Here is a 284,453-nt window from a genome sequence, read left to right as displayed (position 1 = left end):
TATGAAATAGTGTTAATGAAAAACAATGAATTAGAATCAATGATTGATATATATATATATATATATATATATATATATATATATTAATTATAAGTTCCATCTTTTGATAGAATAATTTTCTTTTTTACTAAATTTGGTTGTAACCGTTATGACTTAATTAAAATCATTAATACTTATTTTAAATCATTAATACTTACGTAAAATCATTTGACCTTATCTTCAAGAATAAAAAAAAGTAAAAACAACATATAAAGCATGAACTAATAAAGAAATCCACTATATATATGAGAATGGTAAGGGTTAAACCATGAACCCTAGATCCAAATGATGAGAAAAATGGGAAATTCAATGTATGCAAGAGTGTTGGTGGTTGTTGCAGTGTTGTGGTTGAATCCTTCTTCTTCATCTTCATCTGCTTCTGAAATTGAGTCATCAAGTTCTCATCCAGACATTAATATACTGTTCTTTTCCATGGTGAATGACATGCCAAAGGGAACAGATAGATTACTGTTTATTGGTAACTTTCAGAGTACTGAAGTGGAGTTGGAACCAGGGGTGCCCTACCAGAAAATTACCAATTTTGAACTCAAAAAAGTATCACTGTTAAAAGGTACAATGTCTCAGTTTTGTGTTGAGTTGAATGTGTATGATCCTGGTGCAGAAGGTAACCATCACAATGTCTATTGGTCAATGAGAAAAGATGGTATATATCACAGCTGGGATAATAAGAATTGGAACAAAAAACTAGGTTGGGGAAAATGTGTTTTCTAGTTAATTCCATCTCACATTCAATCTTGTTTCTCAATTAATAATAATCTTTTCTTCTCATACTATGTTATACATGTTCCTTTATATTTAAGGCTATTGTTGCCTAATTCTCTTTCTAATCTTTCTATGAGATTTCTTGGATCTTGTTATAATCAATCAAGTTTTCATATCTCAAATATTGTAAGAGGACATCAGTTATAATTATAAAGTTTATTGTTGTAAGAAGATATCAATTACAATGAATAATGAATGTAGTAGAATATAATTTTCAAATTTGATTTATTTTAATAAAAAAATATTTTTGTTCATTGTAATGTAAACCAATTTTTTTATTAGTTTCTAAAATGATCTCTAATTTAATTACTATTGCAACTAATTATTTTGGTCTCTAAAAATTGGTTTCTATTTCATGATTTTCTTCTAATGTTATATATATATAAAGTGGATTCTCCTCTTTAACTGCTCTCAATTTTTTATTTGTTTTATCTTTATATCAATATTTGATTTTATTTCATTATTATGGTCATTGCATTATTTTCTATTTTTTTCTAAAACATTTAGTATATTTCAATCATTTGAATTGAAACGGTTGGAGTGACGATTTTTTTTTATATTTCAATAATTTTTTATTTTTTAAATATTTATTAAATAACTACTTATTCTTATAATTAATTGAAAAATACTTTAAAAAAAAAATTAATATACTGTCATTTCGTAAAAAACAGTTATCAATTTTAAATTTTAATTGTGGAGTAATTTGTTAAACGAAATAGTTTATTATTAAACATGATGGAAAAAAACAGTTTATTATTAAACGTGGTGAAACGAAACGATTTATTATTAAATGTGGTGGAACAAAACGGTTTATTATTAAATGTTGTGGAACGAAACAATTTATTATTAAACGTGGTGGAACGAAATGGTTTATTATTAAACGTGGTGGAACGAAACGGTATATTATTAAACGTGGTGGAACGAAACAGTTTATTATTAAAGTGAAACAAAATAGTTTACTATTAAATGTGAAACGAAACCGTTTATTATTAAACGTGGAACAAAGCAGTTTCTTATTAAACGTGAAATGAAACAGTTTATTATTAAATGTGGAATGAAATAGTTTATTATTATTATTATTATTATTAGTATTAGTATTTTGATCAGCAAAGAATAAATAAAATAAAATGAAGCATTTCACGGGTGCCTCAACCCTTATACAAAAATCAAAACCAATTTCCTTGCACCCAAGCAGTTAAGAATCCAACAGATCTTACACCATATTACCCAAAATTACAATCCAAACAAGATACATAGTCTCCATCAACTCACCCGTGAAACATACCCTCATGATAGACAGAGACCCCAACACTTAAACCATGTCTTTGTCAGTAGTCTGACATATGCCAAAACCTAATTGCCAAAAACACAAAAAAAAAACATGCAAGAAGAAATCATAAGCTAGATAGACCTGCACACAACACAAACACCTTCCAAGAGCAACCCAAGGGCACACACCTCAATCCAACCTTGCCAGGTAGGAGGATTCGATGAAACCTGCACAAAACACATCACTACTTCCAAGTCTGAGTAAAAATATTAGTTACAAACCCCAAAACATCACTCTTTCAAATATCTCATACAACGATGAGGTTCCAAACACCAGTCTGAGTAGGACAAAACAACCAATTTTTCTTTTACTGTGACCCAAGGCCAAGTCTTCCAAATTTCACTTACAATGTCTACCCAAATGCCCCCAACACCTGATAATAGCATGTTTCAAGCCTATAGATTTAAACATCCTAAAATGCATTTGTGCATCACAATGTAGAACCGAAGAATACCCCAGCCACTCGAGACACATACCCCAAATTCTCCAAGAGATCCTACATTCAAAAAATAAATGTCTTACCGACTTTTCTTCCACACCACCCAGGGGACATCGATCACTCATCAAAGGTATATCACGTCTCAAAAGATTGTTGTTAGTGGGAACGACATTACATAGCACCCTCCAAGTCGTAAATTGTGCCGAAGGTAAAGTCTTTAAATTCCAGAATTCCGCGAAGAGTTCCTCAACCACTACAAACTCCTCCCCCATGAGAATATTATAGGTTGCCTTCACAGAGAAGTCCGTAGAATCAACATCCCTCCAGAACCATTTATCGGGCTTAAATCCACCCTCTCTTGTTAACCTTTTTTTATCCAACATCTGCAATAAAAGAACAGCCAGACTGGATTCTCACACAAAAAGATTCCTTCTCCACCTCAGCTTCCACTACCAATTATTATTATTCCAAACCCCAACTTATGAAAAAGTGCGATCAATATCTAAAGAAATCGAAAAAAACCTAGGGAATTTAGGAAATAAAGGAACATTGTCCAACCATTTATCCTCCCAGAACTTGATTTCTTTTCCGTCCCCTACTTCCCACCAACCTGTGTGTCCCTCCACCAAAGCAAATCCTTACAAATTTGACCTTGAGATCTTAATCCCCTCCACCCACCATACTTAGAATCTAGAATATCCTTCCATAAACTTCTCTCTTCAGACTTAAGTCTTCAAATCCATTTCCTAGAAGAGTCAAGTTAAATTTTCCTATGTCAATAACCCCTAATCTGCCTTTATCTTTCGATTGACAAATCTTATCCCACGCCACCCAAACAATTTTCCTATTCTCTGAACCCCAATCCCACAAAAAATTCTTTTGTATCCTTTTAACTTCCCTCACCACAGTTGTCGACATACAAAATAGGGAAACGTAGAAAAGCGATAAGGACGTAAGCACCGATTTGATAAAACATAATTTGCTTGCCAAAGAGAGGGATTTCTCTTTCCACGCGCTCAACCTACTCCGTAACTTAATGAGAATCCTTCCCAAAAGACACATCTCTTATGATTCCCGCCTACCATCACCCTCAAGTAACTAAAAGGTGCCTTCATAATATCATAATTAAGAATAGAGACAAAAATCATCGTCTGATTAATATTCACACCCACTCCACCAACCTTACTCTTGGAATAATTAACCTTAAGACCATAGGAAAGTTCAAAGCACTTCAAAATAGCCTTTAAAGTTAGAACACTTTGGATCGAGGCTTTACAGAAAAATAGGGTGTTGTCTGCATATTACAAAATACTCACCTTTACTCGCTTTTCCCTGACCTCAATACTTTCTACTAACATCTTTTCTTTCGCCTGTCTAACTACCCCTGCAAGTCCTTCAGCCACAATTAGAAAAAGGAAAGGTGTTAAATGATCCCCTTGTCTTAGGCCCTTCAAAGGTTTAAACTTAGTTGTTGGACTTCCATTTACCAGCACAAATATTGAGGATGATTCTAAGCAGTTTTTTATCCATTCAATCAACTTACCACAAAAGTCCAATCTTCCTAGCATGTAGTAAATAAACTCTCAGCTTACTGAATCATATGCCTTTTTCATAACCCACCTTAAACACCACACATTCTTTCTTTTTCCTCTTTACCTCCTCAAGGGTTTAATTAGCTACTAACACACTATCCAACAAACCCCTTCCTTCCAAGAAAGCAGACTGCCTGGGGTCAATGACTTTTTTTAGCACCATTTTCAACCTTGAAGAAAGGATTTTAGAGATAATTTTATACACACAGCCCACCAAAGAAATCGGTCTAAAATCATTCAGTTGTTGTGGATTTACAACCTTTTAGACAAGGGTAATAAAGGAAGCATTAGTACCTTTCAGCCAACTTCCACCCTTGCAAACCTTTGTACCGCACTCACAACATCTCCTTTTAAAATATCCCAACAAATTTTTATAAAGCAAGAATTAAACCCTTCCGCTCAAGGACTTTTAGAGCTGTCACAATTCCAAACTGCCTCCTTAACTTCGTCTTCAGAGATAATTCCAACCAACATTTTATTGTCCTCCCTAGATATGTCCTTAAACCGAACATTATCCAATCTAACCGGTTGACTCCCCCCATTAAATCTGCCCTCAAAAAAATCCTCCACTATAGCTTTTACTTCAGCTGGATCTTCACACCACTGATCTTCGACCTTGAGACCATTAATCCTATTTTGCATCCTACTCCACTTAATACTTGAATGGTAAAACTTTGTATTCAAATCACCATGATTTATCCAACTCAACCTTGTTTAACTCTAACTTGCCCCAAATCAGTTAAATTTTGTCTCCTTTCCTCTCTATCTTCCACACTCAACTCCCCCTCATCATCTTTTCCATCCAGATATTGGATTCTCTTTTCCAACTCCACTATTTGTGTATTACATCTCCAAAGACAAATTTGTTCCAATTCCTTAGGTCGAACTTTAACCTTTTTCAATTTCTCCTTTAAAACGTACAAACATGGTGGAACGAAACAGTTTATTATTAAACATGGAACAAAGCAATTTATTATTAAACGTGGAATTAAACAACTTATTATTAAACGTGGAACGAAACAGTTTATTATTAAACGTGGTGGAACGAAATAGTTTATTATTAAACGTGGTGGAACGAAACAGTTTATTATTAAATATGGTGGAACTAAACGGTTTATTATTAAACGTGGTGAAACGAAACGGTTTGTTATTAAACGTGGTGGAACGAAACGGTTTATTATTAAACGTGGAACAAAATAATTTGTTATTAAACGTGGAACGAAGAAGTTTATTATTAAACGTGAAACGAAACAGTTTATTATTAAACGTGGTGGAACGAAACAGTTTATTATTAAACATGGTGGAACGAAACAATTTATTATTAAACGTGGAGGAACAAAACAGTTTATTATTAAACGTGGAGGAACGAAACGGTTTATTATTAAAGTGGAACGAAACAGTTTATTATTAAACGTGAAATGAAACAGTTTATTATTAAACGTGGTGGAACGAAACAATTTATTATTAAATGTAGTGGAACGAAACAATTTATTATTAAATGTGGAACGAAAGAATTTATTATTAAATGTGAAACGAAGAAGTTTATTATTAAACGTGGTGGAACGAAACGATTTATTATTAAACGTGGTGAAACAAAATAGTTTATTATTAAACGTGGAATGAAACAGTTTATTTTGTTAATAACTTCTACCATTATATTTCACAATTTGTCAATATTCAATATTAAATTTATTATCAATAAAAATCATTACACAACAAAAAATATAGCATTAACCACAAATATAATGTTATTGGAGAACAACATTGCTGAATTTTGAGTAATTGAAATATGAAATCTGTAGTTAAACTTTTAAAATGTATAAAACTATAAATTTGCAAAATGGTAGAGATCATAATTATATTTAAGCATAGAAGTAAAAAAAAGGAAAGAAAAGTCCCTTTAAAAGAATTTAATTTAAAGCTCAAGACTTGGCAAGAAAACAATTTAAAAGTGTAAATGCATATATTTAATGGACACAACTTTTTATCGTAAATAAAAAAAGGTTAAATTAAAATATAATTACCTCCTTCATGCTAAACATGGTTTTTATTATTTTAAAAACATTATATTAATATTTTTTAATTTTAAATAGATATTAATTTTCTTTATATTTTTAATAAAGAACATGCATATTTATTGTATTTTTAATAGTGATACTCATTTCCCTTATTATATTTAAATATACATGTTTACTAAATACAAAAAAAAATTATGCACATGAAAATTTAAATTCTTAAAAATATAAAAGTGAATAATGTTTATAAATTTTTTTACAAGTAAAATAAGTAAGCTACACGTCACTTTATTAAAAATATAGTGAAGATGAATAATATTTGAATTTTTGAAAGGATATAATTTTTAATGGATATTAATTCAAGTGTAATTTGTTGTATATTTACTTTTATAATATATGAAGTTAAGAATGATGATTATTTAAATCATTAGTCTATTTTTTTTAAACATAATATATTTAGGTTTAATTAAGTTTCAACCCACTCATAAATTTAAATATTTTTAATTAAGTTATTATTAGATTGTTTTGTCTATTGAACATTTATTTATTTTTACATTTTTTAATTAAGTTCTCATCATTTTTTTATTTAAGTGATTCAATTATTATTTTGTCTCGTCATATTGTTTACTTATTTCACGTGAATTAAAAAACATGAGATTTTATAGTTAATATAATTTTATGATTAAAATAAAATGACAAATAATTTTTATTGTTTACATTATTTCGTCATCTTGTTTGCTTGTTTCACGTGAATTAAAAAACATGAGATTTTATAGTTAATATAATTTTATGATTAAAATAAAATGACAAATAATTTTTATTGTTTACATTATTTCAATACCATCTTATATTAATAGCAATGGAGATAAGTAAGCAAGATAATCAGGTAAAATAATAGTCATATCATTCAAATAACACAAAAATTAAACAATTAAACCACAGGAAACTCAATTAAAAAAATATTTTTTTAATACTCATAGACAATTTTTTTTTAATAAAAACTCAGTTAAAAATATCTAAATTTATGATATTCTTAAAACTTAATTAAACTATATATTTTAAAAACTTAATGTTGTGTGTAATTATAATACATTATAAAAATGATTTTGATTCATTATAAACATGGTGGAGATAAATATTCTTTAAAATTCATAAAGAGTATGATATTTTTTACTAGATATAAAATAGGTATTTTAAGACTAAAGAAGATATAAATGTCATCTAGTATGATAAGAAAAGTAGATGCAACTTCTTAGAAATAATGAAAGAAAATTATTACAAGATTTTTTTTAAATAGAAACTAATTTTAGAGAGAAAAAACAATTAGTTAGTATATTAACTAAATTATATATTATATTAGATATTAAAAAAATATTGGTATCTAAAGTAATTTCGATTATTAATAAATAGTTTCTAAATTAATATCTAATTAGCACATTCCAGAATATAAAGTTTGTATTCCACAGTGTAGAACAACAAATAGACAAAGCATATGTGTATTTCGAAATTCTTTGTTATTGTCATAATTAGATATAACAAAGTAAATAATTGTTGAATAGTAACAAGTACAACATAAATATTGATGTTGTCCTCTTATCAATAAATATCAGGCATCCACTAGATGCAATAAAAAACACTCTCATAGCACACTCCCCCAAGTCTAACGGACGCAACACTACTCATATACCTCTCAGAATCAATTAAGTTTGATGTGTGCACCTTGACAATGCTTCATCTCTGAGGTGACAATACCCAAGTCCACCCCTAGCAACTCCACAAAAATTGTTGAAGCTACAACGAATTTCATTGGGACATACGTATAAAATTGCCCCACAATAGGATATGGAGTAACAACAACAATCATATAACATTATCGTCATCTCACCTACCGAAAGGTGGAAAGTGATTCTGCAATCCATACATTAAGTATGTATTTGAAATACATTAAGTTTTGGAATGTATTTCAAAACTTAACACCTTTCATATTGCACAATCTAAAATATTTCCTTTTTTTCCACATACATTTTAGATTACACAATATTAAAAGATATTTTTAATACAAATTGTGCAACCATAATATATTTTAAAAAATAACATATTTCAGATTATGTAATCCAAAGATATTTCTAGATCAGATATATCTTAATCAATTGCCCAATCTAAAATATATTAAATTTTTAAAATACACTTGAATGTGTAAATGAAAGTATATTTTAAAAACTTAATATATTCCATAATTTGCAATGTAAAAACTTCTTAGATTACTCAATCAGATAACAAAGATACACAAGCCATGATTGTCCAAAACAATTCATATCTCCGATAAAGGGTTCTGGAAGTGCTCTCTCACCAAAAAACACAAGGACTTTTTTTTCATTAGAGTAAAATGGTATTTTCACCCCCATACGGGGTGTAATCTGAAAACATGGGGTGCGAGAAGAATTTGTATAAAATTAAAATAGATTTAAGCCCAATAGAATCGGGTCGGTCATGACCCGAAAGAGGGAAAACCTTAATTTGAGATCGATTTATAAGAACTGTGAAGAAAGCATAATGCCCCTTTCACCCTACCAGAGAGAGATTGAGTTCTGAGAAAACTGCTTCTTTTTCTCTGTTTCTCGTCAATGGCAACAGCGAAGACCGTTAAGGATGTTTCGCCACACGATTTCGTGAAGGCTTACGCTTCCCACCTCAAGCGTTCTGGCAAGGTTCACTTTTCCCCCCTCTCTCATCGTTTTCCCTTTCTGGGTCTTTCCAATTTCTTCTTTTTCTTCGCTTTCCAGTTCTCTTACTCGTTTTTTGTAGTTTCTTGTTTCTTTTATGTTGTATTTTTATTGTGTTTGGTTCGAATTAATAGTGACGATAGTAATATTGTTTTGCTTGCATTATGTTAATGATTTGGTAAGGGTTTAAACTAAATGTTCTGCTCTGTACTGGTGAACTATTATTCTTGATTTGTGTAAGTAGGTGCTTAACTATACCTTTGGATATAATATTATTGACAAGGATTTAAGTTAGGGTAGAGACAATTTTTTTGTCACAATACTTGATTCTGCGGACAAACGTGGCCTTAATTGTGGCAGTAGAGATCTCAAAAATTTGATTTTATAGGTGCAAGAGTGGTCGTATGACCATATTTTACACCTTGAATATTAATTAAGTGTATGTTGCTTGATGGGTAGGAAAATTGAGAGTTTTATATAACCTTGAGTGTATGTTGTTTTGTGGGTGGAAAAGTGGGTAGACTTATTTTATATCTGGATGTCATGTAGTAGTGAGAAGTTTGGTGTATAATGGTGTATGGAAGATATTTGTTTGCTTTGTTTTTTCATTCCATGGTCTAGAATTATGGTTACAATTTGTTTCAGTAACATCTTATTTTGATGAAGTTAAATCGTGTTTCTGTAGTGCATCTTGCAAATGTCTATCAATGTTGTATGTGATGATTTTGTGTTTACTTAAGTAGTAACTAAGTGGTTGGCAATTGAACCTTGAAGGTTTTTTTGTGTAGTTTCTAACAGTTTAGTTCAATCAACAGATGGAGCTTCCTGAGTGGACTGATATTGTAAAAACAGCCAAATTTAAGGAATTGGCTCCATATGATCCTGACTGGTATTATGTTAGAGCTGGTGAGTTTACAGTAACACAAGTTATATAATATTCACTTTTGTCATTCTATTGTGCTGAATGAATGGAATTAACCTTGGTTGCAGCCTCAATGGCAAGAAAAATCTATTTGAGAGGTGGTCTTGGTGTTGGTGCTTTCCAGAGGATCTATGGTGGAAGCAAGAGGAATGGAAGCCGGCCCCCACATTTCTGCAAGAGCAGTGGTTCTATTGCCAGACACATTCTGCAACAGTTGGAGCAGATGAACATTGTTGAGTTTGATACTAAAGGGTAATTCATGTCTTAATTATTAAATAAATGCAAAAAGTTCTATTGGAACAAATACCCAGTTTTTTATCCCAAAGATGTTGTCATTCAATGGTTGTGATTTGGCAGAATGGCATGGTCGTTGGTTCTTTCAGCATTTGTTTGTCTTCTGTAGCTTAATTCTGTTCTATGGTATTCAAAGTTTTAGTGCCTTATATTTTCATTGCAGAGGGAGGAAAATCACTTCCAGTGGTCGAAGGGATCTTGACCAAGTTGCTGGGCGAATTGTGATTGCTGCTTGAACATGTTATTGAGAACCGATAATGCATACGGAGTATTTTGCTTATTAGTAGAGTTGGCAGGAAAATTTAAGTATTGTTTGTTTTGTTAAATGTTGAAACTTTTTTGTAGTTTGGAGTTGGAGTTTTGGTCTTTAAGATTTTGATTCAAGTTCTCAATGTGTTATTTTCTCCAATCTCATATATGTTCTTATTTTATCTATATATAATTATTATTATTTCTCAATCGTAATTTTATTTATATATTTTTAGAGAATTATTATTATTTCTTTTTTGGAGATTTATTTAAATCTTTTTTCAAATCACTCGTATCTTTAAGTAGATTACATTACAAATTGTCTATTATTAATTTTAACCACCATTATCACTTTTTATTTATTTAAAAAAAATTGTCACCCGTCACATTTAATTTATCCAATTTAATAAGAGAATTTTTATCAGCAGTAAAATATGTATTTGGTTTCATATACGTCAAAATTCGGATTTCATTCTTATAAGTAATTATTTTATTATCTATATTTACTGGAAATTGAGTTATTTAGGGATTTAAATGGTTTAATTATTATTAAAATATACACAAACTTCATATTGACGACGAGTATGTATGTGTTGATTGATGTAATTTAGAACAACAATGAAAAAGTAATCTTTAGTAAAATAAATATAAAAAATGTACCAAAACACTATAAAAAACAAAGTAGGAGGACATGTAATTCTTAATTAATATTATCATAATAAACTACAATTAATATGCATTTTTATAATGGTAAAATCAGGAATGTTCCATTTCCAATTTCATGTTCTCCACAATTTGACTCAACAGCAAGAAAAAAGTATTTTGCAGTACAAATTAATTTGCATTTCAACGAAAACTGTGATTGTCCATGGAGTAACATTAATATACTTGGCAAAAAAGAATTTGCAACCATATATGTATTGAGTTGCCCATGTACAAAAAATGAATATTGTGGAGAGAATTATGGAAAAATGAAAGAGCATTCATTCACTTCATCATATCAGCAAGTGGGCATTGGCTGCTTAGTTGAGATAGGAGGAGTACGGGTTCATGTCATTCCATGAAAACATGCACTTTATCTTCTTATGTTGAAGTTGGGGTAGCTGAAGCTTGGGTTCTCTTGGTATTGTTGGATGCTTCATTGACCTTTCATACACACAACAAAGAATACCAATCAGAAGAAAGGAACAAATTAGACATAGTTTGCAAAAACATGTTCTCTAAGATTTGCAGCCATTTACCTCCTTGGGACAAAAGGTCTATCAAAGTAAGGCATTGGTTGAGCCTTTGGAATGAGTTCTTTCCTCAACCTTTTGATCTCTTCCTCTTCTGCCAACTATAGAAAAGTGAAGTACAACACATCAGCATTTTTTATAAAAGGAAACATGGTAACTCGCTGCATTTCTCACTGATAGAAAGACAGTAGTTAGATAGTGTACCTTCTGTTGTCTTTCCCTTTCCAACTTTAGTTGTTCTATAAAGTTCATTTTCTCTGCAACCTATACATTAAAATCCCATCAAATGATACATATTGGTTGTGTTTTCTACAATCATGTATGAAGCTTTGGATAACAAAATAGAAAGAGAGGAAGTAAGGGATGAAAGAGGCACCACCTGTTGGTCAAATTCAGCACGATCAATTGCCCGAATATCAGTATGAAGTTTTGGGTCAATAGGCTTTGTGCTTTCTTTAACTGCAGGTTTTACCAGGCACTGTAACAAGTGGCACCAAAAAGTGATATCAAACTAAGTAATCCATAATAATTAGAAACTAAGCATGACAAGAACTGTAACAAGTGACACCAAATAAATTAAGCTAAGCAAATAGTACACAAGTAATCTTGAGAAAAAAATTGTCTTATCACCTGAGGTTCATCTGTTGTCCATGGAAGACCTTGTGCAATTGGTACCCTCATCTTTTCTTCTTCAGCCGTCATCTCTTGTACTTTTTTCATAAATTCTTCCTCTTTCAACTTTCCCCTTTGCTACAGTCATAGCATTACACAAATGTTACTCTCTAAACTCCAAAGTCATAGAAAAATTAAAAGCAAAAGACCACATAAAAACTCAACCAATCATCATCGTAAATTACCTCTGTCCTTAACCTAAAGGGTTTTTGCCTAGTGACTCTTAGCTTCTCTTTCCTCTTCCACCTCTTCCCTCCAAAAGTTCCAGACGACTCTGAGCTCTGCAGAAAACCAACAGTTAAAATTCAAATCCCATTGTTGAATTCATTAACCATTCTTCACTAGCACTTAATCATATATTAAGAAAAAGCAACTAAAGTCTTACATTTCTCCTGCTCCTTCTACCCCCAGAAGTCCTACTAGACACACTGCAGCACCAAAAAGACAAAAAACGATACACAAATTAACAAAAACCAACATAATAACAAATGACAACATTAATCTAAGAACAATACTTAGATACCGTTCCAGAGGAAATTATATTGTAACTATTACCAAAGTCAATAAAACAAATTGCTTTTGTAGAACAATACCAAAAACACTTAAAAAACTGCTTCTAAATTTTGCCCTTGATCTAATGAAATAGAGCTTTAAGTCAAACCTTGCACGGCTACTGTCCCAAGACGAAGAAACTGATATCCCCTGATCCAAACCAAGGTTCTCAGACGTCAAAACCAAGTCAGAATTATGACAAAATGAAGAAAACCCGGAACCAGAAGTAGCTTCAAATTGCAACCCTGGCAATGCCCATTTCATCACCTTGTTCTTATCCCCTTTCTCCCCAAGATCCTGATCCTGATCCTGATCCTCCGTGTGATCTTTTTCCTTTGAAGTTTTTGGTATAGTAAGCAGCTTCTCAAAGGCCTTAACCAAATGCATAACCTTCCCAAACCCATTTTCAGGGACACTGTTCCTAGCCTCTTCCAACAACCTGTCCCTCTCCCTCCTTCGTTTCACAGTGGAACCTCCCTCTTCTTTTTCTTCATCTCCCACAGTCTCACTTTTTGTTCCCTCGGTTTCCAAATCATAGCCCTCCTCATCTCTTGCCTCTTCTACTTCTTCTTCTTCTTCCTCACCATAGCCCTTCCTCTCTTTGAGGAAAAACTCCTCCTGGGAAGCCCTCAGGGTCTGGTACGCCACGCAAACACACTTGGAGCCACCGTTTTCCTTGCACTTGCATGAAACGGCATCGTTTCGAGAACCCTTTCGATTGTTCTTCTTGGCCACCACGAACTTCCTCTGCCTGATCCTGTTCTGCGGCGATTGCACAACTGGGTTGGTGTTGTCTGGCTTGGAAGGTCTCAAAGGAGGGGACTTTGAAGAAAGGCCTCGATGAGGCACATTAGGGTTCAAATTCTCTGTGTTTTCTGAGTTTTTTTTCTTTGAGGGAGTGGTGGTGATTGCTTGATTACTGTTCTTGCTTGCTAGTTCCATTTGCAATGAAAATGGATTCTGAGAATCAGAAAGAAAGAATAGAGAGAGTGAAGAAAATGAATTTGATTGAATTGGATTGGAAATGGTGAAGAGAAAATGAATGAAATTTTTTATGTGCAGAGAGAGAGAGAGAGGAAGAGAAAGAGAAAGACGCTCTTTGTTATAACGGCTAGTTTTGGTGTGAGTGAGGTTTTTTGTACATCAGAAATTCTGTTTCCACTTAGGGTTTGGACCGTTATATTGTCTTTGGGTTTATGCAGAAACTTTTTATATTTTTTTTTCTAAAATATTAAATTTTAATTAAAGTAATTTCGTGATTTTTTATTTAATATTTAATATTTTTTTTATTCTCTACAAATTAGAATGATTTTTGTTTACTCAATAAAAAAATTGGTATTCTAGCATAAATCACAATGCAAGTTTTGGCCATGGTACTGTATCATTATGTTTCAGTTATTTGTTAATAATATTGATTGTTGATTAATTATGAGTGAATTTAACGGGTTAATCATATTATAAGGTTTTATAACGTATCAAATAATTTAATTATTTGTTAAATTGAAAAGTTATTTTGAAAATTATGCAAAAGTAAAACATTTAACAAATTATCAAATCCAATTGTAAAATATTGATTGATACTACATTTAAAATGAGTTAAATTAATTACCATCGTTTTTTAAGTTTGGACCATTTACCTTTCAAATTCTCAAATGAATTAGCATTGAGGTTGTATTTGAAAAAAAAAATTAAAGTTTTTAACATGAATTATACATTTTTATTCTGTAAATCTCTTAAATAATGTAAAGTCCTTAAATTGCCAACATTACTTTTATGTTAATACTATTAATTTACCATAGATACAAACTCAATAAATAAGTTTATATTAGGGATAAAAATTGGGTTATAAATTATAATATACTTTTATTTTTATTTTATATGTTATATGTTATAATTTTAGAACACATTAATTTGTATTTGTTTTCTAGTATCATAATATACTGCCATTGCTAATTATCATTTTTATTAGTGAATTTATAACAAATTCGTTACCAAAATAATGAAGACAAAGTAAATTCCTTTCATTTCACTATAGGCAAAAAGAATTTGCAACTATATACTGAGTTGTGGAGAGAATTGAAGAAAAATAAACATTTATTTATTATAACCATCTTTGGAATTTCTTGTTCTCTAGAATTGAATTAATAACAAATTCACAACAAAAAAGAAGTGACATTTCATTGCACAATACAAAGAAAGATCATGGCTATGCAAAAAAGAATTTGCAACTATATATTGAGTTGCCAATGTACAAAATTGAATATTGTGGAGAGAATTATGGAAAATGAAAGCATTTCTTCACTTCATATCAGAGAATGGCCATTGGAAGAAGCTTAGTTGAGATAGGAGGAGCAGGAGTTCATGTCATTCCATGACAACAAACACTTTATCTTCTTATGTTGATGTTGGGGTATGTGAATTTTGGGTTCTCTGGGTATTGTTGGATGCTTCATTGACCTTGCATCATGCATAAAGAATCATAATGAGAAAAAATGAGTAGGTCACAGAGTTTGCAAAAAACATGTTCTAACTATTATTATACCTCCTTGGAACAAAAGGTCTATCAAAATAAGGCATTGGTTGAGCCTTTGGAACGAGTTCCTTCCTCAATCTCTTTATTTCTTCTACTTCTACCAACTATACAAGGGAGTGAAGTTCAAAGACATCAGTGTTTTAGATAATGAAAGGAAACATGGTAACTGTGCATGTCTTTTGTCATGGAAACATGTTTTAGAAAGATGGTAGATGTTGTTTACCTTCTGTTGTCTTCCCCTTTCCAACTTCAGTTGTTCTATGAAGTTCAATTTTTCTGCTATCTACACAATTAAACAAATGACTCATATTTGGCTGTGTTTTCAACAATCATTCATTTTTCCTCAAATGAAAGATATGAGTGGCTGTTGAACTTGGCAGTTAAAATCATGCATTGTAGCATGTGCACCCACAGAAAATTACACTTTATAATGTACAAACCTAAAGAAAATACTAGGTAATAAAAAGAAAGTGAAAGGAAAAAACATGAATGAAAGAGGCACCTGTTGGTCAAATTCAGCACGATCAATTGCCCGAATATCACTATGGAGCTTTAGGTCAATAGGCCTTGTTATCTCTTTAACTGTAGGTTTTAACAAGCACTGCAACAACAAGTGGCACCAACAAAGTGACAATAAGCTAAGAAATCCATTAATATGAGCACTGTAATAAGTGGCACCAAAAGTATGATATTAAGCTAAGTAATTCATTACAACTAGCAAGTAAACATAACTAGCACTGTTACAAGTGACACCAAAATAGTGACACGTTAAGCCAATTAATTCACTACAAACTAGCAAGTAAACATGACTAGCACTGTAACCAAGTGACACCAAAAGAATGCCATTAAGCTATATAATTCACTACCAACTAACAAGTAAACATGACAAGCTCTGTAAACAAGTGGCACCATAAGAGTGATATTAAGTTCATTAATTCATTACAATTAGCCAGTACACATGACTAGTACTGTAACAAGCAACATCAAAAGAGTGATATTAAGATAAGAAAACTTGAAGCCAAATTTATCACAACCCAAATGCAGGACTTGCATGAAAAGATGACCTCACCTCAGGTTCATCTGTTGTCCACGGAAGACCTTGTGCAATTGGTATCCTCATCTTTTCTTCTTCAGCCATCATGTCTTGTTCTTTCTTCATCAATTCTTCCTCTTTCAACTTTCCCCTTTGCTACAGTGTCATTGCATCACAAATGTTACTCTCCAAAGTTAAAAACAAAAACTGCATATAAAATCAAATCAATCATCACAAAATTACCTCTGTCCTAAGGTTAAATGGTTTTTGCATAGTGACTCTTTGCTTCTCCTTCCTCTTCCACCTGCTCCCTCCAAAAGTCCCAGATGACTCCAAGCTCTGAAGAAACACAATCATTAAAATTCAAAATTGAATTAGTTAGGCATCAACTATTCTATCACTTAATAATATAATGAAAACACCATCTGAAGTCTTACATTTCTCCTGCTTCTTCTACCCCCAGAAGTCCTAGTAGATACACTGCAGCACCACCAAAGACACAATACATAAAAAAAAAAGAACAACAACACAATAGCAAATGACACACAAATGAAGAAAAGTGAGTCGAGACCTTAATCTTAGGTGCAGTTCTACAATTAGATTTGAAGTTTTACTTAAAAATCTATGTTGACCTTTAAACCAAACTTTTATAATGAGAATTACCAAAGTGAAACTCTAATTTTGATTGGAGAAGTTTTCTCCCTGAGCTAACCACAACACTGTGCACCAAAAGGCAACTCAGAAACTACATCTAAGTTTTATCCTTAATCTAATCAAGTAGAATCAAAAGTCAAACCTTCTACTGCTACCATCCCAAGAGGAAGAAACTGAAATCCCTTGATCCAAGCCAAGCTTCTCGGATGTCAAAACCAAATCAGAAGTACAATAAAACGAAGAAGAATCAGAAACAGAACCATCAGCAGCTGCAACTGCCTTACGATGTTCTTCAAATTGCAACCCAGACAAAGCCCATTTCATGGCCTTGCTTTTATTATCTTTCTCTCCATGATTATCATCCTCCTTGTCGTCTTTTTCCTCTGAACTTTTGGGTGTAGTGAGAAGCTTCTCGAAGGCCTTGACCAAATGCATAACCTTTCCCAACCCATCTTCAGGAACACTCTTCCGCCCCTCTTCCAATAACCTACCCCTCTCCCTCCTTCGTTTCACATTGAGACCGCCTTCTTCTTTTTCTTCATCCTCCACTGTTTCACTTTTCGTTCCCTCAATTTCAACAGCACTCACACTCTCACACTCAGCTTTTGCCTCTTCTTCATCATCATCATCGCAACCCTTATTATTCTCTTTGAGAAAAAACTCTTCTTGAGAAGCCCTGAGAGTCTGGTACGCCACGCAAACGCACTTGGCGCCACCGTTGTGTTTGCACTTACACGAAACATTGTTGTTTGGAAGACCCTTTTGATTCTTCTTCTTGGCCACCACGAACTTCCTCTGCCGGATCCTGTTCTGCGGGGATTGCACAACTGGGTTGGTGGTGTTTGACTTGGAGGATCTCAAAGCAGGGGACTTTGAAGAAGGGCTTTGAAGATGACGGTGAGAAACGTTAGGGTTCGCATTCTCTGCGTTTCTTGAGGGTTTCTTTGAGGGTGTGGTGGCCATTTGGAATGAGAATTGGGTGTGAGAATGAGAGAGTAATGAAGAGAAAATGGTGAAAAAAATGAAACAGAGTGAGAAAATTGTGAGTGCAGAGATGAATAGAGAAAGAGAGGGTTTTCATTGTAACGGCTATTTTTCGTGTATGATTTCCGTTTAGGGTTCTGACCGTTGCATTTGTCATCACTCTCAATTGCTCATACGCTGTCTTATTTTTATTATTTTCTTTTCATAAATCCAACATTATTTATTACTATCTTATATTCACTACTGAAAAAAATAATAATTCTTGTAAAAATTATTATTAGATTTATTAAAAAATATGTTTACAATTATAAAATAAATAAATAGATTTTGTACTATAAATAATTAATTAATTTTATATAAAATAAGATATATTGAGAAAAATAAATTCGATAATGACATGAGATTTTGGTCTTTTTTTCTTTTAATATTAGATTTTAGATTTTAAAAAATTTATAATTTTGTCAGATATTTATTTGTTATGTTTAATGTTAAGAAAGAGGAACTGAAATGGAATAAAGAAAGAAATAAGGAATATAATTAACATTGGTTTAAATAAATTTACCCGGAGCTCTACAAACGTTGATTAATTTTATTCACATTTAATAATTCCCATTTTTTAAGAGTATAAAAATCGAATAAATTTAAAATTAATTAAAACCCTTTTAGAGTAAAAAAAAGTTTTAAGGAATGTAAGATAAATTGAATCTAATATGGATTTAAATATATTTACCAGTTTTTTTAAAATTATTTAACGTTATTAACATTTTAATTAAATACGTGCAGGTATGATTAATTTGATTTTGTAGATTAGAAATTTTGAATAAGTTAAAATTATTTTTTTTCTGGGTAAAAAAATAATAAGGAATGCAATATGAATTAAGTAAATACAGGTTTAAAGAAATTTACCTGGACTTTCAGATAATTAATTAACATTTTAACTAAATATAAACATATTTTGTCTGATACATGAAGTGTTCAAATTCTGAATCAATTAAAATTAATTTAAAACTTTTCAGGGTGAAATTATGAGCTAACAAACGTGATAGAAAATAAAAAAGTTTATTTAATTGAGTCATTGAGCTTAAATAGTTATTTAGTTAAAAAAAAGTGCAATGAAGACAAAGAACAACAAATGGGTTTAATTTAGTTTATTCTTAAAAAATATTACTTGTTGTACCGGTAGGCACCGGACGAATGCACGTGACCGACCGACCTAGTGCACAATAAATGTAAGGGCATTTATGTGACAAGCTAAGGTGGTTAAGATACACCTCCGAAGAATAAGGAATATGCGTTTAAAGAAGATATGTTTCCCGGGTATTCTGGAGCACGACTGGCAAGACATATCCATAACCACCCTGAGCCCAAGGGATAGAAAGCCCATTAGGCAATCCTATAAATACTGTGCTCAAGCCAGAGAAAGGTACGTTTTCATTCACTTACGAAATCGCGCTTAGAATCTCATACTTACTTGAGCGTCGGAGTGCCTTCGCAGGTACCCTCCCCCGCCCGACCGAAGGAGACACCAAGAAGAAATGACCGACTGAAGGAGAAGAAGATCGACACGTCAGCAATCTCATTACGTCAACCGACCGTGCCTGGGCCCCATTTCTCCAAACAGGTACAATTGGCGCCCACCGTGGGGCCGAGGCAAGATTTCAATTTTTAAAGCTATAATGGTTGCAACAAGGAACAACAACGACGTTATGGCAGAACAGATGACTATGATTCAAACCCTCCAAACTCAAGTGGAGGAACTGCGGCAAAAGGGGATGGAAGACCGTCGTCAACACGAAGAGGATAGACGCCGCCAAGAGGAAGAAATCGCCTTATTGAGAGAGCAGAATGCGCGACTCCAGCGACAGGTCGATAATCCCGAACGAGAAGGCCAATCCCATATGGCCGACCGAACCGCCTCTCGCATACCTACACCGGCCGACACCAATCCTGCTCCCAGAGCTGGAACAGTCGAAAGAAAGTCAAGTAAAAGGGGTCATCCTTTTACAGACGAAATCATCACCACACCACTTCCTAACAAATGGAGAGGCCTCGCCATTAAACTCTATGACGGCTCGACCGACCCGGACGAGCATTTAAATGTTTACAAGACGCAAATGACTTTGTATACCACAGATAACAATGTGTGGTGTAAAGTATTCCCCACGTCGCTCCAGGGAGAACCTCTTACTTGGTTTACAGAGCTGTCTCCGAATTCCATTGACGACTTCGACGTCTTAGCCGCAAAATTCTCTACTTAGTATGCCACCAGCCGACCGCATCACATGTCCTCCATGTCTCTCCTAGCGGTACAACAAGAAAAAGGTGAATCTCTCAGAACCTTTTTAGATAGGTTCAACAAAGCATGTATGAACATCCGAGGGCTCAAGCAGGAAGTTGCATTGCACCATTTGGTCTCGGCCATCCAGCCGAGCCGTTTTACTGAAAGTCTCATCAAGAAGCCGCCTCAAGACATGGAAGACCTTCGAACTCGAGCAACCAAATTCATGCAAATCGAGGAACACATTGATTACCACCAACGGTTCAAAGCCGTCGGATCCGGAGTCCTCGAAGACCAAACCCCGAGCAAAGAAAGAGAAGTCGAGACCGAACGAACCGTCCGAACCACTCCAAGGTCAAACCAAGACTGTTCCACAAAGGCGACTTAGTATGGCGAATGCGAAGTAGCGCCCGGAAGGAAGGAGGCAAATTTTCTAGCAATTGGGAAGGACCATTCCGCATAGCAGACACAGCAGCCGGTGGAGCCTATTATTTAGAACATTTGTCTGGGAAGGACATATCGAGAACGTGGAATGCCACGCATCTCAAATTTTATTACAGTTGAACTTAATGAAAGTGTACTCTTTCCTCACTCAGTCGGTTTCTCCCTAAGGAGGGTTTACTACCGAGAAGGTTTTAACGAGGCACTATAAATCAAAATCCAAGTCCCCTATTCCTTTTATTACTCTCAATTTATGCCTCGTTCAGCATTCGCATTATTACTAACGTAATCAGAATTATTTATGCCTCGTTCGACATCAGAATTATCTTATTACTAACGTAATCAGAATTATTTATGCCTCGTTCGGCATCAGAATTATCTTATTACTTTAATGTAATCAGAATTATTTATGCCTCGTTCGGCATCAGAATTATCTTATTACTTTAATGTAATCGGAATTATTTATGCCTCGTTCGGCATCAGAATTATCTTATTACTTTAATGTAATCAGAATTATATATGCCTCGTTTGGCATCAGAATTATCTTATTACTTTAATGTAATCAGAATTATTTATGCCTCGTTCGGCATCAGAATTATCTTATTACTTTAATTTAATCAGAATTATTTATGCCTCGTTCGGCATCAGAATTATCTTATTACTTTAATGTAATCAGAATTAGTTATGCCTCGTTCGGTATCAGAATTATCTTATTACTTTAATGTAATCAGAATTATTTATGCCTCGTTCGGCATCAGAATTATCTTATTACTTTAATGTAATCAGAATTATTTAAGTCTCGTTCGGCATCAGAATTATCTTATTACTTTAATGTAATCAGAATTATTTATGCCTCGTTCGGCATCAGAATTATCTTATTACTTTAATGTAATCAGAATTATTTATGCCTCGTTCGGCATCAAAATTATCTTATTAATGTAATCAGAATTATCTATGCCTCGTTCGGCATCCGAATTATCTTATTACTTTAATGTAATCAGAATTATTTATGTCTCGTTCGGCATCAGAATTATCTTATTACTTTAATGTAATCAGAATTATTTATGCCTCGTTCGGCATCAGAATTATCGTATTACTATAATGTAATCAGAATTATTTATGCCTCGTTCGGCATCAGAATTATCTTATTACTTTAATGTAATCAGAATTATTTATGCCTCGTTCGGCATCAGAATTATCTTATTAATGTAATCAGAATTATCTATGCCTCGTTCGACTTCCGAATTATCTTATTACTTTAATGTAATCAGAATTATTTATGTCTCGTTCGGCATCAGAATTATCTTATTACTTTAATGTAATCAGAATTATTTATGCCTCGTTCGGCATCAGAATTATCTTATTACTTTAATGTAATCAGAATTATCTACGTCTCGTTCGGGACCCGAATTATCTTATTACTTTAACGTAATCAGAATTATTTATAGCTCGTCCGGCATCAGAATTATCTTATTACTTTAACGTAATCGGAATTATTTATGCCTCGTTCGGCATCAGAATTATCTTATTTAATGTCATCAGAATTATCTATGCCTCGTTCGGCACCCGAATTATCTTATTACTTTAACGTAATCAGAATTATTTATGCCTCATCCGGCATCAGAATTATCTTATTACTTTAACGTAATCGGAATTATCTACGCCTCGTTCGGCATCAAAATTATCTTATTACTTTAATGTAATCAGAATTATCTATGCCTCGTTCGGCACCCGAATTATCTTATACCAATTGGAATTATTTGTGTCTCGTTCGGCATCCGCATTACCTTATTCTTTCGAAAATCGAAAATTACCTATGCCTCGTTCGACACCCGAATTCGTAAATCATTACATATAAATCAAACCACGTTTAGAAATTATCGTTCGGCCTACGCACTACAAATATTAGCTGAAAGTATAAAATATTCAAAATGCAAGTGTGTATTGCCCACATGTCGGGTCCAGCAATTTTCTATGGCACATTGTTCATTAACTCTTCAAAAGAGGCGTCCGGCTGTGGGCCAGGTGTCTCCACCTCGGCCTCCTCATCTAAATTAGCATTGGGGTTGGCCGCTTTCCATCAACTACTATTTTTTCTATGTCGTACCGGTCGTCCGCCAGGGGTGCTCCATGCAGGCAGGCCGTTTTGCCGATGCCTAACCGAAAATATTCTTCGCTAATGCGAACCTCCCGTAATTCCGTTAAATTTAATGTCTGACACCTCGAAAGGCACAACAATCATTACGACTCTTCGGCTTTTATTCACCTCGAGCCTGGGGGGCAAGTGTACCGGTAGGCACCGGACGAATGCACGTGACCGACCGACCTAGTGCACAATAAATGTAAGGGCATTTATGTGACAAGCTAAGGTGGTTAAGATACACCTCCGAAGAATAAGGAATATGCGTTTAAAGAAGATATGTTTCCCGGGTATTCCGGAGCACGACTGGCAAGACATATCCATAACCACCCTGAGCCCAAGGGATAGAAAGCCCATTAGGCAATCCTATAAATACTGTGTTCAAGCCAGAGAAAGGTACGTTTTCATTCACTTACGAAACCGCGCTTAGAATCTCATACTTACTTGAGCGTCGGAGTGCCTTCGCAGGTACCCTCCCCGCCCGACCGAAGGAGACACCAAGAAGAAATGACCGACTGAAGGAGAAGAAGATCGACACGTCAGCAATCTCATTACGTCAATCGACCGTGCCTGGGCCCCATTTCTCCAAACAGGTACACTTGTTTTTATAATTCGTTAAGAAAAAATAAAAATAAATTATTACTTTTTTAGAAATAAGTTAGCCCAAAGAAAGAGGAAAAATAAGACTGATATAAAAAATCATACATCTTAACAACCTTAATTTTAAATAGATTCTCCATATTTAATTTAGATTGAAATTAACTTTTAACTAATCTAATTTTATGTCTAATTTGTTTTTATTTTGAAAATTGAAATAAAAAAATTATATGGATAAAAAAAAAAAATCACTCTCACTCATTTATGTTTGTATACGTTTCTCCAAAAAAAAAGTTAGGATAAACTAAGTGGTCCACCAACTAAAAAAGAGATTGGTTTAGTGGTCTATTTTTGTAATATATATATATATATATATATATATATATATTGAAATTTCGCTCTATTTTCTGAAACTTTATTCTGGGTCCGTATTGCGCTGAAAAAATTTACACAAGTACTTTCATATGTTGTTTGCACCCAGGTAAGGAGACACGTCCATAAACAAATCACAGAAAGAAGATACAGAGAAAAAAAGTCAGGACGTTTTGTTTTCGGAAAACCGGTTTTGTTCACTCTCCGTCCAGGACTTACCACGCCTTACTCCTTGGGTATTTTGGTCTGAAATTTTTACCAGACGTTCGTTACTGTGTCTGTCGAGTTTTGGCTGAGATTTGAGCTCCAGATTCGTCCCACAGTATTGGCAATAAATTTTTTATTCATCAATGCCAGGGCCGAAAGGAAGATTCGTTTGTGTGCGATACTGTTTGATTTTTTTCGTGGGCGAATACTCATCCGTTTGACCTAAAATTTGTCGCGTTTTGTCCCAAATTCAGTGGGGATTCTTACGTGGATTTTCAGGAAAAAACTATTTCGGGAGAATTTTTCATAAATTTTGTGCAAACCAAGGCTATCCTCTACCAAAACTTGTGAAATTTCGCCATACTTTCTGCAATTTTATTCTGGGTTCGTATTGCGCTGAAAAAAATTCACACAAGTACTTTCATATATTGTTTGCACCCAAGTAAGGAGGCACATCCATAAACAAATCACAGAAAGAAGATACGGGGAAGAAAAGCCAGGACGTTTTGTTTTCGGAAAACCGGTTTTGTTCACTCTCGGTTCGGGACTTACCACGCCTTACTCATTCGGTATTTTGGTCTGAAATTTTTACCAGACGCTCGTCACTGTGTCTGTCGAGTTTTGGCTGAGATTTGAGCCCCAGATTCGTCCCACAGAATTGGCAATAAATTTTCTATTCATCACTGCCAGGGCCGAAAGGAAGGTTCGTTTGTTTGCGAAACTATTTGATTTTTTTCGTGGGCGAATACTCATCCGTTTGACCTGAACTTTGTCGCGTTTTGTCCCAAATTTAGTGGAGATTCTTTACGTGGATTTTCAGGAAAAAACTATTTCGGGAGAATTTTTCATAAATTTTGTGCAAACCAAGGCTATCATTTACCAAAACTTGTGAAATTTCGCCCTACATTCTGCAATTTTATTCTGGGTTCGTATTGCGCTGAAAAATTCACACAAGTACTTTCATATGTTGTTTGCACCCAGGTAAGGAGGCACGTCCATAAACAAATCACAGAAAGAAGATACGGGGAAGAAAAGCCAGGACGTTTTGTTTTCGGAAAACCGGTTTTGTTCACTCTCGGTTCGGGACTTACCACGCCTTACTCATTCGGTATTTTGGTCTGAAATTTTTACCAGACGCTCGTCACTGTGTCTGTCGAGTTTTGGCTGAGATTTGAGCCCCAGATTCGTCCCACAGAATTGGCAATAAATTTTCTATTCATCACTGCCAGGGCCGAAAGGAAGGTTCGTTTGTTTGCGAAACTATTTGAATTTTTTCGTGGGCGAATACTCATCCGTTTGACCTGAACTTTGTCGTGTTTTGTCCCAAATTTAGTGGAGATTCTTTACGTGGATTTTCAGGAAAAAACTATTTCGGGAGAATTTTTCATAAATTTTGTGCAAACCAAGGCTATCATTTACCAAAACTTGTGAAATTTCGCCCTACATTCTGCAATTTTATTCTGGGTTCGTATTGCGCTGAAAAATTCACACAAGTACTTTAATATCTTGTTTGCACTCAGGTAAGAAGGCACGTCCATAAACAAATCACAGAAAGAAGATACGGGGAAGAAAAGCCAGGACATTTTGTTTTCAGAAAACCAGTTTTGTTCACTCTCGGTTCGGGACTTACCACACCTTATTCCTTGGGTATTTTAGTCTGAAATTTTTACCAGACGTTCGTCACTGTTTCTGTCGAGTTTTGGCTGAGATTTGAGCCCCAGATTCGTCCCACAGGATTGGCAATAAATTTTTTATTCATCACTGCCAGGGCCGAAAGGAAGGTTTGTTCGTGTGCGAAACTATTTCATTTTTTTCGTGGGCGAATACTCATCCGTTTGACCTGAAACTTGTCGCGTTTTGTCCCAAATTCAGTGGAGATTCTTACGTGAATTTTTAGGAAAAACTATTTCGGGAGAATTTTTCAAAAATTTTGTGCAAACCAAGGCTACCAAAACTTGTGGAATTTCGCCCTACTTTCTGCAATTTTATTCTGGGTCCGTATTGCACTGAAAAAATTCACACAAGTACTTTCATATGTTGTTTGCACCCAGGTAAGGAGGCACGTCCATAAACAAATCACAGAAGAAGATGCGGGGAAGAAAAGCCAGGACGTTTTGTTTTCGGAAAACCAGTTTTGTTCACTCTCGGTCCAAGACTTACCATGCCTTACTCCTTGGGTATTTTGGTCTGAAATTTTTACCAGACGTTCGTCACTGTGTCTGTCGAGTTTTGGCTGAGATTTGAGCCCCAGATTCGTCCCACAGGATTGACAATAAATTTTTTATATATCACTACCAGGGCCGAAAGGAAGGTTCGTTTGTGTGCGAAACTGTTTGATTTTTTTCGTGGGCGAATATTCATCCGTTTGACCTGAAATTTGTCGCGTTTTGTCCCAAATTCAGTGGAGATTTTTACGTGGACTTTCGGGAAAAAACTATATCGGGAGAATTTTTCAGAAATTTTGTGCAAACCAAGGCTATCCTCTACTAAAACTTGTGAAATTTCGCCCTACTTTCTAGAATTTTATTCTGGGTCCGTATTGCGCTGAAAAAATTCATATATATATATATATATTATTGGTTAATTAATAGTTTATATTATGCACATATTTTTTAATAATTAATTAGGTAATTAATGTGATAAATTGAAAATTTATTAATTATATATATTTTCCATTATACTTATTATATATACCTTTTAAAAAATGATTTTTTTTAAATTAATGTAGTAAATTGAATATTAGACTTTAATATGTAAGAAAAAAAGGTAATTATTCAAGTGGGAAGCTTTTTGATGAAAACTTACCCTTTGTTAGGTTTATTATTGGATATAGTGAATATAATAAATGTAATAGAAAAGGGAACGAAATTGAGGATAAGGGAATCTCAATAAAGAGATGAAAAGAATAAATGGGAGAAGAACAATGTGATGTGAAAGAGAAAGAGAAAGAAAGAAGAAGAAAAAAAGAATATTTACGCTTAACAGAAATGAAATATTTAAAAGGAAGAAAGAAAGGCCTATTATTAATAGTTGACAATAAGATTTAAATTTAAGAAAAAAATTGTATAGAAAAAAAAATAGAACTAAAAGGTAGAAAAATTGTTTTATTTTTTCATTGTGAACTTCTTACAATGATATAAAAAAAGATTATCTTAAAAAATGTGGACAAGAAGTTAAATTACCTTTTTTAATACATTGTTATGTTATATTATATATTTTAATAAACACAGTAAAAAATAAATAAACTTAAATGTATCTCACCATTATTGATACCAACTTAAATTTAAATGTGTAATGAAGAGATCGTACCTATTTTGAAATTATTGTCTACTTATAATATTTTAATAAATTTGTACTTGTATGGCCATAATTTTGTGTTGGATATAATTGTAATAATAACTTGATTAAACTTAAAGTAAATATATTTAACTTGTTATTTTACTTTCCCAATCTTATCCTTCCAATTATATAGTATAATGAAATAATAATATATATATATATATATATATATTAATAATATATTTATTTTTTTATCAGTAAAAAGAATTAAAAAATAAAAATAAACTATTTCGGGATGATCCAACCCTTATACAAACAACACTTTGAACACTTATTCTCTTCCAAAAAAACACCTACCGAACAGACAATACCACAATACTAACATAAAATACTCATATAAAAAATCATATAAAAAATCAAAAAGTCAGCCTCATACAAGTCACCGGATTCAAACACCAATTAGAAAAAGAAAACATCCTAAAACGTGACTTAGAATAAATCCAAGACCAAACCTTGACTTGAACCATTGCAAACACTTCAAACACATTGGTCTTTCCCCTATTAAAAATGACATTGTTCCTGTGTTCTAAATTTCACTCACGAGTCCAACCCAAATTGCTCTCCAAAAATCATTAATCAATCTGAAGCGTAAAATGTAGTTAGTATTAATTGAAGTTATAAGACTTTTTTGCATAATGAAAACTCTCAATAAGCTAATTTTTTTTGTTAGCTTTTGTTTTGTACCTTACATAGTTGTTTAAGGCATCACACAACCCCATATATATATATATATATATATATATATATATATATATATATATATATATTTGTTGGTTGCTTCTTCTTTCTAGCTTGAAATGCACTCTACATTTTCTAACTTTTGAAGCAAAGTGCATTCTTCATTTTGAAGTTTGCATTCTTCATCAAAGCTTAAAAAACCACACTATATTTTGACCTAGATCTAGCTAAATGCACATGATAGTTCTGTTCAATTACCAATAATCATGATATTTTGAATTTGACCTTAGAGACAGTAATTTTCTTTTGGAAGAAAGTGAAGTGATGATTGGAGGAAATTACTTTTGGAAATCGTAGCTGCAAATTTTGAAAAATAATAATTGCCATTTAAATTTGGAATTACAGAGCTGATATAAAAAAACAATAAAAAGAGAAATTGACATTCTTTGATTCATATATATATTTTTATTCTATTGTACATTGATTTGTAACAACTTCAATGTGTTAATAATTGTTTTATATAGTAATTATATTATGGACTGTTAATAATTGTATTTTTTAATTTTTATATTAAAATTAAAAGAAAATCATTAAATAGGAATTAGTTTTAGAGTTAAAAATAATTAGTTATTATATTAATTAAATTAGATACCATTACTAGTTGTATCTAAATTAGTTTTTATTATTGATAAATAATTTTTTATATCTAATTAGCTACCAAGATTTTAACTATCAACTTTAACTACCAATTTAAAAACTATTTATCAATATTAAAAACTAATTTAGATACCAATAATGTTTTTAATCTTTAAATTAGTATATAATCTAGTCAATATATAATAACTAATTATTTTTTTCTAAAATTAATTTTTATTTAATGATTTTTTAATAGTGTCTATTTTTTTTCCTGAAAATTGAGTTATTGTTTAATTTCTATGGATAAAGAAAACAGCTATTTTTTAAAGAAAAATAAAAAAATCACAAATATAAGTTTAAACTTAAAGAGGCAAAGGAAAAATAAAAAAAAAAACACAAAAATTGTTATAATTATCTTAAATGTAATACTAAAAGTAATTTTTAACTATCTCAGTCGATAACTATTGACCTGGTTATATTAATGTCTTATTTCACTAATAATTAACATAAACTAACTAAAAACTGTCAATAAATAGCTGGTTGAAATGAAATTAATTAAAGTCATACTTATAAATAAAGTCTTAGAGTTTAAATACTCTTAATAAAACCGTGGTTAAAAAATAGCTCGTGACAATAACTTGTTACACTATAAGAAAATCATCAAATAAAAATCCATTTTTAGAGACCAAAATAATTAATTGCAATATTAACTAAATTAGAAACCATTTTAGAAACTATAAAAAATTAGTTTCTATATTAGTTTTATTATTGTTAAATAATTTTTAAATTGGTATCTAAGTAGCAATCTAGGTTTTAACTACCAACTATTTAGATTCTAAATTTGGTAGAAAAAACTTTGGTTGTTAATTAGATACCAATTTAGAAACCATTTAACAATAATAGAAACTAATTTAAAAACCAAAAATTTATATAGTTTCTAAAATTGTCTCAATTTAGTCACTATAGTAACTAACTATTTTTTATCTATAAAATTAATTTTTATTTCATGATTTTTTTTTTAAGTTTTAGTAATAATATTTTGCAGTAATAAATCTGAACCAAATACTAAATTCTGAAAGACATAAAATTTGATATTCTTAGCCAATGTCTTAGGAAGAAGAAGGTGATGGAGACATGGACAAGGTTGTTGGAGTTGACACAGAAACTGAGACACACGAAGAAGGTTGAAACGTGCCAACATGTTCACTGGCACTTCTCTGAATTTACTGATATTCCCAACATTGCCCTCGGTTTTACTCTGGAATAAGGCCCCACCAGAATACCATAGAAAGTCTCTCTGCACCAAACACATCACTTTCACAAAGAAAGCTTGTCCCTTTTGGTAATAACATAACAGCTACCCAACCAAGATTTCTTTCCAGTATATATAATCTCTGTAGGCACTTCTTCCACATAAGCTTCTCAGGAGGTTCATTCATCTCTGCTGGTGAGTTTACTTGACACCCCATTTCCTCGTTTATGTTCAAGGTTTTGCCAAATTTTGGATCTTTTTCTACTCTTGTATCATGTTTTGAGCTGAATCATTGTGGGTGTAAATTTGGTGCTATCAGTTGTTAAGGGGTTGAAGTTAGTTCTTGCTGATTGGTGACTTTGATTCTGATTTGTGTATGAGTGTGTAGATCTTTAGCCTTTTCTATTTCTTGTATGGTAAGTTGCTCAATTTTATGTTTGATTCAATGCTGTCATGGAATTTGTCTTGAACCTCTTTGGCTTTGGATCTGCTGTAATCAGTGGTTGAGGTATTAATAGAAATATCAAGCATTTATTTTTCTCTACCAAGTGCAAGATCTGTTGGCAATACTTTCTTAAGATTGGTCTCTGAGTGGTCAACCCATAGTCGTGAGGAAGTTTGTCACCAAATCATCATCCCTTGGATGAATCTGTTAGATCTGGAGATATTTAATCCCTTTTCTGAGTTTTTGTTGTATGATTAGAAGAAAATGAGTTGATTCCTATTTCCTCAATGCCATTGTTGGCCCATTGATTCTTCACTGAAATTTGATGTATGCTGTTATATTTTTCACTAACATATATGAATTAGCTTCTAAAGACAAGCTATGGTGCGTTGTCTCGTTGTTCTCTAAAGTAGATATGATTGCAAATTGTTTTTCACCCTTATTGTGCTGTGTTAGTACTATCAAGCAAATGATTGGTATATAATAGATGTCAAATTCACCAACAAAACTTAGATGCAGTTCTATAATCATTTTTAGTGGTGTTCTCTAATCAGAATTGGAGTTTCACTAGGATAATCTATGTTGACCTTTAATAGAAAGCTTTATTGAGTAAACTCTGAGATAGAACTTTAATTCTAATTGAAAAACAACACCAAAAGCATCTGTTGAACTGTATCTATGTTTTGTCCATTAGCTTTTGCTGTTTGCTTGTATATACTGATGCATTTGTTATGTATATATTGTTTCTTGTGATAAAAAAAACTGATGCATTTGAACCCCTCGTTGGTTAGGTTGCTCAGAGAAGAAAAATGGTGAAGATTTGCTGCATTGGTGCTGGATATGTAGGGGGTCCTACAATGGCAGTCATTGCACTGAAGTGCCCCTCCATTGAAGTTGCTGTTGTGGATATCTCAAAATCCCGCATTGCAGCATGGAACAGTGACCAGCTTCCTATCTATGAGCCAGGCCTTGATGATGTGGTGAAGCAATGTCGTGGCAAGAACCTTTTCTTCAGCACTGATGTTGAGAAACATGTGTTTGAGGCTGACATAGTGTTTGTATCTGTCAACACTCCAACAAAAACTCGAGGTCTTGGAGCCGGCAAGGCTGCAGATTTGACATACTGGGAGAGTGCAGCTCGCATGATTGCTGATGTCTCCAAGAGTGACAAAATTGTGGTAGAGAAATCCACTGTCCCTGTGAAAACTGCAGAGGCTATAGAGAAAATTTTGAGTCACAATAGCAAGGGCACCAAGTTCCAAATCCTATCAAACCCTGAGTTCCTTGCTGAGGGAACTGCAATCAAAGATCTTTTCAACCCGGATCGGGTCCTGATTGGAGGCAGGGAGACCCCAGAAGGTGAAAAGGCCATTGAAACATTGAAAAATGTTTATGCTCATTGGGTTCCTGAGGAAAGAATCCTAACCACAAACTTGTGGTCTGCTGAACTGTCGAAGCTTGCTGCTAATGCCTTCTTGGCGCAGAGAATTTCATCTGTGAATGCTATGTCAGCACTTTGTGAGGCCACTGGGGCAAATGTGACACAAGTGTCCTATGCTGTTGGCACTGACACAAGGATTGGCCCCAAGTTCCTGAATGCTAGTGTTGGTTTTGGTGGATCATGCTTCCAGAAAGATATCTTGAACCTTGTGTACATCTGTGAGTGCAATGGCCTGCCAGAGGTGGCTGAGTACTGGAAGCAAGTGATAAAGATCAATGACTATCAGAAGAGCCGATTCGTGAACCGAGTAGTGTCCTCAATGTTCAACACAGTTGCAACCAAGAAGATTGCCATTCTGGGGTTTGCATTCAAGAAGGACACAGGGGACACAAGGGAGACACCAGCAATTGATGTGTGCAAGGGGCTACTTGGTGACAAGGCACGTCTCAGCATATATGATCCACAGGTGACTGAGGAGCAAATTCAGAGGGATCTGTGGATGAACAAGTTTGATTGGGACCACCCCATTCACTTGCAGCCAACAAGTCCTACAACTGAGAAGAAAGTGAGTGTGGTTTGGGATGCATATGAGGCAACAAAGGATGCAGATGGTGTTTGCATTCTGACTGAGTGGGATGAGTTCAAGAGTCTTGATTATCAGAAGGTGTATGACAACATGAGAAAACCAGCATTTGTTTTTGATGGAAGGAACGTTGTGGATATGCAGAAGCTACGTGAGATTGGTTTCATTGTCTACTCAATTGGGAAACCACTCGATCCATGGCTCAAGGACATGCCTGCTGTCGCATAAAACACATCTCAAGACATTCAGTTTGCTTCAATTTATCAACACCTTTTTTTTGGGAACAATTTTTCTTTGCCATTTTTCACTTCCCCATATATTAGTTTCCATTATGGGAAAAGTAGGAGGCCATATGTTTTGTGTTTCTCTCTACTGCAATTCATTACTGTTTGGTTGTTATGAGTTTACAAGGATTTTTCTTTTATTAGATTACTATTGTTGAAGATGCATATCTAACTCAGATAAATACATTTAATAGTATTTTTTTTTATTAAATTATTATTATTAAGTTCTTCTTTTCTGAATTAGGTATATTAGTATCGGAAAGAGGTTGACAATAAGTTTTTTCAAAATGGATTACTTGTCCCTCTGTTAGAGGTGTTCTAGAAATGTCTGCGATTGAGTAAATAGTTTCACAAACGAATGGATCGTATCGAATTGGAAAATGGTAAAAGTTATATCCTTTGTCGCCACTTTGCGAAAAATCGTTAGGTATCAATATGTTAGATACATGTAATTATAAATATATTTTAAAATATTTATTTTATTAAAATATTATTATTAGAGATTGTATATATAAATGAATGAAAGTTTGAAGTTTATTTATGATCATTTAAAACCATAATTACTATTTAAAACCATAATTACTATTAATTTGGTGAATGTTTTGATAATTTTTCTATATCAGAATGTTTTGGACCTACAACAGCCATAAAATTTGCTTTTGGGCTTTTCAATAGTTGATTATAGATATAAATCAGTTAAAAGGTAATTTTAGGATAATTAATTTCTTCTAATGAAAAATAAGTTTTTATATGAGAAAGTGAGTACATTAAGCTAAAAGAAGAACATGCTATTGAAAAATAATCATAAATTAATTTTTTTTAATTAATCATATTTGAGAACAATTATGTTGTCTAAATGGAGTAGTAATCAGAGTTACAATAATTGAATAATATTTGATGTTACAAAAATTGACAAAATATTAGGTCCTCATCTCAAAGAAATATAAAAGAAAACCTAGCAATTATTTATGTATACATTTGTTTGAGACAACAGAGCAACAGTGTAAAGATATCTGAAATGTAAAACTTTGAAATATTTATCATAAATAATCTCATTAGTTTAATTGAAATATAGAGAAAATGTAATTTTTTTTATTGTCATCCAATCATGTCCTAATGTTTTTGATAAAATTAACAACTTTTTATATAACTGGAAACACAAGCATCGTTTTGATTATATTATTTTATTTTATTGAGTTCATATATTTTATTTCATTGAAATTTAATATGTTCGAATTTTAATTTTATATTCCTTTGTAAGGAAAAAGACGTGACTACTCAATTTCAAATATAAGGTTGGTAAATTAGTAAAGTAATGAAAAAATAAAAAAACAATTTTGAAAAATGCATTAATGTGTTTTCTCTGCTTTCAAATTTTACAAAAAAGAAGAAGAAGAAGCCAGAGTCTGTAACTATGAAGAAAAAGGAAATTAGAAAAACAGCAATAAGGATAGGAGTAAATAAAAAAAATAAAATAGAAAGAGTTAATACAGAAACTTATAACAAAATGAGATTATCAGAATTATAATTATAAACAAAAAATAGATCGCAAAGACAATGAAAAGGTAAATTGTGAGATATTGGAAGTTGTTGGTTGATAGACACAATTTAAGAAAACAATAATTTTAAGAACATTTAATTATGAACTTGTAGAAATTTTAGCAGAGCTAAATCTTATTTAAAGTTTCTAAACACATAAGTTCTAATTAGGACTTGAAAAAAAATTCTTAAACCCTCGACTAAAATCTATAATGATACCAAATAAAAATATTAATAGATATTTGTGGATATTGAGTATGCATGTATGTTTTTATGTTATGTTTTAGTTACCTTTTATACTTGATGAGATGAATATAAGTTTCGTAGTATTCAATTATACTAGCTATAATAATTGTTAGTGAATTTTATTTGAATATTAAAAAAAGTAATTTTAGTGAAAGAAATACTAATTGAATAATGGTTTAGAATTTGATGTCATATATTTATATTTTTTTATTTATACTTATGAAATTGAAATTGTAAAACCTTCACCCTTTACTATTATCTCTCATTAAAAAACAAATTATTTTTTTTCTTTCTAAGTCCTCATCTAACTTTTTTTTAATTCCATTCCTTCAAACCTCATTTGTTACTGTGATCACACGTTGTACTAGCTAGAGAGCTAAAAGTCATTTTCAACCGATCAATTTTTTAATTAAAGTGCCTATTTTTTTTCTAAAGATTTTTTATTTTCTTTGATTTTGTTATAATACCTTAATGTAAATGATTTAGATGAGAAGATGACTTTGACACACTATCTTGATTTCTATGAGGGTTTATATTTTGTTTTGATCATAATTTGAATGTTTGAAAATTGAGTAAAAAATGTTTTGAGTTTAAGTTTAGCGTAATTTGGAGTTTGGGTTAATAGATGTTTGATTTGGAGTACTTTGAACTCAATACTCTTGTTGAGATGTTGATATAGTGGTTAAATTATGCATGTTAATTTATGAAATTTTTAAAACTAAGTTTTGAATATGGTTTAAAGGAGTAAAGTTAGCTTCCTATTAAAATGAGTAAATGATGATATTTGAGTAAATTATGATTATATTGATCATTTGAATTTATTTGAAAGTGATACTTGTCAAACTGGTTTTGGAAACAAATTTGGTCCTGCTGCATGAAGTTGATTTTTTGATATTTCTGCTTAAGTAAAAATAGAGCAGATACTCAATCTTTGCTCTCGGCCTATTTTTGCTCAAACAAATAAATTTTCGCTCAAACAAATAAATTTTCGCTCAAGTGAAACAATTTTCATTGAAACAATTTTTTTCGCTCAAGCTAAAAAAAATTCTTTTCTACAAGCTAATTTTGTGAGGTTAACATACTTAAGATAATATTAGAGTCAGATTTGTTTTGGTGCGACTTAGATAGAGACAAGTATGTCCCGTTATGGTAAATCCAACACTAGTTAGATTTAGGAAAAATGTATTAAGAGAAATGGGGGACAAGTATGTCCTGTTAGGGTAAAAACCCAACACACACTTGAGGGGGAGACTATTAGGAATCCAAGTATGAGTTGAAAGTTCAACACTGACTAGAAATAAGAAAGTTGAGTAACATATGAAAAAGAAAGACCCAGAAACACACAATCTTAAGATTTTGGATTGGAAGTGGTGTCATAATCTCTTATGTGGGTTTACTCTGGCTAAATGATGGTGAATCTCCCTAGTCTCTCCCTAATAGAAAAGCCCCAACAGTTATTGGGCTTCAAATCGGTTGTGAGGTTGAGTTAGGTATAAACACACTATTAAAGTAAGCTAACATAAGAGATTACAATTCTTTAATTGATTGAATGTGAATGTAAAATATAAATGTAAATAAAATATTAATTTGTATATTTAATTAATTTGTGGTTTTGTTCAAGTGGACTATTTTGTATGAAAAGAGTTGTTGAGAATGATAAAAAAAAATTGTATGGATTTGAGGTTACAAATCTAGGATGATTTGTGATCCATTGCATGATTTGTATTAAGCAAAGATCTTTGTTCTAACAAAGATTTCTAACTTCATTGATAGTCTAAACATCAATGTGATTGAAAAACTGAAGGAGAATTTATTGTATCATCAGACCACCAATTGTGAAATATACTCTAAACTTATCCTGATCCGTATAGCTGAATATCTAATAGGAGCCTTTGGAAGACATATATTGATATTTCTTAATAAATATCCTTTTATATATAGATTAATGTGTGATGTATATGGTACGTAAGTTTATGTTTTATGAAATTGGATTGGTTGTAAATTACTAATTAAATTCTACAACTGTATTCGGAGAAGACTAAGGAAGACTAAGGAATAGTCCAAGTTTTCTTTTTTAAAAAACATGAAAATGTATATACATATATAATTATGTTTATTTTATTTTAAAAAAAAACTAAATGTTTTTTCACATGTCCTCTAGTAGACTTATAGTAAAGATGATAATTTTATGTGGGTGCTACATAAATTATTTTTAAGAAGATAACTTTTTTAAAACTTATACTTTATTGTGCAATTTATTTAAATTTATTTTATTATGTAATTTTATTTAAATTATACTTTAAATTTAATTTTATTTAAATATAAAATGTAAAAAATACGTATAGGGGTCCATAAATAGTCGAGTATATTTTTTCGCGATATCCTTTAAACAAATTTCATTTTAAAGGACCACACCGATTAGTCATCACTACCTATAGCACTTTTATAATCAAGGTTATAATTTGTGAAAGACTTAACACTCTCATTACATAAAGATACAATGTGAAAGCAACCTTCTTTAATTGGTCTTCAATGATATATGCCATAATTAATTTTGTGACATATAATCAAACTAATTTTTTTATTAAATTAAAAGATTAAATATTATCTATGCATGTAATTTTAAGCTCAAAGTAATTTTAATAGTATAATATTGTAAATAAAAATGAAGCTGAAATAATCATAGATAAGGGAGAGAATTTGGAGATGAAGTTAATAGATATTTATTATAAGAGAAAGGTAGGTAAAGCTTTACAACAAGTAGTATCCATACATAACACAGATATATTAAAGAACTGCAAGCTTATTTTGATCAAGAGCGCACCTGAAGTGCCTCTGTTTGCAAAATATATTTGTTTATTTATTCTCTGGTACGAGGAATTATGCTAATCAGGGATCATCATCATAAGCACGTGCCACCAAGTGCGTCTGCACTTTCTACGGCAATTGGGCTGGTTCAATGTTCCATATCTCTCGGGCATATTCATGAATCGTACGGTCACTGCTAAACTTGTATGACCCTGCTGTGTTCAATATTGACATTCTTGTCCATTTCTGTATCCACATCATTTACAAATGTTAATGTTAAAAATAACATGAGACCAACAAGCATGATGCATGAAGGAACAGAACAACCATGGACAAAAGAACTATAACAACTGAATACAATTGATAAATACATTGCATCACATAATAGAACATGTAAATAAGTGAAAATACCAACACCTTCTAACATACTGTGCTATCTATTGGTTAAAATTTGTCTGAACTACATAATCACGAGTAAACTAATTACATATGAAGTTGAATAAAAAAAATCGATTGATTCAAAAGAATGTGTTGCTAGCAAGGAATAGGTGCAGGCATCCAATAGGCTAGCAGGGGAAACGAATATTTAATAGCAAATAGGAAGAAAGTCTACAAACTCACTTTTTGGTCTCTGTATGCTTCATCAACCTTCTCTTGGCATTCTATGTAGCTGGGGAAGTCCTTGCCCACAAGGAAATAATCTGCACGACCAAAACCTTCATTTCCCTCTAAGGATCCAATCAATTCGTCATAGTTGTAAGATCCAAAAACACCACTTCTGACAAATTCTTTGACTTCTTCAAATCGTGGATCGGGGACAAACTGAATTAAAAAAACATAGCGGGTTAACATATAATCATCTTAAGTTTTTAAGAAACCCAAGACCGACATTTCCTCAAACAACGATCTTTGTTCAAAATTCTTGTAACCTTATTATGAATTTCTTTCAACCATTAGCATTTGAAACACAGTAGAATACTTGTTCATGTGGGTATGCTCCAAACAGCATGGTATTAACAATGCTCCATAGTAATTAAAATGCACAAGGGTCTTAAGACAGACCTTTCCCTCTGCTCTTTCTTTCCTCAGCCCAGCAATTTCAGGAGCCTCGGCACCAAAGAGGAAGAAGTTATCTGCACCAACCTCTTCCCTAATTTCAACATTGGCCCCATCTAAAGTTCCAATCAATATGCAGCCATTCATTGCAAATTTCATGTTGCTGGTTCCACTTGCTTCCATTCCAGCAGTACTACACGAGAGAAACAGGGAACACAGATTAGTATATGTCTGTTTGACCTGTATCCTATTTCACAATGCACATTGAGTGCCAAGCTCGCTCTCACATGTCATTGGTGCTCGGTATGACTGGCTGGATTTCCAAACATAGTATTAATTTGCAAAGTTGCATTGCATACAACAATGCATAGGTTATGAAGAGGAGTTGGAGAGGTGAGATTCATGCTGTTGATCATCATGTTAAATTTTCCATGCACGAAATAGGTAGCAAAAGTTTTTGAATGAGAAACATCTTGATTTACATATGAATATGAAACAATTTGATGTAATTGACTCAACTTTCTATTTAAGGCTATTCATGTCAAAATTTGAATAGTTGCAATTAGTACAGTTGACAGTATCATGTTAATTAGTACATCTAGATCACCATTTACGTGAAATATAACTACCTGATATGTTGTGACAATTCACTTGCCGGAATAAGCATCTCAGCAACACTGACATTGTAATCAGGGACAAAAATAACCTGATTAAATATAAACACAAATTAACAATAACTTCATCCATTTGAAAAAATATGATACTGAAAACATGTAGGATCTTAACAAAGTATGAAGCTTTAAAGAAATTAGGTAAACCATTCCTTCCAAAACGACTCCCCTCTGGAGAAAATTTTCTATAAATTAAATGGCACAAACAGAGCAATTTCTTCTTTATATTTAGTATATTAGAAAACTTAATTATATGATTAAAAATCTTATTTTTAGATAGCCTAAAATTCAAAACAAGTGAATGGAATATGGATCTCTGCACACAGCAGCAGGGGGGATGACTACGGATCCTATCCAATTAAAAATAATTGGAGAGTCTCCCGTTTCACAATTTAGTCAATTAAAGAGCCAAATAGTCACAATTTAATCATTTAATCCATTAAATGGTAAAATAATTGATTATCCACTTAATATAATTGATTAAATTGTGAAAATAGAGACTCTAATTAAATATAATGGGGAAGCGATGGAGACTCTAATTCCATCTAATTAATTATAATGGGAAACATTCCAAAATTGTTTTATTATTTTTACAGGACCAAAATTATCCACTGAGAGAAATGTATCCAAGTGTGGAAATTTAATGATTTAATAGTCAAGAGAAGTCCTTACATATGTGTGTATTTTGGAAAATCCCATGAGTATACAGAGTTTGATGATATATTATGTTATCATCCTCTGTGGGGCCGTTGGTTTTTTCTTTTATATTTGCATAGTAGAATGTTTTACCATAAGGACTTGCATAATTGCATTTGTAATGTGGTGTGTTCATGCTAAATTATACTAAAAAATCTTTTTATAAAAAATGCACATTGATTTTAAATTAACATAAGCAACTTGCTTATTGCTAATAAAAATCAAATGTAGAACCTAAAAAAGATCCTGAGGCCCAGGTACTGTTAAAGGAATAATGCTTTACATCTTTATTTTCAAGAATATGCCTAAGAACTGTATGACAAAACATAAACCAACAAGTGAAAAAGAAACAGTTGGACTCGTGTACCTTGAGTAGATCTCCTATTTCAGGATCATGATTAACGGTTTCCCCAACATCTGTAATAAATTTCACAATTCTCTTGGCTTGCACATACGTAGCAAATGCTTTCCCCCCAAATATACAAACTCTAGGAACAAAATTTGCTTTCCTTTCCACAGGACTCATTTCTTTCATCTTCTTGTACCGGTAAACAATTCCAAGTATGTTCATTAATTGTCGCTTATATTCATGGATTCTCTTCACCTAAACCAAAGTAATAGAGCCAGCATTGAACAGTTTAGCAACATAGGGAAAAAACTGATGGAATGGGTAGAAATTGAATCCATTGTAACTAAATTGTTTGTCAGCAGAACAAAAATTGATGTTTAAAAGTAACATATTATCGGGGAGGGAAATAGGAATAGGACATGCAGCCTATCAATGACCTACAGCCTGGCCTAATTTCAGCCTGTGCTAACCTAGACCATACATCAAACAAGGCACACTTGGGCATTTTGAACAGGTCGTCTTCATATACATTACTTATGGTGCTTTGTACATTGTATAGGCAAAACAGAATCACTACTTTCTTAATAATCTGCCTTGATTGATAACTAAATCACAGTAATCACAATATGACCAATAACCACTGAGAGACCGTTACAACATTTTAAACTTTCCATTCTATCGTTGAAACTTAGAGCCCAATCAAAATTGGTGTAAAAGAAAAAGAAGAAAATAACCAATATAAAGGCATCATCTTACCTGGATGTCAAACATTGCATCAGGACTGACAAAATACCCTGTTTTTTCTCTGATAAATGCCGCAACTTTAACTTTGTTACTCCTCTTTGCTTCCCTCCACTGCAGTTGTAGATCCTCATTCTCTACAAACTGTAATAATTTATACCAGTATGATCAGGTTTAATGACAGGAATTTGGAAAATAGGCTGAGACTAATATGATCAAGTGATGCTTTTGACATACAATGGAAACACAACGTAGTCTACAGCACGCTCAATGCTAATTACCCAATTTCAGAAAATACCCATAAAATTGAAATCACGATACCATATTAATTCCTTTGAGATCAAGCAGCACGAGGATACCAAATTTACAATTTAGTTGAACGGAATTAAGCTCATCCCGGAATCCATAAGAATTCATATTTAAAAGCTCAACAAACCAGATATTCCATCCTGAATAGTGCGTCACAAGACATAGTTTATTCCATTGGAAAAAAATTTGAAGGAGCCCAGTAAATGCAAGATAGTTAGATTTTATAGCTTAGAAGTAATTACAATTCTTATTTATAGCTTAGAAGTAATTACAATTCTTATTTATAGCTGGTTCTTTGGGGATAACTTGTATCATTGATTATAAAATTCCAAAATTGAAGGCCATTTGTTTCCAAGAAGCATTAGGCTATGTGGTAGTATAACTGGTGCCACCAAACTTGACATTCATAAAAAGGAAATAAAAACTATAAAAGAGGAAAATGCAAAGCCATGAAGGAAAAATTCAAGACTAGGATAAGATTAATAAAGCAAATAAGGGTAACAACCTTCCTTAGCTCGGCTAATTTCTCTGTATTTAGGACCCAATCCTCTGTGCCTATCCACTCCGTTATTATTTTACTCAGAAGCGGATTGCAGAACTTGATCCATCTCCTTGGTGTCACACCATTTGTTTTGTTTTGGAATTTCTCAGGCCACAACTACAAAAAAAATATGGCATCAATTATATAAACAAATTTCCTAGATCTTGTCATAATCTAAAGAAAACATAAAATGATGAAGAGCTATTAAAGGTCCAAATATTAAATACATATCATTAGAAGTGTGAGAAGTTTCTTTCATCTTTTAAAAGCAGTATGCATGGAGCAATCACTTTGAAACAAAACAAATGAAGAAATATCCATATTTTATTTATAGTGCTATTATGCCCATTGGGCAAGAATGAGTTGTTTCCTCCCATTGGTCAGATAGTAAGAGTTGACTGCTAAGAGCTATTTGGTAATTTCTATTAGGAAAAAGCTAGCAATTTAGAAACATAACTCAGCTATGCACTACGTCATACTGACAGACCAACGAAAAATTTACCTTATAAAACGCATTGAAAACTTCATCTTTTACAATTTCACTGTGTATCTCTGCAACCCCATTCACTGCATGACCACCCACAACACACAGATTTGCCATACGAACCAATTTTGGTGGTTCTGGTACTGGCACAGGCAACTCTTCTTTCTCATCCTCAATGGAACTTTCATCCGTTCCCTTCTTTTCAGCAAGGGCTCCTTCCACTTCGTCGTTATCATCATCTTTTTTTTTTTCTTCTTCTTCTTCTTCTTCTACTTGTTCAGAACTTTGCGGCTCCTCACTAGGAATATCAGTCGTCTCTTTCGACTTAACCAGTACATCTGCAAATTCTTCAGGCAATTCAACATTTTCTAGTATTCTCATTTCCTTCAATTTATTCTCCAACAAGTCTGAATCTGCAGTGCCATATTCTGCAATTATGGTCCCAATCAACTGCAAAGCAGGAATACCATCAACAACTAATGCATGTACCCTGAAAGAAAGATGTTTATGAATGTATTTCAGTATTACCTCCTCATCAATCATTTCTATTATCTCAATATGGCGTGGAAGCAGTTTCTGCATAAGATCCAAGCTCCATTTCTCTAGTGCCTCGGGAAGAACAGTATGGTTTGTATATGCTACAGTCCTGAATCACAGTAGCAGATAGTAGATATTCAGTCAACCAACTCGGATTATGCATTAATAGATAATAAGAGTTCACCAGACACCTCTCTGTGTAAAATACCTTTGTGTAATATTCCAAGCATCTTTCCAACTTAAACCCTTTACATCTATTAAAATTCTCATCAGCTCTGGGATGCACAAGGTTGGGTGCGTATCATTCATCTGCACTGCAACCTTTTCAGGGAACTCTTCCCAATTCAAATTTGCTCCTGATCTTCTCTCAAAACAAGCAATTATGTCTTGAAGAGAAGCAGAACATAAAGTATATTGTTGCTTGAGACGAAGGGTCTTGCCCTCTATTGATTCATCCCCAGGGTAGAGTATATAACATATCTGCATTTGAAAACAAAAATACCATATATAATGAATGTCCTTTTATTAACTTGCATTCAGACTGTATCAAAATTGAAATTAACTGGAAAGCCTAAATATCATCAAAAGTAACTCGTATTTTCTACACATTTACACAGGACTTAGTCCAAACTCATATAGGTCATTAAATGTACACAAAAAGAGAGAAACCGTAAGATTTTAAAACTGAATATTAGAATGGTTACAAAAAGGGATTCTAAGCTTCTGCACAAGTAGTATATATAGAGCAGAAGGTGACATCTGACACTTGGGACAACTGGCAGCTAACAGAATAAACCTAAACAAAATTAAAGAGAATTGATATTCTCTTATATCGGTGATTATAAAAAGACACTCCAAAGACAAAATATGAAAAATACACATTACACTCAAATGTATGGAGAGGAATGATTTTTATGATACTTATTTTCTGCAATATTTATTCTAACACTTATTCAATTGGTCCCTTTTTTAGAATGTGAGTTAAAACTCAACTAAACAAAATTGAGTTATGAGGTGAGAACTACTCCTTCAGTCTCTAGCCGATGTGAGACTTCGGTTTAAAACTGGATCGTGAGATGAGGGTTGTCCCTCTCTTAAATTCATATTGCAAAACTCTATCTCTAGTCAATGTGGACCTTATTTTTCCAAATACATTTCAATAGATACGTATATCTCTTGCTGATTATAAAGAACTTTACACTAGCTATATCATCTAAACCTTTTCAGCGTTTGCTAGAGCCTCAGACGCTTCATTGTGTCTTCCAGCATTAAAAGCATATAAATCAAATTCTTCCGATGCAGCTTTTGTAGACCAAAGTCTCAAGTTGATTGTAGTCTTAGTTTTATATCCTGGTATTGGAACATCATGTGCAACAGCTTTTATTTCTTCTCCTCCAATCCAGTGTTTTTTACCATCTGACCCTGATACAACCTTGCCATAGAACTTTACAGGATATGAAACGTCATTTCTAACAATCTCCCAGGGACTGCCCATCTGTTAGACGAGGTCAGAAAGAAAGAAAGAAACATTAACAGAACAGAAAAAACATAGTGAAAACATTATAATTTTAATTTTTAAGTACATGCCATTTATCACTTATCAATAAATAATGAAACATACCTCAAGCCAATCTTCAGCGACTTCCTCCTGCCCCTCTTTGGTTATTCGTTGTTTAAATAAACCATACTTATATCTCAATCCATAACCCCAAGCTGGATAGTTCAAGGTTGCCAAAGAGTCCAAGAAACATGAAGCAAGTCGCCCCAGACCACCATTTCCAAGTGCAGCATCTGGCTCCTATCAATAGCCAAACAAAATGAATTACTCAACTATAGTAAGTTGCAACCAAATATTAATTTTGCTTCAATTACTCCTGTTGCTGTAGCTGTTCAGCAAAATAAAAAGGTTTGCGAGTTTGCAATGTCTTTAGGGAAAATGTAGATAAAGCAACTTAATAAGAGTATGATATGATCCATATCAATTGATTTTCTCCATCGCAAATATGCTATTGGAACAACATTTGTTTTGAAAAGTGCATCAGTTTGTTTACCTAAAGAGGTTATTTCATGTGGACTTACGAGGTTCTGGTTATACAAAAAGTAACTTTAAGAGAGCACTGAAACACTCAACATTTTAGAATAAAAATAAGAAAGAAGAAGTACATAGGGAATGTCACACCTGGAATGCCACATTTTCTAATTTATACCCAAGCTTGCTCAAAGCCTCGGCATAAGCACCAGTTAACTCTAGATTGCCTATTGCATTTAGTAATGCTCTACCCTGCACGATAAAATAACAAATAGAAACAAACATTAGACGCCAGAAATGTTCCAAGTTATTCAAATAATTATTGTAGCACCAACCTGCAAAAATTCCATCGAAAGGTAATATGCCTGCTTAACATTCAGCTTCTCGTAGTAATCATAGGTGGCATTCCAGTTAATAATGAGAGCATCGTGAACACTCTGTGCAGTTGCAAAAAAAGCCTGTGGTAGATCAAAATTATGTGTTGAAAACAATGGAGTGAACTCTGCATGGTATTTAATACTCGAGGCAATAGATGAAGCATCTGGCGTCGAGGAGCTGAGAGAGCTAGCGGCTTCAAAAAGAAACAATAAATAAACAAACACATAAGATTAATCAGGTCCTAATGAAGTTGTTGGACAAAAGATAGCTGCTGGTAACTTATTAAAAAGTCAAGAGCTGGGAATAATTTGTCAGAAGTCCCATCCTTATGCTACCCCAAAAGCGAATATAACAAAATATTATTGAGCTTTGGATAATGATTAGTAACTACATGTTTGGATGTAGAGAAAGAAAATAATTAGTTTTTTTTTTTTAAATTGAAATTTTCTACATTTTGGTTAAAAGAAAATTCAAGAAACATAATTAGCCATGCAAGCTTTGCCTTGATTTCAAATTTGAAAATTTTCTTTCCTCTTTTGGTTTCTTCCATTTCATCAAAACAATAATAGTGAGGGAACCCGGGTATGCATCTCCAGAACACACAATGTATTTCCATGTCAACATAAAAAAAAGGATCCCAATCCATAAACTCCTGAATAACTTCTAAAAAAAGCAGTAATAATAGCCAGCTTAATAAGATTATTTTCAACCATTGTACCTACAAATAAGGGAGTGAGGGCGTAAAAAACATATCATAAGAAATAAATAAATCCCAAAAACTTCTTTTTCAGTTGTTAAATCAAAACGAATTTAATGCATCCATTATAGAAAATTGAGATATCATACACACTAACAAGATACCACAAAGAAGGAGCATGCATATTATATCACACACAAATCAAATGAGAGGGAAGTTTCTATTTGAGGATGCAAAGAACAATCTTGACCATTTTAATAAATGATCAAAATTAAAACGTAAAAGTAACGAAACTTTTTAAAGTGATCATGTGAACTTTTAATAGCCTTTACTCCTGACTATATCTGTAAGATTGTGCGGTCACAATTTACTCTTCTCATTCTTGAAAATCAAAACAGTTCTCTCACTTTATACACACACTCCAACTTATTTTCTAGAAAGTGTATTTTATTTTTGGGAATATTTTAAGAAATCCAAGTTGTAAATATTTTTAACACTTCAACTTTATTTTAAAAAATAAGTGGCAGTATCTTAGCATCCTCAGTACTATTTCCTTCCACCTTTTCCATAGCATTTTCACAAGAGTTATATATTACCAACATATATATTATAAATGAATTTAATTATTAATCATATATGTTAAGATTAAGACTTTCTTAATTATATAAATACTAACATAAATGGATGATTAACAAGATTATTTTAATTAATTTCAATCTTAACCATCCACTTGAATAAGATTCAAGTTTATAATTATTATTTCTCACGATGACAAGAATTCTCACATGACATATACATACATATATTACCAGAAAAAAAATTATAAGCAAAAAAAAGGTGAAAAAATGAAAAGCGAGAAAACATTTTATTCACGAACAGACAAGATTGTTTTAATTAATTTTAATCTTAACTATCTATTTGAATTATACTATTGAGATTCGCTCGGTTTACCATCTCAATAATCGAATACGATAATTCAGATTCGTAGTTCACATTACAATAATAAACTTTTAATATATATATATAGAGAGAGAGAGGACATGCTGCTCAAAGGCCTTTCGTTTCAGAGGATGATCATTGGTCACAAATTACTTTTCCTATCATCAGTTAACAATTCAATACTAAACTGCAACTCTCACTCTACCGCAACCAAATCCACACGCTTATTTAAACTTTCAAGAACTTCACAGAGCTAAAATTAGCTTCAAACTGTTAAACGCTGTTAATTCAAAGCGAGAAGAGCCGAAAGCAAACCAAAAAATGCAGACTGACAGACAGTATATAAATATATATATATATAGAGAGAGAGAGAGAGAGAGCGATAGAGAGAGAGAGAAGCAAAAACTTCAGACCTTGTTGCTGAGCCACGGGATCGTGTAGTGTCTTCCTGGCCTCGCTACCGGAGACGCACTTCACAGCGGAGAAAGAGTTCCGCCTCCGGAGGAAGCTCAAGTTGGAGCTTCTTCCGATAAACCTGAGCCTCGATTTTGCGGAGGATCTCGCGGAGACGGTTAAGAGCACGGCGAGGGAGTTACGGCGGGGAAGCGCCTGAGCACCGGCGGAAGTAGCGGAGAGCCGCATTGTGGTGGAAGCCATTGCGAATCGCAAATCGCAATCTCTCTTCTCCCGAGATCAATAATCGCAGAGAGAGAGAGAGAGAGAGAGAAAGAGAAGTTTGTTTGTTTGTTTGGTTTCTCGGTCACGAGCTTTGGTAGTGTGAGTTTGTAAGTGAGGGTGTTGTGTGACTATAATGAAGATGGAGGTGTTACTGTGTGTACGGCGTGTCGAGATACGATATGACCGATAAGTAATCGAATCACGAGCTTCTCACTCCTTCAGACTCTTATGTGATTCTCTGTCGTTAAGCTCACCGAATATCCTCTGCAACTGCTCTGTTGGCGCTCTACCAGATTGCCACGTACTTGCTTTCCCTTCCACCTTAACCTTCCCTCCTTGTCCTCACCAAAATTTCCGATTCCAATTTTTTAAATATAAAATATTAAAAATAATTAACCTTATCTAATATTCCATGTATAAAATAAGGGTAAGTGGGTAATTAGTCTCACTTTATTAATACTATACCTAGAGTGATTGTTCTGGAATTGACGTATGACGGATGGTCGTTACTTAAACTGGCTCAATTTGATAATAATAGTTTTTGTAGCTTACGTTAGAGGTTGGGAACATGTAGAGTGATGAGTCTGGACCCGACGTATAATATGAGAATTGGAATCTTATTTTTAATAGCATGAAACATACAACATCCTTTATTCATTAGATTTAATCACCCATAATGACTCGATGGAGACAAAATCAGGTTACGTTACATAAGATGTGTTAATATAGATGTGTTAATATATGCAAGAAAAAGCATAAGGAAGATCTATATTTTACATAATGGTATAGGATACAATTATCATAGTCCACTGATTAATGTTCTGAAACTAGATTATTCTTACGTTAGTCTAGAACCGTATCAATTTAATTTTTAACGGGAAATTTTATTTAATGTTTAAATGTAAAAGTACAAAAAAAATTATATAATTTGATTATTATTGTCAACTTAGTTTTTAGTGAGAGAGCGAAATGAAGGAGGAACTGAAATTTATAATAGGTTTACACTTATTAGTCACGTGTTTATTTAAAATACTCGTTTTAATATATGCTTTTATCAGTTAAAAACTATAAAAGTTTAAATTATTAAAATTTTAACTATTTTTCACCATTGTATAAAATATATTCTTTAAAAAATATGTTAAAGAATACGATGTTGAGCATTCAATTTAGTAGATGCTGTGGATTGTCAAATTATTAGTTTGTAAAAAATTATTAAATTGTGTTTATAGTCATTAATTAGTGTGACTTATTTTGATTTACTCTGTGAACATATTCTTAATTTAGTTCTATGATTTCTTAACTTGAAATCATTGTAAAAATAGTGTACTCTAATTTAATTTGGCTTATAGAAATATAAATTAAGAATATGTTACACTATATATAAGCATAGTAGTATAATATATAAGAAAATTGATGATAATAAGAATTAAGTGTTTTTTTTTTGGTATAAAACTCATGAAGACTTGGTATGGTTTTTACAATAGTTTGGTACGGTTTTTATAAGGAAAAGTAATTTATTTAAAAAGTGAGTCTATTAATTATTAATAGAAATATTCAAACAAAATTATTCATAATTTTAGGTAAAAATGACGAAACATGGTATTTGATATGGTTTAGAAAAATATACATTCGAAAGGATATATAATATTAGTTAAGTTTAAGAGGATAACAGAATAATTAAGTGGGGTTTATAAAATACACTTTTTCATTGTGAATAAACACATAGATTTTTTTTTTTTGATGTTTTAGCTATAAGCCCTAATACACTTTTTTATGATGTTTTCCGGCTGAAGATCTCACATCGATAAAATTAAGACATTTTATAGTATATAAGTGGGTGCAAATCTCATCATATAAGTCGGTTTTATGAGATTGAATTAAAAATTCACTTATCAGAGTCATTTCGAGTTTATTCTAGCAAATGTTTGTTAGACTTATCAGGTCACCTGTTATGACGTTATAAGACATTTCATAAAATATAATAGTGGATACAAACGTCACCTTATAAGTTGTATTTTATGAGATTGAGTTAGACATAAAAGTACACTTTTTAATATTTACCTTTATAATCTTGATTTTAAAACAATTTATTTAAAAAATAATAATTGATGGTTAAAATTGTTGTAGTTATATATTTTTATTTTGAATTAAAGAGAAATAATGTCACATTAATAAAGTTTAACTTTTTAATACTAATAGTACAACAAAATATTTATATACCTATCTAGAAGAATGTTCACAGGATCCAAAAACGCTCCACCATGCAAGAGCAAAAAAAGGCATTTTAATCTGAAAACATTCTATAATACGTGTACATTTATCTTAAAAAATGCATTTTAATATTTTTAGTATTCAAACAAGAGTAGTTCTTTGTTTATTGTGGACTTTTGAAATTATAATAAAAGCTTTTAGCTCTACAATTTTATTTTTAAACACTAAAATTTAGCTATTTAAAAAATACATGGATGCAAAGCTATAATTTTAATTTAATTTTTTAGTTTTCAACCTTCATCTATTTTTTCAATTTTTAACCACCACTACAAGAAAATCATGAAATATAAACCAATTTTAGAGACAAAAATTAATTAGTTGTTATAATGACTAAATTAGAGACCATTTTAGAGACTAAAAAAATTATTGGTTTCTAAATTAGTTTCTATTATGGTTAAATAGTTTATAAATTGGTATCTAATTAGCTACCAATGTTTTAATTACTAGATTCTAAATTTGGTAGCAAAAATTTTGGTAGCTAATTAGATACCAATTTAGAAATTATTTAACAATAATATAAACTAATTTAGAAACCAACATTTTTTTTAGTCTCTAAAATAGTCTCTAATTTAGTCACTATAGAAACTAATTCTTTTTTGTCTCTAAAATTGGTTTCTATTTAATGATTTTCTTGTAGTGTAGTTTATAGCATTTTTGTCCAATCACTTAATATGATTTAAAAGTATGTTTGATAGTTATTTTTATTTTGAGTTATTGATGGATGTAGTTACACCATTGAAGTCATTTCATGACACTTTAGGGTTTCAAAGACACTATGATAATGCATAGATATTTTCCTTCTTACAAGAAAAGGTAAACATTACTATTATTATTTTCTGAAATTTTTGGATCGTTCATTTGTAAATAATGTCACCACCCATCACGTGCATGGGGCCTATCATAAAGTTTATGGAACTTCAATTTGGCACGTCCATTTGTAAGGATATAAGATATATATAATGTTAAGGAAATTAATTTTATAATATTTTTAAAAAAATATACATTTTAATTTAAAGTTCTATCTTGGCTTTAAGTTAATGATGTTAAAATGGTAGAGGAGTTATGTTTGTAGGGTTAATTGTTTCTTTTACATTGTTTGAAATTAAATTGTTTCCAAAAAAAATGTACTTCTATCCTTTTTGTATTTTGATTTTAAAAATACATTATTTTGATCTTTTATGTTAATTTTTATTTAATTATTTTTACTCTATAACTAAATAGATAGGAATATGTGATGAAATTGTTTTTTTATTAATAAATAGCTATTAAACTAAAAGATATCCACTTTGAAGTTTAATAACTTCTTTATGATTGTGTTGTTAGAAAACATCCTTGACAATTTACGTGAGAATGATATAATTAAAATAATAAAATTTATATATCACTATATATAGAGATATATCATTTCCTAATTTCATTTCAAATATTTTAATTGGATAATTTTACTTTTTAATAAATAAAAAAATTATTTATTTAATAAAATAAATAATTAAATAAATTATATTTATTTCAAAATAACTCCTTTTAAAAATAATGACTATATATATATTTATAATATTATTTTAAAAAATTCTAATGATTAGCATAAATGGTACCAACCTGGTTCACTTAAGCTTGACCATTAGAGATATTTACATTCTTGAAAGGATTTGAAATTGATTTTGAGTAATGCGGAGATCACCACCATTATTGTGCTTAATTTAATCTTTACCAGCAGAATTATCCTTTTGAGTGATAACATTGTTAGCTTGAGAAAACTTACCATATTGAGATCTATAACCAGGGAATACTCATGTTTCTTGTAACAAATATCAACTGTGTGCCCAATCTTATTACAATATGTACAAACCTTTCTGTTATTGTTACCAAATTTTGATCTTTTACCATCTTGGTTAGGAAAACTATTTTTCTTAAAACAAACATTTTTTTTTATAAAAGCTTTCATGTTAGGCATCACTATGCAACTTCACATCTCAATTATGCTGACACCTCAAGTAACAACAAAGAAAATACAAAAGTATGGGGGGGACTAGACCAAAACCCATATGCTAACAAAAACAATACATAGGTAGACTATACCTATTCATAAAGAATTCTAAAGAACATACTAGATGGAAGTCTATTATACCAATAAAATGGTTCTCTATGAATAAATCATAAATTAGCCAACTTATCAGCACATGCATTTCCTTCACGAAAAATATAAGTAACCCTAAACTTGATTCTCCCTTAGTAATTAAGACAAGTATTTCATCGATTATGAAGCATTCACGGAACATTAGTCATAACAGTAAACGCAACACAAACCAAGACAGAATCACATTCAAGCCAGACATTAGTAAGCCCCATCTCTTGAGCTTCCTCCATAGCATATATAACTCCATAAAACTCAACAATCATAACAGTCTGAACTTCAAGAAACGCAGAGAAAGGACAAAAAATTTGGACCATTTCTCGATTTGTGCGTGTCATCTTTACGCAGGGTCCATGCACAAACAGTTTCACTGTGACCCAATTTACCACAAAAAGAACAGGTAATAGTATTTGTATGGTAGTAGGGTTATTGTTTTTTATATTGGCAACTAAAACACTATTGTTAAACTAACGTTCTTGCTGAACAACGAAGGAATTTTTTTTAGTAATGGTGGGAATAGGTTCCATGAGAAGAACATGAGTTTTTATATTATTATATTGATCATTAAGATCACGTAAAAATTGTATGACTTGATGCTCTCTTTTCCTTTGAGTAATAATAGAGGAAACATTACAAGAGCATACATGATCATGTCTAAAATTATCTAATTCATCCCAGATAACCCTAACATAGTAAATTAATCAGCAACAGAAATATCACATTGATTGAGAGAAGAAGTCTTCATTTGAAGGTCAGAAATGTGAGACAGATCACCTTGTGAGAAGCGGGCTTTAAGGTCATTCCAGATATGCAATGTCTTATCTATCCATATGATGCTCTGTCGTATGGGAACATAAACTGAATGTACAAGTTAGGACACCACCATGTTATTAGAGCTTGTCCAGGACGAGAAAGAAGGATCCATTTGCTAAAGGTTAAGATATCATACCATTGACAAACTTTACCTTATTCTTTGCACTTAGCATAATGATGATTAAACGACTCCAAGAATGATAATTCGTTGAATCAAGAACAAAAGACACAAGGGGAGTTACATGATTTTCACTAGGATGCAAATATAAGAAGTTGTGAACTAGATTGACACCATGAATAGGATTTTTATTTTGATTAGGGTGCAAAGAGAAAATATAGGTATTACAAGACTAATAAGGCCCATAAGGCCATACCCAAAAACTTAAAACAAAATAATTTTGTCAGTCTTCTAACCTATTTTAAAGGTAACAGTAAGAAAACATAGTTAGGGGTATCTAAAATCTAGTCAATTTAAAAATAATAAAAAATCGAAAATCGATGAAGACTATTTTTTTAATCAACTATGGTTTCAATCGATGAGTTTACTTTGAATGAGATTGAAAATAAAAATTAATTAAACCAAATTAAATTATTTTTTGCATTTAAATATTATGCCTAGAAAATTGATTGGCAGCTAATTTTTTTTACTGATCATTCCATTCTACCAAATGACCATCATAACAAAAGAAGATAGATTTCTTGAATTAAAGTATTACGCATTTTAAAGGTTATTTTGTTTATTTTATTACACGAAAAATAATATAAAACTAAAAAAATATATGGGAACTAGTCATGCGAACAAAAAAAAAATATCACAAATAACTTAAGTAACTAGGCTGAGAGTTTAAATAAAAAATAAAGATAAAAAGAAAAAATATAAATATATAATTTTCAAAAAGACAATAAAAAAATGATTAAACAAAGTATTATTATACAAATTGATGCTAAATATATTTTTATGGATATGAGTTAATCTCTTTAACATGTAAGTTTTACAAGAAAGATGCAATTTGTGAAAATGAAAGTTTTCAATGCTTCAAATAGTTATTTTCTAAACACTTCACTCTATTTTTTTTTCAAAATTCTATTTATCATAAATTTATTTTAAAAATAATTTTTTTGCTTCATCTAGTAATAATATGACATGCATTATACGTGAAAAATAGGTCAAACGATATTAGAGGCTTGTAGCATAACTCGTGAATAGTCTAAATTAACGTGATACCTTTTATTAAAAAGTCACACTTTAGGTTTTAAAAAAGTCTTTCAAGTTGAGAAGCTGATTTATGTTTATATAATAATATTACATATATTTTCATATACACTACATATTATATAATATAATATATTATATATCATAGTAATAATAATAATAATTTTGTAATAAAAAAATGAAATCTTAAATTTTAAGAAATTGGGTTCTATTAATTTATTCAATACAAATATCATAGTTATATATTAATTTTATTTAAATTAATTTAGTTATTATGTTTTTTATTAAATAATTAAGATATTTTTTAAAATTAAATTACTATTTTATAAGAAAAAATAATCATGTTTAGTAACTAATAACACGTGATTCAACAAAATGTGTACATAGTTTGGAATTTTTAGCCAAAATTTTAATTATTTATGTTCCTTATAAAATTATTAATTTTTTTTGTCTTATAATAAGATGTATTTGTTTCCTATTTTTAATATAATAAAATTATATTATTTTTTAATGTTAATCTTTATAAAAAGAAATTTATGTGAGAAAATACATTGAACTATTAGATTTGTTAACTTATTTATATAGATTTTTTTTCTATGATGTAAACTAATAATAGGCACACTCAATAATAATAATAATAATAATAATAATAATAATAATAATTATTATTATTATTATTATTGTTGTTTTTATCCAAGTTAGTTAAAATTGTGACACAATGATGGTTATTTCAGTTGCATCGTAATCATCGAAAGTGTATTTGTAAAATGTGATCCAAACGAAGGTGTTTGAATTCTCCTAAGCATTTTCCATCAACCCTCATTGCACCATTTTACCCTTTTCGTGTTTTCTCATACACACCCTCTTTGGTTTCAACGCCTCTTGCCTTATATTCTCACCCTTCTTTGCAGATCACACCCCCCTTTGGGAATACAGAAAGGAAAGTTTGGTTTTTGGTTCGTGGGGTGCTTTCAAATGGCCTCATTCTCGGTCCCCTGCCCCAAGTGCCCTTCTACTTCTTCACCCTCTTTTGGGTTCAAATCCCAACAGCTTCCATTTCAAACTGGGTTCAGCTTCAAGCCTTTTCCATCATTCAGATCTTTGTTTGCTGAATCTGCATCATCTAGGATTCAGGTATCAATTTTTCCATCTATATATCTATATCTATCTATAAAAGAGATAGACAGAGAATTCTTTTTGTCTGTGAATTTCTGTTTGTTGTGATGATTGAAGTTTTGAGCATCTTAAGGATGCCACATTATGAACAGTGTATTTATTCCCTTTGTTACTTAGTGCAAATGTTTTGTTTGATTCTTTTATTTTAGTTATGAATGGAGAAATGATGCCTGTATCAATGATTTAAGGATGACACATTATGTAATCCACAAAAAGCGTAGTATTTCTTGTCTGTCTGTGTTCATGTTTTGTTCAATTGATTTTAGTTTTAAATCAAGGAAGGATAGCTACCTTTATCAATGATTTAAGGATGGCACATTGTGTAATCCGCAGAAAATTATGTATTCTCTGATTGTTTTAGTTCTGTTAATGTTTTGCTCAATTGATTTGTTTTAGTGATAACGATGATATGGCACCTTTGTCAATGCTTTTCCTTACGGTTTCTCAATGTTCATGAAAGAATGACCATATTGAATTTGGTGCTGCTGAGCATAAACGGCCTAAGTTAAGACAATGTGATTCAATTACACAAAAACATAACACTTTGTCGTTGGACACAATTTGTTAAAGGTGATCAATGTTTTGTGAACAGTATTTGCAGTAATATACAATCTTTTATATCTTAAAGCAGGTAAATATTAATAGTTTATGATGCCTGTTAATTTTTTTTATTCTTACATTATTCCTTTCATGTTTGATTTTATCTTCGTGGGAACTACAACTGAAGTTTCTCAGCATGTTATCACTTGTACAAACATTTTCAGTGTTGTTGATGGCTCTGAAGCACAACTGCAACTAAAATGCATTCAAATTGTTGTGCTGGTTATGTTGGCGGATTTGCCATTAGTTTTCAATGTGATTAAAATTGGAGAAATTATAAATTGTCAATTGAAACACTTTCAGTTTGCAGATGGTGTATGATTCACTGAATAAATAACAAATTTGTCAAAAGCTTCAGAAATACAGTTTCCTTTCATTGATTAGTTAATTATTCTATTGTTATTTGTTGTTTTTTGCAGTGTCCTGACAGGAAGCAATTTCCTGTTCTGAAGGTCAGTTTACACTGAGTTCTTTGTTTTAGTTCACATGAGTTTTATTATGAATTAAATTTTGTAAAATGTTTTGACAACTGCAAATTGAAAGACTCAAGTTTACAACTCTGATTTGGCTAATGCAATTTCAAAAAAAAAATTATTTCTTTTTCCAGTTGTAATCTGGTGCAAGATTGTCAACATATCAACACTCTTAAATTTTATCCTCCTGTTCAAATGTGTTCTTGGTTAGATTCAGAAATTTTTACCATAAGCCACCCTGATTTGTATATTGTAGGCTGCTAAAGTTGAAAATTCTAATTCTAATTCTGCCCCTGCAACGGTCAAAGGACCTAATGTTGCTTCATCAAAAGAAAAAGAAGTGCTTAATGGAAAACACTCTGGGAGCACTACTGCAGATCAAGCTTCAGTTACAGCATTCTTATCTCAAGTTTCAAATCTTATAAAGTAAGATTTCACCTTTTTTTAATGAAATCACTTGTTCTTGTGTATTTATCATGTCTGTTTTTAGGGTATGCTTTGTTTCCATAGATTTCATTTAATGCCATTTCCATGGTTAGACTTGTTGATTCAAAAGATATTGTGGAACTTCAACTTGAGCAATCAGATTGTGAGCTCTTGATAAGAAAGAAAGAAGCACTGCAGCCTCCACCAGCCCCAGCATCACCACCTCCAATGCACTATGCCACATTCCCACCAGCAGCAGCAGCACCAGCAGCTGCTCCTGCTAGCTCCTCGCCTCCAAAAGCACTGCCTGCCTTGCCTTCCCCTGGAAAAGCAAGCTCATCTTCTCACCCACCACAGAAAAGTCCGATTGCAGGAACTTTCTACAGGAGTCCAGGACCTGGTGAACCTCCATTTGTCAAGGTTTGTAGACATACACAGTTTAAGTACCACTCTTTATTTTCTGTTGTGGTGCCAATTTGCAACTTTTCTTTATCTTAATTTGTGTAGAAATTTAGAAATTGAAAAATTAGGATCCTTGTAAAATCATTAAGACCTGATCATAACTTTGTTTATCTTAGATACAACCATCTATAGGATAATTTATGAAACTAATTATTGCCATGTTTACTAAGTTAATCAATGAAGAGACCAATTATTTTGCTGTTGCTTCAGGTGGGCGATAAAGTGAAGAAAGGTCAGGTTATTTGCATTATTGAGGCTATGAAAATGATGAATGAAATTGAGGTGTGTGTATTTCTTTTCCTATTTGTTATAGTATATTATTACATTTTTTTTCTTATCTTTTTACTATGTTGTTTACTTTATGTTTTCCCATATACTTGGTATATTTGTTCCATTCTATAGATTATCCTTCCTTATATAGTACTATACAGAAATCTGTGATACAAAAATCTGGAAGTTAACAAATCTATAAGCACTGACCTGATAGAGCTGCTCAAATCTGCTTCTGTATTGCCACCTGTTTCAGCTGCAACAATAGTTAACACACTAATCATTTGAAAAATCTTAATTTAATACCATTATTTTTATTATTTGAAAGTCTTGAGATTTATTAAACAAGACTCTCTTGTTACAGTAAACAGGAGAGAATTGAAATCTCTTTTTTATTAAAAAAGAGTCTTTTAGAAACCTTTAAAATCCTAATGTAATACACTCCCTAAATACATAGATTACAGTAGGAGTGGTATGAAGGGATTAGGATATAAGTAAACTATGTGGTAGTGGAGAACAAGGGAAAAAATGGGAGTAGTTGGTTTTAGGAGATGAATGAAAAGGAGAGTGATTCAGAGTGTTTTATTATGAATATCTTCTCAACATGGAGGAAACAGGACCCTCTAAGAGCCTATTGGATTCACATTTTCCACTGAAATAAATATACGATTCTCCTTCAGAACCAGTTTCAATTAGCCAGAAACCAGATCCTCTAATTCATTGGTTATCTTCACTACTTGGTGGCAGGCTGATCAGTCAGGAACAATAACTGAGATATTGATTGAGGATGCCAAACCAATCAGTTTAGACACGGTATTCTCTCTCTACCTTTGTGTGTATGCACACATGCATGTTTGTCTAGAAGCTACATGATTCATTTCTCTAACTTCTATACTTTGTTTTTCATGCAGCCTCTTTTTGTAATAGTTCCATGAGTACCAGGAGGGACCTTGCTTCGAAGATGAAGTGAAATCTTTCTCGTTGGATAGCATGGTATTGGATGACTGCAATTTTTTGTTCTGAAATTACATGAGTGATAATGTTTCTCATTTGGGAAATGCTTGCCTTCTTAATCTGTTGAGATATTTGGACACAAAAGCTCCAGCATATCAGAATGAACATTTGGACATTTAGTTCTATGCAGTTTTGACAATTATCGTATTATTAATGTTTTTTGTCTTCTTGATGGGACCCTTTGTTATAATCCTGTTGGATAGATTTTGTGTTGACAGTAATTTGTTATACATCTTTCTTTGGTCACACAGATAATTTATATTCATAAAAAAATCTCATTCCTCCTACACCATTGGAAAGGCCACGAGTTCACACTGATTCGTCCTTCCCACCAAAATCACAACTTTAAAACTCCACAAAAACCATTTTCTTTTTGCAACCAAAACCCACAAACAGAACACAATCACAATCAACTTCTCTCATTCGAATCCATCAAAAGATATCAACTTTAGAATTGTCCACAGATTTTCTATTACCAACCCCTTTTGTTTGGACGAGATTAATCAGAGAGTATTATCAATGTTGATATGTTTAATCCTAACTGGCAAGAAAACGGAGATCTTACCAACACAACCAAATGCTTTATATTTATAGGCACCAAGGAGCGCAAACCATTGAAGCACTACAAAATCTCAACCATTAAATCAAATCCATCTAAAGATTATAATCAAACATCTTATCACATCAACAACGTCTTCAACATTTATTGCACACATTTCCAAAGACACTCCTAAAACATTATTGACTCTTCTCAACAAAGAAGTAAAATTTTCTTTCTGGCTCATTGCATTACACTTGAACTTGGGGGCTAGTGTACTGTATGACCTTGTAAACCGAGAAGGTTTTGGCTAACGCATCGCACAAACTTAAACCAAGGTGCAAACCAAGCAAGGTCGAGAAGTGCCAGAGAAGTACTAGGCAAGGCCAAGAACGTTTCAACACAATTATATACAATGTTTATGACACTAATCGAACGATAATAAACATCTTGTTGGATCGAACGCTTACCACTTAACCAAAAGCTATAATTGATAGTTAGATCAAAATTTTTTCTACTTAAGAGTGTAACAGTCTAAGTGCCACAGATTGATTATGACTTGGCCCACCTAGCCTCTACCACGAGACAATTAATACCACTTGCAACAATCTCCCCCTCAGCAATTGTCCCACTAGAAATCAAACTCTTCGATTGTAACTTCACTCACTTGGCCTACGCCATAGGACAATTGTGTCTCCCCTGAACAATTGTCCCACTTGGAATCGAGCTTGTGACCTTGACTTTGATACCAAATGTTGGATTAAGCATTTATTATTAGGCAAAAAGCTATAGATGATAGTCAAGGTGCGGATTTTTCTACTTAAGAGTATAACAACCAAAACACCACGATTTGATTATGACTTGACTCACCTAATCTCTGCCACAGGGTAATTGATGTCACCGACAACACATCTAAAACTTATCATCATGTCTAAACAACAATTAAACCAAGATTAAGAATGACATGGATCCATCCTCATAATCCATGCAAGTAAAGACCCATTAAAAATAATATAAATAGAAAATTTCCCTAAGATATTTACTATTGATATTATTGCTTATTTATTACTACATTAATATTGTTCCTAAATATTGACTTGAGTGTTGGAGTGTCTTCACAGATATATCATCCTTCCTAGACTAAGACCAAAATATGTCAAAAAAGACCAAAAACTTTTCACACTCTAAAACTCGGATCATATAATTTTACAAGAGTCCTCTCCACCTTGTAAGAATATATTTTTTGGGGAGATAGAAAAAAATAACAAGTGAAAGCAAAAGCCTAGATGAATTCTTTCCTATATAAATAATAAGCAAATCAAAGAGGTGCACCAAACAGAAAAGAGAGAAACCAACATACACCAAAAAAAAATTTAAGGTGGGAGAACCTCAATATAAAGGAAAAACCCACGAGTCCGAATCTAGTAAAACTTCCAAAAAAATAATTAAAGAGGTATAAAATATCTTATCCAAACTAGTATATATATATATATTTATACACACATGTCTCTCCATAAAAATCATGATGTAAAAGGATACATTCTTTAAGTTGCATAATGGGCTAATAGCCAATAAAGAAAAACACCTTTCTTTCCTTTTCTTACATAAGTAATCGTGGGTCCAATAAATTAGTGACCCACCTCACAATATTTAACCTTTTTTGGAAAACCTTCTCAGCATTTTTATGATGTGTCTAGTGTAAGTTGTAAGGAGAACGAGTAAAGTTTCATTGTAATAGACTTCATATTACATGGTCCCCATCAAAATTTGACCCATTTTATGGGGACTCCTTCTTCTCTTCACCTCCATCACTTCTTTAGTCACCTTTGGTGTTTTTAGTGACCTTTTTATGTGTCTGAATTACCTTAATCGATTTTTATCATCTTTTCCTCATCTGAGTAGTAGCATTCGTGGAGCTCTCTCTACTTGTCTACAACAGGTTCAAAGGTTAGGAATTGAAGAAACTAAAAAAGCTAGTCACAATCATTATTGAAAACTTGATAGAATTAATGCGTGTGTAGAACATATTGGTTTTACAAGCTAAGTAGTGTCTAGATTTTCCATTTTGCTGATATAACTTTTATCTTTGTACAGCAAATCTTTCAGCCACTCAACTAGTAAATTTTGTATATATCACTTAGTGAGTAACTACAATCTTACACTTTGTAGATGAAATATGAAATGGTGATAAATACTTGTTTTCTAAGGATACTATCATGCTCAATGTTACAAACCAGTATCACAGTTGCATAGTAATATTGACTTATGAACAATTGTTCTAGAAAATGGTCCAATCAAGAGAGAGGCACTCCAACCATGATCAACAATAAATCCATGCATACAATACTACGATCTCCAACACATCTCCTCATGTCGAGACCTTCGACTCGTGCGTGAAACTACATATTTACGATAAGTCCAACAAACTCTCGTTAGAATAGACTTAAGATGACTCTGATATCATATTAAGAAGTGAATTTTAAGTCTAACTCAACCTTATAAAACTGATCTATACAATGAGGTTTGCACCTAATTATATATTACTAGATGTCTTTATCTCTAATCGACGTGTAATTTCCAACGAAACCAATAAATTTTTAAAAAAACTAAAAAAATTTGTCAATTTTGCAGAGATTAAGATACTAAGCTTGTAAAGACTTGGTCTGGTTTTTTATTATGGGAAAGTGGAGTTTAAGAGCTTGCTCTAGTTTTAAGCAAGTTGAGATTTTCATTGAATCCTCTCATCACCCTTTGTGGCCCACACTGTTACTTCATTCTCATGGGGGGAACATATTCTCCAAGGTGGTCCTCACAACATGTTTCATTGCAGAGTTGCACCATTGCAGTGGCCCCAATAAAACTAGTTCAGAAAGCTACTATATAAATTGATCAAATATTCTGTTTCTGTTCTTTTTAAATTCAAAAGCTTAATAATTTAGCAGCAAAACAAGTGCAAAATAAAACAAATTTAAGAATGAGTTAATTCAAACATTCATTACATATTAATGATTGAAGAAATAGACTAAGCACTGGTGTAAACTTGTTTAAAAAAAGAGCATGTTAATGATTAGATCTTTTGTGCATTTCACACTTTTGGTGCATTTTATGATAATAGAAAATACACTTTTCTGCATTTTTCCACCACAAACACTTAATCATTTTCTAGCTGAAACTATTGACTCAAATGGAGGGTCCTTCACAGCTTCATTTTTTCAATTCTTTAGCATTGAATAGTGAATTGTTCTTAGTACTAAGATTAATTAGTATTTTTTGAACCTACTTTTGTTTTTGGAAACTTTGATGTAGTCTCAAACTGTTGGCATGTGGGATTTTTCATGGACAACTTGTATTCAATAATACAATGTTTTCTATAAATCTTCTTTAATACTACTACCTTTGTTTCAAATTATTGATATTTTAATTTTTTATTTATTTCAAACCTATTTATGTTTTATAAATTTCAATTATCATTAATTATTTCTTACATATATTATTTTCTAATAACTAAATTTGATATTTACCAAAAGTTTAACACTGGCAACTTACTTAAAAAAAACACTTAAACAAATCCAAACCACCTTTATTTTCTCTATTATATTATTAGAAAATTTAAGTTAATATTAGAAAAAACATTAAATAAAAATCAATTTTCGAGACAAATAATAATTAATCACTATATTAATTAAATTAGATAATATTTTAGAGACTAAAATAATTATTGGTATCTAAAATAATTTTTATTATTAAATATCAATTTAAAAATTAATTTATAATTTTTTTAATAATAAAAAATACTTGTCAAATCTAATGCTTAGTTTCTAGAAGTAGTTTTTATTATTTGAATTTTTCAATTACTTCTTGAAAATAGATTTGAAATGGAGATAGATAATATTTTATAAACAAAAGATTCAATACTTATCATTTGTAGAAAGTTCAAAAAGAGAGTTTGGAATTATTCGTTTGTAAAATAAATCTTAAAAAATATATGATTCGAAAATTTCTTTAATTAGGAGTGTTTTCAAAGTAAATCATACACTAATTCATATTTTTTAGTAAGTTCACTTTTCTTAATAATATATCTTTTTCATCTACAAGGCTTAACTCTGAAATCTTATTTAAGAAATACTCTCCAAACAATTTGTTTATTATTATTATAGACATGTTTATGTAAATAGTTTAATATTTATTTGAAGAGAATATTTTAAAATTTTAATGAGGAAAGAGGTCTTTTACCAAATTTTAAAAGACTTTTAAGAAGGCTCCAAATTTGTTTGTTTTTTTCAAATGTCTAAACAAATCCATTACGAACACATTACCATGAAAAAACAAATGTTTGTCATTACAAATTGGAACACGCAAGAAAACTTTTATAACTCCAACCATCTTTCATTTTCATAATAGATTTTATTTTTAGTTTGACATTCAACAAAAACATGTAAACATGTGGTTTTGTATTGTAGATGCCCCTAAAAAATTCATAAGATATATAAGATCAATTTGAAAAATTTATATTTACATGAAAAAATTAACTCTTATTTTATGAGTTTGTAGGTGCCCTACAAAAATTTCAACATCCTCCAAACATGCATGTGTAATTTTTTTCAAATTATTTTCCTTCCATTTTCATGCTAAGTTTATTACAACCACATCACCTTTTTTAATGCTTCAATTTAATAATTTATTTCCACAAATTAGGGTTACCTTTAGATTTCTTGTTCTAATTCTACCACATGTCAATATCTCTAAATATCAAAACCTTAAGTTTTATTGTAGAAGTTTTATTTTCTCAAATCTTCATTAACAACAAAATATATGTATACTTTTTTTAATAATATTTTTTAATATAATGATATGTGATTGGTGAATCTTAAATATCAGTTTTAGTTAACTGAAATATCAGATTTTATAACAATATTTTAAATTTCATAATAATATGATTTTACATTTATCATATGTCATTTACAATTAGTAAATCACATTACAAGAAAATCATAAAATAAAAACTAATTTTAAATACAAAAAATACTTAGTTGGTATAATGACTAAATTAGAGATCATTTTAGAAACTAAAAAAAAAACTTCTGATTTTAAAATTAGTTTCTATTATGGTTAGATGGTTTCTAAATTAGTATCTAATTAGCTACCAATGTTTTTGCTACCAAATTTAGAATCTAAATAATTGGTAGTTAAAATCTCGGTAGTTAATTAGATACCAATCTAGAAACTATTTAACAATAATAAAAACTAATTTAGAAAAAAAAATTGTAGTTCCTAAAATGGTCTCTAATTTAGTTACTATAATAACTAATTATTTTTATCACTAAAATAATTGTGAATCACATTTCAATTATCAGAAAAAAAAAACTCCAATCTTGCAACCAAATGCTTTACTTGATAGGTTTATAAAGTCTCCTATTCCTTGCTTTCATCCACATTGTTAAAGGGAAAAGACACCTAAATTTGGTGTAGATGTGGTGTGTGCATCTATACATTTCATCTTTATCAAATGCACAAGAGTTTTAGTTCAAAAATCTCACTCCAACATGTTACCATACATATCCCACTTTTTTGTTTTATGATAGCCTTGTTAGAGCTTCTCTCTTCCATCTTACCTTGCAACAATATTTGGTATAAATGCACCACCCCTTTCTCAACCTTTTTCTAGTTCTAGTATTATTACTTTTACACAATCAAAAATTTATTTCACAAACTCTAGCTTTTAATACTTAGGATTACAAATATATTTTTAAAAATTAAAATGGTAAAACACTTTTAAAAACTTGGACCATCAAAATCACTCCAAATTTCTGAAAAAAATAATTATATTTTTAATCAAGGTGTTTATTTATAACCTAGACTCAAACATTAACTTTTTTGAATATGAGAATTTATTTAAATGTTTTTCTTAGCAAATACTTTTTTTATAAACCTAAAATATTGGTTTTTTCATTACATACTAAAATATAATTGTTTTAAACCATGTTACTAAGATCATTTTGAAGATGTCTTAGATTCCACCAAATTGGTGATAGAGAAAAAAAACATTACACAACATTTTGTCATAACACAAAAACAAACACAAACACAAGAACAAGAGACATTAACTAAAATTAACCACCACTTGCTCTCAATGCTATCCACATAATCCTTAAAGAGCTGTCCATAAACATAGGAGCTACCTAACCTAAAATTAACTGCAAAAAACAATGTTCTACTTCCTAATCTCAAGGTCAAACACTCACCCCAAATTTCTCTCTCCTCCCTTTCTATCCCTCACAGACAGACACACACACTCTAACCCAACAAGGTTTTGACTCACAAAAGCTTTTCATATTTTTCTTTGCTTTATTTTTTTTCATAATTTTCCGGAAATAGAAAACATATTTTCTCTCTCTGGGTCTCTGGGTCCTTCTCTCTCTCTCACCGTTGTTCTTGATCCATGGAAGAGGAACTTCACAACCCAGAAGAAAATTGATTCCTTTGGGCAGGAATCGGATACCCAATTGGCTGGAGCTTCCAATGCGGGCTTGGAGGAGAGCCGAGAACGATCGTGGTGGATCTAATGATGGTGGGTTTTGCAGGGACATGGGTGATGAAGATGATTTCAGGTGGTTGTAGGGTTGTTGTGGGGAGCAACGATCTGGTGCTGGTGCGGCAGCATAGACGACGATGCAGCTTCACTTCTCGCCTAGCATGAGAAGCATCACGATATTGAGCAACAATGGGATTATTGACTTGATGAAGATCAAGGTAGCAGCTTGCCACATTTCCTATCGAACCCTCTTCCACACCATCCTCATCCTTGCTTTTTTGTTGCCCTTTGTCTTCATTCTCACCGCTCTTGTTACTCTTGAAGGTGCCAACAAGTGCTCCTCTTTTGGTACTCATTTTTTTTTTTTCTTCTTCTTCCAATTCTTCATTTTATTACGCCCTTTCATTGTTTATTTTTTTGGGTACATTGTGTATGTGTCTGTATTTTGTCTTTAGTCCAATTAATATTGAATGGTCCATGTAGTCTACCTCATCTTGTGATATCTGATTGGCCTTTTATTTATTCATTTGGTTACGTTGTGTGTATATTTTGTATTTGGTCTTTAGCCGAACTACATGGCTATCGTGATCCATGCTGTGTGCTCATGTAGCCAATCTCACCTTGTGGGATATCTTATGAGACTTCTATTATTCTCTTGATTATATTGCGTATTCATTTGTATTTGCTCTTTAGTCTAACTAAATGCCTTGTGTGTGATCTGTATAGCCAATCTCACCTTATATCTTATGAGACTTGTATTTATTCACTTGGTTACATTGTGTATGCATTTGTTTTTGGTCAGTGGTCGAACTAAATGAAGTTAATGTGATCTGTGTAGCTGACCTTACCTGATATATTTGATTAGGCTTTTGTTGTTGTTGTTGTTGTGTGGATATGGTTTGATTTTGGATAAATTGGATTGCCATGTTTTTTTTGTTAATTTATTTCTCTAAGAAGGATCTGGATTTGGATGTTGGAGGAAAAACTATGTTCATGTGATAGGTTAGGGTGCCTGGAAATGTTTTATTGCAATCATAGATTGTTTACCTTATGGTTATCTTGTGTGTGTTCCTTTTTCTAGCTGAGCTAGCATTTGCCTTCATTTCAGGGTCTCAAGTGTAACTGGCCAATTTAAGTGACTCATGATCATTTGTTGCGTAGCTTTAATGCACTTGAACTTTGGATTAGTAGTGATGGTGACAACGGATGATGATTGTTCTTGACATGCATTGCTGAAATTTGTACCTTGCTGCTTTCATGTGGCAAAAGATTACATGCTTTGTGTATTAGCACTGGAAATTATTGTCTTATTGTTAGTTAATTAAATCTGGCTGGTATTTTGCACTTTTTCAGCTCTCTGACTTTGTAAAACTGGGGTTCTGCTTTCAGTTGTTGATCAAAGTTTTGATGGATCTTTTTCTATCATTTTGAAACATTTTCATGTATCTTTGTATCTTTCTTCATCATACACATATCAGGTTCTGAAAGTTCGTAGTTTGTCTCACCTTCTTTGTCTATTTCTGATTCTTGATTGGTTTCTTGTTTTTTATTCTCCAGATTGTTTAGGTAGGCGTTTGGGACCAAGGCTTCTTGGTAGGGTTGATGATTCATCGGTAAATAATTTTATTACTTTACATAGATTTTTTTAAATGTCAAATCTACTCATGTTTTGGTTAAATAACTGTGATCTAAATTTTGAACCCTTCTTGTGATGATTGTAAATGTGCAGAAGATATTAGTTAGAGACTTTTACAAGATCCTCAACGAAGTAAAGACTGGGGAAGTTCCACCTGCTCTAGACATGCCAGATTCGTTTGAGCAATTGGTTACTGATATGAAGAGCAATCAATATGATGCAAAAACATTTGCATTCATGTTAAGGGGAATGGTAAGTTGTGTTATGCTTGCATTAAGTATCATGTATTACCTGAAATTGAATTCCAGATGTTTTCAATATACTTGACTTATATTGAAAACACCCGTTTTAGGCATTAGTTATGTGCCTTATTCAGATGTTACATAAAAAGATTTATACTCTGCTGCTTATTACTTTATGCTATCTCATAATGAAAGTCAATCAGGAACACTCCAAGATGTATGTTGGTCATTATCTTCCATGAAATTCAATTTATAGTTTGATTCCTTTATGCAAAGTATGGTGAGTGATTGTGCTTACTTTCAGTCTTCCTTTATCTGAATTTACTGGAGATAGTTTTTTATACACCGGATAACAAATAGTATTATTTTATAAGTAGTGTGGGGTTTATTATATAATTGTTTTGAAATGTTGGACAAACAATCATAAGTCATTGTATAAATAATACAATAATAAGAGTACTATTGATTGATTTGGCCAAATGAAAAATGGCTCCTTTATCATAGTGATCTTTTGGAAAAGTGACTAATACGTGCAAATTTCATAGAATTGCCAAACAGGCATGTACCATGTTGGTTGTACTGATCTGTCAGGTTGTTTGTATAATTAAGGAAATCTAAAGAAATCTTTTACTTTAAATAAAAATGGTAATGAATGTTGTGAACTTGACAGACATTAATCATGTATTAGCGACAGTTAAAATGTGATGTTCTTTCCTCAAACTACTCATGTTTTGGTTATCTTTGACACATCTTTTAGTCTTTTATCTGTTTAATTCTACTTGATCCTATCTTATTTTTATCACGAATGATTTTCCTTGGTTAACAACAGTTGTAGTTTTGCCAATAGTCGGAGGTTCTTTAATTGTCTTATTTCCCATATATACCTGACACCATGTGATTCTGATTAAGATTTCTGTTGAAATCATTTTACAATATTATTTTACTTTTTGGTTATTTTATCACAACACAAGTGATCTTTCTCTTTTCCTTTTCTTGAATTTGAAAGTTCTGAGTTTTATGTTTTCATTATCTTTTTCCTTTCTTTGTTTAAACTTTAATTATGTAAATCTGTTGAATATATAATGTCTATTTATCTGCACTTGGTAGTATTTTTTGAGGTCTTCATACTCTCATCACAAATATATAGTGAGTTAGTACATCGCATCATCATCATCATCATCATTATTATTCCGTAGCATTGGCACATTTGTCGTAATTGATATTTTAGTTCCTGTTTTATAGTGGTGCTAGGTGATAATTATATTGATTTTGGCTACATTGCAATATGTCTTTGAACAGATGGAGAAATTTGAGAGAGATACCAGAGAAGCTAAATTTGCAGAGTTGATGAATAAACACTTTGCAGCAAGTTCAGTTCCTAAAGGAATTCATTGTCTGACTTTGCGTTTGACAGATGAATATTCCTCAAATGCCCTTGCACGCAAACAACTGCCTCCGCCAGAGTTACTACCTACACTGTCTGACAACTCTTACCACCATTTTATCGTTTCAACTGATAACATCTTGGCTGCTTCTGTAGTTGTTAGTTCTACTGTGCAGTCATCTAACACACCTGACAAAATAGTCTTCCATGTCATCACCGACAAAAAAACTTATGCCGGTATGCACTCATGGTTTGCACTAAATCCCGTCACTCCTGCTATAGTTGAAGTCAGAGGCATTCACCAGTTTGATTGGTTGACGAGAGAAAATGTTCCAGTACTTGAAGCCATAGAAAATCAAAATGGGATCAGAAATTACTACCACGGGAGTAATTTTGCCAGAAACAATCTCAGTGATACCAATCCACAGAAATATGCCTCAAAATTGCAGGCTAGAAGTCCAAAGTATATATCTTTACTCAACCATCTCCGCATTTACTTACCTGAGGTATGTTGGATTCAACAATTATCATTTTTCTGTCCGGCTGTGGCAGTCTATTCTCTCTCTATTATCTATGAATATTGTTGAAATTGAATTTTTTCAGATCATGATTCAGAAAGAATTGGGAACAGTTTATATTAGATTCGACAAAGAATCTTATATTGTGTGTGATTTTCATTTTTGATAGTGTATATATAGCGAGTGCATAGAATAGAACTGAAAATGAATGATTGACCTAAGACCTTAGAACTTGGCTTTTTATACTGTCTCATTCCAAGCTGAGTATTCATCTGTAAATTCTGCATTTTAAGCTCCTTAGCTGAATTTGTAGAGGAAAAAGTGGCTCATCAGTACCAAATGTCTCTGAAAATTCTGATGAATTACAATAATTAAAGAAAACATAAAAACTGTGTTAAAACATGCAGAATTACATTGAACTATTTAATGTAAAAGTGCTTGGCCCAAAGTGTTTTACCAGTGCGGCTAATTTAGTAAAGGAATATGAACTATGAAATGAATGGAGGATGCTCCCTTTTTCCCACGGTGGTAGGTATTGTTGCTCCTGCAAATATATAGTTGCATTACTTTCATTAGCATTTAGCACTCATAAGTTATATACCTATTTTATATGAAGCCAACTGAGCTGGGAACATTTTATGTTGGAGAAAATTTTCCTCCTCTTATTTATGCTGATTGTGTTTTCCTTGTGTTGAACAGCTTTTTCCAAACCTTGACAAGGTGGTTTTTATGGATGATGATGTTGTGGTTCAACATGACTTGTCTCTGCTTTGGGAAATTAATCTGAATGGAAAAGTTAATGGAGCTGTGGAAACTTGCAGAGGCGATGACGAGTGGGTAATGTCTAAGCATTTTAAGAACTACTTCAATTTTTCCCACCCCCTCGTTGCACAACATTTGGACCCTGATGAGTGTGCTTGGGCTTATGGGATGAATGTCTTTGATCTGCGTGCATGGAGATCAACAAACATTAGAGAGACATATCATACCTGGCTGAAAGAGGTAAAGCCCAAATATATCCAACTAATACAATCCATTTGTTCAATTATTTTTCTTATTAAAGTTCTAGCAAATTCTGAATTTTAAATTAAGGCTATGGTACTAGTTCCAAGGTTCACATGGATTCATAGACACATATACATTATATATAGTATAAACCATCAGTTCTCAAATTATTACCCTCTCTTAAGTTATCCCTAAAGTATTAAATTATTTGAGTTTTCCCTGAAATATTAAATATTCATCACTTTAATCCTTTAGTTGATGTATTGCAGTAAAATTTAGGGACCAATTTTGACGGTTTATAGTATTTGAGGGAATACTTAGCACAATTTCTAATACTTCCAGAACTACCTAAGTAGTGGTTTTTTTACTTTGCAGACCACTCAGGAAAGAGGGTAATATTTGAAGAATGAAATGACTGTTCACACACACACACACACATATATCTGCTCATGTTTAAGGGTGTTTGTATATGTATTAGGTGGTAGGTAGTATGAGAATGCATGACCTTTAGTTTCTTATGTTCTATCTTGTATGGCAGAATCTGAGGTCGAACCTGACGATGTGGAAGCTTGGAACTCTTCCCCCTGCTTTGATTGCATTTAGAGGTCATGTTCACCCTATTGACCACACTTGGCACATGCTTGGCTTGGGTTATCAGAACAAAACCGATATTGAGAGTTTGAACAAGGCTGCTGTTATTCATTACAACGGACAGTCAAAACCTTGGTTGCAAATTGGCTTTGAACATCTTAGGCCATTTTGGACCAAGTATGTCAATTATTCAAATTATTTTGTTAGAAATTGTCACATCTTGGATTCATAGTCTGCCATGAGATGCACTATGGTTTGAAGCAACAGTGCATGCATACTACAAAAGGGACGAGTAAATACAGGTTTCATCTAAATTTTTGCGGCTTGAGGTTTTCTTCAAGATGAATTTTGAGAAGTCAATAGAAAATTGGTTGAGAGGGCAAAGTTATCAAGGACATGGTGGGTGGATTTGCTGCCACCCTCTACATTTTTGCACACACAGTTGCCATCCTGGCATGGCCATGAGAATCAACAGTCTTGTTACATACAAACACGTCCTATATATTTGGTTGGTGAAAGGATACTGTTATTGGTCTTATGTGGGGATACTGTATCAAAAATTCTTAGTGAATGTTGGAGAATAAACTGAATGCTGAAGATAAAAAAAAGGGTCATGGTCATGTGCCTGTGTCATCAAACTAGTTCATTGTTGAGAACACAAGTGCTAGGACAGTTCATTTGTGAGGTTCCCCAACTAGTGCAGTGTTCTTCCCCCCATCATTTTTTAGTTTGTTAATTTTTGTTAGCACCAATTTTTACATTCACCCTATTGGATTTGATATCATGATGGTGAATTGTAGGAGCAGTAGTTCTTGAGATTGCTTTGTCCCAGGTCCATTGAATTGGGGAATTGTCTGTAGGATATATCTATATATATATATATATTGTTATTTGTTGTGTATGATCACCAGACATTGGAAATGTGCAGATAATTCTTTTTTACCCTTCTCCATTCCAGTTATTCCTTTAGTGATTGTGTTCTTGATCTTTGCACCCCATGCATTCACAAAATTGGCATAAAGCAAAATAAATAGAACAGATAATATATGCACCAAAGGGTAAAGATTTTTTTGTATACATAAATTGTCAGATATTAAGTCTGTTAACTATAAAATCTGATTTCTGTTTGGTTGATGTTTACAAGTTTACACTGATAATTAAACTCAAATAAATACAAATTTCATGGAATTACAAACTCTGTTTCCCAGTTTCATGAAGATCAATGTGTTAAGGGAATAAAATGGAAAATATTTTATTATGAAAGAAAGAATTTATTACATTTAAAATGCAAGAGTTATTTATATGCAACTTTTCTGACTTTGTTTGATGCTTGTCTGGATTTTAGTGCTCACAGAATTGTTCTCATGTATCTGAGCACCAACCTATATATACTTAACAACACAATACTTTATGCATAAAAATTTGACTAAATGTTTAGTTGGTAATATTTTATACTCAAATGTTTTTAACTGAACTTTTCTTGAGGATTTTAATCACTCATTTTCTAATCATTTGACCAGTGACTACTCAGTTTACCTTTTTCTGTACATTATCATAGTCTTTTTTAGCTTCTTTCTTTCTCTGTCATCTGTTCTTTTATATTATTTTCTCTCTATCATCACTCCACTGTTTTCTTTTACTTCTTTTGGCAAAAAAATCACAGTCAAACAAAACTCTTCTGGAATATTTCTTTTCAACAGTAAATAGATAACATGATTCATATGCATGGATTTGATTTGAAGCACTGACTATGGTTGATTTATTCCCCTTGTTCACATAAGTCCAAAAGTACCAATGGTAATAAGATTCTGCACAATCAAGAGATTATTAACTTTAAAGTACACTAAGGATAAACCAAATAAAAAAGGATGATAAAATATAGAAAAAAAGGGAAGAATCTGAAAGAAGGATTTTGCAAAGTGGGTGATGACGTGAATTCCATTTACAACTATTCTGCCTTAATGAATGATGATCCCTTCAAAGTGCTTGGAGGATCTTTCCTTTCTTTTTAGGACATTTAAAATCAAAGTTTGGACCTACCATGTCATGTAATCTTATACTTTTCACATTTTCTTTAATCATGCTAGTTGACAAGTGATTTAGTTGCATGATTAAAAAAATAACAAGTTTCAATTAGTTTTGTAGCTATATGGAAGACCTTAATCTTCTAAACTTTGGAACAAAGAAATGGTAACAACCTACTATTTTTAATACACTCTCTTTCATTTTTCTAAGTTAATTTCAAACATATTTTTAGTTTCAGAAACATGTCTGGTTTTTTTTTATTTTAATCTTTAACAATTTTTTCTTGCTTGAGTCCCTAAAAAAATATTTTGTATTTTATCATTTTTTTTAACAAGTTTCATTCATAATTTCTGTTAAGAAGTGTGCTTTAAGTCTAACACAACCTCATAAAACTGACTTATAAGGTGAGATTTGCACTCACTTACAATGAAATGTCCTCATCTCTAGTCGATGTGTGATTTTCAACACACACCCTCACATCGAGGCTACCAACTCGTGTGTGAACATATATGTTATGGGTTGTCCGATAACGGCCCAATAGTGGGTGGCCTAATAAACCCAACAAATTCTCGCTAAGATGGACTCGAAAATGACTCTGATACCATGTTACAAAGTGGACTTTAAACCTAACTCAACCTCATCCAAATGTAAAGAATCTTCAAACACCCATTTTAGAAAAATGGTTTCTTTTGCAAAAACTAATAAGAATGCCGAGGCTACCAACTCGTGTGTGAACATATATGTTATGGGTTGTCCGATAACGGCCCAATAGCGGGTGACCTAATAAACCCAACAAATTCTCGCTAAGATGGACTCGAAAATGACTCTGATACCATGCTACGAAGTGGACTTTAAGCCTAACTCAACCTCATCCAAATGTAAAGAATCTTCAAACACCCATTTTAGAAAAATGGTTTCTTGTGCAAAAACTAATAAGAATGCTAAACACTATTAGCATATATGTAAGTATTTTTCTAATTTGAGGTGTTATATGTTTGGTTTGTTCAGAATTTATATTTTCAGCTGTGGTTAGATAGAGACTATTCCTTGGATGGGTTTGTTAGCACATCAAGTTTGGAATATTGAATCACAATTCCATCACAATGGACTATAATATTGGCTTCCATAGCTATTGATGCATCTATTTCTACCAATTTTATCAAGAGTTTTCTTTCATATACCTAATTCAATAAGACAATCCTTCAACTGATCTTTCTATCTGTTTTTCTGTAAAGACTTTTAAGTTTTAAGAGAAACAATCATAAAAATAGTTGAATTTTTCAGTAAAAGTAAAAATTTATGTAAAAATAGTTTATGTAAAAATAGTTTATAAAATCATAAAAATAGTTGAATTAGTTTATGTAAAAGTAAAAATTTAGAGAAATTACAATTAGTTTATGTATAAACTAGTTTTAATTTATGAAAAAAATAATTTAAAATCTTCTTTTTACTTTTTTCTTCTAAAAATTCTTATGAAGAAGCTCATCCAAGCATTGTTTTGTCAAAGATGATATTAATATTTGGCCAAACTCAATCTTATTTAAGTTTAGAAGGATTTTTATAAATGGTAAAAAAAAAATTCTAGTTATTTATTAGTATATATGTATATTAAAAATTTGAATTCAAAACTATCGATTTTATAGATTTCAATATATTATGTGAGAGTGGGGGAAATAAATTTAGGTTGCTAGAATTATGTATAAGAATCATATGATTGTTTTAAATAATCATGATCATTATATCATCCATTAAAAGAATAATATGATTTTTTTAAAATAACACGAGTTAGTAGTTTTAATTACTCTTAGATAAAATTTAAAAACTATTTAATATTTTATAAATCACCTTTATTTTAACGCACTAGTATAAAATAATTAAATAAAAATAATTAATTATTATATTAATTAAATTAAATATTAGTTAGATATTAATTTTTATCATTGATAAATAATTTTAAATTAATATATAATTAGCTATCAAGGTTCATTAGTTGTTAAAAAATTAGATATCAATTTAGAAATTATTTATAAAATATAAACTAATTTAGATACAAATATTTTTTTAATTTTTAAAATAATATCTAATTTAATCAATATAATAATTAATTATTTTATGTATCTAAAATTAATTTTTATTTAATGATTTTGTTGTAGTGATATATTATATATTTTTAAAATATAAATTTATATTGATTATAAAACTACATATTGAGAATATTAAATTTTTCTAGATTTACAGTATGATCATGAAAATATTTTGGCATGATTCAACAGTAGTTGGATTTACAAAATTTCGCATTTTGTTCAAGTTACGGAGAGTAAATGTAAGAAAAAAAAACATAGACATTGTAAAAATTTGTAAGAATGATTTTGTTTTACCTTGATTCGATGTAATGAATTCATGGTGGTTTTGATTTAATGTAACATTGTTGCATTGACCTGCTTATAGAAGACGCGGTTGGAAATCATGGTAATTTCGCAGATGTTAAGAATGTGGGAGTGACACACATGCTGTTTGTTTAATTGATTGATTGAACCTTCTGAACAGTTTCTGACACCGAAATTCAGCCAAAAATTGACCCTCTTGGGATGAATGAGAATAAGTCATGTTCCCCCCCTTTCCACATATCAATAGAACAACCAGATTCCAACAATTGAAAACTCCTAAACACCCCTTCCCACTCTTCCTCTGTTTCCTGTGATTTCAGTTGTTGCATAACAGAACACCACTCACTTCTTCCTTCATCTCCCTTTTCACTCAATTTCTCTGATTGACACAACTGCCACCCAGATCAGTGATTGACCCAATTGAGACAAGCCTTGAAAGTTCTGTTTTTGTTTTTAGAATTCTTTCTGGTTTTGCAGGTGGCATAGTTGGGAATTCAAGATGGTTCTGTGATTGCACAAGTGCCCTCTTGAGTATGGATTTGATTTTGCCTTGTAGCAGTTTTAGAAAGATTCCTTTGTCATAGTGTGTTGAATTCTGATATTATGTTTCCTTTTAAGCACTACTTGTTTGTTGGATTCAATCACTTTATTCTGTTTACTTATCTGGCACAGTTCCAGCTCATTTATTTTCCATTCATAATTTCATATTCTTATGCCTGGGATTTTAATCTCTTCTTTTTATCCATGGCTATCTACTATACCAATTGAGATTTTGAATACTATTTGGGTATTGAGTGTCACTTAAGAGGAGAGAGGACTGATAATTTTTCTTTTGTATCAAATTTTGCAGAGTACTACACCAGTGAGATACTTGATTTGGTCACCTTTTTTCATGATTGACACTCAATAGAAGTGATTCAATCATCCTCTTGGTCTGAGGTTGAAGCTATTTGATTTCTGAATTTCTGCAAGTTTCTTAGTCTCTGGGCATGGCTGGGAGCCAAGATCAGTTAGAGATCAAGTTTCGGTTGAGTGATGATTCGGATATTGGCCCTAAAAGTTATGCTGCTGCTACTAGTATTGCAACACTGAAAGAAAGTGTTCTTGCTCAATGGCCAAAAGGTTAGTTATGTGTCTTGTTTCCTTTTTGGAATCTCTTTTAGTCCTCCAACTAATAGTTAGATGTCAATGTCAGAAAGTGTTATATTGTTCCTGTTTGTTATCCTTTTTGTTGGCTTTTTTCCTGAACTCGGTACTGCATAGTAGGAACAGGTGGTCGGATGAAGTGATGTAGTGGAAATCATGATTCATTTAAGTACATAGTTATTACTTTTGAAGTTTGAGGGTGTCGATCATGCTTCTGATCATGCACTATGGATCCAACTGAGATCCAAGAATGAACTATATTTGGTTATAACAAAGACAAGAAGAAAATTCCATTTAATGGAACCTTGTGACTTTCTAAACGTGTCAGAAATATTCATTCCTGAAAATCCCTGTGTACATGCATGTTGAGAACGTGTTTGTGTTGTGCCATGGTTTAGTAATCTCCCCTTTTTCCTTCGAGGAAAAGCACTACATAAATAGGAGTTTTAAATTTCATAGAAACGCTTTAACTATAAAAGAGCCATATATTTGGTACATAACTTACATGTCTCTCAGTTAGTTTCTTAAACTTCTTATTCCATGCTGTGTCTATTTGTTCCTCTTTACAATGCCATATTTTATCAAAACCACAAGCTAAATTTTTTAAAAAAACCTAAGGCGGTTTTAATTCCTATATAGTTTCTTTAGTGTGTTTGAATAGCTAAGGTTTCATGCCATGCTGGTATGCCAGATACAAAGAAAATCACATGCATTAGTTGAAGAAAAAGTGTTTAAACTGGAGATTGTGCTGTCATGCATTCAATGATCTTTATTTTTATTTTAGTGATACAAATGAGATCTTTGAATTTGCGTTTCTGTTTTGAAGATAAGGACTATGGACCAAGAACTGTTAAAGATTTGAAGTTAATTAGTGCCGGAAAAATATTGGAGAACAACAGAACAGTGGGAGAATGTCAGAGTCCTTTGTGTGATCTGCCTGGTGGAGTTACAACAATGCATGTGGTTGTGCAACCACCTTCTGTGGAAAAAGGTTTAGTATTACTTTTTACCATTTACTTTAAAAGTATGCCAAAAATCTGTTTTACTTATATATATATATATATATATATATATATATATATTCAAGATGTAATGATTTTTGTAGATTAAGTTAGATCTAAACATATATTCTAACACTATGCTTGTAACTTTGATATAATGGACATTACTCCAAAAGCAAACGGATAAGTAAAAAAAGTACTTGCTTAGTATTTATTTGAGAGAACTTAAAAAAAATATATCTTATTAGATGTCCAAAGATTTTTTTGGCTTATAATATAAGCACTTATTTCAATAAGTTCTCCATGCCAGCTTATGAAAACAGTTTACAGTTGTTATGAATACATATCACAGTTGGCCTAGAAAAACTTAAACAATTACAGGAAAAGAAACTAATATAAGAAAACTTCTACCATTAGTTTATGCATAAGTCTTATGAAAAAGTTTATCTAAGCATACTCTTAACTATATTTCCTCATTAGTGGTATAAACAACATATATAAGTGCTTATAGGATAAAACTTATACAATGAGACCCTACTTAAGTTGTTTATCCATGCATGTCATAAATATAAAACTTCTGAGTGTGATCAATCTTGAGTTCATCTGGTTTTGGTGCTTTATTTGATTCTTGGACATTCTGGTGTTTTTGTGGTGAAACAGATAAGAAAGTAACAAGTGAAGCAAAGCAGAACAAATGTGTTTGTGTGATATTATAGTGTCCAGATTGAATAGAAGATGTCATCAACTTAGGTGGTTAAAAGTCACACTTGTATTCATTTTTATGGCTTTCAATACACAAACTCTTTGGTTGCATGCCTCGTGACAACTACAGGTAAAGAGTTTTTGGCTTGTGAAGGAGTTATTGGTTTCTCTTCTTTTTCTGCATCCAGTTGCTGCTTCATTGTCCAATTGGTATAATTGTTGATTGAAATGAACTCTACAGTTGTGCTTGTGCTTCAGCTTGGTGCAAAATGCTTCTATGATCACTGTTAAACTTGTTCAAAATGTGATTTCATGGGTTTAGCTTGTTGAATGATTTATGATCAATGTAAAGAACCTTGTATCAGTAAATAATTTCAAAAGAGCTAAAGCTATATTTTAGTTATCAATTTGTGTTCTGGTAGGTATAGTTTAGGAGTCGAGATTAAGGACAATTTAAATACACATCCCTCTCTTAACACTCTTTAAGACGTCTTTTAAGGACAAAACCGTAAGGGTGCTACAAGTTTCAAAGCAGATAACATCTCAATTGTAGTGATTGACGAGATGCTATCTCAACAAATTTGAAATCGGAATAGTTTGCAAGAAAATATATATAGAAAATATAAATAATTCTTAAATTCTTCCTATACAAGAAAATGTTAAATTGAATAGAATTACAATAGTTAGAGAGTATGTAATTCAATAACTATGTACATATATTTGATAAAATTAACAGAATGAATTTTGTTAAAATAAAAATATACCAACCAAATAAGTATTGTTAAGAATGATTAAAATCAATATTGTTGCTCATAAATATTGTTAAGAATATAATTTTTCTAAAAATGAAAAAAAAAACTTGATATTCTTACAAACTAGAATTATTTACCACATTGAACGAAATAATAAAAAGGAATATGGTATTTTTATTGCACTAGAAAAATAACTCTAAAAAAGTTAGAATTCCAAAACCCATGAAAACAATTTGTAGACATGGAATATATTATTGAAAAATATAGTTCTTAATAATCTAATTTTTTTAAAACTAAAAATAGTTTGTTTTTTAATTTCAGAAAGTTATACTCTCATAAAACAATTTTATGAAAAACATTCCTTTGCTTAGTAAAAAATTGACGTGTAATAAACATTTTAAGAAATATTCTCTATATATACTCCTCTCTTGTTCAATATAAAAAATAGATTCACACCAATTAAGAAAATTAACAAATTGTCTAAAAAAAGTTAACTAACATTTAAATATATTTTTAAATCATATAAAATTACGAATTTTGATTTTGGTTACTGAAATTTTTCTTTATTTATTATTTTGTAATCTTTGTAAAATGTGTAGATTTTGGTTTTACTTTCTGTAAAATATCTCTTTTCAATTTTAATTTTTCAAAAATTGTATATCACGTCTGTAGGTTTTAATATTCATTTTAAGATAGATTAATACATCTATTTTACTGATCTAAGAGTTATTTCGAATGATGTTTTAATAAAAAAATTAAAGGAATCAAAATTAAAACTTATTCATTTTATATGAATTAAAAATATATTTAAGCTTATTATTTAATTATTTTAATTTCATTTAAAACTATATATATTTTTCTACATTATCATTTTTTGAAAATTTATATCAAGAAAAGAAAGAGGGCTATTAAAAGTAAAATCTAAATTAAATGAATGAAATTTTAACAATAGACCAGTTAAATAAAATAAATTTAGTTGAAAATTACCTTTCTTTCACATTTCGATACCAGAGGAATAAATTAGAATAATTATTTAATTTTTGTTCATGAAGATAATTAAGATTTCAGTGGAAGGTAAGTAAAGTCTAAAATTAAACTAATAAGAGTTTTGTTAGGTTATATATAATAAATTTATAAATGTCATACAAAATTATAACATAAAAGAAAACAGTAGTAACTACATGTAATAAATTCTAAGATATCAAAATAATAAATTCTAAGATATCAAATAAAGATTGGTATTAAGATATTTTATTTTTTAATATTTATGTGTATTCATATTTTTAAATATGCATATACATATGTATTTCAAGGATTATAATGAATTGTACTAATAAAATATATATCAAATGTATAATAGATATCAATCTCATCCACTATTATAGAAGGTTAAGATATTTAAAAGTTGCAAATTAAAAAAATAACTATTCTCAAAGTCATTCCCATTTGATAACCCATTTGTCTTTGATCCAAATCTAAGATGAGAAAAAAATCACAAACTACTAAATCAAACAAAATATTTTTATTCATTTCAGAATCATGGTTATGGTGCACTCACATAAATATAGCAACAAATTTTAGATGTTAGGGAGAAACATAAAATTAAAGTAAAAAATAGGGTCACTCAAAGAATTTGGTAGACAAAATCAACTCATTGGTCCTTTCTCCTCCGGTTTTAACACAAAACAGGAATTAGCAGTAAAATTTAATAAATAGAAACTTGAAAATAAACACTACATTGACATTTATAAAATTTAAATGATACATAAAAGAAAGTATTGAAGCATAACATATGAATTCTCGGTGAGTGATATTGGTGTGTGCTAGAACAGATTTGAGAGAAAAGTGGTCAGAGATTCCTCGATTGGCCAACGAAATGAATGAATCGTCCTATTTTTTCTTGGTGCCGGTATGAGAGATTTAAAAACAAAAAAACCACAATGCCAGGTGATAATAAAGTAAAACACCTTACATGAAAATGTGTCTCTCTCTGCAATGGAATAACCTATCTAATACCAGGAAGATGATGTGGTGTGGGAGCATCTTCCATATTAAAGTTTTATTTCTCTATGCAAAACTTGGATTGATGCAGTTTGAATAATTTTTTGAATATCCCAAACAATATATCATTTTCGTACAACAATGTCATCTAATGGTAGAAGTGGTGATGTTTCAATTTTTGGTTCCCATCAAATGACTCTAGGAGGTTTTTAGTGGGTTCGACCATCTGAATCTTGTCATTGTATTCGAGAGCGAGACTATGTGTGCAAAAGAAAACCTAGTGAAGGAGGGAACAACATAATATCTTTAATTTTTAATTCTTTATTTAATAGAGAAGAATATAAGTTTAAAACAGAATTCATCTCTCCACTCTCATGTCCAGCAACAAATATTAACAAATATCTTTAATTTTTAATTTTTTTATTGAATAGAGAAGAAAATCAGTTTAAAACAAAAAAAAAGTAACGTATCTATCTTTTCACTCTCCAACCAGTTAAGTAACAACAAATAAAATAAAATATTATTTAAAAATTCAAAAACTGTTTTATTAACTTCTAAAATTATAAAATGTCCAAATAACCAAAATAAATTAATAAAATAAAATATTAAGTAAGGATAAAATAGGAAAAGAATTTATAACAGTTAAAGTGAGAAATCCTCTTTATATAGGTATAGATTACATGTAAATTATAATTTAAATGTTTGAAATATTATTTATTTATAATTTATAATTAAATTTAAATAAGTTTTGAGTTTTCAATATATTGCCTATTTTTAATATATTTTTAATAATTAATATATTTTTATTAAATTTTAACTTACAATAATAATATAAAATTTAGAGAAAAACTGACGTATCAAATATCTCTATGTTACTGGTTCAAATGAAGAATAAAAGTCTTAATTTTATAGAAAAAGATATAATTAGAAGTAGACTTCTATTTAAAATGGACAAGGTGAAAAATAATAGTTGTTAAGATAAGAAAAATCAAACAATAATAAAAAATATCTTTATTTTAAAAAAAGACTTTTTTATTTTTCATATAAAAAATGTACATTTCTTCAAAGATAAATTTCACAAGCTATTACTATTAATTAGAGTTTCAAATACTAAATTAATGGTTTATTATATTTTTATAATATTTTATATTTATGTAAATAAAATTTAATTTCAAAGGTTGAAAAAAAAATAAAAAAATATCGTGATCCAATTCAAAGCATATCCAAAACAAACACATTTGTGAACCATGTTGAGGTGGCGCACTGCGCACCCGGCTTATCCAAAATCGTAGCATTATAAAATCGCCTCTTAACAAATTTGCTTTGTTTCACAACTGACACCATCTTCTCCACAACAACCTCGCCGGAAAATTCATCGCCGTTTCCGGTCACCGGCGATGGCCTCTGCGACGTCGTTTCCGGGTATTGCTCTTCGTCCCTCCGTTCCATTTCGCAGCCACATAAGCCACACTCGATTCTCACAGTTTCAAGTCTCCTTTGGCTTTCCCGCGAACCCAACTTCGTTGAAGAGTTTGAATTCGGTGCCGTCGAAGAAAAGAGAAGCTTTCTCAAATGGGTCTTCGAGAACGCGAAGAGACCTATCGCAGTTCTCTGTTCGCTGCTCAGTTTCATCAAGTGGAAAAGTATGCATGCACATTCATAACCGTATTCATTGTTACAATCAATCCTTTTAGGGTTTGAAATTAGTGTTAATGAGCTTATAAACGATGGAAATTCTTGGTGGATGAGAAAATTACTCTCACTCTCTAAGACGTTTTCAGATTGCGTGATACCTTTTTTTTAATGTTTGGTATTTTTCAATCAATTTAGAAAAGTTAGTGTAATGAGTAGAAGACGTGAGCAATGATTTTTAAGCAATGAAAGGGTCGTTGCAGGGACAGAAAGAAGAAGAGTATGGTGTGCTGAATAAGAGGAAGTGTTAATGTAATTTATTCTCCTTGATATTACTTCTAAATAGTACTATTGTCACTTTTGGGTTGGGTTCACTTCAAATACTTAAATATTAAATATGGGTTACATTTGATTTTAGTTCCTGTAAATTGGAAAATGTTCCTTTTTAGTTCTTAGAAAAAAAAATATGAATGTGTCAAGTGCATGGATAACATTAATTGAAGTGGATACACCTGGTACATTTTCATGATAGGTAGACATTAAGAAGTTATTATTTTTGGACTACAAATGAACATTTTTTTCTGTTGGAACTGAGAGTGCATTTAACCCTTTTTAACGAAGGGAATATGTAATAATTAAATAAATTGATCGATTTGTAATGCTTCATTTTCGAAACATTTAAACCTAAATATATTAATGCTTAGTTTATTCTTGGTTTTGTTGTTGGTATGAAAATAATACTAAATTACGTTTAACTAAACATATGTAAAGTACATTTATTGTGTTAAATTTAAGTAATTGGTTTATGCGTTTAATGTAAAGTTTGATATTAGCTCATGCAACTCAAGTTTGGTTTAACTCAACTGGACTTTATTCATTTCAATTGTGGCAATCTAAATTGTTTGTGATTTTGGGTCACTCGTTATGCTGATTGGGTCTGGTTGGAGTTTCAGAGGTGTAGTAATTGATAGTGGGTTTTGATGCAATGACAGATTACACAACAGGAATTCACAGAAATGGCATGGCAAGCTATTGTCTCTGCACCAGAAGTGGCTAAAGAGAACAAGCATCAGATTGTGGAGACTGAGCACTTGATGAAAGCTTTGTTAGAGCAAAAGAACGGACTTGCTCGCCGGATCTTTTCTAAGGTTGGGATTGATAATACTCAGCTTCTAGAGGCCACTGATAAGCACATTAAGCGGCAACCCAAGGTGATTGACCAAGTCAAATTTGCATATGCTTTGCTGCTCGTAGTTATGTCTTGATCTTGTTATTATAGTCTGGCTTCTTCTTGTTGGCATTATTTAAATTTTAGGTATGAGATGTTATTGGTTTTATCCATATTGTCTTGCAACTTGGATTATGGGTGTACTTTTCCTTCAGATGAAGACCTAAATAGAAATTGTATGAAGTCCTCAACTTTTTCTGAGAAAAATGCAAGCTAACAGAAGCTTGGAAGTTGGAAGGAATGTTCTAGCTATTTACTTCTGTTTTTATAATGCCGTAACATTGAGTTGAATCATGAAACTAATATGTACCTCATTTTTGGTCTGACCAATTATGAAGTGTTCTCATCCAAGCAAAAATTGTTGAGGAAAGGAGTAAAATGCCAAACTAATTTGATCAAACAGTTAACATATCGGTGATATGCAATTCAAACTATATTATTATGTGTAGCAAAAATCTCTTATTTATTCGCACTCTTGATTCAGTATGGTTGTATGAGCAATCTATAACTAATGAGATTTTCACTGTTGGTGCTTGAAAAGATTTGTGGCGTCGATGTTCAACATATTGCTGACTTACTGGTATTGGTTGCAGTTCAGATCCAGTATTTGTCAGACTGTGGATCTTTGTGATTTTTCATTTATTTGATAACACTTTAATTCCCAAATTCACTATTATATATAAATATACAACTTTGAGCATGTGCAAATTATATGGAGCAAAAACTCATAGGCATTCATTGTATCTTTTTAGATGCCTATAAAATACACTCTGTCGTCCAATAACCTGATTGTTAAACTCTTGCCTATTATGTAAGGTTCTAGGGGAATCAGCTGGTACAATGTTGGGGCGTGATTTGGAGGCATTGGTTCAGAGAGCTAGGGACTTCAAGAAAGAATATGGGGACTCATTTGTGTCAGTTGAGCACTTTGTTCTTGGTTTTTCCCAAGATAAACGATTTGGGAAGATATTGTTCAGAGATTTTCAAATATCCGAGCAAGCTCTTAAATCTGCCATAGAGTCCATAAGGGGACGCCAGTCAGTTATTGACCAAGGTCATTTATAATTATAATGTATATAATGTTGCTATCACTTGACATTCTGTTTTCTATTTGTTACCTGCTTTTTTTTTGGGGGGGAGGGGGTTATTTTATGCTATTAAAAACTTTAGGGTCTATTTACTTCTGTTTTCATTTCTATTTTATTTTTAATTACAAAACTGTCATCTTTTTTTCAAAGATTTGTACTGGCACATTGAAAACAATTATTTTTTTTTCCTTGTTTCCTCCTGTACAAGTGAAGACAGAAAATGAAAACAGAAAACATTTTCTCAAACTGGCCCATAATCTTCGTGCTAGAACCTGTGCTTGACGATGGGCTATGACTCTATGAGTATCTGTACATGCAATGTTTTTATTTGGAAATATCTTCTGTTTCATAAGCCTCAGTTTCAATTTGTTATAGATCCTGAAGGAAAGTATGAAGCATTGGAAAAGTATGGGAAAGATTTGACAGCAATGGCTAAAGCAGGAAAACTTGACCCAGTCATAGGAAGAGATGCTGAAATACGCAGGTGCATTCAAATTCTCTCCAGGAGAACAAAGAATAATCCTGTACTAATTGGAGAGCCTGGTGTTGGAAAAACAGCAATCTCAGAAGGGTAAGTGTTTAGGTCTTCCTCCCAAGTGTTGCCTGTGTTTGTCTTATTTTTTAACATTTTACCCTAAATTATTTTTTTATTAAATTTTAGATGCTGCTACTGTTATCCATTACCTGAATTTCATGTGTAACCTGTTTCATGCATACAAGAATGACAATTACGATGGTGTGAAATAAAATACAAATTATTTGAACATGACTACAGTTTTTTATTAATATTTTTAAGAAATAAATTATATTGTTTTCTGTATGCAAATCTAATATTTCAAATACAAGTTTCATAAAAGTAGGAAGTAAGTTTAAGAGATTGACCTAATTTAAAATGATAGTTCTCTTCTGCTTTTGAAAGTAAAGTTCCTTAAAACTGGAAATTGAGTGCAAGAGGTGGTACATTGTTTGAAATAACAATTTATTCCTTTCTTCTATCAGACTAAAACCCAACATTTAGCCATTTCCTTTTCTATAGCATTATATATTAGAATCAATGGTAGAAACAATGTAATCAATTATATGGTTATTGAGACCACAATCAATTTAAATTGCAGTTGCAGTTACTTTGCGGTTACTGTGACTTCAGGCACTGTGGCTACTGCAAGCGATGTTGGTTGTGTTATAGCATTTTTTTCCAAGCTTTCAATCGTGAAATGTTATTTTGTTTTAAAAAGAAGCAACATTACGGCCGTGACAGTTTTTCTTGTGAATTCAACCTGCAATTGCAAGTTGATGTAGTTGCAAACACTGCATCAACAGTAATATTGCAGCTACGTCAGGTGATGTCATGTGATTTAAAATCTGAAACCATGTTCATTGATGCTGTTGAGACATTTTTGTTGAACTAGAGATCCTGTTTTTTCCTGTCATTTTTTTAGATGAGTAGGTCAAATGTTTATACCTTATTTGGTTGCTTGTGGTAGTTTTCATTAAACATTAACCTAGCAATGCTTTGGAAACAGACTTGCTCAAAGAATTGTTCAAGGAGATGTTCCTCAAGCTTTGATGAATCGAAGGGTATGTGCTTTATCTTGGCTATTCTAAATTCTTAATATTTTCAAAATGGAAGATAAAGGGGAAAGAATGGGAATGTGGGATAGATTTACATTAACTGGCTTTTTTAAGTTTTTATCTCATTTTCATTACATTGATATCTATTATACCCTCTAAATCTTACCCTTAATTCCAGTGATTTGTTTTATAAGTATGCAATATTTATCTTATTTTTTCGCCATTTTGAGCTGTGTGTTGGCCAGGAGTTGTAAAATTATTCTGATACACTTGTCACTTTCAGCTCATATCCCTTGATATGGGTGCACTTATTGCTGGAGCAAAGTACCGGGGAGAATTTGAAGATAGACTGAAAGCTGTCCTCAAAGAAGTAACAGAATCTGATGGTCAGACTATCCTTTTCATTGATGAAATCCATACAGTTGTTGGGGCAGGTAATGAATAATTTCAGAGTTTGCCACTTTTAGTACCTGATTTTTTGTTTTTGCAAAAGCTGTTTGAAGGGTCTATACAACTTTCTCCATTTTTTTTCTTTCTTTGTGCATAACTGGTGTGTGAAAAACCCTTTGAATCAATGGATATTCAGATTAGAGAAAGACGATACATTTCAATGAATATTTTTCTCCCAAAATACTGCATTTGTTTATAGCTATGGTGATTTGAAAAAAGAAATTAAAAATGTGGCTGTTGAATTTGATTGCAATTATATATGTCACATGCTAGGTGCTACAAATGGTGCTATGGATGCTGGTAATCTCTTAAAGCCTATGCTTGGTCGGGGGGAGCTGCGATGTATTGGTGCAACAACATTAGATGAGTATCGAAAGTATATTGAGAAGGACCCTGCACTTGAGCGTCGTTTCCAGCAAGTTTTTGTTGACCAACCATCAGTTGAAGATACCATTTCAATACTGAGGGGGCTGCGGGAAAGATACGAGCTGCATCATGGAGTTCGCATTTCTGACAGTGCACTTGTAGATGCTGCAATTCTCTCTGATAGATACATAAGTGGGAGGTTTCTGCCTGATAAAGGTATTAATAACTGGCTAAAGACTCTTGGCAAGTGAATATATTACACAAAGATTAAGAAATTTTGTTGTATTTTTTTGGTGAATAATTAGTTCTGGTATTATGATACCTTACTATTTTTAAGAGAATGATGTTTGGATTCTGGATTAGAGTCTTAGCAATAAATAATATAAGGTGTTAATTGAAACTGTTCTTAAGAGCTTTAAAACTATATAGAACTATATATGGAACTTTAAAATTATCGTGACCATAGTCTAATTCATTTTCAATGTTTTGAATTTGAATGATTAATTTATAGCTACAACTTCTCTTTTTATAATTTATCATTTATTTGTTTGTTAATTTATTTTGTTAAATTTTTCAGAATATGTGGAAAAGCATCTCATAATATTAGTATTGGAACTCAATAGCTTAAAAGTATCTTGGATGTTCGCTTAGGAGGTGGTTCCTATTTTTTACTATATTCACTTATTGGTTTCCTCAATTGATTAGGATTATGATTCTCAGACTAGTATAAATGGAGGTCAATACTCTGTCTTTTGTATAATCTCAAGCCAATATCAATTTTGGACTATTCATTAGCTTATGCTCTTTTTTTCCTCCTTTTATACAAAACTATTATAGTTTTCAATAAAAATGTAAACTTTTACTGTGTTTCATTTTGTTGTGGATTTGCATCAACGATACTCACAAAGCACTAATTTCTTGCTACTTCTAAATTGCAGCTATTGATCTGGTGGATGAAGCAGCTGCTAAACTAAAAATGGAAATTACTTCAAAACCTACTGCACTTGATGAGATTAATCGGTCAGTCTTGAAACTCGAGATGGAGAGACTCTCTCTCGTGAATGATACTGGCAAGGATTCTAAAGATAGATTAAATCGACTTGAGACAGAACTCTCTCTCTTAAAGGAGAAACAGGATGAAATGACTGGGCAATGGGAGCATGAAAAGTCTGTCATGACTCGTCTGCAATCTATTAAAGAGGAGGTATGTTATCAGAATTTTGTTATGTTTTACCAAATATGCATTCAGTTTATAAATAAGTGAACGTTTAGAAGACAGCTTTATGCAGGGTTTCATCACACTGAACTAGTGTGCAAGTATGTTGGTAATTATGCATTGACATAACAAACGATGCACTTGCATTAAGGCACGATTTTATGTTAATTGGAAGATTGAAATCTGATGATTTTCGATGTTCATATATATGCAGATAGACAGGGTAAATCTTGAGATTCAACAGGCTGAGCGAGAGTATGATCTTAATCGCGCAGCTGAATTAAAGTATGGGAGTCTAAACTCCTTGCAACGACAACTTGAAAGTGTAGAAAAGGAGTTACACGAATATATGAACTCTGGTAAGTCTATGTTGAGAGAAGAAGTTACTGGAAATGATATTGCTGACATTGTAAGCAAGTGGACTGGTATTCCAATTTCAAAACTTCAACAATCAGAGCGAGAGAAGCTGTTGTACTTAGAGGAAGAGCTTCATAAGCGTGTTGTTGGACAAGATCCTGCTGTTAAGGCAGTAGCTGAGGCTATCCAACGTTCAAGAGCAGGCCTTTCAGATCCCCATCGACCGATTGCTAGCTTCATGTTTATGGGACCGACTGGTGTAGGAAAGACTGAGCTAGCCAAGGCCCTTGCTTCGTATTTGTTCAACACAGAAGATGCACTTGTACGAATTGACATGAGTGAGTACATGGAAAAGCACACAGTCTCGAGATTGATTGGGGCTCCACCTGGATATGTTGGGTATGAAGAGGGAGGGCAACTAACAGAGACAGTTCGCCGCAGACCTTATGCTGTCATTTTGTTTGATGAGATTGAGAAGGCACACTCAGATGTTTTCAATGTATTCCTTCAAATCCTGGATGATGGAAGAGTAACTGATTCACAGGGCAGGACAGTAAGTTTTACCAACACGGTTATCATTATGACCTCAAATGTTGGATCACAGTACATTCTCAACACTGATAATGACACTGTGCCCAAAGAGTCAGCATACGAAACCATAAAGCAGAGGGTTATGGACGCAGCAAGATCAATCTTTCGCCCTGAGTTCATGAATAGAGTTGATGAGTATATTGTTTTCCAGCCTCTGGACCGCGACCAAATCAGTAGTATTGTCAGGTTACAGGTAATTTTCTCCCTAAACCTTAAATCCTAAACCATAAACTTTACAGGTAGATACATTTATGTTGAAGTCCATGACTCCACACATGCCTATAAAAGAAAGAAGAGTATACTATGTTTCTAATCTCTGGGAATTGTTATATGCTCTTTCAATTTTTTATCAAAATACTCACTTCCCACGTCTATTACAGTTGGAGAGGGTGCAAAAGAGAATTGCAGATCGCAAGATGAAAATCCAAGTGACAGAAGCTGCAATCCAACTCCTTGGAAGTTTGGGGTATGATCCAAACTATGGTGCTAGGCCGGTGAAGCGAGTGATTCAGCAGAATGTTGAGAATGAACTTGCCAAGGGTATTCTTAGAGGAGAGTTGAAGGAAGAAGACACAATTTTAGTTGACACAGAAGTCACAGCATTTTCCAATGGTCAACTTCCCCAGCAAAAGCTAGTTTTTAGGAGGGTTGGAACTGATTCAGAATCCAGTTCTACTGTTAAAGACAGCCGGGAAGGTTTTCCACAGATTCTGTGAATGCTCTTTGTTACTCCACATGCAAGGTTCCACAACAAATTTTAGTATAGGTCTCTTTCTTACACTTCTGCAACTTCGATGATCCTGTTCATACCATGAGATAATTTTTAGTTTTTCATATAATAACTTTTGTTGATCAATACAAATATCATGCTAAAGAAGTGTTTACTTTATGAAAATCTTTTTTAGTGTCAAGCTGGAGCAGTAGTTTCAAATAACAAATCCATACTTGTGTGTGGTTTATGGATGGATTAGGAGTAAAATTTTGGCATTCCTGTGATATATTTCCATGGTAATTATTATCCTTAGTTTACAATTTTTTGTCATTTTTATTTAAAAATTAAAACTAAAAAAAGATCTATCCATTTCAAGTGTTTAACTTTAAGGTCCATCTATGAACCTGGTCTATGAAATTGTTGAAATTAATGAAATTATTGCAAGCAAATTCAGTATCCGAAGATTTTGTTACAAAGTGGACTTTAAGCCTAATTCAACTCCCATAAAACCGGTTCATATGGTTGAGGTTTGCACCCACTTATATACAATGAAAGGTTCTAATCTCTAGTCGACGTGGGATCTCCAACCGTTTTAGTTTTAATTGTTTGGTTTTATTTTATGTATTTAAACATTGAGTAATTTTGGTTTTCATAGTTTAGTTGTTCCATTTTGGTTATATATTTAAAACATGAGTAATTTTAGTTGTTCCATAAACCTAATAATCCAATATCATATTCAACTCAACTCTTAAACATAACTCAATTAGAAAAACAAATATATTACATAAAACAGTATACAATAACCAATATAAATCAATTTAATCATTCCCATTACATTTCAAGCTTTAAGAACAATTTAAAAATTAATTTATTTCTGCAATCCCAATTTAACTTGATTCAAAATACTAACTTTATTTCTTATAAAAAAATTATACCTCTACATAAAATTTTACTTTACTTCTTGCATGTAATTATACCGTTTCAAACTCAACATGATTATAAAATATTCTTAAAGTTCTTCTTCGAATCTAACATTTAAACTCCAACTTATCCATACATGAAATTTTTTAATTTAATCAAATCTCAACAATATATTATTCCACTATTTATTTATTTATTTTTAAACATATTCAAAGTACAATAATAATTCAGAGATATTTTCTCCTACCTTATCCCCCAACAATTTTAATTTATATATATAATTAACATAAAATTTATAAATCATTCATTTGTTTTGTGAAATTGGAAATGCCAATGTTACTGTAAAATATCTTTTCCTTGTTCGTAATGTACTTATTGCAAATATAAGTCATGGATAAGACATGAAAACATTATAATGAAATCTTTTTATTAATGACACAATTTATTACAAAAACTTAATTATTTTGATAATCTCTCCATATTTGATCAGTTATGATATTTCTCGTATTTTTCTTTGCCTACTACAATCATCATCGTGACCTATCAATGTTTTGTTCCATTAACTCTCGATCCACTTCATCCACTAGCGATAAATTGATCATTATCCATCCCTAAAGAAAAGTGTAAAGAATACAACATACTAAAACTTATTGTGTTAAACAATTATGGGATTCAATTCCACTTGCCAATGTAGAAAGTCTTTTTTTCAAGACATTCTTTCAATGACATTTCTAAGGGATGCATGATGATGATTAATGGGTTCTATGGACCTCTTTGTGAATACTCTTTAGGTAGTATCTAACACTTTAATGTAGTACAACTATTTGTCCTTTTAACATTTTCAATAAAAATTGAAGATGTATTCATTACAACTTCATAATTATGTCAGAAGTCATGACCTATACCAAATCCAAATGCATTAACCTTCAAGTGTTATTAGTGAATCCTCTTAGATAAGGACATATGTTGTTCCTTCCCACTCTACTAGTATGTGCGTGAATTTCATGTTAAAATTACAAGTTGCAAAAACATTTTGCATTGGATAATCTTTTCTTCCACAAAAGCGAGGGTCATCTACCCTAAGGACCTTAACTCTCTCATACATGAGTTCCATCTGTGATCCATAATTCTACACCGCAATAAAATGATAATGATTTATTGTAATCATTCTTCACACAATTTATGTTTGTCAACTAACATTATTAGTCCTCATGGCCTTAAAGTAAAATTTGTTGTGTTAAGGATATGTGGATGCATTTCTTGTTTTGATGGCTGAAGTTAAAGCTCCTCCGTTAACATAGTTATCACATTCAATATATGAAAGGGTTAATGAAAGGGTCGATTAATCATTTTTATGAATCAATGGAAAGAAAGGGCATTGTTTGATTCTTTAAGTTATGTTCTATTATATACAAAAATGAAATCTCATGTTCTTCAATTCTTACCTAAATACACCTTGAATGTGTCAAATACCCTTAATCATTCACATAGGATAATAAATGTCTTTGGTCACATTCAAACAATGTCACAACATTATTCCTTCTGAATAAGGTATGACTAGGGATTGCAAAACGGGGTGGGTTCAGCGGGCTAGCTTAGATTAACAGTCTTTTTGAATTCGTTAATTCGTATTGATCAAGTCTATTTAACTCGACAATTCACTTATGAAATACCGTCCTTATTTTATTTTTGATATTTTTAAAGAAAAAAATCATACTTTTGAAATAAAAATTAATGATAATCAATATTTTATATATGATTTTATTTATATTAAAATTTTATGTGTATGATTGATATTTACTTTTTATCTGGTATTAAAAATGAGATAAACAAAATACCATTTAACTAATTCAAATAAAATGGAAAGGTGAAAAAGGAAGGCGAAGTACACTCTTTGTTGCCGCTACCGCCATTAACGTTTTCATCTTCTTCTTCTTCTTTTTCTCTCCGTTTCAGTGTTTTTCTTCCTTTTGCAGTTTGTTGTGTAGCAGAACCAAACAGCTCGTCATTCTCTCTCTCACAAACAAATGGGTAGGGTTTTTTTTTTCCATTCATCCTGCGATTGTAGTGTTAAAAATTGAAACTTTATGTTTCAATTTGCTTTCCCATCACTATCCATTTTCATTTTGTTTGTTTTTTTCCTTTTGGGTCAGATTTTCCGGCAGAAGAGAACGAAGAGGGGAACGTGGAAGAGTTGATGATGATGGAAGGAGTAGCTTCAATAGCATTGTTGCCGTGTGGCTCTATCTCAGGACACTTCATCCAACTTCCTCATTCTACTTGCTATGGCCTTTCTGGCACTGGTATATCATACATATGCATGTTTTCTTTGTTTGACTAATATATGTTTTCTACAAACATAAAAAAAATTCCCTTCTCTTCTCTCCAAAGATTAGGTTAAAATAATTATTTAGTCCTACATGTGACATTCATTTAGGATCACTTCCTCTATGAAAAAAAAGTTAAGTTTTGATCTTTATAAGCTTTTATTAGTGCACATTGGTCCATGTTGTTACTGTGCTGCTGAAGTTTGAATTCCTAACAAACTTAATGTCCTGTATGCTCTTGTAGGGATTGAAACTAGAGTCAAACATATAAGCATAAAATGATTATAGAGTGAAAGTTTGTCACATGAGAATTATTCCCTTGGAATGGACTTTAGGTATTAAGGGGTAGCTGGTTTGTGCAGCACCATTTTCCTATTTCTGTATTTTTGCTTCATGGTCAGTGTAAGCAAACTGAATCAGAATCATATATATTGTTTTTTTTTTAATTTTAAGGGCTCCTTTATGTTCATACTTTGTACAAGGTATTGAAGTAAATGGCCCATAGGTTTTCATATTATTTGACTTAAAATTAATTAAATTAAATTCATAAACTAATTTTAACTTCTTGCTAGCCTTTCAGCTAAAGATTGTAGTTATTACTACCAGCTTGCAATAGTAGTAAATATCCTTTAGTGCATCATTTCTTATATAACTTTTTTTAATGCTTGCTCATGGTCCTATATGTGAGCTGTCTCTTTTATACGACTTTTTGTTATACTCTATTGTATCCATGTAGTAATTACTTGTACATGTTCTTTTTTACATGAAAGAATTGGAATGTGAAAGGGAATGCAGTAGGGGTGAGGATTATCGCCTCATCAAACTCACGATCACAGATTTCAATGTAGTTATTGTGCTCTTTGTCTTGTTTATCTTTTCCTTCCCTTGTATACTTTATTTACATTTGGTTTTCATGAAATAGACAAAGAAAGAGCAAGCTACTGTCGTGGAGTGCAAAGGCCATGATGCTGCACGGTTCCACAGCATTGATCATATTCATGGGTAAAGCAGTGTTTTCACGTATAATTTCTTTTTGAGTGCTCACCTAGGCTTTATGATTTTGTGTTCTAATTTTAGTTGATTTTTAGTCTGTATAACTTTCAAGTTAAACAGTGAGAATAATGTTATTTAGAGGAAACTGCATTTCTATAATCAGGCAAGTGCTTAGATATAAGTTATAACATTTGGACTATAGTCAAATAAATAAAGTCAATCTTTCTCATTGCATTCTACCAGTATTTAACTATAATGATTATAGACAAATAGAGCTTGTTGCTGTTTAACATGCCAATGGAACAGAGCAGCTTATGAGAGACACATAATGAGATAATCCACAAGTCATTATCTAGTTTTCCTATGGTCCTTGTAAAGAGTATTTCCTTTTTTGTACAAAACACTTAATTGGTGTACTTTGGGATACATATTTTAGATTGAACTATTAGTCACACAAATTGGATTTTAGTCACTGTATTTCCCACTCATTTGGGTTTTTTTAGTCCTTATGGTTTCTACTCATCAAGTTATTTTCCCCTATTTGCTGTGAAGGATTTTTCATTGTATTTTGCAATTATTAAATTATTGGTCCCTAAGAGACTAAAAGTCCAAATGAATGAAACCACCTTTTGTATTTCAACCTGTATTTACATGAATAATTATCAGTAATTGTCAGTGTTATATGAAATTTCTCTATTTATCTTGATTCCTTGTCTTCTGTTGGCTGGTTAGTTTCTCTTTCAGAGCATGATTTGAATTTCTTATCACAGATTGAAGTTCTCACTCATTTACATTTTTCTTCACTTTAAATTTTTTATGATAACAAACAACATGATTGCTGGCATATTCAACTTATTGTTTGCCACCTTTGAGCAGTTGGGGTAAGGATATCACAGGTTTGGTGGAACAAAAGGATGGGAAGAAAAGGATCGTTGTTTCGTTCGAGTGTGAGACACTGAAAGCTGATAAAGCAGCAGAAGATCACATCAGGAAATTCCTGCCAAAATTAGCCGGGCTGGATGCTGTTGGTAAGTGAATGTGACACAATTTACTTCCATAGCTTCTACCTTCAATATTTTTTTCCATGCTTTGCTTCCGTCTGCATTTTTTAATGTTATCATCTCATTTACCAAGCCCAATGGTGTCATGTGGTTCGTGTAGTCAACCTCTCTTAGTAGGATAAGGCTTTTGTTGTTTTATTGTTTTTAATCTTATCTTCTGAAGAATAATTCCTTTTGATCTTCTCAAAAAGAAAAAAAAAATTAAACAGCGGAACAACGGAAAGGTGTGCAAAAGAGTACTCTCGCAGTTCTTCTAAATTGTTCCTAGTCTTGGATGATAGTGTTACTCTCATTACACAATTGTGAGATCTTTGAGAATTTAGGTCTTTTCTTCGCTATTTCCCTGTTGTGCCTGTATACCTTTTCATGCATTTTGAATGGAAGAAGTGAAAGCTTAATGAAGAAACCAGGATTTGATTATGCTATGCAACCTGCACCAAACCCTGAGGCATTCCTCTTGGAATTACACTTTGCTAAAAGAAACCAGTGTCATATTTCTTATACTTTCTTTTATTATTAATTGATTAAACCTGAAGATGTGAGCCTGTGGCGTGTTCTAGATTCTGCTGTATTTGATTATTATGATATTTTGATTATCATGCACGGCATGTACTTGCATGAGACTCTTTTTTTCTCTTTCACAAAGAATCTTGCATTCTTTTGGACCATCAAACTACCATTTTGATATTGAGAAGTGTTATACATGCATGAGCTTAAGCACAAAGATCACACTCAGTTTAGTTTGTTCAATGAATTATATTATATATCTGGACCAATTCCTCATCCCTTGAATGCTCAGTGTTTTATTTGATGTTTGAATAAATGCAGTTAACATAGGAAAGATGAAAATATCTGGGTTGGATTTTGGAGCAGAGGAAGATGAGGAGACTGAGTAGGAAAAAATAATTGATATTTTGTAATTAGTTTATGTCCATTAAGCTACTGAAAGAAAGAGTGAAATGGCATTATATGAGCAAATCATGCAGAATATTTTTTGTAGAAAGGTATGAATCTGTGGTTATATATCTTATATTTTCCTTTAAATTGGATTATTTAAGTACACAATGGAAGAACATGCTCCATTTGAATGGATAAAAGATAGAAACAGGGCAAATTTAGGATTAATAAACACTGTTAACTTATACAACTACAGTTTTATACAAAGTGAACAACATTTACTAGCCCCAATGATAATTTTGTAATTGATTATGAGTTTATTGGCTTAGCATTGACAGTGTTCATCATAGTTTTACACAGTTAGTGAATCAGTGATAGGATTTTTAAAGTGGTTATTATTACAGAATTCAACTAAATTATCCCATTTTTTTATATTTGTTATTAGTTTTCCATGTAAAGTTATTTTACTTTGTTACCATGTAATTTATGTACTCATTTGGAACCTTTTTATAAGATCAAAATTAGAAATTTGGGGGTCTGTTGAATGGAGTGAGTTGTAAACCCTCTAACATGTATTTTATTTCTATGAACAAAAAAAATTAGAAATTTGGGTTCATCTCTTTTATAAGAATTGATCTAACTATCTTATATTAATTATTTCTTCATAAAATACCGTTAATTATTAATCTCTGTTTGAGTTCAATAAATAGTAATTGAAATATAATAATGTCTTAATTTAATTTTGTTATGCAGAAAGTATGGGTACAAAGAACCAATTTTTTTTTTAAAAAAGTGAAAATTTATTTAAATAATCGAGAGTAAAAGAAAATCTGAAAACTTTTTTATTGATTTGGATTTGGTTCGATTTGGTTTGTAGTTTGAATTTTCAAAATAGATCAAAACCAAATTGAATCACCTTCAATATATTTTTTTAATCACAAAATAGTTGCATGTTATGTCTTTTATATATTTTCAATACTTGATTCAATCTCATCACTAACTGAAAAGAACAGTTATTGGGCTTGAAATTAATTCTTTTTATATGACAAGAAATTTTTTTAACAAGTTATGTCTCTTCTGTAAGAAGATGAAAGAAAATATTATAATTAAGGATTAAATATATATTTTTTAATATAACACGAAATTAATTTTCATATGATTATAAAATATAAATGATTGTTAATTTTTTTTCTTCAAAATTCGTTATTTTGATTTCAGAGATTAATGACCATTATAACAAATTTCAATGTGTTAAATGAAATGAAGTAAAATCTCAAATTTATATAAATATGTATACGGTCAATTTCGTATTATAGAAAAATAACAAAAAATATATTTAATGCTATTTAATGTGGTCTGCAGTCACTGTCATGTTAAAAGTTGTCATAATTTGGTTTTAGGTGAAATGTGTTGAGTGAAAAATAGGTTATATGTACTTTTTACCTTCTTCAATTATTGATTCATAATCTTATTTCATTTTTTCTACAATTTTAATTTTCTGATTTCAGTTCATTGTTGTAGTTAGATAACTAAATTCATCAGTATAAAACAAGGACTTTGTTCATGTTTGACACCAAAATATAAAGATGTTGTCTATGTTTGACAGAAAGTGTGTGGCCTAGAAAAAGTGGAACACAAAAATTGTGCTCAAATGAATCTGACATTGGAAAATGCTACTAAATCAAAATGATTCTTAAGAAGTGTTAAGTATTGAACGCCAAGGTCAGAAATCTACACATGAATTCTAAGTAAAACCACCTTTGATTTGATTTATTAAAAAATTGTTGGCAATGTTTATAATCAGTGGAAAATGCTGGCATGAGTTGAGACAGCAACATGAAGCATAATGGAATGAATCAAAATGGGACTTAGAAGCTGTTGCTGAGCACAATTTCAGCCATGAGCAAACAGCACTGTGCTCAACCAAATTTCATGTGAAGATTGAATTCCAATCTGCCAAGGAAAAACATCACAGTTTAAGAGAAATTAGTCTGCAGCATTTTTACTCTTTTCAATGCTCAAGAGAAAAATATTCATGAAAAAGGGTCTAGTTATCAATAAGGAAAACCATTTTTTTCCAGCCTTAAATCTTCACTTCACATAGAACTAGTTTTTTATTCATAAAAGATGAAAATGAAATCTTACAAGAAGTTATGGACTTCACAGATACAGGAAAATACCTGAGAATCATTAATGGCTTACTCAGTTTCAGATACATCCTCTGAATCAGACAGTGGTAACAATGTGCAGACCCCAAGCAAGTGACCATTTAGGCAGACATAATACTCAATATAATCTTTATGGGAACCCAACCTGCACTTGGCACTTTCTGGAATCATATTGGCCTGCAGCATGCTCCACAACTTTGCCTTACAATAGGGGCAAATCTCTGTTGAATGGAGCTGTGCACCTCTGTTAACTATCATCCTCTTCACGTTTGATGATGCAAAGGACTTGAAAATTCCTCTGAAGAATCCTAAATCACCAGCTTCACCTTGGTCAATATGCTCACAAGGCTCAGACACATACAGAACATCATTTAGGCACTGTGGCATGAGAAAGCTCTTTCCTAGTGTTTTAGAAAAACGAGTCTTGTTAACAAAATGACCAGGAACCTGCACATTATGGTACAAACCACCTTGTGTGCAACCAGAACAGAATATGAGAAGCTTCCCCAGAGCCCTCCAGTTCCCATCTGCACTGTGACTTCCACTGGATTGCAGATCAAGCATCATCTTAGGAGCTCTTGTTCTACAAAACTCTTTCCATAGAACTCTCTTTGCGATATCATCAAACCATTTGCATGCACACGACAGAGTAGCAATCACATTGGGGTTCCAATTCAAGTGCTGAAACACCAAGAATATCACATCTTCACTTAAATGTCCCTTGGTGCAATGACAGCTAGCTGAATGAACACATCGATACTGCTTAGTCAGAATCATTTTCTTCACCTGAAGTTCACACAGAACACCTATGAGTTTGTTACTACCTTTTCCATCATATACTTAAGAATATTCAATGATTCATACAGATGACAAATCCTAATGACCAAATTTCTTAAATTGTGTAGTTCTAAGAAACATCAGGATAACTAATGTGATGAAACCAACACTAAAATATGTAAATAATAACATCCAAAGCACATACCATATAACTAGAATTGACCTCATCAAACTACTTTCTAACATACTCAAAAGTTTTTTCAAGAAAATACATGTTTTTCTCCCTCCCAATGCACTGGTATGTGTTGAACTTTAAGGGTATACTGTTATTCAATAGCTTACTAGTGGTTACAATCCATAGTGCATAGATATGATACTTGTAGCAGATACAACGCAGTGTGCAAATTGAAGTATCAGTGATCTATATCTTCAAACAGCAAACAAAGGGTGCAAAATTCTATGGAAGGAGGAATGAACAAGAGATGAAACAATATACATATAGAAAGAGGCAAAAAATATAAACCAATGGTGCTTACAACAAAACTCAAATGCAGAAAACAAATCCCATAGAGAGAGGGATATTTCAGTTCAAGCAACAGCACTGCAACCAAGAGCAGCCTTAAAATAACTTCAAAATTCAAGCATCTAACAGTGCAAAACTATCTCATCGTACATAAAAAAAGATAATTAAATGCATCAGATAAAGCTCAGCATTCAGAGGTACATGTAAATCACATTTTTCATTTCCCAACACCAGTAACCCAATCTACAGCAGCCACGTCACAGAACAAAGTTAAAAGACATGACACATCTCACATGGCACCGAAGCTCAACATAAATATTCCTTAATCCTTGCTACATAGACAAATCCAAACTCCAGAATGACCCTTCACTAGATTCCACATAATCTCCACTCAAAGCTAGAAATTTATGAAAACCCTCCAATCAAACCAAGAAAAAATCAAAACTAACAAAAAAAAGAGAAAAATGGATCGGTATCCTGAAATTAGATAAAAAAAAAACTCAGATTTTAACTTAGCTTATGGAACCGGCTTTAGCCATAAAACAAACAATGGTTTGCTTTGAGGGAAAGAAAAAAGAAAAGGGTATCTGAGAAACAGTAAAATAAAAAACAGACAAGGAGAAAAGCAGCAACTTTTGTTTGCAAAAGTGGCAATTAAATTATCTGTAATTTTCACCTCTGAGCAGGGGCAATTCGGTCCAGAAAAAGCACAGAGCAAAAGACAGTGAAGTTGAAGCAGCAAAAATGCATAGAGATAGAGAGAAGGTACGAGGAAGAAAACCAAAGAAGATGGAAAAGAAAGAAGAAAAAGAAACAGAAACAGGAACATCAGAGGAGGAAAAAAAGTGTAATATATTTCAAGACATGCATAGAGTAACTGAGTGAGTACGGACTCTATCAAGGACAAATCATACTCTGACACGTGTCAACGATGTCATCTTGGTCCAGCTGGCACACCACAATTCTAAAGTGGCATTTGGAAGGCTGATTTTGTAGGGTATTCAAAATTCAACCAACTTGTCTCAAACACTTTCTTCAAAGTTTATCAAAAAAAATACATTTTTTAATAAAAAAAACTCATTTTTATATACTTTTCATATCAAATAAAATACCCTTTCAACCAATATAAAATTTACTTTCAAAAAAATATTCTTTTTATTTCCTCTAATGTCTCACTCACATTCACTTTCCTTGATTTCTCATCAATTATATTTATTTCACAGCAATCAAGCAATACTTAAATTTGATGGAGGGAAAAATAGAAAAAATGAAAAAAAAAATAATAAAAAGGAAAAATCAGTTAATAAGTTAAACATTTTCCTTGTTTATTAATGATATTTAATAAAGAGAAAAAAAAAAGTAGTTGGATGATAAAATAAAGTAAAGTAATTTAGTTAAAAGAAATAGAAAATAATTTTTGGAATTGTTTAATTTTAAAAAAATATTATTAAAATCTATTCATAAGATCTTCTTTTATTTTCCTTAGCAAAGACTACAAAAGGTTATTCCTTTAGCTACACTTCATGTCTGCCAGGTGTCACATTATTATTGCTTGGGCTTTCATTTTCATTTTTTTTTTCTATTTTATTTGCAAAATTGATATTGTTATTTTGTGTCAACTTGGTGCTTTATCTTTAAGCTTTCGTTTTTTAGCTAAATCAAATCAACTTGCCATTTCTTTATTCTTCTTTCTTTCTCACTTGTCTCAACCCTTTTTTTTTATTTTCTTTCTATTTGATTCAATCAAATTTACAATTTTGGATTTATAAGAAAAATAAATACTAATTTCAGTGTTTTTGTAAGTAAAAATAATATGATTTTTTTTTATGGAAATTAGTCTCATTAGTTTTATAATTTCCTATTTTTTATTGGCTATAAATGATATAAATAATTTTTATGGTATTTAACTAAGATTATAAAACAAAACCTAGTAGTATTTAATTAAGATTTTTCTTAAATTATAAAAATGTGTTGATTTTAGAAAATATACCATTGTCTTACAAGAAATTAGAAAAGTATTATTTATGTTATTGCTCTCTACATAGCCATATTTTATTTGACTTTTGTTTACAATAAAACTTTTGTTTGACTTTTATTCCTCTAAATTTAGTTTTTCATTTTAATTTTGTATAAATTTCGATACTTTTTTTGTTTTAATCTCTCTAATAATTTCTTCATTTTGATTTATTCTTTTTTGAAAAATATTTAACAAGAACTAAAAATAAGTTATTCTCGTATTACAAGAGAAAACAAAATGAAAATACAAAACACTAAATTAAAATAATAAAAATCATTATTTTAGGAACCACAAGTCAAACAAATTTGTTTTGGAAACAAAATCATCAAATTCAAACATAAAGAAGACCTACCAAAGTTTGTTGTGTTCATTAGATTTTAGCCAATAAATGAACTTTTTTAAACTATATATTACCTTCATTCCTATTTATATGTAAAATTGTAAAAACAAATAATTTGATCCAATTCTAACTTGATAAATTACCTAATAAATTTGTGTTACCTAGATTTGGTTTATAATGTAAATGGGATATTTTAATCCACTTTAAAAAAAATTAAAAAGTTTATAAAGCAAATATATATTTTAAAATTTATTAGGATCTTTTTAAGTGATCTTTCTCTTAAGGGAAAGTGTCCTTAAGATTAAGTGTAGGAGTTATTCCATGTTTGAATTATTTGAAATCTTAGGGTTTTTTTGAGAATGTTGATGTCACTATTGAAGGCAAGTGTTGAGTGGAAATGTGTAATATAGCATAATACCATGAACCTTTTTTTTCACGCGTGAGTTGGAAGCACCTTTCAATCTAATCAATATTTCAATTTTCCAAACCCATTTGCTTCAAAAATGCATCCATTTTTGGCAATACTTTATAGCCAATCAACCACAAACTAAGTAAACTTTTGTTCTCCTTCACATTCATGCACCAAAACCTCTTTCTTCTGTTTCAAAAAAATCTACCACCCAACACAATAAATCATTTGAAGGAGCAATAATTTGCAAGAGGGATTTCTATATTTTCTTTTCCTTATGTTAACTTAATTCTCTTACACATTTACTACAACAATGAATGATGATTAATGAGAGTGAAATCAATACATTAATAATTTAAGGTTTGAGAAATCTCGATAATGATGATTTCTCTCAGTAATAATGAGAGTGAAATCAATACATTTAGTCACAACACATTTTACATTATAAGAACATTTATTTTCATAAACCACAAATTATAAATTGAGATCATTGAGTTTCATTGTTCTCTACAAATAGTTATAATGAATTACTTCAGTTTTCACTTTTTCATCTTTTTATAAATTGAGATTATTGAGTTTCATTGTTTTCCACAAATATTTATAATGAATTACTTCAGTTTTTTCTTTTTCGTCTTTTTATAAATTTAGATCATTGAGTTTCATTGTTCTCCACAGATATTTATAATGAATTACCTCAGTCTTTCCTTTTTGGTCTTTTTATTCTTCCATGGTTATGCTAATGGATTTGACTACTGGATGATGTTAACATGTGTACGAGTATTAATATTGACATTACCTAATTTTTTATACAATTAATCTTACCTTATTTTGTATATCTTAATATGTTTTTTCAATCGGTACTAGTACTTCCTGAAACCGTCCAGTCCCTATCGATACAATAATAAATTAAAAAAAAAACTAATAAAACCAACTAAGCTTTTTACTTTTATTTTTCTCTAAATATCTTGTGGATTAAAATAAAGAATTTGTTCACATTATTAAAAGATGAAACCTAATATTCTTGTACATGATAATGACACATCTAATATAGTCACACTCTCTCCCTCTCTTTAATGTAAAAATACTTTTTTAACACCCAAAGAAACTAAAAAGTATAATTAAGAATGGGCCTAAGAAGGATATGTGATGAATTACACTGAAAAAAACATTTGAGATGTTGCTGTAAAACACTACATGTCTATGAAGGAAGCAAATAAAGTACAAAGTGATACGTATTACCCTATTAAGATAACATCATCTAAACATCATATGTTATCATAAATTATTGAGATATCTTATATGTAAAAAAGTGACAAAAAAAGAGTTATGAATATTAAAAATAATAAACACTATGATTAAACATATAAGGTTAGATGAGTTGAATATCACAGTGGATAAAGATACTATAATTTGTTACATTAACCAAAGAGGGGAACTCTATCACAATAACAACAAATATGATCCAATTCAGATTATTGATTTACCCGCAAATCATTATCTTAAGTCCACCCAACATACCTAGTACTCACGTTTATAAAATAATTAAATAAATATGCTCAAAATACTCTTATTCAATTCTCATCAAAAACAACTATAAACATTTCATTAACTTCTCACATTTATTAATAATAAATCAATAAAATTACTCTATATTTATCCACTTTTTTTTGGTAAACCCCTTATTGTATCAGCTTTAGTTTTTCATGTTACAGATGTGAATTTATGTAACCAAACAGATTATGAACAGAAAGAATGTAAGGATCTTTAGGGCAAAACTGAAGGCGTTTGTAAAAAAAGAAGTTGACGTGTGACAGGCTTTTAAAACAAAAAGTGGTAAATTATTTTTGTAACAATAATTGTGAATGATGATGATGACGACGACTTCTTTTATGTTGTAATGTCTTGATATCTAAGTTTACACACCTCATTATATGGAAATACTAGACTCAACAAAAAAATATAAATTACACACACAAGAGCAGTATTAAAAAGAGAGTGAACAAGAACTCTCCATCCTCAAAACTTAATCATGATCCGAATGTGCTCTGTAGAACAATCAAAGCATTCCTTGGCCAGCAGAATCGAGGCACATTGAGGAGAAACACAACAGTTATCAACATCCTTCAACTTGTGCACATTCACTTCATTGCAGTAAACCGGCTTCCTTCAGAGCACCTTTATAGTCTTCAACACTTTTTGCTCGCACCTGCATCCACAGTCACATTAACAAAATAATGTTATTTAAGATGGATATTTTCACAACTCCTTCAGAACAGATGACAAAAGATCAAATTTGGCAAACCTCAGCTACACGAGTGCCAAAATGATTCTCGATCTTGGACATGAGCCTTTCATCCTTTTCATCACATATCAAGTTAAATACAGCCCCTGTAGGATCAAAAGAATAAAAAGATAACTTAAACCATTTATACCAGCGCCTAAAATATTATTCATAACTCATGAAGAATGAAATTATGAATCACTTTCTTTGGAATAAAAGGGTAAAGCAAAAAACAAATTGCATGAAGTGATACTGTGACCAAACAAGTACATATTACAACTTAAACACCAGTCTGAGCAGGGCGATCAGTCAAACTAAGTATTTGCTTTGTCCAGTAGATGGAAAGTGAAAATGAATTTAGAAGTAATTAAGTCTATAGAACTCCAGATAAATAGTCAACTTTTAAAATCTCCATTTTCATCTGATTTTCAGGTGTTTCACTATCCACCTCTCAACAGCCCACTAGGTAGAAATATTTCTAGCCCCGTCAAAGTAATATATATTGAAAAAAGGTAGCAAAAAAATTTGTCCCTTTGAGGAATTAAGACCCAAATAATTAGGGCTCAAGTTTACCCATGTAATATAATGGAAAGCATTGCTAAATATAGCAGTGATTTTTAACGATATCGTAACCCCATCTCTAAACATGCAGAAACTCAGTTGAGCTATACTAGCACAAAAAAAAAGGTAACAGGAGACTCAATATCTATGAAACGCTGACTCCGACACTGACACCACTAACACAGCTAATGTCCAAAGTATGGGAGATGGTATCACTGCTCACACACATACATAAACATCGTGACCAAAATCTCAATTGAAGATTAAGATTGATATACTTCATGATATAAAAACAAATTTGTTACAGTTTCCTTGTAATAACATCTTTCACAATAGAATTCTAAATAACAAACATGTATCTTAATAGTTAAAGTAACTGGTTAAGTCCTATTTATAAAAAAAAAATGAGTCATGCATTATGTCTAATATAGTTTGCCTTCTTTTAATTTCTTTTTACTATTTTTAATAAAGGGCGTCTAAAAAGTGTTTAGGCAATAATAGATGTTGGTTCACTTTCTTTACACGCTCAAACCATGCAAAGAGGTGTCAGCCAGAAAAAATTGTGACACACAGTTGAAGAGTGTAGGACATCTGATAGAAGTGTGTCTGACAAGTGTTGTCCAAAAAGTGTCAGTGCTTCCTAGCTTAATACAACTTTAACAATTTCTTATAACTACATAACAGTAAGCAGAGAAATCTGGAAATTACCCTTGCGCCCAAAACGCCCAGCTCTGCCAACCCTATGCAAATACACTTCACAATCAGGCTCGGGTTCACGGGTATAGCTGGCAGTGTGTTTCATTGGAAGATCATAATTGATGACCAAATTAACCTGAATAAACATAATTTTTTAGAATGTAACCACATTTTAAAGCAAACACACAAAAAGAGAAGGGTGGGAGAGAGAACCAACACAGTACCTGTTGCTGATCAAAGCCACGAGCAAGAAGATCAGTTGAAATAAGAACTTGAGTCAAACCATCTCTGAACTCTTTAACAATTTTCTCTCTCTCTTCATAACCAAGAGCACCTTGAATAGATGTAACCTCATAGCCCAAGTCAACAAGCGATTTATGCAACATTTGTGCACTATTTCTTGTACGCACAAATATAATGGTTTGCCCCACATTCTCTCCTATTTCAAATATGTAATCTTTTATCACTTCAATCTTAGCAAGTTCATCAGAACAATAGACTTTATATTGCTTTACTGCATCTAAAGATAGTTCTTCTTTCTTTACAAAAAGTTTATTATGATCTGCTTTGACTGTCCTTGAAACGAAATTCTTGACGGTGTCATTAAATGTAGCAGAAAACAGAAGAACCTGGAAGCACATCAAGACCAATCAAAATTTTCTACATAAAAAGAAACTCACTGCAGAAAGGTTTATTCAAATGCAGATAAAATAGTTATGTGGCACCAAAAGTATGCGTAACTATGAAAATTTAAACCCCGTACAAATTCAAATTTACTAGTATCAATCCATTCATATCAACCAAAAGAATATTTAATCTTTAAATCCATGTGATGTTGTTTGACTGAACAAGATATATTTCACTAGAATTCAACGAACCTGACAATTAGAATTGACTCTTTCTATTTCCTTCATTATCCTCAGGGAATCATCTTTAAAACCATCCTGCACATTACAGTTCATAACAATCAAGACACAGCATATTTACCAGCAAAATTCAATTAAAAAACAAGACAAATGAACATGTGACCATGGTAGTTGAATCGAGATACAAGTAGTGTATCAGAGAGCTGATTTTCTGAATCGTGAATCGTTTCGTATCGTGAATCATAAGATTCATAAACATTAAAATTGTAACATAACATATAATTAATATAAAATATGTAAACATGCAAAGGTGCAATTATCATAGTCATTCATATTTCATCATCTTCTTCTCCAACATCTACATCACTCAAGTCATCTTCATCTTCTATAAAAAGTTCTTCTTCAATGTCTTCCTCATCTTCTATGAATTTTTCATTTTTATTGATCTTGGTATTTAAATTTCTAGAACCTATATTAGCAAAAGAAAAACAAATAAATTTAATTAGTTTAGTTTGTTAAAGTTTCCAGTTGTAAGTTGAAGAAGTTCTAAATAAAAATAATTACCTCTCTTCTTTTTTTACTCAGAGCTCTCTCTTCAACATCAAAACAATCATGTACACTTATGTAACATCTGCCTTTCTTTTTGTTTTCCTTATTTTTAAAAATCCAATATAATAGAAAAAATCCCAAGACGGCAGTTAATCACTCCCTGTTTTCTGCTTCACTCTCTGTTTTCTACTCTCTTCACCGTGCTTACAGTCACGCACCTCCAGCAACCACCGCGCATCTAGTCGAGCGCCTTCGTCCAGCAGTGCGCCTCAGCAATTGCACAATTCCACAAAGTTGTTGCTATTGTTGTCTGGCGCCGCACCTCCTACTGTCACGAGTCTGATGGTCGTTGCTGTGATGGTCGTTGCTGTCGGAGGAGAGAGGAGAAAAGGTTCGCGAGGTAAAATTTTAAAATTAGGGTTTTCAAATTCCAATTTATTATACGATACGAAACGATTCTCCGATTCGTCTTCCGATTCGCACGATACAATTGCGATACGGGAGCGAAAACGATTCTTTGTACGATTCGTATCGTACGAGGCCTGAACCGTATTGTTTCGTGCGATTCGTATCGTGAATCGCACGATACTTACTACCATGCATGTGACAAGACAAGCATTCCCTGAACCTAAAACTGTGCCATGCTCAATGTCTGGCATGCATATTTATAAACTAGAAATGAATAAATCGTCAAAACAAACGATTCACTACTACTAGTTCTCTATTCCTCTATATCCATCACAAACTGACAATCTGCCATGCAATACAACTACAACACGTAAACCATTTTCAAACATTAGCTTTAGCAGTGTCACTAGGTATTCTCCAATAAAATGCAGTAACAAGTTCAGGAAGAATGATACGGCCATGAACAGTACATGAAAAATCAAAATCATACAACGATCCTGGTCAACTGCAATCCTACACATAATCCAGCCCAAAGGACCTGCTTCCATGTGAAGAACATTACAACCAATTAACAAAATTGGTATCCTTATAGCAGCTATTAAACAGCTTTTGAAATTACCAAGATGTATGTGCTAGAAAGTCTGCGTAAATATAGAACTCATAATGTACGGGTTATGCAATCATGAATAGTTAGCATGGTAAGATTACTAACTCACCAAACAATTACTTTAAAAGTCATATCCAGAGTGATTTCTACCTAGTTAACGGTAAAACTGTGTATCAAAATTAAACTAACAAACAAATAGTCAAGATATGTCGTTTTCTACTACTACTAATTTCTCTTCAGTCTAAACTAACCAATCCTCGAATAAATCACGGTAATAACAAGTTCACTAAGTGTGCAACCCAATAGAATTACCTCCGCAAGCATTTGATCCGCCTCATCAAAAACAAGAATCTTCAACCTGGAGGCCCCAAGTTTCTTGAAGCTCATCCACTTCTTGATGGTGCCAGGGGTTCCAATCACCACCTGCGCCATAATCGGCGCCCTTTTCGCGATCGAGAGCGCATTGTTATCCGTTGGCACCGCGCACTCCGACGCAATCCCAGTGTACTTCCCCATCTTGCGGAGAACCTCGGTGTTCTGATTAGCCAACTCCCGGGTGGGGCAGACACAGAGAGCCTGCGGCGCCTGCACCTTGGGATCGACGCGGCTGAGCATCCCAAGAACGAAGCACGTAGTCTTTCCAGACCCGTTGTGCGCCTGCGCGATGAGGTCCCGGTGCGGCGGGCTCAGGATCATCGGCAAACTTATCGCCTGGATCTTGCTCGGCTTCTCGAACTTCATCTCCACGTAGAGCCCCTTCAGAAGCTCCGGCGAGAGGTTCAGGTCCTCGAACTTCGACGCCGACGTGTAAGGCGTTTCTCCAGAAGTAACCTGAACACAATCCAAAACCCTAAGCGATAGTAAATAGAGAGAGCAAGAAAGAGAGAAGTGTTTTGTTGCAAGTGAAACGCACCGCTTGGATGTTCGAATCGTCGGGGTCATCTAAGAGTTTGGGAGGGTTATCGTCGTTGTCTTCGATTTTTAACGCGTCGAGGTTGACGGAAGAGGTTTCGGCGGCGGCGATGGTGGCGGGGGATTCGGTTTCTTCGTCCGCTTCGTCAGCCCAGCTTTTGATAACCGCCGTCGTAGTGGTGGTGGAGGAGGCGGTGGAGGCGGCGGAGGTGGATGGTTCTGCCATGGATCGGAAGTAGAATGCGACGGTGGATTAGTGTATGCAGAGAGTGTATGCGTGAAAAAAAATAATAAATGTTCTTCTTATGTTAATAATAAATAATAAATAATAAATATGGTGAAGGTTGCGTTCAAATGACGGTGGCCCAATGTTTAGGCCTGTTACGTGAACGTATATTTTTATTTTCGGAAAAATAAAGTTTTGCTTCTTTTATTTGGTATTTTTATTTTTTTTAGGGTTATACATATTTTTGTTCTTACATTATATACTAAATTGTTTTTTATATATGTGAAATAATAGTTGACTTTTTTTAAAATATTGATGGATTTTTTTCAAAATTTGTGATTGTTTTAATTGCAAATTGATATATACTATTTCAATATTTTCATATTATAAGGAAAGTTTAAAGTTTTGATAAAAGACTAAAACAATTTTGTGTTATATAGTACAATGACGAAAATATGAATGTAGTTCCTTCTGATAGTTAACAATTGTATTATCTCAAAATTGTTATTATTCACCTATGACTTGACACATAACTACCTACAATATCATACATATCGTATACATATTGTGTATACTGAAAAGTAACTTACACTTTTCTTTTTGTAGAATTTGAGTATAAATATGTGATAATCACCTCAGTTACTTATAATCATATCAGTCACAAAGTATTATTAGGAGGATAATTAATTATGTGGTGTGTTAAAACAAACATAATTGTAAATATGTAATCTTACCATTTACACCATTAAAAATAATTTAAAATACTCTTACACTCATCACATCACTCACTTATTTCAATAAACTTTTTTCACATATTCATCTTAACATACCTCAATTCAAACACACTCAGTTTTTCTCACATCCTCATACTTTCACTCTCTCACACCCTCAACTTTCCACTTCTCAATCCAAACAAAACATTAAAGAAGAGATCGACTCATTTGCTAAACCCGCATTCTCCACCTTGAATGATTTTATCTCAAAATGGGTAACAAAAATTACAATTAAATGAAAATCATGCTAATAAAAAGTAAAATATGTTGTAAATACTAGAGAAAATGGTATTTGTGAGGAGAAATAAACATTAGGGATTGGAATACACAAAGAGATGAGGAATCAATTTTCACTAAATAATTCTTAAACTATTCAATATTTTTTCATTTGATAATTTAATATCAAAGTGTGTATGAATATAAAAGCCATGTATTATTTATAAGATAATTTATTTTGGGGTTAACCAATACATAAAAAAAAGAAAGCCCTACATAGGATTCAATAGTCAACCAATTTTAAAATGGACATGATTAGCTAAATCTTCAAGTAATGAGCAAAAATTAGTAGATGGTTGCTATCGTACGTGTGTGGATGCTATATTTTATTTTCTGTAAGTGCATTTTCATGACAATGTTTCCTTTTTCATCAAGTTTAATGAAAATGAATTAATTGAAAAGAATGAGAGGTTAATATTTGAGAAAAAAAAATTATGTTATTTGCTTGTGTAATCAGCATGTTTAAGTAGATTTTCTTTAACCTAATAAATTGGTCACTTTATTTTTTATCTGAGATTTAGTTTTTATATTTTAAAAAAATGCAATTTCAGTTCAATTCTCAATTTTACATACATTTATTTTTTTTAAATTAAATCCAGGACCTGGTATAATTTTTTAAGATACCATAAGAAAGTAAGTTGAGACACAATGTCAAAGGTTTTCTTTATTAGTAGTCTATGAATTAAGGAAGAAAATAATTCCAAACTATACTCTGAGTTTTTCTTTTAAAAAATAAGATAATTTTGTAGGTTAATATCGAAATAGTAAAATTTTTAAAAATTATCAAAATAGTTCATTTCAAGAAGTCGTGTCAAGTAGTATTAGTTGAAATCTGATTAATCATATTAAGAAGTCGTCTCAAGTAGTATCAGTTGAAATCTAACTAATCATAGTCGTGTAAAGTAGTATTAGTTGAAATTTAATTAATCATGCCAAGTTGTTACGATGTACCAATTTAAAAAAAAAAATTATTCATTTTGATAATTAACCTACAAAATTACCTTTATTTTTGAAAAAAAAAAACAGGATTAGTTGCCATAGATTACACTAATATCTCAGAAAATGTATGAAGTTGACAAACTAGTTAGTTAACCAGATTATACCAGCAGATTTAAGAGAGAACTGTCTTACCAAAAACACATGCACAATACTGACATCTCTTACTTTGACATGAACATCAAAGAAGTAACAGAAATTTTCACAAGTTCAAAGCAAGTTTGTTTTCCAGGCTAAAAGTACAAGGTCACTGGCATCACTGTCTGATTTTTATTCAAAATTAGAAGATACAAATCATTCACCACAGGTATGGATTTTCCAAAGCAAAATGAAACAAAAAGTATATGGTGCAAGTTAATGTAAGTTCGCAACACAAAATCCCCCTTCAAACTCTACATGCAGAGTTTCTGAAGAAAATTCAAGGCAAATCTAACTCTACTTTCTGCAATACCTTCAGCTTGTTAGCTTCACAACTACTACCAAAGCTCAGGTTTATTTTCCTATCATTTCTTTACAAAACAAGTGAAAAAGCTAGAAAATTTCTATTCCAGATTTGGTCAACTGAGTGTGTCTGCAGAAGGTTTTCTCTCTTGAAGAGAGATCACAGTTTCAAAGGCACCAACCAATGCTTTAACCTTGCTCTTCCGAGTTTCGGCTAGTTTACTTGCTGTTTCCTCAATTACATTATTAAACAATCCCTGTGCATCTTTCTTGTCCTGCATATCTTGATGTCTTAAAACAACCTTCTCTGGAGTAGTTGCAGCACCATTGCTGTCAGCACAGGCTTCATTTCTATCAAAGCTTTTCCGGGCATCACCCTTAAGATTGGCTCTCCCAGCCAGCCCTCTTGCTCTCCGAAACTTGATCCTTCTTGGACTACTTATCTCAGGTTGATTTTCAACCACTTTTCCCCTTCTGAACTTCAATTTTATCATTTTGTTGTCCTTGTCTTTGGAATATGCAACCCCATTCCTTGTGTTTTTGCTTTTCTTCTCATCTTCCAATGTCTCCATGTTTTCTAGGCATTCAATTTCATGGCTTCCTGAAAAGGAATCCGGCTCAAATTCACTAGTTGTATATTCAGATTCCTCTTGGGAAATTGAGGATACCGAAGACTTAGGTGATGACAACTGAGGGAGGTATGATTCATCATCATACCTAGCATTCTGATCAGATTGCAAAGTTTTGTTTTCACTTCCCATCTTGATGACATACAAAGTCTTTTCCTTCACCTCATGGTTGTCATGTTCCTCGTGCTCGACCATTTTGGCAGTCTGCTGATTCTTAAGGTGAGAAGCAATTTTCAGGCTCTTGAGCTTTCTTGAATTTATACTTGCAACTCTTCTAAGGGAAGGTCTGGGGGATAATAAAGCCTTCTGGGGTGACATCAGTTTTTTTGAACCTGCTTTGGAGGAGGTAGCTCCCTTTTCCATCTTGATCTTATTATATCTTTGGCTAACATCGCCATCTGAGGAATTCATAGAAGATATTTGCTTCTTTCTAGCACTGCTTAAATTTAAAGAAGTCGTGCGTTTTTCAGACAACTTTGCCTCTTTACCTTTGATAGAAGATAAGGGTGATGAAGTTTTCACCACATTGGAAGTTGGTTTTGATGAAGTTTTGACCTTGGAGATTGGTTTTGATGGATTCCCCATCTCATTGGAAGTAGGTTTTAAAGGAGAGTCCATCTTCTTGACCATTGATTTTGATGGAGCTTCCACCTTCCTAGAAGTTGATTTTGATGGAGATTCCACTTTCCTAGAAGTGGAGTTTGATGGAGTTCGCTCCTTTTTGGAAGGAGACTTTGATGGAGATTGGACCTCCTTGATTGAAGAAATTTGTTTTCTTGTTGGCAGAGATGTATGAGAACTCAGGACCTTGGCCAATGAGAAATTTCTCACTCCTGATTCCTTTCGCTTGTCAAATGATTTTGTTGCCAGTTTCTGCTTAAAAGTGTCAGATGTATCAGAAATCATCTTGGAATCAACTGATTCTTTGAGTTTGCCTGTTGACATCTTTGTCAGCTTGGAATCTACAGATGCACTGAGCCTAGCAACTGATATCGTTATCCCACCAACACTACCTTCTAAACTGTGGTGAAGCTGTTTTCTTGTAGCTCTATTAGGTATAGAGCGTCTTTCCTTCAAATCAAATGCATGTTCCTTCCCATATTTGCAAAAATCATGACAAGAACCAGTTGAAGCTCTGAGATAATTTGGAATGGTTTTTTCAACACTGGTTCCAGGACTAGCTTTGTCAGCTAAATGCCTTCTTTTTTCAACCCCAGGTGACTTGGTCACTTCTGGGGTCACTGGTAATTCAACACTTTCATTGGCCATAAGATTGGAGATGAGATATGCTAATGAGCAGAACAAGATTCAAGACAACAATCCTGAAACACAAAAAAGAAAGCCAATGTTAAATACAGCTTACATAAAGGGCATAATGTTTAAGAAATGGTTGATTCAAACTGCAAATAAAAAACAAAAGCACATCCAATATTTCAGTAGAAATAGGTTCAGAAACAAGAACAAACCATTAATATCTATGGTGGAAAGGAATGAAAATGTATCTCCCATTCATCTATGTTTCAAATCACAATCTTTGAAAGTTGCACAGAGAAAGAATTTGTGTTTTAAAACTGGTCTCAAATGGAAATAAACACACACACAAACAAACAAACAAAACTTTTATATTGTCTCACATCTGATTTTCTCCATTCGATCCACCACAATACTATGAAACTATTAATGTAACAGGAACCAGCCAGCCAGACACAAACAGAGAAAGGAAAAGAAGTCATCAAACAACCAAAAAGAAAAATCATGATGTCCCAGTAGGCAAACTACTGTTTCTCAAGCAAACTTCAATAAAACACATTCTCGTGTCTTGTAAACATAGGTACTCTAAGACTAGCTGCAATAATTGTGAAAAAGTAAGCTTTTCCATTAACTGATCCTTTATAAAAAGAAGACACTCATCAAGAAAGCACATTAACCGTGCAACCAATCATCTAAGCAAATCAATGAAGATTTAGAAATGCAACAAAATCCACCCGGGTGCTGAGAATCACAAATCAATCAAAATCAAACGCAGCAGAATATTCATCCAAAAGCAAAACCATCCCCAAATATTGATTTTTCAGCAAAAGTCACAACCAAACATCATAAAAAAACACATTGAAAAACTTAATGGCCAAGAAAACTTTTTTTCCCACACCACCACCATTGACAATCATCTTGAAAGGATATTTTGGAATCACAAATGAAAAATCAAATTTCTTTATATAAAAATTAAAAACAGGAAAAGAAGGCACCCCAAATGAAAACCAACCCCATACCACAAAAACCGAATCAGGGGATGTTCAGAAAAAGCCATTTCAATCCACCAAAGATCAAATTTTTCAACAAACCCATTTGCATTTAGAGGATAACAAGCACGACCAAGATGATGAATTTTTATTAGGCAGGTATACAAGAAGAAGCATACCTTGTTGTTTTCAAAGAAACAAAGGGTGGTTCTGAACCAGAAAGGAGAAAGGAAAAAAGGGGAATAAAAAGAAAGTGAAGGGTGCAGAGTCGAGTAGAAGAAGAAGAAGAAGAAGGAAAAGGAGATGGGACCACTGGGAAGAGAACGTGCAAGCAAGTGTTTTTTTCTTTCTCTCCTGCTGTTTCTGATTCGGTGTTGCGTGTCTTCTCACTGCCTTGGTTTGTTACAGAATCCAAAGAGAGAGAAACAGAGAGAGACAGAGAGAGAATTGAAACGTTCAATTCTTTGCATTATTTTTTGGATCTTTGCTGAAATAAAAGAAGAATGGGATTAGGAAAGTGTAATCAGAAATGCAATAATAAAGCACAGGATTCAGAGGGGTCATTAAGGAACATGAGAGAATGGTTGGTTGGTGGGTTTGGTTGGTGAAAACGTTAAAATGGTTTTCTGAAATTTGAGACAGAACAGAAACAAAACAATGATCAAACAATTGTAATCCTGTTTCACTGGTAAAAACATTATTACCTTTTTCCAATTCTCTGTTTCTTCTTTTGAACAATTTGTGTAATAAAAAGTGAGAGAATAAAACCCAATTTTGCTTATTTTTGTATTAAATTTGAGGAACAGAAAAATGCTTGAGATTGATCAAAATCACTTCAAGTCAAAGGCAGAATCAGTTGACCGAAGTTTATGCCACCACCTAAGTGTAATAAGGTCAAAATGCAATTCTATTTTTATTTTATTTCCTATTTTAAGCATTTCTTTGATAAATAATATTCAATAACAAAAATTAATATAATTAGCTTAACATGACACATCAAGTCAAAGAAAACATCACTCCAACTCATCATGGGTTGACCATGGTTAATTACTACAATGGAATTCAACTTAGCATCACACCATTCTAGTATCCTATACTAAGGTTAAACATGGAGAAATTTGTAGGAACTAATTGAAGGAAATAAAATAAGGCAAAAGATTGTAGAAACTGATTGAATGTAATTGTACAAGATTGCAAAATTGTTAAACGGATATCTTATTCATTTTGATTTACTTCGGTAATAGATATAATAAAATTACACGTACTGAAAGCTATAAAATATGAATACTAACAACCTTGTAAACTCTATAAACTGACCATTAATACAATAATAACGATATAATAGTTTAAAGGTGATAAAATCAGAATTAATAATAAGAAAATTGTGTTTAGAATCCCTAGACCAAATTTTGATAAAAAAAAAAACTTTTCTTCGTTAAAGGGTCACTAGATTTTAATAAAAGACATTTTTTGTATTAATAATTCAACTTGACTTTGTTGTGATTAAAATATAGAAATAGAAGAAAAATATTTTTAATACCTAATTAACAATCCTTAAATGTGATTTATGAATTTTAATTCAACTTTCCAATTTGGTGGTGCAAAATTGGTATCCTAAGAATAAAGTATATGTGGGATTGTCAACTTAATGAAAATTGTGGAATGAAGGGTTTTGGGCATTAAGTAGTATGCCACATGTTAATGGAATTTCCCTTTCAATTTAAAAGTGGGTTTCTTTGTACCTTTCACATTTTTTATGGAAAAAAAAAATTGTTCTATTGCCAAAACAATATGCTCATCATGTCTCACAAAGCTTCTTTAACATGTTTTTCCATATATATCTATTTTAATACAAAAACTCAAAATTTAAGTCATCACATCAAAAGTGATTAGTAATTTTTAATACTTTTAAGTTTTTGTTAATAAATAATATTTTTTTTTGTTTGCCTTTTGCTATGGGTTTCTTGACTTGTGAAATTAAAAACTAATGTAATTTAGAGTTTTTTTAAAAAATTTGTAGAGGGATGAAATAAATAAAAAAAATTCTACAAAAAAAAACACAAGTAACTTTGTGGATTTTTTTAATTTATTTTCACTAATAACTTATTGAAAAAAAAATCAACTTGAATGAACTTTGAGGTAAATTCAATATTTTACTAAATTTGTTTAAAAAAATATCAATAAAACAATTCAATTACGATAACATTATTTCTATACTTATTTTATAAAAGATATTTGACTTTTAAAATAAAATATATGCATTGGATGGAAAAAAATTCTAAATATGAGTTTAATATAAAAGAAAATGGTCTAAAATAAATTGTCGAAGAAAGTAAATCTTAAAGTTAAAAATTTTAAGCAATTTAAATAGATTTAAGGAATAAGTTTTAATGTAAAATAAGAATGGTAATAAAAACATAATAGCTTCTTACATAATGTTCATTGGAAAATTTACATTCAATATTTATATCTAAAATTTTTTTATTGTTATTTTATTTAATGTGATATACTTATATACTATATTTTATAAAAGTTTCACTTGTACTTTTTTTAAAACAAGTCAACTTAATACTTGTAATATTCATGTAACTTCTACTTTGATAAAATATTTGTCTCAATTTATTATTTTTCTTTCAACATATATAATCACTTTCTCAATCTCTTAATTTTTTTTATTAATATAGAGTATAAAATGTTTTTATTTATTGTACCTAATCTTAACATTTTGATATTTATAGTATTTATAATTTGAGATTTTTGAAAGGTCATAAAATAATATTTAGTTAAAATTTATGTCAATATACTTAGGGAGAATAATTAAATTTCAACCTTACATTTCAACAAATACAAATTAACCAAGTCTAGAAGCTATTTAATTAATTAATCATTTTAGACCATTGAAATTTCTTAGTTTTTGACTTCTAGAAGAAAAAAGTATATCACTGTGAACCCTTATTTATTTGATAATATTAAAGTTTCTACATTTGAAATATTGTGTCTGTTTGTTTAATTATTTTTCTGGAAAAATATGTTTTAATAGAGTAATAATTTATAATGGTTTTAATAGTTTTAGATAAATTTATTTCATTTGTTTATAAGAAAAAATTGATACTCATATATAAGTACATTTTTTCTCTTTTAATTTTGATGTTTCTTAAAATAAAATCGAGAAAAAACTCTAAATTTTAAATCAAATATTACTTCTAATTGATTATTAACATCATCTCAGAAATCGAAAAAATATCATTATAAATATTTGTTTGTTTGAAAAGAGTGTTATTATTGATTTTGATTTTATTATTATTAATTTTGATGTCATTTGATGGGAAAAACACATATACATGCGAAAACAACACACATAATCACGAATTAGGTGGTTCGGTCGCCAATTGCAACCTACCTCCACGGGCAACTATTAGGTTTTAATTATATCCGGTTGCACACCGATTACAAGTAGAATGATCTCTTTAAATAAATATTATAAAAGGAACACAATCATTAACACAATCATTAAGTTCACTCACTAAACATGATTAAGTTCACCCATAGTCCAACTCAATTGTTTCTGACTTTATACCCAAAAAAAAATGATAGCAGAAAATAATTTTTATTAATTTTATATATTTTATTTTGCATTTGAAAGACAGTGTAAATGAAAAATGAAATAGTATTTAACTCTCATTTTTTTTTCTCTCCGTAAAAAATAAATAAGTAAATATATATTTTATTTTCCAGATTCATTTTATGAATTTTGGGACATGCTGGTACAGTGTGGTTGCAGGGTCCCATGGCAGACAAATTAATTTTTATATATTAATGGTTTAGTAATTAATTTATAGAATTTTTCACTGTTAACGTAAACTGAATCTTGTAGGTATCACTAAATTTAGAAGAAAAAAAAACATATTTAAATTATAATTTTGAATTTATTTAATCAGATTAATAAAACATTAAAACTGTTAAACAGTTATAATCTATAAAAAATCTCTAAACTCTTAAAGATGGCTCTTATTTAAACTCTAATAATTTCATTATCGATTTTTCTACCTTCATTATGTTTTTTCTTATCTTTTATTAATAATAATATTATTATAAAAATTTGTTATAAAATAAATAAATGCTAAAACAGTACTTTGTACTTTCAATTAATACTTTGCGTGTCGTAGCCGTCGGATTAGTTATAAACATACATTCTTAATTATAACATTAATGGCCCACAAAACTTATCCACATTTTAATTTATATTATTATTATTATTTTTATATAAAATACTACCTTCATTTTCATTTAAATAAAAAAAAATATTGATTTTAACTACTTTTACTTCATTTAATTTTATTTATCCTGAAATACCCTAACTTTATTAATTAAATTTTAAAAAATAACATTATGCTTATTACTTTGATAATTTTTATATGTTGAGATTCAAATTTCAATTTTTTTAATTTGAATTGAATAAATCTAGGTAAGAATATTTAAGAGGAATTTAGTCTAGGTAGTAAAATTTAAGAGAAATAAAGAAACAAAGAAAAACCTAAATGCCATAGTCAATATAATAAAAGTCACTACTAACTTCTGAAGAAAAAAAATAACTTCTTAAATACATGATGAAATATAATTTGAAAATTTTGGCTAGCATTTTTTTTCCAACATTTATGATAAATTAATAGATGGAAGAACTTAGAAGAGGGAAAATAGATGAATTTCTTATTAATTAAATAGTCATCATCATAAATTAATTTTTTTTATTGAAATAAATTATTCTTGTAATTCAAGTTATAAAACTAATTTTTTGAAACATAAAGATAAGTAAAAAAATGAATCTTGTTTGATTTTATTGATAAATTAAAAATACTTTCCTAAAACCAAAAGAATTAAAAATACATTCACTTCGTTTTCTATAAAATAAAGAAAGTATTAAGGGCATTTTAATACACAAAATTAAACTTTCATTTAATTGAAATTCGTTACAAAATAGATTATCCATGAGTTTGATATTGAGATAAGTTGAAAACAACAACCCAACTTAATCGTAAGAAATTAAAAGCTCCTTTTATAAGTCTAAAAAAAACTATGAAAATTACTTATACAATATTATATTATTAAATTATATGAAATTGTACTAACATAATAATATTGAATCAAAATTTATTAAATATTACAAAAAATATTTCGCCTAAATAGTTGAATAGGATTAAATAAGATTAATTTTTATAAAAAAAACAATAATTTTAAATAAATAAAATTATAATAATGTCTAACCTAAAAGCTTTTATTTAAAAAATAAAATAAATAAATAAATAAAAATTGTAACTATCCACTTTTAAGATTTTCAGATCTACGTTCTACTTATATATGTTTGAAGGTAAATTAATAATCCAATATTTAATAACAAGATCAGCTTTTAATTATAAACCACTTCATAATATTGTAATATTTTAATTAAAAATAATTATAATTTTATATAAACTAGAGTGTTTTTTTTTAAATTACAACTTCAGATAAACAAAATTTACAAAAATAGGTAAATCGTATTCAGAATAAAAATCATATCCTATAAATAAGATTTCAGGATCACTTTCACTTCTGAACTTATTTATTTTCGTAAACCTTTTTTTACTCAAAATTACAATTTTAAAAAAAAAATACTAGTTTGATGTAAACCAAATAATTGTAGTAATTTCTCTCCATTCACAGTTTACTAACGGAATTTTTATTATTAAAAATTTGTATTTTAATTAATTGTAAATTGGTGTTCAATTTTTAAGATATAATTTTCATTTATGAAAAGCTCTTTAAAAAAAAATAGTTTTGATGGCAATGATTATGATGATGTATATAATAGTGTTCCATCATACCATACACTCAATGTGGAAATGACTCTAGGTCCCATTAAGCCAATAACTTTGAGTGCCAAACTTTTTCCCTACATTTGCACCAAACTATTTATATATATATATATATATATTATTTATACACTTAATTACTTTCTCTATAATTTAATTAATTTAATTTTTTGTATTTCTAATAGTAACAAATTTGCAAAAATCATGTCTCTTAATACATACTAGTCATTAGTTATTAGCCTTAAAATATTGTCCCAAAAAAAAACAAGATTAAGCATTATATAAACAAATAAATTTTAACCCATAGATTGATCATATTACTTTTTTAAAAAAATTAAATAATTTTTTATTAATAGAAAATAAATGAATAATGAGAGGTAATCTAACCTATTTTTTTTTTATAGAAAGTTGGGCACCCATGTGGGGTTGGGAAATATCTAGAGTGGTTTATGGGAAAAGAAAAGTAATGAAAAAGTTGTGCTTTTTAAATTATTTTGTGGGAAAGAATTCAAATTGCACAAAATGTAGGGAACCATGCATGCCTTTAAGCATTAACAAAGTTGTGGTTCACACAAACACATAGAAGAAGAAAGATGCAAAATTTAAAACATAAATAACACAAAAATATCAAATTTCATAGGATTCCTCTCTCTCTCTCTCTCTCTATATATATATATATGTATATATAGAATGATATTGATGAGAAAGTAAGTTGGTGGCTAAGCATAGTGAAGGTGACCCTCCAACTAGGAGGATTAAATGTGTCAAAGAAATGTGTATCTTCTAGTTTCTTATAGTTAGGTTAGATGTGAAAAACATGTTGAATTTCTTGCTCTTCTAATAGGTCAAAATGAAAATTTCAATTGTTCATATTGTAGGTAATGCATGACATTTTGTGAACTCATGAGAAAGAAAAAAGTATTTTATTTTAATTTTAACATGTAAACATGTCATTTTTTTAAAATATTACAATTAACATCTCTTTGATTATTTATCCATGTAAATTTTAGTTTTAACACAATGGCAATTTAAACAATGATAAAGGTAATAACTTTATGAGTATTTTCCATTGATAAGTTCAATATTAATGACCCTTTGAACTATATTTTGAAAAGGTATAATAGTTTTGGTGGAAAAAAATCATGGTTGTTTCAATGTATTAAAAATTTATGGTAGTATTATAATGTGGTGAATGGTGGGTTAGGAGGATTATAAATGTGTATCTTATAACTTTTTTCTTTGTTGGAAAAGTAAGTTTGAATGTGAGAAAAACACATTAATTGACCAAAATTGCATAATGAATTGGTGATGGATGTAAATAAATAATTTGAGACATGGAATTTCACAAAATCAAACAAGTCTCTAATGAAACTTCTAAAAAAAAGTAGGGTTTCAAAACTCTCTTTACCCACCAAAGAAGGTACACTATTTGTAACTTCTCTATTATTTTTCTTATTTGATGTGATTTAAAGAATGAGATATATAAGATGTGCAACCAAACACGTGCCTAATTTATATATATATTTATTTTTTATTTTTTTATATATTAATGTTAAAGGATAATGTTGAATCATTCACTCTTTTTTTTAAGCAAAACCAAGAAATAATATATTCTTCTTCTCTCATTATTTTATTAATTTTTCCCTTAGATTCCATGTTAACCTAATTTGGGTCATAGCCTTTCTATCCACTCTCATCTAATGTTAACTGCTACTTAAAAGTTAAGCCAAGAAAAAAAAATTACATTAACTTTTTTCGAAAAGAGAAATCTTATTTTTCTTTTTTATATTTTCATGGATTTGACTTTTGATCCTTTAGATTTGGTGTGTAATTTTATTCTTTCTAGTTTTAGTTATGACCTATTACATTTTATATTGATTTTTCAAGTAACTAATCTAATATATGTTCAATATTTATAAAAATGACACCCCATTTTTATTTATTTTAGTTATTTTTAACCAACCTTGTATATAGTTGTAGAAAATGTAATTTATATTAGCAAATTGTAATACCAAAAATACCCTATTTACATAATATAAATTTGAAATACTAAAATTACATATGGAATACAATAAATGAACATAACTTCATGCATACTACTAGAAAATGTTTCACAAATTAACCAATAATCTATTAATTTTATCATCAACATTTTGAGCATCATGATATTTTATAGCCAACAACATTACTCCATTCCCCCTACATATATGTTTGATTTTTCCTTTTCAACATTCATCAATTTAACTTCCTAACAAAAACATACCCAAAAATATAATATTGAAACAAACTTTCCAACATACCAATCATAAGAAAGTAGCAAAGAGGAAGTTGAAGAAGTTAAAAAAATCCACATAAAAAGTTATCTTCTACCATGATCCATTTGACATTGTTATCTTTTTTTTCTTCCTCTTAATGTCATCATCATGCTTAGGGAATTTAGTAACAAGGTTCAAACCCTTTTGCCCATACTTGAGCTAAAATTTGTCCTTTCTTAAGATTGACCTATTCCATATAGCTTTCATCAACTAACAAAACTTTAATAAGAATTAACTAATTTTGACTTTAGTCTATATAATTATTTTATTTGATTTTCATCCTTTGATTACTTGTTGAGAAGAACTAGAAGATGTGAGAAGTAAGAGATAGTGAAGGTTAATAGGTACTTAATTTAAGTGGAATAACATTTTAATTATCTCAATTTTTTTAATATTATAATAAAATGAATTATTAGTCAAATATTATGGGCCTTCAAATATAGTGCCCTTATCTTTTTGGTGAAGGAAAATTTCTGACTGCACCTTACCCATTGTGAAGTGCACTTGATTCACTTTTGAAATTTCAAAATTACTCTTCATTTTAAATTTGAAAATCTGAAATTCAAGAAATATTTTTTAGAAAAATAAATCTGGAATAGATTATTCTGTTTTGGAAATCAAATTTCGAAATAAAATTCGAAAATCAAAATTTCATTCTGAGAAACAAACCCAAAATGTAAAAAATATATTCTGAAAAAAATATCTAAAAATTCATTTAAGAAAATAATTTTCATAATTAAAAAATGTGTTTCAGATATAAAAATCCAAATCCAAAAATATTTTTATTCGCACCTTTTTTTTTTATTTAAGAACATTTTTATTATTTTACGTATAAGAACATTTTTATTAACTAATCATTTCGCAAGTTTTATCCTCTAATATTTTCAAAATACTTTACCATCAATTTGTTGTAATTTTCACACGTTTTACTAATTTTCTAAGTTCATAATAAAATGACCACGTGGCAAAAAAAAAGATCAAAACAATTATTTTGTAAACGTTGTCCCTTTGTGTTTTTTTTTTTATAATACATCATCGCTAAAAGTTTAAGGAACCCATAATGTGTGAAAATTAAAAAAATGATAAAATGAAGAAAAAAAAACTATTTATAGAGAAATGTATAAGGACAAAATGAATAAAAAAAAATGCTATTATCAAATCTCATTGAATTTTAATGCTATAATAGTCACTAATTGAAACTTTTTATCATCAAAGCTTGCTTGCTTTATATAAAGAAGAATTTAAGTACAATATTTTGTAGATAAAACACATTATCATCCAATTATAAAATTATTATATATATAAAAAAATACTAACATCACACCCACTAACTTCAAAATTTGTTACAAAGTCTCCATCCTTCTTATTCATAATCTCAACCAATCTTTATATAATCAAACTTTCCAAATTGTGAAAAAGGTTAAGAACACTCAATTTTGTATTACTCATCATGATGATTTTCAACCATGTAATATTTTAATCATATATTTACATTAAAATCAATTTTTAAGTAAAATTTTTCCTAAATAAACTTTAAATCTAACTCGATCTTATGAGACTGGTTTATAAGGTGAGATTTGCAGTTACTTGTATACTATACAATATATGGTGGGATCTCCCCCATATATTGTTCGTCTTACTCGTTTTTACATATAATTTTCAACTCAATTTAAATTACCAAGGGTTTATCTGTGAAAGATCTTCTTCCATGCAAAATATCTTCTCTATTTGTATAGATCAATGTCAAACAACAACATTTACATCTTCAAGGATCAAACTCCTGATGCAACAAAATTAGAGTTACTTTACATTTGCAAAGTTAACAAGTTGTGATGCACCTCTCTCTCTCTCACCTTTTCCTACCTGAAACAGTTTTCTTCACAGCTCCAACAGACACCAAAAACTGGTCAAGGGATGAAAGGGTCCTCATGTCATCTGGAGGAAAATAGCTGGCTGCTTTTCCCATGATTGATGAGAAGAGAAGGGAGAGTGAAGGCCATGCAGCATTACTTTCCACCAGAAACTCATCCAGAAATGCAAATGCAGCCCTGAAATCAGACCTGCTAGCACTTATTGGAGCAGCAAAGTGAGCAGGGATTATTCTCTTGAACCTCCAATCTCTGGAAATGCTATCAACCCATTCTCTAACCTGCATCATAACAAGTAACTCAAAATGTGAATTCAGGGGTTTTTCATCTACTTTTATTCCCTCAACATTTTCAATTCAAATTTGTGACTCTTGGAATTAACTTGGTTTACTTAGTTTTCACTTTTAGTTCAGAGTTTAATTATTGTACACTATTAGAAATGGTGCCAAAATATGAATTTTTAGATAGTAAGTGCAAAAATGAACAAACTTATCTCATAACAATTTGTAATTGAATGATAATATAAAATATCTTACTTTGTCACTATATTCTGACTGATATCATGAAGCATAAACACCAGACTTGACTAGGACACAGACATTCCAACAAAACTAGAGTCTAAAATATAAAACATTAGGAAAACATACATATATTGTTGGGTCTAAATCCTTCACAATGTAAGTAAGTCAAGTAAAAAATCTCCACATAGAAAGTAAGACTACAAATGGTCTCTATTTCTTGAATTAGATGATAAGTATTATCCTGATCTTGTTAAGGTCTTTTATACTAATATGAGAATTGATGGAATTATTCTTTAGTCCAAAGTAAAAGGTGTGGACATTATTGTTGATGACTCAATTTGGGGTGCTGCTTCTAAATGGACTTGATGTTTGTGGAAACAGTACTCCAACTCTTGCAGGTTTAACAAGCTCAAGGTTTATAAATCTTGCTTTAGAGATCTAATTCAAGGGTCAAAGGTTTTAATGCTGGAGTTATGGAAGTTTATGACAAAATATTGACTTTCATTTTAGCTTGGCAACTTAAATCAAGGGGGAGCAATCATGGTCTTTCAGATGAAGTGATTAGATTCTTCTTTATGCACTTAAGAGAAAAGTTAAGGTAAACTAGCCTTGTGTTATTTGTGGCATCATGCTTAAGGCAAAAGGATTTTCAAATTATAAGTTTCCTTATGCTATGTTTATCTCCCAAGATCTTGAGCATTTTGATGTCTTTTTGCATGGAGAAACATCACAAAAGTTAATTGCCACTAATTACATCAACAATGCACCTCTTGATAGAATGAGTATGGAAGAATATGACAATGGTTGGACTTTTCAGGAATATGGTCCTGCACTTGATGTTTCAATGAAAAATGTCAGGGAAGAGAATCGAGGTGAATATCAAGGAGAAGCTCAGAGGAAAACAAAAGAAGGTTGAACTTTTTCAAAATCTAGAGCTGCAAAGTTCTCAGCTCCAGTTAACTAAAATGATTCATTTTCAACCCCTGAGCGTTTCCTATGTATTTTCCTTGTTTTCTCTGTAATGTTTGAGTTAGTTTATTGTTGTGTTTCTGAGTTTTTAATCAAGTTAAGAAATGTCATGTACTGCAATCTCTTTTATTGATGAAAATCTAAGTCTTTGTGTGAAAAAGAATCTTCTGATAGCTTAATTTTTAAAAAATATACAATTACATTTGATGATGCAAAGAGGGAGAAGAAGATTACTTGTTGGGGAGTTTGTTGACAAGTGATGCAATGCCTCCTTACAAGTGATGAAGATTTGAAGATTTCAACCTTATATTAGATCTAATGCTGATGTGTGTCTAGTTTGATTATTAGTTAAACTTTATACAATAAGATGTTAAAAGACACATGAATAAGGTTTTAAAAGCTGTAGAAATTTTTTGTAGACATTTCTGATTTAAACCATTAAATAGTTCAAACTGAAATATGGAAATAAAATTAGAACAAATTAACAAACTAAATCAGATTTACATATTAGAAATAGAAGGCAAAATCTGATACTTGTCTGATTTAATTGATGGAATCACATTTAATTCGATGCGCAATAGATTTATTTGATTTTAATCCACTAAAATGCATAAGTTTTGCTTATGCAGAACCCACCAAGAACATTTTAACAGATTTAACTGCATGTACAAAAAATTGAAGGATATCATACATTTTTGGAACTTCATTGTATTACCTTCTCAGGAACTTTGCTGAAGACCAGAGTCTTAACAATTGGTGAAACTATCAACTTCTGTGACATCTGTGCAAAGCTTGCATTAGGTTCTAAAAGATTTGATGGACCAAGAAACAAGATTTGTAGGACCATTCTTTCCCATCCTGCAGAATAGAACCATCAGGTTCAATTTGACACTGATGTCAAATGAAAAGTAACATGCTTAGTGCAAGTTGAAAATAATAATAATCACAATAGAGGCAACCTTTTTGCCGGTTGCTTTTGTTGTCAACTACAGGATCATCAGGTACCTCCTTTCCTTTACTCAGAAGTTTCACAGCTAAACCATTTTGTGCAGATGCTAACAAGGATTCTTTGCTTATACACTCAGGTGGTTGTCTTGGGACAAAAATAACAGCGTCTGTCACCAATAGTGTTTTTGAAGGTTTGTGGTAGAAAGCTACCTCCACATAAGGTCCTATTCCTAAAACAACCAGGAGTACATTGTTGAGAAAATCAGAACTAATTCTTCCTTTTTGGTGTAGATACAAAATGGACACTTGCCGAAACAATAAACAAATAATAGAAAATAGAGCAAAAATAGAATAATGACACCGAAAATTTTTAACGTGGGAAAACTTCCTCAACTTGAGAAATGAAAAAACACGGGACCTAGTCCAAAAAATGTCTCCACTACTATAAAAATAGGATTACAATATTTGTTTCTTTCACTCTGTGAGGATAACATAAATAAGATTTTTCATCATGGATTTACAAGGATCGAAAGGCATTTAGAAGAGATTCTACAAACCTTATTATACAATTACTTAGCAAACATTTGGTTAAGCTTATAAAAGTGACTTATGTGTTATAACCTCTCCCACCTTTCATTTGATCAATGTGGTTAGAGAACAGGCAAAGAAGGGATCACTGGAAGTTGTTACAAAGCATCTCAAGGTAAATAATATCTTCAAAATGTTGGTACTTAACCATGTCGAATGACAACATATGATCCATGTAACTGACTTTACCTAGTGGGATAAGGTTTCTTTCTTTTTTGTTGTAGCCTATTTCAATAAACTTCATTGTGAAATGTATTCAAGAAAGCTTATTTAATAAGTTCTGAGTAAATAAGTGTTTCAATTTAGCTCTTAACCCAAACATGCCCCAAGTCTAAAATTATGTATGAAGAAGTGGTAATTACCAACTTCTGGTGAGCTTAGAATCTTTTGCTCTATTTCTCCAGCCCAAGGAGTGGATAAATCATCGTCTATCAAGGTTTTAGCACGAAAAATACCGAAGAATTCCAATGGTAAGTTCAATGGCCAACTCCATTGCCTTGGTGCCACCCATACCTGAGCAAGGGGAAATTTTCTAGAAAATGGACCAACAAATACTTTGTGCTCATAAGCAAAAGTGGGGAGAACAATATATTCAACAGGAGCCCCCAATTCCTTAATAAGCTGCAAGAAACAAAAAAAATGGCATGTTAAGAAGGCATAACAAAATCACCCTCTTGATGTGGTTTTTTATATATTCATGTTCTTGTAAAAGTAACCTTGATCAAGTAATAGAAATTGCCAAGCAGCATGGATAAGGAATCAAAGTTTGCATTACTCTTACTAAGGTTGCAGATTTCAAAACACTAACATTGTTTTACTTTCATTGAGGTTTACTACAATTTACAAGTTTGCAAGCTCAAAGTAAGAGGTGAACCTGAATACACTCATCAGTTGGTGCTATGGGTGCATGAACCCATAAGCCCCCAGATTTGAGTTTGATAACAGTCATTCTTATGTTTGTGGAAACACTGCTGAAGCCTAGTGCCTGCTCTTGTTCGAATAGCCATATACAACCCTTCACAGCCTACAACATGATTAAGAGAACAGTAGCTGTTAGTGTCTCAAGAACAGAATTTCCAGCCAAAATTTGTAGCAAAATGTTCCCAAGAAATAACAGGACTTCTATGAACAAGGAAATGCCAACAATATGCCACTAAGCTTTGTAAGCAAAGCCAAAGCAAAACTTATTTCACCAAGTAGTTAAAAGCATTTTATTTGAATCCAATAGAAGTAGAGGTTACAGTGATTTTCACATCTAGTCTCAGGAATTTCTTCATTGTTCATTCAATCAATAATCCATCTGATATACCATGAATTACTTTCCCAGAGAAATTAGGAAAAAAAAATATACATACATGTTGACATTGTAAAGGTTTTTTACACCATCATCCAAAAAGAAACAATCAAACTTGTTGACCTTTATAACAACTTTCATAAAAGTCATTAGAATGATTTCTGATTGATTCACAGAGCAAACACTTTTGCATGCATGACTACATCACTATCAACATCAAGTCATAGATATGCAATTCAAGGAACAAAAACCTCAACCAAATCAATTCAAAATGATCAAAACAGTCATCCAAACATCAGATAAAGCAAGAAGGCATACCTCAGTCCTAATAGTGGACCTGTTGAGAAAAGGACCAAGTGGGAAAGGGAATCCAGTGATGTTGAAGTAAAACCTGCCACCAGAATTGCTCTTTGTGACACTTGGAGTGGCTGAAGCCACCACCAAATTGGCCAAGTCTCTTCTTTGTGGCCTTGGTTTCAGATGCAAGCAAAGACCCTTCAAAGATCCCCCAGCAAAACTTGAACTTGAGTCACCCAAGTAGATGGGGTTCTGCAAAAGTGTGGACTTTGGAGAAGAAACAGCAATGGGTGCCACCATTTTTTGATGAAACCTCACTTTGTCACCATAAAGCAATGGTTTTGAAACAGTAATTAACAAGTGCAGTGGTAAGCACTGTTGGATATGCTTTGGACACGTGGACTTTTGTTGGTGGATTGTCCTTATGAACCTCAGATTTATTGTGGAAGCAGTGAAGTAATGCTAATGTTTGAAGTGTACAAGAAAACATAACTACCTTTGGATAAGGACAAAACTACCTTATCAACTGATTAAAAACTTTTAATAATTATATAACAGTCTAAAATGTGAGAATACAGTGTTTATTCAGAAACTACACTAAGAAGTAAAAATCTGTCATCTCATTCTTGTTGAATAAGAGATTCTATGTATGATTCTGAATCTTAAAGTGTTATAAACAAAATAAAACTTAAAGTTATTCAATATTTATTAATTACATATTTATTTCTCTCAGACAAATATTACAAGATACACTAAGGATAAGGTGAGAAAATAATATATTAAAGAATAAAGTATAAAAATAAGTAAAAAGATAATTTTATTTTATTTTATTTTCACCCTAAATTTGATAAACTGGAAACTTTTGAATTAATCTCTAAGTTTATTGAGCAAATGGATTTGAAAATTAGAACTAATATTTTTTAAATAAAGTTAAGACAGTTTATTCGTTTTATATAAATATTTGGAAATAAAAAAATATAACAATAAGACAATTTTGTATAAGTAAAAATAGGATAAATAATGATTTTGGTATTTGAATATATAAATTAGTATGATTTAGTTTCTTTTAGGATAAAATTAGTCTTTCAATGTATGAACACTGTGATTGAATGCATAAAATATGTAATAATTATATTCTGTTGTAATATTTCAGGATCAATTCAATATTAAATTAAACTTTTAAGAACTTTTGGATGTTAGGTTATAAAATTTAAGATTAAATTATACTATTTTACAGATTAAGAGCTAAATCAAATATTCAGTTGATTGAAAGACTAAATATCGATCACTGATTCAAATTCATTTGTTAAAAATAAATATAAAAATGTATTTTCTCAAAGGGTGGTCTTAAAATACTTTTAGTAATGGATACGACAATTTGTTATACATAAGAATAACCTTTTTTTCTATAACTTCTCTCTGAATTATGCCTAAAGAACTACTATAATTAATATTTTAAATAATACTTAATTATGTTTTTTAAGTCTTAAAAAAAGTTGGAATGAATTCAATTTTGATAATTTAAATTTAAAGATAAAATTAGTCTCCAGAATTTGAAAAAAAAAAAACATCTTTTAGTCTCTAGATACTAAAATTTGAGGGACAATTTAAAAAAAAAAAAAGATCAAAACTGCATTTACTCTTAATTTTAGAGATTGAACACATAATTAAAATTTTGAAACAATAATTAATCTTGAATATTCAAAGCGTATACATAAATTTCATAAAAAAATGTACTATCAAATTAGGTTATATTAGTTTGTAAAACAAGTTTTGTGGAAGAACAGCCAAATACTAGATAAAGCAATTCATATTACTTTGTTTTCAGTTTCATTGTATACTCAAATAAGCATATTTTAGAACTTTGAAATGAACACGAACTTGTCCAAATGCATTGAATAATAGCTAATGAAAACTGCAAATATTGGGCTATTGTTTTTTTTTTTAACAAAAAATTAAGTCAAGAAAATGGGCAATTATTTCTTGAACCAATGATTTTGAACTTGTACCGAATCAATTTTGGAAATTTCAAAATTGCTCTTTGAAATTGGAAATTTAAAATTGAAAAATAGATTAAAAAAATTGAAATAGAATTTTTGTATTCTGAAAATAAAATTTTAGAAAAAAAAAATCCAAATAATTTATGGAAAAGGAATTCCAATAAGAAAAATCCAAAAAAGTGTTTCCAAAATTTCAAATTTAAAAAATTCAGAAAAAATGTTGTAGAATTATAAATGCTTTAGATTGAATTTAAAATATTTAAAACTTCAATTACACTGTTTTCTTCTTAATTGATAAATTCATTTTAGCTTTTTAGCTTCAATACTCAAACCAAACCAATAATTTTATTAATATATAATATTATATGTTTCGAGTTAATTAACCACTAGAATATGGAGAAACTATTTTACATTTTTTATTATAGAATATTTACATAAAAATTATATTTATTAAAACATCACAATAAATTTATATTATAGCTTTTATATAATGGTCTGTTCCTTGAAAAACTATATCCTAACTAGTTTATAAATACTAAAAAAGGTTGAAAAATATGAATTATTTATATATATATATATATATATATATATACATATATAACAACAACAACAAATCTCTTTAATCGCCAAATTTTCATTAAAAGTAGTTTTTTCAAACTAAGATCCATTTATATATTGCCTACATCAAAAGATCAGAGACAAGTGCTCATGTTCTGGTTAAGTCACTGTCATTCATGTATCCTAAAACCTTTGTCAAACTCCATTATGTCTGCATAAAATGTGAGACATGCATTTCTTAAACAAGGTGCCAGACCTTCTATACAGCAAGACATACATTAAATATACACTTCTGAAATAGAGTAGCAGAAGTTGTAGCAGCCAAGAACAGACAGAATATCACTAATTTCAAATTGTGCAGATTGCATTTCAATACATGGGCGGACAAATAACATGATTACTATATACAACTTAACAAACATAATAGCATAAGCTGAAATGGAAGTAGCATCCATGTGTCCATCCATACAAAACAAAACTTGACATAATCAGACAAATACTTGCCACCAGGAAAAGGTACAAGCATTTGTCATTACCCAATCACACAGCCCTGGTTGACAACCGGAAACTGACATTACACCCACCAACTAGCCAACTTCAACTGGAGCTAAAATCAAGACTCAAGTATACAGAGATTGAGAGTGACCCCTAATGGGAAGATGAATGACAGCTTGAAAAAGGGATGTCGGCTAATTACAAAGTAGAAGATATATGCTGTTGACTTAATGTTTCCAAAGTTGGCTCCTGTACTAGTTCACAATCTTAAGCGATAATTTCCCTGACAAGCCAATCCAAACTAGGATATGAGAAGTACAAAATGAGAAAAGATGGGAGGGCAAACAGAATTGTAACAAGTACATACAGAGCCAAAATGGCTGCACTGGCTGGTATTGCATATAAGAGAATTAAAAGAAATATAATGACCAATGGGAACTTTGCTGTCACCTGGACAAAGAATAACAGTGACTTCCGAATATAAACATGGAGTCTTTCCATATTGAGGAGATTACCAGTATTGCCATGATATTGATTATGATTTGATATCTCTGGATGGTGAACTTGCCCCCTCCGATGGTTTCCATGGCTTACCTGGCTTCCCATGGTTAAATTGTCTTTAATTGAGTGGTGTTGGTTATCACCACAGAAAGGTGAATGTGATTTCAGTCTATCACCGTTCATGCTCTCAACCATCCAGAGAAGAAAGTAGTTTTTGCGAGGGAATTTAAGGTTTCCACGGTAAACTAAACGAAAAGATAGAAGGTTGCACCACGGACAGGAGATAAAAAGGGGAAGTTGAACAGGCAGCGTTGGAAATTTCACAACAGCCCATTGCAATCCAAGGATGCAATTTTTACAAAGAGTATGGCCACACCATAAAACATAGGGCACGTTTTCAACAATATTGAAGGATTCCCAGCATATTGGGCATTCCAATCCTTCCTCTCTGCCTATAATAGAAGTCTCGTCGTCGGAACATTCTGAAGTAGATTGAGTAGGCTTTGAAGAATCATTTTTCACTCCCACAGTTCCAGCAATGCAATTTGATGCAAAGCTCCACATTCTGAATTACAATATGTAAATAACCAATCAGGAAGTGTCATCCAGATGACAATTTATCATTAATGAATGACCCAAAAGCATAAATCTGTAACATGCCTGCAGGACAAACTCAGATGAGTAACAAGAATAAACCAAAAAACTTGCCATAATAATATTTTGACTCAACGATACAAATTTTGTATATACAGTAGTTAAATTCATTTGAAGTAAAGCTATAGCTATTATCATATGCAATCCAGTTAATCTACTGCCTTCATTTGACACAATTTCTATAACCATACCAATCAGAAACTGTATTAACATCATTATATTATACCGATAAGTTTTTCATTTGTGTTTTCTGTTCTAGTTCTCGAGAGCAAGCAGTCAAGTTCAACAAATACATAATGATACAACTTCATACTACATGCATTTAATATACTTTCTAAAGCAAATCAATCACAATATAAACTAATAAGTATATTCCACATTCCTCAGTCAGTAGTTAAAATCCAACTTTTTCCTCTTTATCCTTTGGGATTGGGCGTAAGAGAGCCAGCCAACTAGCAAGAATGTCACAGTGTCACACACTCACGCATAGAAAGTAATTTCTTTAATCATACTAATGAAAGAAATAATGAATATTATCATCCATGTTTGCTACTCCCTAAATATGAAGCATAGCTTTGTATGATCCCGGGGGGAATCAGCCACAATGACCTACATATTTGAAACTAACAGCAACGTGCCTAAAAATTCCACCAGAATCAAAATCAAGCCTTTCAGTGTTTGATAAAAAAAAATGGCTATATGCCACTGCCTCCAACCCTACATAATTAACAACCAAGGAATATCCGAGTCATATAGTGCATGATTTATTCTGGGGTGCGTAGATGAAAAGACATTAGCAAACAAAATCTCAAAACAGCATAGCATCTAGCCATATAATAAGTTTTGTTTTGAAGAAGTTACCTTCAGTCCTAAGAAGAATTTTTCAAACCACTGTTTTGTACAGAATGCTAGGCATCAAGAACACAAACGTGTTTTGTATGCACGTGTGGATGTATTCACTATTACAATCTACAGGAATGATCATGAAGCATGCACACAACAGTACTATAGTTGGTGGTATACAAAACAAATAAAGATAGTTCAATCCAGTTAACAATCAGTAAACAAATACGAGTAACATGTTTAACTAGCTGCTTACTCTTATATACACGGACTCAACCATACAGGTGTATTAACATTTAACATCAAAACTACCACCTAGTGATCAGCATTAAACTTTTCGTTTTGGCCAAGCAAAGGAAAAGCACGGCATGTAGATACCAATGAAATCATCTATCGTGGCACCCAATTACACAAATGCATACTAGCCAAAAATTTAACTCCAAATTTCCAAACCCATTTAAGTTACTATAACTTGATAGCAGAGAAGAAACTTACTAGGCCAATCTCCTGTGTTTGAATTTTATGAACTTGGTAGAAAGAAACACACACAAAAAATAATATAAAAATTGAAACTAATAATCAATCCCTTTTATCCATGTATATTAAAAAATTATGTCTTTCTTTCTTCAATAACCATATACCCTATTCAAAGATCAGGAGAGCATTCAAAAGGCAGAATTTTAAGGGGGAAAAAGGACAGATTTGATATTTGCACTTCTGCATAGTTCATATCAAACTTCACCTCATTTCAGTGCAATCATTTCATAGCCAGCCCCAATTCAAATGGGGGTTCAAAAATCAAAATCAGCTACTTAAAACAACCCAAAGCACCCATCAACAACAGCACCCAGACAAAAGAGAAAACATTTTAACCAGTAAATCAACACGAAAAAAAAAGAGCAAATTTTAATCCCAAATAATTTTTCAACAAAAAACCTAATTCAAAAACTAAGCCTCCACGAAAAGAAAAAGAAGAATAAGCAGAAACTAAAATGGATTAGGAAAAGAAGAGAATACCGATTAGACGCAAAATTAGAGGATTTGCGAAGCAAAAGGGAGGAGAGAAGAGTGACAGTGGCACCATGAAAGAGAGAAAAATGGTGGTGGTTCCTCCAATTTGATTGAAACCAACTCCGGGTAAACGACGTCGTTTAGTCACCTGGACCCACCCTATACCAAGACCATATCTAATAAAGTGAGAGATGAATGAGTGAATCTCTTCAATATGGTTCAAGATTCTATCTTCAAAACTATATATATATATATGGGATTATCTTCTTATGTGCTTTTTTTGGTGTGTAGACATTTATTTCTCAATTCGATTTTCTGTTATTGAAATTATACTGAAATTTATGGAAATACATAGGTTAATATTTGAAAAATACATATACATGTAAATTTATAATAAATTAAAATATTACATTATAAATTCTAAAGGAAAATGGAGAACATGAAGTGAAAGTAAAAAAGGAAATGATCAATTGATTTCCATAAATTTCCATAAAAATAAATTTTCCTGAATTTCATGGAAATAATTAGATAAATTATTCTTTTTGTCTTTTTATTTAACTTTTTATTATTATTAAGATTTAATTTAGTCTCTTTATTTTAAAATGAAGTTAGGATTATGGATTTTATATAGTTGACATTAATGATATTGGTTATGTGGAATTAAATTTATTCTAAAAGCTAAAGCCTTTTATTTTATATGAAAATAAAAAATAGAGAGAAAATAAATAAGAAATATGTTTAATCAAGGTTTGTGTCAATCTTGAAGAAGTTTTGAGAGATAAATGTTTAGGGTTTAGGTAATGCTAAGGATTGGCCTACTTCATTCTTTTACTTGTTATTTGAAATTCAAATTACTTTTAAATAATGGAAACTAACTTAAAGTATGGTTTATAAGATATTGTCGATTATTAAATGTTGGATTGGTGCTTTTATGAATGGAAAATTCTAGTTTAAAGAGAACTTGAAATGCGACTTATTTGAAAGATTATTACAACTGAATATTGATAAGAATGATCTACTCTTTTTCTTATATTGATTTTTATGTCTAAGGAGAATTTTTATGAATAAGGTTTTAGTGAGACACATTTTTGAATTAAAACCTCATTTTAGTATTTGTTTATGTACATTGATATTTGAGATCAAACTATTATCAAAATAATTATTATAAGACTAAATAGTCAAATAACAAACTCAAAGATCAAATGATCATCGGATTAACAGTGTTTATCTGAGATCAAACAATCGTCAAGTTATTATTACGACCAAGAGAATAATACTTTTTGAGATCTAATGATCATCAAATCAACAATGTTTATCCGATATCAAATGATCATCGAAGGAATTATTATTACAAGACTAAACATTGTTTATCCGATATCAAATGATCATCAAAGAAAGAACATTATCCAAGATCAAACGATCATCAAATCAACAATGTGTATCTTAGATCAAACGATCATCGTATCAAGAAAGCCATACAAAACTGTGTAAATTAGGGTCATAAAAAACCACATTTTATAAACTTATCACAGTCAATACATAAAACATGAAGTTGCATAATTTAGTCATTGACAATTTTTTCGTCTAACAATGTCTTTCTAATCTAAAAAAACATAAGGCTTGGTACATAGCTTTCTTGAAGCCCTCAACATATCCTTCCAACTCCACTTTGATCAACTTGGCATTTTTTCGCTTTAAGATTTGTCTCCTTTTGACACATTTACTCAGCTCCTCTTGAAGATGGTTGCTTTTCTCATTAGCCGCTTTTAATTTCTCTTTATGTTCATTGACAATTTCAAGATTCGCTTTTAAAAGCTCGAGCTCGGCCTCTAGATTCTTTATCTTTCCCTAACTCAAAGTAATTTCCAGGTATTTATGAGCCAAATCATAATGAGTAAAAGAGTCAAAGCAAACTCGGTCTTACGAGAGTCGTGCAAACGTCGACCTCAACAATTATCTCTAGAAAACCTTAATGAGTTAAAACTACAAACTCATTCATTCATCAAATCAATCCACTTGCACCTCTTTATGTATTCCAAATTTGGAGCTTATGTACTTATTCGTATTCGAGATATACGAAGATACACATAATAATATAAAAATTCAATTGAATCAAGTGCAGTCCAATTAAATCTAATATAATTCAATCAAATCAAATACAACTATATAAATAAGATATTTATATAGTAATAATTGATTGAATGACATATTTCATAATCAAATGTGTCTTTTATTTATTCTACATATCTTTTCAACACAACAACCCTTAAAAGACCTATAAATACCGGTCAATTTCACAAAGAACACCCACTCAATTCTCATATTCACTTACATACTTATAATTCTCTATGTTCTTTGACAAACTTGACAATTTCCTTTTGGAGTCATAACTCGGTTTGCAAGACAAACCACTTTTATCCACTTTGGAAGACTAACACTCTTTTATAGTAAAAACACATTTTATAATCTTTTAAATGATGATGTTAAGTTATAACTTATACATGAGCTCCCAACATATTAAAATGGAAAACCTTAGAAAAAAAAACTTTAATAATGATGTTTTTATAGTAAAAATACATCATTAAGTATTATGTATCTAACATAATATTTAATATTGATGTAACTACCAAGATAATAACTCTCTAATGTCAAGCCTGAAAGACATACACTCTTAGTAAATTGTTTTCTACTCACAAGTCGATTTATAATTCTTTTAAATTATGACATTAAGCTTATTACTTATACAATAACCTTCCCAACAAGTTAAAATGAAAAATCTTTGAAAAATAGTTTTTCTATAAATAAACTTTAATGGTACTTCTACACTAAAAATAAATTATTAAATATTATGTATCTAAACACCACTTTTTAGTGAAGAAGAAATGTTTATCCCAATTTTAAATTTATCCCAATTCAATGAAAACCCTTTCCAAAAAGTATTGAAAAATAAATAATCACGAAACTACATCGTTTTAAAGTTCCTTGCATATATAGCATGAAACCTTGTTCGTTCTTCTCTCTCTCTCTCCAAATCTAAGCCAAAGCATGTTCTATTCTCAACCCTTCTCTTTCACTCTCACTCAACATTAAGATCCTTTTCTCTTTCAGAGAAACACACAGAAGAAAATTAGAATCCCAATTCCAATTTCAATTTCAATTCCATTTTCAATTTCAGTTTCATTTGGATTGCTCCGGTAGCTTCCGTCCATGGCTGCGACAAAACCCCAACGCACTCCGCAGGAAGTGGAGGACATTATCATCCGCAAAATCTTCCTCGTCTCCATAATCGAAAACACGAACGCAAGCGCAACGGATTCAAGAATCGTGTATTTGGAACTAACCGGTGCGGAGATTCTCAGCGAAGGGAAGGAGCTTTGCCTGTCGCGGGATTCAATGGAGAGGGTTTTGATCGACCGTCTCTCCGGAGACTTTTCTACCTCCGCCGGAGAGGCCGGGGAGTCACCGTTCCAGTACCTCATCGGATGCTACCACCGGGCGCACGAGGAGGGGAAGAAAATTGCGAACATGAAGGACAAGAGCTTGCGCTCAGAGATGGAGGCGGTGGTGAGGCAGGCCAAGAAGTTATGTGTCAACTACTGCCGGATTCATTTAGCCAATCCCGAGCTCTTTCCGAGCCGGAGTGCGGGGGGGTCCGACGCCAATTCACCTCTGCTGCCGCTGATTTTTGCGGAGGTGGGCGGCGGAAACGTGTTCGGGGGCGGCGGTGGAGGGGCCAAGAGTCCGCCGGGGTTTCTGGAGGAGTTTTTCAGGGACCCGGACTTTGACAGCTTGGACCTGATTCTGAAGGGGTTGTATGAGGAATTGAGAGGGAGCGTGATGAATGTGTCTGCTCTGGGGAATTTTCAAGATTCTCTGAGGGCTTTGTTGTACTTGGTTAGGTTTCCCTTTGGTGCCAAGTCGCTTGTGAATCACGAGTGGTGGATTCCCAAAGGGGTTTATGTGAATGGCCGTGCTATTGAAATGACCAGCATTTTGGGTCCCTTTTTCCATATTAGTGCCCTTCCTGATCAGGCGTTTTTCAAGGGCCAGCCTGATGTTGGGTGAGCTTAAGAGTGTGACTTTAGCTTTTTTGAAATTCATGTGTTGATGGGTTTTATTAGTCTTCTTGATTTTCTCATTTTTCTGCATTGGTGAGAGGAGCTGAAGAGAGTAACATTCACGTGATTGTTTGGTATCATTTTTGAAAACTTGGTTAGAGTATACCTGATTAGTTAAACAAATTTGGTTAGAGTGTAAATTGTATGTGCTTTTCTATTCTATGTTTTGGGTTAATGGAATAGAAACAATGGTTATGTTGGTCCTTTTCAGTGAATAATTGGTCTATCGTAATGAAGGAAAGCCACAAAGATATTCCTTGCTTTGGACCTTGAGAAGTATTACTTCGCAAAGCTTCTTAATTTTTAGATATGTTGAGATGTGATACGGCTTCTGCTTTAACGTCTTTATTTTTTAGCGTGTGTTTACCTGATAAGTAGTAATTTCCCTACTCCGACAATAAGAAAACATGAAAAATAGCACTGAAAAAATTCACTTGCATATATTGATTGATATTTATATTTAATTGCCATTATGGATTACCTTCATTTATTATCCTGTATATAGTTGCTTCCTTGAATAAAGAACTACAGTACTGCACTTTAACTAATCTCCCCACATTTGTCATTCTGAACTACATCAAGCTCTCTTTGTGTTTGGTGTGAGATAGTCTTGCTTGCATTTTGTCAAACTTCATTAGTTACTAGGAGGTGGTCCCCTCGTTCCTTCCTTCTTCCTAGTGCATTATAGATATCCATTCATACGTCCTAATTTGTTTTTCTGTTTTTCCAACTTTGTGCATTCTTGATCCAAGAAAATGGCGGAAGAGTGAAGGATTAGCACTCTAATCCCTATTTTTATGAATAAGGGAGATATAAAAATATTGTGCATGAGACTTAGCATTGAAATTCAATTTGGATCTGTGCCTTGGAGTTCAAACATGGAATAATATACTTGGTGTAATGTTTAATGGAGAGACATCAAAGGAAAAAAATAAGATGTACAGGTGGTCTTCTTTGATTTGGAAAAGGCATCTGATTGAATGTCAAAAGAGATTTTGTGGAAGGCCCTAGGCGAGAAAGGAGTTTGTATTGCTTATGTAAGAGCAATCAAGGTCATTTATGAAGTTGAGGGGATCGTTACTAGACTGATAGGACGGTGGTGGATTTTCCTTTAACCATAGGCTACATCAATTGTAAATTTAATCTCTCTATCATATTCTTGAACTTCCTTTATTAGAAAATCCAAGAGCCAATGCCTAGATGTATGCTTTTTACTGTAGACAATATATGTTGGTTGGAGAATCAATGAAGAAAATAAATCGGAAGTTAAAGATGTGAACTTAAGCTTTGGAAGATCATGGATTTTGCATAAGTAGAAGTAAAATAGAATACAATAATAAATAATGTAAGTTTGGTTAGAGACACAACAACCATGGGCCACAGCGTATACGTGAGCACAAGTTAAATGATTTAAGTATCTAGGTTTCATTATGAAGGATGGTGGAGACTTAAATGGAAATCTAAATCATAGGAGATTTTTTGTGGGTCTATAAAAGGGGGGAGGGTGCATCAGGCGTTTTTTTGTAATAAAAAAGTACCACTCAAGTTTTTAGAAAACTTTACCACATTGCCATAAGTGTTGTGATGCTGTACGGAACTGAATTTTGGGCATTAAAAAACCAACAAAAGAATAATCTTAGTTGAGTAGAAATGAGATTGTTGCATTGTGAGTCAGCTTAATAGACAATATGTGAATAGAAATGAATGCCTTTGGCAAAAAGTTGAGATAGGACTTATTATAGATAGAAAGGATAGTATTGTCTTGCCATACATGGTTTGGGTTTGGTTAGAGCAGAAATGCAGAAGTCCAAGTAAGAATAGTAGATAAAGTGGTGGGTAGTACTGTTGTCATAGACAAGAGGGAGAATATAGGTAAAAGAATTGCAATGTAGATCAAGAATTAATCTTTTGACATGATTTATAACTAAACATCATGGCACCCTTTGATTCACGTGGCCAACTTCACTTAATGGGAAAAAAAGGCTCTGTTGTTATTTATTTGCAACCCTATATTCTTGTTCCACTTCTTGCTTACTGTTTCCCTGTTAAAGTGTGTATGTTTACCGCATGAACCTTAGTTCTGAGACTTATTTGTATGGGATACTTAATTCTTTGTTATTTAATCAGGCTCCCCTTTTAACAATTTTTTTCTTTCCTTTGAAATCCAGGCAGCAGTGTTTTTCTGATGCATCAACTAGGCGACCCGCTGATTTGTTATCTTCATTTTCCACTATCAAAACTGTCATGAATAACTTATATGATGGCCTAGCTGAAGTACTGCTCATCCTTCTTAAAAGTACAGATACTCGTGAAAGGGTACTTGAGTATCTTGCAGAGGTGATCAATATAAACGCATCCAGGGCTCATATACAGGTAAATTTCTTTCTTATCTGCATTTTTGTGGTAGAAGTGCAGTGACATAACAAACAAGATAAATTGTGTTCAATTGGTTAGTTCTTATTTTGTTTCATTTTTTTGTCTGCATTCCTTGTTATCACATTCATGCTAAAGTTTACATTTTTTAACTTGTGCCTGTTCTTTTGTTGTAAGTCTTCTGAGAATATGTGACCTTTATTTTATTTTTATTAAAAACAGGTTGACCCTATTACTTGTGCAAGTTCAGGCACCTTTGTAAATCTCAGTGCTGTCATGCTTCGTCTTTGTGAGCCATTTTTAGATGCAAATTTAACAAAAAGGGATAAAATTGATGCAAAATATGTACACTACTCAAATCGCTTGAAGCTAAGGTGAGGGCTTGTGTTGTGGATATTAAAATTCTCGTGGAAGTTTAATGTATCCATCTATTGGTAACTTTTGGCCATGATTCTGTTTTAGTGGGTTGACTGCTCTTCATGCATCATCAGAAGAAGTTGCTGAATGGCTTAATAGTAAAAGCCCAGCTAAGACTGGGGCAACCAGTCAATATAATGATGATCAGAAGCGGTTACAGCAATCCCAAGAGGCCAGTAGTTCCGGTAGTAATAATGCTGGTGAGCTCTCAAATGAAAATTCTGCACGAGCTGAAAAGACGAAATATTCATTTATTTGCGAATGCTTCTTTATGACCGCAAGAGTGCTCAACTTAGGCCTTTTAAAAGCATTTTCTGACTTCAAACATTTAGTTCAGGTAATCACATATGTTTGGTAAAATTGGAAGGTGTTGGTATTATTTTATGGGGGCTAACTATTATTGCTACCTTACTGTTCATCTGGTTTGAATGATTTGTTCTGAAGTTATGTAAGTATGAACGCTGTAGTCATATTATATACAGGATATTTCTAGGTGTGAAGATGCTCTCTCCACACTTAAAGCCATGCAGGAGCGGTCACCCACCCCTCAGGCAGAATTGGATATAAATCGACTTGAGAAAGAAATGGAGTTGTATTCACAGGAAAAACTCTGTTATGAAGCTCAGATTTTGAGGGTCGGTCCTTTTTCTTCCTGCTTTGAAGTTTCTTTCTTGTTATCCATGTTAGATCATGTCCCTATATGACAACAAAATAAGTTGCTTCTGTGCTTGTATTGTGTTTTTTGGGGGAAGGGTGTGGGGTTGAGAAAATCAATTATCTTGCTTAGCTTTATTGTTTCTGTAGCAATAGTAGTTGTACATCTATTGTTATATATAGTATATACAGGTCTTAATCTGCTACAAAAGTAATCTTTTGCAATTTTACTACATCTTTGTATTGTCTCCACGTTCATAGGTCTGTGCTATAGTATAAACAAGACTAAATTGTACAGTACAGTTCACTTAAACTTCGGTTTTAAAAGGTTTATTTAAGATCCTTCTCTCTCCATGTGCTTGTGAGAATCTGTTTCTAAATGAGAAACACCAGTTTTCTCCTTTTCTGCCTTGTCCTTTTTCCTGTAGTTGTTCAGCTATGCCTTCTCTTTTCTACCTGTCTGGTAAAACAGTTGACAATCAAATGACCTCACATGTTATCTCCAGATTAGTCTGTTTCCAAGCGCAGGTAGATTGTTGTCACTTCATATAGAGAGAAGATTTTGCTTTGTAATGTTATTAGGCATCGGCTTGAATGGCCTTCTAGCACATGTATTTACTGAAGTCTGTCAAGGGTTTTCAAATTAGCTACATCTATAACATGCTGCACATATGTTTTTTATGCTCTTTAAGGGAGAGTTTGTAGTATTCTACAGCTGTATTCTTCTACTAAACCTTGTGCTACAGGATGTACATAGACCTATGCAATTTATAAATTTGTATGGTATTATTTATAAACCTTGTGCTTCTCTGTCTACTTTTTTCTTACAGAAGCGTTTCTTAATTTTCTTTTGTGAAATTTGGAGAGTGATAGAACTTAAGCCCTTTTTATTCCCTAGCTAAAAAGCTGACTTGACAGAGGACATGGATGCAATATGATACATACACAGGGATATAGAAAATTATAAGACACAACATAGGTGTAATTTTTTTTTATATATAAAGGCTATCCATTTGAAAGCATCACTGGGAACTGTGGGATCCCAATTAGGTTGACATCCCAAAGCTCAACAATCAGTTGCTGTCAAGAGGGCACAACATAGGTGTAAATTCAATGTATAAAATTAACATAATAAACAAATTGTAAATCAGAAGATAAAATTCATGTTTTACAAATGATCATGAATCTTATAAACACAATACAATTCTAAAATTTATTTAGCTATTGTTGTTTTCCTATCAGTTTTGGTATAAAAAAAAGGTTTATTTGTACCCATTTAGTGCCCGACATTTGATACGCTTAACATGGTTACATTGTACAGATTATGTTATTCTAAATTAAATGTTCACTGGTATTTGATACTTGATTTGTCAATCATATGATGTAGACAAGTTCTTGTTACTTTTAAGTGTTCTTTTCTGACTTGCAAGTTTCAAAATTTAAATATTCTGATTTTGAATTATTGGCTTCACATATTTTCTTAGGATAACACACTTATTCAAAAGGCACTTTCCCTCTATCGCTTGATGATTGTTTGGTTGGTTGGCTTGGTGGGTGGTTTCAAGATGCCTCTACCACCAACTTGCCCTATGGAATTTGCTACCATGCCTGAACATTTTGTAGAAGATGCCATGGAACTTCTAATATTTGCTTCTCGGATTCCGAAGGCCTTAGATGGAGTTGTGCTGGTAGACTTCACCTCAAAAGTGTTTTTTTTCTTGGACTACTTCTTTCTCCTAATTTCTTATGCAAGATAATGAGAATTTATATTGTTCTGCAGGATGAATTTATGAATTTCATAATTATGTTCATGGCCAGCCATGAATTTATCAAAAACCCATACCTGAGAGCAAAGATGGTTGAAGTCCTGAACTGCTGGATGCCTCGTAGGAGGTAACTGGTGTCTTTCTTTTGCGTAAAACTGGACAATTTGCGTCTCATCATCATCATTATTATATTGTGAAAATTTGTTTAGTCTTTAAGCTATATTATTGAGTACATGTGTTCTCCCTGTCCTATTCCCTTTCTGCAGTGGCTCAACTGCGGCAGCCACTTTATTTGAAGGCCACCAACTCTCTCTCGAGTATCTTGTGAGGAATCTTCTTAAACTTTATGTTGACATTGAGTTCACTGGTTCTCACACACAGGTTAGTCTGCATTTTAAGAGTATTGGTGGCATGGCCAACCTATTTTCCCCCTAATGCTGTCAATTTCTAGATTAAGTTGAAGAAAATATAGTTGAGTTGTTGGAAATCTCACCTCTCTTGATTATGTTGAAATGAAACTCAAGCTTGATTGTCAAAATGGGGACCATGTTAGTGTTTCTGTTTACTTAATGATGACTTAAGATGGATAAATAATTGTTTCATTGAAATCCTATGCATGTGAATGATTAGCCAGTCAGAGAAACTAAAGAATTGTATTTCAAACTGCTTCACCAATTTTTTATATGATTAATATTATGCCCCCCCAGTTAATATTTCCTATATATTATTTGATAGTTTGATATTTGATATACATATTAAATATCACGAGGTTCAGTATTTGAAATCATCATCCTTTCTGGGTTGTGTAATACAAGACCGTGCTGATTGTTGTAAATTGTCACTGGTCCATGACAGTTCTACGACAAGTTTAACATCCGCCATAATATTGCGGAACTCCTCGAATACCTGTGGCAAGTCCCTAGTCATCGTAATGCTTGGAGACAGGTAATGAATGAAAGATATTTGATTTTTTTATATCTCATACCGTGCTCAACTTATCCAGTTTTTTTTCTGTATTTAATTTTCTTCCAGATTGCTAAGGAGGAGGAAAAGGGTGTCTATCTGAATTTCTTGAACTTTCTGGTCAATGATAGTATTTATCTTCTAGATGAAAGTCTGAAAAAAATTCTTGAGCTAAAAGAATTGGAGGCTGAGATGTCAAATACGGTTGAGTGGGAGCAACGACCAGCTCAAGAGAGGCAGGAGAGGACCCGGTTATTCCATTCTCAAGAAAATGTCTGTTGACTTTTTTCTTTCAATATATAATTTTGTATTCCCTTGTTTATAAAACCATTTAATAAAGCATTTAATACTAGATACTTTTTTAGATTATTCGAATAGATATGAAGTTGGCAAACGAAGATGTCAGTATGCTTGCATTTACTTCAGAACAGATTACTGCTCCGTTCCTACTTCCTGAGATGGTATTTTTCTCTCTCTTTCCAACTATGACTAGTTATGAATTCCATCATCTCATAAGATAGTTTGTGGCCTAACTATGGTTTTCCTTTAAAAATTAGATCTTCTACTTGCAAGTTTAATCTTATTTTCCCACCTTTTCAAGGTTGAAAGAGTGGCTAGCATGCTCAATTACTTCCTGCTGCAATTGGTAGGTCCCCAAAGAAAATCACTTAGTCTGAAGGATCCTGAGAAATATGAATTTCGTCCAAAGCATTTACTAAAACAGGTTGGCATAAACTATATTTCAAAATCATTTAAATGTTTTTTAGTGGTGAGTAATTATGACAGGAGGGATGCTATGCTATCCTTTGTAATCTGTAGACTTAGTCTAACATGCTTGCAGTAGGATTGATTCTAAAAAATGTTATATTTCATCTTCATTATTCTGAGGAATTTTGAAGAACTTCAATTTTGGACCACTAATGATACAGTTTTGACTTTTGTGCTAGTAATGTGAAAAGCCCACTTAATGACTTGGAGATATAAAATGAATCTCTTTCCCTACCCCACAGCTTAAGTTTTTGTAGAAATTTGGTTCTTGATACGGTAATATCAGTATGACAGTGATTAGGAGTTCTATTAAGATGCATAGCTGATTAAGCTTGGCCTCCCATAGTCCCATTCTTCATTACCACTCAACAATCATTTTGGTTCTCTAAGGATGCAAGTGTTATCTTTGGTTCTTCAACAAGAAAGGCATAAAAATAATTCTTCATTGTCAATTTTGAAATCAAATTGCTCTTTTTAAACTGTTATTTGATGTCAAATATGGTCATTTGATGGATTCGACATAAAAAATGGCCATTGACAGTGACACATATATTATTACTAGACTTGATTTTTCAAAGCAAACTACTAACTTCAGTGTATTTACTTGCAGATTGTGCACATATATGTTCATCTGGCTAGGGGTGACACGAATTCCATCTTCCCTTCTGTGATCTCAAGGGATGGTCGATCATACAATGATCAGGCAAGTTTGTGGGACTTTTGATATATTTCATATTGTTCTCAAGAAATTTTATTTTGTCTGTGTATTGTCATAAGCTAATTTAAACTGACTGGTAATTCGATGCAGTTGTTTAGTGCTGCAGCTGATGTCCTTCGCAGAATTGGCGAGGATGGCAGAATTATACAGGAATTTATTCAACTTGGTGCTAAAGCTAAAGTTGCTGCTTCGGAGGCAATGGATGCTGAAGCTACTCTAGGGGAAATACCTGAGGAATTCCTTGATCCAATTCAAGTGGGTTTTCCACTTCTTTCTGTCTCATAACATGTTCTTTTCCTTCTGGGACCATCACTCTTTGAATAATTGATTTGCCAAGTGTAAAATTTGATAGCATCACTTTTCGTTCTTTGAGGGAAAAATTGCTTTCATTTCTTCCAAAAGCTCTAAAAATTTGTTCGTATTTTGAATAAAGAGATAAGCTAATTCTGGCACATCATACATGTTTTGCATTGCAGTACACTTTGATGAAGGATCCAGTTATTTTGCCTTCTTCAAAGACCACGGTTGATCGTCCTGTGATTCAGAGGCATCTTCTTAGTGATAGTGTAAGTGTATATAGCATTGATCCTTTGTTCCCCATTTTTTTTGTTGAGATACAGAAAGTGGTTCCTTCTTTGGTTTATGCTTTTCCATTTGATTGTTTGTGCAGACTGATCCGTTCAACCGTTCTCATCTTACTGCGGATATGTTGATTCCCAATGATGAGCTAAAAGCCAGAATTGAGGAGTTTGTGAGGTCACAAGAAATGAAAAAACACGGTGAAGCCCTAAACCTACAGACTAACAAGGACACAATTCAGACTACAAATGGGGAAATGTTGATTGATTAGGAAAATATGTCCAATTTCCTAATGGATTTGTGCCCTGCACATAAACTTAAATGTTGAACCTTAATTTCATCGTATTCAATCTTTTCTGGAAAATATTAAGCTGTTATTATAGAACTTGAAGGCTGTAAAGATATTTGGAAGCAATTTTTTCTTTTGATTTAAAAATAAAGGAGGGAGGAAAAAATTAGAGGAAAACAATAGTTTGTATATTGAATAATTTGAGAAATGAATATTTTGAATTAAAGTGTAGAAATATAAATATTTTTTAAATTAAAATTGAGAAAGGTTATATTCAGTAATAATAAAATATTTAAAGAAAAAAAACTAATTAGAGAATAGAAATTTATTAAAGTAAATTTAGTAAGACCAAATAATTGAGAAATAATTTTAAAAGTAATTAATTGGAATAAAAAAATGTGAAGAAATAATTTTTCAAAAATTGAATATATTTAGAAGTAATTATGAAGTGTTATATTGTATTAAAAGAATGTAATATTAGTAGGTGTTTATTATAAATGAAGTACCGATTAAGGAAATTTAAAAAGCTATATAGTATAAATGATTTGTTAAAATTTGTAATGCTTAAAATAATTTGAATGTTACAAATGAAAGAAATAATTGATTAAATAACTAAGTGAGTATTGTCTGTGGATATGAAATGTCGGTAAATAAAATTTGTGTGTAATAAATACGATTAAAGTTATGATATGGATATTGTAATATCTTTTTGAAATTAAACATAAAAATTTTAATAATGAAGTTATGATGAATTGATTATACAAACCAAATATTTACGCAGAACAATCCCAAACAATTTGATTCATTAGAAGACAATATTTATATAGACTATCATGATATTAAAATATTTATATTTATTTTCATCCTTTACAAAAATTAAATGAAAATTTCAATTAATCTTTAACTACATATTTAAATTCTTTTGTTTCTATTTCTAATTTACTTCTTTCCAAATATTATTACATAAAATTATTGATATACTTTATACAAACATATAAACTAAATCCTACGTTAAAAAAAATAAAGCAAGCCAATTTTAAATATACTTATTTACATTAATCCACCTGAACAAAAGTTGAAGTCAATTGAAGATGACCCAGATGGTGATCAATGCAAGTGGTAATATAACTGTAGTGTCCTAAAAAAATACAGAGAAATAGAACAAACAAGGTTCTCTAATTTCTTTATCATATCTTCTGCATTGTGACCACTCAGTTTTTTCTTTTCAAACCAAAGAAAGATGAACTGCAGAGAGTCATGTAGAAAGGGAACTTTTTGAGATGACATCAAAAGATATTCCATTTTGTTGAAGCCTTTCTTGGAGATCAGTTGGACCAAACACAACCCCAGGAGTGTAAACTCCTCCCTTTGGAAGATTGTTTCTTTGGGTGTGAAGAACAAGAGCACATTGAACCATAATTATTGGGGTGGTTACATAACCCATTTCAGGTCCCATTACTCTTGTGATAATTTCTGTGTCAGGTTTTGTGTTTCCCTGTTCATTGCTGAAACCATGTCCAATAAACCACATTTTGAATGAAGCACTTGCAATCTCCTCTTCAGAAGGTCCATTCTTACTGAACCCTCCAAAGGTGAAGATGGAAGGATATTTCAACAGAAGCCATCTTCCAAAAGAGAATCTTCCCAAAATACCAATGAAGATTCCAATCATAATAAATCCAAACAAGTGCAACAAAGATTTTGAGCCTAGTTTCACACCAAAATGAGCTGGCTTCACAGATGACCAGAAGGCTTTTCTTTTCTCAACCATCTCTTCACTCTCATTCAACCCAGGAAGACCATGAGGGGATTCAGTTAGAGTTGAGAGTGTTCTTCCAACAAGAGTTGCATCTGCTGAAGGTAGTGTTACCCCCCAAAGGCCAATTTTCTTCTGGTGTTCTATTATTTCTCCCTTAGGTGGAGGCCCAGGAATCTGCAACCATGCATGGGAAATCAAAGTTGCCAAAATGATACACAATATGAAAAATATCATACATAGAGGGAATAACAGATAATAAAAATTGGGCAACTAGTTTAATCATATCATAATTCATCATCAGGTGATATGAATCAGTGAGTTTAATAACTGTCAGTGTAAAAGTTTACACTGTCAAGCAAACAGGAAGCAATCTTAATACAACTTTCAAGTAAACCTCAACTCTCTTATCAAGATTGTATCATCATGGTATCATACCATTAATGTATATAAGAACCTTTAACCTTTAACCTCAAATTCTAAGACTAAACAAACTTCTTATATAATACATGTGACAATTTGTGATTGGAAGACAGTGTAAAAAGGTTGTACCTACAAGAATTATTTCTTCCTTCTAATCTTGTTCATTCCTCCCTTCTGCAGGTATGATTTCCACTGAACAAATCTCAGATGCTAAAACTGATCTAATTATCTATTGCTACTCAGAATCCCAACAAACAAGAAAAATGAAAACACATGAAATGGAAATTAAATTCAAGTGAAATGATGAACCTCTCCAATTATCTATTACTACTCAGAATCCCAACGAACAAGAAAAAAGAAAACACTTGAAATTGAAGTAAATTCAAGTGAAATGAACCTATTCTGTCACATCATATCATACCTTGGGTTTTACTCTGATGACTCTAGGCTGTTCCATCTCCTTCAAATCCTTAACAGCCATAACCGCAGACTCAAAAGTCCCAAAATTCCCCACAATCCTCTTCTCCGACTCCAAGCCCAGGTAGGCCTCCACCCTGTTGGGCCGGGCCGGGCCCACCCACTGCCTCGAGTGGAACAAAAACCCCATCTCCGCGGGCACCGAGTCGAACCCACATGCCGAAACCACCAAAGTTTCGTTCTTCACGGCCTGCGCGTGGTACTCACGCTCCACGCGCTCCATGAACTCGGTCTCGCCGGTGATGTCGAGGTAGTCGCAGCCGGCGGCGACACACGCGGCGACGACGGGCTCGCCGTGGAGGCGGAAGGGGCCGACGCAGTTGAGGAGGAGGCGCGCGCGGCCGCAGAGCTCGCGGAGGGAGGCGGCGTCGGCAGTGTCGGCGGCGAGGATGGGGATGGGAGGAGGCGGATTGGGCCTGGCGGCCCAGTTGAGAGCTTGGGCCAATTTGGAGGGGTCGCGGCCCGCTATGGCGAGGGAGTTGAAATTGTTTAGGAATTTTAAAGCTTCTTTGAGAACTTGTTTGCCGGTGAAACCAGAAGCTCCGAGGATTACGATGTCGAACTTTGAGGTTGCCATGTCTTTTTCTCTCTCACTTCTCACTTTCACTTCACTTCTACTTTCTTTGTTTTTTTGCAAGAGAATTTTTAATGGTTAAAAAAACACAAAACTTAGATATCATACCCTTTGCACATTTTATTTATGAGAATAAATCTATTTTTCTATACATGCGTCCAATATTTCAATTATCATTTTATTGAATTTATATAACACATTTTTATTAGAAATTGATTCTTTGTATGTCGATTTCTGTGCGTTTCTTTTACGTTTTAAAATGTAGTTAAAAATATCTATTAGTTTGTATAATAATTTAAAATATTTTTTAACACATGTAAATTGCTAAATTTATTATTAATAAATATAGTTGTGAATTTATGATTAGTTTTATATAGGTTGTTTAAAAGAGTGGTTACGTTTCAAACAATAATGTAAATTGTTTAGTCAAGAGTGATTAATATTCAAATTTTAGTTAAGAGTGATTGTGTTTCAAATATTACTTGGTTTTTTAGTCATGAGTGGTTGTATGTCCAAATAATACTTGGGTTGTTTTAACTAGAAGTGGATAAGATCTAAGTAACACTTGTTTTATAACTTCAGAACGTAGTCTGCCTAATGGAACTTGATCAATAATTGGACATTATATACCTTTGCATAGTAACCAATATAAAAATTTATTCTGTAAACCTTTTTTACCTTAAGGTGATTTGGATGGTATGTTGTATAAACTACTTTATCGAAAGAGTGAGAACTTTTAAAATGTCAAGTTTTTATAAACATTTTTTTATAGATTATTTATCATATTTCGTGTTTATCATTACTTGTGAAATACAACTTTACAAAAATTATCAAAAGTTTAATACTCAATTCAACTCTTTCTTCTTATGTATTTTATCAGTTTTTACACTTTAATATGTGTTTTCTTGAATAAATAAACAATCATATACCCCAAGACTTTCTACGAGTTCTTAACATATGTTGAATGAAACAACAATGCGCTTAATCAGTTAATGGTTAACTTAGACATAATCAAAGTCGTAAGGATTTAATTTATGTATTTTAGTTAATGTATATTTGGTAAGAATCAATGTTCTTGTAAATAATCTTAAACATAGGGACAACGTCTAACACACATTTTACAAATCAATTAGTCGTGAAAATAAATCAAGAGCGTGAACAACGTAAAAGCAAATTAATCTAACCAATTTACATGTGAAATATATTTACATTAGTGAAAGTCCCAATGATTATAGTGTAAAATATACTTGTTTTGAGCCATGAAAAAGAATGCTCCAACATACATGTATCTTGCTTGACTAGTTCTTGAAGTTCACACAAGTATTGGCATTATTTGCTTTTACTTTAAAAAAAAATAAAATTAAACTATTTAAAAATAATTTAAAAAATATAAACTTAGATAAAATATTAATTTTAAAGTATAATCCAAATAAAATTATAAAATAAAATATTAGTGCAAATAAATTTAAATAAATTGCCTCACAAAGTATAAGTCTAAAAAAATTTAACTTTTTAAAGAAAAACGACTTTAATTTAATAAATTTAAACGATAAATATAATATATAAAATAAAATTTTAAACAATTTTTTAATAGTTAATATTTTTTCACCAATAAATTTATTTTAATCACTTAATTTTTTATTAAAAATATTTAAATAAAATTTACTACCATCCGTTAGTTCAATAAAGTTAAAGATCATGATATAAACTCATCCTATTGACAAATGGATAATTAAAATATATCCATATATCATCCTTAAATATTTATTAAAGATATTTATTACAAATTTTATCTAAAAATATTATGATACCATTTGTTTTATTATCCATACTTACAACTACCTTATACAGTGTTAATTATAATCTCTTTAATCTCTCATTTTATCATTAAGCTATGTAAGTATAATGTTTTAAAATTGAGGGGAATTTACGAACGATGTTAAAAAACATAACACAATCTTTGAATATTTTGTAAGTCTTCATAAAATAATTATTTCATTTATATTAATATTATATATTCATAAGCATATAAATTTTATCGTTTATTTTAATATATTTTTTTATAATATGTTTCGTGATTTACATATTGTGAATATTAAATTATTAGTTTTTAAGTTTGTTTTTATTGTTATACTCAAGGTAAAACTTTTTTAAAAAAAATACTCAAATTTAAGATTAAAAAATGTTTTTTTTAGCATTTCTTTCTAATTTATACTAATATGCAATTAAAGTACAAGTACTTTGTAGTATTATACAAGTCAATTCAGGTAGTCCAATCTTTAACAAAGAGAATACAAAACTTACGAAATCACCACAACATGATTGATGTCGACATAAACATAATCTACCAAATGGAGAAAACTAATTCTCTTCAATACCAATTTTATTTATAAAGTTGACCAAATTTCCATGTATATTATGACTAATTATAAAATAAGCTAAATCATATTGAAAAAGAATAAAACAAATTTAATTTGGATTGACCAAATAATTCTAATTTTAAAATGCAAAATATAATATTATTTTATGAAAACATATATATATATATATATATATTAAAAAATTTACATTTAAAATTATTACTTTTTTCTTTTAAATTGAGTATTATAGGTTTTACAGACAACGAACGGGTCCAATTTTTAAAATATTTTATTGTGTTATCTCTATTATAGATATTGTATTATAAACATACAATAATTATAATTTTATTGAATTAATATATAACTTAATTTTAAAAAGAAAATACTAATTTAGAGTTCGATACTTTTATAATAATAATTTTTTATTAACAGAATTAAATGTTTACGGATAGAATTTTTTATCCATTTAAAATATAAGTTGGAAGGATAAATTTTGTATTTAATTTAATGGATTAATAAATTTTTTGTAAGTAATTGAAGAAATATTGTGAAGAGTTTGTATTTTCTTAAAAATACAATTGCATAGAATGGAAGGAATATAAATACATTTAAGATATTTATTAAGAAATTAATGATATATAGTTTGATGAGATTTGGAAGCACAAAGATATAAAATAGTAGTTCTCCAATTGTGTTGTGTGTGTTTAACCTAAGAAGCCAAATTCCCAACACCAAACTAGTTACCTCAGTGTTTGGTATGGTGATTGGTCTCTTCTCACATCATCCCCCACCTACTACGTTTCCCAAGTCCACACCACCAAAAACTCTCTTCCATTCTCACCTACCTAACCTTTTTCCTATGCTTCAACCCCCATTTCTCTTTCTTTCTTAACTCTTCCTTCATCTTTGTCAACTTTCTGCAACCACAATTCACTTTCTCTGTGTTTTCATTTCTTTCTTTCTCTCCAATGGAGTCCAAGCTCCTCAGAATCACTCACACGGTTCCTTCCACACCCACATGCGCCTTTCATCCTAAGGCTCGCAAGCCTTCGATTTCCTTCAACCCCACTTTGGATTTTGCTCCAAAAAGCAATCTTTCTTTCCGGGCACACGCGGCTTCCATTGAGTAAGAGACCTTAAATCATCTGCATTCACTGGGGGTTTCTTAAGTTTCAAGTTTTAATCTGAAAGTTTCGATTTTTTTCATCTGGGTGCTTGTAATTGGGATTGTGTTTGGAATTCATGATCATGGTTTGGGATTCAATGGGACTTGGTGGATTAGCAAAGAGGAAAGTGAATGATGGGATTGGGTTCGTTTATGTGTATGTGTCTGATCAGTCACGTCAATTGTCTTTTTTTTTTTCTCTAATTTTAAGGTTTGCTAAGAAGGATGTAATTTTATGATGAAACTATTTTTTTATTCTTTATGCAGTTTGTGCTTTTCTCTTCATTGAATATTTTATGAATAGGATATGCATGGATAGTGGGAATGGGAATTTTTTTATACTATTATCAACCAATCTGAGATTACCATGAGAAACAGGTTTTTCCATGCTATTGTATCTAAAAAATTTACTTGTAGTATAACTATTCATGATGCATAGAAATAAAATTTATATATATTTTTTATTAGTTCATATTTATGGTGATTTTTTATTCTTCTTTTGTTTTGCTTTCAATTTTGATTGGTTCTCAAGTGGGAATAGTGAGGTTGCAAATGGTGTCTTCCCCCATCATTTTTCTCTTTATATATATTGTTTAGTCATATTTTAAAGGTATCCTATTTCTTCTGTGTAGGTCAGTGCCAACAAAGAAAAGAATTGATGAGAGTGAATATCTGACCCTTGATCAGATAAGGCATTCTCTAATTCGTCTAGAAGATAGCATCATCTTCAGTCTCTTGGAGCGATCACAATACGCTTACAATGAAGATACATATGATCCTGATGTCTTCTCCATGGATGAATTTCATGGATCATTGGTGGAGTACATGTTGAGGGAAACTGAGAAGCTTCATGCCAAGGTGTGAACCTGAGCTTATTTTTTATAAGCTAACTGAATGTTATTAATGCATGAAACTAGCTTAAGATGTGCATCACAAAAAAATCTATATTGAATTTCTTCCACCAAAAGCCTCCAACTTGTCGCTACCAATTTTTAACAGTTATATTTAAACCCTTTTACTCAATTGATAAGCTATTTTAAGTGTTTCTTCCTATCATTTTGTCCCCAAAATTTCATTAATGGTTTGTAAATTCATGCCTACTTTGTTCTGATGTGCATCCAAATTTTCATCCACAGACCTAACTGCAATAAGTCCTGTCTCTCATTTTCCAAATATTATTGGCTTCAGAAGTATTGAAAAGTTTTCTTTGAAAGAATGATAATGTTAATGTTAATTTCACTGACTGAATTTCCATTCCACTGAAGGTGGGCCGGTACAAGAGCCCTGATGAGCATCCATTCTTTCCCGAAGGCCTACCTGAACCAATGTTACCACCATTGCAGTACCCTCAGGTACAGAATGTTCCATAGCAGTAATCAAGCTTGCACTGTTAAGATTTTCTGTTTGCTGCTAAGTTTATTATGTTCACTTGCACAGAACTACACTTTCAGGTAGATGGAATAACAATGTGTAGAACTCTTTGAATTCCTTCCGTCCAAGTCCATTCGTATCACTAGTAGTGAGATTAGCTGTGTAGGCACAAAGATGATATGTCAATTACTCAATTCATGCTTTGTATAGAATTTTAAAACTGATCGAAACTGGCTTATAAAAGGTTAATTGTAAAGAAACAGTTCCTTATAGAAGTATAATCACTGTAAGATGTGGACCTTTTTGATGAAATGAAATGACAGTTTTCTCTTTTCAATAATGATGAAATTGAAACATTTTAGTTACATGAAAAGGGAAAAAATGTACAGTAAAGTTGCCCAGTAAAGTTAATTGTAAAACGAGTGTAAGGAAAATCACTTAACTGTTAATTGAAAAAATTACAGTTTAATTCTTTCTGTGCTTCTTATATGCTTAAATAATGGTTAGCCAATGGATGCCATGCCTCATGAGAGTAGTCCTTAGTTGTCAGTTTTGGAATACTGTGTGGACCGTGTCCATGTACCAAAATAAATTGGTGCTGTATCTTTCTTGTGCTAATTGCTTCTTCTCTGAATTTGTGTCATGTATGAATAGGTGTTGCACCCTGTTGCCGAGTCAATTAATATAAACGATAAAGTATGGAGCTTGTACTTTAGAGTTCTCATCCCACAAATAGTTAAGCAAGGAGATGATGGTAACTCTGGATCTAGTGCTGTTTGTGATGTAACATGCTTGCAGGTAACATTTTAGTTTCCTTTTAGTTGAGTTCATTTCTAAATTCAAATGGTTTCCAGGGCTTGTACCACATTGTATTTTCAATTATTTTACTTTACTTCAAGGTATCTTAAAGCATACTGTTCTATCATATGTGAATCTATCTCTACCATCATTTCATATCCTATTTTAATTCCTATTTGGTATTAACTTTTTAGTACATGTGCTATGTGAAGCCCAATTGATTTGATATTTCTGAAAATCTTTCACTGTAATGAAGAAAAAAAGCTGACCATCATTAACATAAGATCAACTAGTGGGACAGTCTCCAAATGAAGGAAACAGTGGCAGGTTTTGTTTGTCTGTTTACTCTTGCTTAGATCATCTCATTCTCTCCAAGATGCACAGACCTTGTTTGGATATCTGCACTGAAGTGATTGTTTACCATAGAAAATAAGCCATATTCTGCTCCGTGAAAGAAAAAATAAAGACCAATTGTAAGAGTTGGAAAACTAATATGATACCCATTAGGCCATTCCAACACAAGCCTGTACAACCTTTCATGTTTTGGCATGCCAATTATAAATTTTATGAACTGGGATTGGTGGAAATCATTGTAACTTGCAAGTTTACTTGGTCAACATGTATCATGCTTTATTCTGAAAAAGTTCACCAATTTCACTGCCTCAATTTAGTAAGTTATTGAGATTGTAATGATAAATTCTGGCTTTTATATTGATGGAAACTTGTTTTTTGTTATGACTGCACAGGTTCTTTCAAAAAGAATTCATTATGGAAAGTTTGTAGCCGAGGCGAAATATCAAGCTTCTCCTGATGCATATAAATCTGCCATTTTCGCTCAGGTACAATACAAAATACCCGCCACAAGGCCAGACTCCAATACAATTCATGTTACTTATTTACTTACAGGAATTCATACTGTCAACTGTAAATCTGCTTCACATTGGAAACATTTTATCCAATTAGTCATAAACTAATCATGCTAAATTTTGCATCAAAAGTTTTTCTTGTCATGTATAATAAATCTGTTTGGTTTCTGGTAAATGGTACTGATTTTGATGGAAATCTGCTTCAAAGTGGAAACATTTCATTCAAATAGTGACAAACTTTTGGTTTTAGTTTTTGTGTCATAAGTTTTTCTTGTAATGTATGATAATAAATCTGTTTGGTTTCTGATAAATGGTACTACCTTCGTTCTCATTTTTAAGTATAAAAGAGGCTAAATTCATACAGGTTAAGAACATCAGTTAGTTTCATTAAATTTTACTATTTTTCTAACATTATTAAAATCCCCTTGTTCTTAATCTCGTAAAACAGAAAAGTACATATGATAATAATGCAACCAAATGTTAGGAAAAGTATCAGTAAATGGAGTAAAAGAAGTTTGAATTTGCTTATATTTGAGAGCAAAAAGGTTGTGTTTTGCTATAAACAAGAACAGTACTGATTTTGATGGACATGCTCACAAGTTTCAAGTGTTTAACAACCTTAGTATATGGCTAAGGGGCAATTTTCAGGTTGTTTTCATTTTTCTGCAAAATCTTGATTCTTTGTATGATCAACTTTTATTATCATGGTGATTTTTCAGGACAAAGAGAAATTGATGGAATTGCTTACATACCCTGAAGTTGAAGAGGCAATTAAGAGGAGAGTTGACATGAAGACCAAGACTTATGGGCAAGAAGTGATTATAAATTTGAAGGAACATCGAACTGAGCCAGTCTACAAAATAAATCCAAGACTGGTTGCTGATCTTTATAGTGATTGGATCATGCCTCTGACAAAGGAAGTTCAAGTTGCTTATTTATTGAGAAGGTTGGATTGAACATAACAAGTACCTTTTCAATCACATTGTTCATAGGGTATTATATTTTCTAGGAAGTCATGCTTGCAATGGCTGCTTTCTCTTCAATCATGACTATAAACCTTAGCTTTTGTAATTAACATATGAGGAAGTTCATTTTGGATTCTTATATATAATAATTGATGCCATCTTTTATATTGTATTTTTCTTGTGTTGAAATCCTTGTAACTTCATTTTTAGTGTTACATCATAGTAAAAGGAAGTGAATAGTTTGTTAAATGTTAGATGTTTTATGTTTCAATTGTAATTTTCTGGAGAGATGACAGTTAAAAGTTACAATATTGATGGCATGAACATAGTTGGTTTTTTCATGGTGGATGCAAGAGAGCATCATCCAACCTTATAATGTCAATTGCACTGTGTTTTCTTTATGTGTATACCCCAAATGACTCTCTATGATAATCAAAGGACAACAACAACAACATGTTTCATGATTGTTCCCAAGCATGATCTAACATCATAATTATCCAATTCAAATTGCTCACCAACTTCAATCAAAATTGCAACCAAAAGATATAGGTAGAAGAAACACTTTTTAAATAATTGATGCCCTTTAATTCAAACTCCACTAAAGTCAAAGAAATAAGCAATATCATCACACCTTGCTACTTGCACATCAATTATGATCCCATCACATGGATGAAAATTAGGTTTTGGGAGATGAAATTGGCCCATGAAACAAACATCATCATACTATCTATGCCTATTATGTGTTTTTAATCATAGAGTATAAGCATGGAGAATCTAATTTTTTTTTTATATCTATATCTCATCACAAACCAATATGAATGTTATGTTTGCTACATTTTTACAAAACCTAATTTTTTTATAACGTATCACTACAAGAAAATTATTAAATAAAAATAAATTTTAAAAATAAAACATAATTAGTTACGATATTAACTAAATTAAATATTTTAAAAATTAAAAAAATATTGGTATCTAAAGTAATTTTTATTATTAATAAATAATTTTTAAATTGGTATCTAATTAGTTAAAAGTTTTAGCCAGTTCTAAAGTTGGTGGCTAGAACTTTGATAGTTAATTAAATTTAAAACTATTTGTTAATAATATAAATTATTTTAAATACTAATAATATTTTTAATCTTTAAAATAATATTTAGTTTACTTAATATAATAATTAATTATTATTTTTTAAAATTAGTTTTTATTTAATAATTTTCTGATAATGTATAGCTATGTAGCACAGACACATATACTGATACGATACGAACACGGAGATACGTAAAATCTTTAAAATGTAGGACATGGGGACACGGATCTATATATTATATAATTATGAATTATATAAATTGACAATAAAAATTTATGTGCACAAGTATGTTTCAGATTATTTATTGGAGCAGAAAGATGTTTTTCATGACTGGTTCACAAGAATTTGTTTCTTATTTTTATAATCATAATAACAATTTATACAATAAAGTTTGAATTTTTATAAAATTAATGTATTTTTCCTTTTTAAAATTGTGTTAAAACCGTATTAGAATGGTCAAAAATCTAACAAATACTTTTTGAATTGGATACTTCACGGATACGTGTCATACGAGTATCGGTGTCCGATACAACACGTCATTTAAAAGGAGTGTCTAAGCTTTCATAGATGTATAGTGATTAAAATTCATTTGATAAACTAAAAAAATTGTGACCTAACCTAACCCATTTGAAAGTAAAAGTTTGGAAAAATTCACAAGTCATAGCCATGGCATAATATTATGATTTTGATTACTTTTGTATTTTAGAAAGATCCAAATCATGCATACCTTTCTCCCCAAAGTTCCCATGTGGAATACAGCAAAAGTAAGACATATAAATATATATATTAAAATTTAAGAAATAGGTATGAGACAGCAAAGTTTGCATATGATATTAATGTACTTGTTGTGTTGTGATATGGTGATTTTAGGAAAAGAAGGACCACTTTCATGGCTAAAGAAGAAAAAAGTGTTATTGTCAACTAACACATGCAACACCAAAAATAATTAATTAATAAAAATTACAAGATAAGGATTGGAATATAATATCATTTTTTATCCACCTGTCAAATTCACACACCTTCATTCATTTCTTAATAATTACTTTTACTTCTTCATTAAGTATATTCTATAAATATTTTTCTTTCTAATGTTCAAATATATTTTTCTCATGATGAAAAAAAACTATCCAACATTGGGATAAGTACTATTTTAAATATGTTGATAATGTAAAAGTATTTTCTTTCCCATTCTAATAGTAAAAAATAATTTTTAAAAATAAAATATTATATTTTAATAATAAATAAAATTATTAAGTAAATGAAACTGGTGTTAAGTGTCATTATTCTTTCTTATCTTAATTAACCTTGTATAGTAAAGAGATATAAATGTTAATATTTAATTTTATTAAAATGGAAAGTATTAGATAAAGCAATAACAAAATATGAAATAAAATTGAATTGCAATTGAACTTTTCCTCTCTTATTTTTTTTTTCAAACCTTAAATTTACTATACATTTAAATCATTCAAAGTCATCTCTTAACAACAATAAAGCTTCTAATGAATATACTTTAATAATTAATTTCGTAATCATCAAATTATATCCTTTCAATCACTAATATAAAGTTAACCAACTAACAAATCTAAATATATTCCTTAATTTAGAATTTAGAATAATTAAACACGTTGATTCAAATTTAGAATACTTTCTAGTTAATATGCAAATATCCAAACATAACATGAGAGATATTTCAAACATTAACTCATATAGTATCTAATTTAGTTAAATAATAACTATTTTTTTTTAATTTTAAAAATTAGTTTTTATTTAATAATTTTCTTATAATGATTGGTTTAATATAGAAATTTTGTTTTGTTGTAACTTTGCTTTTGTTTAATTAGTTTTTGGTCTTTGTAATTTTATTTTTTAAAGGACTTTTATCTATATTTAGTAATAGTTTAGCATGCATGTAGATAGAAAAGAGAATCCTTAGTGAAAAATGAAAATTTCAACTTTGTGTAACACATAACATGTGTGTAGCTAAATTATAGGTTGACTCATTATCTTTTGACTTGTATTAAATTTTCTTTTCTTTTATCATTTTATTATTATATATGGTGTCTTCAATATAATTAAATATTTTTCTTAATTATTTTATTAATATTATATATTTATAAATACAAATCTACATTTTATTTTATATTTGACTTAAATATTTTTTATAATATACTTTCATATTAATTAAGTTTTAAGTTTTTATTTTAGTTTTTAAGAAATATTTTTTTTATAAGATATTTTATTGATTTTTTTTTTCATTTTTACAAATTTGTATGAATTAGGCTATAGTATGCAAAACTATTAATTATACACTACAAATTAGAACTAGTAACATGCAAGTCTTTCGTTCAAGAGCAAATACTAAACAAACTTATATATATATATATATATATATAAATTTATTAATATTTACAATATTTATTTTAAATATTTTAAAATGATAGAAATTAGGGAAGAAAATAAAATGAAAACTTGTTACATTGGTAAACAAACATATAAAACTTTAGAATTTAGTTAAAACTACTGATAATTTATTTATTTTCTTTTTATTATCTAATTATAGTTTATTATGTGTAGTAAAATTGTTAAATTTGACAATAATTATTTTAAAAAACTTAATTTTAAGGAGTTGAGAGTGTAAAAATATATACTCTCTTATATATACACTCTTACACGCTTTTAATATTAAAAAAAACTTATATTTTGAAATATTATTCTATTATTTAAATAAATTATTTATTTTATACTATCATGTTTTAAAATATGAGTTCTTTCACATACAATATTATCCATATCCAGTTATTTATTATAAATCATTGATTTTTATAATCTATTTTTAACCCTGAGAAGTAAAAATCTCATTTTTAGGTAGAAGATATACCTTAAAAGCAGTACAATTTCCTGCATGTACTGTGATGAAAAAAAAATCAATGGTAGATCTAGAAAGCAACAATAACCCTAGAAAATTGAAATTAAATAACCCAAAAAGACAACCTTCACTCAACAAATAGTATTAAAGAAACCCCAAAAGAACCAAAAGAGGTCCTTAAAAGGCCAAAAAAACAGAACATTGTGACAGAGTGTTCCAGAGTTTGTTGAACTGTGAAGAGGGTAACTGCAACCAAGCAAGCAAAGCAGTGATGATGGAGGATATGATGAAGAAGAGGGTCTTTTCTCCACCCATTGTGCTTCTCTTACTAGCTTTCTCACTTCTTCTAATGCTTCCAGAAGCTTCTGCTACAAAGTTTACTGTTGGAGATAACCGGTTTTGGAACCCCAATATCAACTACACTGAATGGGCCAAAGGAAAACATTTCTACCTTGGAGATTGGCTCTGTATGTCCTCTTTCTCTATTTATCTATGCATGTTTTTTTTTTGTCTATGAATGGACTTTTGTTTTTGTGATGGGTTTTGCTGCAGCCTCTCTGTGAACTGGATCTGATTTAGTACGAGGATGTTATGAGTTAATTAAAGCTGTTATCTTTTTGTTGTTTTCGTTGCTGAATTTACTGTCTTTTGAAGCATGAGGGTGCACAATTGACAATTTCAATTTCAGATCTTTTGGTTTTCTGTGTTTAGTTAACATTTGGGTCTTTCATTGAAATCATGTTGGGTGAATAAGAAAAGGGAAATGATTTGGATGGTACCGGGAATTGTTGTGTGTGTGACCAGCATTTGTAAATGTACTGTAAAAATTCGATTTTTAGGGGAATGCCGTTGGGGGTTTTCTCCACTCTCCCTGGTCCATTTATTTTTTATTTCTGAATTGATATTTTCTGTTTGGAGAGAGTGTAATTAAGAAATAGGGTTTATTTGGATCCCTTTTGTGTTTTTTGGTGTCTTTCTGCATTTCCAAATCCTTAATTAACGTCCTTATTCTGTGCTTGTTCGTGTATTACATGTTTCAGTGAAAGTGAAACCTTAAATTCCTCATTTTTGTGCTGTCAAAATTTTCGTGGTTACTTTTGGTGTGAATGTAAGTTAATTTGTGTTTTTCATTGTTCTTACTTCTTCTATCCCTGGTGGGTTGAGTTCTGTATGCTCACCATCAAAATAACACTGTCAGTGAATGGTTAAACAGAAATGTGGAATATCAATCAAGCACTGTATGCTGCCATATTCTGGTATAAAACCATGTTGCTCAAGTTTATAAGTTCACTAATTTGACAGAAGTAACCAAAATGTTGAATATTCCCATCAATGAACATTACAGTAAAAATGAGGTGAACTAAAGTTTAAAGAACGACTTTCACCCTCAATTAGTGGCTTAATTTGTTAATGAAATGCAACATAACAGATCTAGTACATGTTTGGAGTGTAAAACATGTTCATTATCCTTTCTATATCTTAGAAGTTTTCTAGTCTAGTTTTGATTTGTATCCTCATTATCTTTTCATACCTCAATTTTGTTTATAGAAGCACACAAATAGTTGTTTGTTAGTAGTAGCAACAAACAAACTTGTGTGGTTGTGTGCAAATTTTGAGTTCCAAACCAAGGTTAGATGGAATGCAATGTTTCCTAGTTGATATATTCATGCTAACTTGGTCTGTTTTGCAGATTTTGTTTATGACCGGAACCAAGCTAACGTGTTGGAAGTGAACAAGACCGAATATGAGACTTGTAACTCTGATCATCCACTCCAAAACTGGACAAGGGGTGCAGGAAGAGATGTGGTTCCTCTGAATGTAACCAAAACTTACTACATCATCAGTGGCAAAGGGTTCTGCTTCAGTGGCATGAAGGTAGCTGTTCATGTTGAGAAGCTACCACCTCCTCCTAAAGCTTCCCCTGTGGTATCCGGTGCACCAAACCTCTTCTCCAGCGGCCACATTCTTCTCATGCCGGTTGTTTTTGCCATTGGAACAGCCTGGGATGCATTCATTCATTTGTGGTAGTGACACCACACACCACCATTGAACAACAGCATTGGATAAGTGTTAATGTCATGTTAGTTTATTTTATTTTTTGTTCAAAGGCAATTGTTGGTGATAGTAGTTGTTGTTGGCCTCAAATGGGTCAAACAAAGGGTGAAGTTTCAGCAAGTTAGGTAGTGTCTGTGTTTGATTTTCAAAATGTGTTGTATTTCTGCATGATTATGGTCAGAAATATGCCACAAACTGGTTTAAATTAATTTGATTTATTGGAGGATTCAAATGCGGAAATTGTGGGAATTGGTATCATACTTTAGGACTGGTAGGACCTTGTGCATGTGCTTGTAGCATCACTGCTTCTTACTTTTCTCCATTGTTTTCATCTCTTAAACTCAATCCAAAATTAATATGTATTTAAATGATTATACCAATTCAGAAGACCCATTTTCATAAATTAAGAAAATTTAATTTTTTGTGCCACTTATATGTCAGAGTAGACTTTCATTTGTCAAACATAAAGATACAGTTAATATCTGACTGTACTTGGACAGAACTACATTATGACGAAACTTCATGTGATCTCTAAATTGAAGTTTAACATCAATGACAAAGTGTCCTATTCTAGATCTGTTACCAACAAATTGTCTTTGAGTGTTGTTTATCCTTTTTCATAACTTTTCTTCACAAGAGTATAAGAGTTTAGAAGTTGAGGTTAAAGATACTTTAAATATATTTTTTCACTTAATTTACTAAGGCATTTTAAAGGACAAAATCATGATGATGAAATTGAGTTTCAAATCAGACAACACTTTAAATGTACTGATTCAAATGTATTTATTAATTTTAATAATCAATACATCTGACTATTAGATGTATGTATTGATTGATTTTAATAACGTCATTTTAACAATTGAAGTCGAAGTGAATGATACTAGTCAGACAACACTTTGAATGTACTGATTCAAATGTATTTATTAATTTTAATAATCAATACATCTGACTATCAGATGTATGTATTGATTGATTTTAATAATGTCATTTTAACACGAAATTGAAGTCGAGGTGAATGATACTAGTCAGTATCGGTTTTATACTGACTATAATTTCATATAGTATAGTTTAGAAGTCGAGGTGAATGATACTAGTCAGTATCGGTTTTATACTGACTATAATTTCATATAGTATAGTTTAGAAGTCGAGGTGAATGATACTTTAAATACATTTTTTTCATTTTATTAAAAAAAACGTTTTTTAAGAATAAAATCGTGATTGAACTTTGAATTTCAAAACGGAAAATACTTTAAATATGCCGATTGACTCTAATAATATCATCCAAACGGAATTAAAGTCAGAATATTGGTATTGTTACTTACATTACAAGAAAATCATGAAATAACAACCAATTTTTAGAAACAAAAATAATTAGTTGCGTAACTAAATTAGAAACCATTTTAAAAACTAAAAAAAAAATTGATTTCTAAATTAGTTTCTATTATTTTTTAAATAGTTTCTAAACTGGTATCTAATTAGCAATCAAAGTTTTTGCTACCAAATTTAGAAACTAAATAATTGGTAGTTAAAACCTTGGTGGCTAATTAGATACCAATTTAGAAACTATTTAACAAACTAATTTAGAAACCAATTTTTTTTTTTAGTTTCTAAAATGGTCTCTAATTTAGTTACTATTGCAACTAATTATTTTTGTCTCTAAAAATTGGTTTCTATTTTATGATTACCAATTTCATGATTTTCTTTGTAGTGTTAGCTAAGAAAGTTGAGAATTTATGATTTAAGGATAATAACACTTTTTAAGTTTTGTTAAGTTTTGTGAAGTAAAACAAAGTCATTGCATAATATCAATAAAGTCTACAATTAGGTGATAGTTGAATCTCTTTTGGAATTAGTGGATGAATTTTTAACTTCATAAAAGGAGTAGACTTCGTATGAAGAGACAAAATTCATTTGGGTGATCTTATGTCTCGAAAGATTAAACCTTTCCATTGGTTGAAAGATGTTCTTGGGACGCACACACAAAGTCATTGCAAAATGGTCCCAATGCTGCAAACGGCCTTGTTCTTGTTTGAATTTGGATTCTCTTTGTACATTTATGTTCAAAATATACTTATTTTTATATTTTAAAATATATTAATTTTTTTTAATATATCAAAATTAATATATTTTTAAATTATATTAATATAGTACACTACAAAAAAATTGAGCAGAAAATTTGGATTCAATATGTTCTTGGCTCCTTCTTTCACCAACAAAATTTTTCAACTTTTGATTTTAGAAGCTTCTAACCAATGATATAAGTATCTATAATTCAAAATTCAACTATATATAAATTTTACAGTTCCAGCATTGAAATTAATTGATAATAGTCATATAATACATAATTACAGTAATCCAGAAAGTTATTATTAGTTTGTTTTATTATTTGATCTTTTAAACTAATTATAAAAATATTCATTTTGATCCAAAGTAAATGAAAATGTATTTAAATTCAATTTTATATCATTTAATTCAAAAAAATATAACAATATGTATGCTGATTTCATAACCTAAACTAGTTATTGGTAATTTAAATAATATATAAGGGATAAATATTGTATATTATTTTTTTAAAAAATAATGATTTCAGACATGCTTTTAACATTACATTTGTCATTTATTGATTTTTTATTTATTTCTTGACATCGTAGGATTCCACAAATTTGATATTCAAAACAAGAAATTTTGTGTCAATTTTTTTTATCACGGTTTAAAAAAAAATTCTATTGTTATATTTTATTTAAATTATTTGATGGTTAGTGTACCTATATAGGCAAGGAGAGCATACATAGTACCCGGAACTGATAGTACAATTGCTGACGTGTTTGTGATCTCCTTGTTTATTTATCTGAGTCTCCTTCCTCAAATACTGGTGTTCGGTTGAGGGTAACCTGAAAAATGTACTTCGACGATCAAGTAAGTATTCTGTGTAAAGAGTGTATATTTGTAATTGATTAAAAATGTACTTTACACCTCCGCATATGGTTTATTTATAGTGTTAGATTATGGGGCATTGTTGTGATGAGCTGAATATAAGTTATTCACTGATGTGCATCTTGATCCCTGATTTGTAGAGAGATATATTGGTATATAAGTATGTTGGGATATCTGAAGAATATTTGTACTATCTTTCCATTAATCAGTATTTAGCTGGCTGATTTGTCAGACATATTTCCCGCATAATCCGAAAGCATGAATATGACTTATTAAATACTCTCGTAACTGTCGTTATTGTTATTTATTAAGTGCATTGAGATGTTTTTTTGACACGGTTAGTCGGTAACAAAGGCCAAAACTGATTTTATGTTGTGTGAACATGTATAAGTATTATATTTTGATAGTTTGAAAATTAATTATTGTTTTTGATGTTGGAAGAGTTCTTAAATGGTATGAATTTTTAAATGTTATGTGATTGAATGATAAATATTATATATATGAATGATGAAAATTAAATGAAATTGATGTCATACATTTGGAATAATGTATGACTTGTTGTTTGATGACATTAAGTATGAAAAAACTATGTTTAACAAAGATCATCTAGCTTCACTAATGATCTAGTCATATAGACTAAGATATCAGGTAGTGAAAAGTTGAGAGGGAGTTCATACACATCGGGTCCCGTTGTAGACACTCGATATTGGATGTTTGAACTTATCATCATCCTTTCTCTTGGATCCACTAATAATCTTTGGATCAGGTGTTAGTCTCTAGTAGGGGCATACTTAATAAGTCTTTTGGAAGACAATTAATTCATGTGTAGTCAGTGGGATTGAAATGAAATCCAATAATTGCGATTGAAAATAGACCCATGTGTGGTCTATATGAATGATGAAATTAGTTTTGAAATTTTATATGACAACATTTAAAGAAATGTTTATAAATGATTAGTTTGGTTGGTTCTTTTTGCATGAATTAGATATGCTATGGAATTTATTTTCATTAGCTTACCCTTACTTTTCTTGTTGTGTTGTGAACTGTGATGAATGTACAATGTACACAAGCAGATGATTGTACAGGTGTCGGAGGTTCTGGACGGCTTTAAGATGTTGTTTTGAACTTGTTAATATTTGTATTTCTATAAGTCCTAATCATGTATTAGGAAATTTTTTGAATAACTTAAAGTCTGTATAAAAATTGGCAGAACTTGTATTGTAATAGTTAGATGTATTTTCTGGGGTGTTACATTTAATGGTATCAGAGCGTTTCATCCTTCGGATAACCTGAGGGTAGTAGATTTATTCTATTTCTCCTGCATGTAGATTTTTGTTTAAATCTAGTCTCAAGACTTAGTTAAAAGTTTATAATAAGGTGTTTGACAAAGTTTTTTTCTTGAAATTTGGTTCGTGTTTGAGTCAAATTAGTTGCTATGAATAAAGATGAAAGTATTAAGAATGAAAAGAATATTGATAGAGTGGTGAGGGTGCACACTCATGACTAGATCCAATCATGGTTCTCGTTCCTTCCATGTTATCTGAGAACAATCATCATGATAATGATAACAATGATACAGACAAGGTGTTGAAGAATATTGCGGTTGATCCACAAATCAATGAAAGATATGGTAGTGATAGAGGTCACAATTTTAATGGATGAGGCGGAAGGGGAAATAATTCTTGCTTTTGTATGTATTGTGGAAGAAATAATCATATCGTGGATACATGTTATCATAAACATGGTTTTCCTCTAGGTTACAAATTTAAGCAAGGAGTAAGAAAATTTGCTCATATAGCTGCATTCGTTAATGCTAAAAAAGATGCTACTCCTTTCAAGGCTAATCTCCCCAATTCTAACATTCAGATTTCTCAAGAACAATACAATAGTTAAATGGCTTTGATCCAACAATCATCTTGTCAAACTCCTGCTTTGAATAATATCACCATGTCCCAAATCAATTTAGCCAAATCAGGTCAGTTTTATAGTCATTGGGTATTACACATAGGGGCTACAGATCATATATGTTACGATAAGAATCTTTTCTTCTCCATTCATAATATTTTTCCTGTCCTAGTCTCTTTACCTAACAGAAGTCAATTAAGTGTTAATCAGTCTGGTACAGTTTAAATATCTCCCTTACTCACTTTGACTGGTGTTTTATATGTTTCTAAATTAACCACAAATCACATTTGTTTAACCATTTTTCAACCTTCTATTTCTTTCATTATTCAAACTCAACCATGGAGAGTGATTGGTACAGCTGAGAGATCACACAACCTTTATCAATTGAGGACTTCTAGTATCCATCCGGTGTCACAAACAAATTTTGGGACTAGTAGACTTGAAGGTGAGAGTTTGTGTCTTCCAAATAAGATTGCTAACATCAATAAATCTTGTGTAGATATTGATAATGCTAAACTTTGGCATTTTCGAATGAGACATTTGTCTTATGATAGGTTGAAATTTTTGTCTTCATATTACTCAAACATTAAGGTTGTATAAAAAAGTAGGATTATTGATATATCATTACCATTCTATCAAACATATATGGTTTAAGAGAAATTATTCTTTAACAACCATGACAGTTGTATACAACTCTTGATGTGATGAATTTATATATAAATATATAATAAAAGATAAATTTGTAATTAAATGATATAAAAAAATATTAAAATAATAGTATTACAAATTGTAATATGATTGTATAAAAAATATAGATTGTCAATATATATTTTTTATCATGGAAATATCATAGAGCCCAGATTTTCTTATAAACTCATTAAACTCTTCCATTTCCTTTCTGTTTGATCTGTTTAGTGATATACCAATTCTCTTATCTTGTTTTCTTATAACATCAAAGTCACCTACAACGCACCACACTTTATTTGTATCATCTTGCACGCATTTGATTAAATCTTCCCACATTAAATTCTTTTGAGACGTTATACATGATGAATACACGTTAACCATGGTTATGGGATAATTCTTCTTAATTGCCCATGTACAATTTTTCTATTCTACAGCTATTCGTGTTCCATACGCATAAGATTCGTGTTCAGCATGTTTCTGAAAATTGCATATATCGTTATGGCCCCACAATTTTAGGCAAAAAGTATTGTTCATGTTTTCAATTTTTGTCTACCTTCTCTTCAACAGTGTTTTTATGGCCCACCTAGACCTCTACAATTAAGCCTCATTCTCCTGCACCATTCAGATTTACACAAAACATATGAAATGTTAGATTTTGTTTTTAATGATTTAAATTTTTTGATATTCATATCTGCAAGTCAAATTACAAAGTTCTGGATATACAGATCTAGAACTAATATGTTACTTCCAAATTTTATTATCCGAAACCTTATATGGACAACATAAATGACATTCTGAATGTCAAGATCCGTAAGCAAACATAAATGAGTTCTGGATAGATATAAAAATTCAGAACTCATAACTCGCTTTTGAATATGACCATCCAGAAACTTAAATGAAATATGAAAATAATCATTCAGATTTCAAAATTCAAAATGTATAAAAATCACTTCCAAATATTGGCATCTGGAAGCAAATGTCTAAATGTAAAAAAGATTTATGATTTATGATTCAGATTTTAAAATTTTCGGTGAGTGTTAGTAAAAATTGATTGGAGGGAAGAAGCAATTTCCTACCCTTAAAACATAAAATTATCATATGATACCATTATCATCCCCTTCTATATTCCATATCCTGATTACAATTTGTATCTCTCTCTTCTATCTCTCTAATATTTCCAATAAAAGCCTCCTCCTCCGTAAACCCTAATATTTTGCTAAATTCCACATTTTAACAGCCTCACAAGATTTACATTAAACACTTAAATCACCATTGTAAGATATATTCTAATTCCAATTTGAGAATATTAGTAAAATTCAGTTGTTTATAATTGAGTAATAGTAGACAAAAACTTTCATTATGAATTTTTTTATCATGAATTAAAGAGACACTATGAAGTGTCCCTTATACAGATTAAAAAAACATCCATCAGGATCTCTAAGAAACTGCAGAACTTGTAAAACCAAAACATAACAGCTAACCTGCATATATAGCAGCACTATAGAGAACCTTATAGTTTCAAACAAATTCAACCGATTGTAGTCATTTGCCTTACTTACACACTCCCTTCACCTTTCCCATAAGAACCTCTATTTATAGCTATTCACTGCATCTGATACAAACCTCCAATGCCTTTTACTCACTGCTTCCAGAGTTTTGTGTGCACAAGTAACATTAACTTTTCAAATTGACTTTTCAAATGATAGTGTACAACTATCTGAAGTCTTACTGCATGAGGATAAATCTCTTATCATAGCATGTCTTCTCACAAGATCATATTCATCACTGTGAATGCAGAATTTCATGGTCCGTAAATAATTTGCATTCAGCATAATATATTCCGCAAATTGAAACTCAAATGCAGAACCTCTGTAATCTTTAAGACAACAGGATTTAAGCTGCAACGAAATGCATGTAGGAACCGTAAGTGGGTATGGCAAAACTGGTTCTTCTTCATCGCCATCAATATGAATGACAAGAGTTTGAAGCTTTGGACAATGTCTCAACACTTCCAAAACGTGAAGCCATCCCTCACTAAACTCCCATGTGGTAAACTCAAGTTGAACTAAATTCTGAAAATCACAAACCAGGTCTCGTTTATATATCTGCAAGAGATACAAAAAATAATATCAAAACATCATAAATCACATTTTTTCACTTAAAAATAGAAAGTTAATAAGAAACAAATTTTACAAGCATTACCTTATCTGTCACAAACACTTTAACGTTCTTAATAATTTCCAATGGAACATCAGATGTATAGATTTTAGCCTTGACCAACTTGGGCAAACTGTGGAATTCTTCTACGTTACTAGAAACTGCATCCGTGACTTTCAAGTACTCGAGATTAGGACTCCCAGAAAGGAACTGTGGACGAAGATCTACTACAAAATCTGACAACCTAATAAAATTCAAATGCAAGATTTTAAGCAAGGGCAAATCAAATAAAAAATTATTTTTCGGTGTTACGAAGGTCAACTTGAGAACCACAAGAGTTTTGCAGATAAACACCACAGATGGCACTGCATTTTTATTAATATTTTTTTTGACAGGTAAAAAAATGTATATATTTATATTGGCTTAGATTTCTTTTAGTATCTTTTTACACAACTTTTACTGAAATAGGTAAGTTGATATTTTTATTAATACTTCATTTGATAACTAAGACAAAAAAAATTAATATAATGATTTTTATATTTTTACAATTCAAGAATTTTTTTATTTTATTTGAAAATATTATAAAATAATTATTAAATAGAAATTAATTTTTTGTTACTAGTTAATTAGATATTAATTTAAGAATTATTTATTAATAATAAAATTACTTTAAATTGATATTAATAACTTTTTTAGTCTATAAAATAACATTTAATTTAAATTATATTTTGTTTTTAAAATTAATTTTGATTGAAAAAAAGATATAACTATGAGACCATGGTTAAGAATCCAAAATATGCATAATGTTGCTTCAGTTTCTTTCAGAAATAACTCACCACCCAACGTATCAAATTGCAATTGAAATTGATGTGCATGCCATGCCATGAGAAACCTACACCTTGGGAAGTGAAAGAAAAAGTTTGAGTAAAAGTTGGTTGAGTTCCAATCATAGATTTCATTTTAAGTGTTAATTTAATTTGAATACCAAATTTTATTTTTTTTAAAAATTGAAAGTGAATGAAAATATGCATGACAAGAATTATAGACATCATTTTAACTCCATAAAAAAAAACAAGGATAAAAAAAAAGATTACGCAAATATCACTCTTTTTGTCATGTTCAACATTCTATTCATTTCATTTGCCAAATTGATTTCATAAAATGTGGAATGCATATTAGATGTTATTGTGAAAACAACTTTTGAAATTTCAAAAACCAAATCTTAATTTGTTAAATAAGAGACTAAGATAAAATGCATGTTAGATGTTCGTAGTCAATATCATAATTTTATTACTACTAAAAAATGAACTAAAGTTTGATGTGTCATGTAGAGAAAAAATTAAAGTTTGATATTCAAGAAGTAATCACTTTCCAAATTCAATGTCAAGAACCTATGTACTACATAATTAAACTAAATAATTGGTGGTGTGATTATAAAGAGTTTCAAACTCTCCATCTTAGATGTGCTCAAATTTAACATGTCATTTAAAACTGATGACATTCGAAAGTGAAGGTCTGGGTACACAACTTTGTAAAAAATTCTAATTCACAAATTGTGCCACTCGAGCACGACTTCCATTGTTCGAACTCAATGGAGCTGATTCACAACTTACCTATTATCAAAATAAAATTCTTTTTTTTTGCCCATTTTAGTGAATACGAGAGCAAAGTACACCATTCTTGTAAAAAAAAAAACCTAAAGTGATTCTTAAAGTACCTCAATTATAGGAAGCCAAGTTATATTGACGCATTACTGTCAACTCATAAAAGCAGGCAGGTTTTGTTTTGAACTTTTGATGCACTTGAAGTTAACACTCCAAACACATTATTACAGATGAGATTCAAGAAATATTGATCTGTTTATTTCATCAATTTCAATTTTGTTCAGAGAAATGTCCACAACACCTTCTCCAATACACTTTTTCCATCCACTCTTCTCTAGGGAGCTAAAACAATTAGGACAATAAACCCCACAAGAATTTCACCAAATGAAAAAGACCTAAAGACCTGATAATGTAATGACCTGTATAAATGCAAAGACCTAAAGTCTTTATTATGGAGTGACACACACACACATATATATATATATATATAGGCAAATACACACACACATATATATATAGGCAAATACCTATTGATTTCTTTAGCTTGCACTTTGTTTGAATTTCACATTATCACTGGCCTGAAAAAAAGAACACCTTCAATAACCTAATTTGCTCCCTTACCTTCATCCATGCTTCACATCAGGGTAACTAAGACAATATTCTAAGCCTTACATCTGCCACATTATTCAACCATATAGTGTAAACTTTGTCATACATACAAGAAGTTAATTCAATATATATTCCAGTTAAAAGCTTATCAAAACAGTCATTATAAACTATAATCAACTTAACATTTTCACAACTCAATTCCTATAAAAAAGGAACTTACATAACAGGAAGAGTGTTGGTGTTTAGCCAGAACCAGGATCAAGAACAGGAAGCCTGCAATGCAGGCTGATTGATTTATCAGTCTCACGAGAGCCTGGAATGAAGAACTGAAATATCACTGTGAGGCAACTGCCCTGTGGAGCAATCCCGTAGAAAGCACAATCTGGTCTGGCCAAGTGACACTGGAGGCTCTTGGCGAAGTGCTTCACACTCACCTGCACAGATTGTCCATCTCCTCTTGAAATGGACCTTGACGATCGTGTCTGAGCACTGAGATTTTGATCTTCAGAAGGGGCATTTGTTTGCTCTCCAATCACCACCAGTCTCCGAAACTCAGCACCCAGACTGATCACTGTGGTCGAAACCTGCACGCTCAAATCCCCATGCCTACTTATGAACACATTCACAACATCGCCCACCTGCTTCATCCGATCTACCAAGTTCAACAATTGATTCAAATCAGGCACCTGCATGGATGTGGAAATTAAATGAGTGAAAAAGTCTCAAATTTCCATTGATTCATCTTCTCTGTACACACAAACACATCTACACTGTCTCATGAGCCATTCCAACACTCTCTGGTCACACAACTCACTAGGAGATTCATTTCACGCATTACTACCGCAACTTGCCAAAAAAAAGAATCTCTCTCTACCAATTCAAACTAATCTCCTCTTATCTTTACAAAATATATAAGATTCTCTTAACCACAAATTAATTTTAATTTCCAAATAACTTCCTATCTCAATTTAAATTACACGTTGTAAATAAAAAAACAATCTAATTTATACAAAAGGTTTTAGAAACCTGTCCCAAACCCTGATTTTATTTATAGTGTCAAGGTTTTCGTAGTGTTCACAACTGTTATACAATGGCAATTTGACCGTAACAACCAGCATTTGTCTGCAATTTTGTCCATATAAAAGAACACGATAAAACTGTAGACATTAAATTGGAAGAGGAAGAACCTGAACGAGTGTGGGAGGGAGATCCTGCGCCGATTCGAGCGCGCTCTGAAGCTCGGTGACCTGCGCCCGCGACAAGGGTTTGGAGATGGGAATGTCCTGAATCACAGCGGACTTATAACCGCGCGTTTCGAGCGTCAGGAACGGCATGGACTGGGTGGAGTTCGGGGAGAGTTTCTTGACGAGCTTGATCTCGAGGCGCGTGGCGGCGGAGGCGGAGGCGGAGTACTCGGAGGCGACGGCGACGGCGCTGCGGAGGGCGCGGAGTAGGAGGGAGAGATCAAGGGCGAAGGCGATGCGGTCGTCGTTGTTGCTGGAGATGCGGTAGTCGTGGAAGAGCGCCTCCTTGCGGAACTGCGCGACGGAGTGGACGCCGTCGCCGTTGAGGAGGTTGTGGAGGAAGAGCGCGTGGTCGCGCGTGAGGTAGAGGTGGCAGGATTTTCCGGTCTTCTCGAGGGCGGGGAGAAAGCGCTTCTCGAGGAGGTTGACGCCGTTGTCGGTGAGGAACGCCTTGAATTTCATGGCTCAAACGATTTGAATGAACACACGATCAAATTTTTTGAGTTTGATTTTGGTGGCAAAAATTTTACTCAATTCGGCGCTCTTTTAGCACATGTTGCTGAATAAACAAATATTTTTATTTTTGTGATAATTCTATTATGGTTTTAAATTTTAAAAAAATAAATTTAGAAGATATTATTGTGATATGAAAAAAAATCTGAAAAAAAATCAAAATTTTCTGAATAAAAAAATCCACAATAAAAAACATTTGTTCTGAAAAAAAATTCAGAACCATATGTTGGAGATGGGTTCGGAATATATTGTTACATGTACCCCTTTTTTTTCTAAGGACATTTTCGTTTTTTTATACTAAAATTGGCTGCAATTGTAATGCAGGAAGTAATTGTTTTACTAGATTGATCCTAATATTTTATGGGCCCTTATGTATAATATTGACGGTTTATTCCAATACTTTGTTATCTCATAAGTTTTTTATTCTAATAATATTTTTTTAATATTTTGGATTATGTATTCTTCTTTAATATTTTGGATTATATAATCTCGAAGTTTTTTTCTACATTCATAATTAGCATATGAATTATATCTAATCCAAAAGTTTTTTTTTAATATGAGATTAACTTTCGGATTATAAAATTCAAAAGCATTTGGTTTAAATGCGTGATGAACTTCTAGATTATGTAATCCGGAATATATCCAGATTACACAATCCATAAACTTCTCTCAAATCCAGAAAAGAATTCCAGATTTTATATATCTAAAAAACACTTCTAAATTTGAAAACATCTTCTGAATTATGTATGAGAGTAGCACAAGAAACAAGAAGAATAAAATGTATTTTTGGATTTAGTACAAGGTGACACAAGAAGGTATGGAAGTACATAAACACTTATAAATATTTTAAAATATAAACCAATTTTCTATTAAAAATTCATATTTAAAAATAAAATAAAATTATATGATATATCGTATTATAACTAGATAAAGAACAAAGTTTTGCTAAAATAAAATAATTTTAAAATTATATTGATTAAATTACATATATAAACTTATGTATTTTGATTTCCAGTTAAAAAGTAATATTTTTTTTTTTAATTTTGACGCCTTTAATGAATGACAGTTTTTTTTTATATAAAAAAAAGTGTTATTTTTTTTTCTCCAATTAACTTTCATGCCACTTTTTATAAACTTTTTGTAATTTTAATATTGTCATCTATAACCTAAAAAAAATACACAAATGTATCATTGATTTCTTTCAATATTAAAATCAGTAATGATAGCATTAACATTATGAAAAACTTTAGAATTTATTAAAATATTTGAAAGAGCAAAGATTACTTTATTGTTTAATGTAATAAAATAATTTTCATGCTTTTAATGTAAAAATTTCCAATTATATACTTTAAAAAAGGTGAAGGGTAGTATTGTTTAAAAAAAATTGAAAGTGTAAAAGTGTAAAAAGTTATAATTATTATTTTTAATTGATAATTAAACTAGAGAAACTAAATAGTAATTAAAATATATTTGTATTAAAACATCAAAATATATAAGCAAAAGTTAGGTTTAAAATGGAAGCATTGTTAGGCCTGATTGCACAGAAACCTACTCATCAAAGCATGAAAAACCCTAATGATTCTTATTAATTAGGAAGTTATTATTAATTTGACAGTTATTATTACCTTAAATTGCATTAAAAGACAAGATTAAGTGTGTTAATCATTTGTTAACACTATGAACCAAGCAAAAAAAGAGAAAACCATGGGATCCTACACTGTCCCAACATCATGCATGAATATATAACATGCATTGATTCCAAACACCTTTACTTTAGGTTTCAGCTGTCACTGAGACTGTTCTTGTTCTTATATGCACCACTTTTTACAACACTGCTTCATTCATCTCTCATTGCCCCCACACTATTTAAGTGTAATTGTGTTTCTAAAGAGAACAAAACAAGCTAGGTGAAGATTTTTTTAGCAAGTTTATTCATCTATCTTTCTGTGTGTCTGTCTGTTCATCTGTTTATCTGTCTGTTCATCTGTTTGTCTGTCTGTTTATCTGTTTGTCTGTCTGAGTTGTTTGTTGGATTGAACAATGATGATATGGAAGAGTGTGATGGTGGTGACGGCGAGTATGGCGGTGATGGGGTGGTTGTCAGTGGTGATGGTGGTGGGAAGTCCGGTGCTTCATAAGGTGGGAGGCTCCAAAGGTTGGATCAATCATGATGTCAACTACACTGAATGGTCTGCACAAGAACATGTCTATGTTGGAGATTGGCTCAGTAAGTGCATTCTTTATGTTTCTTCATTTGATTCCATCTTCTTCAGAATTCATAATAACAAAATGTACTCAGTTTCATCATATTTGTTCTATCTTCATTTCTCTTAACCAAAACCATGATTCATTTCTCTTTAGGTATAGGGTTTTGAGATTGATCAATTTTCATACATGAAGTCATTAATTATATCCTGAAACATTTATGTTTTTGATGATTATCTGTGAGTGAGAAAACATTAAAAACCCATATCAGAACTAAAAATATTATGGTGTTTTTCTTGTTTTACAAAATAGCTATGATATAATTAATAATAATAATGTTGTCTCTCTCAAAACTTTAACAGTGGGATCTTCTAATATTTTTCAACTTTTTGTGGTTTTGTGATGATAAATACATCATTATTAGGTGAGTTGGAGTATTGAACAAGGATACTATGTACTCATATTTGTAATAGAGAGAATAAAAAGAAAGCATGGCACTCTTTTTACCCTTTAGCTAAATTCAGAAAACTTTGCTAATTAAGTGGCAATTAACCATGCTAATTAGTTCTTGAGGTAGAAATAAGATAAAATATCTGGGTATTTGGAACAAATTAACCTTAATTACTGAAAGTAGTCTAAAAAGAAAAAGCTAAAGGCATAGTCAAGAGAAGCATAAGATCACAACAGAAAAGTAAAAGAATAGAATCTTCCTTTCAAAACGTTGAGAATGCAAGCTTTAACTCAAAATCACTCACATTGATCTGAAATGGCAGACAAAATTCTAATAGCAAATTGGAAGCTTCATAGAAGTAAAGGTACTTTAAATTTTGGATATATAGTATTGTTATTTATGTTGGCAAATAGCAAACATATAATATAAATCATGTTTTTCCGTTCTAGAAAGACCAATATACACACATCTCACTTAGAAGTCGAGATCAATGACAGTTTAAATACATTTTTCTCTTAATCTATTAAGGCAGAGAGACAACATCATTATAGTTAATCACTACATTCGAAGTATTAGACATTCTCTGCTTTTGAGGTTGTACTCCGTTACGATTTTGTCCTTAAAAGACATCTCGCGATTTGAAACTATATTCACCGCAACGAAATACACATGAATCACCAGTTATTATCAACTTTGGAGATCAGTGTTTCGTTACGATTTTTTCCTTCGTGATCCGAAACTATATTGACAGTATCGAAAACACATGAAACACCAAACTTATGTTTTTGAACAGTCAAAAAGATTCAGAAAAATATTGTTATATGCATGACATATATAGTTGATTTTGTTGTTATATATCTGATGGTGATGAATTTCATGAAGTGTTCATGTTTGACAAAAGATACTTCAATGTTCTGGAGGTGAACAAGACAAGCTATGAGAGCTGCATAGACAGGGAGTTCATAACGAACGTGACAAGAGGAGGACGTGACGTGGTGCAGGTGACAGAGGGAAGGACCTATTACTACCTCTCAGGTGGAGGCCACTGTTTCCATGGCATGAAAGTTGCTGTGCCTGTTCAACAACATCCTTCATTGGCACCATCTCCATCCATGTTTTTCTCTGCTTCTCTTTTGCCCTCACTCATGTGTTCCTGCATTTGGATCATTGTGGCTAATGTGGTTTATCTTGTGAACTTGGTAATTAGATGTTAGGTTTTCAGGGTTTCTTCATGTTATATTCTAACTAGCCCATGTAGGTGATGGTTGATTTGGTTATGGCAAAGAAAAAAAAACCTTATTCATCTTCTTAATCTTCTTTTAATCTTCTTATATGCTGATTTTATCATATAATTTGATTACCTTTTTTTATAATAAAAAGTATTATGTAATCTTCTTAATCTTCTTGCTGATTTTATCATATCATTTTATTACCTTTTTATAATAAAAATATTTATGCATTATAGAAAATTATTAAATAAAAATTAATTTTATATAAAAAAATAATTAGTTGAATAAGAACTAAATTAGATTTTATTTTAAAGACTAAAAAAATTATTACTTGCTAAATTAGTTTTTATTATTGATAAATAATTTTTAAATTAGTATCTAATTAATTAAGGTTTTTCTATCAAATTTAGAATCTAAATAATTTGTAATTAAAATCTTGATAGCTAATTAGATATCAATTTAGAAACTATTTATTAATAATAGAAATTAATTTAAAAATCAATAATTTTTTCAATTTTTAAAATATCTCTAATTTAATTATTATAACAATTAATTATTTTTCGTCTCTAAAATTAATTTTTATTTAATAATTTTTTTTAATGATGAGACCTGTTTTAATTTGAGTTGTTGATATTTCCTTATTATATTTTTTAATAATATAGTTTAGAGCGATGATACCTTATAATATAGTTTAGAGTAGTGATAAATTGAGATTTTTTTATAATGGAAGAGAAAAATAATTTTAATTAAAAAACTAAATAATTAAAATTTATATTATATCACATCATAATTATAAATTAGTATTTAAATTAATGTTCTCATTTTCTCTTTACATTCAAATTACATTTCATAAATTCTTATTTTATTATAAATATTCTATTTTTTTATTATTTTAATAGATTATTTTAGCATGAAAAACAATTTTCTAGTGAATGTATATAAAAAGGCCATTGTCATAGAAATTTTTTCCATTTTGTTACTCTTCTCTTTTTCATTATTTTACATTTGAAAAAAGAGTGTAAAATAACAATGTTTTAGGGATAATAATTATACCTTATGGTGCCAAGAAACAATAGTAAGAAAAGAGAAACAAGAAAAAATAAAAGAGAATTTTTGTTAGTATATACATAAATTTTTTTCAAGTTAATATAGAAGAAAGAGAAATAAAAAGAGAGAAAAAATGGTTTTGACATTTTTTATTATTACAATATACTCATTTTATTGCTTTAGTTTCTCTATATTTTGTTTTTTTAATCTTTTAGTCTTGTAACATTAAATTACGTAATTCTTTTTCAAGTTGTTAGGTTAATAAAAACCTAAAATGCAATTAATTAGTAAAAACTCCATAAGACGTGTTTTGAAAAATTATATAAAATTGTTTATGGTTTAACAAATCTATTGGTATACGTCTTGTGATTATTATTTTACATTTCAAAATAACCACTTTAAAATTAAGTGTTTATATGATAATTCAAAACACTATCTTTTTTATTATAAAATGACGATGATTTCAAAATCTATTTTTATTTTCAATTTTGTAAAAATGGTGATTCCAAAATATTATTTTATATATTCGGGAATGAAGTTTTATATTTTAAATTTATGCATATATTACTTATTGTACCGCTCAGACAAACACCGAACGATAGAAGATATTAATAAATAATAAATAATATTAAATAACAAATACGTTCAAACACATTTCCATAACATTAGGAAACCACTACACACTACCAGAAGATCACTTACCATTACACATCCTTGACAATCAACTATCTAGCTCACATAGAAAGAGGTCTAGGTCAACCTATAAAAAAGACTTCTGAAAGGGGGGAAATGTATGATTTTGATATCCTAAGAGAACAGACTAATCATTAGCACTGATTTCAGCATTGGAGTGCAATGGCAGGTACTCCGCTGACCGGTGCAATGGCAGGTACCCCGCTGACCGGCGGAACGCGCACAAGAGAGGAACAACTTTGAAGAACTAGAGGATTACCAGCACGACATCAAATTGTGTATCAACGTGGATCATCAACATTACTCAAGCCCCGTCATCCACACAGGTACACTTATATTTTGGAACTTAGTTGTATAAATGCATTTCGTAATAAAAAGTGTATTTTAAAATATGAAAAAATTCAATAGACACAAAGCTAATTTTGAGATTTATTTATTTAAACCTAAAAAAAAGAAGAGAAAAAGACATTTTATAATGAAAATTATTAAATTTAAAAACTTACTTTTTTTTATTTTTATATTTATTATCACATTCATATCTGAAGGGTCTTATCCTTCAAAATCGTGGTAGTGTTTTGGTGGCACTTTGAGAAGAAGAGACACAAAAAATGGCTTCTTCTGTTCAGTGTTCTGTTTGGGTTCCTTCTCTTCCCAACCTTAACACTAACACCCTTCGCTCCTTTTCACTTCACCCAAACTCCGTTTCTTTCTCTTCCCCTTTTACCAGAATCAGAGCATCTTCTTCCTCCCCAACCCTTGAAGAAGCTACTATGAGCATAGACAACCTGCGACGTTTCATCAACCTTAACTCTGGAAAGTGGAACGGCTCTTTCTATGTACCATCTCAACCCCTTTTGAAAATTATTTGCTTACCCTTTTGCTTTCATGGACAAATTTTGGTTTTACTTATTTCACTCTTTATAGTGCAATGTACTTTGTCTTATAATTCAAAACACAGTTATAAGGATGTTTGATTTGTTGAGGATGTTTTTACAAAGTGTGGAGATTAGATGCTCTTTGCATTGCCATCCAATTCAATTGTACTTTGACATGTATGATAAGTTTGTTAAATTTCATAATAACTACCTTGGGAAATGCTAGAAAGACATTGTTAGTGTAAAGTTTTTGCTGCCTATAAAAATCAAAAGGAAAATGCTATCCAGTGTTGTTGGGGTACTGGCTAAATAATTAAAAAAAGATTTTTTTTGCTGGGAGTTATGGGGAAATATGTTATAAATAATTTTCAAGAGCCAAAAATTAAACTACCTCATGCACAATCTAAAGGCATTTTACACTGTCATCTGATCACAAATTGACATGAAAGTTAAGTTTGGTGATTTTCAGAATGACTAATGTAAAAGTTCAGCTAGAATGATTTATGGTTAAATAGTGATGTAAAGCTTTTTACTGTGGTAGTGTGTACAAATTAAAATTTAATGATTATTATTGTCTATTAAGTTCAAATTTCAAAAGGAAAAAAAGTACTCAACTTAAACAACTGTGCCCAAGTTATTTTCTATATATTATTATTGATCTCATTTCTTTTTTTTGAGTAACATTGTTTTCCTCTGTTTTGTAGCAATTTGATTCATGTGGGAATATGTTGCAACAACTGAGTACCAAGCTTTCCGCTAGCTCTTATGGGGAAGATGAACTCATGAGTCTCATTCAAACGTAATAATCTTTTCTCTCCCTCTTAGCAGCATGCTTCTTTTCTTATGAACAAAGCAAGGGAAAATAATGCAACACACCTAGAAGTTTAGAGGAATTGTAAACAAAGAGCATGGATTGTTTTTATCTTATTTTTCAATTGATATAATGTCTTTTTTTTGGTCAAAATCTTCATTTAGTTTTCCTTTTGTTTTATGATTTTCAGAATTTGCACCATAAACAATGAAAATAACAAAATATTGTTTTCACTCTCTCCTCCTTTTTCTATAAACTTTGTAAAACAGGGCAAAAATTTAAAACAAATGGCATTTTTGTTATTGTTAATAAAAACATATCAATTAAAATAAACAAAATGCATCTGAAATTTTGTGTGTTACTAGAATCTGAAACACAAATGATGTGGTTCTTTACAAGGAGAGTGGATTCAGTCTACTGAACTGTAACCCCATTGTATTAAATCATTTAAGTCTGAGAATTATTTGTTCATCATCAGGGTTGCTTAAAAGTTTAAAGGGCACCTTATGTTAATTGTTTCTCCTTGCAGGCTGTATATTAAACAACCTTCATCAAGTACTTCAATTTCTGGAGATGACAATGATGCTGAATGGGCAGAGTACAAAATTAAAGAAACCAATATGTTTACTGTTGACAAATATCAACAAGTGAGATTTTCTTCTTATGCTGGAACTTTGAACTGGATTGTAAACCATCATCTTTTCAAAACATTTTTTGGTTCCTTCTTTATGATCCCATTGTTTCTTTAGTGTATCCATCACAATTAGTTTGCAGATAGGCTTTTTCCCATCTGAGAGGGCATTTGCATTGAGATACCAAACAGCTGGCATGTTGGAAACAGTATTAAGGCAAGGTGTTCTCGGAGAAGATGACACTGGTGAAGAATCACCAAGGTAAAAATGCTTCTTTTCATAGAAGAGACCAGATAGCACTGTTTGACTGATTTCTATATTGGTGAAGTGTAACAATTGCTGACCTTATAACATTTATAATGCATTACTGCATTAGTAAATGAAGTCTAGGCTGCATTTGGTGAAGATGATAATGGAGTGTGCTTCACTTGTTCAGATTGACGTATCATAGGGATAAATGGGCCAATTAGTTCTTGTTGGATCATTTGGAAGCTTGCGTATTATAAGTGGTAATCTGAGGATGTGGTGTGGTGGGGCTATATCTTTATTTCTACTTTTACTAAGATATTTCCTAAGCTCAATTGAAAATAGAGAAAGAAATTAGGAAACATCAATATTTAAATGTGATGCTGCAGTTACTGCTCTTGATGATAGTAATTTTCAACTTGATGTGAAGTTTTATTCCAATGTAACATAATGCTGGTGTTGCATCATATTACTTTATCAACTTATTTTCCTTTATGCTGTCCAACTGTTGAGGCCAACTAAAATAATGACTTGATGCTAGTATTATAGTCTTTCAGGAAAAGTAGGGAAATAAATGTTTCAAATCAAACCCTGATTCTTTGATTATAATTAAAAATATATCATCATGGCAATTGCTTACTTGGTTACTTTGAAAGGTTACTTTGAAACCTTTGGATTTAATGTCATTTTGATTTATCTGGAACATCCTGTAATACCATGACAGAAACAACCAAGTTTTATTCGACTAGGTTGTTTTTCACATTGATTAATTGATGTCATTGCTGTATCAAATCAATATAAAAAACCATGATATTTTTTAGTAGTTTTCCTTATGTTAAATGTTTTCTTGGCTTTCCAGTTTTACTCTTCTTCTAATCTTTAACAGCCTAATGTGCAAAACTACACCATTTGCCACCTTACATTTGTAATGAGAACCTCTTCCTGTTATGATTGAAGGTTTTATTGTTGAGTGATTTGACAATTGAGCTCCAACATGATAAAACGAAGGCATACTAAATTACTAATATGCATGTCTTATTTTATGCTTTAGATTATTTACTTTACAATTCCATATGGTGCAGAAATCTCAAACTTCCCTCTCGGCGACCTTCTGTTGTATGTGAGAATTGCCTGTACTCTCTACAAAGAGATAGGCGAGCAAGAGCCTTTCACATTTTGGAGCCAAAAGGCACTGTAGATATGCTTATCCTCTTCCTAGAGGAAAGAAGTGATGGGCCTCCTCCTGTACTTGACAGTTCTGGGGTGAGCTTAACTGAGATGTGTGCAACTTTCTTTTATTGTTTGTGTGTCTCCTGCATATTTGATAACTGAGTTTTTGCTTGGAATGTTCTACCCATTTTGACAGCAGCAGAACAATATCTTATGTATCTATGTTTCTTATGACCTTTTTCATTCATGTCAGGATGCAAATAGTAGGATTATACCTTTTCTTGGTAAATGGAAAGGTCATTCCATTACAAACCGAAGTGGTGTGTATGGTTCTACAATTGCTAATGCCAATACAGTTGTGTTACATGAGATGGATGACAATGGCCAACTTATTCAGGTATTTTACAACTCAATAACAAAATGTCGCATAGTCCTAGTGAAATTTTAGTTTAACAGAATTGTTAAAGCACTGAATTATGCTATTTGTCTGTGAAAAAAAATCAAAATTTCAGTGCCCTGATGCTTTATTTTATGCCCCTTCTTTTGTCTTCTGTTTGAATATCTTTTATGAAGTTTTTTACTCTTTAACTCCCTTTTGCAAATTTAGTTCTACTATTCAAATGTTTGAAATGGAGTTATTAACACACAACAAACAGACCCAAAAATAACGTCAAAATTGACAAAAGATACAGACACATACCATATAAGATGCATATAATCTTTATTGAATGAGATTATCCTCTGTATACTTAATCCCCCTTTTTCAAATTTATTTTATTGGAGACATGTACTAACATTTGATAAAGAAGTTATTTCTTCTATTTGGCTCAACATGAGTCCTTGTCCCCTACCTTCATATGATGTGGACCATGAGATGTTTTAAAATTATCACCACTTTCTCAATACTAGAGATTTATGTTGTTGCTGTTTTTTGTTTGGATATCAGGATGTTACTTCAATATCTGATGGGGAACATGTTACAACCAATGTGCATTGGACTGGCACAGTATCAGATTATTTGGTGACATTTGATGGAGGTTATCAGATGATACTGTTACCCGGTGGAATGTACATGGGATGCCCTTGTGATATAGCAAAAAGTGTGGCAGAATCAAAATCGTTCCATTTGGAGTTCTGTTGGTTGGAGACACCTGACAAGAGGCAAAGACTTGTTCGCACATATGATGTGCAAGGCTTGGCTGTCTCATCTACTTATTTTTATGAGACCAGATTGTGAATCCTATGTTGTCTTTTTTCTCGAAAATCCATCCAATAGTTGAGTATGAAAATGGCCTGTGCAATAAATATTCATATTGTCTTAGCATCCATTGGAGGAATGTGATTTTTTTAGTATATTTATTGAGCCTATGGTCGGAATGCAGTTTTTTTGGGGTTATGAGACCTTAGTTACTTATCTAAATTAGTTCCATTTAGATCAACTGCATGGTGATGGAAAAGTAGTTTAGTTAAAGAAAATACAATACATAGTAAACATGATCAAACCAAATTTCAGTTCCTATTCTAAGGAAAACCCAACCTTAGTTCAGATGATAAATATCACTCACAAAGCTTGCCAATGTCTTATGTCACCCTCATAAAACTCTGTATTTAGTCTTCTTTTGATACTTCAACAAAATATAAAAGAAAACATCTTCACTTGAGTGGAGAACAGATACAGCACACATTTATCATACCAGTTCAGTTGAACCATTTTATGATACTGCTATATATTCAACTTTAAAGTATAAAAGTGAGGAGTAAGCAACGATATCAAGTTTAAAATCACACTTAGAAAACATGGAAGAAAGGTGTAAAACTTTATTTTTACATTAATTTTAATAAATGCATGGGCTACTTGTTTTGTAAAGATTAAAGCTAATATTATGATTATTTTTTATAAAACAAGAATATATTTTACTCTTCAAATTGTTTCTCAAGAACTTTCACATCACCTTTGAAATGTAGATGATTTTTTAACACTTAAGTAATACAAGCACTAATGTTACATTCTAAAAATAAATTACAATTTACAAGTTTTTGGGTGATGATATTATGACAAAAAAAAAACACCCACTTAAATAACAATGATAGATTGACACCTTTACGAAAGGATGACAAAATGGATCGGTCGACGATATTTTGAATTTGTCAACCTGTATTGGTATGATCCGCCTAACATGCCAAACGGACAGGGTTAACAACTGTTCTTTTTTTATTTTTATCACTTTTAAAGAAGAATATCATGTTTTGGGAATAAAAATTGGTGATGGTCAATGATATAAAAAAAATTATTTACATTAATTTTTATATGCATCATTTGATTCATTGAAATATTGTTGATATTTACTTTATTTTGTTAGATATTAAACTTTCTTTCATTAAAATATTTAAATTTGATTTAATTTTATTATTTTTTTTTATTGTGTAAAAAATGATATCAATTTTTATATTGATATCTTATGACATGACGGAGCGTGTTATTATTTCTAGCCTACACGACCTTTGCGTATCAGGCTAAAACAGGTCAGATCACATTTTGCCATCTCTTACGTGCTATCCACATTCAATAATCAAATATTTATTATTTTATTTTAAAATTTTGTTATATATTATTTTATATTAAAAAATATAATATTTTATTTTTAAAAGAGTTGTAAAGTAGAAGTGAGAGAAAAAATTATTATTATTTCATTTTAATTTTTTTTATATATTATTTTTTATTAAAAAAAGTATAATATCTTATTATTAAAAGAGTTATAAAGTGAGAGTGAGAGAGAAAAATAAGTGTAAAAGAAACTTATTTTTATCTTTTAGTGGTTGAAAACGGCTAGGAAGCAGCATATTCCAACATATGAACGGGGATGCCGAGGATAACATGCCACCTAAGCGACAACATATGGCACATCAGTTGAGTTAACTACTTAACTTCAAATTCAAGTCTTTTACAGTTACACCACACTGATCAACCTTGTTAATGCTTTGCTTAGTTACCCTTAACAATACAACATCTTAAACACAAAAAAGTTTCATCCATTCATTCATTCACTGTGTCAGAAATGAAAATCTGCACCACCTTGTGCATGCTGCTGCCCATGGTTTCGGTGATGATGATGAGCTGCAGCTTCATCACCATCATGGCAGTGACTGAGAGCCACATTCCCACCACTTTGGATGGCCCATTTAAGCCTGTAACCCGCCGGTTCGACCCATCACTGCGACGGGGCAGTGATGACCTGCCCATGACTCATCCAAGGCTCAGAAAGAATGTCACTTTGAATTTCCCTGAACAGATTGCTCTTGCAATTTCTTCACCATCTTCTATGTGGGTTTCTTGGGTTACTGGTAGTACTTTACCTCCTCTCCTCAGAATTTCCAAAAAAGCTGTCATTTTTAAGAACAAAGAGTTCATGATATTTCGGAAGGATTTTATGGGGCATCTGATCTCATAAGCCTGATAGTGAATTTGATCCTCAAAGTATATGACTACTACTTACTAAGTACTTAGTCTTTGATTGTTAATAAACTAAAAAGATGTCCTTTAAAGTAGTTCTTGTTTTTCACATTCATCACTACATGTTATTATAGAATGCAATTTAGTATCTGCAAGTAAGAATTAAATTGCATTTTAATGATAATATATAGGGGTGATAGCTACTTTCATGGACCTTTTTTATTGAATTGCAGGGTTAAATTGAATCTGTCATGCACTTTGAGGAACGAAATAGACCACTCTATTGTCATTTTGTGATGTTTTAGTCTGTACACCAACGATTCAAAGAGATTTGCACGGTTATTTGATTTTAGGAGAAAATTTTACAATAACTTAACTACATATTGTCATGCATGTTATGTTCATAGACTTTTATGATAAATATCTTGAAATCATACCAAGGATGATTTATGATTTGCAGAGTGTAATATTCTTTGAATTTAAAGTGGATAGAAATTAAATTTTCTTTTGAATGTTGATGGTGTTGTATTCTAAAGCATCAAGTTGTTGTTGCTTGGTTGTGTTGTTTGGTTTCGGATAAGGGGATGCACAGATTGGCCTCAACGTGACCCCAGTAGATCCTGCATCTGTTGGAAGTGAGGTGTGGTATGGGAAAGAGAGTGGCAAGTACACAAGTGTTGGGAAAGGTGATTCTGTTGTTTACAGTCAGTTGTATCCCTTTGAAGGCCTATGGAATTACACCTCTGGGATCATTCATCATGTGAAACTTGAAGGTATGTTTGATTTGAGTTACTTTTTATTTGCATTTCTGCTGAAATGGAGGGTAGTTGGAAGCAGTGATTACTGACAAGGAACATGCCACTGGTTGATGTGTTCCTATGGACATGATTTATAACATTGTCTGATTCATGCAGCCAGCACATGATCTAGTGGCAAAAAGGCTTGGTTGTTGTTGTCATTGTTAATTATCTTAGGTTCTTGGAAGCAATGCTTCACAAAGTTTGATGTCTGTCTAGTGACACAATTGTTGGATAAAAGAATTTACTTGTCCAATAAATTTGTGAAAGATTATTGTTCTTGTGATAAAAATCCTTTGAAAGAATGTTCTATTTTGTCTCCAAAATATTGGCTTCTTTCTCTATGCTTGCATTCCACTCAAAAGTTGTGCCATATGTATAACCTAACTTTGTCTATTTTGAGTTTCAAACTGCTCAATTCTAATCTAGCTGATGTCAAGTTTCATAATGATGTTTATAACTTTTTATTAAAAAAAAACACTACTCAATTCTGGAACCAATTACACATTCTTCATTTAGTACTCTTCTAATCATATCACCTATCACATAACAATATCTAATCAATTTTTTTTGTTAAAAAGAAAGTTTGAAATAAAGTATCAGAATATGAAATCCTTAATAGTACTTATTTTCTGTAAATTTGTTAAGATACAAACTATAAGATATAAACCAAGTGAATAAGTAAAATGACACAAATTTGATCAATTTGGAGAAAGTTCAGAGATATTTCTTTGTTGGTGCAGGTCTTGAACCTGGAACCAGATATTATTACAAATGTGGGGATAGTTCTATTCCAGCCATGAGCCAAGAGCGTTTCTTTGAGACTTTTCCAGAACCTAGTCCAAATAATTATCCAGCTCGAATAGCAGTTATTGGAGATCTGGGCCTCACAAGAAATTCTTCATCAACTATTGATCATCTAATTCATAATGATCCTTCAATGATTCTAATGGTTGGAGATTTAACATATGCGAATCAGTATCTGACAACTGGTGGAAAGGGAGCTTCATGTTATTCATGTTCATTTCCAGATGCTCCTATTAGAGAAACATATCAACCCCGATGGGATGGGTGGGGAAGGTAAACTACCTCAAGTTCTGAGTTCTGTGACAAATTATGTAATCAAGCCTTAGCTGAAGCATGCTAATCTAATTGTATGTTCAACAATAACTTGAAAAAAATCTACTTTTCTCTATATAGACTATAGATAGGCATTTATACTTCCCAATTGTGAAAATGAGACTTGGATAACCCAATTTATTAAGGCAAGCTGAAAATATCAGTGATGAGGGACTAGCTTCTTGCTAAATGTTTCTTCTGCTTTGCTGCATCTACTTTCATTTAGTGGTTTGTTAGGCTTGTGAATTGCTGCATTATTGGTGCTATGTTTGACTATAGTCTATTTTCTCAATATCAAGCATATGATTGTTAGAAAAACATATTGAGGGTGGGAGAGGAAGTGGTGAAATATTAGCATCTGTAATACAAAAGTTGAAAAGCAATTTGGTTTCTCAAACATCAGGTTTATGGAGCCTTTGACCTCAGAAGTTCCTATGATGGTTATTGAAGGGAATCACGAGATTGAACCTCAAGCTGGTAAAATCTCATTCAAATCATATTTGACACGATTTGCAGTTCCTGCTGAAGAAAGTGGCTCTAAAAGTAACTTCTACTACTCTTTTGATGCTGGGGGCATACACTTTATCATGTTAGGAGCATATGTTGATTACAATAGCACTGGTAAATGATAACTAATGCTTACCTTGTGTAATTTTTAACCACTCCATGCACATAGTTTTAGATGGTTCAACTTGACTTGAAGTATTTCAATCCAGGTGCACAGTTTGCATGGCTGAAGCAAGACCTGCAGAAGATAGACCGTAGTGTGACCCCTTGGTTAGTAGCAGCATGGCATCCTCCTTGGTATAACAGTTATGCTTCACACTATCAAGAATTTGAGTGCATGAGATTGGAAATGGAAGAAATTCTCTATCAATACAGGGTAGACATTGTTTTCAATGGTCATGTAAGTTGATTTTTTGTATTTTAGAACATTAGTTTGTAAATATCCAAGGTCTCTCTTCTTCAGTTTTACATAGATTGTTTTCTTATGATGGATTTATGTTGTTAGTATATTATAGGATTAGGAAAATGTGAAACTAGTTTTGCACACAGTTTTTTCAATTATTCATCTACAACAGTGTTGAAATTGAGATTATTTTACAAGTAGGTTTTTTTTCCTATTGTTCACACAAACAGTGTCACATGTTGTGCATGTTGCAGGTTCATGCTTATGAGAGGATGAACAGAGTTTATAACTACACATTGGATCCTTGTGCACCAATCTACATAACAGTTGGAGATGGTGGAAACATAGAGAAAGTAGATGTTGATCATGCAGATGACCCTGGAAAGTGTCCTTCTCCTGGAGATAACATACCAGAATTTGGAGGAGTTTGCAAATCAAATTTTTCCACTGGTCCTGCCAAAGGCAACTTTTGTTGGAACAAACAACCTGAGTGGAGTGCATTTAGAGAAAGTAGTTTTGGACATGGGATACTTGAGGTAAAATCTTCACACTGCAGGTTCAGTTGGCTCAATCATCAATTGTTTTGTTCTAGTTGGAGTTCATAGGAGTATGAATCTGTTTGGATAAAGTTTTCTATACACTAAAATGAAAAAAGAAAAAATCTCCATAAATTAAAATAGCTTATGCATTGCTCTTTTGTAGAACTTGTCTTAGATTAGTTTTTTATAAGGTAATTTTTTACTGATGCATATGCTAATTTTAGCTTATGGAAAAGTTTATTTCACCTTTTTCTTCTTATTTTCTTCTCTTTGGAAGTGTTTGTGTAGAAGCTATTGGTTAATGAAAAAAAGTAGTGCTCCAACTTTACTCTTTATTTAAACAAGTCAAATTCAAAGCTTGAAATTGTTTGTTTAAAACTAGGAAGCTTGTTTAAAAATTGTTTGATTATTTTCCTTCCTTACCTTTATCAAATCTCTTTTTTAAGTATTTTTTGGGGTTTATTAATTTAGTCTTTTTTAGATAGTTTTTATGCTAAAGAATTCTCTATATGAATAAATGATTATCTCTTATGCCAAATTATCATTTTTTTTTTCCTTTACACTCATTGTATAAATGAGTTTAGAACATCATCGGTGAGAGTTTGAGTTATTTCCACGAGTTCCTTATCAAGAAAAACAATATTTTAATGATTAAAGTAAGTTTTAAAATTCATTCTATTGACTGATGAAAATATTTTTTATTTTCATATAAGTATCTTTACTATTTAGATTTACCATCAAGAGGATGTCATGAACATTATTTCTGTCTTCAACTCATTTTTTCTCTCTTCAATCTCCTCCAACTTGTCAGTCAACTTATTTCTTCCATCTTCAAGAGCAAGCTGACTGGTAAGTTGGAAGAGATTGAAGATGGAAGACGCAAGTTGATTGATAAGTTATAGATGAGAAGATGAAAGTAACAATTACATCATTGATAAAATCAAATGGTAAGGTAGACTATGAAAAATATTTTGAACATTTAATAGAATAAAAAGTTTTAACAAACCTACTTTAATTTGAGTTCCACAAACATGGATACATAGGTTGTTTGAAATTGGATAGAGTTCTCACAAGGGATTATAAGCTTAAACTTGTCTTGTGTGTCTAGAATAACAAACAAATTTGGGTGAGTATTTATCTCACTTTTTTTACACTCCTAGTTTGTGTTCTTATTGAAAGTCTTAAAATACACACACTCTCTTTTATTGAAAATAACAAAATTTGGTAGAACTATTGGTGTGTAATATTGATGAGATATTTACACAATGATTCTATTTATACTAATAACCAACTACTAGTGTAGTACACTTGGTTCATCTCCAAACCCATTAATACAACAAGACAACTAATCTGGATTAAACAATATACTAAACATCTGTAAGTATATATACTAATTCATTTCTCAGTTATATAAAGATGCAAAAATACCAGAAACTCTGTCTATATATATTTTGGATGAAAATTTTCTGTGTATGTGGCTATATAATGTATTTCATTGAATTTTTCTTTTTGTTCATGACATGGTCACAGTCCATGGATTCTCATCTGTGTGATCTCTACCCTTTTCTTCAAAAGTTTATGATCCTATTTTGTTGCAGGCTGTGAATTCCACATATGCACTATGGACTTGGCACAGAAATGAAGACAACTACAAAGAAAATGCAGTTGGTGACCAAATCTACATTGTGAGGCAACCTGAATTGTGCATGAAAAACTTAAAAGTAATACTTCCATAAGCTTTTACTATGCACAAGCTTTTTCCTCATTATGATGCTTTATGTGAATGTGAGGATTTTGTTGCTTTTGTTTATAACCCCATCTCTAAACTTTTCATAGCATTTCAGGTTTTATAAGATGAGATTTGCATCTGCGATTCCCTTTTGTCGTAATTCTTCCATTTGTGCTTGGAGGACATGAATCATTGATGTCTGTTCTTCTGCTATATGGTCATTATTTGCATTGTTTCTTGTTGACACCATCATTGTTGTTAAGTTTTTTTTGAAAATTTAAAGATTACTTCGATCCCACGGTGTTCTTCCATCGGTCGGGTTACCTGCGATTGCACTCTGACGCCCCAAGTTATAGAAAATGACTTGACCTATTTCTACTTGACGTGGGATTTCTAACATTTTACATTAAAATTTTATGGTTTTTAGAAGTAAAAGTTTGATTGTTTTAACAAAGTAAAGACTTTCCTTTGAGAGGCTTTTGTAATTTGAATTCAAGCTATGGAAAGGAAGAAAATTTTCACTTGTTATTTTACTAATTAGAAAAGGGTTTTGTTTTTTTTTTTCATTGTCAAGAGTTGATTATTCAATGCCAATTTTGTTTACTTTACCTTAATTGTCAATTTTTCACACACTTAAAGATTCAAGTTATTTTTTGGTTTGGTTATGATTTGAATCTTCCTTTGCATTTGTTGGAACAGCCACAAGATTCACAACAATCACTTCCATACAATTCAAACCCTAAATCCTCTCATGCTCCTAGTCATCTTTCTAAGGTATGCTCCTTTCTATTTATTTTCATATTTGTTTGGATAATTTTTTTCATAAACAGTTTCAAGAGAGAAAAATAAAACAAAATGAGTTTCTCCAGAATTTGAAATTGGCTTTTCAGAATTTGTTAATATGGTTTTTCTAAATTTTTATTTTTTTTAACTAGTGCATAAATTAATTTTAATTTATAAAAAAAATTCATTTTTTCTTTTTATTTGTTTATCGTAGAATTCTATCATCACATCACAATTCCTTGGGCTTCTCTTTATATATGGTCTATATTATGAGGTAAATCATATTACATCTTATTGATGTTTACTCCATCCAATCAATTCTAATTGCACCCAATAAATTTGTACCTAGAATTGGAAATCTAAAATTGAAATTTACAGAATGGAAATCCATAATTGACTTTTTTGTGTGTGTGTTAAATTCTAGAATAGAATTGTAAAACCAAAACTCCAGTCTGAAAAAGCAAATCTAAAAATGGTATTCTGGATTAAATAATCCGAAAGTCTGGATTTGATACTAGCTTCCGCATTATGTAATCTGGACACGCATTTGAACAAATGCTTATAGATTACATAATCCAAAAGTTAGAAAAGACTTTTGGATTATGTAATTTGGAAACTAATCATGCATATAAAAAAAAGACTTCTGAATTATATAATCCGGAAGCTAATTACGAATTTGAAAAATGATTGAATTATGTAATCCAAAATATACATTTTTACTTGTATCCCCACTCCTATTTAAAAATTAAAAAGGAAATTTTAATCATGTTCAAGTTTGGTGGGGTGTAGGAAACAAAAGCATGAAAGGAGTTGTTCTCTTATTAATTTATTGAAAAATGGATACCTTAAACTTGAAAAATATGCAAATAAAAACTAGGTTAAGAATTGTCTCTAATTTTTTTTTTCTTTTCTTTCATTTTGAAGGTGAAATGGAGCTAGGTTTCATTCTATAAAAACACAAGACCATTTGTTCTCCTTTGAGTGTAAAAAATATTCTCTTGATGTTTCATGGAGATAGATTATGGGTGATTTTATTTGAGTTTTTAGAGAGAAAAAATCACTTTTTCTAAAACAGAAAAAAAGCACTTATTATATATTCACTAAACCACTTATATTTTCCACTTTGTACTCTTTTTAGTTATGTATACATGGCATTGTTAATTACACTCTTATTTTAGATTGTTCATAACTTCCATCATGCATTTGCTCACTATATTTTGTTGATGTAATTATCTTTCTTAATTTTTTTATGTAGTCAAAATTATAGTTTTTTTAAATTATATATTGCTCAATTTCTCCATTCTTAATAGATGTCAATTATGTTTTTTTATCAATGTTACTTACACTATTCTTTTTATATACTTCATAAGTTTTGATTAACAGGTAAATATTATTAATTTTATTGATGATGTTTGAATTATTTTTATATCAATATAGTTAATATTTTATCTACCAATATCAATAACCCCCTCTTTTATAACCAATGTAATATGTGTACAGTTTAATCTTTTTATGACAATATCTTTTTTATATATATTCAACTTGTAAAAATAAAGTGACATTTTGTAATTGTCATTAAAAATATTAATTATAAATAAAATAATGTAAAGTATACACTCAATTTGAAGCTATTTAGATTTTTTTTCTAGTGCAAATATTTTTATAACCTTTTAGGATTAGAATATTAGTTTGTGTTGCCAAATGTTTTTCTTCATGTATCAGTATTAACTCACACAAGTGTAAAAGGTTTATGTATCTTAATAAAGTGATTCAAAGTTTAATTTGTAATGATGTATACAATAAATTGTATCGAAAAACACCTTATGGGGATTCAAGGTTTTCAACAATATTAGTAATTATTTTAGGTTTATGTATTATATTTAGTGATATAATGACTAGGGTTTTTCTAGATTGCGAAACACCTATTAAAATATACTAATGGTGTTTTAGATTATAAGAAATATAGAAGGGGTTGAAATAGAATATTAATTCTAAAAAGGTGGGTAAAACTTATAAAATAAAGAAAACTTTACAAAAGAAGGTATAATCTACAAACCCTCCTTGTTATGATAGAATAAAATGAAGGTTTTACAAATAATATTATCATCTTAACCCTTCTTGGAAACTTTACATATATTGTTACATGTAGATTAACATAAAATCATTTAGAATTCTTAATATTTTTTCATGAAAAAACTTTTTTATATAGTCATCTTAAATATGGTAGTTGGAGGTCGTGTGTTGATCTTTGTTCTTATTGTTTTTTTGCTGACATATATTTTTTGTGGCACTCAAAATGTTATGTCCAAGAAATTTTTTTCTCTATAAATTCCTTCATAGTACTAACATTACCAAAGTGAGCATACAAACTTAGAAAGTTGTTTCATTGTGTCAGAATCATCTTGAAGATGTCTCAGTCAATGTTGATAACAAGTAGATGATCAAGTAATTCAAAATTTTGTCTTGTGATATCCACGTGTACACCATATCTAATTCTCATGGTGACGTTATTTTATACTTCCTCTTGTCTTCTGTATAGTATCGTCTAAACTTCGTGTAGCATCATCTAATCTTTAGGTAGTTGACTAATGTTTCATTATTTTGTATAGGATTTAATATTTCACGTGCTCGTATTATTTTTCTTGATACACATTAAGTAGCTTTGATTAAATCAACCAAAACTTATTAATAATTCTTATCATAAAAGTCAATTTGTATTGATTGATAAAACATTGAACATGATAAGTCGTTTGTCCATGTATTTGGTTATTTGTGTCTTTACAACCTTTTCCATTTTTGTTATAAAAACTAATATTAATTTTATGCATAACAAGGAAACACACTACTCCTTGTCTACCTAGTCATTTGGTTACTTTGATATTTTCAAATAATCGGAGTTTTAAAAACAACAAACAAACTTAAAAATGATGTCTCTAAGATAAACAATGTACAAGCTATAAAATGTATACAAAAAAATTATTTATGTATATACTTCTTCCATTTGTCATAAACAAAATTATAGGTGGTAAGAACATCATTATGAAGGTCAGTAGAGTGAAACATTCGTAAATGGTTGTTCTAAGGTGGGAAGCGATGATTCTATTTAAGGTGTTGAATGGAGTGTTTTAGATATTTTTATTTAGGTTTGCACAACAATTTATATATTTTTCTTTTAAATATTATCAAATAGTTGAAAAAAACCTAAAATTTATAAAATACTTTTGATTTTATCGTTTTCTTATTCTCACACTAAACCAAAGACATGGATACTATGTAAAAAGTGAATACAATATGGAGTATATATGCATACTTTATGTAAAAGGTGAATAAAATATGGAGTATATATGCATACTTTTATTGGAATTTTTTTTTAATTTTTAGAGTGCTAATAATTATGTAATTAAATTATGTGAAATATAAATGGAAAGTATATTATGTCAAATCATATTATATATTATAATTAACATTTATTTAAACAAAGAATATTTATTCACTTATATATTTGAGTTTCCTATGAAGATAGTTTACACCAAATATATTTTTGTGGTTTAAATTGTGTGTACTACCTTATTCAATATTTTTCACTTAATTTACTAATACATTAAACAATTTTTCCCCAACATAAATCAACAAAATCTTCTTTGTAAAACAAACAATATAAATACTATAGAACTCGTTTATCCACCACACATGTCCTTGTCATGATTCCTTAATACAAATGAGCTCACTATCCCTTTTGAAAACACACCAAGTACACATTGAAACAAAACAAAGTCTTTATTCATTTATTTATTTATTTATAATAATATATAATGAAATTTTTTCTCGTTGATGTACACAACTTTTTTTTTCCAATTTTATCCATGAAGAAATTACAATTAATTTAATATATCAGTTTAACAATTTCCTTTTTTTTTTATAAATAATCGTTATCCATTTAATAACTTCTCTCTTCCGTTTAATAACTTCTCTTATCAATTTTACAACTTTTCTTACCAGTTTAGTAACTTCTCTCATCCGTTTAATAACTTCCTTTAACAATTTTACAACTTCTCTTATCAATTTAGTAACCTCTTTCTATGTTTTGATTAATCTATGAAAAAAAAAATATTCCTGTAATGAATTTAAATTCAATTTTTTCCTAATTAGATTCAAATTCTTTCATCTTCTTTACATGCATTATATTACACTATAAATTTAGACGTTGTCATTTCCGCTAGTTATATTATTATTATTATTATTTTTCAAAACATATAAACTTTAAAAAAAATGGAAAAAAGGGTTTTTCTAATTTTTTTGTTTTCAATAAACTTAGAAATATTATTTGAGGACTTTAACTAATCCCTTTTGTATTGTTTAATGAATAATTGAAAAGCAATTGTTGTTAGTATATTGATATTATTAATATTTAAATATTATACATCTCTATTATACTTCATATTCAACAAAGAATTTACTTTCTATATTGCATTGATAAAAAAAAGACTTGGATTACACCCTCTAAATCCAAACTATGACATCACATCACATATTTTTTTCTATAGTTTTCAACAACAAAAAAATGCATGAGTCAATTCTTACCCACAAGTTTCTAATGCTCTGCTTTTGCGCTTAAAATTCCTTCAACCCCTTATTCCTCCCGAAAGCAATGGAAAACAGAGAGAAAAATTGGGGGATGGAGGGGGTTGTTCATTCCCTTGTTCTATTCCACAACAAAGCCACCATTTTTCCTTGTGCGTCTCGCACACCCTTCTGGGAAAACCCAAAGGGCTGCATTCAATTTCACACAACAGGGACAGAGGAAAAACAGGGGAGGAAGGAAAAACCAGAGGAAGAAGAAGAGAGAAGAAAAAAACAGAGGTGGAAGGAAGCCATTGTTTTTCTCGCAATTCCAAATGCCCTGCTTTCTGGGTTTTTCTCATCTCCCTCTCCTCTGAACTCCTTTGCTCTGGGTTGGAGGGTGTTGATGTAGGGGAAATTCTCCCCTACATTCGCCATCGTCCATTCTCTTCTTCTTCATCGTCTTCTTGATCGAAAATGGGTTGCATCAGCTCCAAAAGTGTGGTTGCCAAAGCTTATTCTCCATCCCCAACAAGGGTGGAGGTTTCAGAGACGAATCGATCCTCCAGCAGGGGCCGTTCCGGATTGAAGATTTTGGATTCCAAGGCAAATTTGGATAATGAGAGGAACAACAAGTTCAAGAAAAATAGTTCAAAGAAGAGTAATGGGGCTTTTAACTTGAGGGTTGGGTTGGCACAGAGGAGTGTTGAAGCAGAACAAAATGCTGTTGGTTGGCCTCCTTGGCTCACTGCTGTTGCAGCAGAAGCCATTCAAGGGTGGGTTCCTCTCAAAGCAGATTCTTTTCAGAAGTTAGAAAAGGTAATCACAGAGATACTGTTTATGTTCTTCTTGCTCTGTTTCATTCCTTAAACTTGTTGTTTTATGTAGAAAAAAAGTGTTTTTTTCTCTCTTTTAATAAAATATTATGTTTTTTCTTAATAAAAATTAATATAAACAAAATAATATATATATTTATAAAAAAATTTATATGAGACATTATTAATGTAACTTGATATTTCAATGAACAACAATCCTCTAATCCTCTGTCACCCGTATTAAAAAAGAATTATTAAAAAAATGTATTTAATAAGAATATATTTAATTATTAAGTAAATATAGATGTATTTTATATGAATAATCTACTTAATATAAGTTAATGTAAAAATTATAATAAATTATATATAAATGTAATTGGAATCCAATTCAAAAGTTAATATGTAATTTATATTTATATTTATATTTAAATTTATTTATGAAAAATACAAATTGAAAAAAAATTGTCTTTTTGTTGAAGTCTTTAGAGTATGGATGCTTGGTAAGATAGAAGAAAAGTATCCAAAGAGGATAAAGTTTGATATATAAATTAAAAAGAGAGTGGAAAGAAGAAAAACAATTAAAAATGAGTTTTGTTTTCATTTTCAAAAGTGGGTTATGAAATAAATAAATAGACTTGTTTGATAAGTGATAATATTTTTGTCATATTTTTATTCTTGTTTTTAGTTTTAAAAAGTTCAGTTATTATGACACAACTCATTAAGAAGTGATATGGGTTCTAAGCTTTATATTGAAATACACATTTGCCATTGAGAAAAGAAAAGGAAAACAATTTTTTTATACTTTTATTACTTTTAAAATGTTTGAAAACAATTTTCGTATTTAGTAAACTTTAGATTGTAAATTAATTTATAATTAAATAAGAATTTTTTAAGAAAAAAATTTTGAAAAAAAAAAACTTTACTCAAAGTAAACTTTTCTTTCCTTTTCCTTTTGTCTACCACCAAAGATAAATAAATTTTGTTTGCCCTTTTTTTTTCTTTTTCATTAATTAAACATAATTTATTGTAACATTTTATGTTATATTTATTGTAAAAGTTATCAATGTCAAACTTTTAATATTGACATTTCTTATAACATACATTAACATTATTAAAATGAAATTTCAATTTTAATAAAAGAATAATATTATAGTTTATTACAATTACTAGAAAAAGGTAATATTAAAACTAAATAAAGTAGAGTACTTTAATCATAAATTTTTTTATGTTGACATTTCAAATTTCCCTTAAATTTTGTTCTCGTTTTTTTCTTCCTTTTAATGATATATTATTTTTGAAATTAATATAATTTAACTAATAACTATTTTATCGGTAATATGTGTTTTTTGGTTATGTATTGTAATTTATAAAATTACTAAAGGTGACACCTCCATATTAGTATTAGTATTAGAGTAATGATTGACTTTTGAATTTGAATTTTTATCTTTAATGGTTAAAGTTGTAATGTTTGTCATTGTACTAGTCTATTGTATAAGAAATGTTATTATGTTTTTAGAGTAATTATATTTTAAATTTTGTTCTTTTCTCTTTTGCTATTTTTTTCATACTTACAATTTGATCATTGTGTTAAACTATTTTGGAAATATCAATATTTTTGTTAAAATTTTAAAAAATTAGTAGATACACGATAATTTAAAATGTAGAATTATTATCACTCATGAAATTGTTTTATTTAAATACTAAAGTTATGTAATTATACATTTAATTAAAAGTGAGCTAAACTAGTAAAATTTTGTTTTTCAATTTTGAGATCTCAAAGCATAGTTTGAGGAAAAGCTAAAAGATATTATTTAAATGACAATGAGTATATCATCTTCTTATTCTCTATAAATACATTTTGATTTAATGATAAATATATTTTTTAAATGTTTTTATTGGTATAGATTGGTCAAGGTACATATAGTAGTGTGTTTCGAGCTCGTGAAGTTGAAACCGGAAAGATGTTTGCTTTGAAAAAGGTTCGCTTTGACAATTTTCAACCTGAGAGCATTAGGTTTATGGCAAGAGAAATAACGATCCTTCGTAGGCTTGATCACCCAAACATCATGAAATTGGAGGGTATAATCACTTCTCGTCTATCAAATAGTATATATCTTGTATTTGAGTACATGGAGCATGATCTTGCTGGCCTAGTGTCACGTTCTGACATAGTGTTCACTGAATCACAGGTTTGTTAGCATCTCATTTGTAATAAATCTTATTATTCATTGTGTATATTAGACAAGACTTAGTGCAAGTTTGAATTATTGTTACTCTTCTTGAAAAATATGTTTAGAATTAAACTTATCTAAAGTATATATTTCTTTAGAAGTACATTTAGCATATAAAAGTGTGAGGAATTCTAGTGTAGAGTATGGAGTTTCACATTGAGTGAAGATGGGTGAGGTGAGTAGTAGTAGTAGTAGTATATATATATATATAAAAGGAGAAAGACCCACAAGCATAATGACTTAAAGTTTTAGGTTGAAGGTGGTGTTAATGTCTCTTATATACAGGTTGGTTAATGGCTAAAGACTCATCATATTCATATCTCTTAGGTTAGATATCAACTCTCCCTAGTACATATGCTCGAGGAACCCAACAATTAGCATTGTCTAAAGGAAGTGTTATACGATAAAGTTAGTGGAGATGAGTGAAGCCCAACAAAAAGGAAGTTCAAATTATGCACTTAAAATTCAAGTTCTGTTATAAAACTTTGTTTATGATCCTTTGTTTATTTAGTTTACTTTCACCTTTATTTTGGGTATTCAAAAGTTAGTTAACTCACTTATATATATTTAATGTTACATTCATATGTGATGTTTCCTTCCCATAGATAAAGTGTTATATGAGGCAACTTTTAAGTGGACTGGAGCATTGTCATATGCGTGGTATTATGCATAGGGACATCAAGGTATCAAATATCTTATTGAACAATGAAGGTGTTCTCAAGATAGGAGATTTTGGATTAGCAAATACAATCAGTACAGATAATAAACATCCTTTGACAAGTCGTGTTGTGACTTTGTGGTATCGTCCTCCTGAACTATTGATGGGATCAACCAGCTATGGAGTGTCAGTGGATCTATGGAGTGTTGGTTGTGTATTTGCAGAACTTTTTCTTGGGAAGCCTATCCTTAAGGGGAGAACCGAGGTAATTTTCATAATTGATGCATGTTATGTATAACTTCTACCTACCTATGTGAACATTCACACATTTTGTTTAGTTTGAATTTTTTTTGTTGAAAATAAATTTCCATGACTTGAATGTGCTAGCAAATGTTTCCTAAGAAACCATATAATTATAAAAATAACACAAACCTTACATTTACTTTTATAGTTTAACATGTATATGTACTTCTTAAATGTATAGGTTGAACAATTACACAAAATTTTTAAATTGTGTGGTTCTCCACCTGAGGAGTTCTGGAAAAAGACTAAACTTCCTCATGCAACCATGTTCAAGCCTCAAACAAATTATGAAAGCTCTCTTCGAGAAAGATGTGCAGATTTTCCTGCATCTGCTATAAACCTACTTGAGACTTTATTATCCATTGACGCAAGTAACCGAGGAACTTCTTCCTCTGCCTTAATGTCTGAGGTAAAAATTTCATTGATTTGTAATATTTTTGTATTACGTATTCTTCATTTTTAGAAAAAATCTTATTTATAATCTTATACCGTAATATATAGTTGATGTTTTATGCACATGACTTCATATTTGTATTGCTAGAAATGTTAACTTATTAGGATGTTTGTTTAATGTTGACCAACTAAGTATAACTAACTTGGTTGTGTATTCTTTATAGTATTTTAGTGTCAGGCCATACCCTTGTAACCCATCAAACTTGCCAAAATATTCACCTAGCAAAGAAATGGATGTAAAAGTTCAAGAAGACTCATCCAGGTACACTATTATGATATTTATTGTTTATAGAATATTGTCATATATAATTATTTATATAATTGAATTTCTTGTATGCATTGAGAGTTGGAGTTTTACCATTAATTAAGTCACATGGTGTTGTAATGTTACTTTTTAGTATCTTGAAAAATGTGCTTTCAATTAAACAAAATACATTTTTCTCTTATTTTTGGAACTAACTCTTGATCCTTACTCTTAGGAAAAAGATTGAAGGTAAAATGAGAGAGGTTGCAACATCAAGAAGACAACAAAGACGAGTCTCTAGACTTATGCAAGATCAAAACAATTTGGGTAAATCAAGTTCAAAAGAGGTACTTATTTTTCAATGGAATGTTACTACATTACTTAAATATCATTATTTTTTGCAATACTTATCTTACTTTCTCCTCTGAAGAACATGCAAAACATTTCTCAAAATGGTCATAGAGATGATGGCAAAACACATCTTACAAGAGGAAAAGGAGGAGGCATGTACAAAGAGCATACAAAGTCTGCATTGGATACTATGTCTGAGACTTCCCAAATGATGAATGTTGTCAATGGTAATGGATATAGTGTGCCACTACAAGTCCCAGGTTCTAACAATGATTATACATGGGTAAAAAGAAGAAAACAAGATGCATCATCAACTCTATCAGATGGCTCAAGAAGCAAAATTAGTGCACTAGATCCAAACTTTGCCAAAGGAACATATGATTTAACTAACCAAAGGGTTTCAATGGATTTTGATCCTGCTGAATTGATGAATGCTCAGGTAAACATTATGCTCAAGCAAATATAAGTAAATGTTTTAGAATATTAAGTCACAATACCTACAAATTTATCACTATTGTCAAATTAAACTCATGGTCTCACTAGTTGCTAACACAAACTAACACAAGTTTTAGTGTGACTTGTGAAAACTAACACATGACATATAAAGATGCATATCACTAGAAGTTATTACATCGTATAATATTATAATTGTCTTGTAAGTTAGATGTTAACTTCTTTTGTGACATTTTTTTTCTTGTAGATAATGAACTTTAATGTGATACCTAAATACTTGTGTATTTTATTTGTATTAAATTAATTTATATTTAATATTTAACATTGTACAGGGCCGAAGGGAACTTGATGCACAACGTGCAATTCGTAAATCAAGGTTTGGAAGAGGTAAATAAATATATTCATATATTAGAGAAAAGACAAATGTTATGTGTAAAATAATTTGTATAATAAATTGGACAACAAAGAAAGTTAAAGAAGAAAAAATAAATCTAAATTGTCTAAAATAGTAATGTTGTACAAATTGTTATATGAGCTATCTATATAACACAATTAAAAGTAAAGTAATCAAAACATGTTTTGTATTTGAGGTGAATAAAAACTTATATTGTCTAAATAACATTACGAGTGAACTAATGATGAATACTTATTGATGAATTTGTTGTTTACAGATAAATGAGGCAAGGATTGTGAAAATGGTGTAATCTTCATCATTACAAGGGTGATTAACAAAACATTTATGCTATTGATGAACATTAGTAGGGACATTTGAACCATTTTAATTTTTTACTTAATCTCTCTTTGTATCTTGGTGACATTTCCCTCCTTTTGATCACAATAGTTAATTATTAATACTCTTCGATCATTAACATTCATTACAATATATACATGGAACAAAGAAAAAAAATAGAAGATGATACACTACAATAATGTTTTATTTTTATCATTTAAAATTTCACTTTTCCCACACATGCAAATTTTCTCTAAGTCTAAGATTTGTTTTAAGAAAAAAAAAACTATATAAAAAATAGTCTAACATAGCTTGTGTTCTTAGAAAATTCATTTGGTTGACATAATCAACAACAATAAAAAAAAAAAAAAATTAATGTCTTAATAAATTTGTTTACATGTATTTTGTTTTGGACATGAAGTACAAACTAACATTCCTATTTCAGCCTTTTTTTTTTTAATGTGATGACTTATATAATTATTCTTAATTTTGGAAATCACACAAAGTAAAAAAACATGTTTTATATTGAAATATTTTGTAATATAAAATGAATCATGTTATTATAAATTCATTTACATTATTATTAGTATATAGATACCATTGATGAAATATCTTTTAATATTACCTATATTAAAAGAAAAAATTGAGAAATAAATTTCTTCTCAATTCAAGCTTTCATGCCTTAGTGGTAATGAAAGAAAAATAATAGTAAATATATTCTACTGATATTTAAAAAAACACAACATAAATAAGAGCTTTTTTTAGTCAAATGTATAAGAAAAGAAAAATTAAGAGCTTATGATTAATTTATCTTTTACAAATAAACATCCAGTCAATTATTCTATATATTTGTTTCTTTACTAAAAAATATAATTAAATAACAAGTAATTTTAAAAATAACAAATAATTAATTATTATATTAACTAAATTAAATATTATTTTATAAACTAAAAAATTATTGGTATCTAAAATAATTTCTATTATTAATAAAAAATTAGAAAACAGTTTCTAAACTAACATTAACTAATGTTTTAGTTACTAACTAATGATAGATACCACACTTTAGAAATACTATAAATTTTTTTAATAATAAAAATTACTTTAAATATCAATAATTTTTTAATTTATAAAATAATATCTAATTTAATCAATATAATAACTAATTATTTTTATTTTTAAAATTAATTGTTATTTAGTAATTTTCTTATACTGTTTATTTTTCGGAATGAATTTTCAATCAAACTTAATTTTGTGATATAACTTTTCAAAATCATAAATTATTGTTTTTTTTATTATATAAACTTGACAAAATAATTGATTGAAAAATACACGGAGAAACATCAATAAACTTGCTTTCAAATATGAATCAACTTATATTGATTTTATAAAAAATCATTATAAACTTATATTAAGAATATAAACCCCAAAAGATATCATAATCATAGAAATGAAATCATTTAGTTCAAGCTTCAATTATAATCATGAAATACATAAAAATTGTTTATCACGAAACATAGTGTAAAGCAAATGATTACCATATAAACATTCCTAACAACAAAAAATGTACACTTATGAGAATAAACAAATATAGAAAAGCATGTAAGAGGCACAACATGAAACCTTTTTAGTCTTCAAGAATAAAACACATTAACCAAACAAAAAAAACCCTAATGTTTCACCTTTTTTCCAACATATATGACAACATTACTAGCATCATAAGCACAATAGACTATAAGTATCATGAAAACAAATTTTATTCTTTCATATTAAATAAAAATAGAATGAATTTATATCATGATAAATAAACTCAGAAAAGTATGTAAGAAGTACACCATCCAAACATTTTTTTTTTCTTGAACAATGAAACACACCAACCAAACAAAAAAAACTATAAAGTTTCACATTTTCTTCCACTTATATGACAATATTATTAAGAGAAGAAAAAAAATGTAAATATCTTAACATGAAAACAAAATTTATACCCCATATAAAATGAAAAACAACATGAACTTATATCAAAATAAACAAATCTAGAAAAATATGAAAGAAACTCAGCTTAAAGAATGAAATTTCTTTTAACAACCAAATCAAAGACATTAAAAAAAAAACCTTAAAATCTCACATTTCTTCAACTTAAAATGAGTATATTGCTAAAAAAATAACTGAACAACAGAAGAAGTAGAAATTCAACACGAGATCCATTTTTTTTATCAACAATAAACAATAAATAAATATGAATCATTCTAAGGTGATTCAATCCTTATACAAGAATTTATCCATAATCTTCATCACAAGACTTACTCCAAAATCTACCAAAACAGAACTCTTTTAACTAATCCATAGAAAGACAACATGGGATCCATGAATCAATTTATTCAAACAATTCAGATACATAAAACAAATTTATCTCAAATAAAATGAATAAAAGAAAGCTCTCATAGAACAAGGTAGACTCTTGTGCAATGTGTTTTAAAGTTGTACCATAATGCACCTTATTATTCTACAAATAAACTATTTATTTTTGTCGTCATCCGATTATTTTTATTTTTTTCATGTCTTCTCTTTTGATTTTTTTAAAAAAATGTTGAAAGCTAAATCATACAAATAAAGATAATGTTATTTTATTGACAGTAAATTTTATTTAAATAAAAATAAAATATTTTGAATTATTAAAAAAAAAAATTAAGTTCATAAATTTCTTAAAAAATATATGTATATTTACATTATTATTTTTTTTATATTTTGAGAAAAAACAGAAATAGTTAATATTATGGAGAATTAAAGCAAAAGGAAAGAGAGAAAGAGAGGAATTGCGTGGCGAAGGTAAGAGAAACGCAGCGTCGCAGCAACGAACAACAGCGCAAACAATGCTCTCTTTTATCTTCCTTCACAATCCATCACTCTAACCTTCGCTTCCTCTTCGGTGAGTGTGCCTTCTCCCTTTCAATTCCTCTTTTTCTCCTCTCATTGCTTTCTCCGATCTCAATTCTCCTCTCTCTCTCTCTCTGCATTCCCCCACATTCATTCATTCATTCCCCTTTTCCCTTCTCTCTCGCTTCCTCCGTTTCCCCTTTCCTTTTCAATCTCTCCGATTCAACTTCTCTGATGTTTTTTTTCCCCATTTTTTGATTGAGTTCGTGGTGTTTGTTGTTATGCGTCGCTTTGGATACATTTTGCTTGCCTGATTGTGTGTTTTCGTTGGGAATTTCTTCAAACCAAGGGGATTAGGGTATGGTGTGTTGCCACATTTCGCAACTGTTGAATGCTGGATTGCTTTGATTTGATGCTAGTGTAGAACAATTGAGAAAAAAAATTGTTGTGTTTGGTGGAAACTGGAAAGTGGATTTGATTGAGATATGAGGTATAAGAGGTATAAGGAAGTAGGTTTTTGAGAAGAGTTTTTCTTTTGATTGAGGTTGACTTGAGGTCCTGAGGGGTTTTGATTTTTTTGGTGCCTTGACCTGAGAGGCACCAGCAGGTTGCATTGCCTGTCTAACAGAAGAGAGGTAGGTGGCAGTAGGTTGCATTGTATGTCTAGCAGGAGAGAGGTGCCATTGGCTTGCGTGTGACGTAAGAAAGATTGTCGAAGACCTGACAATTCGTTAGATGTCTGGATATTTGGAGTGTTTTTTAACAGCTGCTAGTAGGGTGTGTGAGCCGACAAGGCTTGCTAAAGGTGCCACGGGTGTGGGCTGGGGCAGCATCTCAATCAGCAGTAATGAGGAATCGCGATCCAATCTGCCACCTCACTGAACTAGCTCGTATGTGTAACGGAAGAAAGGTACCAATAGGTTGCTTGTCTAATAGAAGTATGGCGTCAAAATTCGGACAGTTTTGTTGATTTTATTTTGTCCAAATTAGCATCGAAGTTAGCATTTTAGAAGGCTGTACATTTTGAGCTTTTTCTTACAGCTACTGGTAGGGTGCGCTGTGGATGGACCAAAAGGGATTGCCGAAGGGGCCATAGGCATTGGCTGGGCAGTACCTCAATTAGCATGAGGCGCCAATCCATTCTGCCACCTCACCAAGTTCGATGTGCCTTATGGCGCATATGTTATGTTGTTTTCCTTTGTCAACACTTCTATGGTAAGTGAAACTAAATGGCAGAAAAATTATATCCTTTCCTTAGTTGTATACCAAATGCTGGCAATTAATCAGCTGTTTTCCATGAAATCAGTGCAGCCTCATTGCTATTTTTTTAGTCTACGCCTGCATTGCTTGCTGTTTAGAGTCCCAAACACTCGACGGTGACAACTAGTAATTTATTTAGACTATTTATCACTTCTTCAGTGTAAGATTTAGATGATTGAGCATGCTATGTTATTTATGGCTATCAATTACTCTATCATTTCAAAATACTTTTCGGGTTTTTCACTAATTAGTTTTTTCAACTTATCCTTGTATTTTTTTTGGTATTTTAATATGGAATGAGAACATTTATGAAATGGGAACGTAATGTAGTAAAAAGGAACTTATTTTTTTCTTAAAATTCTAAATATTTGCAACTTTCTTAATCCTTTGCAAAACCTTAAAACGACAATTATTTGGAAACAGATCTAATACGTAGGTGCTAAATGCAAGTGCCTTACTTGCACTAGAAAAGGCACGTATAAGGCATTAGTGATACACTTCATTGAAGATAGGGTGCCTAACTAGTAAGCTGGGCTGACCCATTTTGATGGCTGGCCTCAAAGTTTTTAGCAATGTGCCTTTCCATGGATTGGTTGATATTTCTAGGTTCTGTCCATTTATCTATAAAAGAAAGGAAATTATCAGGGGAAAAAATATAGCTGATTTCATATTTACTAGAATTTGAGTTTAGGATCTAACTTAATCATACAAAAACCAATTTGTAAGTTGAAGACTGGACACACCTTATAAGGATTACTTTTGCCATATATCTTGTCAATGGGAGTGAGAGTCAACATTAGGGATGACAAATGAATCTGTCTTTGCGGGTATTGTTTGAACCTGTCCTGATTTTGATGGGGAATCCATGCTTTGATTGGGTACGAGTATGGGTAATACCCAATTTTTTTCAATTGGGGACAGGGACTGGTATGTACATATCCGCCCTGTCTCCATACCCATCTCAATACCCATCCCTGTCCTCAGACTCCTCCTTGTCTTAAATTACTAAACATTTTTAATTTATTAGATAACCTAAAAACCTTATATTAGTTTTTCTTTGGTCCTTAGTTTTGTAACATAACTCTAGGTCATACATTTGATCATTTTTACTCTTTTCTATAATTATTTAACCTTTATCAACGGTTGTTTTATACTCTCTTTTAATATTTATACCATTATAATTTCTTTCTTGATGTTTGACAATGGAGAAAAGAAAATGTGTATTCTTTTGACAATGAAAACACTGGGTACAAGTATACTTGCTCCCCGATGATGATGAGATAAATAATTCATACCCGTTGAATATGGGATGTGGATTAGAATGGACTTTTTACTTCAGGGTTGGGGATGGGGATGGAATAGTCAAACTCGGACCGTCCCGTTGCCATCCCTAGTCAACATACCTTCTCTGACACAAGACTAGACACTTGAAGTGTGGACAAATGTGGGTCACCCAATAACAATTCCCCTTCGGGACTAGAAATAGACATTTGTGGAATAGATAATTAGGGTGGTCCTATAATAGATATATGTTAGGCTATGATATCATATTAAAATTTGGTTTTAGAGGTTAACTTAACCCTACATAAAAACAACTTGCTTGTCAGGTGAGGATTGTACAAAGCTTGTAAGATGACATTAGCCATACCCTTAATCAATGTGGGATATTAATAATATTGTTAGAATACCTATTAAATATAGGTAATATGTAGTTATACTGGAAAACTACTATATGTTCTACCTATCTCTGTCTGTACCTAGAACTCTAGTTCTGATTTTTTTATCTTTGCTCTTCTTTGTACTCATTGTATCAGAACTATCAATATAAATATGAGAACATAAGACTCTCACTATAGTCTCTTTTATCTATCTCAAGTTGGTATTAGAGCGGGTTGATCTCGCTCTGCTGCTCTTAGTCTCCGGTGGAATATCTATTGTACGCTTCGCTGTCGCAGTTTTCTCAGGTAACCTTCAGATCTAGAGTGTCTCTCCAAGCGACGACCAACCTCACTGATTCTGGAAGTAGAATCTACTCCACGCACTGCTAGGCACTTAGTTTTGGTTCGCCGCTAAAAATTCCAGGAAACAGTGTTGGCAGAAATATTATTTAATATTTTTAAATTTCAACAATAAATGAAACAGTACTCGGTGTTGATTTTAATGTCATTGTGGAAACTCTTTAATTAGATATCGTGATTCTGATTTCTTGAATTCCAGGCTGCATATAAGGTCTTGAATACACATCTCATACATTGGGACTCTATTAATTGTATGTCAAAATTTTGATTACCATTGATCAAGGTTTCGAATGCATAGGAGGAGGCCATCTTTTGCTTCCTTTCTTTGTGGGTGTGAGAAGTAACCTTCCTTTCTTTCCCTTAACCTCCATCACCCTGGTGAAGTTTTACTAACTCATTGTAAAGCTATGCTTGTTATGCCAATTGGATTTGCACAACTATAACAAAAACTCTCGGAATTGTTGAACATTTCAAGTATGATACCAGTATTTTTGTTTCATTTGATGTGTGATGGAGTCTTCAATCTAATTTTCATTTGTGCTTCTGCTATTGTATACTTTTGTGTGTCTGATTTCTCATGTTTCTTTCTGAATTTGTCTCTAGATTATAAAAATGGACAGATCAACTGGCCATAGTGGCGGTGGAAGTGTGGACATGTTTCTACCAAATTATAAGTTGGGGAAAACACTTGGCATTGGATCCTTTGGGAAGGTGAAAATTGCAGAGCATGTACTGACTGGTCATAAAGTTGCTATAAAGATCCTTAACCGCCACAAGATAAGAAGTATGGAAATGGAAGAAAAAGGTCTGAGTCATTTGCACACATATAATATTTACTGTTTATCTAACTGTGGGACCTGATTTTCATTGTTTTCAGTCTTCCTATACTTTTCAGTCAAGTTTATGTATATATGTACATGTATAGCTGCATTGCTATATCATTAGTTTTGAAATTCTTCATGTTTGATACCACTATGTTGTGGTTGGATAATGTTGAAAATTTCCTTAATTGTTGTGATCCATAGCTGCCTTAACTCCAGCCAATTTGAGTTGGTTGAAATCTTGAAGATTGAGTAGATGTTGACTCTAGGGGGTGGGTTAGGAGTTAAATATGCTACCTAGCTGAATCACTTTACTTATGGTTTTCACATTTTGCATGATTGCTACTGGTAACTAGCAAATGGTTGAATATGCTTACAAGTTACAACGTTTTTTTTTCTTCTCCAATTTGTTGCAGTTAGAAGGGAAATCAAAATTTTAAGATTGTTTATGCATCATCACATTATTCGACTTTATGAGGTCATAGAAACCTCAACAGACATATATGTTGTTATGGAATATGTGAAATCTGGAGAGCTCTTTGATTACATAGTCGAGAAGGGTAGGTTGCAAGAGGATGAAGCCCGCCATTTTTTTCAGCAGGTGTAATTTGTTATATTTTTGTGTGCTCCAGAAATTTATGCTTGTCACTGATTATTTAATCTAGTTTGTCTTCTGGAACTATGGAAGCAGATAATTTCTGGTGTGGAGTACTGTCACAGGAATATGGTGGTTCATAGAGACCTGAAGCCTGAGAATTTACTTTTGGACTCCAAATTTAATATCAAGATTGCTGATTTTGGCTTGAGCAATATCATGCGTGATGGTCACTTTCTTAAGACAAGTTGCGGAAGCCCTAACTATGCAGCTCCAGAGGTTTGTAAATAATTGGATTGTAATTGAATAGGATATTAATATTATTACTACACCACTATTTTTGAGAATTTACATTTACATCCTTTTGTGGTTAATCTATCAGAGGTTAAACTGTTTTTCATAGGTTATCTCTGGGAAATTGTATGCTGGACCTGAAGTAGATGTCTGGAGCTGTGGTGTAATTTTATATGCCCTTCTCTGTGGCACTCTTCCTTTTGATGATGAAAACATTCCCAATCTCTTTAAAAAAATAAAGGTAATATTGTTCTCAATTTTCCTTTTTCTGTATATGGTTTTCAAAAGACTGAGTGAAATTTCCTGCCACTGTCATATCAAGTTATTTTCTGGCATTGTTGCTGATGGAGATTATGACAAATCTAGAATGGCTTAATACCTTTTAGGTCAATACTTATTATATCTTTAGCTGTCTTTGTTTAAAGGAAGGTTAATATTGTTCCTCTATGTTGCAAAAAAATAAGTTGATTTTCAGTAACTCTGGTAGTTATGAAAGACTACACGGAAAATCAGTAAATTATCTTTATAATCTTTAATAAAGGCATTACTAACCTGCAACAGTAGATAATTCTTGGTGACCCACTAAAACAATATTTATATTATTTCATTTAGTTTGTTCAATCTTGTATGTTAAAATGTGATGATGGTTTTGGATTTATCCATTGTATATTCCTACACTAAATGATGTTATCTATCTGTAAACAGATTTAGTTTTGCTTCTGATGCATACCTTACTAATTACCATTTCTTGTAGGGTGGGATATACACTCTTCCTAGTCATCTATCACCTGGTGCTAGAGAATTGATACCAAGGATGCTTGTGGTGGATCCCATGAAGAGGATGACCATACCTGAGATACGTCAACACCCATGGTTCCAAGTTCGTCTGCCACGTTATTTAGCAGTGCCACCACCAGATACACTGCAACAAGCCAAAAAGGTTTGGATTTTACTGGATTTTGGGATTCATTTTTATTAAGTTATGGTCCATACTAAAGAAAACTTAGATCTAAAGAAAAACAAAGAAATTTTTTATCTGAAAAATACCAATTCTGTTATCCCTTTTCTAATTTCTCAAAATGAGAGATACAATTTATATAAGACAATCATGAAGCATGTAAAGCAGCCTTCACTGATGTGGGACTAAACTCAATATATGTAACACAAATAACCACTTTGCTAATGTGACAAATGTCATTCAGTTTTACAAAATCAGAGGTTTTATTCTATTACTCTGTTAGATAAATAGTATTTTTGTATATTTAACTCTACATGATTGTCACTTGCCAAAATATTGGTGGAAAAAGCTGTATGTTTTTGTCAATGTGTTTGGAACCATGCTATTGTTAGTCGTTAAAGTTACTTTAATTCAGTGGTATTGGAGGTGAAGTAAAATGAGGCATTTGCTGAATCGTGTAAGCCGAGGCCAAACAATTGTGTTTCTTTAGATTTGTCAATTTCATTTTCCTTTTTAAAAATGACCTTTAGTTCGTGAAATTGGTCTGCTTGCACCTTTATCTGTTAATTTTATTTTGTCAAAATATACCACCTTTATATCAAAGTGGTTAGATATAAGCGTCGAGTAAATTTACAAGCCATCTGTTAGGATTCCCAATAACAGAAACCAGTGTATGAGTGTTATTGAATTGTAAAGAATTGAGCCAAAGCTCTTTTAAGGTCACAACAAAGGCCTCAGGTCCTGCAAGAAAGCTATTCTCTTTTAAGGTTACAACCAGTGCCTCAGGTCCTTCAAGAAATCTATCTCTATTTCTGTAAAAAAAACAACTGACAATTACCCTTGCTTGCCTCACATCTTTCCTATATTCCTACTACTCTCCTAATCAAATTGCCAATTCAGCATAATTCCCTTTCCTTTTGCATTCCTTTGCCTTCTGGAATGAAGTATTTGGATCACATGTAGCTTTGGACCGTGTTCAAATGCAATAATTGTCCCAACCCAACTCTTAGGTCATCTAATTTTAGCCCATAACTTAATATTCTATCACGATATACCTTTATGGTTTTTGTTTCTTTTTGCATTTCTATAGCATACTGAATGTTTCAGTGGGTTTTGTGTCTATTTTTTTTATAGTTCAACATCAAACACGTAAATATTGCTGATTGTTTGTTACTTGATATGTAATCAATCAAAGAAAGGAAAATCAACGAATATTATGGTTTTGTAGATCGACGAGGAGGTTATTCAAGAAGTGGTTAATATGGGATTTGACAGAAATCAATTGGTTGAATCTCTTGCGAATAGAATACAAAACAAGGTTTGCGATCTTCATTTTCACCTCAAGTGTACCTGCCAGATCATCTCTTATTTCTGTCTATGAATTTCAGGGTACTGTAACATACTATTTGTTATTCGACAACCGGTTTCGTGTGTTTAGTGGTTATCTTGGAGCTGAATTTCAAGAGACAATGGTGGGTTTGTGGTATAATCATTGGAGGTTTTCTATTCTAGATATTACGTTGGTGTCTTTTTAAAACAGGATAGGCTCATTAGTTATTCTTTTAATGTGACTGCATAGGATTCTGGTTTCAACCGGGTCCACTCCAGTGAAGTTGCTCCTCCAGTTGTTGGACACCACAGCACTGGGTATATGGATTATCAGGGAGTAGGATTGCGGCAACAGTTCCCTGCTGAGAGAAAATGGGCCCTTGGTCTTCAGGTGCTATATTTTACCTATTAGCTGTTTCATACTGAACCTGATTCAATAACAAGTTTATTTTCCATGCTTAGTGTATTTAATTTGTACTACTATCACCAAGATGGTTCCTAGTTTAACGAAATAATTATGTCAATTGTCCTGAACTGGTTCCATCTATCTTGTGAGTGAGACATCAAATTTGTTGATTGAAGGTGTTTATGTGTGCAACTTGTTTGCAAATTCTCATTTTTAATGAGTTCTAGCAACACACTTTCTAATACATTCTCCATTATTAGTTTAAATTTATTGGAAATTACAAAATCGTAAGTGAGTCATAAAATATAAAAATACTGAGACTCAACTTTTTTTCCCTTTAAAGAAATTTCAATCAATAGTAGTGTGCTACTAAATTGCTAGCATTGTCCATTATTAATAGTTGCTAGCTATAAGAAATATTGAACTTCTGATGTACTTGTTTGGTAGTTACTTGTGATTGAGGTTTTTGTTGGTTATGTTTGTTAAATTGTGACAGTCTCGAGCGCAACCACGTGAAATAATGACTGAGGTCCTTAAAGCTCTGCAAGAATTAAATGTTTGTTGGAAGAAGATTGGACACTATAACATGAAGTGCAGATGGGTTGCTAGCATTCCTGGTAATCATGAAGGAATGATTAACAATTCTGTGCATAGTAATCATTACTTTGGAAATGATTCCAACATCATTGAAGATGAGGCTGTTTCTAAGTCAAATGTGGTAAAGTTTGAAGTGCAGGTAATTTATCTTGACAACCATAATATCTATTGTGCTTGGATTTGAATGGGATGTTTATTTACAAGGTTGGAGGGTGTTTTTTGCATTGTTTTTTTAGAGCCTTAGCTCCGTAAACTTCCGACTATTTCCCTTCCTCCTACCTCCTTTGTTTTTAATATTAGAAAATTTGACTTGTTCTTTGGGTTTACAATATAATAATCCTTTCATTGCAATGGTTATTAGTATGCTAGTAATCCATAATTTGGCAAATGATATTTTATTGTATACTTGTTCTTCTGTCGTTATTGGATACTACTATTGTCATTTTTTTTACTCGAACATTCTGAACCTCTGATAATTTCTTTGGCAGCTTTACAAAGCTCGTGAGGAGAAGTATCTCCTTGATCTTCAAAGGGTCCAGGGCCCCCAGTTTCTTTTCTTGGATCTCTGTGCTGCTTTCCTTTCACAGCTTCGTGTACTCTAGCGTGAAGCTCACAAGTCACTAAGGATGTTGCATGTGAATAAGCTTACATTGTACATACCAGTGCCCTTTCAGTATGATGGGTATATCTATCTCTCGGAACTTTTTAGCATAACCCCAGTTTTTTTGGGTTATCATGATTGAGGCAACTTACACAAGGCATTTGCTCCTAAATTTTCTCTTTCCCGTGAAATCCTTAAGATTTCAATGAAAGCATTTGGCTCCAACAGGGAGATCTGTTTATTGTATTGAACTTGGTGTTGTAATTGACTGCTTATGTCTGTTGCTGGGAAGCCGAGGGGTTGTTTGCCTAGGCTGCATCGAACATGAGTTTGCAGATAAGCATTTTCTCCCCGCTTCCCTACTCAATTGTGCTCCTTTTATGGATGCATGTTATTTCACAAATCATAGTTTATGTATTTTAGAATCTCTGTTCTGTAAACCTTATTTTTCGGGCAGTCTTAGTTAGTTATGATTAATCAGGCTGCTTCATCCTTGTCTTGTGTATTCCTATCTTGATTACATTATCCTTTTCCGCATCCCTTTCTATCTTTTCCACCTTCATGTTGGGTTGCATTTCCATGTTGAGACATCTTAGTTATGAAACTTTCCTCTTAAACGGTGTCTCTGTATTTCGACATGTATTGGATACGGACGATAATGAAGTTTTCAATTCAAAATGTATTTTTTTTTTAATTATATAAATTAAAAATTAAGATTTATTTAAATAAAGTTATTCAAATATAAAAAAATTCTAACTCGTCTATCTAAAATCCAAAAAAAAAAAAATCTATTTAAAACATTTCGTCACTTTCTTAAAAGACACTTTAGTTTAAATTCATTTAAGACAAACTAACAACTTTAAAATATTTTCCATGTTTATAAAAGAGATTAAATAAAAACACTCAATAATATATATATATATATATATATAATCTAAATATTTTTTATATATAAAATTTGTTTCTTATTTTTATAATTACAATAAAATCTTATACAAAAATTTAGTTAATATAATGATTAATTATTTTTGTTTTTAAATTTAATTATTTTTTTGTAATAATAAATGATAAACCCCATTTAATTAATAATATTATAAATTTAAAATATGTATAGAATTAAGTTATTCCAGTTATCATTGTATTTAATAAGATTATACTCTTAATTTAAAGCATACTTTTTCATTGATAAATGCTGCTTATATTATTAATTGGCCAATATTTGCAATTATTAAGGCTATAAAGAAAGGCAATATACAACATATATATATATATATATATATATATATATATATATATATATATATATATATATATATATATATATATATATATAAACAAACTAAATTACTTTTTAAAAAAAATTGCATATCTTAACTTCCACATCTCTTCCATTAAAAAACTAATCTCAAATTCATTGTCAATAATGGCTTCTGTTACAGGTTGAAATTCAATGTTACTCATTGATACTAACAATTATGAATAAAATCAGAAACTATAGCAGAAGAAGATGTTACTTCATGCTTACTACAAAGTCTAATGTTACATAAAATGAATGATATTGCTAATTGAATGAACCGTTTTCTAGCAAGTTAACAAAGCAAATTGGAGGAAGATCTAGTGAATTCCAAAGTAACAGTTCCCCATCAACACTAGAAGAATCCATGTCAGTTGTTGTTTGTTGGTGGTGTTCTTCCTGTTTTCCATCCATTGCTTCCATGTACTCTTTCACCTCTTCATTCTTCTTAAGTCTGTTTTTGCTACAAGCCATTTGAAGGCTGCTTAATTGATCAGTTATTCCTCTTCCTTTCATGTTTCCTGATTCAAGTTTCAACTTCAAGCATTCAGGTATTCCATTGAAGGCATAGAGAGAGGCTGAGAACTTCCTCTCATATGTCATTCTCTTCATCACAGCTCTAAGCATTGAAGGCTCATCACCACCATAGTTCTCTGCCTCCACAGGCTCCTCCATCTCTTCAGCCATCTCAAAAGGAGAGTAGTAACTAGGTGGAGCAATGTTGTCTAGGAACCTAAAATCATGGACATCAAAGTTAGTATCTGTGCCTTCTTCTTCACTGTCCTCCACTCCTGAGTTGCTGTCATTACTTGAAGTCTGTGGTGTCACAATGTTGGTTTTGTATTGCACATCCACTTTTGTCCCCCCATCTTTTTCAGTCAAACATGATTCAAAACTACTAGTAATGTAGTCAATTTGTGCAGTGTTGTTGATGAAGTCATTGTTGCTTGCGCTATAATCTTCAGGGTCATTGAGAAAATCAGTGAATTGGTCAATTGAGAATTGTGTTGAACCATCACCATATGCATCAACTTCTTGTTGCATATGTTGGTGGTTGATGAGAAGTGAGGTGGAGGTGGAGGAAGAGGAGCAGGTGTTGTTGTTGTTGTTCCTTTCTTTAAGCCTCTGAAGGAGGAGATTGGTGATTTTTGAGGAAAGTGCTGGACTTGTGGAGGATTGAGAACATGGCCAGAAGTTTGTCCTTGTGTTTGCACCTCTAAGCAAGCAAGCAGCCTCATCATAGGCTCTTGCAGCTTCCTCAGCAGTGTCAAAAGTCCCCAACCACACTCTTATCTTCTGAATGGTGTCTTTGATCTCAGCCACCCATCTACCTGATGGCCTTTGCCTCACCCCAACAAACCTCTTCCTGGCTCTTTGGACTCCTCCAAGTGCTGCAGCCTGTTTCATCATCTCATCCCAAGCCATGCTTCCCTCACATATCTCTCTCTCTTCAACTACTTCACCACCCTTTCTCTTCCTTGCCATCTACCCTTCTGAGGTTTTCTGCTTCTTGAATTGGTTAGGCTTATAGGGTGGTGATGATTCTTCAAGAGCACTAACTCCTATGCTTGCTTGGTTTTGTACTTTGGTTAAGCTTATATTAAAAGGGTGAGTGTTAGAAGGAACTGAAGTTTGGTTTCTATGTTTTGCCTTAGCTGGTTTGTGCTTCTTTTATATGTGTCAAAAATGAGTGTCTCTTTGAACTAGTTGTGTTTCAGATCTGACCAGGTCACACTTATTAGTTTCTTTATGATTTCGGCTTCTATATCCAAACATTTGGCGGTTTCTGAGGCATTGTAATTGGTGAAGATTGTTTGACTTGGACAAAGGGCAAATAGATTTGTATTGTATGATGGAACTTGAGCATATTCTATGCCACAGTGCAAGCCTCAATAGGTCATTTACCACTTCATAAAATCTTTCCCTGTGATCCAAAGCTACAAACTAAAATTGTGTGATCTATGATCTTTCTTTATTACAATTTTCTTGTCCTTCTCACATTCCACCCTCCATTGCCACTTTGTCCAAGGCAAGAACTGAAATGTGAGACAGAGGGCTTCACACTCAGCTGCCAAAAAAGACACCATGTAAAACAACCTCAGTAGCCGAAACCTATGTGCTTATACAGCAGAAACTAGACTATTTTACAAGCTGCAGTTGATATTTGGATTTTACCTTACTTATTATATAGTCTGGTTTATTTTTCCATTATCAACTTTGATACTTTATGAACATTTTCCATAGATCCACTCATGTATGTTTTGTGTAGGGAATAGAATGAGAGTAAAAAACAAAAGTACATTGTAGATATGGTAAGTACAGGTAATACTACTAACCTTTGTTTAGGAATTCAAGGTTATCAATACTTGTTCACTTTCTTTTCAGGTAATTAAACTTATAAGTATGGTTAATGTTATCTAATTAGATTTAGAGTTTCACATCAGTAATATACATGCTAATCAACTCTATTTGGAAAACCATACTAATAATATCTGTATCCTCAAACTACATAGTTATTTGTAAACCATATTACATAAGTTTATAATGCAATATTAATCCAAAACATTCATTCCTTCCAAGTTTTTGCATTGGAATGTGAAGAATGTTTCATTCCAACTTATTCCCTAACAAAGCACTACATTTAAGCGTAATTCAACCTTACAAAACTAACTTATAAAGTGAGATTTGCATATCCTTATATATTATGAAATGTCTTTATTTTCAGAAAATATGAAATTTCCAACACACCCCTCACATCGAAACCTGTCAACTCATACACGAGACTATATACATAAGAGATCTGATAGCGATCCGATAGGGAGTGACATGATTAGTCCAACAAACTTTTGCTAGGATAAGTTCTAAATGACTCCAAAATCACCTTTAAGAAGTGAATTTTAAGTCTAACTCAACTTTACGAAATCAGTTTATAAAATAATGTTTGCATCCACTTATATACTACGAAATACGTTATCTCTAGTCTAATCGATATGCAAGATGGTTGTTGGATACTTGTTAACTATTAAACAAACATTTACTCAAGTTAATAACAGTGGGTGGGAGAAGTCACTTTCATCCAAAACAAGGACTCTGGCATTGTCCTTAATCAATAATAAACACACAAAAAAGTTAAACTGATGTTTTGTGTTCGTCATTGCTGATGAGTGTTAATAAATGCGATTCCCCCAATGCCCCACCATGAAATCATGCCAAGCCTAACCCACTTGAAAACTCAACAAAAAATAAGTGATTTTCTTCAAAAACTTTTTGTAATGTCATCATCAAGCATTGATTGATCAATTATTTTGTGATGATCAAGTACTTCCTTGTGCAAAGCTTTTATGGGATTTTCTTCATGCAGCCACTACAGATGGTGACATTTCTGGACCAACTTAGGAATCATCTTCCTCTGAAACATTTTCGATTCATGCTCATAACATACATCAGATGCAGTTGAACTCAAAAACCATCTTCTAATTATGCATTTCACACTTCTAATTATGCATTTCTTTAATAATTCTCATTTCACCCTTTTAACACTTGAATGTAATTAGAATTTGGCTTAATTGCTTTTATTTTGTGAATTTACTCTTCCACTGTTTTTTACTGTGTTCTGCTATATTAAGATAGTAAGAATCAAATTTGCTAACAAATATGGATATTAAATTTGTCAAATTACAATAATAAGGAGAGAAAAATATAATTATCTCTATTTTTTTTATACTGTTATCTAGTAATTATTTCTTTTATAAAAATAAGTTTAACTGACATGCTTTTATCAGTGTAAAAACTTTGTACATACTCAATAATCAATCTTCGAAATGAATTTATGATGATTATTGCTTTTATAAAATTTAACAATAATATCATATGCTACAAGACAATAATGAAATAGAAACTAATTTTAGAAAAAAATAATAATTAGTTGTTATAATAACTAAATTAGAAACTATTTTAGAGACTAAAAAAAATTAATATCTAAATTAGTTTATATTATTATTAAATGGTTTCTAAATTGTTATTTAATTAGCAACCAAGGTTTTTGCTACTAAATTTAGAATCTAAATAATTGGTAGTTAAAACTTTGGTAGCTAATTAGATACTAATTTAAAAATTATTTTACAATAATATAAATTAATTTAAAAACCAATTTTATTTTAGTTTCTAAAACGATCTCTAATTTAGTTATTATAACAACTAATTATTTTTTGTCTCTAAAATTAGTTTTTATTTCATTATTTTCTTGTAGTGATATATATTAGGACATGAATATCAATTTCAAAAAAATTATACCATCAACATATTTTAGTTAAATTGGTAAATTGATCATTACGATAATTATTTTTAAAATCACGTTTAAAAAAACCTCCAATTGATTAAAAAATATAAAAAAAACTTTTGAAATTAACATGTACCAAAATTAAACTTAAAAATTTTCAGATTTTCGTTAAAGTCGAGAATTTTTTTTTGGTTCTCCATTTGGGTTCATTTCATTTGGTTTGACTTTCAAGGAATCTTACATTGTCTTGATAAGAACAAACACGAAACGTTGAAGAAAAAATGCTTATAGTTTTATAATAATAATAAAATAATAATAATGGTGATGATAATTATTAATTAAAATGAATGATTGTGACTTGTGAGAAAACGAATCGCACTGTGTTGTTGTTACTTGAAATCATAAGCAAAGAAATTAAAAAAAATATATACTAAAATGACGTGAAGATGAGACAAATTTGGCCTTTTCCCTGTTTACTAGTTTTTATTTTATCATCACATTATTTTAATTAATAGTATCATTGCTTTAAAAAAATTATAATATCATTGCTTAAAAAAATTATAATATCATTGCTTAAGAAAATTATAATATCATTGCTTCCTTCATACATTTTAATTGTTAATACGATTCTTAAACATCGTTCTAGAATATTCAAAATTCATACAAGGAAGAGAAAATTTCCTAAGAACAAGTTTTAGAGTTTTCGTAATATCTTTAAATGAAAAAAAAAATAGCATTCGGCATAATTGGAAGAATTTTTCTAGCAAATCCAAGATAGTGATTTGACTAATTCACATAATACTATAATAAATTTTAACTAATAAAAATGTATTAGAAATTATAAATTAGTATAAATTTGGCGAACCACAACCTAAATAACAGTTTAAGATTATTCGTCCTAAAAGAATATGCTGTGATAATATGGTAAATTGAGCAAAATTTTAACGATGATTGTTTGAAAACTGTCATTTAAAAGCATGAAAAACATAACAATGATTTTCAATATAATCGTTGCTAAAAAACACACAAAAAATGATGACAATTTTAAATATAATCGTCACTAAAAAATACTTGAAAATAAATTAATGACAATGTTATTTAAATATAACAGTCGTTAAAAAGCACGAAAAAGTAAATGGTGATGGTTTCCTATTGTAATTGTCATCATATGTCATTTAAAAAATTATACCTATTTAATTTTTATTTCACGCTCCTTTGTTTTCTTCGTTTCACGTTTCATCTTTATTTGTTTAGTATTTCATGTTCATCTCTTTTTGTTGTACGTCGCCACCTATAGGAAGATCAGGGTGGTATCGTTGTCATCGATTGAAGATTGAAGATTATCATAGGATGTTTGTCTTAGTCTATTGATTGAAGATTTGAAATTATTATAGGATGAAGGGGTTGAAGTGTTTGATGGGTTTAGTAATGAATCTTTCCATATGCATGCAATGTTATTTTGTACCATCAATGACTTTCTTGCATATAGAAACTTGTTAGGTTATAGTGTGAAGGGACATAGAGCATGTCCAATTTGTCAAGAAAACACATATTGTGAGCAGTTGAAATGTGGGAGGAAGACAATGTATCTTTGACATCATAAATTTGATGTCATAGATTGAAAACAAAACATTTAATGGACACTAAGAACATGACATTTGTCCCATTCCATTAACTAGCATTCATATTTATGAAAAGGTAAAAAATGTTAATGTGGTTTTTGTAAAATGAATAAGAAGCAAATTGTGACTGAAATATGGAAGAAAATGTCAAATTTTTTTTTTATCTTCCGTATTGGTGTAAGTTAGATGTTAGATATTGTATAGATGTAATGCACATAAAAAAGAATGTGTGTGACAACTTAATTGGAACACTTCTCAACATTAAAGGTAATTGATGGATGATGTTGGCTCAACTAGACAAGGTGAGTTGTTCGTTGATCATGATTATTTTGCTTCGTATATCCAAGATTAAGTCCATTTTTATTGAATAAATTATACTAAATTATTTAAATATGTTGTACTAATTAATTTTCAATGTAGACGTCATTGATAATTACTAGTTATCTATGTTCAAAATCATACTATTGTATGGTTTTGCTCCTTGCATAAAAAGCTTGCTAACTAGTTTAAACAAATAATGGATTGATAAGTCAATTTCATTTAACATCTATTATTACATCAACCTTGCATAATGTTATGTCATCAAATATTGATATTTTAATGCATACTCTGGTTATAACAAATTAAGTGGTAAGCCAAGTGCAAGATCACAGAAACTCACTTAGATGCACCTCAAGGATATTGTCATTAATTTTGATCTAAAATTATGTTTATTTTGACCCGTAGTGTAATAAGCAAAGTAGATGTTACAATTGCGGTTATTATGTCATGTAGTTGATGAACATTAGTGTGCAACCTGGAATTGATAGAGGTTGAGATCAGATAATATGCTATAACCCATCAATACACTAAACAATGCACTAATACACTCTAATATTAGCTCAAACGATAATGGATTTAGTTAAAATCATCATATTTTATATTTTAAACATGTAGTTTTTTGCAACCGTTGTTATAATGTTATTTTTTGAAAAATAAAAATAATTTTATCATTAACCATCATTAAAATAGTTTCATTAAAATAATTTTAAACTATGAGGGTTTTCTCTTTAACCTTTCTTAAAATAATTTTAAACGATAATTGTCTAAGTCATCGATCAAATATTTTTTATGACAACATTACTAATTTTAAAATTGTCTTAATAACTTTTTTAACCCTTGTTAAAAAGTCTTTCTACAATAACTAAATATTTTATTTATTAATAAAAGGTTACAATAAGAGAGCTTAGATGTTAACGGTGATTATGTAATTATATGGAAGTAAAAATTGAGCTATGTCCGAATCAAAAATCACTTCATTCATCATCAATTTCTTAATTTTTTTTTGTTCTATATATCTTTTTTTTTTTTCATGGACAATAATTATTTTTTTCTAAAAAGAGATACCAATTTTTTTTAATTTTTTTGTTGTTGCAATGACTAAAGCTAAAATAAAAAATTGTGTTTAATATTAAGAAATAGTAGGAACCAATGTGGAAGTCAGAGGAAAAAACAAAGACATGAAAAAGAAAAAAGAAAAAGAATGCATATAATTAATTTAAGAGTTGGTAGGACCAACGTCCAAAGAATGAGACAAAGTCCTACACAAAACAACAAATTGTGCCTTTATATATTTTATTTGAGTTTTCTATGATCAACCCTTTGATATTAACTAACATCACTTTCTTTCTCTCCCTCTACACATAATCATCCTATTTTTTTAATCCATCAATTTTTAATTTCATCACAAGTCTCAATCACAAAAAAGGTGTATGTGTCATATAGTGAGAAAAATAATTGAAGGAATAAATTTTCAAATATTATTAGTAAACTATTGCTCACATTTTTTTTCATTAAGTACTAGGTGTTTGATTATTATTATTATTATTACTTTTTAATTTGAAAAACAAGATTGCATTCGATGTTGTTCTTTTTTTAAAACTTAAAATTATGTATATATAATATACCCAAAATAAGCATTCAAAATATTTACAAAACATATAAATTTAATTTTTCTAATGTTTCTAAAATTTTCATGTTAGATATCACTGTGCTACTTGACATCTCAGCTAGGCTGACACATCAAGTAACAACAATCATTTGTTATCACATTAAAAAAAAAATACAAAAATAGGGAAGACTATACCAAAACTCATATGTTAACAAAAACGATATATAGGTGGACTATAGCTATTAATAAAGAATTATAAGAACATACTAGATAAAAGTCTATTATATCAATAAAAGGATTCTCTGTGAGTAAATCCTAAATTAGCTAACTTATCAGCACACACATCCCCTTCACGAAAAATATGAGTAACCCTAAACCTGATTTTTTATTTTTCTACCGTAATTAAGACAAATATTTCATCAATTAAGAAACATTCCAGAAACATTTGTCCCAACAGTAAACACAGCACAAACCAAGGCAGAGTCACATTCCAACTAGACATTAGTAAGTCTTAACTTTTGAGTTTCCTCCAAAGCATATATCCAAATGTTGTAGAGTTTAAAATGATGAATATTTTTGGATAAATAAAGAGTAAATTTGTTTTATTTTATATATAATCTTTATAACCTTTAAATAATAAAATATGCATTTTCTATTTAACTTATAAATTTTCCTCTTTTTAAATGAAACGGATGCTTACATTATCAAATTTTCTGTATGTGTTATGTTAAACGTATTTGAACAAACTTTTATATAAAGACATATATAGAAAAAATATTAAAAAAATGAAATTAATTTATTTGTAAACTAAAATTAGCTTATATACAAATTATAACTACAAATTTTTAAATTATTTTTAACAAGTTAGTTATAAGGAGAAGTTAATTTCCTTTTTTTATAATATAAAAATCCTAATTATGAAGTTTGTTTAATATAATAATACCTGTAAAAAAAGCTATATGAACAGTCAAAACCTTGTAATAATGAAATGATATAAAAGAATAAATTGTAATTTTAAAATTCTTTAATTTTTCGTGTGTTTTTAAAATACCGTCAAATAACAATTTACTTAATTAAAATATAAAAATAAACATCATTGAAATCATGAAATATAAACTAATTTTAGAGATAAAAAATAATTAATTATTATAGTAACTAAATTAGAGACCATTAGAAACTAAAAAAATCTTTTGAATTTTTTTAATATAAAAGTTTTCATGTTAGGCATCACTATGCAACTTGACATCTCAGCTAGGCTGACACCTCAAGTAACAACAATCATCTGACATCACATGAAAAAAGTATTATTAAAAAAAAAGAAAAAGAAAACCTTTTGATTTATAATTAGTTTCTATTATTGTTAAATAATTTTCAAATTGATATCTAATTAACTACCAAGGTTTTAGCTACCAATAAATTTGGTAGAAAAACTTTGGTAGCTAATTAGATACCAATTTAGAGTCTCTAAAATGATTTTTAATTTAGTCATTATAATAACTAATTATTTTGAGTTTTTATTTCTTGATTTTCTTGTAGTTAGTGTAAAAAATGAATTTGGCTAAAATTGCAAATCTTCTAAAATATTATAACTAAAATCACAAAATAAAATAAAAATTACATATTAAAACTAAAAGTGACCAGACCTATTTAAGTCAGTGAGAAATTATTTAATAAATATGAAATAAATCATGCTTACATACGAAATTAAACCCTAAATTTAAATTACTGTATTCAAACATTGACCAACCCCTTCTTCCCCCCTTCTTCCACTTGGCAGGCTTTTAACGAATGAATTGTCACCATTTTACTATAATTCTATTCCAACCCTAAATTGACAAAGTTTCAAAATTTTCTTCATGACTATGAAGTTTGAATATGAGTTCATTGTTTCATCAATTCAATTCCATACACATGCAATTCTACTCTATCATTCACAAAGAAAAATGTCTACATTTTGGATATAAAAAACCTCACAAAAAATTTACCAAAAATATTACCAGAAATTTTTTAAATAAAAAAAATTATCACGATGAAAGTTAATTTTATTTAATATAATAGTATAATTTAATTAGAATTTTTAATTGATTTAATTATTATTTACTTATTTATCATTTTACCTTCTGAGATAATCTTTTATCCACTTCAAAATATTATTATTATTTCGATTATGCACAATACACTATAATACACTACAAGAAAATCAATGAAATATTATTAATTTTGGCAATTTTGGAAACAAAAAAAAATTAATTATTATAGTGACCAAATTAGAGATCATTTTAGAAACTAAAAAAAAAAAATTAGTTTCTAAATTAGTTTATGTTATTGTTAAATGGTTTCTAAATTGGTATCTAATTAACAACCAAGGTTTTTGGTACCAAATTTAGAATCTAAATAATTGGTAGTTAAAACTTTGGTAGCTAATTAGATACCAATTTATAAACTATTTAAAAATAATAGAAACTAATTTAGAAACCAATTTTTTTTAGTTTCTAAAATGGTTTCTAATTTAGTCACTATACCAACTAATTATTTTTTATCTCTAAAATTGATTTCTATTTCATGATTTTCTTGTAGTGACATAATTAATGATAGAAAATTTTCAACTAGATCAATCTTATCAGCTTTGGAAGTTGATATTTCACCATAATTTTATTTTAAAAATACATCTTAATAAATCCGAAAAACAAGTTTACTAAATTATATTTAATCCAAATTAATGTGAGACTTTTAAACTTATATGAAATCATCAAAAACAGGAAAAATATATAAAAAAAAAACATGACATATTATTGAGGGTTCTACTTACCAACCTATCAACCCTAAGTGACAAAAACAATTACACATATATTGACAAAATTTTCCTTTTTGCAATTAATTTAGTTTGTATGATCATCTCTTCATAACCAACCAACGTAAGAAGCATCAATCACCAAAAAAGTGCATGACATATGAAGAGTAAGAAAATAGTATATTGAGATGATATCAGAACTCAAGTTGCAGACAATTTCTCCACTGCATAATTCTTTTTATACTCTGAATGGCAGAATCATTGGCACCATAATATAGAATATGCTTCACTTGCTTACCAATGAATGACCAATTAACAATTGTTTATTCAGTTTTTTTGCAAAGGATTTGAAGAAAAATGTGAGATGCAATTAATTATATGAATTTGAGTGATTGTTTCCAGAAGATGTTCTTTGTTCTGTGCTCATCTTCTGCCACATGGAAGCTACTTCCAACCAGAATTCACTGCAAAAAAATATTTATGTGTTCTTGATCAAGGTTCTTACTCAGATTCAAAACCCACCACATGTTGTTGGGTTTCACATCTAGAAATTATTTTATGGTTATTTCTTGATTGTTATTTAAATTCATATTATGAAGACTTAAGTTCTATTTGACCTTTTGTCACAAGACTTGGTAATACCATTGGATGGTCTTATAAATCCTTTAACTATCGAAAAAGACAGGTTAAAATGTTTTGATAATACATTTAAAATTATACAAATAAGTCATATAAAATGTTTATTACATTAAAACTCATAGATGATGTATCGGTTTTAGACCGTCTAATGGAACTTTGGAAGATTAGACATATGACCTGATTTTCTCAGAGTAATTAAGATAAGTGTTTCATTTATTACAAAGAATCCAAGGAACATGAGTCCTATCAGTAAATGCAGTATAAACTAAGGCAAAATCACATTCAAGCCATAAACTAGTAAAACTCATCGTTTGAGCTTCTTTAATGGCATGTATAACTCCATAAAACTCACCAACCAAAGCAGTTTGAATATATAGAAAAACAGAGAAACCACCAATAAACTCCCTTATACTCCCATGGAAAATACCACCACAAGGAGCAAGACCAAGAGAAGATGATAAAAAATATTAATTTTAATTTTAACCCAACCTGATGAAGGAAACCCACATCTAACAAGAAGATGATGAAAAAAAATTTCACTACGAGTATTAATCTCAAAGAACTTAAGCACATTGAAAATCAAACATGTCATTCGCCATAGAGTTTTTAAACAAATTATCCACTAGGCAAATGAAATCTTGAATGGTGTAAATGGTCTTGGAAAAATCAATCTTAACCTGAAATCTAGTATAATTTCTCATACATCATATCATCCAAATAGAAAAGGATTTCACAACAAATTTAATCAAATTAACATATGACTTAAATTGTAATTATATTAATTAAATAGTTGCTAAATTTTATTAATTTATAATTAATTTGAATTATAATGTTAACTAGTTATATCTATATATACACACACGTCTATAAAACCAAGACACTATTTTTAATAGTTTTTTTAATATTTTTAGTAATTTTTTTAAAATTCATTATTTTAAGTCAATAATTACAATAGTTAAAATATTATTAAATTCTATTAATTAATAATTAATTAAAATGTTATATTTGTATCTTAATATATTTTAATATATTTTAATTAATATAATTATTGACTTAACATAAAGAAGTTTAAAAGTTTTTACTAAAGATATTAAAAAATATTAGAAATAGTGGTTTACTTTTATACACGTGTGTGGATGATGATATTGTATTAAGTGGTTTAATTTGGTGGACATGGTAATGCATATAAAATATGGTTATTGGTAATGTCGTTTTATTGAATTGATTAAATCTAGTTCGTTATTATCACAAAACAATTGCAATGGTAAATGATGAGGCATTGGTATTGGAGGGTAAGATGAGTCCAGTGTTGAGCCTGATGAAGAAGACTTTCTATTCGAACAAAGAAATCTTCCTTCGTGAACTTATCAATAATGCTTTTGATGTAAGTTCTCTTTCAAGTTTGATTTTATATTTTTACATTTCTTTTCTGAAATTGTTATCAATCAATGTATGCCTCCACAGGCTTTAAATAAAATTCGATTTGAGAGGCTCGTAGACATGAGAATTTTAGATGATGAATTGATGATTAGATTGATACCTCACAAAGCTAACAAAACACTTTCTATCATCGATAATGGTGTTGGCATGACCAAATATGGTAGGAAGATCACAATGTTTTATTTTCATTTGTATTTAACGGTTATTAATTGTAGTCTCGTTATATGTTTGTTTTAGATTTGGTCAATAATTTGGGTGTTGGATTCTACTCAGCTTAACATAAAGAAGTTTAAAAGTTTTTACTAAAGATACTAAAAAATATTAGAAATAGTGGTTTACTTTTATACACGTGTGTGGATGATGATATTGTATTAAGTGGTTTAATTTGGTGGACATGGTAATGCATATAAAATATGGTTATTGGTAATGTCGTTTTATTGAATTGATTAAATCTAGTTCGTTATTATCACAAAACAATTGCAATGGTAAATGATGAGGCATTGGTATTGGAGGGTAAGATGAGTCCAGTGTTGAGCCTGATGAAGAAGACTTTCTATTCGAACAAAGAAATCTTCCTTCGTGAACTTATCAATAATGCTTTTGATGTAAGTTCTCTTTCAAGTTTGATTTTATATTTTTACATTTCTTTTCTGAAATTGTTATCAATCAATGTATGCCTCCACAGGCTTTAAATAAAATTCGATTTGAGAGGCTCGTAGACATGAGAATTTTAGATGATGAATTGATGATTAGATTGATACCTCACAAAGCTAACAAAACACTTTCTATCATCGATAATGGTGTTGGCATGACCAAATATGGTAGGAAGATCACAATGTTTTATTTTCATTTGTATTTAACGGTTATTAATTGTAGTTTCGTTATATGTTTGTTTTAGATTTGGTCAATAATTTGGGTGTTGGATTCTACTCAGCTTAACATAAAGAAGTTTAAAAGTTTTTACTAAAGATACTAAAAAATATTAGAAATAGTGGTTTACTTTTATACACGTGTGTGGATGATGATATTGTATTAAGTGGTTTAATTTGGTGGACATGGTAATGCATATAAAATATGGTTATTGGTAATGTCGTTTTATTGAATTGATTAAATCTAGTTCGTTATTATCACAAAACAATTGCAATGGTAAATGATGAGGCATTGGTATTGGAGGGTAAGATGAGTCCAGTGTTGAGCCTGATGAAGAAGACTTTCTATTCGAACAAAGAAATCTTCCTTCGTGAACTTATCAATAATGCTTTTGATGTAAGTTCTCTTTCAAGTTTGATTTTATATTTTTACATTTCTTTTCTGAAATTGTTATCAATCAATGTATGCCTCCACAGGCTTTAAATAAAATTCGATTTGAGAGGCTTGTAGACATGAGAATTTTAGATGATGAATTGATGATTAGATTGATACCTCACAAAGCTAACAAAACACTTTCTATCATCGATAATGGTGTTGGCATGACCAAATAGGGTAGGAAGATCACAATGTTTTATTTTCATTTGTATTTAACGGTTATTAATTGTAGTCTCGTTATATGTTTGTTTTAGATTTGGTCAATAATTTGGGTGTTGGATTCTACTCAGCTTAACATAAAGAAGTTTAAAAGTTTTTACTAAAGATACTAAAAAATATTAGAAATAGTGGTTTACTTTTATACACGTGTGTGGATGATGATATTGTATTAAGTGGTTTAATTTGGTGGACATGGTAATGCATATAAAATATGGTTATTGGTAATGTCGTTTTATTGAATTGATTAAATCTAGTTCGTTATTATCACAAAACAATTGCAATGGTAAATGATGAGGCATTGGTATTGGAGGGTAAGATGAGTCCAGTGTTGAGCCTGATGAAGAAGACTTTCTATTCGAACAAAGAAATCTTCCTTCGTGAACTTATCAATAATGCTTTTGATGTAAGTTCTCTTTCAAGTTTGATTTTATATTTTTACATTTCTTTTCTGAAATTGTTATCAATCAATGTATGCCTCCACAGGCTTTAAATAAAATTCGATTTGAGAGGCTCGTAGACATGAGAATTTTAGATGATGAATTGATGATTAGATTGATACCTCACAAAGCTAACAAAACACTTTCTATCATCGATAATGGTGTTGGCATGACCAAATATGGTAGGAAGATCACAATGTTTTATTTTCATTTGTATTTAACGGTTATTAATTGTAGTTTCGTTATATGTTTGTTTTAGATTTGGTCAATAATTTGGGTGTTGGATTCTACTCAGCTTAACATAAAGAAGTTTAAAAGTTTTTACTAAAGATACTAAAAAATATTAGAAATAGTGGTTTACTTTTATACACGTGTGTGGATGATGATATTGTATTAAGTGGTTTAATTTGGTGGACATGGTAATGCATATAAAATATGGTTATTGGTAATGTCGTTTTATTGAATTGATTAAATCTAGTTCGTTATTATCACAAAACAATTGCAATGGTAAATGATGAGGCATTGGTATTGGAGGGTAAGATGAGTCCAGTGTTGAGCCTGATGAAGAAGACTTTCTATTCGAACAAAGAAATCTTCCTTCGTGAACTTATCAATAATGCTTTTGATGTAAGTTCTCTTTCAAGTTTGATTTTATATTTTTACATTTCTTTTCTGAAATTGTTATCAATCAATGTATGCCTCCACAGGCTTTAAATAAATTTCGATTTGAGAGGCTCGTAGACATGAGAATTTTAGATGATGAATTGATGATTAGATTGATACCTCACAAAGCTAACAAAACACTTTCTATCATCGATAATGGTGTTGGCATGACCAAATATGGTAGGAAGATCACAATGTTTTATTTTCATTTGTATTTAACGGTTATTAATTGTAGTTTCGTTATATGTTTGTTTTAGATTTGGTCAATAATTTGGGTGTTGGATTATACTCAGCTTAACATAAAGAAGTTTAAAAGTTTTTACTAAAGATACTAAAAAATATTAGAAATAGTGGTTTACTTTTATACACGTGTGTGGATGATGATATTGTATTAAGTGGTTTAATTTGGTGGACATGGTAATGCATATAAAATATGGTTATTGGTAATGTCGTTTTATTGAATTGATTAAATCTAGTTCGTTATTATCACAAAACAATTGCAATGGTAAATGATGAGGCATTGGTATTGGAGGGTAAGATGAGTCCAGTGTTGAGCCTGATGAAGAAGACTTTCTATTCGAACAAAGAAATCTTCCTTCGTGAACTTATCAATAATGCTTTTGATGTAAGTTCTCTTTCAAGTTTGATTTTATATTTTTACATTTCTTTTCTGAAATTGTTATCAATCAATGTATGCCTCCACAGGCTTTAAATAAAATTCGATTTGAGAGGCTCGTAGACATGAGAATTTTAGATGATGAATTGATGATTAGATTGATACCTCACAAAGCTAACAAAACACTTTCTATCATCGATAATGGTGTTGGCATGACCAAATATGGTAGGAAGATCACAATGTTTTATTTTCATTTGTATTTAACGGTTATTAATTGTAGTTTCGTTATATGTTTGTTTTAGATTTGGTCAATAATTTGGGTGTTGGATTCTACTCAGCTTATTTAGTTGCTCACAAGGTTATCGTCACCTCTAAGTATAATGACCTTGATCAATATATTTGGGAATCTCAACTCGATGGATCCTTAATTTTCACTAAGGACATTAATGCCCAAAAAATTCCAAGAGGAACCAACTTCACCCTCTTTCTCAAAGACGATCAGGTATCCGAATTAACCCATCCCCATTTTTTTTTGTTATTTCCTTATTTTAACTCCTTTTTTTCTTCATTAGTTGGAGTACTTAGAAGAGACGACCATCAAGAATCTCGTTAACAAATACTGCCAACACATTACCTATCCTATCTACATTTGGAGTGAGAACACCAAAGACAATTGGCAGCTCATTAACTCTTGGTTGCATAAGCAAAAGATGAAGAACAAATTTATGGATGAGAAGCTTGGGAATCACTTACCTGATGATCTCATAATCTCGATTCTCTTCAAACTTCCTTTGAAATCTCTCAAGAGGTTTGGAGGCCTCTACAAATCATGGGCTCTCTTGTTTGAAAACTCTCATTTCACAGACTTATTTCGTAAAAATATCACATCTAGTCATCATTCCTACTATGATGATACATCTCTCATTCTATGTCTCACTCAATATTTGAATGACCCCATTAATTATGAGTCCTCTTTGTTTTCACTTAATGGTGAAAGGTTTCAGAATATAGAAAAATTAAATTGGACAAATCCACTAGAGGATCACCCTTTTGAAAAAACTATATTTAGTTCTTCCAGTGTTAATGGAATTGTTTGCTTTTACCTAAATTATTATAACCAATCTACGTATTTATGGAATCCAGCTACAGGTGAAGTAAAGACCATTCCTCATAGTCCAATTGAGTATGGAACACTTCATGTCCAGGCTTGTATTACAAATGATGGCTTTGGTTATGATTGTGTAAGAGATGATTATAAGGTGATTAAAACTGTGAGTTTTGATAACACTTCGGTTCCTGACATGGAAGATCTGGGTTATCCTGAATGGGATTACACACCCATATGTGAGATCTATAGCCAAAGAAGTAACTCTTGGAGGAAAGTTGATATGGATTGCGCTTTTTGTTCAGAAGATGGAGGGAATCATTTGTACTTAGATGGAATGTGTCATTGGTTAAGTAGCTGGAGTTGTCCTCATAGTTTTGTGTTTCGATTTGATTTTACACATATTGATAACGAAATATACTTGATATCATTTGACGTGAGCAATGAGACATTTTGTGGAACCCTTGTGTCCATAGACATGCCCATAGATGATGATTTTCATATAAGTGGTATGGCCAGATTCTTGTTTGTCTTAAATGGGTATATTGCTATAATGTCAAATTATCTCGGTCGAACTACCTTTTACATATCAATTTTGGGTGAAGTTGGTAAGAAAGAATCATGGAAGAAACTCTACAGTTTTGATCCTTTACTTGGCATTGGAAAAGCTATTGGAGCAAGGAGTATGGGCAATATACTCTTCAAAAAAGTTGATGGTCAATTAGTTTGGTTTGACTTAAGTACCCACAAAATTACCAAGGTTGGTATCAAAGTACATCCTGGTATATTATTTCATATGGTAATTTATAGGGATTTTCTTCAAATTGAAGGAATGAACAGTTAATTATTTTTCTTGTTATAACCTAAGTGACTTATGACTTGTTTTAAAGGTTTCTCGTATATGTACAAATGGGTTGACAATTTCAAGTTATAATTAAGCATATGATAAATTATCAAATCCTTTGATAATTATAAATTTGTTTTGAACATTTTATCTCTTTTTTATACATTCTGATCTTCGTTCTATTTCAACTTTAAAAATAATTGTTTACCTTTAAACATGTGTTATTATCTAAATGAAGAGAAATTATTTTATAGCTTCATCTAGGATAAGGGAACAAAATATATGGTTTATGAAGGATATATGTATGTCTTAGGATATATTAGTATAATAATCAATTACTTCTCTTACTTTTACTCCTATTGTAGTTAAGTTGAAACTAAAAAGAGTCGAGAATTGTTAAATTTTGAAGTATATTGTAATGGAATTTATTTTTACATAATGAGTTAGTGTACTCTGTAAATATATGTCAAGTATTTGATGATAAAAGTATAAAATTGTCATTGAGTTATTTTTTAATCTCATGTTGATTTATAAATATATGGTTTGAAGTTTGTGTTATATAAAATTCTTTAATTAAGTGAGAGAGTTCGTCCTTTATAAGATAGACGTGAATTATCTTCTTTTTTTTATAAAAATTTTCATGTTAGGTATTACTATACAACTTGACATCTCACCTAGGCTGACACCTCAAGTAACAACAATCATTTGTCATCACATGAAAAAATATTATTAAAATAGAAAGAAAATACAAAATAAAATATGGGGGAACTAGACCAAAACTCATATGTTAACAAAAACATACATAAGTAGATTATACCTATTCATAAGAAATTCTAAGAACTTACTAGATGGAAGCCTATTATACCAATGAAATGATTCTCTATGAATAAATCCTAAATTAGCCAACTTATCAGCACACGCATTCCCTTCACGAAAAATATGAGTAACCCCAAACCTGATTTTCCCACAATAAATAAGACAAGTATTTCATCGATTACGAAGCATCCACGGAACATTAGTCTTAGCATTAAATGCAGCACAAACCAAGACAGAATCACAATCAAGTCATACATTAGTAAGTCTCATCTTTTGAGCTTCCTTCGTAGCATGTATAACTCCATAAAACTCAACAACCATAGCAGTCTAAACTTCAAGAAACGCAGAAAAACACCAATAAACTCTCTCATACTCCCACAAGAAATACCTCCACAAGTAGCAAGACCAAAATATCCCCTAGCAGCCCTATCAGTGTTAATTTTAACCCCGCCTGGTGAAGGGAACTCTCATCTAACAGGAAGAGGACGAAGACCTTTACCAGTATGAGTATTAATACAAAAAAACTTAATCACGTCATATCAATTCTTCATCGACAATTTAGACGAATTTCCCACTAGACAAGTTAAATCTTTAATTACCGAAATAGCCCTAGAAACATCAATTTTATCCTGAAATCTAACATAATTCCACATACGTCATATCATCCAAATAGAAAAATTTAAAAAGTGAATTATCTATTTATTTAAATTAAATTTTTATTTTTAAATTTATAAAAGTTTGCATGTTCTATGATTAATTTTAATTGTCATGTGGATTTTTGTGTCCTTCTATAAAACCTAGAAAAAAAAAATACAAATAAACAATGTCTTTGTGAGAAAATAAGACATATAATTTAAATATTAAATATTATAATTTTTAATATTTAATTGAGTCTGTTTTCGTAATTTAAGTCAACATGTTTTCATAATAGAATTAAAATTGTAAATACTAATAAAATAATTCCACAATATACACATGTTTTCATAATATAATTAAACTTGTATTCATAAATACTAATAAATGACTTTGGAGTATCGACGTGAATGTACAAAATCAGATATGTTGGAATGAATGATGAGTCCAACAACAAGAGTTTTAGTCTAATGATAATTTCAAGAACAAAAAAATTGGATCTGCAATACACAAAATTGCTTCTTCTCCAACATGATAAAACAAACGTTGTTATAGCCATAACTGAGTAGAATTTCAACCGAAACCAATAGGGATACATAACATTGTCAAAAAAAATAGAGTATCTATGGATTTTATCTTGTACCTTTTTTTTTGTTTTCCTTTTAGCTTTTTTTTTTTTTTTACCAATCTATAGTAAAGATAACTATAGATTGATAATTATTTGGAAATTTATTATAAATAAAAAGCATTTTTATAATAACAATTTAGACTTTCATCTTCTATTTCCATGACAAAGAAGTTTGAATGTTATTTTAGTTTTCTGAAAGTTAATTCCCTAATGTTGCATACTAAAAAACCAAATTCCTAAAATTAAGTGGTTAAAATGTTTGTAACAACTGATATAATTCAAGCACAAATATTTACATGCAAGATAATTTGGGCTCAAACCTATCATGCCATCTTATACGTAAAGTAACTTTTGTCAATGTTCACACAGGCATCAAATATAGAGGAGAGATGTCACTAGTCCAAAAAAGACTTTCTATGAGGGTTCTACATGACTTTTTATGATGGTTTTGATGGCGATATAAATTCTGACGATATAAAATGTCCCTAAAATAGAGAACGTAAAATCATTGGACACTAATACATTATCGTCGATCATGTACAGAGAACACAAATAGCATCGGCTTAGCCTATGCAACCTACGCTTCTTGCGTCAGTCTAGTCCACACAATATGACCTTGTAATGTCAACCTAGCCTACACAAAATGAAATATTAATTTAATTAATATAATGTAGCATCCCTTTAGCCCACACATAAGTTAGAAGTAATAAAAATAGTAGCATGGGTTTAGTCCACGCAAGATATTGACTCTTTTTTTTCCTGTTGTGGCCATATTCGAGGCCTAAAAATTACAAACCAAAAACCTATTGTTTGCACTACAAATTTGAGCATGTTTGTCTAAATTGATTTTAAACCAAAATACAATTAAAAACCAATTTGAATTACAAGTTGAAATTGAATATAACACTTCAAAATTGACTAATACAAATAAGTTTATAACAACACCAGTATAACAAAACAAATTTATAACACATTCAATTGTTTTGAAGCTCTAATCCAAATTTCAATTTGAGATCAACATGCTATTGTAAAATCTACTAATAAATTTTAAGGTGAAGTTGAATGCAAGAACAACACAAGTTGAAAAGTCGCAAGTATTTTGGCAAGGTATAAAAGTTCAAGGCACAAAGAGAAGGAAAAGAGAAGCAAAACAATATACAAAAATAAATCAGAATGAGAAAATTAAAGACAAGACTAGCAGCGTATAAATTTCACACTAAAATATTATTATTATTAAAATTTGCAACACATAACAAGAGTTCTCATATAAAAAAACCCAAAAAATTGCAGCAAGTGATCCAAACCAAAATTCATTTAATCAAAAGTTATACACATAAAATTTCACACTAAAATATTATTATTATTAAACTCAAAGCCAATGAACTATAATGATGTAAGTTGAACATAAAAAAAATGTTTACTAAGCCTATTTATATAACATATTAATATTTTTTAAAAGAAAAAAAAATCATTTAGTTTTTTAAATTAGAACCCTTAAAATCTAACTTAAGAGGAAGCAAGTGATCAATAACTTTCATCTAAATGGCCTAATGGAGAATAAATTTTATAAGAGTAGGATTCTCATTGGCATAAGCTTGACTAGTGGCAGCTTGGATAAGCATCACTGCCATAAAAATGTTACTAACATTACCATCATTGTTCTTCTTTTTCAAGGATTCAAGTTTCCTTTTCTTGTATACACCTGATTTGAATATACATTAATGCTTATTGTATCGTATTGGTTCTTAGAATTATTATAATAAGTTTTGATGAATAAAGTTTGACTTGTTGGGAATTGATATGAATTGAAATTGTAAAGTGTATTATTTATGTACAATATTAAACAAAAGTGTATAGGTATTTATAACAATCAAATTGGAATGAAAAGAGAAACATTCTAATAACAGAAAATAACTAGCTTAAGATTTTAATTGTTTTAAGAATTAACAAACTAGCTCTAAATTTAGCTTATTCCAACACTCTTCCTTAAGCTAAATTCTACAATACATCTAACTCCTAACTACTCTCTTAGTTCTTCAAATCTGTCTAGTTTAAGTGGTTTGGTGAATATATCAGTCACTTTCTTTTTAGTGTTGCAATGCTTCACTTCTAGCTTTCCTTTTCCAACTTGTTCCCTTAAGAAATGGAACTTGGTCTCTATGTGTTTACTCCTCCCATGTGAGATTGAATTCTTTGCAAGGTTGATGGTTGATTGGTTGTCTACACAAAGTTGCATTGGCTTCACATGATCCAGCTTCAAATCATCAAGCATAGACTCAAGCCAAACACATTGACAATTTGCCTCTGTTGCAGCTATATACTCTGCCTCACAAGATGAGAGAGTAACTACAGTTTTCTTCTTAGAACACCAAGAAATTGGTGCTTTCAGATATTTGAAAAAATATCCATAGGTGCTCTTCCTTCCCACTTTATCACCACACCAATCTGAATCACTCCAAGCCTCCAAATAGTCTTCAAATTCATTCAAAGTAAGCCATACCCCGATGTCTCCTTAAGATACCTCAATATGTGCTTTGTTGTTGTAATATGAAAGACTCTTGGATTACACATGAATCTGCTTATTAGTCCAATTGCATAGCTTATGTCAGGCCTACTGTTGCAGATGAACCTCAAACTTCCAACAATCTATTTAAACAAAGCATTCTCCTCCAAGGCTTCTGACAATTTTAAATTTCCAGCAGCAAGTACCATATCTCCATTGCATTGATCCATACTGAATCTGTTGAGCACTTTATTAATTTATTTCCTTTGATGCATGATAATACCTTGATATGTGTATATGAATTACATTCCCAAAAAATAGCTAAGCATTCCCAAATCTATCATTTCAAAAGCAGCCTTCAATCTATTTTTGAACTGCTCAATCTCTGCCATTGAGCTCTCTATGATTAACAGATCATCTACATATAGACATACATAGATTAGGCTTAGACTTTGTGACTCTTTTACATACACTCCATATTCTATTAAGCACTTTGTGAAGCCTAGCTTGAGCATAAACGAATCTATCAGTTTATTCCACACTATAGGAGCTTGTTTGAGTCCATAGAGTGCTTTCTTGAGTTTGAACACTTTGTGCCTGGCATCCTTTGCTTCAAAACCTGGTGACTGAATCCTCTTCTAAAATGCCATTCAGGAATGCAGATTTAACATCCATTTGATAGATTTTCTAGTTTCTAGAACTGGTCACAATAATCACCAATCTAATGGTTTCCAATCTGGCCACTGATGCATAGACTACAGTGTAGTCTATTCCATGTTTTTGTAGAAAACCCTTAGCAACTAATTTGACTTTATGCTTGGTTATGCTTCCATCAGACTTGAGTTTTATCTTGAAAACCCATTTGACATCAATTGGTCTTTTTCCGTTTGGCAAAGCCACTAAATCCCACGTTTAATTTCTCTCTAGTGATTCCAGGTTTTCAATCATGGTACTCTTCCACTCTCTATCACCTATTGCCTTCTTCCAATTGATTGGCTCAATGTCAGCCACAAACGCTAAGTGAACCAACTCTCCTTCATCAGTGATCAAATTATCATTGTAAATTTCATGACCTGTTAATCTAGAAGAGGAAAATCTTTGCCTTTGTGATCTTCTAGATTTTGACTCAACTATATTTTCATGCTCTTCATCTTGTTGTTGCCCATTGTCTTCTAAAACACAATGAATCTGTTTTACATATTTGCTCCAATTCCAGGATGCATTCTCATCTACAACAACATCTATGCTTATGAGAATTTGTTGGTTTATTGGGTTTAAAAGCATGTATGCACCTGTTGGATGATATCCAATTAGGATAAGAGTTTCACTCTTATCTTCCAACTTCTTCCTCTTCTCATCTGGAATATGCCTATATCACAAAGAATCAAATATTTTCAAATGACTGACAATTGGTTTAAGTCCAGACCAAATTGTTTCTGGTACAGTTGCCTCCAATTTTTTTGTAGGACACCTATTGAGAATATAGGCTACACTGGTGAAAGTCTTTCCCTAAAAGCTATGAGGCAACCCCTTTCCTTTGAGCATGCACCTTTCCATATCAAGCAAAGTTCTATTTCTTCTCTCTACAATTCCATTGTGTTGTGGAGTGTAAGGAGTTGTAACTTCATGTTCAATTCCTTTTGCAACACAAAATTCTTCTAGTTCTTTGAAATTGAATTCTCGACCTACATCAGTTCTAAAAATAGTAAAGGCATAGCCTGATTGCCTTTCAACCTTAGCACAAAATTTTACAAATCTTTCAAACATCTCACTTTTCTCCTTTAATAGGTAAATCCATATTTTTCTGGTGAATTCATCCACAAAAGTAAGAAAATACGTATTACCTCTAAGTGAATTGTTGTCTAAAGGGCCACATACATCTGAATATACAACCTCCAAAGGCTTCTTTGCTTTTTGCAATACATAGTTCTTGAAATTCTTTCTTGCTTGCTTTCCAAATAAGCATCCTTCACATGTCTTATGAGATAGGTTGATTGGTGACAGCCCTGTGACCATTTGTTTACTGCTTAGCCAGTTCAAACTCTTGAAGTTCAAATGGTCGAATTTGTAGTTCCACAATAGATTTGTTTCCTATTATCCCCAATTGAAGATAATCATTGTGCAGTTGATATATTAAGGTTAGTCTTAAAATTCCTAATTTTAGGCAAAGGTGCCTTAAGAACTAACCTTGATTTCTGATCATAGATCTTGATGGAATTCTGCTCCATTGACATTTTGAATCTCTTTTCCAGTAATTGGCTAAGCTGAGAAGATTATTCTTCATTGATGACATGTATAGAACATCATTCATGTAGCCAGCTCTTCCATCTTTACAAGTGAATCTGAACTTGTCAATTCCTTCAACAGAAATCATACTATTATCTGCAAATTTCTCATTATTTTTTACATTAGAATCAAAATCAATAATTCACTCCTTGTTGTCAATCATATGATTGGAATAACCTGTGTCTAAGTACCAACTTGAAGCATCTTCATCCTGATTTGTAGTGGCCATCAATAACACTTGATCTAAATCAAAATCTTCATCTTCTTGAGCTAAATGTGCTTCATCTTTCTTGGATAATTTTCCAGTGTTATTATTGTGATCAGCTCCCCAATATTCAAGTGCAAAAGAACCATACTTACCACAATTGTAACCCTATAGTTTTCTTTTATCATGAAATTTCTTGGATCCATGATCTTGACTCCCTCTGCCAATAGCCAACTTCTTCCTTTGCACACTATTTTGACTCTGGGTCTCCATTGCTTGAACCAGGTCAGTCACTTGATTGATCTCCTCTTTCTCTTCCTTTCTTTTTCCAGTCATTTCTTCCTCTGCCAACAGTTTGAGATTTTTTCTATCGTTTCATCACATCCTTTAAGTTTAAGCACGTTTTGTTTGAATAATCTTTGTGGTTATGCATATATGACAAAGAATAGAGTAATTTTTTAATCTGATTTACTGACAAACTTGGCGATTTTCAGCAGATACAAAACCATGCTTTGGTGAAATCCTACTTTGCCATGTTATGCTACTGTGTTGATGAAGTTGAAACTTTAAAAAGTTTTGCAAATTCCACCACATGAGCATTAGCCCTTTCCACGACTACCTATTTAGCACATATGTTTTGAAGTTCATTTTGATTTTATCCTTATAAAATATTTTACTTTGATTTAAATATCTTCAAGATCTCAAGTCACTGTTTTTTGTGCCTGAAATTTATTTTAAGATAAATAAATGTTAGGAATCTATACATTTCTGAAGATAAGTTGAAACTATATACGTCATTTACAGAAATCTGATAACACTAGGGACTAAATAAAATTTTCTAAGAATGAAAACCAACGAATTTTGTGATTAGAGACTAAAATCAAAGTTGATAGTTTTACAAAAACTGAACATATTTAAGTTTTCTTTCACTATGAATGCTAGATCTCACAAATGAGGCTTAAACTCCACTCTTAATTCCAAGGTTATCAGACTTATGGAAGGTCGGTAAACTCAACTCGTAAACCTGACTCGTTTATTACAACACAAGTTCCTGCACTCGTTACAAGCACAAATTATCAACTCCAACAATTTACAAAGAACACTAGAGACATCATGTTACAACAACAAGGACAATCAAATAAACCTGTTAGGAGGTCAAAGGGAAAACACATTTCCTTTTATAGAGATTTAGCCAAGGCCATAGGAATGTAGCTATGAACTATTCAGAAGTGGAGATCTGGGACCATCAGATCTCTCAGAGTACTTCTTTGGCATCAGAGCCGGATCATTGTATGCATTGGCCAACTCATCATAAAATTCAGACATATTATGCTGGTTCTGGTCTGCTCTGTCCTTCTTAATCAAACACTGCATGTGGGAAGATACCATTCATAAGAATACAGAATCGGAAATAGAAGGCATTAACTCAATAGAAAAACAGAATAAGCAGCAACAATGCCACTTTGAAGCAGAAAGAAATGCCAAAAAGTATATGAGCATGTTTTTCATAGTACAGTGCAAAAGCAAATGTTTCCAACAATGTTTTCATACTAACGGGATTTACCTAACATAAACTTGAGTTCACAACTAAATAGCAAAAAAAGATTTTTCCAAGAGAACTGAATTTCAACATGAGTCAGTAATCATCACAATCATGCAATGCAAATGTTTATTAGTGAGGTCACAAGTCTCTGAAATTAGCCTCTAGTAATGTCTCCTCAGGTACAATGCCATGTAATATATAATAATCACAACAATTTATGGCCAGTTGGAATGCATATATGTTACAGTATCATAATCGAGAATCAGATAAATTATCATTAATTATCAACCATTAACATACCTCTGCTGGATAATCCTTGAATATAGGGAAGAACCGTTTCTTGCAATACTCATTGAAGAGAAGTGTGAGAATTGGAAGAGGAAGAGTCAATATGGATGCAAGGGGAAGTTTCTTCAAACCAAAAATACCAATGCCTATTATATGCATCAGTACCAAAGAAAAAATTGTGGAGTTGTGCACTGTAGGCCAAAACTCTCCTCCAGTCTCAAACTTTGGCACATAAACTTTCAACAGCTGTCACCAAAAGATATTTTAGACATCACTACGGTTACGTATGAAAAAAATATATACATTTGTTCATAACACCATGAAGTCCTGCTTCAAAGTTTGAACTGTAAATGGCCATCAACTGACCTTTTTACACCTCTAAAGTCATATCCATCAAAGAGTACTACAAATAAAATTAAATTGTTTTAATTTCAAGGATGAAACTATAAGCACCTGATGGCAATATGATCACCAAATTTTCCGGTCTAGCACGAGTAGGAAAGTTGTAAATAAAGCGGTTGGTTAAAGCACACTGAACTAAGAACACTATCCGTTGGGAAGTCCCACCTGCCCCAACTCTTGGAGTGCAGTTTATATATCTATTGGGAAACTTCACTTAGTGCCAATTTGTTTTAAGTTGAAATCTGACACTGTCCATAAAGTCATTTCGATAAAAGAGTACTACAAATAAAATTAAGTTGTTTTAATTTTATGGACAAAACTATAAGCACCAAATGGCAATATGATCACCAAATTCAGAACTGAGAACACTATCTGCTGGGAAGTCCCACTTGCCTCAACTCTTAGAGTGCAATTTGGAAACTTCACTAAACGTTAATTTGCTTTAAGATGAAATCTAACACTTTCCATAAAATTATTTTCCGCAACAATACTACTATTAGTTAATAGAATCTATACTAAACCAATATTGATTGTGAAAGATAAATTAACCATTTATTTAATTATGCAATCAGTCATGTACAATGATCTATTTAAACTTTCCCCATCACCCCTTTCCAAGAGTAGAAAAAACAATTGAGTACTGCAGGTGAGCATTTATGACAAACGTATTAACAGATCAATCATTACTATACCTTTTGTGTTCTTTTTTCATTTTTAAGTGGGGTATTCCAAGCACGTATTCTCACAAACAGGTAATTGGATTTCCATTCATCGTAGAAATACATCATATAAATGCATATTATAGCATCAAAAAAGGAACAGAAATGCATGTACTCTGAAGGGTAAAGAAGCAATTTGCAGACCTGGTTGCGGAAAATGATGTATCCCATACAAAAGTAGATCAAGAGAAATGGCAATATCAAAGGCGCGAGGATGAAGTATGTCACACCAAGAAGACCAAAGAGACGAACCCTGGGAATTTCACTATGGTAAGGTATTGAAGGGGGATCAAAATCATCATCACTATTTCTACCAAAAGTTCTGCTCATAAAATTGGAAATAAGTGTAGTCAATTGAAACAGTTCTGATGCTATAGTGGTCCATCCAGAAGTTACAACATATGCTATGAAGAAGGATGCCTGCACCAAATATATAAAATATTAAAAAATTAACTTCATCATAATTGAGTGAGCATTGATTATAATTGATCATTCTTAACAAGAGAATATTTTCTCTCTTTCATAAGTTTCTCTTAACAACAAGGAAGCTCGTCTCACTGCTTTATCAGCTTTATAAATACTATGTTAATGAACTATACAAGATATAATCAGGTACGAAAGACAAATCATCTCAACAATAGCAGATCAACCCCAAAAGGTCAGAGCATCTGAAGTTTTCCCAAAGCATATCAACAATTAAAGAACACTTTGACATCTAAATATGAAAGTATTCCCTAAACATGCTCTTCCTCTAGCCATCAAATTCTATCAGCATCTACAGTCTTGTGTTTCCGACTCCTTTACTGTTGTTACTCTTCACAGTAACACTTTTTCTAGGTTGTGCATCACTCTATTAGTCTACATGCTCACTGGTCTCTAAATGGCTGAGGGGTGCCTTATTCAAGTCTTGTTTGTGAATCTCATGGATTGTGGAGTCCTTTACGTTATAAGTTGTATTATTTTGGTAAGTGTTTGTTTCTATCAAGCTAAGGTTTGAATATTATACTGTATCAAGTGTCATTAGGTTGGGGCTTTTACTGTACTTGAACATGACCAATTATTACTAAAGACAGGGTTATAGGGTCAAACAATCAGTTTAAGTATCTCAATTATTCAGTCTTCTTAGTGAAATAAATTACTTATTTCCATTTCCATCTAATCCCTGAAACTTCAGCATCACTGGATTCCTCCATTTTTAAAAACCCTATGAAAACCTGCTTTACAAAAGTATCAAAATTCCAGGAAAACCAGATTAAGCAGCCAGAGATAATAAAACTACATGGTTCATATAAACCACACATTTGCATTTCTTAGAAAAAAGGGCAGGTCTCAACCTTATGATGAAAATTATTTATCTGCAATACCTTACCATAGGATCGGTATCCTATATGATTCATGCAGAAATTAAATGAAACACCATTTATAAAGCTACGCTTTTGGGTATAGGCAAATATAAAAACATAAAATAAAATTAAGAAACAAAACTACTGATAACTCAATCTCCCTTCATATAATATTGGATAACTTTGTGAAGTTCATGGGGGATACAATAACTATTCTCACCTGAGATGGTACAGCTTCCGCTAGTATCCTGGGAATGTTTTTTGGCTCAAGAAAGACATTCACTCGATAGAGAGCTGACCCTGATAGTACATTTGCAAAGAAAATGTTCCAGACAGTAAACCATAATACTTTAGTGCATGCACTCTTTTGTATTTGACTCCATGAAATGTATCCTTGCATGGAAGAAAGCATAATCATAATAGGTGGAACAAATGACAGAAACAGCTGAAGAATCAAACTGGGAAGGTATCCTGTTATAACTTGGCTCACAACTGACCTGAAAACAAATATTGGGAAACTTCAGTTGAAAAACATTGAAATTGTAAATGCTAAAAAAACAATACTCTTTCACACAAACACATAGTAAACTGTTCAAGAAAAGAAAATCATGCATTCCTAGAAAACTATATGATGCAGGTTTGTGCACATATATTGGCTATTGAGAATTTCTAAACATGATTATAGGATAAAGAATGAAAGAAAAGATAAATGAGACAATTATCAAGGTAAGAATCTACGCAAGGTAGTATGAATAATTTGGTGAAGTTTGATTTACTTTGCAAGAATAGGAATAACAAGGTTTGAAGTCATCAACCAATGTCATAAAGGAGATAACTTATCAATAGTCATTTTAATGAAAAACTTAATCTGTTAAATGCAAGCTTAACATTCTCAAATTAATCAAATCAAACAAAGGAAGCATGTAATTCTTCCCTTTTCTCCTTTTTTTTCCTTTCAACTCTAACCAGTCAAATTCCTCCAAATCTTATATCACTTTGCTTCAAACAAACAAGTAATACATATAATGTCATTAAATGTATAATTCCTAGTTTCAAACTCTGATGTTATCCTCGAACTGAAGTCTTCTCTTTAAGAATAAATTTGAGAAGAATTTCCTAGAAGACAAAGTTGAAGAGTATAAATGTGTTAAAAATACAATAAAAATCCTTCCATGCAAAAATATTGTTTGAAAAGTGGCACAGGCTAGTGTTTCCTAGGATAGCTTATTCTTGGGTAGAATAGGAATAAGGTGGTGTGCCAAACACACCTAGGTGGGAATTCAAGTCCTACATTGCAAATAAGGCTTGGATGCTCATAGCCAAGACCTTATAAAGGAACCAATATGAGCTTTGTATATCACCTGAGATAAATCACATTGAGTGTGTTTAAGAAGAGTCATTGTGCCTTCTTTTGAATGAGTTTCATCTTAGGTGTGTAATATCCCAAGTGGCTTCTCTTCTTTCTTATCAAAGAGAAGCAGTGAAACCACCACAAATGCACCAAGACCACATCCAAGAAGTAATTCTACTATCTTGTGTGTGTCTTTGTTAGGATCCAATTACAAGAATAGAGAGTCCCACATTAGAGGCGTAATTCTAGTGTGGAGCTTACAATGCCTGGGGCTCTCAAAGTACAATGGCTAGCTTTTGTGGTGTTGTCCACCTATCAGTCTATTGAGTACATTACTTTTATGCTGAAAATAATAAAAAGATAACCTCTACAGTAATCTATAATTTTGTAATCTATAAAAGCTGAAGCACAGATTGTGGCATTTGTCATTGCACTAACACCTCCTAATAAGAAAGGTCATAGGCAGGGGGGTCGCCAAAATCTCCCCAGTCCTAGTTAATGAAGTTGATTTGGGACTTGGGTTTTTACCAAATATGTTGCTTAACATCACCAAAAGATAGCAATCTTTTCTGAACTATAATAGTAGATGTTTATGCTTAATATTTGACTGAGGATTGTAAATCATAGTATATGATTATTCAAAGGAAACCAGCTGTCAGCCAGCATGCATCTAATTCATTTCTCAGTCTGGAAAAGCGGAGAAGGAACAGATAGCTACTAAATGGAGATTGTTTAGAATGCAAAAATACAAAAATTAATTCAAGATAATAGGCCCGAGAAAATAAAAGAAACACCGGCAACTAAAATCTAACTAGCCCTTCTTCATAACAAACAACTGATATAATCAACCAGAGATGAAAGATGAAAATATGTTAGCATATTTAAAATAAGAATGCAAACTATGAGATAAAATAACAAAACGAGGTGATGAAAACATAAGTCTGGTTAAAATTACAAAGGAATTCAGTAAGTAACTATATTCTAAATAGTGAAGAGTGAAATCCAAATTTCAAAAGCTGGAAACACCTGCTTTATATTACAAAATCATCAAATGAAATATAACCAGATATTTCATGAGATAGAAAAGGAACTGCATGCAAGTGTACTATATTATATTATATTATATTATGACTCCAATGCATGTGCTTATAGAGAAAGATATATTAAGGTAAGATTCCCCACTTACAGTCTTAGTATGCCTTTCAAAAAGGGGAACCACGTCTCCAATTGATCAAGATGGGTAAGACCTTGTACTATTGCAACTGGGATCAAAAACAGAACTGTAATAGAAGTACATGCAACCAAAACTACCACCTTGCTGATCCATCTTTTGAGAAATGACACGGTAAAGAAAGACCAATAAACATCATGAGGCTCAGGAGCTTTCTCAGTAACCCATTCCGTCGGATTGACACTTTCTTGAATGTGTAAAGCTATTGCAGCACCAAATCGTGTCTTAAATGAGACAAAGGCAGCTTGAACTTCCTTTGAGTTAAAAATGGTTACAGAATAGGGGTATGTATTAGACCTCATTAAAAGAACCATAAAAACATAAGTATTAACAAATAATATCTATTGTAGGAACTAGTGTTGTACTGTCGTTGTTAACATACTCGTTATTACATTAGTTAATCTAATAATATCCTTGTTTATGTTTGGTGTTGAGTAATAAATAGGCATACTATATTCTTTTATCTAACAAAACAAAAATGTTTTCTAGTTCAGCACATAGTTAATGGTTGACAATTCTTTAAACAATTTCATTTGAGTTTCTTTCCCTTGCATATTTTCTTTCTGCAATCTCATTTGGCTTCCTGTCACCTTGTATTGTCATTATTAACCAGATTGTCATAATGAACAAAACCAAGTCTTAGTATAACAATTTAGTTTAAATATGCTGTGAGAGCCAATTTTCTTTAATGCAAACGATAAAGCATTTTGGTTTGTTACTAGACAGCTTACAACCCAAACCAGACATTATTTTCTCAAAAATCCAGTAATGTAGGTTATTAATGCCTGAACAAGACAGTTACCTTTGCTTCTAATGAGGACTGTTCCATTCTCACATTATCTTCAACATCACCCAATCTCCTTTCATAGTGATCTACAATATCAACTTTACGGCCAAAAATTCCCAAACAGCCATCGCGCCTGTGCCTTTGAGGAGCATCATTTTTTTGTTTCAGATTGGTAAGCTTTTTGTACAGTTTATCTGCATCATTCTTCAAAGAACAAACTTTAATAGTCAAAAAGGTGAAAGTACTATTAGAAGAAAGAACTGACTTTAGTTACAAGAAAAATAAATTCGGAAGTTCAACTTCAACACTCATGAAGAAACATAATGCCTAAGTCAAACACAAATGCATCATCATTCCCCTCCCTCCCTCATAAAAGAGAGGCTATTTACTGGAAGTAAAAAAACAGTGGGGCAAAACAACACAAGGAAAAGGAACATGTTCTCTAGTCTCCATCATTTCAATAGAAATTGAAAATTTTTAAGCATAGGGCACATGTCTAATCTCAACAACATTGGAAAGAACATTATTTTATCTTTTCAAGAAACCTTTCAACTTCAAAGCTTAAGCTGTTATCTAATATATCAATAATTGCTTTTAGTCTGCAACAATTATTTTTCGATATTCGGTATGAAAAACATTAGATTGAAGGTAGTTATGCAAAGCATTAAGGATAATATTTCATTAAGACAGATTTTTCGCATATGCACTACAATAAAATACAAAACAAGTAGGATTGTACCCAAAAAAAATGTGAAGTTGAAAGTATTATAAATTTGTAGTCTTGGACAATGAATTCATGAAATATTATTTATTCTAACATGATAACAAGATACAACAATTTACGGAATATCGCGCTATTATTTACTCAAACATGATGCTTTGGAATTTGCTCTCCTAGCAGGTATGTTGGAGAAAAAGACCAATGTTTATAGGATAGGCTATTTTTACTGGACTCTGGGATTCAGCTCATGGATTCTCTTTCTCAGGGAATTTCTTTGTCCAGGATTGGCTTTGCTCTCACAAGCGGCTGGTCTTTTTCACTGATCCCCTCCATTATAATTCTTCTCTCTTAATGAATTCTTCTTTAACAGGGTAAAATATTAATGTTTCACACCAGACATGCAAGTTTGGAAGATATATTCTTCCTTTCAAACTGAGGCATTACATGACAGTGACTTACAATGAAAGGTAAACAACAATTGAGAAAAAAAAAGATTGAATCAGTTCGAGCTCTAGAAAAACACTTACGACAAGACTTTGAAGTTTGCTGTTTCGGCGGATAACAGAATGTGAGAGATATGTGGAAGGGTGATACTCCAGGAAAAATTGCTCAACAGTATCATGACATGTACTTCCAGGTGGAACAGGAATACCACGGACTAATAAGGTAAACTGCTGAGGCTTAGGCTTTGATGAATAGAAATAAGCAATTCTTTTGGATGAAAGGTACAAATACTCCTGCATATGGAATTAAGATTAAACATGAAATTGTATCCCTATTTTATAAAAGAAAAGGAAAAATAAAAAGGTAACTTGAACAATAAAACTTACACAAAAAAGAAGATAGCAAACAATTCCAGTGAAAATATATGCCGCAGAAAAGTGGACCCATAACCTGGATAAAGGCCAAATGAACATGTAAATTTTTTGCTTTAAATGACTAAATAAACCTGCATATTTTGGTGAAGAAATGGATTATTTAAAAACCCCAACTTAACAAAGTAAATGTATGACAAAGAAAGTTCTGGCTTCTTAATCTAGTCAAAGCTTCATGTCCCATTCATGGTAGACAATGGAAAGATCTAATGAAGATTTGAACTCAAGAGAATGATGTTATCTATTAAAAATATAAACCACAAATACTGAACAAGATGTCAACTCAAGAGAATATCCAACAATCCAAAGTCATCAAATAAGACAATTTTATAGAATATATAGAGATCACCACCCCTAGGCAGGCCATTTAACATACAGAATGTTATACTATATTTCTTTACTTGGAGAATTCAAAATGAACATAGCAACCAAAAATTATGCATGAGATTACATAAATCCCAACAGTTTTGAAATGCCTGGTTAAGATAGGAGCCTTGACAGGCTATTTCATTTGATGCATAAATAACTAAACTTTCACTTTCAGTCCCAGCTACTAGCTATTGGGGTAAAAAGGAACAAATTGGAAAAAAGGGACAAAAAAGAGAAATAAACTGTATTTAGTTTAGAATGTTTTGTTTCCCATAAACATCATGCGGGTCAATAAGATTTATTGCATAAATTTTGATTTTTACAAACTTTAAAGATAGGGTTTACACAATGAACAATCTCTTCCATGAAGTTTGTGTAGGTAATAATACATAATGGCTGAGTTCAATCTATATAGTAGTTACAATGTTCATAATAGTTTGAGGGAAAAATATTTCAAAACCAATTCCTCACTATTTTTTGTGGGCACAGGAAATCCAGTTCCATGACAGTCTGAAGATACGTCTCAAATGAGGGCATACTTGGATTTAATCGACTTAAAGATGACAAAACCATAAGGTCAATGCCAACAATTCACAAAAAACTAACTGCTCTCACATGAAAATGGGTCAACAATTAGAGAAAATGAAATGAAACCAACTTAAGAATTACGAACCAATATTTTATTCATGTATTGCTCTGCATCATGAATAACTAATTCCTAAAAGTTAAGACCATCTTGATCCATTACATTCACCTGTTTGAACCATTATTAACATTAGAAATACTGAACGAGTCAAGCGACTTGTGTTGAAAATCTGAATCATCAGTAAGTTGACTCCCGGCATAATTAATTGGAAGAAGAACAAACATGCCAATACTTCCACCAACAGCAAATACTTTCAAACTGTACAATACCATAAAAAGAGGGAAAAGCATTAGCGAAGAAACAAATAAAAAGTTCTTCAAATAAACAGAACAAGGTGGCAGAAAATAGAAAGACTTGCACATATTTTACAGCAATGCAGGAATTGTAATGAACAAACGTTTGGCTCCAAAATAAGATAAAAATTAGCTGTCCCTTAAAGTAGTTGGTTTCATATGAATGTGTATCACCTCGAAAACATCACAATTTCCTTTTAGTTAGACATTCAATTCAAGTATACAAACAGCAAAACTTGGTGTCAATCAGGTGAAAAACAATTAAGATAATTGAATTGAATATACAGCAGTGTAAACCAATAATAGTATAATATAGAAAATCCTCTTGTGATGAAAAAAACATCTATGCTCATTTACATATACATAAATATATATATATATATATATATATATATATATAAATTTAAGCCTAACATAGATCATTGACACATCTAATGCAGGAATTTCCATCTAAATGATTAAAACCTCAAAAGCCTAAGTTATCTAGTAGATTTTAGTTTGATAAGAAATGTCATGATATATCTCCAAACATAGAGACAATCAAACAGTTTGTCACCTAAAGATAAATATGCGCATAAAGACAAAAGCATCTAGGCCTGAAGATGATAAAAACTCTTCCTCAGAAGGCTCCCATGCCTGCTTCACCCAACCAGCAGTAGGTAACAATCTTTCCAAGTTAAAATGACCACCCTCTTTAACTTTTCCTTCAGCAACTAGGCGTGGTGCGTAGACAGTGATATTACCAGGCTGCTTTCTCAATATGGAATATAGGGTGAAAAATAACAAACAGAGGCCAAGATTAATTCCCACAGAAGTTAAAAGGGCAGAAAGAATCATTGTTGAAACTTTGTTCAAAACCAGCAGATTGACTTTTACACCCAATAACACCACTGTACGCTAGAAGAAATCAAACAAATTGGATCCGTTCATGGTTGAACCTGCAAGAATAATACCATAAATAGTTGGAACAGAATCAACATAAAGTTCTTCAGTAACTAGTGTGTATATGATGTGAAAAATGCAAACTATTTGACAATTTGGAAATCCAACATAGCAACTAACCAACAATCATATAGAAAGGCCACTACTTCAGCTCCAGCATAAGGTAAAAATGACAACAAAGGAATCCTACAAAATAGGAGAGTTTATAAGCATGAAATAATTGAAAATTCCTCAATTTTATAAAAAGTCAACTCTCAAGTACACTACTTTACTTGGTTGGATTAAAGCTAGGTGATGGATTCTTGCATAAAGTTTGTGAAGAAATGTGGGTTGATATATCTCTTCCTCAGGTTTCAGGTGGTCTATATTGTATTTCCTCTAAACAGCAAACTTCAAACGTATATTTTACACTTCACGGGTTCATTCATGTGCTCCTCAAATATTAATGATGGAGAAGTTTAACTCCAGGTTCTTTGCTTGTTTCATTTATCTGATGAATTTCATTATCAATGGGTAGAAGGGTTTTGGCCCAGTGTTATTTTTGGTACTTGAAAATTTCTCCTTTTTTCAATCATCCTTGAAAGGAAAGAGATTCACAAACCCCTCCTCATTCTAAGACCTATTGCATATTTGTAAGGAGCTTCTCCTGATGTTATATTATGTGTTTTAGTAAATTCAAAACAGAATGCAAACTAGTTTTGTAGTACCCACTATATTGAAACATTTGAAGCAAACTATCCAAACATTTTTGCAAGCCTTGAGATTGTCCAGCAAACACTGAATAAAATTGTTCAGTAAAGAAGTTTAGGGAAAAGCAGAACCGAGGTTTGGCACAATGATAAAGTCATTTCCTTTATATGACTTAGAAATCATGGGTTCATATCCTGGAAAGTATCCCTGCTAGTAGGGATAAAGCTGTAAACTTCTACTTCAGGTAAGACCCTCTCATTCATTTTAAGTTTTGGGAAAAGCAACAGGGACTGGTCTAGCAGCAATGTCCTTGTTACCTGCTAATTCGTATATTTTGTTGGATTTATCAGAAGACTTTTGGGCTAATTTTGGATTCAAAGAAAGAGACAACATAGAATAACATTAGTTTCCATTCTACGAATCATTTTTAGAAAGGATGAAGTGGAATAGAGTTAACCCACCAGAGTCAACATAACAGTGAAGGGTTTGAGCAGTTTGCATCAGGTCCTATGTTTCAAACCTTGTTGTCACCATTGTACAACTAAAAAAAAGTGGAATAGAGTCTAACAAAATGTATTCCCCCTTCATCCAACACCTCTACTTTCTTCCCAAGTAGTTCAGATTCCAGTGAATGCAATTTCAGGATGCATGAGTTTCAATTTCAAAAGGTAAAATATCTTCATTTCTAAGGGTACCAAGCACAATCCAGCATCATTCTTAAGTGTAAAAGGTAAAAACAAGAACAACCCAGAAACGGTATTGCTTTCAGAATTCAAAATGGAGCATGCAAATCTGCCAATTCTAAGTCTATATTATCAAACAAATATCATATGCATAGACCTAAGTAAGGAAAAAAATAGAGAACTATAGAGCTAGAGAAAGAGAGAAAGAGAGAAAGAGAACCTGGTGATGAAGCAAAAGAGAGAAACGTGTGCAGTGAGGTGGTGGTAAAGACAGAAGTAGGAAAGTAATAGGAAAAGACACTGAACTCAACAATGTGGTTCGTGTCACTCTTTGATCCAAAGCCAACTTACACGTGCACCCACCATGTTTCATTCTTTATGTTTCCATCATGTTATGGTTTTCAACTCAAGAAACTAATTAATGCTTGCATGTGAAAATTTATTTGTTTAATTGTTATGATTCTTGCTATGTTAGTAATTAATTTTTTTTTTTAATATCACAATAATTAAATTTAGAATTTCTTTAAGGCAGTGTTTGGTTCTAGTGATCCACTTAATACGCAGATTGACAAACGAGTACGTTTGATTGTTGGTTGTGTGGACGAACTAGTAAGTAGGGTGAGTTTCTTGTTCCTCTCTATATAATTTAATAAAATAAAATTATAATATTAACAAAATATATAGTTATATAAAATAACAAATGTCATCATATTTTCAAAAATGGTTATATGGAATAAATTCTTCAAACTCCTATTTATTAACGATATTAGTGAAATTGTTATATACCAAAAGAAAAATTAAGATCGTTTAACGTTTGTTAATATTAAAATTTGCAAAATTAATTCATTAAATTTAATATTTCTTTGATTATTCCATGTATAATAAAAAATAAGAACAAAATAGTAATAATAGTTTTTCTACATATACTTCTCTTTGTTTCATTTAATTATAAGACGTGTTCTAATTGCAATATTTTTCCTTTACTTCTACACAAATTAGCAAATGCAAACACTTAGAATTTGCACTCTTCTTTCTCTATGAACAAAGGTAATAGAGGCTCTTTCTTCATAAACACTCTTCTTTCTTTATGAGCAATAAGCATGTAATAGAGACTTTTTCCCTTGTTTTAAAAACTTCATTGTTATCTTTATTATTATTATTTTTTTAAATATAATATTTTAAAAATCACATGTAATTTTTAAGATATTTAATTGATTAACTAATGCATTTAATTTCATAAATTAATTTAAAACTTTAATTATATTTATTTAAATCATTTACTCATATTTCATATTTGAAATTTTATGTACTTAGCTGCCGAAGTATTCAAGTTGAAAGTATATTTTTATTATCACGAAGAATAATACTTTAGTTGGTTGTTCAATACTCCATTACCTCTTCGATTGAGTATTGAACATATAACATGTTGTGGAATAATTCAAATAAATCCACTAGACCGACTACTAACACAAACGAGTAATAAACAATAATGAAGACCTCATAACAACATTTAGGTGGTTAAATAAGAAAGAGTAACAAAGAAAACACAGAGACATTCAGTATTAATTAACTTCAATTTACATTCACGGTCGAAAAATCACTATAACAAATATTACAACTTAATTCTTCTCTTACTGAACTTTCAACTCTAGGTTAGTTCCAACTTTCTATACAAGGTCCTATTCATACATTAAAAAAAATTGTCAAAACTAACTTTCATAAAGGTTGGAAAGGCATGTGAACAATGTCCCAACATTTGTGCTCAAAACATCAAATTAGGTGGACTCTCTAATAACAAATTAAGGAAGTTACAATTAATGTAGAGTATATGGTTTGATATCATTTGGTGCTTTGAAGACACAGACACAATAAAACAAATTGGTAAAGATAAAACGGTCTTGTATCAACAACAAACACAGTTGAATTATCAGACAATCTACTGCATCAGACACTCTGTTGAAATACTCTAGGATTCTTAATTGAGATTTTATTGAATCAATCTTCATATAACCGAAATTCAATAATGTAGTAATCATAAGTTCAATGGCGCAAAAGGTGCAACCAAAATATTTTGTGTTCCTTAGTTTCACTCATGAAGGTCACACAAATGCTACCAAATGAAGTATACTTTGAATTCCCTTTTACTCATATTGTTTTAAAAAATATAACAATTTAAATGTAAGAGAGTTTTTTGCAGGTGAAACTTTATTTGATACCCAACTTCAAACAAAGCTTGCCCTCAGAGGTCCACAAGCGTGGAAAATAAACTTAACTCTCTTTGCAACTCGTCTAATGGAGGTTGATAATGATAATCACATATAATATATCTTTTGAGAGGGATTCATTGGAGAGATTCAATAATAATAAGACATGAGTCAAATCCATATAAGACATATATGCTACTGACTTCGTCTTCAACCTAAAACCTTAAGATAATGTTGTTCATCATAATGGGATATGCTTTCCTGAAACCTCTATCGTTAAAACTTTTGATATAAAGAAATTTTCTTCACTCACTCTATACCACTAATGAGTCTTTCAAGAACAAATTTATTTTAAATAAAGGAACCACAAGTCAAACACATAAAAAAATATATTCAATAATAATAAACACATCAATTAAAATCATACAAGATATAAAGTCTTAGTTTTATTTCTTACCTATTGTTCAACTTTCTTATTTCTACCAAATATGGAATTCACTCAAACATAATTTTTGTGACAAGATATAAAATTTACACAATAATGTTCACATGGTGAAGTTTGCAAAATAATAAAATTCCAATCTTAAAATGCATTCTAACAGTTATTTTAAAATAGATTTTTGTAATTCTAAATTATAAAGATTTAATATATATATATATATATATATATATACTTATTGTTCGGCTTCTTCCTCCCTCTTTTATAATTTAAATATAATAAAAGTTTGGTTTATTTTATATTTATTTTAAATTTGTAAATTATAATTTATTTTTTATTATTTAGTATTAAATAGAAAAAAATAACATTAAATTTATAATAATATCATATTTTTATTAATTTAAAAAAATAATATTTAAAGATACAACCTAAGACTATAAAACTTTATCTTAAAAAGAGATAAGTATACACTCATTAATATATATATATATATATATATAATTACTTTCTTACTAATCACTTTTATGTATTATTAAAGAAGCCACTATCAACCAATTGGACTACGGTAAGTAGAAAAATTGATATTTTTTACATTTAAAAACGACCTTTCTAATAACTTTTTATATCATTTTTTGTCAGGTTTTTATCAAAACATTCTTATATAAGATGTGAGAATCCAATTTTGTTTTTACTGAAATACAATCTGTTATTCTAAATAAATCTTTTTATATAATAATGAATTAAAAAATTTCGTAAAAACAAAACATCACTCCTTAATTTCAAGAAAAATCAATAAGAATATTTTCAACCATATTTTTGACAAACCAAATGATATTTAATTATTTATAAAAATCATAATTTTCAAGTTTCATGAGAAGCCATGATCCCAAGTATAAAAAAAAATCTGACATAATTATGATTCCGACAAATTTTAATAGTTGACAATTTAAATTTTTTCCATTTATAATACATAACCATTAAACCTATATTCAATTATAATAATTTGATTTCTATCTTTTCATACATGAATAAATAGTGAATTTTTTTCCAAGAATCTCAAGTTTCAAAAGTAATATAATAATCAAGAAAAAATCACTTTTTATGTATGGTGAATATAGAAACCATTTATTTCTATAAATTAGTTAAAACTATAATAGATATAACTTTGTAGAAATTCTTAAGAACGAAAATATAAATCTTTTACACACTATTTACTGAATAAATAATAAATAATAAATAATAAATAAAATAATAAAATAATAAGAAAAAGTCAAGAATATGTCCTAATGATCCTCCTTAAATCAATTTCTCTCACTAAACTCAAAAATTAGTTTAACAGTAAAGTAATTGAACTCTCTGACAAACCCTCATCATTCCTCTTCCACTACTTTTCGCTACCTTGTCGTTTTGGTCATTCCCCCAAACAAAACGCACGCGCTCCCCTCTTTACCAAACTTCGCCACCCTTCTCCGCCCAATTTCCCGCGGTTTGTCGAACCTCCGACGCCATCTCCGGCCACTGCAGGTACCTTCGCCACTTCCGATCTCACGCTCTCTCTCACACCGTTTTTCTATTCTCGCTTCGCCGAACATCGTCGTATTTTTTTACGTTTCTGTATTCGAACGGGGTTTCGGTGCCGGATTCTCGATCCCTGGTTTCCGATTTCGTTTCTCTAATTTCGTTTCCACGTTCTTAGTTTTATAACTTTTCGTTTTGTTGATTGTGAATTGAACCAGCGAGTGAAGAAGGTCGTGGACGATGAGCAACGTGTTCGAGGGATACGAACGCCAATACTGCGAGCTCTCGGCGAATCTAGCGAAAAAGTGCACTGCTGCTGGTGCTCTTAATGGAGGTACTGGAAGATTCTAACTCGATTCTTCGTTTTTTTTTTTAAATACGAGTCGTCTGTGTTGTTGATTTAATTTGTATTTGATTTTATGGTGTATACATTTAGTTATTTGTTTGATTTTTCTGGTTATTTTGTATACTGGTATTTCTTTCTCTTGTAGGATATAGTCCAAAAGTTTGAGTTCTTAGTTTTTCGTTGGTTAAGATATGATCGAAACTCCTTTATTGTATAATTCAGTTACATTGCTTGAATTTGGATGATGACATTTAGAATGAATTAAGATCCTTTAAGTTATTGTTGTGTAGAGTTAATGTGTCAAGTTATTTTGCTTATTTTGTTTATAGATGCTTCTTTCTATTTTAGAATATGGTGTAAAAGTTCAGGAGATCTTAGTTTAAAAAAAATGATTGAAACTCCTTTTATTACTGAATTCGGTTACATTGCTTGAATTTGGATAATGGCACATATCATGATTTAGGATCGTTTCAGTTATCGGTTACATTCCTTTCGACCGTTGTGTAACTCTCTCCCGGAGGTTGAAATTCTGTCCAGAAAATTTCTCCTCGGAAAGATTTCCAAGACATTACAGCTAGTATCGTTTTTCTTTGGTCATGATTAGGGACACTCTTTTATTTGTATCTTCTATATATATCATTTTAGAACTATCTCATAAACAGAATGTGGAAGATCTTGCTACCGTTTCAGAATTGCAATCTGCAAATTCTGCATTTCTTGATGTTGTAAGCTCTGTTTTGGAGCAGAAACTGCATTCTGTTGATTTGGACATTTGGTTATAAAGGTTAACAGTGGCTATGTAAAGTCCCCTATCATTTTTGTTTCTTTTGTACTTTACTATTTCAGAACTTGTTCTTCTCCCTTTTATGTTTGTTGCTGCATCTTGCTTTTGCACTTTGTCAGTTGAATGGGTGCTGGGAGTGCATTCTAAAGTATGCATCATAGAATAAAGTGAATTCTTGTACACATTTGGTATGCCAACAGTTTTTTACTCTATAAATTCTTATGGATCTTAGCACATTTATGGAAGATTGTCTTAATTCTTGAGTAATGAACTATAGGAATGTCGAACTATTGAAAGTTTTTATCAGGATGGAGGAAGTATTGAATCTTATGATTATTTTGGAGCAATGCATAATCCATGATAATTTTTACCATTTTCTGTTTATTTGCAGAGCAAAAGAAACAAAGAGTTTCTGAAATAAAGACTGGGATTGATGAAGCTGAAGCTTTGGTACTTCTTTTTCTTCTCCATTGGAAAGCTGTCTTTATTTCCTCCGTACTCTGGTTCTGATATGGTTTAACTAATGAATCTGTAGATTCGAAAAATGGACCTCGAGGCAAGAAGTTTGCAGCCAAACATCAAGGCTGTGCTTCTTGCTAAGTTGCGGGAGTACAAATCGGATCTAAACAATCTTAAAAGCGAAGTTAAGAAAATCGTATCTGGTAACTTAAACCCTTCGGCTCGGGATGAATTGTTGGAATCAGGCATGGCAGATGCCATGACGGTATGATTCATTTATTTTAGCATCCTCTTTTGATACTTGAAGATGGTTAATTTTTTTATGAAGCTATAGCTAGGAAACAATTTCATTATCTTTTTCCTCTGTTTATATACTTTTCTAGTCAAATCAATGGGTTAAGCACAATAGCTTATTGTTGGCGATATTGCTTTTCCCTTTCAAGCAAGCCATGTATCTCCCTCATTAGTCATTTTTATTTCTATAGTCAATTCCAATTCAAATAAAAGTTTAGTTTATATCACATTGGATCTGTTACATCAATTAACGGACTTCTTTGAAGCTATTTGAACAGGAGAGACGCGATGCAATTAACACCAAATTATGCTGACCAAAATAGTATTTGACCCTTATTGATCATTCTTCAACGCAATGCTTATATCATTATTCCATACATTGACTAGGTTGATTACTATGTACTTGATAATAACCCATCACTTATGAGATACATCCATCTCATTAATGGTCGAACAAAGGGAATGAAGTTTAGGCATATATTTCATGATTTTAAGGGCTGTGCTGATTGAAGTTGCACACTTTAGGATTACATCTGAAACTTTTTGTTACTTTTCACCTTTAATGGTAGATAAATTGTGAACAGTAGGTTATAATTTTGTTGGCAGATAGTTATTGAATAGCAAATACAACCTTAATATTAGACCTTTTTGAGGTTAAATGCAAGTTTAATTATCAAGAAACGGCCATAGCAGTATGTATCCAGTTGACTCTTTTTTAGTATCGGATGATCATAGCAATTTTTATCATACTTATTCTTTGAGTATTGGTTGTTCCATTGGCATGACCAATCTAGTTCATTTTCACGTACAGTGTAAACTAGTGTATTAACATTTGGCAATATTAGTTTGTTACCAATACAGTACTAACATAACTCTATACTAATTGAAAATTTGTAATGTTAATTATTTTGTAGAAATTATATTTAACTAATTTAGACCAGTTAAAATTATTGATAAGATACATATTTTTTTAATTTATTATTAGGTTAGGTTAAGCATTAAAGGTCCAATCTGATCATTAATGGATAAATAGTTTTTTAATTTAATTAACTTTTCTTCTACTAGATGCTTTGATATTAATAAAAATTTTGGTGAACTGGTTGTTGGTGGGAGCTTCAAGATTAATATATGTTAGATTATAAATTTGCTGGGCTACATCCAGGTCAATTGTGCCAAATTGCATATCTATTTTCTGATTTCCAGATTTGAAGAATGGCTAAGCTTAGATTCAATCTTCATTTCTGAACCAACACTAAAGCTGACATCAACTTTTAATGTAAATACGTTAGGCATCTGCTGACCAGAAAACAAGATTAATGGTGTCAACTGAGAGGTTGAATAAGACCAGTGATAGAGTTAAGGATAGTAGGAGAACAATGTTGGAAACAGAAGAACTTGGTGTCTCGATTCTTCAAGATTTGCATTCACAGCGCCAATCTCTATTGCATGCACATAACACGGTAATCTTTTTCCATTCTTTTTTCAATAGATGATATGTTTGTAATTGTTTTACTGTTAGTGACATGAAATTTAATTTTGTATTAGAAGTAATTTCAAGTGAAATATAAAATGTTATTTTCCTTGAGTCAAATGCGTAGTAACAGTAGTGTTAACACCACAAAAGTACATATCCATTGATCTACTGATGGTTGTATTCCCTCACGCAGCTCCATGGAGTGGATGATAACATAGGCAAGAGCAAGAAAATTTTGACCAACATGTCAAGAAGGATGAACAAGAACAAATGGATTATTGGTGGCATTGTTTTGGCTCTGGTTGTTGCTATCATCGTCATCCTGTACTTCAAACTTTCTAAATAGCCAATAACTTAGCTTTCCTTGTAATGGTCATAAAGGTCGCTAAGATACAAGGATTACTATTATTTCCCATTGTGCCTCCTTCTCTTCTGATTATGATTTGTGAGTGTTTTTGGTCAAAGATGATGTGATGTGCAGTGTTGCCATGCAACTTCATACTGTTATAGCTTCTTTCAATGTATGTATGTATCTGATGATGGGTTTGGCATGTATGGAGTATTGATTTGATTTTTTATGGTCAGTTGTGTGAATTTTGATCACGAAACCAAATTTTGTGGTTATGGTCTTCAAATTTACACTAATTTTGGTTCTAATCCGTATGCAATGTTGCATGTAAATCACCTGCTTAAATCCTGTATATAAAAACTTAACTAGGAGATGTTAAAACTTGATGTTGAGATTGTGTTTGGGTGTTTGGATGATATGATTTAGTGTAGCTGCATATGTCTTTATGTGTGGTTCTATTGTTGAAGGGATGTCTAAATAAATAATCGATTATTCACTCTTTGAAGAAATATGATTTTTATTTTATTTTGATTTTTGGTTTACATGCATGACATTTGTTGCATTAATTTTTAAAATAAGAAACTAAAAAACTCTTTTAATATATTTTTTATTATTTTATTCTAAAATTTAAAAAGTTAGATGGCTTAATAATAATAATAATGATTTATTTGAAATTGTAGGAATATATTTTAATTTTATTAGTTAAAAAAATTAGTATGATTAAACTTTACACTTAAGAGTCAAATGTTTACTTAACTATCTAATTAACTAATATGGATGTATATTTTTAGATTTATTTATCTTTTTAATATCATTATTTATTTATTTAGTTTTATTATTAATAAAACTTTAATTATGTCCTCAACTTTTAGAAATTTGACAATAAGACTATTTTTCACCAAACTTGATTGAACTTTTAGAAATTTGACAATAATGTCTTTGTTTCTTATTAATTAATAATTATTCAAATATAATTTACACACATTATTAAAAAAAACTCAAGCACATATTAATATTTTTTCTATATTACAATTTTTATAATTTTTTTATCACATCAATTAAACTCATTACAAATTTTTATATTATTTTTCACTCGATTCACTTCTTTACATCCAAATAATCTTACTTTTTATTTACTTTTCCCTCCTATTTTTTTTTTTTCTAATCTCACCCTCATCCAAAGTAACAAATCGTTAGGTTACGATCCTTGGAGAGACAAATTTGTGAAGGAGCCTTCCTTCTATCTTTGAAAATGATATTCTTATAACAAGTTAATCCTTCTGGAAATGAATGAGAAGGATGATGTGAAATGTTGATGAAAACCATGTTAAATTGGTAGGATTTGGGTATTAATTCCATAAAGGGTATATTCTCCCCTAATTTTATTTATCAAAATGAAATTCAAACCAGATGAATTTCTTTTGCATCACATTTTCTTTTTAATTTAAGATTTAATTAAACTTGTTTCCATGTATTATTTAACCAAAATAAATGTACTATAGCTGAAATATCCTTAATTTTGCTTTTAAAAATCTAATATATTTTGAAAGTAATTGAGGGCAGAGTGAGCATCCATTTATGATATGGTCACACTCACTCATCAGACAACATCACTGTCCTCTCTTCTTCCGTTCTCTTCTCCGGAGATGCGCCCGCTCCTCTGCCCTCCGTCCCGGCGAACAGCTCCACGCCGCCGCCACCGTCGCCGGCCTCCTCTCCTCCCCCTCCCACTTCCTCCTTAACGCTCTCGTTCACCTCTATGCCGCTTGCTCTCTCCCCCTCCACGCACACAAACTGTTCGACCGAATTCCCCACACCCACAAGGACTCCGTGGACTACACCGCCCTCATCCGCTGCTCCCACCCCCTCGATTCCCTCCGTTTCTTCCTCCAAATGCGCCAACGCGCCCTCCCTCTCGATGGTGTCACGCTAATATGTGCCCTTGGTGCGTGTGCCAGGCTCGAGGACCACAGCCTCGTGCCTCAAATGCACGTGGGTGTGGTGAAGTTCGGGCTTTTGAGTCACACCAAGGTGTGCAATGCTGTGATGGATGGTTATGTTAAGTGTGGGCTTTTGGGTGAGGCTAGAAGGGTGTTTAAGGAGATTGAAGAACCGAGTGTTGTGTCTTGGACTGTGGTTTTGGAAGGTGTAGTGAAATGGGAGGGTGTGGAGAGTGGGAGAGCGGTGTTTGATTTAATGCCTGAGAGAAATGAGGTTGCTTGGACTGTTATGATAAAGGGGTATGTTGGAAATGGGTTTACAGAGGAGGCTTTTATGCTTCTTAGAGAGATGGTTTTTGGCAATCAACATGGGTTGGTTCTAGCAGAAGGATCTAGTCTCTCACAACGTGGTGAACCGAGGTTCAAATCTCCTTTGCGAGAGGTAACCACTTCTAGTGCCAGGCAATGGCTTGAAGAAGAGAAAGAGCGGGTTTTTGATAACGAAGAGGCATTTTGTCATGTGGAAAGAGCTAGCAGCCCACAATCTACTGCATCAGGATTTGAATTCTCGCGGGTAAAGATGTCTACTTTTAGTATTGGACAATATGTTGAACATGATTGCTTTCGAAGAAAGATACCTGTAGAAAACCCAAATGAAAATGGGATGGTTTATTGTTGTGGATTTGGGTTGAATTGGGTTACTTTGTGTTCTGTTTTGTCTGCTTGTTCTCAGTCTGGGGATGTGAGTGTGGGAAGGTGGGTTCATTGTTATGCTGTTAAAGCTATGGGGTGTGATTTAGGTGTTATGGTGGGGACAAGTTTAGTTGACATGTATGCCAAATGTGGGAGGGTAAGTGCTGCGTTGATGGTGTTCAGGCACATGCCACGGAGGAATGTGGTGGCATGGAATGCCGTACTTGGTGGGTTGGCCATGCATGGCATGGGGAAGGTTGTAGTGGAGATGTTCGATTCCATGGTGGAAGAGGTGAAGCCTGATGCTGTGACTTTCATGGCTTTGTTAAGTGCTTGCAGCCATTCGGGTCTTGTTCAACAGGGTTGGCAGTGTTTTCATGATATGGAGTCTGTTTATCGGGTGCGACGGGAAATAGAGCATTATGCTTGCATGGTGGATCTTCTTGGTCGAGCTGGACGATTGGAAGAAGCTGATGTTCTGATGAGGAAGATGCCAATTCCTCCAAATGAAGTTGTTTTGGGGTCCCTTTTGGGTGCTTGTTATGCACATGGTAAGTTGAACCTAGGGGAGAAGATTATGAGGGAATTGGTTCAAATGGATCCCCTCAACACAGAATATCATATCCTGCTTTCAAACATGTTTGCATTGTCTGGCAAAGCAGACAAGGCAAATTCCCTCAGAAAGGTTCTTAAGAGTAGGGGTATAAAAAAGGTGCCAGGGATGAGTTCCATATATGTTGATGGCCAACTTCATCGGTTCATTGCTGGGGATAAATCTCACCCAAGAACTGCAGATATTTACATGAAGCTTGATGACATGATTTGCAAGCTGAGGTTGGCTGGTTATGTTCCCAACACAAATTGTCAAGTGTTGTTTGGTTGTTCCAATGGGGATGATTGCATGGAAGCACTGGAGGAGGTAGAACAGGTGTTGTTCACTCACAGTGAGAAGCTTGCACTTTGTTTTGGCCTAATGACCACACCACTCGGTTCTCCCCTGTGTATTTTCAAGAACCTGAGGATATGCCAGGACTGTCATTCTGCTATTAAGATTGCTTCTGATGTATATAAACGTGAAATTGTTGTTCGAGATCGTTATCGTTTTCATAGTTTCAAGCAAGGCTCTTGTTCTTGCTCTGACTATTGGTGAATTACACTTTTAACCTGAAGCCACTATTTCGTGTGAATTTGGAAACAAAATCTCTGTTGTCATTTCACTATTGCTCCTAATTCTTCTATAAGTTTTGTCAATATAACATTTTATATTTTATGTCAAATTTAGGGTGTGAAACAATAATGGTAAGATCATTACTCTTCAAGTGGTTTTTTTCCCTCCATAGATGTTCCACTTCCAAAAATGGATTATAATTTGTATGAATATAATATTTGTTTTCTGTATGAAAAGATGCATTTACTCTCAAGACTTCTGTTGCATTCACTTTGCTCACATTTGGATAGTTTTTCTAAACAAAAACAATATGGATACTAAATGTAACTAGGGAACATCATTTCACCTTTGATCTCATTTCAACAAAAACAGAAATTCTTATTGTTTTAATCTCATCCAAACTTTTGATTACATAATTTAATTTATGTTTGAATCTGATTAAGATTCAAAATAATTGGAATGAAACCAAATTAACCCAACTTCGTAATGTAATTACTAATTTTACAATTTTATATAATTAAACCTTAGATTTGTTTTAATTAAACTTAAATAAAGTGATATTTTATAAACATATATTTTAAAATTAACAAATTAATTTATAAATAAAATACCAAGTTGTATAAAATATTTTTATTAATATAAAATAGTTCAATAAACTTACAATGTTTACAAAATATTAAAAAAAACAGGTTGGATGGTAAGAAACACGATCTGAAATCATCTTAACAAATACATCAAATATATTTTCAAATTCAAAATCTCTGCAAATTAACTTTCAACTAATTTTCAAGCAAACTTAAGTGAATTAAATCCAATTTATTGTATTTTATATAACATAATTTCAACAGGGGATGTAGCTCAAATGGTAGAGCGCTCGCTTTGCATGCGAGAGGCACGGGGTTCGATCCCCCGCATCTCCAATTTTATGAAAACTATTTCTTTTTTTATGTTTATTTTTTTATTTTCTGTAGAAATTATTGTTTTTTTCTTGTTAAAATTTATTTTGTAAGAGGGAATTATTATGAGTTATATATTATGACTTGCCAGAAGACAAAATTGTTTTGGACAACATTTTTGTCTTCTTTTGCTCAACATTATCCATCAAAACAAATAAATAAATAAATATCGAAAGTTTATATTTTGATTTTGACTAGAAACGAAGAAGCAAAATCTTTATGTTGTTGTATATACTTTTCATATTCATATTCTTATAAACAAGTCATCGTGTAAACAAAGATTTGTGTGCAAAATTTGACAAAAAAGTATAGCATATTTTTTTACTATTTTTCTTTTATAAACATATATTTTTATTTTGTACCTTCAATTTCGCTTAATTAATATGCTTTTATATATATATATATATATTCCGAAACATTTATAGTAAATATAAATAATAATAAAAAAATCAATTTATTTATAATCTAAAATTAATTTATATAAGTTAAAAAGTAGATTTCCGAAAAACTATTAAAAACAATTCTACACCATTAGGAGATCTTTTTGGTTGGAAACTTTTAAGTTTCATTGACTAAAGGTTCATAGTATCACTTAATTATTATTATTTTTTTCATTATTATGTTGATTTGGCTATACTTGAAAACAAAAACTTGAATAAGTTCGTGTTAACAATTTCATTTTATAATTAATATTTAATGGTGAATAAGAGTTTACTTAATTCTGGTGAAAATTAAAATAGTATTTTTTAAAATTTTGTATGATTGTTCTTTGCAAAATGTCTTATATTTTTATTTAAGGAAGAAATTATGAGTTAGGTCAACAAAATATCTACCACTACAAATCTTGATTGTAAAGTAAAAAAATTATTAATTTGGTTAAGAAAATGTATATATGTACATTAGATTCAAGAGTCTTTACATTGAAATTATGATGGATATGCTCACATTAGTTGAACACTTGACCAATTTGGATGCATACCAAATAGTCTCCATGAAGATTCAAGATACATTTAGGTTCTAAACAGATGATTGAATGAAATACTTAAAACTTTTTTTTCAAAGAACAATAAATAATCTAATAGAGAACATATTATAGAAAACAACACAACAAATTTATATTGATTTACCATAACTATTAAGCTAAGTTCAAATCTCTATTAAATTGATCTTAAAATATTCTACTAATAAAAAAATTTGATTATAATGAGTACACAAATCAGTTATATTTCAATGAATATACAAATCATTCCCAATTATCCTTTCTTAATCTTCTTTTTCGATTAAAAGTTTGAGTATTCTTTATTTTCACTTTTGACTACTAATTGATAGAAAGAGTTTATAGTAAGGTTACTCTCTCCTAGAGATGATTAATAAATAAGTATTGAACATCCATTCACTTTGAGGTAGAAGAAATTCAAATGACTTACATATATATCATCTAATTCTGGTAGTTTTCTAGAATTTAACTTTTATTAAATTTTAGGGTACGTTAAAATTAAAAAATACGTTGAGGTAATTAATGATATATTAACAAAGGATTAAACTTTCATAATTTTAAAAACTAGAAAATAAAGGTGTAATCAAATTTTTATACGAAATAAAATAACGTGTTCAAACGAACAAAAGTATTTAAGCCAAAATTAAAATCAATACCAAATAGAAAATAAAAATAAAAACATAAGTTAGGAAGAAAAATAAAAACCAAAATGGGGATTTATTAAAACTACACGCTACATCTATATATCTTCTCACACGTCTTGTTTGGACCATCATATCATAATATTTAGATAAAATCGACTAATCAAATTTGTTGCTTCTCAAACTGTATTAAGTAAGAAAAAAAAAGAGTTTAATCATTATATAATCATTTAATTACAGATAATTGCTTGTGTGATTTTAAAATAATTATTATAAAAGTTAATAGATAATAATTTATAATTAAATGATCATATAAAATTATTTTATATTTTTAGTATATGAACACTTTTTCATGAATGAAAAAAAAAAAAGGTACTTCCCAAAATATGTTGCTTGTGTAGTTGAACATGTGGCAAACAAAACCTTAACGACTATCACTTAATAAGTATTTCAATTCATTTGAACTCCTAAGTTGTTCTAACAAAATCATGTTCTTATTTGTTAAAATAAGAAATGAGAAAAAAAAAATTTAATATAATAGAGTGATTTGATTTTTTTTTTTAATTTGGTACTTAAACTTTAAAAAAAACTATGATTTGAATTCTTTATCTTTTAGAATTTTGTAATGGGTTCTTAAAACTGTATAAATTGTAATTTTTTTGTGTTTCAAAACTATTACAAACTAATTTTAATGATCTAATTAGGAAAATTGTAGAAGATTAAGGATATAATATAAATATTGGTGTATTAAACCAAAATATCCTATGCATTAACAGTAAAAAAATCATAGATATGATAAATTCATTTTACAATTATTACTTAAAGGCATAGTTACTATATTTACTTATTTCATTAAAAAGCATAAAATTTTAAATTATTTAAAAAAAGTGTTAACATGTTAACAGTCATACACCAAATTAATGAAACAATTTTAAAATGTGAAATTATCATTTTCTAATTAAAATAGAGACTGAAAAATGTAGAAAATTAGTCAGAGAAGTTTGAAGCACTGAGAGAAGATTCAGAAGAATCATATTTTTTTTCCTTTACAAAGATTCATGACAGTTAATCACAATTGATTTGTTCATGTTTATGATCTAGCTGCAACAAGAAGAATAGAACACTAAGTTTTAGACAGAAATCTTCTTGGTCTTGTTTCTCTTGAACCTGTTATAATCTTGCAACAATTTACCATGGAATTCCTTCTTCATTTCATCCCACACTGTTTTGAAAATCTGTTAAGTCATCAAAAAAACTGGTTCAATCAAATGTAGTTGCATGCAATGCTGCATGAGCTAAACAGGAAGAGAAAAGAAGTGAATTGTGCAATGCAAAGGCAATCTAACCAGCTCTATGCCACTCTGCAAGACACTTTCAGGAATGAAAGCTGTTGCTGGAGAAGCACAAAATGTTATCTCCATCTCCATTTCATTCTTAAGCCAACTGTGTTTTCCCTTTCTTTCTGGGTATACGGTGCCTCTAACATCTAGTTTGATCTGGTTAGGGTCCTTGTAAAGGGCACTCAGGCCCTGCAGCTCCCATTTTGTCTGCAAAACAAACTCATCATCATCTCTGCAAAATTTATATGATCTATTTGAATAAATTTCCATATAAATACTTACAGAGAGAAGAAGAAAATAGCTAACAAGAAAATAGTTAACATTAGTTTAGCACAAACTTTCTGGTTTACTTGGTTTTCTGAAACTTGATCTTCAATGTGTATAAACTTAATTCAATTTAACTTCCTATTTTGTTCTTTTGTAAGTAGTTGTTGAGAAGTTAATCTAGAAAAGAGGGTTGATGTTAGCATGGAAGTGCTTACAAAGTGAAGCTCAAGAACTTTGGTGACATGATTAGGAATGTGAGGTGGATAATCTTCCCCTTTAGACTTGAATGTTAACCTGAGATCTGCTGTTGGTTTCACACTCACAAATAAGCATTGTATTGGAGGCATGTTTATCCTCCACTCTTCCTGTATACACAGGTTGAAAATCACACATCGACTAGATATTAGATCATTTCATATAAACAAACTTCATCTTCGGTTTATATAAAATAGACAAACTTCATCTTATAAATCGGTTGTTTTATGACGGTTTTATGAAGTTGAACTTAAACTTCAGTTTTTCTAGTTTCTTGTTCCTAAAAGAAGAAAAACTTTTCCCAGTTAACATTCTTTCTTAATTATACAAAATCTCATTTCATTAATGTTTCTTACATTGTTTGTTTTTTCAGAAGGTGTTGATGAAAAAGTTTGTCTGAACAGACATGTGAATGAAACCTGTGCAAGTACCTGATTGATCTGTTGAGTTGTTACTTTGTCATCAGAAAACACATCTCTAATAACTCTCTGCTTGTCATCCATGTAGTGATCAAAGGAAGCCTGCAAAGAACATTGACACTTTCATGTTAGAATGAGAAGCATGAAAAGGGTAAGATGGAGAAGTTGGTGAGAGTGCATCACCCCAGGAATTTCATGAATAGGGATATTGGCATTGCTTCTGAAACTGAATGTGGAAGTTTTCTCACTCCTAATGATGAAGTTTGATGCTGCTGCCTTTGGATGCCAATGGCTCTGCAACTTCTTCAGCAATCGATGCTGGCAAGGAACCATGAAAAGGCTTGCCATAATATGTAGCTTTATGTATATCAGATGATGATGCCTCTTCAACACAGCAAAGTATTCTCTATTTTACACTATTTTCCTTTGTTCATGTGTGTGTGTGCATTCATGGTATTTAAGTACATGAAGTGGGGTTTCAATTTGTTTGGTTTTTAACTATCATAGTTTAGCAACATGTCATTGGAGAGACTATTATTGGAATTGGTGTATTAAATAAAGTTTCAATTTCTTTTTCAATGAAAAAATTGTGATTAAAAAAGTACATAAAAGTAGTTAGTTAATTTTTTTTTAGAGAAATTACGAGTGAAAATCATCAAATAGAAACCGATTTTTAGAGATCAAATAATTGGTTGCAATAGTAACTAAATTAGAGACCATTTTAGAAACTAAAACAAAATGGTTTCTAAATTAGTTTATATTATAGTTAAATAGTTTTTAAATTGGTATCTAATTAACTATTAAAGTTTTAACTACCAATTATTTAGATTCTAAATTTGGTAGCAAAAACTTGGTTGCTAATTAGATACCAATTTAAAAATCATTTAACAATAATAAAAACTAATTTAGAAACCAAAAATTTATTTAGTTCCCAAAATGATCTCTAATTTAGTTACTATAACAACTAATTATTTTTTTATCTCAAAGAAGTCCGGTGTAAAATTGTGTTTTTAAAATGCATCATCCCCTATATTATTACTTTAATCATTTTTTTTAATATTTTAATATAAAGTATTAATATATATTATTAGTGTAAAGTAGGAATACTCTAGTTATATTATTTAATAAATATTTAGATAGATAAATAGGTAAATATATGACAAAGATTCCATGAAAATGATAATGAAATCTTATTTCAAAATAGGAAAAAGGTACATTGAAATTCCATCCTCCTTTTGTCACCAATCACATGCCATTTGCGTGAAGTACTATTCATTTTCTTGTATGCAGTTGTGTGTTGATGTTGAAACTTGAGATTAAAAAAAAATTATTCTTTTAAAATATAATATAATTTTTAAAATATTTTCTGTTGTAAAAAAAGTTGTATTCTTCTGAACTTATTATTCTTTACAACTAAAAAAATAATTTCATGAAATTTCTCAATGTTTCATTTCACTACAAAATGGAACTTTTTATTTATTTATATTCATATTATTCCACAGTCCAGATATTTAAACGATAATAATGATATCTGTTTAGAGATCAAAGTGAAAGAAAAAACTGTTTTAAAATTCCTAAACAATTTCATTTTTTTATTAATTTTAAAATTTAATATAACAAAGAAATACAATTTTAATGACTAGATTAATCATTTATTGTAATTAAAAATTCACCTTCTTCTTTTCATAAATATATATATTAATCAATTTCATGACTATCAAAAAAATATATTCAATCTCGTACTAAATGACTTAAGGAACATATATAATTATCTTTAAAACATACATCCATCTATTTACAACATATAAATGAGGATAATTTTTATTTTATAAACTGACTAACCATAAATTTAAACTTATTTGTAATATTATAATATATATAAATATAATTTAAAATGATTTATATATATAAATTTAGAGTTTGTAACTTGAACACTTTGAAAATAAAATGTAAAGGAAGACTTTTCAGAATTACTTGCGGGTTGGTTAAGGGATGGCTTCGCTTGCTAGAAGGGTAACAAAAGCTTGCAAGATTGGTATAGATAATATATATGCCAAATATGAGGACCACATACCCTATTTATTATACCCAAAATGATTATCATTTTTGTTAAATATTAATTGTTTAGGGTTTAGGGTTTAGGGTTTAGGGTTTAGGGTATAATAGTGTTTTGGTTCAAAAGTTTTTCTCACTTATAATCATATTTAAAGAGTTAATTTTTTTCTTGAACCAAATATTCCATCCCTTTCTTTTTATTAAGTTTTATTCTTATAGGAGAAAACACTTCCCACAATATATGGGATCTTAAAAACGATTTTCAAAAATCGTGGATTAGTTGGTTGGTTTTTGGGTTTCTCATCGAGATCTTAGTCAGACTTTTCAAATGTGTTCAAGAGACTTAGGGGATCGATTTCTTAAAAACCAATGACTAGAGATCCTCCTTCATGCGATAGGAGACTTCATGGGTCAATCTCTTCAAAACTAATGACGGGAGATCACCCTTTGAGCGGTAGGGAGCTTGAGGTCGATCTCCTTAAAACCAATGACAAGAGATCATCTTTTGCATGATAGGAGACTTGAGACCGATCTACTCAAAATTGATGACACTATTTGTATTAAGAAGTGAACTTTAAGCCTAACTCAATCTTATAAAATCGACTTATAAGGTGAAGTTTGCACCCACTTATATATTATTAAATGTCATGATCCCTAGTTGATATGAGATCTCCAACACTCCCTCACACTAAGACACTCCAACTCACGTGAGACTATATATTATGAATGATTCGATAGCGGACTGATAGCGGGTGGTCTGATAAGTACAACAAATTCTCACTATGATAGACTCTGATACCATATTAAGAAATGAACTTTAAACCTAACTCAACCTTATAAAATCAACCTATAATATGAGGTTTGCACCCACTTATATATTATTAAATATCCTAATCTTTGGATCTTACAAAAAATTTAATATTGATCTCCTCAAGATCAATGACTAAGATCACCTTTTTAGGATTTAGAGCCGATAACTTCAAAATCAATCATCTAAATTGAATTATTAGAGAGACCTTAATTGAATTATTGTTTTTAAAATACCAAATCAAAATAATAATAATAAATAATAATAATAATGATATGGACATTAATATGATAACTACAACTTTTTTTCATACTCATGTTGTACCTAAATGTTAGGAAACAATTTTTTTATTGGTTATATTTAAAATTGGTGTAAAGTGGTATTGCTAATTTTCTTATTAAATAAAAGAGCAGTGTGGAAGGAAATATGTGGTGTGGGAAACCCTAGTTTGGTTATTTAGGTGATAGCGTGTTCTTGCTCCTTCGCAACCACAAATAGTTTTATATCAAACTCTTATTTGCCAAAATATGTTTGGGAGAAATATCTTCACACAACAAGACAAAATTCTAACATTATTGAACAGCTCAATGAACAATGATTTTCTCCAACGTATAAAACAATGCCTAAATTAGTAAACAGAATTTGTTTCAGTTTAATTAATATATCGAGTTTAAGTTCTCATTATTCAATTGTGTAAAATGAATGTGGGTTTTAAAAGAAAAAAATAGTACTTAATTTCACAACTAAAAATTTATATATATTTTTTTCTACTTGAATATATGAAATTTGAGTCTTATTTCCACCTATGTTGGATATAGTATTCACTTTAATACTCACTCTTTTTACTATAGTAAATGTTGATTAAATAAATTTTCACTCCTTTTTTTTTCTACTTGTTTTACCCTTTTTTTTAAAATAAATAAATAAATTAAAATAGAGCCAATCCTTAGATTAGAAAAACATATACAATAATACAATCTTTATTGTCTAAAGGCTTTAGCCAATTTTAAACCAAACTAGATTTCTGCATAAAAAAAAAAATTATCAGAAAAGAAAGAAACTGAGAAATATTCCTTCATCAACTTTTGCTGCATCTTGTGTTTCTTTGTGCAGCTTTACATATGCTTTAGTACAAAGGTTAGGATTTAAAATTGGTGAAGCATTTGGATCAATAGAGAAGCCATTGACTCTTTGATTTTCTTGGCATACACATCTCAATCTTATTTGTTTTAGAGACTATACAAATTATTAATATCTAAATTAGTTTCTGATAAATAGTTTCTAAATGATATCTAATTGGTTATTGAAGTTTTAACTACCAATTATTTAGATTCTAAAATTAAGAACTAAAATATTGATAGTTAATTAGATACAAATTTAGAAAATATTTATCAATAATAGAAACTAATTTAGATATAATAATTTTTTTAGTCACTAAAATAATATATAATTTAGTAATTTTTTTTTTAATTTTCATATATTATACTAACCCTTTTTTTAATTTTTAAAAATATACCATCCTTAAATAGAAACTAATTTTAAAAACAAAATACTACAAAAAAAATTATTAAATAAAAACTAATTTTAGAGATAAAAAATAATTAGTTATTATATTGACTAAATTAGATAATAATTTTAGAATCTAAATCAATTGATAGCTAATTAAATACCAACTTAGAAACTAATTTATAAATTTTATTAATAATATAAAATACTTTAGATATCAATATTTTTTTTTAATTTCTAATTAGTATATAATTTATTTAATACAGTAACATTTTTTTCTCTAAATTAATTTTTATTTAGTAATTTTTTAGTAAAAATAATTAATTATTATATTAATTAAATTAAAACTATTTAATTAATATAATAATTAATTATTATATTAATTAAATTAAAATTAATTTATGTATAAATGAAAAAAATAATTTGTATAAATTAAAAATTAAAAGTGAGAGAAATTATATGAAAGACTTTACAAATTAGTTGTACAAACATTAATATTAATTTATTAAAAAATCATTTTGATTGTATTTTTATTTTTTATAAATAAATTAGTCAAAATTTGAGTTGCTAGTTTCTTTGTTTATTTTATAAGTTAGAAATGTAGAAAAAAAATGTTGGAAAATGATGTCTTGGTGGTAGAGCTAAAGGTTCTTATCTTTCCCATGTGAAAAAGTACTTTGATTTGTCTGAGCTGACCCTAAACCCAGAAAGTTTTAGGACTTCTCAACATCAAAGCAGTTTCCATATGCAAAACAAAATCCTTACACAAAAAAAAAGAAACAAGTGCAACTTCAACTTATAAAAACTATAAATACATGCAGCTAAAAAACAAAATTATAACAAAATAAAAACGTTGTTGGAAACATATAGGTAAAAATACGATTTTTTTTAAGTGGGGGCAATTTTGTCCCATTTTTTACTGAAACGAGATTTGTTTTAAGAAAATTACGAATTAGGATTAGTCGTGCCAATATGACACGACTTTAATGTGAAGAAGTCATGCAATTGTGACATAACTTTTGTCATGCAAAGTGAAGTTGTATCAAGGTGACACCAGCTTAGTTATAGGGATGAATTCATGTCAATCTGGCACAAGTTTGAGGTCTTCGACGAGGGTGATCGTCGAACGAAGCTAGAGGTGGATCATCGTTGGTATCATCGTCATCACCATTATCAGCTTGATTATCAAGTCCTGGTGAGGGCATTGTGGACTAATAGTCGTGTATGGATGATGTCGAATTATATGTGAAAGGAGAGGTGAATGTTGAAGTTCCAAACATATTTGGTGGACTAAAAAAAGTATCCAGTTGAGAATGATAAATATTATATCTGTAAGGAACATGTTAGTGTGGAGAATGAAATGAGAGGTGGTGAAAATGATCCATGTATGTGGATGTGGATAGTTGTTGAAGATCCGACTGACTCAACCAACCTTGAAACCATGATTGTAATAAGCAAACCCCAAATGGTGATAAGTCGAATGCAATAGCGATTGGATGGGCTCTGGTGGCGTTCACACTATTGGAAAATAATTTTAACTTTAGGATAAAGAAAATTACATGATTAAAAAGTAAAAGATAAATATCAGTTAACTTACGTCATCGTCTGATGTCAGTCTTGGGACAATATATAGTGGATAGTATGGTTAATGTACTATTGCATGTATGTATTACATAATCCGGAAACTAATATATGGAGGTAATATAAGAAGAATAAAAATGTATTTTCATGTTGTGTATGGAGGTGGTATGCTCACAATGCCTAGGCAATGCTAACATGTTTGTGTAAATAATTCAAAATTTACACTTTCGGAAACAAAATTCTGTAATAGATTTAAAACCTTTTTGGGAAATGTGATTCTTCATTGATAAAATTTATCATGGGTATCTTAAAATCAAGAATCTAAAAGAGTTCAATATTAATTTCGAAATATTTTTTAATGCATTTTATTAGAAAGTGTAAGGATTTTGAAAAAAGAAGGTGCAAACAACAATTATGTAGGTAGAAGAAGCAATTGAATAATTTTTTTAGAAAGGATCATGAACCAAAATGGAGTTGGCAGTTTCTTCCTGCACCCCCACAAGGTTGCGCAAAGATAAAACTATCCCTATATAAAATTGTACATTTATTTTATTTGTATTTCGGATTATGAAATTCGGTAAATTTTTGGATTGACGCTTCAGGTAAAATTTCGGATTGACACGTCCGATAATCTCCTGGTGCTTTCGATAATACATTAATGGCAGTGTTAATCCAAAATAAAAAATGCAAAACATCCATAATTGAAAAATCTATTCCGGATCCACCAATCCATAATTCAAAATATCCATTCTAGATTCAGAAATTCATAATTGAAAAAAATCATTCCGGATCCATCAATCCGTAATAGAAATTAGGCTTCCGGATTCAGCAATCCAGAAATCAACAATTTATGCAAACTTTGCTTCCGGAACATCCCCTCATCCAAAAAGCAACATGATTCACTTCCGGATTGATGAATCCGTAGCACACTCCCAAATCCCGAATTCAAATAACAGGTGAAGGTCAGTTTTGGAATTTACAAAATTGTGAGGAAGAAACTGCCAATGAAGTTTTAGTCGGCTACCCCAACTCGTGTGATTGTGTTTGGGCCTTATCAACCCAAAAGGTTATTATTTAGATTTACCAATCAGAATGAAATCAATTAGTTGAAAAAAAATAAATAAAGATTATTGTGTGTTACATTCAAATTTTCGATAATTCCACACTTTTTTAATAATAAATAAATATAAGTTTCACACGTCTTTCACTCATCTACTGACTGCGTAAAATTGATATAAAACGACATTTTCAAACATAAATATTATACAAATTTATAAATAATACATTTTTTTTATAGTACACACCGCTCTTGATTGTTAGTTATATTAAAAACAAAATATCATAAGTAAAATTCATACAAAGTTTTGATTTTTCAATCAATTTGTCAATAAAAGAATCTGCTTTTTATTTCATACATTATTTTTTAAGAAAATATTTCCAACAAAAACATATCTTTGTTGTAGCATATACACAATAAAAATGCATTTTCAATTTGTTAGTACATCCTCCAAAAGGGACAAAAACACATTTCTTGTATATAAAGATAAGAGAACAATAGAGATTAGAGTAAACAGTAATTTGCAATACTTGTGTAAAATTAAAAGAGTAAGAAAAACATATGAGAACCATATTTAAAAATGATCAACGAGCTAAGTTCAATTAACTTCGATGTAAATTTTATCTATTCTATACAAATATGAATTCTTTTCATTCTTTAAAAAAAATTCAGATAGCTTGGTTTGCACAAAATTTTTGAATTTTTTTTTCAAAATAGTTTTTTCCTGAAATTCCACGTAAGAATCTTCACTGAATTTGGGACAAAAGACGACAAATTTCAGGTCAAACGGATGAGTATTCGCCCACGAAAACAATCAAACAGTTTCACACACAAACGAACCTTCCTTTCAACCCTGACAGTGATCAATAAAAAATTTCTTTCCAATCTTGTGGGACGAATATGGGCCTCAAATCTCAGCCAAAACTCAATAGACACAGTGACGAACGTCTGGTAAAAATTTCAGAACAAAACACCCAAGGAGTAAGGGGTAGTAAGTCCCAGACCGAGAGTGAACAAAACTGGTTTTCCGAAAACAAAACGTCCTGAATTTTCTTCCCCGCATCTCCTTTTTGTGATTCTTTTATGGACGTGCCCCCTTACCTGGGTGCAAACAACATATGAAAGTACTTGTGTGAACTTTTTCAGTGAAATACGGACCCAAAATAAAAATTGCAGAAAGTAGGGCGAAATTTCACAAGTTTTGGTAGAGGATAGCCTTAGTTTGCACAAAATTTCCGAAAAAATCTCCCGAAATAGTTTTTTTCCTGAAATTCCACGTAAAAATCTCCACTGAATTTGAGACAAAACGCGAAAAATTTCAGGTCAAACGGATGAGTATTCGCCCACGAAAAAATCAAACAGTTTCACACACAAACAAACCTTCCTTTCAGCCCTAGCAATGATCAATAAAAATTTCTTGCCAATCTTGTGGGACGAATCTGGGCCTCAAATCTCAGCCAAAACTCAATAGACACAATGAAGAACGTCTGGTAAAAATTTCAGACCGAAACACCCTTGGAGTAAGGCGTAGTAAGTCCCAGACCGAGAGTGAACAAAACTGATTTTCCGAGAACAAAACGTCCTGAATTTTCTTCCCCGTATCTCCTTTTTGTGATTATTTTATGGACGTGCCTCCTTACCTGGGTGCAAACAACATATGGAAGTACTTGTGTGAACTTTTTCAGTGCAGTACGGACCCAGAATAAAAATTGCAAAAAGTAGGGCGAAATTTCACAAGTTTTGGTTGAAGATAGCCTTGGTTTGCACAACATTTCCAAAAAGTTCTCCCGAAATAGTTTTTTCCTGAAATTCCACGTAAGAATATCCACTGAATTTGAGACAAAACTCGACAAATTTCAGCTCAAACGGATGAGTATTTGCGCACGAAAAGAATCAAACAATTTCACACACAAATGAACCTTTCTTTCAGCTCTGGCAATGATCAATAAAAATTTATTGCCAATCTTGTGGGACGAATCTGTGCCTCAAATCTCAGATAAAACTCAATAGACACAGTGACGAACGTCTGGTTAAAATTTCAGACCAAAACACCGAAGCAGTAAGGCGTAGTAAGTTCCAGACCGAGAGTGAAAAAAAGTGGTTTTCCGAAAACAAAACGTCCTGGATTTTCTTCCCCATATCTCCCTTTTGTGATTCTTTTATGGACGTGCCTCCTTACTTGGGTGCAAACAACATATGGAAGTACTTGTGTGAACCTTTTCAGCGCAATACAGACCCAGAATAAAAATCGCAGAAAGTAGGGCGAAATTTCTCAAGTTTTGGTAGAGGATAACCTTGGTTTGCACCACATTTCCAAAAAATTCTCCGGAAATAATTTTTTCCTGAAATTTCACGTAAGAATATCCATTGAATTTGGGACAAAACTCGACAAATTTCAGGTCAAACTGATGAGTATTCGCCCACGAAAAGAATGAAACAGTTTGACACACAAACAAACCTTCCTTTAAGCACTGGCAGTGATCAATACAAAATTTATTCGCAATCATGTGGGACGAATCTGGGCCTCAAATCTCAGCCAAAACTCAATAGACGCAGTGACGAACGTCTGGTAAAAATTTCAGACAAAAACACCCAATGAGTAAGGCGTAGTAAGTCCAGATCGAGAGTTAACAAAACCGGTTTTCCGAGAACAAAACGTCATGGATTTTCATCCCTGTATCTCCTTTTTGTGATTCTTTTATCGATGTGCCTCCTTACCTGAGTGCAAACAACATGTGAAAGTACTTGTGTGAACTTTTTCAGCCCAATACAGACCCAGAATAAAAATTGTAGAAAGTAGGGCAAATGTTCAAAGGTTTTGGTAGAGGATAGCCTTGGTTTGCTCAAAATTTCCAAAAAATTCTCCCGAAATAGTTTTTTCCTGAAATTCCATGTAAGAATCTCCACTGAATTTGGGAGAAAACGCGACAAATTTCAGGTCCAACGGATGAGTATTCACCCAAGAAAAATATCAAACAATTTCACACACAAAACGAACCTTCCTTTTAGCCCGGGCAGTAATAAATAAAAAATTTATTGCGAATCTTGTGGGACGAGTCTGGGGCTCAAATCTCAACCACAACTCAATAGGCACAATGACGAATATCAGGTAATAATTTCAGACCAAAATACCCAAGGAGTAAGACGCAGTAAGTCCTAGACCGAGAGTGAGCAAAACCGGTTTTCCGAGAACAAAACGTCATGGCTTTTCTTCCTTGTATCTTCATTCTGTGCTTTGTTTATGGATGTGCCTCCTTACTTGTGTCAATTTTTTCAACGCAATACGGACCCGGAAAAAAATTGCAGAAAGTAGGGCGAAATTTCACAAGTTTTGCTAGAGGATAGCCTTGGTTTTGCACAAAATTTCTGAAAAATTCTCCCAGAACGGGTTTTTCCTGAAATTCGACGTAAGAATCTCCACTGAATTTGGGACAAAACGCGACAGATTTCAGGTCAAACGGATGATTATTCACTCAGGAAAAAAATCAAACAGTTTCACACACAAACGAACCTTCCTTTCAGCCCGGGCAGTGATGAATAAATAATTTATTGCGAATCTTGTGGGACGAGTCTGGGGCTCAAATCTCAACCAAAACTCAATAGACACAATGATGAATGTCTGGTAAAAATTTCAGACCAAAATACCGAAGTAGTAAGGCGTAGTAAGTCCCAGACCGAGAGTGAACGAAACCGGTTTTCCGAAAACAAAACGTCCTGGCTTTTCTTCTTCCCCGTATCTTCTTTCTGTGATTTGTTTATGGACGTGCTTCCTTACCTAGGTGCAAACAACATACGAAAGTACTTGTGTGAATTTTTTCAGCGCAACATGGACCCGAAAAAAAATTGCATAAAGTAGGGCGAAATTTCACAAGTTTTGCTAGAGGATAGCCTTGGTTTGCTCAAAAT

At 31.1% G+C, this 284,453-nt stretch overlaps 31 protein-coding genes and 2 non-coding genes across 58 annotated transcripts; 18 read left to right on the top strand and 15 right to left on the bottom strand.

Annotated features, from left to right (window-relative positions):
* The first annotated feature begins 8,684 nt into the window (after positions 1–8,684).
* Positions 8,685–10,529, top strand: LOC137836955 (Ribosomal protein S19e family protein). Its single transcript, XM_068645764.2, has 4 exons — positions 8,685–8,906; positions 9,737–9,827; positions 9,912–10,095; positions 10,301–10,529. Exons 1-4 carry the CDS (start codon positions 8,823–8,825, stop codon positions 10,371–10,373), a joined length of 432 nt encoding a protein of 143 aa, XP_068501865.1. The 5' UTR covers positions 8,685–8,822; the 3' UTR covers positions 10,374–10,529.
* Positions 10,530–11,060: 531 nt separating this feature from the next.
* LOC137836954 (microtubule-destabilizing protein 60) lies at positions 11,061–13,998 on the bottom strand. Its single transcript, XM_090301908.1, has 8 exons — positions 12,955–13,998; positions 12,679–12,721; positions 12,479–12,574; positions 12,252–12,371; positions 12,001–12,099; positions 11,826–11,885; positions 11,628–11,722; positions 11,061–11,532 (listed from the first exon to the last, which is right to left on the bottom strand). The coding sequence occupies exons 1-8, from the start codon at positions 13,785–13,787 to the stop codon at positions 11,409–11,411; spliced, it is 1,470 nt and encodes a 489-aa protein (XP_090158034.1). The 5' UTR covers positions 13,788–13,998; the 3' UTR covers positions 11,061–11,408.
* Positions 13,999–14,921: 923 nt separating this feature from the next.
* Positions 14,922–18,215, bottom strand: LOC137836952 (microtubule-destabilizing protein 60). Its single transcript, XM_068645760.2, has 8 exons — positions 17,208–18,215; positions 16,849–16,891; positions 16,655–16,750; positions 16,448–16,567; positions 15,881–15,979; positions 15,602–15,661; positions 15,388–15,482; positions 14,922–15,302 (listed from the first exon to the last, which is right to left on the bottom strand). The coding sequence occupies exons 1-8, from the start codon at positions 18,026–18,028 to the stop codon at positions 15,179–15,181; spliced, it is 1,458 nt and encodes a 485-aa protein (XP_068501861.2). The 5' UTR covers positions 18,029–18,215; the 3' UTR covers positions 14,922–15,178.
* An 11,633-nt stretch (positions 18,216–29,848) lies between these two features.
* LOC137836953 (UDP-glucose 6-dehydrogenase 1) lies at positions 29,849–32,885 on the top strand. 3 transcript variants are annotated; one of them, XM_068645761.1, is made up of 2 exons: positions 29,849–30,184; positions 31,226–32,885. In XM_068645761.1, exon 2 carries the CDS (start codon positions 31,244–31,246, stop codon positions 32,684–32,686), a length of 1,443 nt encoding a protein of 480 aa, XP_068501862.1. In that variant the 5' UTR covers positions 29,849–30,184; positions 31,226–31,243; the 3' UTR covers positions 32,687–32,885. The 3 variants fall into 3 exon arrangements, with proteins under 3 accessions (XP_068501862.1, XP_090157575.1, XP_068501863.1); XM_090301449.1 differs by having other exon boundaries at positions 30,151–30,225; XM_068645762.1 differs by having other exon boundaries at positions 30,181–30,405.
* Positions 32,886–37,234: 4,349 nt separating this feature from the next.
* LOC137836951 (Glycosyl transferase, family 35) lies at positions 37,235–47,643 on the bottom strand. Its single transcript, XM_068645759.1, has 15 exons — positions 47,176–47,643; positions 45,084–45,319; positions 44,899–45,000; positions 44,341–44,517; positions 43,939–44,214; positions 42,928–43,199; positions 42,711–42,828; positions 42,201–42,632; positions 41,663–41,815; positions 40,864–40,992; positions 40,126–40,362; positions 39,021–39,097; positions 38,398–38,584; positions 37,957–38,157; positions 37,235–37,581 (listed from the first exon to the last, which is right to left on the bottom strand). The coding sequence occupies exons 1-15, from the start codon at positions 47,417–47,419 to the stop codon at positions 37,465–37,467; spliced, it is 2,958 nt and encodes a 985-aa protein (XP_068501860.1). The 5' UTR covers positions 47,420–47,643; the 3' UTR covers positions 37,235–37,464.
* A 4,504-nt stretch (positions 47,644–52,147) lies between these two features.
* On the bottom strand, positions 52,148–52,249 carry LOC137838927 (U6 spliceosomal RNA). The gene has a single exon (XR_011085568.1). It is a non-coding gene; the product is annotated as a U6 spliceosomal RNA (small nuclear RNA).
* Positions 52,250–54,588: 2,339 nt separating this feature from the next.
* Positions 54,589–58,538, top strand: LOC137836956 (biotin carboxyl carrier protein of acetyl-CoA carboxylase 1, chloroplastic). Its single transcript, XM_068645765.2, has 7 exons — positions 54,589–55,005; positions 56,067–56,099; positions 56,377–56,546; positions 56,660–56,966; positions 57,219–57,290; positions 58,026–58,091; positions 58,190–58,538. Exons 1-7 carry the CDS (start codon positions 54,847–54,849, stop codon positions 58,211–58,213), a joined length of 831 nt encoding a protein of 276 aa, XP_068501866.1. The 5' UTR covers positions 54,589–54,846; the 3' UTR covers positions 58,214–58,538.
* A 6,290-nt stretch (positions 58,539–64,828) lies between these two features.
* LOC137836950 (putative galacturonosyltransferase 13) lies at positions 64,829–71,690 on the top strand. Of its 3 annotated transcripts, none has more exons than XM_068645758.1 (6): positions 64,829–65,686; positions 66,920–66,975; positions 67,092–67,250; positions 68,540–69,130; positions 69,842–70,144; positions 70,686–71,690. In XM_068645758.1, exons 1-6 carry the CDS (start codon positions 65,500–65,502, stop codon positions 70,968–70,970), a joined length of 1,581 nt encoding a protein of 526 aa, XP_068501859.1. In that variant the 5' UTR covers positions 64,829–65,499; the 3' UTR covers positions 70,971–71,690. The 3 variants fall into 3 exon arrangements, with proteins under 3 accessions (XP_068501859.1, XP_068501858.1, XP_090157856.1); XM_068645757.1 differs by having other exon boundaries at positions 64,923–65,710; XM_090301730.1 differs by having other exon boundaries at positions 65,444–65,580.
* A 3,517-nt stretch (positions 71,691–75,207) lies between these two features.
* Positions 75,208–78,406, top strand: LOC137836949 (membrane-anchored ubiquitin-fold protein 2). The gene is made up of 4 exons (XM_068645756.1): positions 75,208–75,681; positions 76,001–76,272; positions 77,123–77,287; positions 77,958–78,406. Exons 2-4 carry the CDS (start codon positions 76,140–76,142, stop codon positions 78,011–78,013), a joined length of 354 nt encoding a protein of 117 aa, XP_068501857.1. The 5' UTR covers positions 75,208–75,681; positions 76,001–76,139; the 3' UTR covers positions 78,014–78,406.
* Positions 78,407–81,971: 3,565 nt separating this feature from the next.
* Positions 81,972–90,163, top strand: LOC137836948 (chaperone protein ClpB3, chloroplastic). Its single transcript, XM_068645754.1, has 10 exons — positions 81,972–82,395; positions 83,377–83,595; positions 84,429–84,666; positions 85,076–85,271; positions 86,224–86,278; positions 86,556–86,706; positions 86,996–87,304; positions 88,027–88,292; positions 88,519–89,445; positions 89,633–90,163. Exons 1-10 carry the CDS (start codon positions 82,150–82,152, stop codon positions 89,966–89,968), a joined length of 2,943 nt encoding a protein of 980 aa, XP_068501855.1. The 5' UTR covers positions 81,972–82,149; the 3' UTR covers positions 89,969–90,163.
* A 2,565-nt stretch (positions 90,164–92,728) lies between these two features.
* Positions 92,729–96,310, top strand: LOC137836947 (uncharacterized). Of its 3 annotated transcripts, XM_090301152.1 has the most exons (7): positions 92,731–92,770; positions 92,862–92,916; positions 93,039–93,188; positions 93,983–94,056; positions 94,135–94,214; positions 95,082–95,233; positions 96,095–96,310. In XM_090301152.1, exons 2-7 carry the CDS (start codon positions 92,913–92,915, stop codon positions 96,160–96,162), a joined length of 528 nt encoding a protein of 175 aa, XP_090157278.1. In that variant the 5' UTR covers positions 92,731–92,770; positions 92,862–92,912; the 3' UTR covers positions 96,163–96,310. The 3 variants fall into 3 exon arrangements, with proteins under 3 accessions (XP_068501854.1, XP_090157278.1, XP_090157279.1); XM_068645753.1 differs by having other exon boundaries at positions 92,729–92,916; XM_090301153.1 differs by lacking the exon at positions 93,983–94,056 and having other exon boundaries at positions 92,742–92,916.
* Positions 96,311–97,804: 1,494 nt separating this feature from the next.
* On the bottom strand, positions 97,805–100,477 carry LOC137836946 (EID1-like F-box protein 2). Of its 4 annotated transcripts, none has more exons than XM_068645751.2 (3): positions 100,308–100,477; positions 98,344–99,117; positions 97,805–98,116 (listed from the first exon to the last, which is right to left on the bottom strand). In XM_068645751.2, the coding sequence occupies exons 1-2, from the start codon at positions 100,458–100,460 to the stop codon at positions 98,362–98,364; spliced, it is 909 nt and encodes a 302-aa protein (XP_068501852.1). In that variant the 5' UTR covers positions 100,461–100,477; the 3' UTR covers positions 97,805–98,116; positions 98,344–98,361. The 4 variants fall into 4 exon arrangements, with proteins under 4 accessions (XP_068501852.1, XP_068501853.1, XP_090157275.1 ...); XM_068645752.2 differs by lacking the exon at positions 100,308–100,477 and adding an exon at positions 99,645–100,234; XM_090301149.1 differs by lacking the exon at positions 100,308–100,477 and adding an exon at positions 99,844–100,164.
* Positions 100,478–104,213: 3,736 nt separating this feature from the next.
* Positions 104,214–109,646, bottom strand: LOS4 (P-loop containing nucleoside triphosphate hydrolases superfamily protein). Its single transcript, XM_068645749.1, has 7 exons — positions 109,279–109,646; positions 108,678–109,196; positions 106,814–106,879; positions 106,160–106,564; positions 105,948–106,071; positions 104,700–104,785; positions 104,214–104,603 (listed from the first exon to the last, which is right to left on the bottom strand). Exons 1-7 carry the CDS (start codon positions 109,501–109,503, stop codon positions 104,541–104,543), a joined length of 1,488 nt encoding a protein of 495 aa, XP_068501850.1. The 5' UTR covers positions 109,504–109,646; the 3' UTR covers positions 104,214–104,540.
* Positions 109,647–111,799: 2,153 nt separating this feature from the next.
* LOC137836943 (uncharacterized) lies at positions 111,800–115,560 on the bottom strand. The gene is made up of 2 exons (XM_068645747.1): positions 115,038–115,560; positions 111,800–113,940 (listed from the first exon to the last, which is right to left on the bottom strand). Exon 2 carries the CDS (start codon positions 113,885–113,887, stop codon positions 112,106–112,108), a length of 1,782 nt encoding a protein of 593 aa, XP_068501848.1. The 5' UTR covers positions 113,888–113,940; positions 115,038–115,560; the 3' UTR covers positions 111,800–112,105.
* A 9,163-nt stretch (positions 115,561–124,723) lies between these two features.
* Positions 124,724–130,014, bottom strand: LOC137836941 (lysine-tRNA ligase). The gene is made up of 6 exons (XM_068645746.2): positions 129,526–130,014; positions 128,788–128,937; positions 128,276–128,534; positions 127,337–127,555; positions 127,093–127,235; positions 124,724–125,168 (listed from the first exon to the last, which is right to left on the bottom strand). The coding sequence occupies exons 1-6, from the start codon at positions 129,802–129,804 to the stop codon at positions 124,869–124,871; spliced, it is 1,350 nt and encodes a 449-aa protein (XP_068501847.1). The 5' UTR covers positions 129,805–130,014; the 3' UTR covers positions 124,724–124,868.
* Positions 130,015–132,405: 2,391 nt separating this feature from the next.
* LOC137836940 (RING/U-box superfamily protein) lies at positions 132,406–135,713 on the bottom strand. Of its 4 annotated transcripts, none has more exons than XM_068645744.2 (3): positions 135,573–135,704; positions 134,326–134,429; positions 132,406–133,718 (listed from the first exon to the last, which is right to left on the bottom strand). In XM_068645744.2, the coding sequence occupies exon 3, from the start codon at positions 133,620–133,622 to the stop codon at positions 132,825–132,827; it is 798 nt and encodes a 265-aa protein (XP_068501845.1). In that variant the 5' UTR covers positions 133,623–133,718; positions 134,326–134,429; positions 135,573–135,704; the 3' UTR covers positions 132,406–132,824. The 4 variants fall into 4 exon arrangements, with proteins under 4 accessions (XP_068501845.1, XP_068501846.1, XP_068501844.1 ...); XM_068645745.2 differs by having other exon boundaries at positions 132,406–133,623; XM_068645743.2 differs by lacking the exon at positions 134,326–134,429 and having other exon boundaries at positions 132,406–133,623; positions 135,573–135,713.
* Positions 135,714–138,540: 2,827 nt separating this feature from the next.
* On the top strand, positions 138,541–148,388 carry LOC137836939 (U-box domain-containing protein). The gene is made up of 16 exons (XM_068645741.2): positions 138,541–139,627; positions 141,853–142,057; positions 142,280–142,431; positions 142,520–142,811; positions 142,957–143,109; positions 144,613–144,816; positions 144,909–145,021; positions 145,161–145,275; positions 145,750–145,839; positions 145,927–146,130; positions 146,223–146,318; positions 146,459–146,581; positions 147,236–147,328; positions 147,434–147,598; positions 147,820–147,909; positions 148,014–148,388. The coding sequence occupies exons 1-16, from the start codon at positions 138,774–138,776 to the stop codon at positions 148,191–148,193; spliced, it is 3,129 nt and encodes a 1,042-aa protein (XP_068501842.1). The 5' UTR covers positions 138,541–138,773; the 3' UTR covers positions 148,194–148,388.
* Positions 148,389–149,245: 857 nt separating this feature from the next.
* On the bottom strand, positions 149,246–151,556 carry LOC137836938 (putative mitochondrial saccharopine dehydrogenase-like oxidoreductase At5g39410). Its single transcript, XM_068645740.2, has 2 exons — positions 150,812–151,556; positions 149,246–150,144 (listed from the first exon to the last, which is right to left on the bottom strand). Exons 1-2 carry the CDS (start codon positions 151,442–151,444, stop codon positions 149,467–149,469), a joined length of 1,311 nt encoding a protein of 436 aa, XP_068501841.1. The 5' UTR covers positions 151,445–151,556; the 3' UTR covers positions 149,246–149,466.
* A 2,910-nt stretch (positions 151,557–154,466) lies between these two features.
* CM1 (chorismate mutase 1) lies at positions 154,467–159,137 on the top strand. Its single transcript, XM_068645739.2, has 6 exons — positions 154,467–154,927; positions 155,599–155,824; positions 156,232–156,318; positions 156,992–157,135; positions 157,882–157,974; positions 158,721–159,137. The coding sequence occupies exons 1-6, from the start codon at positions 154,770–154,772 to the stop codon at positions 158,955–158,957; spliced, it is 945 nt and encodes a 314-aa protein (XP_068501840.2). The 5' UTR covers positions 154,467–154,769; the 3' UTR covers positions 158,958–159,137.
* Positions 159,138–163,080: 3,943 nt separating this feature from the next.
* On the top strand, positions 163,081–165,220 carry ENODL17 (early nodulin-like protein 17). Its single transcript, XM_068645737.2, has 2 exons — positions 163,081–163,383; positions 164,607–165,220. The coding sequence occupies exons 1-2, from the start codon at positions 163,188–163,190 to the stop codon at positions 164,942–164,944; spliced, it is 534 nt and encodes a 177-aa protein (XP_068501838.1). The 5' UTR covers positions 163,081–163,187; the 3' UTR covers positions 164,945–165,220.
* Positions 165,221–171,895: 6,675 nt separating this feature from the next.
* Positions 171,896–175,222, bottom strand: LOC137836616 (F-box/FBD/LRR-repeat protein At4g26340). Its single transcript, XM_068645279.2, has 3 exons — positions 175,088–175,222; positions 172,700–172,898; positions 171,896–172,602 (listed from the first exon to the last, which is right to left on the bottom strand). Coding segments are annotated over exons 1-3 (624 nt in total). The 5' UTR covers positions 175,090–175,222; the 3' UTR covers positions 171,896–172,179.
* LOC137836935 (Hus1-like protein) lies at positions 174,971–176,662 on the bottom strand. Its single transcript, XM_068645735.2, has 2 exons — positions 176,055–176,662; positions 174,971–175,553 (listed from the first exon to the last, which is right to left on the bottom strand). Exons 1-2 carry the CDS (start codon positions 176,571–176,573, stop codon positions 175,110–175,112), a joined length of 963 nt encoding a protein of 320 aa, XP_068501836.2. The 5' UTR covers positions 176,574–176,662; the 3' UTR covers positions 174,971–175,109.
* A 1,743-nt stretch (positions 176,663–178,405) lies between these two features.
* On the top strand, positions 178,406–180,583 carry LOC137836379 (early nodulin-like protein 20). 2 transcript variants are annotated; one of them, XM_068645109.2, is made up of 3 exons: positions 178,415–178,531; positions 178,680–178,851; positions 180,163–180,583. In XM_068645109.2, the coding sequence occupies exons 2-3, from the start codon at positions 178,686–178,688 to the stop codon at positions 180,492–180,494; spliced, it is 498 nt and encodes a 165-aa protein (XP_068501210.2). In that variant the 5' UTR covers positions 178,415–178,531; positions 178,680–178,685; the 3' UTR covers positions 180,495–180,583. The 2 variants fall into 2 exon arrangements, with proteins under 2 accessions (XP_068501209.2, XP_068501210.2); XM_068645108.2 differs by having other exon boundaries at positions 178,406–178,851.
* A 2,211-nt stretch (positions 180,584–182,794) lies between these two features.
* LOC137836934 (glutamate NMDA receptor subunit epsilon-1, putative (DUF3598)) lies at positions 182,795–187,338 on the top strand. Of its 3 annotated transcripts, none has more exons than XM_068645734.2 (7): positions 182,795–183,085; positions 183,829–183,923; positions 184,465–184,582; positions 184,710–184,828; positions 185,896–186,076; positions 186,237–186,380; positions 186,930–187,338. In XM_068645734.2, the coding sequence occupies exons 1-7, from the start codon at positions 182,858–182,860 to the stop codon at positions 187,218–187,220; spliced, it is 1,176 nt and encodes a 391-aa protein (XP_068501835.2). In that variant the 5' UTR covers positions 182,795–182,857; the 3' UTR covers positions 187,221–187,338. The 3 variants fall into 3 exon arrangements, with proteins under 3 accessions (XP_068501835.2, XP_090157714.1, XP_090157713.1); XM_090301588.1 differs by having other exon boundaries at positions 182,804–183,085; positions 184,703–184,828; XM_090301587.1 differs by having other exon boundaries at positions 182,804–183,085; positions 184,685–184,828.
* Positions 187,339–188,924: 1,586 nt separating this feature from the next.
* On the top strand, positions 188,925–197,843 carry PAP23 (purple acid phosphatase 23). 4 transcript variants are annotated; one of them, XM_068645732.2, is made up of 10 exons: positions 188,934–189,325; positions 190,016–190,207; positions 190,975–191,311; positions 191,754–191,971; positions 192,067–192,257; positions 192,515–192,796; positions 194,398–194,520; positions 195,228–195,302; positions 195,526–195,585; positions 196,236–196,523. In XM_068645732.2, the coding sequence occupies exons 1-10, from the start codon at positions 189,040–189,042 to the stop codon at positions 196,248–196,250; spliced, it is 1,779 nt and encodes a 592-aa protein (XP_068501833.2). In that variant the 5' UTR covers positions 188,934–189,039; the 3' UTR covers positions 196,251–196,523. The 4 variants fall into 4 exon arrangements, with proteins under 4 accessions (XP_068501834.2, XP_068501833.2, XP_090157711.1 ...); XM_090301585.1 differs by lacking the exon at positions 196,236–196,523 and adding an exon at positions 197,707–197,843 and having other exon boundaries at positions 189,010–189,325; XM_090301586.1 differs by having other exon boundaries at positions 189,031–189,325; positions 190,027–190,207.
* Positions 197,844–199,981: 2,138 nt separating this feature from the next.
* Positions 199,982–206,353, top strand: LOC137836931 (cyclin-dependent kinase C-2 C). The gene is made up of 9 exons (XM_068645731.2): positions 199,982–200,690; positions 202,591–202,875; positions 203,523–203,840; positions 204,060–204,287; positions 204,496–204,593; positions 204,811–204,922; positions 205,006–205,365; positions 205,712–205,766; positions 206,051–206,353. The coding sequence occupies exons 1-9, from the start codon at positions 200,349–200,351 to the stop codon at positions 206,056–206,058; spliced, it is 1,806 nt and encodes a 601-aa protein (XP_068501832.2). The 5' UTR covers positions 199,982–200,348; the 3' UTR covers positions 206,059–206,353.
* A 2,520-nt stretch (positions 206,354–208,873) lies between these two features.
* On the top strand, positions 208,874–218,396 carry LOC137836930 (SNF1-related protein kinase catalytic subunit alpha KIN10). 4 transcript variants are annotated; one of them, XM_068645727.2, is made up of 12 exons: positions 208,916–209,890; positions 210,022–210,195; positions 212,862–213,063; positions 213,496–213,680; positions 213,771–213,953; positions 214,078–214,209; positions 214,723–214,908; positions 216,155–216,244; positions 216,315–216,398; positions 216,506–216,646; positions 217,158–217,397; positions 217,747–218,396. In XM_068645727.2, exons 2-12 carry the CDS (start codon positions 210,166–210,168, stop codon positions 217,858–217,860), a joined length of 1,587 nt encoding a protein of 528 aa, XP_068501828.2. In that variant the 5' UTR covers positions 208,916–209,890; positions 210,022–210,165; the 3' UTR covers positions 217,861–218,396. The 4 variants fall into 4 exon arrangements, with proteins under 4 accessions (XP_068501830.2, XP_068501828.2, XP_068501829.2 ...); XM_068645728.2 differs by having other exon boundaries at positions 208,919–209,032; XM_068645729.2 differs by lacking the exon at positions 210,022–210,195 and having other exon boundaries at positions 208,874–209,032.
* An 857-nt stretch (positions 218,397–219,253) lies between these two features.
* LOC137836378 (uncharacterized) lies at positions 219,254–220,773 on the bottom strand. Its single transcript, XM_068645107.2, has one exon. The coding sequence runs from the start codon at positions 220,636–220,638 to the stop codon at positions 219,421–219,423; it is 1,218 nt and encodes a 405-aa protein (XP_068501208.2). The 5' UTR covers positions 220,639–220,773; the 3' UTR covers positions 219,254–219,420.
* Positions 220,774–245,059: 24,286 nt separating this feature from the next.
* LOC137836929 (hyperosmolality-gated Ca2+ permeable channel 2.3) lies at positions 245,060–257,413 on the bottom strand. Of its 4 annotated transcripts, none has more exons than XM_068645724.2 (12): positions 257,218–257,413; positions 255,745–255,810; positions 255,239–255,620; positions 254,498–254,647; positions 253,330–253,393; positions 253,027–253,236; positions 251,794–251,982; positions 250,947–251,245; positions 248,630–248,906; positions 247,211–247,486; positions 245,958–246,191; positions 245,060–245,482 (listed from the first exon to the last, which is right to left on the bottom strand). In XM_068645724.2, the coding sequence occupies exons 3-12, from the start codon at positions 255,517–255,519 to the stop codon at positions 245,327–245,329; spliced, it is 2,136 nt and encodes a 711-aa protein (XP_068501825.1). In that variant the 5' UTR covers positions 255,520–255,620; positions 255,745–255,810; positions 257,218–257,413; the 3' UTR covers positions 245,060–245,326. The 4 variants fall into 4 exon arrangements, with proteins under 4 accessions (XP_068501825.1, XP_090157544.1, XP_068501827.1 ...); XM_090301418.1 differs by having other exon boundaries at positions 254,215–254,647; positions 257,218–257,351; XM_068645726.2 differs by lacking the exon at positions 255,745–255,810 and having other exon boundaries at positions 257,218–257,383.
* A 3,525-nt stretch (positions 257,414–260,938) lies between these two features.
* On the top strand, positions 260,939–265,123 carry LOC137836928 (vesicle transport v-SNARE 11). The gene is made up of 6 exons (XM_068645723.2): positions 260,939–261,164; positions 261,377–261,492; positions 262,680–262,738; positions 262,824–263,012; positions 264,331–264,501; positions 264,709–265,123. The coding sequence occupies exons 2-6, from the start codon at positions 261,399–261,401 to the stop codon at positions 264,859–264,861; spliced, it is 666 nt and encodes a 221-aa protein (XP_068501824.1). The 5' UTR covers positions 260,939–261,164; positions 261,377–261,398; the 3' UTR covers positions 264,862–265,123.
* A 1,288-nt stretch (positions 265,124–266,411) lies between these two features.
* On the top strand, positions 266,412–268,697 carry LOC137836927 (Pentatricopeptide repeat (PPR) superfamily protein). The gene has a single exon (XM_068645722.2). It carries the CDS (start codon positions 266,443–266,445, stop codon positions 268,645–268,647), a length of 2,205 nt encoding a protein of 734 aa, XP_068501823.2. The 5' UTR covers positions 266,412–266,442; the 3' UTR covers positions 268,648–268,697.
* Positions 268,698–269,512: 815 nt separating this feature from the next.
* Positions 269,513–269,585, top strand: TRNAA-UGC (transfer RNA alanine (anticodon UGC)). The gene has a single exon. It is a non-coding gene; the product is annotated as a tRNA-Ala (tRNA).
* Positions 269,586–272,269: 2,684 nt separating this feature from the next.
* LOC137836377 (uncharacterized) lies at positions 272,270–274,067 on the bottom strand. 2 transcript variants are annotated; one of them, XM_068645106.2, is made up of 5 exons: positions 273,724–274,067; positions 273,553–273,642; positions 273,082–273,231; positions 272,606–272,806; positions 272,270–272,494 (listed from the first exon to the last, which is right to left on the bottom strand). In XM_068645106.2, the coding sequence occupies exons 1-5, from the start codon at positions 273,886–273,888 to the stop codon at positions 272,390–272,392; spliced, it is 711 nt and encodes a 236-aa protein (XP_068501207.2). In that variant the 5' UTR covers positions 273,889–274,067; the 3' UTR covers positions 272,270–272,389. The 2 variants fall into 2 exon arrangements, with proteins under 2 accessions (XP_068501207.2, XP_090157663.1); XM_090301537.1 differs by lacking the exon at positions 273,082–273,231 and having other exon boundaries at positions 273,724–274,004.
* Between the last annotated feature and the right edge of the window lie 10,386 nt (positions 274,068–284,453).

Source organism: Phaseolus vulgaris, chromosome 4, assembly GCF_051622355.1.
Source record: "Phaseolus vulgaris cultivar YP4 chromosome 4, ASM5162235v1, whole genome shotgun sequence".
NCBI classification, from domain to species: Eukaryota; Viridiplantae; Streptophyta; class Magnoliopsida; order Fabales; family Fabaceae; genus Phaseolus; species Phaseolus vulgaris.
Note: the sequence above shows the minus strand (reverse complement) of the source record. Positions and strands in the feature narration are given on the sequence as shown.

What these genes read in the sequence shown, in the direction of transcription:
- LOC137836377 (XM_068645106.2), bottom strand. Translation starts at nt 273,888, where the DNA reads ATGGCAAGCCTTTTCATGGTTCCTTGCCAGCATCGATTGCTGAAGAAG. An exon ending in AAGTTCTTGAGCTTCACTTT is followed by an intron (nt 272,807 to 273,081) that starts GTAAGCACTTCC and finishes TTTGTTTTGCAG; the next exon opens with ACAAAATGGGAGCTGCAGGG. An exon ending in TGCAGAGTGGCATAGAGCTG is followed by an intron (nt 272,495 to 272,605) that starts GTTAGATTGCCT and finishes ATGACTTAACAG; the next exon opens with ATTTTCAAAACAGTGTGGGA.
- LOC137836950 (XM_068645757.1), top strand. Translation starts at nt 65,500, where the DNA reads ATGCAGCTTCACTTCTCGCCTAGCATGAGAAGCATCACGATATTGAGC. An exon ending in CAACAAGTGCTCCTCTTTTG is followed by an intron (nt 65,711 to 66,919) that starts GTACTCATTTTT and finishes TTTATTCTCCAG; the next exon opens with ATTGTTTAGGTAGGCGTTTG. An exon ending in TCCGCATTTACTTACCTGAG is followed by an intron (nt 69,131 to 69,841) that starts GTATGTTGGATT and finishes TGTGTTGAACAG; the next exon opens with CTTTTTCCAAACCTTGACAA.
- LOC137836928 (XM_068645723.2), top strand. Translation starts at nt 261,399, where the DNA reads ATGAGCAACGTGTTCGAGGGATACGAACGCCAATACTGCGAGCTCTCG. An exon ending in TGCTGGTGCTCTTAATGGAG is followed by an intron (nt 261,493 to 262,679) that starts GTACTGGAAGAT and finishes GTTTATTTGCAG; the next exon opens with AGCAAAAGAAACAAAGAGTT. An exon ending in TATTGCATGCACATAACACG is followed by an intron (nt 264,502 to 264,708) that starts GTAATCTTTTTC and finishes TCCCTCACGCAG; the next exon opens with CTCCATGGAGTGGATGATAA.
- LOC137836947 (XM_068645753.1), top strand. An exon ending in CTATGGCCTTTCTGGCACTG is followed by an intron (nt 93,189 to 93,982) that starts GTATATCATACA and finishes TTTACATGAAAG; the next exon opens with AATTGGAATGTGAAAGGGAA. An exon ending in AGCATTGATCATATTCATGG is followed by an intron (nt 94,215 to 95,081) that starts GTAAAGCAGTGT and finishes ACCTTTGAGCAG; the next exon opens with TTGGGGTAAGGATATCACAG.
- LOC137836949 (XM_068645756.1), top strand. Translation starts at nt 76,140, where the DNA reads ATGGCTGGGAGCCAAGATCAGTTAGAGATCAAGTTTCGGTTGAGTGAT. An exon ending in TCTTGCTCAATGGCCAAAAG is followed by an intron (nt 76,273 to 77,122) that starts GTTAGTTATGTG and finishes TCTGTTTTGAAG; the next exon opens with ATAAGGACTATGGACCAAGA. An exon ending in ACCACCTTCTGTGGAAAAAG is followed by an intron (nt 77,288 to 77,957) that starts GTTTAGTATTAC and finishes GTGGTGAAACAG; the next exon opens with ATAAGAAAGTAACAAGTGAA.
- LOC137836946 (XM_068645751.2), bottom strand. Translation starts at nt 100,460, where the DNA reads ATGTTCCTGTTTCTGTTTCTTTTTCTTCTTTCTTTTCCATCTTCTTTG. An exon ending in CGAATTGCCCCTGCTCAGAG is followed by an intron (nt 99,118 to 100,307) that starts GTGAAAATTACA and finishes TGTGAACTTCAG; the next exon opens with GTGAAGAAAATGATTCTGAC.
- LOC137836938 (XM_068645740.2), bottom strand. Translation starts at nt 151,444, where the DNA reads ATGGCAACCTCAAAGTTCGACATCGTAATCCTCGGAGCTTCTGGTTTC. An exon ending in TCATCAGAGTAAAACCCAAG is followed by an intron (nt 150,145 to 150,811) that starts GTATGATATGAT and finishes GCATGGTTGCAG; the next exon opens with ATTCCTGGGCCTCCACCTAA.
- LOC137836934 (XM_068645734.2), top strand. Translation starts at nt 182,858, where the DNA reads ATGGCTTCTTCTGTTCAGTGTTCTGTTTGGGTTCCTTCTCTTCCCAAC. An exon ending in AGTGGAACGGCTCTTTCTAT is followed by an intron (nt 183,086 to 183,828) that starts GTACCATCTCAA and finishes TCTGTTTTGTAG; the next exon opens with CAATTTGATTCATGTGGGAA. An exon ending in ACTGGTGAAGAATCACCAAG is followed by an intron (nt 184,829 to 185,895) that starts GTAAAAATGCTT and finishes CATATGGTGCAG; the next exon opens with AAATCTCAAACTTCCCTCTC.
- CM1 (XM_068645739.2), top strand. Translation starts at nt 154,770, where the DNA reads ATGGAGTCCAAGCTCCTCAGAATCACTCACACGGTTCCTTCCACACCC. An exon ending in CTGAGAAGCTTCATGCCAAG is followed by an intron (nt 155,825 to 156,231) that starts GTGTGAACCTGA and finishes ATTCCACTGAAG; the next exon opens with GTGGGCCGGTACAAGAGCCC. An exon ending in GTGATGTAACATGCTTGCAG is followed by an intron (nt 157,136 to 157,881) that starts GTAACATTTTAG and finishes ATGACTGCACAG; the next exon opens with GTTCTTTCAAAAAGAATTCA.
- LOC137836930 (XM_068645727.2), top strand. Translation starts at nt 210,166, where the DNA reads ATGTTGTTTTCCTTTGTCAACACTTCTATG. An exon ending in CACTGCAACAAGCCAAAAAG is followed by an intron (nt 214,909 to 216,154) that starts GTTTGGATTTTA and finishes ATGGTTTTGTAG; the next exon opens with ATCGACGAGGAGGTTATTCA. An exon ending in AATGGGCCCTTGGTCTTCAG is followed by an intron (nt 216,647 to 217,157) that starts GTGCTATATTTT and finishes AAATTGTGACAG; the next exon opens with TCTCGAGCGCAACCACGTGA.
- LOC137836927 (XM_068645722.2), top strand. Translation starts at nt 266,443, where the DNA reads ATGATATGGTCACACTCACTCATCAGACAACATCACTGTCCTCTCTTC.
- LOC137836948 (XM_068645754.1), top strand. Translation starts at nt 82,150, where the DNA reads ATGGCCTCTGCGACGTCGTTTCCGGGTATTGCTCTTCGTCCCTCCGTT. An exon ending in ACATTAAGCGGCAACCCAAG is followed by an intron (nt 83,596 to 84,428) that starts GTGATTGACCAA and finishes CTATTATGTAAG; the next exon opens with GTTCTAGGGGAATCAGCTGG. An exon ending in AAGCTTTGATGAATCGAAGG is followed by an intron (nt 86,279 to 86,555) that starts GTATGTGCTTTA and finishes TGTCACTTTCAG; the next exon opens with CTCATATCCCTTGATATGGG.
- PAP23 (XM_090301585.1), top strand. Translation starts at nt 189,040, where the DNA reads ATGAAAATCTGCACCACCTTGTGCATGCTGCTGCCCATGGTTTCGGTG. An exon ending in GTGGGTTTCTTGGGTTACTG is followed by an intron (nt 189,326 to 190,015) that starts GTAGTACTTTAC and finishes GTTTCGGATAAG; the next exon opens with GGGATGCACAGATTGGCCTC. An exon ending in TGTGCATGAAAAACTTAAAA is followed by an intron (nt 194,521 to 195,227) that starts GTAATACTTCCA and finishes TTGTTGGAACAG; the next exon opens with CCACAAGATTCACAACAATC.
- LOS4 (XM_068645749.1), bottom strand. Translation starts at nt 109,503, where the DNA reads ATGGCAGAACCATCCACCTCCGCCGCCTCCACCGCCTCCTCCACCACC. An exon ending in CGGATCAAATGCTTGCGGAG is followed by an intron (nt 106,880 to 108,677) that starts GTAATTCTATTG and finishes TGTAATGTGCAG; the next exon opens with GATGGTTTTAAAGATGATTC. An exon ending in GAGTCAATTCTAATTGTCAG is followed by an intron (nt 106,565 to 106,813) that starts GTTCGTTGAATT and finishes ATGTGCTTCCAG; the next exon opens with GTTCTTCTGTTTTCTGCTAC.
- LOC137836956 (XM_068645765.2), top strand. Translation starts at nt 54,847, where the DNA reads ATGGCCTCATTCTCGGTCCCCTGCCCCAAGTGCCCTTCTACTTCTTCA. An exon ending in AGCAATTTCCTGTTCTGAAG is followed by an intron (nt 56,100 to 56,376) that starts GTCAGTTTACAC and finishes TGTATATTGTAG; the next exon opens with GCTGCTAAAGTTGAAAATTC. An exon ending in AAATGATGAATGAAATTGAG is followed by an intron (nt 57,291 to 58,025) that starts GTGTGTGTATTT and finishes ACTTGGTGGCAG; the next exon opens with GCTGATCAGTCAGGAACAAT.
- LOC137836951 (XM_068645759.1), bottom strand. Translation starts at nt 47,419, where the DNA reads ATGGCTTCCACCACAATGCGGCTCTCCGCTACTTCCGCCGGTGCTCAG. An exon ending in CTCTAGCAAACGCTGAAAAG is followed by an intron (nt 43,200 to 43,938) that starts GTTTAGATGATA and finishes TTTCAAATGCAG; the next exon opens with ATATGTTATATACTCTACCC. An exon ending in TTTTCAATGCGTTTTATAAG is followed by an intron (nt 41,816 to 42,200) that starts GTAAATTTTTCG and finishes TTTTTTTTGTAG; the next exon opens with TTGTGGCCTGAGAAATTCCA.
- LOC137836952 (XM_068645760.2), bottom strand. Translation starts at nt 18,028, where the DNA reads ATGGCCACCACACCCTCAAAGAAACCCTCAAGAAACGCAGAGAATGCG. An exon ending in CATTTAACCTTAGGACAGAG is followed by an intron (nt 16,568 to 16,654) that starts GTAATTTTGTGA and finishes ATGACACTGTAG; the next exon opens with CAAAGGGGAAAGTTGAAAGA. An exon ending in GTGCTGAATTTGACCAACAG is followed by an intron (nt 15,662 to 15,880) that starts GTGCCTCTTTCA and finishes TTAATTGTGTAG; the next exon opens with ATAGCAGAAAAATTGAACTT.
- LOC137836943 (XM_068645747.1), bottom strand. Translation starts at nt 113,887, where the DNA reads ATGGCCAATGAAAGTGTTGAATTACCAGTGACCCCAGAAGTGACCAAG.
- LOC137836378 (XM_068645107.2), bottom strand. Translation starts at nt 220,638, where the DNA reads ATGGCAAGGAAGAGAAAGGGTGGTGAAGTAGTTGAAGAGAGAGAGATA.
- LOC137836616 (XM_068645279.2), bottom strand. An exon ending in AAGTGTTTGTGACAGATAAG is followed by an intron (nt 172,603 to 172,699) that starts GTAATGCTTGTA and finishes TATCTCTTGCAG; the next exon opens with ATATATAAACGAGACCTGGT.
- LOC137836929 (XM_068645724.2), bottom strand. Translation starts at nt 255,519, where the DNA reads ATGATTCTTTCTGCCCTTTTAACTTCTGTGGGAATTAATCTTGGCCTC. An exon ending in GCAAACTTCAAAGTCTTGTC is followed by an intron (nt 251,983 to 253,026) that starts GTAAGTGTTTTT and finishes TGTTCTTTGAAG; the next exon opens with AATGATGCAGATAAACTGTA. An exon ending in TCAAGGATTATCCAGCAGAG is followed by an intron (nt 245,483 to 245,957) that starts GTATGTTAATGG and finishes TCCCACATGCAG; the next exon opens with TGTTTGATTAAGAAGGACAG.
- LOC137836940 (XM_068645743.2), bottom strand. Translation starts at nt 133,622, where the DNA reads ATGTGGAGCTTTGCATCAAATTGCATTGCTGGAACTGTGGGAGTGAAA.
- LOC137836379 (XM_068645108.2), top strand. Translation starts at nt 178,665, where the DNA reads ATGATGATATGGAAGAGTGTGATGGTGGTGACGGCGAGTATGGCGGTG. An exon ending in CTATGTTGGAGATTGGCTCA is followed by an intron (nt 178,852 to 180,162) that starts GTAAGTGCATTC and finishes AATTTCATGAAG; the next exon opens with TGTTCATGTTTGACAAAAGA.
- LOC137836954 (XM_090301908.1), bottom strand. Translation starts at nt 13,787, where the DNA reads ATGGAACTAGCAAGCAAGAACAGTAATCAAGCAATCACCACCACTCCC. An exon ending in GTAGAAGGAGCAGGAGAAAT is followed by an intron (nt 12,575 to 12,678) that starts GTAAGACTTTAG and finishes GGTTTTCTGCAG; the next exon opens with AGCTCAGAGTCGTCTGGAAC. An exon ending in GGACAACAGATGAACCTCAG is followed by an intron (nt 12,100 to 12,251) that starts GTGATAAGACAA and finishes CACTTGTTACAG; the next exon opens with TGCCTGGTAAAACCTGCAGT.
- LOC137836939 (XM_068645741.2), top strand. Translation starts at nt 138,774, where the DNA reads ATGGCTGCGACAAAACCCCAACGCACTCCGCAGGAAGTGGAGGACATT. An exon ending in AAGGGCCAGCCTGATGTTGG is followed by an intron (nt 139,628 to 141,852) that starts GTGAGCTTAAGA and finishes TTTGAAATCCAG; the next exon opens with GCAGCAGTGTTTTTCTGATG. An exon ending in TCAAATCGCTTGAAGCTAAG is followed by an intron (nt 142,432 to 142,519) that starts GTGAGGGCTTGT and finishes ATTCTGTTTTAG; the next exon opens with TGGGTTGACTGCTCTTCATG.
- LOC137836935 (XM_068645735.2), bottom strand. Translation starts at nt 176,573, where the DNA reads ATGAAATTCAAGGCGTTCCTCACCGACAACGGCGTCAACCTCCTCGAG. An exon ending in TCCCTCCCACACTCGTTCAG is followed by an intron (nt 175,554 to 176,054) that starts GTTCTTCCTCTT and finishes ACATCCATGCAG; the next exon opens with GTGCCTGATTTGAATCAATT.
- LOC137836955 (XM_068645764.2), top strand. Translation starts at nt 8,823, where the DNA reads ATGGCAACAGCGAAGACCGTTAAGGATGTTTCGCCACACGATTTCGTG. An exon ending in CTGGTATTATGTTAGAGCTG is followed by an intron (nt 9,828 to 9,911) that starts GTGAGTTTACAG and finishes CCTTGGTTGCAG; the next exon opens with CCTCAATGGCAAGAAAAATC. An exon ending in GTTGAGTTTGATACTAAAGG is followed by an intron (nt 10,096 to 10,300) that starts GTAATTCATGTC and finishes TTTTCATTGCAG; the next exon opens with AGGGAGGAAAATCACTTCCA.
- LOC137836931 (XM_068645731.2), top strand. Translation starts at nt 200,349, where the DNA reads ATGGGTTGCATCAGCTCCAAAAGTGTGGTTGCCAAAGCTTATTCTCCA. An exon ending in CTTTTCAGAAGTTAGAAAAG is followed by an intron (nt 200,691 to 202,590) that starts GTAATCACAGAG and finishes TTATTGGTATAG; the next exon opens with ATTGGTCAAGGTACATATAG. An exon ending in GTTCAAGAAGACTCATCCAG is followed by an intron (nt 204,594 to 204,810) that starts GTACACTATTAT and finishes CCTTACTCTTAG; the next exon opens with GAAAAAGATTGAAGGTAAAA.
- ENODL17 (XM_068645737.2), top strand. Translation starts at nt 163,188, where the DNA reads ATGATGGAGGATATGATGAAGAAGAGGGTCTTTTCTCCACCCATTGTG. An exon ending in CTACCTTGGAGATTGGCTCT is followed by an intron (nt 163,384 to 164,606) that starts GTATGTCCTCTT and finishes TCTGTTTTGCAG; the next exon opens with ATTTTGTTTATGACCGGAAC.
- LOC137836941 (XM_068645746.2), bottom strand. Translation starts at nt 129,804, where the DNA reads ATGGTGGCACCCATTGCTGTTTCTTCTCCAAAGTCCACACTTTTGCAG. An exon ending in CAACTGATGAGTGTATTCAG is followed by an intron (nt 128,535 to 128,787) that starts GTTCACCTCTTA and finishes TGTTTCTTGCAG; the next exon opens with CTTATTAAGGAATTGGGGGC. An exon ending in TCTAAGCTCACCAGAAGTTG is followed by an intron (nt 127,556 to 128,275) that starts GTAATTACCACT and finishes TGGTTGTTTTAG; the next exon opens with GAATAGGACCTTATGTGGAG.